Genomic DNA, 217522 nt, shown 5'->3' on the forward strand with positions numbered 1-217522 from the left:
CTCAATAAGAGAAAAAGAAAATGTTTGATCATAGAAGGGTTCTAGCAACAATAATTACAGGATTGGTGATTTGGTTGCCATTAAAATTTAAAAGAATACAATTTCTTCTACTATCCAAGATAAAGAGCAAGTACTTTGGATTATATTGTACCACTACTAGATATGATACAAACCGATATGAGATGTTGAAGGTTGGCTTAGGTGAAGGACTTGTAAAAACTAGCACAGGAACAGATTAAAATATGAAAAATGGAAAGGCTAATCAACTTTAGATGGGGTGAACATAAGATAATATGTATTATTAGTTATTATCAACTTTAGTGTTATATTATATGATTATTGTCTTTGTTAAGTTTTTGTGGTCACACAGTTTCCGGTAATATTAGTGAACCATGTGCTGTGTATACTTGTTTTAGTTTAGTTGTGCTTACAATAATATATCTAGTAATTTCATAGTACTTTATGTGAGTAAATGCTTGTTAATCATCCACAGCCTACTGAAAGTTATACAATACTGTATTAACTTCTACATATATATCTTTGAATTAAATTTATTTTTTATTTTTTTATAACAATCTTAACGATACATTTTTTAGTGAACATTATAACTAGAACAGAAAAAATAAAATTAAACCCATCATAATCATTTAAATTTATTTATAACAAGAAACCATTTTTAATTCAGTCTTAAGCAATTATTCTTACTCTTATTTTCATTAATTTATTATGTATTTAATAATTCAAATTTTGTACTTTAAAAAATAAATTGTAATCACTAATTTGAAAATTAAATTATTTTTCCTCAGAATTTATAATCAAATAAAATGATTATTCAAACATAGAAACAGAAATTTAAGTGACTATAAAACAACCTAATGTGTTATATATAAATATATATACATACTAAAATCAAATAATTATATTTTAAAGTATATATTCAGTACAATGTATGTATTTATTTTATTTCTGAGCTTTAGCTTTTTCTTCTTTTAATTTCAGTTTAAAACATTTTGCTTCCATTTCTTCAAAGTGTTCTGCAAATATCATCTTAAGGGCAGGATACATCAATGGTAATTTGTGTAAGACATTTGGTGCAATCTGTAAATTCATATAAAATTTACTTTTTTTTAAATTCAGTCAATTAAAATGTCTAATAATAAAATAAGTATGAATAAATTTGGTAAGCATAAAATAGTATCAATAAAAACAAATTTTTTAAGAAAAAGCCATACATTATGTAATTTAGAGATTTACTATTTAGTTATGATTTATTTTTTCTTTAACCTTATTTTTAATATTAGATTACAATACATTTAATACTGCTGCTCCAAATTGTGAATATGGTATGTTTAAAGAATACATTAAAATTTTTAATATTAAAAATAGCATACATTAATTGATAAAATTTAAATTTAAAATGTTAGCTCCGTATCTGTCGATAAATTTAATCTTAAGGTTTTACCGTCATCAGAGAACTATTATTTTAGGAACATCAAATAGGAACAGTAATATTTATAACTTTTAAATTCTGTTATGTTTGCGTTCCAACACATTATTATTTAAATAAAAATAAACTAATTTTAATAAGATATGAATAGTACCTCCATGTTATCAAAAGCTATTCCAACATTACTAGGAAGATCGTTATTTGGCATATATGGAATTTTCGCATAACGTTGACTAAAATGTGTGAGTATAGTAAATTTAGCATTCATTTTTTTTCCAATATTTATAGCTTGGGACATAGTTGAATGCATTTTACGCCTAGCTTCAGATACTAACTGATCTTCCATTGTAGCTTCATGTATTAAAAGATTACTATTCTTTCCTAAAAAAAAAATAACAACAAAATTCTTAATATAATTAAAACTTTTGAGTATGAGTATATTTATTAGAAAAGATTTGTATTTTTATTATACTTAGTGTAAAGTTTATTTTGGTGACATATATATTATTTTATACAAACCTAATTTGACTAATGAATCACAAGGCATGGTATCACCAGAATATGTTACTTTCCAACCATTTATATGAGTAAATGATACACCAAATGCATTAGGACAGTGTCTTACTAAAGTAGTTTCTATGTCTGACATATTAGTTTGTTTTAATAAATCTTTTATTCTTAACTTTGTTGATGATTCAAAATCCTTAAAAATATTAATATATTATCAAATAAACTTCAATTTATGTTTTTTTTAAACTATTTATTTAAATAATTGTTATTTACCAAATCTAAGTTAGACACAATTTGAAATTCTTCATTTAGTTCAGTAAATCTTCTATGATAAAAATTTAACCAAGTCATAATTTGTACAGGTGCTAGTAAATATATAGGTTGATCCAGTTTAAGTAATCCATTTGCTTTCATTTTTTGACGTACACTTAATATTCCAATTAAACCAATATGATGGTCTGCATGTAAATGAGACACATAAATAGCTTTTAAGTCACTTAATACTGTTTCAGCACCAGTTACACCAAAGTGCCGTACTAATTGTCCATATGTTCCTTCTCCAGAGTCTAACAATACACATTCGTTCTCACTAGACAACATTTAAAAATAATATTTCTCCTTACAAAAAGTAAACAATTTCTTACCCAGTATACATTAGAATACCACTAGTATTTCTCGTTTTACTTGGTATACATGAACCTGTACCAAGAAATGTAATTTTAGGATAAATATTTGTATCGGTAGGAGAAGCATTTAAAATCTCTTGTTTTACTTGAGCTAACTTTTCTTTAAAACCATCAACCTTGAATGTTTCTGCAATAAACTCATCAACATCTAAACTTAACGTGCTAGTCCTAAAATTTTTTTAGTTAATAAACTATACATAGGTGGTCAAAAACAGTAAGATGTTTGCTTACCTGTCTATATATTTGTTTGGTCTCAAATTAAATGATAAATTAGTTTGTCCATTAATTTCCAAAGAATTTATACTTGAAGTATTTGTGTCCATCATTTTTTCTTGTTGATTCATAACTAAAAAATTAAATTTGAATTTGATTTTTTATACTAAACCCGTTTTTAACAAAGTTGATTTTGTATTATAAAATATTAAAATAACTAAAAAATAAATAGCCAATAAAAAGTTATTGTTACAGTTAAAAAATGTATATATAGTTAAACAATTTATTTTAATAGAAACTTGAATTTTAAGTCATTGAACAAAATCTGTCAAAATTACAAATATCGAAAAATTATTTTGTAGTTAAAAATGTAATATAAGATTTTTTTAAGTGTTCATTACAAGGATTTAAAAAAAAAAACGCAGCCACATTTTTTATAAATGTTGAAAAAATACATTAAGATTATGGATTATTTTATGGACATAAGAAGTGATAAATTAACTCATATTAGTTGTTCAATGTATATAATGATTTATTATTGAATTAATTAATAAATCGTTAAAAATTAACACATTAATACTGTTCATTGTTGAGATGCTACTATAGCATACAATGCTGTAAAGCAGGGCAGTTTTTATTTTTATTAAATGTTGAGCTTTATATTATATTATATTTGAGTTTAAATCAATAAATAGTAAATAAAACTTTTGTCTAATTCTACTATAGTTGACTAAACTTTAAGTTATTACTTCTTATAAATTCTATTTAAATCAGTAATATACATTTTAAATTATCAAAATATTCTTACTAGGAATGCCATTGTCTTTTAATAATGGATAAATATTTTCATCTAACATATTCAACTTATACTGTATTCTATGTATTGCAGTACTACCCAGACATTTATTTTCATTATTTAATAATAAATGGTATGTTTCAGGAGGAAATAATTTCATCCATGATTGATATCTAAAAAATTTAAATATTAAAGTTATTACTTTTATCAATCTTGTTTGAGTAACATGACTTTAACTCTAATTTTAATAACTAATAACACTTAATACCTTGGATCATTTCTCACATCCTGTGGAGTAAAATGAACAACCATAAATGCAATATCATCTTCATTAACTACATCAAGTTGATGTTTTGAAAAAATTGACTCGTTCAACAATGAGTCGATATAATCTTCACTTGGACATTCAACAACTAAAACAAATTAAACTGAAAATGTTTAGGTAAATAAAACAAGCTAACTATATTAAGAGGATAAAGGTACGGTTTCCCTGCAGTGTCAAAGAATGGAACAGAATGGCGTCATGACGCCACAACTAAATGCTTACTATATCCAGACTGATAGTTGACACTGGACGCTGCAGAGAAACTGTACCTTAACATTCTGATCTATTCCTATTTTATATCCTTTTACATAAATCTAATTTTGAAGCAATATGAAACTACATATTACTACTATATTCTATGAAATTTAAAAATATTAAATGGCAATAATTAAATTACAATATGTTTTTTTTACTAATAAAAGAAAGTTTCATATCTACTGATGTAATGTTGAGGGGGGTATACTTCATATTAGCTATACCATTAAAGTTCAATAGTTCTTTGAATTTATTTCTTGATGGATCTAATTATTTCATATTTTTAGTTTATAATTCTTTCTAGATACATATACAAATTTTCTTTTAACTAAATTTCCTACTTGACTTGTGTTTTTTAATAATACATATTATCTCACAAGGGATAAAATAATTTAAATGATTGGGGTTTCCAAATGTTTAATAGTATGAAAAAAATTATGTTAGTTAAATTATTAGCTTTTAATGTGGGTAACATAGAATATTTTTGTTGCCATTAAAAATCAATAAAAAAATCAGAATTAATCAAAACAAAATATGTAAAAAAAAAAGAGATAAAAATTGGGCTTATTTCAATTAGATTAATTCAAATCATATACAATTTTAATCAGATTAATAATATCTCATCCCAATAAAATAGTATTTATAATGAAATCTCAAATCTGTTACCTAATTATAATTTATATTTTTTTAGGGCATAGTATGGCGTTGCTAGCTTTTGGATGAAAGGTGACTATTCGAGTTCTTAGCAACAAATTCTCACACAGAAACACATGTTCCAAAAACCTACTGTAACAAATATAAAATCCCACAGTTATTGGCTTTAAAAATAAAATCAAACGACACAAAATTAGTAAGACTGAACTCAATTTGACACCTTGTATATTTGCATAGCAAGATACAAAAAATATGGGGTTTGATGTTCTGTTAATAGATACAATAAAAAAAAAAATGCATAAAATATTATTTCGGGGGTTTATAATTATTTACAATTATATCACATCATAAGATATTAACCTTTTAGTCCTTGTCTAATTATGAAGAGAATATAAAATTTAAGATCACACATATTCCATGATACAAAGGGTACTTATATCATTATTTAAAAATCTATTTATTAACTATGAAATTATTACCAATAAATCTTACATTATATTAAAATATCTTACCAATAAAAACTGGTCCTGGATCATCAGGAGACGTTACATCACTTGATTTTACTAGTGTTCCATCAGATAAGGTTATATCTTTACCAGATTTTAATAATCCTAGCAATGGTCCAGGAGGAACATTATGTTTAACACATTTGTCCAAATCTAAAAATCCTGGTTTTGGTTTAAGACAACAAACATATGACATGGCAACATTACTAATTCTATTCAAAGTACTATCAGCTATAAACTTTTTATCATCTGAAAACGATTAAAAAATATTTTAAGATTTTATTAAATATTAATTTTGTAGCATAAAAATACCATAATTAGCTAGCTAACCAGTTCTAGGTTCAGAATTGCTTCTTTTACGTTTATTTCTTTCTTTTTTATCTGACTGTTGTATATTTTCATAATCATAATAATTAGTATCGTCTTCTAAAGAATCGTCAACATTTTGTTGAGCCTGTGAACTATTCAATTCAATTGAGCTATAAAAAAAGAATAAATATTATAAACATAAATAAAGTTTCTATTTATTATAAAAGGTTTATTACTTTTCAGACATAGATCGAAATTCATCACATCTTTTGTTTGATATCAATGGCACATAATGAACAACTATTGCATTGTCTTCATATGGCTTAAAAGGATCACTTTTACTAGCTGTAATTTTTAGATCTCGTAATACTACGAATCTTTTAGTAGCAACAAATAATTCTTCCTATGAAAAAATCAATAAAATATCATTAATATAAACATTTTTTTTCTAATATTAAGTATTGTGTAATCACTTTAAAGCAATAAGAAGCCGTCTTTTTAATAACACAATATAATTATTACTTCAAAAGTTAAAACATCTATTAAATTCTATAATACAAAACAATAGTAATATTAAACTAATTTAAATTGTACTACTTATGTATATTTTTTTTTTATGGTCACACTATTTTAATCCAGTATACAAATATTATTTAATATATTGAAAGTATAGTTGGTAACATTAAACAAATACTAACTATTCCTTGTGGTCCATGCAGTTCTATGTTTGGTACACCGACATCCTGAACAGTTAAAGCTAATCCCGGCAAACCACCAATATTTAACCAATTTGAATGTGTGATAAACACATGTTCCAACTTTGACAGTTTCATTTTATGTTCATGTGCCAATCTTTGTGTACCTTCTCCGCAGTTAAAAAGGTACCTAAAATGAAAGTATGCATTCAAGTTAAATTTGAATAGGTGTTACCTACTGAAGTATAATAAAAGATAAAAATGTATTACCTAGAATGATCTGTAAACAAATATAAGCACCTTGGAGCACCATTTGCCCCACTGCCAAGAACTTGAAATTTTACAATACCCGGTGGAAATTTGGATTTTCCTTTAATTTTAATTCTGTTCTGTTTATTAGTAGTAGCAGATAGTGATACGTTCTTAGCCATTTGTTTTAGTATTGTGTTCGGATTATTGAAATAAAATAACTGACAATTCGTATGTATAAATTTTAGTAGTAATTTGTTAAACAACTTAAACGACATTAATCGGTAGATTAACTTTATAGTTATTGTAAGGATTAAAAAAGAGTAGTTTCATTAACAAAAAGAGATAAAATTGGCATTCAAAAATGTGATTTTTGCAAAATAATTTAGGAATGCTACTAATGCTACGGCCTACGTTTGATAATTGAACGTCCTATCACGTTTAAACTCCGTTGGTATATTAACCGTGGATTTGGCACCCAACTTCATACACATATGTAATTGATATCGATTTCGATGATAACCAGATAACCAGATAACGATTTGTTATTTATTTGATTTTCATGTGCATTACACTGTATTGTTATACTGTAAAATGTAAATACTAAATGCAAGTGCGTTTTGTTTACAAAATGTTTTTTCAAAATCTTAATAGTATCTTATAGTTAATTTTTATAAATTTCCGTAGTTCAGTGTTCACTATTGGCTACATTTATACGAATTTTCCTTTAGATGAAAAGTTCCTAGAACATTATTACTCGGATATACTGTAGTAAATTACTCGATAAACATGGACGTAGATCTTTTGCGTCCTGGCATGATACCCATTGCACCAAACACAAAACTTTGGTTTGAATTTCTCATTGAACCATCTCTCCTCGAAGAACATTTGAACAAATCTCATGCGGGTATGAACTCTAAATAGTATCTATTTATTTTTCTTTCTAATTGTAGTAAATCACTATTAATCACAATTATTGATTTATGAATTGTTATAAATTATTTTATTTAAGTACTCATTGGGTTTATCGGTTTTAATTTGTAGGCACTCACATAGTTTTAGATTTATGTTCTATGGTGAAACATGTTTTTGAATGCATATTGAACTTTGGTATATTTTATTCCAAGTTTTATATTATGTACTGTGTGGTTAACACAAATTTAAAATATTATAGTCTACCCTTGGTGAAATCTATTCTCTGACACTCTGTAGAACACATTGTAGAACCTCCAAATCTTCTAATTCAGAAAATACAGGGTCATACAAAAAGTAGTGTATTTCATTTGAGTTTATAAAATAATTCTTTAAATTGAATATACATCATCTATAATATGTTCAGGTGTCTGAAATTCATGGGGATTGCTCTTTTTTTTGCAACTTTTTAATTAATATTAAATTAGGTATTTGTTTTGAAGAATAAATGAAACATTATTTTGCAAATATAAATAAAATATGCATTTATCAGCAAAGTTGTATGCTTTTTACATGGTTACTTATAAAATGTCTTTGATACAGATCCTAGTGCTACAGAATTACTAATAAAATTTCTTTATTCATCCATGGAGAGGCCAAAAGACTTGCCATTAATTGATATTGACGATTTGATGGACAACTCAAGGATTGACAAAAAAATTGAATATCGCAAACGTAAAAAATATGAATGTTTGAAAATATTGGCTATGAAAATTGTCAGTTTTTGGGAATGGGACCTAAACATTTTACAAACTAGGTAATTTTGTTTTGATTGATCATACTTTAATTAAATACTTGTTTACATTTTTAATTTTTAATTTACATACATTTATATTTTATATACTTGTACGCTTATTATTTTAATTATAAATAAAATTAATTTGATTTATTTAGGGTCCCAATTAGTCTTCAGATAATATTTGTACAAGACCTTTTAGATTTAGTATCAAATGGTCTCAATTTAATTGATTTTGAGTCTCACAGTGCAATTGAAAATTTATCACAGCTGAAAGATGAACAAATATTTGCTATTGCACTATTTCATCGATGGACATTAACTGTTATTATAAATTATACACTGTCCAAAAAATCATCATTTACCTTAGGTCCTGTACAGTAAGTTCTATTTATTTATTTACAATGTTCAAAAATTCTCTAAATATTACTGAGATCTTTCTGTAATCCCTTTCTTTACATAAAAAAAAAACTAAAATTCACTACACATATTTATTATTATGTTACTGTTGAATTAGAGATGGAAATGAAGATGTTTTATTAAAATTAGAAATGCAAAGTGAACTTAGTGAAAAGATGCTGTTAAGACTAATAGATTTGAAAAGATCATCATATACAATACCAACTATAAATACATTTGATCCTCCTAATGAATTAAAACCTTTATCTTGCCATTGGTTTAAAGGCCTAACTGTGTCATCAGCAGAATTTCTTTCTCAGGTATTTATAACAATTATATTTATTCATGTTAAATATAAAATATTACTGTCAATTTTTTTTATTTTTAATAAATATTTAGATTATGTACGATTATGCCAAATATAAATTCTTTAAAGCACAATATGAAGAAGCTGGTATTTATTTTAAAAAGTGTAAAGAATTAAATATGAACTTAACACCAAGTTCTTTTCATAAAATAAAACTAGAAGAATTAAACGGATTCTGTGCAGCTTGTTCATCTGAAATAACAGACAATTCTAGTTTATTAATGCAATTTTTGTATTCCACCCAAACTAACCATAATGTAAATACATTAAATTATTATAATTAAATATTTATAATTTGTATATGATCGATGACAGCTATTTGTTATTATTGCTTAACAGGGAATTCTCAGAATTTTAGAAACTGATAACCAGATTATGGAGATTCCAATGTTTTTAAGAGATTCGTTGGAACTTGATTTAGCTTCCATGCTATCTTTGGGTAAATTCACTGCATCAAGAGACATGTTACTTCATATAAATACATTGAATGCTATTCGAAGAGCATCAGTAACTTCTGGAGAAATTGTTTTGTTACCTCCTGAAGATTATGTTACTAAAATTAAATTTAATCTTAGAGGTCCTGATATATTTTTAAAGGTAATTTATAAATTATTAATTAAAAACACAGTATCTTTTATTAGTTTCTATACTTTATTCAGAAAAAAAAATTATGCATAGGTAAATTCGCTTTGGTTAACATACAGTTTTCTTTTTTTTAAATTTTGTGTAATTTTTACTCGTACTTAAACAACAATTGTGCAGTCTTAATTTGGTAGGTCAGATTTTGTTTTGAAATTATAGCCATATTAAATTAAATAAAAAAATATGTGTAAAATGGATTTGTTCCATATTATTAGCTATAGTTTTTTCATAATTTTGTACATAATACTCAATTTTTGACATTCAATGCTAAAGCTAAATACAAGTTATAGATCATTGTTTCTATTCAGTACTAAGGTATATTTTTTAATAAGAACAACTATACTTTGTTCACCTCGAGAATGTGATTTGGTACATACCTAAACGTCGTGTACCTCGCCATAATAACCTTTTCACATCTCAATTAAAATTATATACAAAATGAGCATATTCTCTCAGCAAAAGAATAGCAGATACTAAATTTCTCTGACTCAAAAATATGTTTAATAACTTGACTTTGATCATTGGTCAGGATACTGAACCACCAGATCATTTTTTGTTTCCATGATGTGTACAATACTTGTAAATTATAATATATATTTTAACATGTTCATAGTGAATTATTATGAACCTAATTTTAGTTTTTAATTTTTAGGATTTAAAGCTTTGTATGCAGATTAAAGATAAAAAATTTAGAAAGAACATAAAGATGTTTGTATGTAATGTTTTATTAAAATGTCCTAAGAACTTGGTGAAGGATATCTTAAAAGATGATCATGAAGAAATACGTGAATTATTTGGCGATGAAGATATACATAAATTATTAACGTTACCTGAAGATATACCAACTGTTAACATTGATATGTCTAAACGTTTGAATCGATTAAAAATCACCCAAATAAGTACGTAAACATTTCTTTCTTTATTTTTTTATCATTCATCCATTTGTTTGATTTATTATCCATTTGTTTTATATTTTGTTTTTAGATAACATAAATGTACAAAAATTATTATTAAAAAACAAAATAAGCATTGAATATGATCCGAGCAACTTACGTAACTTATTGCAACAATTACACAAAATGGATATGGATCCAATGTTTAGTATTTTAGATATTAATTATGAAGTAAGTTTTTAATTTTAGTATTTTAAAGTTGATTTTATTTATTACCATGTTTCTATGCAATTGTTAATTTGTATTGAGGGTTAATTAGATGTTAGCAATTAGATTAAAATTAATTAATATGCACCTAACTTCTGAATTAAGTTAATATTCAATACTGATTGATTGCAAATAATCATTTATATTAGTTCATTATTACTTGACCTAAATATATTGTAAATTATTTAATCTAACCATTGTTTTTTTTCTCAGTGGCAAGTTCCATTACCTTTGCAAAGTCTATTAATAGGATTACCTAATGGTTTATTTAAATATTTGGTTATTATACTAATTGCCAAATCAAAAGAAATGATAAAGTTAAATGTAAGTCAAGTTTTAACTAATTAAAATGTATTAAAATTATTGTATAATTGATTAATTTTAAATATTTGCATTGTATATAATTGAATGCCTGCTCAGGCATGTATTAATAAAAACAATAATAATAATAAGTTATAAAATATTCTTTTATTAGGACTTTGAAAGAGCAAAATTGTTACTACGAGAAGCTGAAACAGAAACAAAAATTAATAATAACATTATGTACTCAAAAATTAGACAATTGATTTCATGGGAAGGATTGTATACTGAAATGCTTCAGTTCCAAAATGAATTCAAAAATTTTGGTTAGTATTAACATTTTGGTTTCCTAACAAAATTAAATGTATAGTAATTAATTTATATTTAGTTGATTAAAAGTTAAAATGTTTGTACTTTTGTAGCCATTGGAGATCTCGTAGAGCGCTGTAAGCAATGCTTAGAATTTGTACAAAGTGATAACCTAATACCACGTCAAGAAATTGCTGAACAATGTATATTAACTCTATTAAATGTCGGTGAATGGGAATACTTGACAAAAAGGCATTATAATTGCTTTAAATTACCATTAGCTATTGCTTATACTTGTCTTGATGTTAACAAATTTAAAGGTACTAAAAAAAGTGCTAAAGAAGTATGGGATTTAAGTAAGTGTTGAAAAATATCGAAAATAAAAAATTGTGTTATTAATTATGATAAATGTTTATAGTTCTACCTGTGTTTGACTATGGTTATTCTGCTACTAACAAAAGACCTTTAGATGGAGATCCTCAATGTACTCAAAATCGAGTTTTAAGTCAGAGTGATATGATGCGTGTATTTTTAAGTCTGAGAGACCAAAATGCCATTCAAATAGTTCTTTCATTATTAGCAAAAATTCAAAATTTTCTTAGAGATGAATCTGCTATGGAACTTATTATGCCTTTTCTGAATATTTGGCCAGTCATTCCCAAGTTTGTTTAATATATTTATATCTATTAAATAGTATTGCACATGTTTTGTTGAGTTTTAAGTTATTAAGTTATTTAAAGAATTTAATTTAAAAGATTTATTGTTTTTTAGTGGTATGAGTATTCCTCTAAGAAATATAACAGAAGTATTAGGAATTGTACTGACCGAATCACTTAAGTACCATCCAAATCATATAATTTTACTGAAACTAAAAGGCGATTTGCAGTATGGTAATTTTATTATTATATTTTATATTTTACTTTAAATATAAATTCTTCCTAGTAAATGTTGTTAAAGTTTTATGGCAAACAAATCAATTATCCTGTTTTTTTCCAGTAAGAAATTATGGCGTAGTATTAATTATGTCTTAAAGTAAATATCTGTTCATTCTAATAATAAAATATTCTTTTTAAATTTAGATAAATTATTGTAGTTTGGTAGTTATCTAATAAATAATAAGTCTTATAGAATTGTAAAATAATTAGATAACTATATGTTATGAATATACCTACATGTTAATATTTACATCAAAGTAAATTGATACAAAGTTGATTTAAATGATTCTGTTAAACTATGAATTTTTCCTGAAAATACATTTTATAAACATAATATCTATCTTATTAATTGTAATTTGTTGTAAATAATGCCTCTTACACACATGGTTGACTTCAATGATCTAATTAAAATAAAATATCTTGTTGTTTTTATGTTTATGAAATCATGTAAATAATTTCACATAGATATTTTATGTGTAACTTTAAAATCACTGTTAGTATACAATTTATATGTTCTTTTTTGATAATATAATATTATTACTATTATAGGTAATACTATAATATTCCTTGTAATTTGTTTTTAAACTTTTCGTAATGTAGTTGTGTCCTAAAGTTTTAAGATAAGCATATAAAGTTGTATCGCATTATCTGAATTCTATATGTTACAATTAAAATTAATAACAATAATAATTCATATCCAATTAATTTAAAAACAAAAATTTTTTGATCTAATTTTAATGATATTATGACTGAAATTTTAATCCGTATAGTTTTCAATGATTAAAGTGTTTAATATTTCAATTAATGATTCATAATGTATTCAAAATTCAAAGTTAATAAAATTACTAATTGTTAACTTGTAGTTATGGGTCACTACAGTTCTGCAATGAAATGGTATTTGGAAGCTATTGTTATAGTCAGTGACTACTTTGCACGGCCAGTTTTAAAGCCAATGATAGAAGATTATGTTTACAAAAGAATGATGAAATGTTGCATGCAAATGCAAAATTTTACCCAGGTAATAATCTTTAAAACCATACAAATCTTTAAGCCATACAAAATTTTATTTTTATTTTTTGTAGGCAGCAATATTATGTCTATTCCAAGAAGAAATAGATTATGCAACTGCGTATAAATGTGCTTCTGAGACAAATTCATGTGATGCTTTGGATGAATATTATGATTACATATGGGATATAAATTTGTTGGAATTTCTAATATATTGGCATACTAAATTAAATCATCAAGAACATAGACAAAAACTTGTAAGTAATTACAAGGTAGAATTAATAAGTATATTAGTTCACATGCTCAAATTTAAAGTTTATAACTAGAACTTAGAAGTCTTTTTCTTTACAACTTCTCTATAGTTTTGTTATAATTTAGTTTAATAGTTTAATTTCCTTTAGTACATAAAAGAAGTTTATCTTCTACAACTTGAATAAAATCACCTGCATAATCTTTATTATTTTCTACCTAATCGGAGATTGTTAGTGGTATTTAAAATTATTTAGTTGTCATTTTACATATATTACACACACATAGTTCAATAATTTATTATTTTTAATTCGGAGCTGAATGATATGTTTTTTATATGTACAGAGTGATTCATTTAACAAAGAACACTCATTTTAATATTTTTACATAATTATAAGTGATTTCAAATAATTTATTTAAGTTTCTTTTTATTAAAAATAATTTTCAATTATAAAAATTAAATTTTGAACCAGCTTTTAATTAGTCTAATAAGTGTATTAGTACTTAGTTCAGGTTAATGGATTAATATTTTATAGGATATTCCTGTATCACTCCACTTCTGTTCATTTAAAGTTTAAATATTTTTAGGTTTTAACTTATTAATAACTTGTGTCTTGTTCATAAATATGATTTTTACATAGCAAAATACTCGATTAAGTATTTTGCTTCGGAAGTTATACTGTGTGTTTAAAATTAAAAATAGATGTTTTCAAAAATATTATACCATAACTTAAATTATTTTCAATAGCTTTAATAGTTTTCAAGATAATGAGTGTTAACTGTTAAAAAAAGTACCTTAGTATAATATATAATATACACATAATATATTGTATTATAAATTCTATGTACATTTTGAAAGTACAATTTTTATTTTATACGTATATCTATTTAAAATGGAGTGTTTTTATTTTTACATATATAGTTGAAAACAATTGGTGCGTTGGAGTTAAATGCAAATAATAATGAAGAAATTAAAAGAGAAGCAGCCAACATAAGAAAACTAAAATTTTTAAGAGCACTATCACAGCAGTATGTACATCCATAAAAAAAATAACTGAAGGACTATCTACAATAATAATACATACAATGATTTTATACATTTAAATTTCTAAAAAAACAACAAAAAATGGACATTGATTGTAAATATGTAATGTCTAAATTACAATAAACATTGTAAATTGGATAAAAAAAAAACATTTTGATATTTACTAATTAGGAATAATTTACATGACATTCTTAAATAGTTAAAACAATACAATTGTTTCCAATTATCACTCAATATTTGAGACAGTATAGGTTTCTAGAAGTTGAACAATATTTTCATTGATAAATATATTTATATTTATATTATTATATTTTTATATTTTCAAGTAACAGACAATTTTTAAAAATATTTATTTTTAATTTATTGAAAATATTGATTGTACTCAGATTTAATGTATATTATCTTCCATAACTATCATTTTTATTTTAGTCCAATTCATTAATTGAGCATTTTGTTTATTTTTGGCTTTCCTTAACAAGAAGCTTACTTTTAATTAACTAAAATAATAGTAATATTGTATACAATGGTATATTAGTCAATGCATAACTATGACGTCTGGAGCTGATTTAGTTGATTCAATACTATAAGGCCTTTGACTTAATTCTGACGAAAATTTATCCATTTCAATAACAGCTTCAGCCCTAAATTTTGATGGCTTTACATCAGTGGAACTGTCTGAATCTTTTCGATATCCAAAAGTAGAAAATCCTAATGGCGGTCTGAAAGGTGATTCTGACGGTCTTACTCTATAGTGGCCAGCAGTTTTTGGTACCACTGAAGTGTCAAAAAGGCTCTCTCTAGTTTGACACTCAATATCTTTAGTTTCTGCCGTTATTGGATAGGAACTTATCAAACCATCACCTTCTTCATCTTCAACCGAAGGATAAAGGCGAGGAGGGTCATGTTTCATTAACACTGGAATAAGGTCACCTGATGGTACATAACAATCAGAACTAGATATGTTATTAGTATGTTTGCTTTGAATTAGGTTGGTGGTTTGACTACTGTTGTCACTTTGTGGATAGTCATGTCCTTGTGGACCAGAATCCTCAAGTGATTGTTCATCTGTTACATGCATTCTTCCAATTTGATCTAAATGATCTTCTCTTGAATGGCGCATGTGCTCCTGTTAAAAAAAAGTTTTAAATTACAATAAAAAGATTAAAACAAAATTAATATAGTTAGATATAATAAATATGTTTGAATTAATATTTGCTTACAAGTTATCGTACAAATTATCATACAAGTACAATGTTTATCGCCATATACATAAGAGTATTTTAATCCATACCTATTCTCAAATGTTTTAGTAAAAAAATAAAAATAAAGTTTTTAGTTCTCAGTAGACTGGTGAATGTATTTTTTTACAGTGATGTTTTTTTATTTTTGTATTATCCCTTTTGAAAAGTATAAATTTACCATCACTCAACCTTGAGGAGGATGGTGTCTAGTTAAAAAAGGAAACAAATTAGTATTTTGAAAAGTTACACTATACTTTTCAGAATTATGCAAAAACAAAATTAAAAAAAATCGATTTTGTTTTTTGTTGTAATTTAAATACAAAGAGACTTTTAAGACAATTTTAACATTTTCTAGACATCCTATAATTTTTAAATATTTTATTTTAAAATTCATTAAAATTATCAATTTTATAACTAAAGCTTAGGTATGTAGTTATGTGATATAGGTACAACTATAAGATTCTCGTACGTCGTTTTCAAAGAAATTTAAAAATATTCAAAATAGATATATGCAATGTTTTAAGTTATAATTTAGTCAAAATTGTAAAATAACAATCTTACTTGTACCTAGTATTTTATTTATTATATTGTAACTAAAAAAAAACGCAATAATAATGAAATATTCGAAATATTAATTTTATAATTTAATATAATTATTATTAATAATAATAATAATAATAATAATAATAATAATAATTAATGTAGCTCTTGATTTAAATAATACAATTTATTACAATTTTCATGGTAGTTAAATACTTAAATGTAATAAGTATTAACAAACAACAAACTATCTATTATCATTATACATATCTATTATCTGGTTAGGTTGTATTTTATACAACTTACTTTTATGATTCGGTGATCGTGCACAAGTTTTCGGACAATATTGGTAATGAATGCTGAACACATGCCGCATAATATTAAAAAAAACACTACTAGAATAACTATAATGTCAAAACTTGAAAATAGTTGCATTAATCTGTTGTCTTCTTCCTAAAATAATTTTAAATCAATAGCTTATTAAACCAATAATAATAACATTTAAAATAAAATTCAAGTTAATTATGTTTTAATATATACCGGACACCCGTCTTCATCCCATCGAAAACGACAATTCTCGACTTTATTGCAACGTAATTCGGACGCAATACATGTTAAGTCTTCACAATCGTATTGATCACTACCGCACGCTGTAAAACATAGTTTCGAGTCTGTTACACATAATATGTGACATATAAATGTACAGTGTGTGTCATCGTTTTAATATTTACCTAACTTGGACCGTAAACTTATAAAATTGTCTTACACTTGTAGCGAATCGAGAGGAGGATTATTTTGATTTTAATTGAAATACTACTACCTGCTAGACATTGCAAACATTTTCAAACTAAAAATTCCTACTATTATAATGTACTGTTACCTCTATACATATTAATATATTGTTGTAAATTTGTAATGAAGAGCCAAGAGGCGTGTTCATAGAGTATAGGTATTATAAAGTACTTTTAAGTATAAGGTATTATAAGTCGACACGAATTGCATTTATCCGGCTATCCGGGCCATCACTATAATCAACTAAATGACGCTACTTAAGATGGAGGTTTTTTTCGGAAATTCCAGAAGCGTTTATTAGGTACTAAAGAGTAAAGGTACCTACTTCATTGTAGACAGTCAAAATGGTTTTTTATTACTATGGAAACTTGGTAAAAATAGTCATAATAATATAAAATGATTAAACTTTATGAATGTTTTTGAAAATCCTTTTGTAGAAATAACGTATTTGATGTATCTAAATTGAGATATAGGTATAGTTTTACCTATCTCAATGTCTTTGTATAAAACTATACATATGGCTTTCGAGCGGAACTTATTTAATGATACAATATCTATAATAGTATCCGACTATCCGAGTGCAGTCGAATTTCAATTTACAAAACTATCACATCCCGAATGTATAGTATAAACTATAGTGATATAGAATATGGGCAGATAGTTAGAGGTACTAGGTAGTGATATATAATAATATTCACAGAAAGTTTTTCATCTCAAACTATTATAATACAATATTCGACATGCTGTGAGTATATATGAGGTATCTTGCATCGATTCCTTTTGCCTTAATATTTTATACTATAGTTTACTATTACTTATAGTTATATGTTATATCATACCTTCGTCTTTAGTCTTGGTACGGTACGCAGTGTAAAGTGCCGAGAACTTTGATTTCACTCCCTTCCCCTCTGCCAAGAATCGTACATGCAACGTGTCCCCCGATGATTGTACCATTTCAGCTATCGATCCACAGAACACTTTGAGCCGCGAAGCCATGTCTGTGCGGTTTGAAAAAATCTCCACTACGTTCAATCCGCAATCGTTAGGTTTTTCTAGAGAGAATTCTTTGAAGTTAAGCTGAATCTAAAATAAATGTATAATGGTTTCGAGTGAATAATTATGTTGATTACATTTATTCGATCATTATAATATAATATTGTTGGTTTTTATATTAAATTTGTGGCACAACTAGACGATTTTTCGAACTAAGACATAAAAATATTAAGCTATACCACTGAGTGTTTATGTGAACGAAAAATACAACAATTAACAACTGATTTCAGAGTAAAAGTTTAAATTTAAAAATCCAATAAGGTAAGTCAAATAATATAGTTATCAGACTTTCTGCTGTGACAAAATTGTAGTTTAATTTTAATTTTGTAATAGACAAGGTTGTACGATGTATTTTTTAATACTTGGTCAAAATGTGTTTTATAGACACAAATAGTATATGAAATTTTTCTTTTTTTTTGGGGGGGGGAGGGTCTGAAACTCGCCAGGTACCTACTAGTTTTTATGATGCTTTTCTAGTATTACAAAACTCCTAAATACATCTTTTTGGAACGCTCCAATGAATACTTTTTACAAACATTCAAACATCAAATATTAATTTATTCCCATTCCCAAACACTTTTTAAAATAAAATAATATGATATGTTTTTAAGTTAAAAAAATTAAAGTTATTCAGTAGTCAATATAACAGTAATTAATTCAAGAATATGATATTATTAATTTGTGTGTACAGACGAATCGTAATAATAATCATATTAATGTTAATTGTATTCGCCTTTCAGTTTTAGAAAACCCGTTTAAAATACCATTTTGCGCTACGAATTAAATTCTAATAATAATGGCATGACTGGTCATTTTTGTGTCACTATTTTTTTTATATAATAGCAATATAATATATAAATATATTTAGTTTTATCTTTAATAAATTACAATAAACATTTAAAAATGTGTTTGTTTTTACATGCATCACTAAAAAACTAGCAGATGTCAGATGTGGTTAACATATTAATTTCATTATTGAAAACCGATTGATTATTTGATCTGCAGCGCTGATTTTTATGTATAGAGATGAAGATATTTTTATATTTTTTTTAATTTGGTATTTGATAAACTTTTCGCTTATGAACCGTTTTTCAGAACATGAATTTTCGATCTTTGTATAAGTACCTACTTTATTAAACGAAATTTATATATTTTAAACATTTTTAATTTTGTACAATAATATTTAAGGCAGAAATTTGAGAAATTTATAAATATTTTAGTTTAAATTTATATAAGATATATATTTGAGGTATTAACAGAATAAAATAAGCGAGACTAGCCAGCTGGGTCCCACAATTATGTGATAACGGAAGGATTTTTCTATTCAAAAAGTTTGGATGGTTCCTCCAAGGTTCCGAGTCTCCAACCATCAACTAAACCCACCTCTTACAAGTTTGTGGCTAAATACAGGGCTAAACATGTATAATGTACTACATACTGAATTATTTACTTGTGTTTCCAAAATAAAATAGTTACCTTCCAACCAGGTTTTACTCGTATTATCCACATGCAATCCAATGGCACTTGGTTTGCGAGCGTTTTATTCTTTAAATCGTCAACCTCAGTACTATTTATGTAACCCTGTGAACCATCCACGAATTTACGACATGGCGGAAGCTCCGATTTCTCTATGTCTGTAAAATATAATCAACACAAAAATTAGGTACAGATTTAAAAACATTTTATTTTGATTTTATGCCATTAATTTATGAACCATGGTATATTTTCCAAAATGTATTACATTTGTTTTGTAGAATCTATTCAAATAATTAACTATATAGACTTTATTGCTCTGGTTCAGTGGTTTATTAGGTACAAGGGTACCTGTAATTATACCACTCCAATCATCGAAAAAATACTCTAATAAAATATTCTGCTTTGAAATAAGAAATTAAAAGTGCATGTTATGATTAAAAAAAGAAACATTTTAAAAATGACCATAAAAATAGTAAAACTTTATTTTTTTTAAATAAATGTTGTTTTTAATGATTCAAAATTATGTAAAAAAAAAATATGTATTCAAAAAATGAAAAATTTTAATAGATTAAATAATAAGAGTATTTTACGATTAATTAATTAAAAAATCATAAATAGCCGACTACTTGAGAAAACAACAAACTTGAAATTATATTTATGTCAAACAGTATAGTATAGGTAGGTACCTAATACAATGTTATCCAATATCCATATCCATGTACAGACAATGAATATTTCCATGTTTATAAAAATTTTAACAGTTGTTTATCACCTAAGTATAATATTATGTTGGTAACAATTTATAAATAAAAATCATGTATTATTATTTTTCACCTGGTGGGGGTTTCTTAATGAATTTGTAAACGGCGTGGAATCCTTCATATTCAATATTTTCGTCCGATCGAAATCTCAACCATAAGTATTTGCCCGATGAAATTATTCTAGAAAAGAAGGATAATATCGAATTATACAATATTATGGTTGTTAAACTTATGTGTCCAAAACATTTCACAACTACAGTGAGACTATAATATTTGCATTGCAGCTTATATTTTAACAACATAAAAATTAAGAAAATTAAGACTACTCACTTAGGCGGGAACTGGTTTCCACAATAGTAATTCGCTGGAATTGAATATCCGTATGGGCCATCTCGAATTTCCAGATGATCATGCTTACACCCAATACTTGGTTCTATGGTGAACGAATCCCTAAAGTCAAGTTCAATTATCTCTCCAGGACCAGCTAGGGAAAATTATTAATTTCAATTTTAGTGTTTCATTTAAAATTATTCAAATTACTGTTCACTCACCTTCTAACAATCTGATACATTCTGTATTATTGGGATAAGGTTGAGGATAACCCGGAGAGTAGAACTCAAATTCTGTTTCAAACTGATGACACGGTGAAATAGCCATCAAAGTTTCAGATGCCATATCTTGAACCGGTATATCATAATCAATAGTAGTTGTTAACGAAACATTAGTTTCGATTGTATCCAAATCTAAAATTTAAGTTTTTAAATAGCGAATAAAATAAACAAATTAATTATATAAAAATAAATATTTTATACTATACAATATTTACCTAATCCAAATACTTTTTTTGAAATTATTAAAAATACCGCAATACCTAAAAAAAAAAACCATTTAATATTTAATTTCTTATATGTTATAATAGTATATATATTTTTAATAGTAAATTAGCTTAATAACATTACAATAACTGCTGAGATCTGGAATCGCATGAGAATGCAATACAAATATTAATATTTATATTAATGAATAATTAGTAGTTACGGTGTAAAAAGAAGATAAAATAATAAATCTATAAAACTGATCACCAATTAATATTATATATATAACATATTCCATAATAATAGCCAATAAGCCTAAGTTAAAAAAAAAAGTATGAAAACCTATTGTTGCTAACTGAAAGTAATGCACTGTATTGGAATGGAGAGATTAAATAAAGGAGAAAACTTACATAAAGTCAAAAACCCATGTATATAGTTTGTGTCTGAGTGAAACAAATATAAAATAGATTTGTTAAAATTTAATACCTACCCATTATACTCGTGTCTCGTATGTAGATTTATAATCGCAGTTTATAAAGGAATATTGTGAAGTATTAATAGTATTATACTTCTGTGGACAATTAAAAATGTGCAATGAAACATATTTTACACGATAAAAAAATGTACATTTAATAATATGTCATACTTTTACATAAAGTAATGTTCGAAAAAAACATTTTTGTGATATCTTGAGTAAAAATTTATAATTGTTCATTAGTTTTTCAGTCTTTGAAATGTTCTAATTTCTAACAGCAGATTGTCCATCACGCTTATTTAGAACTTAATCACGCGTATAATATTAAAATCCATGGATAAAAAAATACAACAAATTTGTTGTTCTGAACGAATCAGAAAATATTTTTTTATTTTTTAACTTTTCGTTATAATTAGTCTCAACAGTTAAGTCATATAATAGTAACAATAGTATAATATATACTATATAGTATATATATAGTTATATATAGGCGTATATAGATTTACAAAAGTTAAACAATGAACCTTTTGTGGTTAAGAAATACTAAGATAGGGAACATAATGTTCTTTTAGTCGGGAGGAAAAAAATATTATGAATATTGAAGGGGAATGTTCGAAAAACTAAAAGGAACACTAACTGAATTTAAAAACTAAATATGTATTTATAAGTAGGTACTAGATGTGCCTACGATAAAATAATTTCATAATAATAGTATACCCTACCAAAAACTACTGGTTCGGAATATTAATTATGTTTATTATTAATATTATTAGTTATTTAATATATTGTTTAGGTGTATGTAAATACTGTAATACTATTCAACAGATCATGCTTAAAAACAAATAACACTTAGGTATACCTACTTTAGAATTTAAAATAGTAATTTATTTTTTGTTTTCGATAAAAAAAAGTTAATACAAAGCCCATGAGAGCCCTTTTTTACATTATATTTCTGCTATAGAGCTGTATCTCTACTACTACAATATTAAATTCTCATCTTATACTTATATATATCTATAGCTGATAACTCATTTTCTCTTTATCATTCAACAGACGATTAATAATTTATTTTATTTTTATCTCTCGGGACATAGCCTTATTCCGTTTTACATATTTAAACATGACGATTGTTCTGTTTACTTGACTTTAAAACTCCACGGTATATCTTGGACGATAACTTTTTGTCTTGTTATAGTTGTCATTATATTATATATTATAATTGTTTTGTTTTGTCTATATTACTATTTACTATATTAATTACCAAATCCGCTTTAGTTGCTCGATTTATCATACAGGAACAAATAATGATAATTGAAAGTATACATTACTTAATTTAAATTATTAATACTACAATTATTACATTATAGGTGCCCAAAAAACCGTTTAACATAAAATTATTTATTTAATATTTTAATTATTTTGTTTTATTAGCAATATTCTAGTGGGTACACACTAATATAGACAATAATACAATATTATAGTATATTATATGTGTTTAAAATTTACAGAATGATATTATTATATGAATAAAAATATTAAAGAAAAAAATATTTTAATTCAATGTGCAATGTAGTATTTCCTTAAAGAAATCTTTCATCGTTTTTGAATAAATACAAAAAATTAATAAGGTAAACAGTTAAATCGATATCGATAGATGACAGATATAATATAATGTTGTCGGTATATTAAATCATTAATTAATAAACTGATTTTAATTTGATTAAAATCAGGAAAGTAATTTCCCTAAAAATTCGTCTAGAATTCAATATGACAAATTGACAATAAACTTACATTGAGACCTCTACAGCTGTCTAAGATGAATTAACTCATAACTGATTAATAAAGTAATCGACTCGCTGACAAACTCGCAACAATCTAAGAAAAATCATTCGACAAAGTACAGAACGACCCGTGTTTCTTCTTGGTCAAGTTCCACTCTGTTCGAGATAGTGTAGGTTACTATAGACAGTCCTTTACCCGAAGCCAAACCCACTGTATGTAATTTTAAGAGTACCTATAATATATTTAATCAAAGAGATTTCTATTATAAATCATATAATGTTCATTTTATAAACGAGACGGTGCATTGCAGAGTCAGCGTATAGTTCATATTTGATTACTTTTGAATAAATTAAATTAATATACTATTAATTCGCTTAAAAGCTTGGGATATATTATTGTATCATTTTTATTGTAACAACGACAAAATAATTTATAATCCGTCCTAACAAAATTTATGATCTAATACCTCCCTAATATGGCTATAAGGGGAAAACTTTCATTACCCAAATAATATATATATATTACGTTAGATAAAATATAATAGTTACATGTTAGAAAGTTACTGAAACATTATAACACGCAATAAGTGGGCGTTGTATTTTTATTCTCCCCTAATATTTTTTTATAATTTTGATGGATTTTTTTTTGTTATAACAAAATGTTATAAATAATAGGTATTTTCATATTATAATATACATATTAATTTGTTAATGTACAATATGATAGAAAGCAACGTTATTAGGTATATATGTGTAAATTAATTAATTCAATGCATAATATGTTGTATAATATCATAGATTAATAGATTATAAATACTAATTATAATCAATGACAATATACAATGTGATAACTTAAAATATATTATAAAGTGTCGTAATACACGATATTTTTATAAAATTAAAATAAAAAAGGTAGGCAAGTGGCCCCGCTCTGCTGCATGTACGTTAGGTATTGAGTAGTTCACGTTTATGGGTGTGTTGAATTGTAATTCAATGTTATATCATTGTGTACGAAATACGATTCTGAGCGGTCTTTCAGCATATATCACTAAATATATTTCATGATATGTTTTTTCGATATAATTATTTAAGTCATTTATTTTATTTTTGGTATTATAGACTATAGTAGGTTGATATTATTTTTCCTGAAAATATTGCATATATTATAATATTTATTCATACCATATTATATTATAAACTTGTACAACTAAAAATTGAATAAAATCTTTCCTTAAATACCGTAAAACATTAAAAACAGATTCATAATATAATTTGATAATAATAATTTAAAATAAATTAAAAATGTCATTGCGTATAGTGAAATTCATAAAAAAACAATATACGTAAAAGTTATAAGTCCTCATGACTAATGTTTTGAAATTCTAACAAAATAATTTACACCGACCACCGTCATTTATCTATAAATAAGTAAATTTGAATTTAAAATATTTATAAAAATAATTGCATTAAATATAGATTTTATGGTTTTTTATGGTTTTAGTATGAACTACTTATGAGGAATCTTGCATAACATTTTTAAGAGTTTTGACCGAGTCAATAATTTTTTATCAATAATTATAGAAAAAAAAAACTACAACAAAATTGAAAATTTAAACATATGATGATAATGATATAATATAATATAATTAGCATAAACATTTGGTGAAAATTTCAAGCATCTGCTGTTATTTAATTTTTTTTTTTTTTGAAATATAAAAAATATTAAAAATTATTTGAGAAGAAATAATTATTTTACAAATATATATCCAATGACAAAAATTTTAACTTAAAATGCTCATTAATAATTGATTTAATATTCCGATAGTATTTTTTTTTTTTATAAATAATTTGAAAACTTATAAAAAACCTTGGATTTAAAATTCAAGTCTTAGATATAAAAAACAAAATTGTTATACATTTCTAACTACAAAATAATTTCTAATTTTCACGATTATTATGAATTTTATCAAACTGAACAAAATATTGAGACTTTTTCGATTTTTTTATTTGAGAAATTAACAACTTATGAGGAGCTTTGTATTCAATTTTGTGAAATTGTTTACAGGAAAAAAAGGCACATCATTGTAAAATAAATACGAAATTGTCGTTCTACTCAAAATTTAAAATATGAAATATTCGGTCTGCTATATGGTAGCAGGATCGAGTATTCAGTGGTGCATCGTTCGTCCACTATTGATCATTTCGAATTTTGTATTCGTTAAATATTTCGTTTAATATACATGACCTGTTTAACCTTATACGTCAAATTTTCGTCTACCATATTATGCGCATCAGAATATTTAACAATAGCTGAATTATTAGGATTTGAAAAGATTAAGAATATCCATAACGTAAGTTGTTCACTATCTTTCAACTTAACATTTGGGGTTTGTAACATTCAATTTTCAAATATTGAAGTGTATCTGTTTACAAATATCAACGTATAAATTTACGATCATATAGTTAACAATAAAACAACTGTGTACGAATCGTGGTTCGACTGGTTCATGAGTTGTAACAATAACGAACCTATGGATTTGTATCGCAGTATATACCTAAAATTTTGTAATATAATTTTATTTTATTAAATTTCAACATTTGTCATATCCTTCTTTTATTGAATAATAATATGTTAATGAGCAAACGATGTAAAGTATAAACAGATAATTCGCAAACAATGCACGATTTTTTGAATCTGGTAAACAGAAGATACCTACTTAAATTATGTTCCTCGTCATGTTACTCGGATAGTCGGGTTACTGTATGGAAATGTGTTAAATCGTTGATTATGAAAAACGAATATGAGTCTTTGGAGACAATCCTACAGTCTATACTATATAAAATAATATATTTGAATATTTCTATTTCTATTAGTAATGTAGTAAACTAAATAAATTATTGCCAAAAACAAATCGCATAATAAATTATATAGGTAATAGCATTATTTTATATTAATGTAATCATTAAACAGCGAGTTAGCTAGAATAATTACCTATTAAGTACTATAGTTGTATATAATGTATTGATTTAAAATATTTTTTTAATAATATATCTAATTTTGTTTTAGCTTATTACTTTGAAATGGAATTTTTATACTTATAAAATGCATTTTAACCATAATAAATTTTTGTATTTTTATGTTGCTAATGAGTATCAATTATTCAAACACTGAAACGTAAAAGCTGTACTTTTTTCTTAATAAAAACAAGCGAAAGAAAGAAATAAAAGTTAATTTTTTGTTAATAGAGTTTTAAAGAAATTAAAGTTTTATGGATACATCAACACATAAATGTTAATTATGTATATTTAATAGTTATAACAAATTCATGAGTGCTTGTGCATATTAACCAGTGTTTTTGTTATAAGATTACTAATAATTAATTAAATTCAGTAAGTAATTTAAGTTTAAAAGTAACTACCTATTAACGTTATAGTAAAATATAAAATTAAAATAAGTCTGTGAATGCTGAATATCCTATAATAGGTTAGGTATATCGTACATAGATATCATTCTGGTAAAACGTATAACAGCTAGTAAAGTAAATAACTAATAACACTAATAAGTTAAAACTAATAAACAATACAATTAATATTAGTTGAATATATCTGTAAATTCTAAATCATAATAATATACTTCTACAGTAGATATTTTATGGTGATTTAGTTAATTATATAGGCACGGTAGAGACATAATTTGCTCACTAAATACAATTGAGATCTACATTATTTATCATGTACGGACGTACGGTTAGATAAATGTTAGCCATAAAAAAATGTTATAGTATCTATTAAATTTCTTTGTAAATACGGAGTATATTTACGCATAGTAATACATACCTAACATTCAAATCTTTTTATTATCGTCATTATTGTTCACGCTAAAATGTTTACAATTATTAAAAATGTATTATTCATTTACAACCACTAAAACTGTATTTAATTATAATAGAATAACATTATTAACAACATAATCGTATGTAAGTACAAGTTTATTTCGTCGACAACATTTCGTTTTTACGACCATCTTCTAAAGTAGCCAAGTGTAGGTACTTAATTTGAAACGAATAAGTACAATTACTAATTACACTACAATTAAAAGTGGTAATTCGATTAACTCACTTGTACATTATTAGTTTCTTTAATTATCCATTTAAGCTTTTACGGATTATGAAATGTTTAATATTTTTATTAATAAATTATTACCAAAAAAATTGTATGTCAAGATTTTTGAAATAATTTTACCATGTTTAGAACACCAGAACACGCTATGTTGTATAATCAACCACTTGTATATTTATATTCAGTTAAAATTTTTTAAACTAAAAATTGTAGTTTTTATCAAAATAAATTTAAAACAATTTAATAATATTTATTAATATGATTGGGTAGATGAATGATGAATGACATGCGACACTTTTAGCAGTTAACCGGTGATTGGATACTGCAGGACACTGTAATAAACTGTGGTAAATTTTGCAATCAACTCAAGATTATTATAAACCTATGGAAGATTTATGTTTAGTAATTAGTAACTTATATTAATTTATTTATAGCGAGAGGTCTTTAATAATATTTGTTTTTGTCCCGGGTTTTTTAGAAAACAACTAAAACTATTTATTTAATTTTTTTACTGTACTTATTGTTCTTTATAGTTTTATATTACAAATGATAACAAGGTTACAAAATAGTAGGTGTATTTATCCTACGACCTATATATATATAGGCAGATTACGTGCCAAATCCATTTTACTTTTAACTAGCATGGTTACTAATTACTTTAGTAACTAATTATGTCTGAAAACCAGAATTGTACACAATTAACTCTTTTTATACATAATAATATTTAAAATACTACATTCTGGTAAGTAGATTAATAAATACACAGGTATAATATTAAACAAATATATATTTTGCGGTATGAGTGAAGGGATAAAAGTTCCTAACTATACTGACCTATACAGTGTCTGTGTACTGTCTGGCTTTTTTTAGATTTCGTAGATTTTACGATGATTGAATGATGTGTGTCAAAAAACTTTTACCTGGCCTCTGAAGACACTTTTTAACGGAAAAAATACTTAAATTGTTAAAGGTTTTCGATACCAAATTGGATATAATAAAAAATGCACAGTACTTTCAAAGTTATCGGAAAAACTATAATAAAAATGTATCGATAAAAAGTAAGTATTTATACAACACTTTAAATTTAGATTTTATTTTATTGTTGTAACTCGAAAATGAATAACCGTAATTTATTAAAAAAATTTCAAAACTATAATTTTCAAAATATGTAAAAATGTACAGCTATATATATTAATGTTAAATTTTAATCTAATGAAATATTTAAATACTAGCTACAATTATTTTAAATGCATTTACTTCATCAGAGTCAATAGAGATATTAAACATAGTTAATATCGTGTGTAAAACAAAAATGGATTTGAAAATTTTGACAGAATATGTGATAACCTAGGAGGTAATTTTTGACATCAGAATATTATTTTATTTATATTTTATAATAATAAATTAATAATCAAAATTATATATTTTTATTAAATGAATTAAATATAGTGTATAAAAATTGTTATTTCTTTCTATAAATGGTAATTAATGAGCAAACTATAAAGCTTTAAAGCTTTACATAAAGTTTATCCGACGCAAAAATATCGTTCCAGAAGTAAATTTCACGAAAATACTACGTCAACATGACTACAGGTAGAAGTGGGTTGACTAAATACTTTAAATTGTTTAAATTAATTAAGTATCATATTGTAACAATATATATTTTGTATTTAGATACTTTTTACAAAGTAACTTTTAAATTTTCAAATTTAAATTTAAATTAAAATAAATTTGTTTGAGTAATCTGTGGTTTAATAAAATAATAAAATATTAAATATATATTTTAATATTTCTAACTTATGTATCATTTTATAATATACATGATTACTGATTAGATGTTGGAATTTCGATGTTTTATTTAATATTATAATATAATTATATGATGTACACTGGACAGCTATACCTGTCAAGTAAAATTGTACGATTATAGTTAATAATTTATAAATAACTTGATATACTTATACTATAGATTAATTACTTTCAACGTCAATAGTTAAATACTGATAGTATATAGCTTTATTTAGATTCTATTAAATATCTAGTATCTAGAGCTTTATTTTATGCTCGTTCCTACACATTACACATTTGTTGAATTTCCAATTGGAACTTTTTAATATTTAAGTTATAAAAATATATAAGCTCTATTGCAATTTGCAAATTATGCAACACTGAGATATCCTTGATATTCGGCGATGTAAATATAATATTATAAACATATAAATGTTACAGATATAAAAGTTAGTCCTAGGAAATTAATAATAAATAATAATATTTTTAATATCAACTACCTATAGGTATTACGATATTTTCAAACTTAAATTACATGTATAAAAATAATACCTAGGTTAAGTGAGGTTTAGTAATAAGCAACAACTGGCGATTGTCTGCCCAAAACATACACCTAGTAAAATAATTTATAAAATTGCTATTATACCTCCTAAAAAAAGTATATGACTGCTAACAAATTTTAATTTAATCATACCAAAGTTTTCATAAGTGTAATAAATTAGGAGTAGGTAATTGGGCATATACGATTTACTGTACAAGCATTTATATTATATAGTAACAAAATGTCTTTACCAGACCATCATAATTTTTTTTAAACATGTGATTTGGTCTGCAAATTGAATATATTTTTTGAAAGCAACACATAGTCAGTAGTCAGTACCGGATCTAGGGGGGGGCGATCCGGGGCCCATGCCCCGGGTGCTAATCATAGAGGGGCGCAAATTTCAAATTTTAAACTCATTATTTTTATTACATTTTAATTTTTAATAAAACAAATTGAATTTTTTGTTTTGAACTACACAAGTATTTCAAATTAAATGTTTTAATTCAATATAGTAATACTGATAATGATTAAGAAAAGACATTCGTCATGTTATATCATATTATACTTTCGATTTTATGATTTTTTTGAAAATAGCAAAAAACACAACCGGGGCAATCTGCAATTAAGATAAACCAATATTGTATACTTGTATCGGTCAGTCGTAGACGAACTAATTGAACAGCGATAACCCGATAACCAAGCATTGCGCGTATTCATGTGTGCGTATTTTCTGCTATTTAACAGTTGTATTTATTTATTACAGTGTTTAGCGTTCACTTCTGTTCACTGAATGCGTGGTATCTAATGAATAAAGTTGTAGTATAAAATATAAAATTAAGTTATAGTATAATTTTTTTTGTGATGGAACAGTCTAAAAAAAAATAATTATCTGGTTGTGAGTTCCGGAAAAAAGCTCTCGAAAAAAAAAGAAAATGAGCGAACTTTGGTGTATTTTCATAATTGGCTGGGTAGTACTAATACACCATTGTAGTACAGGTTAGAAATTATTTATAATTATTATTCTATATTATAATATTATTAGATCTTTATAGTATTATAATAATTAATGACGTGATTTAATATTATTATTATTTATTACTATCGATATTATAATACGTACTATTTTAAAATTTAATACCTAACCGCGAATTTGAAACAGGTATAACTTCTAAAATAATAGTTTTCGGAAAACTTCGTGAATTAATTTTAATAATATTAATATATTATATTGAAATAATACAGTACAATAAATATCTAATATTTTATAGAAAATGAAGAGAATGGGACATGCAGATGTTGAAGAGGATGAGAATATTGAGAATACTGAGAAATGTAGTTCTGGGGCAATTGTCGAGGAGATTAATTCTGATGATAACAAAGATACAAATCTAATTTAAAATTTAAATCGCCTATAATAATTCGTATTTTGACACACTTTAGGACACATATGTATTTTATATTTCTGACTTTTAGGGGCGCTAATATTATGTTGTGCCCCGGGTAAAATAATTTGTAGATCCGGTACTGCACATAGTAGGTACTTAATAGTATGGATTACTATCCATGATCTCATGTTAATAAAACATTACTTTTTTTAATTAAATAAATAAAAAAACATTGTATGACTTTAATAGCAGACTACAACAATACCTACAGGTAGCTGCGACCTCCAATCACTCGATCATGTATTATGAACTTAAATTAAAAATATCTAATGAATTTTTGTGATAACTTACGATGAGTGTAATTAAAATTGTGCATTACTAATTTACTAATCATGACATGTGCTTAACCTTCAAAGTTCTAAAAGTTTTTTGAACGTTTTTACAAGATTTATGTTTTTTTTAAATTCGAAATCACTAAATCATCATACAATTTACTACAAATAAGAATTGTTGGGATGGCTCACTTTTATACTATTTATGAAACTGACAAAACTTATGCATAATATAGTCTGCCTACGGGCTTTAATGATAAGTGATTACCTATGTACCTAACACAAGAGCTATAATGATAAAACTAAAAGTTTTACAAATAAGAAAGTAGGTATATCTTATTATTCAGCCATTGCAGTCGTAATTATAATGGAAAAATGATTAACAGTGTTGTATACTGCTAGTTTTGATTTTGCTCATCAAAAATAATAAATTAATACCTATCCTGTTTTTGAAAATATTTAAAAAAAAATTTCCACCGTGACATTTTTTATAACAGTAAACTGTAGTATTTATAATACTCCTAAACATTGTTCAAAAAATTGAATAGCACCTAATAATAATAATATGGATTATTTATGGAATCTCAATTCGATGAATTAATCGGCCAAGTACGAGTACCTTTGTACAGATTGTCAAATTTAACTATGACATTATATTAATGATTGTTACCAGTGCTCCAATCAAACATTTTCTAACAAGGGTAAAAATTAAAATATTTGATAAAATGTATATCATTAAATTTGGACAAATTGTTTAACAAATCTTTAAAATATAAAGATTAATATCAATGATTTTTAAAAGCAGAAATAATAGTCGTGGCTAATTTGTATAGTAATTTTGATCTTGACACGTTTGACAAATAGTTGAAAAGCACGTGTTCCCTAACGGCCCTTACTTATAAAGTTATTACAAATTGCAATAACAATTATTCCTTTACGTTCAGCTACATGTGAACGGTCGTTTTCCTCAATGTGACGTGTTAAAAATTGGCCAACGACCAATATGTTACAAGTGAATCGGTAATTTAAACAATTTAGCAATTTTAAATATCGAATGACTCACTAATTCCAGAACAAATTTTAGACGATTTAGATCAGGAGAAAGAACATTAAGGAAAAATTATAATTAAAAAAGGAATTAGTCGTCGTTATTTATTGCTAGAAAAAGAACTCTTTAGTATGCTCGAAATTATTATAACTATTGTCGCGCCTACAGGCTAGAATATGCAACGATTGACCTTGAACTCGACTAATCCGCGTCTAAAAATGGAAATTTGGAATAAGAATGACGTTTATTCTAGTCGGATCGTTTATAATCCTTCTCGACCACGTGTTTTAACGAACGCTTGAAACCGACGATATTATAGTATACTATTATAATATTTAATAATATGCATCTTTGATCCGTCGTTGCTATATATACCTTTATTATTTCATTATTTTCTATTCCTATTTGTTTGTAAATTGGTAATTTGTGTCTTTATTATAAATAATTGCTCAAATTACCACCTAACCAACAGGCTACTACTACCTACTAAATTTAGACGTCGATACGTATAAGCACTAAGCAGCAAGCTGCGGTGGCGGAAAACTTCGGGCGAAGAAACGAGTGCGGTTTCCGAGAAAGCAATCTTTTCGGTGTCACAACACTCCGCTCGCGATGACGAATGACCCTCTTATATACACACGTCACTCACACTTACATACGCACAGAGTATATACAGTATTATATACAGTACGAGGCACAGAGAGACCTTATTATTTTACTTTTTCCTCTTAGAACCGCACCGACAACGGGTGGAACTGTTAAACTCATTGTTATGATAATACTATATAGATACCAAGGCACGGGACACAGAGCTGAACCAGACGTTTTCGATTTTTATATATTTCAAAATGTTATACTCGAATTGAGTTGTTTCCCTCCCGTCACGGGGGACATGTGATATACGTGATATGTGATCTATGAAATCGACAATAATATTATATTATCATATTATAATATATTTCCGGCACATCGCACTGCGCGCACATGGACAGGAGTTAGGACTTATATATACTATAGCAGTATTTCTGACCCCATGATGTATAATATTATATTATAATACGCGCGTGTATATGTATGTACAGTGTATATATATTATATTATGCGCGAACCGGGACATATTGGCCGGGTCCCGGCGCCGAACAATGTTTCGACTCTCGTTCTCTTTCTTTTTTTCTTTTTGGCAAACATTTTTGGCATTGATTTATTTATACACGGCGCATACCTACGATATAATAATAATAATAATAATAATATATATAATTCCGTTGCGTTTTACTTACACAGCGCCGGACCACTACTACGTTGTCCCGCGACGACCACCAGCGGCGACATAATTCCGAAACCCGTTCCGCCGGAACCGATGACATTTAACGCCTTTATGACCGCCGCGCGAGACTGCACCGGACGAACCTATACAGCAGCAGTCGTCGTACGATGGGGTACGCGGTCGCCGTCACCAGCACTGCGCAATCACCGCCTCCGCCACTGCCGCGGACGTGGTGACGAGGTTGCAGGTGGTCGTGGTCGCGATCACACCGTCACCATCACCGGCTCGGCGCACGGTCGTCGCGCGACGTCCGCTCGTCTCCATATATCGGTACGGTGACCGCGCGATTTCGCCTCGCGTGTCCCGATCGCCGCCCGCAGTATATAATATTATATTCCCCCGACGACGGCGTGCGGCCGCGTGTACTCTCTGCGGTGGCCGGCGGCGGTATTACCCGCACACGCGACGACGACGACGACGACGCGATGTCGTCGGTTCGTACACCGTCGGCCGGCGACGGACCTGCACTATCGCGAGTCGCGACAGTCGAACAGCGCGTGTAGCCGCGCGGGTGGCGAGCGCAGGGCACGACGTGTCGGGAAAAACCGCGAACGACTGTATACGCTGCGGCAATATTACACCGGTCGGCGTCGTACGTCTCCGGCGAACGGTGTCTGCGGTCGGAGCGTTTCGCGCGACGTCCGTAACGGTATTATTCGTATTATCTGTACACAGCACCGTCGGAGTGGTGCGGCGACACCACGTAGGTAATATTATTTAATAATAATATGTGCACTGAAATGACGATCGCGACGTACGGGTAACGACGCGTCGCGCGTCTGTATATGTTGTGATATTAATTGTTGTGATGCCCGCGACGTGACGGTAACGCGGATAATATTATACGCGAGTATAGAACGCCGCGCGCGTTAATAATAAAACGACCGGGCCGCCGCCGAGCGTTACGGAAGACGTTCGCGCGCGCCAGATAGCCAAGCGGCAAGCGATCGACGACGACGACGACGGACGTTGGGACGCCTCTATTTATATAAACGAGCGACGGAGACGGCGGCAAAGGCACACCGACGTTATACACACACGCGCGCACCACACACACTAAAGCTGTGTGTAAAGCGGCCGAGCGCTGCCGCCGTCGCCGCCGCCGCCGTCGTTGTGCGCCTACGCCGGACGCTAACGGTGGCGGCTGCGCTCGGGAGTCTGCGCGCGCCCTAGAGAGATGAGCCGTGGCCGCCGCCGCCTTATGTTTGTGTGCGCCCGATTGTATATATGGGTCAAGAGCCACGGCGCGCATTTAACTCGTTCCAATTAATATAGAACGCCGCTCGTCTATATACATACATCACATTCGGTGCAATATTCGTACATGTGTGTGTGTGTGTGTGTGTAACGCGCGTGACACATCGAAACTATATAATATTATGATCTGCATATTATATACGACCCGCAGTGGCGTCATTTGGACCGCGCGAGGTATACAATATATTTGCGTGTTGAAAGTCCAATATGATTGCGATATTCGAGCTCACCTCGATCTTATGATTTGGATGGTCTGAAAAATGGATAAATTCCAGACAAGGTTTGTGCAACCTGAATATGGCCATACAGGACTATGTGGCACACGATATTAAATATAATATACGCTGTAGGTACTACTATACACAATAAGGACTTAGGGGCTTAATGCCATCCGCGGGTAAAAATTATTATCGTAGTATCGTACAATATTTATGCATATAGTATGGCCTGTGCAACTATACTTAAAATCGCTGTATAAAAATAAAAAATGTTAGGATTTTTCTGTACTTTATTTTATTATAATATTTATAAAACCGTCATAACATGCTTATTGTAAAACGTAGATATGAATATAGTCATCTAGCATTGAACTAAAAAAGTCAATTGTAAATTGTATTGACCTTTTTTTCTTTTGCTTTCTATGTTCTCTGCAGGCTCGCTAGATTTTCACTTTCAAGAAATTGGCCCCCTAGTAGCATTGAGTTGCCCATCCCTGGTATACAGTAGGTAATAGGTATACCTAGTCATAGGCGTATCCAGATCTTTGACGCGGAGGGAGCACCTAGTTCGTACTCGGGGGGCTAAAGGACTGTGCCCCGCTTTTGAGCAATTTTTCTTAGTTCAAGGTGCCACCGGAAATCGCATCAGGGGGTGCAGGTGCATACCCTGCACCGCTGTGGACACGCCTATGTATACCTAATAGTAACAATACGTTGGCGATAAGTCGACGACGACGCAAAACCCAATTAAGTTAGTTCGCCGTCGATCGCGGTATGCTGCTCATCGTACATCGGGATCGGGGCCACGAAATTTTTTGTACCCTTCGTCTTCGGCCGCGCACTCGGGACGCTCGGGTTCAAAAACAATTATTATGCGGCTTATCCGGCGACGGTAGTTTTTTTATTCAAACACACATATACACACACAACACGTGCATGCGCGCGTAAATGCATAAATAATAATAATATGTACTTACGTCTTACGTGCATCGAATACTATTATTATCCTATAAATGAACACACCGTACATGCGTATATACTATATAGGTTAAAGTATATGGTATATTATAGTAAATACCCTTAAAATTGCAATAAACACTACGATTACATTTGTTTTTGCCCATCCCCGCCACACTACTTTGAATTTTTTATCTGATAGCATAAGAACTTCGATGTGCAAATATACAAAAGCTAGAAATTATTTATAAACTATATAAAGTTCAGAGAAGGGGTAGTGCGTTACAATTTTATAAAATAACTAAATAAATTATTTAATTAATTGCCTACTTCTTATTTGAACATCAAAAATACATTTAAATGTATATAATGTTTATAATAATATTATTTCAACAATTTATAAACTATTGTTTAAGAATATTAAGATTCAACATTAAATATTTTTCATACAATATCCTCATATGACGATTGCCAAATCATCTATAACACTCATGTATTTTGATTCATATATTATTTGATATAATACTACTTCTATAGCTATCTCTTAATATCACTAATTAGTAATTAATGTGAAGTCATATCTTTTTATCGTACACGTACAGCGATTAGTTTCGATTATAAATTAAATGGTCCCTTTAACGTGAATACGTGATAACCAAGTCTAAGACTTAGGAATGTTGTTTGTTCCTTTGCTTAATTTATTATCGTCCCCATATTGATTATATTTGTAGTACAGTGTACGTGTTCTGGGTTTTAATAAACGAAATTCAACAAACTTCGATTTTCCTGATTGTCTTCTTGTGCTCTACAAATAAAATGCCTTGGTTCGTTCGGGGTTCAGTTCGATATATATACAGCGAATCAGTCAAGTCTAAAACCGTTTATGTTTCAAGTTATGCTGATCACTGACTAAAAATTCTTAGCATGACTATATGCCAATGCAGTTAACCTGATTCTTAAACTTGATTCTCTAGATGATAGGAATAAGAAAATTGAAAAATAGTTCATTCAAGAATTGGTTGAAGGTGGAGTTTATGCTCTGAGAATACTTGATCGACTTAGTATCCGAGTTCCTGTCAATATCAGGTATCAGGGTTTTTATTCCCAAATACTAACTATACTAATAATAACTTTTTTAGCTCCAAACTCCATTATCAAAAATTATTCATAACTATATACAGTCTATATATGCTTTGATAAATCAATACTTTCGTTATACAATAAGCTATACCATTTTATTATATTTTGTATTATTTAATACTTATATATTAATCAAACAAACATATTTATTTTCTTTAAATTTGAGTATGTACACACATACAATACGACGTATTAACTAAGTATATATTATTATTATACTTTATATTTTACTTGAACAATTAAAAAAAACTAAATAGCGTCAACTTTATTAAAAATAAAATAATTATAATTTATTGACATTTTTGGAAACTTTTCCACTAAAAATATAATACTAAAAAAGGATAAGTATAATATATACCAACTTTACAAATATCACAACTTTTATATATTTTTTTAAAAAAAAACTTAAAAAATGTATTCTTACTTAATATAAGTATTTGATTTGATTTTTAGTATGACATTGTTCTAGATGGTATTTTGAATAATGTGATAAAAGCAACATAAAAAACAATGTTATTGCAAAAAAAATGAAATATTCGAATCTGCATGTGATACTAAGTCTCCTCTAAAGGCTAAAGTTATCGAGGACACAAAGTAGAAAAATACGAGTACCTATATTGTGTAATATTATCTATTTTACTATTTATCTATTAACTGCATTAATGTATTATCAAACCATATATTATTCTATAAATTAGTGTAAAGTGATATATTCAAAAATAAATAAATAAAATGGTGGGTACCGGTCTTTTAATACATTGTCTACGCCTTTTTTACGTAAGTTTAGGTAATAAGTATACATTATAATTTATAGGCGACAATGGTAAAAACTTGATTATTTAGTAAAATATTTATTTTTTCACTTTGTTAATAATAATTATTTTATTTAACTCCTTATTATACAAATTAAGTATACGTATGGTTTGTACTTTTCTTAAGTTGTTTGAATTCTAAAAAAGTTCATAAAAGTTGAATTTACAACAAACTTTAAAAATACATATTTTTTTTATAGGGTTCCTAGTACTTGGAAGTTGGAAATTCCATTAGGCATTTATAATAATTTAATACATTACCCTCTTACGCGGAATCTATACAAAATATATTTTTAGAGTATAAATAATATTTTTATGTAACAGGTAATTAATTAATTATTAATATAATATTTGTTATTTAAATAATATATTCATTATTAATTATTATAATTTTATAGTTGTATATAAAATGGGTATATTATGATTATTATGTATATTATATTATATCAATACAAAATTAAAACCAAACACTTAAATTCTATACATATATTTTTTTAATATGAAAACATTTATTTAAATTTTAGTTAATTGACAATTTATCGTTTTCAAGTTTTATTTACAAGGATAAGCGTAAAAACTAAAATAAAAACTCAAATTTGGACCCTTTCATTAAAAGTGACTGAGTCACTAGTTTGACTAATTGCTTTTAATTATATTGAAAAAATTATTTAGTATATTAATAACATTGTTATACTATACTTAATATGTATATTATATAATGTATAGCCGTATAGGTATTAGGTATAAGTAAATATACCATATACCTATTATAATATTATTATATTTATTATAAATTCAATACTCAATACATATAGTAATTTAAAATATTATAATTTATATTGTGCATTTTTTTTCTTTAATATATCACTACATTGTAATTTTTCTTATACGCCTACACAGAAAATGACAGACGATTTTAAATCCGTCGTCGACAGCCAATATTTTCCAAACAATCTGTGTTCGAGTTATTGAACGATCGTTTTTACGACCAGTGTATACCACACATATAATATATTACATACGTATCCATATAATATTGATACAGTGTTGTTATACATGTACTAGATATTTATTCATTTAGATATATAATATTATCAATACATCACAGATTCACAAATGTTATTAAAAAAATGAGTTATAGGTAGTATAGCTATGTAATAAATAGTAGATAGTAGATGCATACTTATTTATGTCCATATAACTATTATTTTTAGTAGGCAGCGGACGCTGGACGTGTAAATATCTTTGAAACGTTTATTATAGTTCTAATTTTATCTTATTCCGTTAAAAGATCAACAAATTACTTTGGTTATTGAAGAAGATAATCTATAAAAAAGTTAACTATAAAGGTGTGCCGAGAAATATTTTCCAAACAGCAAAACTTAGATCATTAGAAATAGATTATTTTTGTATACAATTATTTGAATTATTTAAATTTTGCTTTATGCATGATAAAATAATATATTTTTAAAATCTTTTATATAAACTCGTATAGCCGTATATAGAAGTATGAAAACAATTATGATTATTTTATAGTTGATTATCCCTGAACAATTAATAATATATAACGAGTCTTTATAAAAACGTTAAAATTTGAAACGAAATTATTTTAATTGTCATCCATGTAATAATAATTTATTATTATTTTTATTTTTATTCACATAAAAAGTATTATTTACAAACTTTAAACTAATTTAAATTTAATTACATAAACATTTGACTGTTTTATTATGTTAAGAAAACGTAAAAAGAACATTGATGTGTTTTAGATAAGGCATATCATAATACTGGAAACCAAAGAATTTCAAGAATCCTGATTTAGAATGTTCTTGAAATTTTATTTTAAGATCAGGTCGCAAAAATAAAAACGTCTAAACCTATAGTATATTATAACGAACTATCACAACTGAATATTTTTAAACGCAACAAATATAATTGCATCGATTACGTATAAAACTATAAAGTATTATTTATTAATAGGTTATAAGTACCTATTTGTAGAATTTAATTCTTATAATATAATACCCAATTAAAATCAACATACATATATGTATTAAGTTACTTAACCTAACATAGCAACATAGACACTGGTGATTATTGTCTATATAGTAAGCATATTTCAATGATATAGCTTTTTCCACTTATTAGTTTTGATGTAGGTATATTTCGAGATATTCGATTTTTGATATTAAATTTTATTTTTCAAAACTTAAATTTTGTGTTTTTTACTTTTGTAGATTATAAAATATAAATTATATATGCATCACCACGCAGACCAATTTTCCTAATACAGACCGTATTAAATATCAACTACCTAAATTGTTGCATAATTTAACAACAGTACAACGATTTAAGTTCTATCTTAGTCCGCCTCAAGTAGGTAAATACATAAATACATGAAATGTATATGTAACTTGTTTTTACTTCTGATATAACAAACTAACTATGTATATTATGGAAAAAGCAATGACTTTACATTAATATTATTTGTTTTGAGTAACATATTAATGTTAGGTATGTACTATGTATTATTAAGTTTTTATAAGTAATAAATTAGGAAAATGTATATAGACATAAACTAAGAACGTACTTATAAGATTTTACAAAAAAAATTACGAATAGGTAAATTTAATAATCGTATACAATTGACTAATAACGTTTATACTCGGCATACTTAGCAGTCATATTGACAAATTGCCTATAATCTTACACACTAAAAACTCCTTAAATCGAAATAAACTATTTTAACCACAAATTAAACATTGTTGGATCTAGTCATATTAATTATAAATTATAAATATGAATACTTAATATTCATAAGAATTACTTATATTTTAAAAATATTATAAATTAATAAATTAATTAGGACTAACTAAAAATAAAAACATATTTTCAAAGAGTGCAGGAATACACGCATGTTACCACGATGTTGACGTTACTTAAAATCATTTTTACGACACTTGATTAATATTAAAAATTATGAATTTTAATATATACATATAGTCAAATAATGGTTACAAAATGTTGTGAAAATCTGAAGTCAATAAAATCATTTTGAAGGTCTGAAGGGTATCGGGGTGTTGGTGTGATGTGACGTTGCAGGCACCTAGCCAACTATATTGTCTATATTATAACAGATCTTACGGGATTTGAGTTAAATTATGAACATCCAAGGTGATCAATATTTATACTGACCATGTTGTCTATGTTGATTCATTTAAGTTCATTTTATCATCAGTATACGCGTTCGCAACATATATTATAGTAGGCGATTAGAATTTACGAAATGTATTGTTCTTTTCCGCAACGATATAATCACGGCTTTATTTATACCAATAAACTTTTTCTTAAGCTCATATCTGTTTAATAATTTTTAATTTTTTGATTTCTTACACAATAATTAAATTATTTAATAGTTATAGTTCACAATCAGATCAAGCCTTTTCAAATATCTTAAATATCTCAGTGTCAATTTCAGCTTATACATTTAACACTTATTCCAAATTCCAATTGACAATTGATAGCTATCAATGATAGCCTATCATCATCCAACATTAACCATTTAATGTAATCTAATAACTAGTGTTGAACCTTTTTTTCAGCGTAATCTCACAAAATATCCATATAATTTAAAGAATGCAGTTTATGATATAATATATAACGCGATAAATAACATTCTCTGGAGGTTAGCATTTTTTGACGTTATGTATTTATAGAAATGGTAGTAAACTAATTTTGTACGATTGTATTAGATTTTATTGACAAATTTGTACTTGCAAGTACCGAAGCATAAACAAAAATTCTACTTTTGGTTCATCAAATAACTAAATCTGTGGATTGATCTCTAATTTGGTTGTTTTTTACACACACTAAGTAAATTCTATATCTAATGGTAGCCAAGTTGATGCTATTTATGCTGATACAATAAAAGCATTTGATTTGTTAGACTGCACAACAGTGGCGCAACTAGAGGGGTGCAAAATGGTCTTTAGCACCCCCAAGTTTATCTTTACACCCCTTGTTTTTTAAACCTAACTATTATTATTTTAATAAAGTACCATCAATTGGTAAACTGACAACAGTTTTAGCACCCCACATTTCAGAGGTTTAGTTGCGCCCATGCAGTGCACAGTAAAAATTCCAAATTCCTAGTCCAAACCTATACTAGTATCGTCTGGAGTGGTTCAAAGTAACCATCTATTCCCTTTCTTATTTTTAGCATTCGTAAACGATATTAATAAAATATTTAAATATAGTCAAATCCTGACTATATTCCAGTATAACAATCTACAAGGAATCTTACATTACATAATATATTTTCAAACTTTTTAATCAAACAAACATATTTTTGTCGACATTTATAGAAAAAAAATTGAGAATTTCAAATGTTCAAAAAAAGGTAGCTAAAAAAGATAAAAATATACAAATAAATAAAAAAAAAATGCTAATATAAACATTTCGTTTTTCCTTAATTTTTCTGATTATGTTTAAAAACACAGGTAATTTTACATTTTGATTTCGCACCAACTAGATCTAATTTTCTATCAGAAACCACCCTAAGAATTGAAGAAAAAAGCTTATTTTTTTACTATTAAACATAATATACACATCACAAAAAACGCATATCATTATAAAACCAATAATACATTCATTGCTCCGCTCAGTTTCTAAAATTCGTTTTGAAAGGTATCGGAGTTCTATAGGATGACGTAATGCTGTCACCCAGCCAACTTAAAACGGATTTTAAAATATTCGAGTTAAATTTAAAATCTAAAATTTTAGGTTACACTTGACTACAAATCAACAAAATTGTTACATTTTATGAAAATTTTAAGTACTGTGTGAATTTCAAGCTACGTGGATTTAAGAGTTACTTGGTAAAAAAAAACTTTTGTACGTAAATGAAATATCGTATTGATGGCATGATTCTTCAAACTAACAATTTGGAACAAATTTTCAGTATTGAAAATCTCATAGACCTGTGAAATAACAATAAACTTTCTATAAAAGTTGAAAAACAATGAAAATGTTTAATATGAATAACATTTTTCAGCCTAAAAATTATGAAGAATTTTTACAATTAGAATCTTTGATTCAAATTAAAAAATAACATCAAAGTGCATTGGTACGTAAGTACGTTTACAAGTAAAAAAAAAATGTTTGTCATTTTGAGTAGACTTACTTTTGAGTAGTCAGTCACTTGAAGAAACAATATGTTGTACTCTATTGACAATAGATACATGATCTACATGTAAGTACACAAGTGGTCAAAAATAAAATATAATAGAATTGTTCAAGTGTGACTTTACAATGACACTTAAAAATATGTAAAATAATACTGAGTAGTCAAACAGAGTTTGTACAATTAAAAAAGTATATTTTTTCGATAAAAATTTAAATATTGAGATACTGTACTATATATTATGTCTTATAATGCTTATATTATATTGCTTATGTAGTTATGTCATAAACTATATAAAATTAAACGTATTTAGTTTTTTAATTGACTTCACTCTGACGATGCTGTTTCTAATGAAATCTCTCAGAAAGTTTTGTTATCCCCGGTAGGCATGTTAATTTAACTTTAAGACGACATAATTGTATAAGAGGCATTGTTAAATCGTATATTTTATTATAATTTGTTATAGTTTCTACTCGCTGGTGTTATTAAATTGCATACCCATTGCGCCAAATTACTCTTTTAATATTAATAAATTAATAAACATAGAAATTATTATAAATATAGCATATTTTCATATTTTTACAATTAAAATGATGAATATCTGTGTATGTGTTTATATCCGTCACACCAATGAAAAATATACAAACAACTCGCATTTCCTTGTTAATATATATACATATATTAATCTGAAAATTCTAAAATTCTTCTTCGTGTATATGGGCAGAATACAAAGTAGTTTTTAAAAAAACTGCTAATACTTGTGAAGCTATCCATTCTAAAATAAATATTTGTTTTCTTATGTTCTCATAAGAATCTTATAGAAAAAATTAATTTATAGACTGAAATTCATATACATTTTAATGAATAGTAATAATAGTATAATCACAGAACAATTAACGTTAATTTTTAATAAAAAAATTATCCAAACAAAATGTCTTTAAAAATATCACTTCAATAGGATAATCTAAAAGAGTTTTTAAAGAACCACACAAAGAATTATAAAATATATGTATACATTAGACTTTAATTTCATTGAAATTATTTATTAGATAGCGGGTTTCCAGCTACCTGTAACCTGACCTTTTTTCTTTTGTATGTGTCTTAACGGCGAGTAGATATGAATAATTGTTCCGAGAAGTAAAATACTTTCCGTGCCATGTTATTTCAACAATTTTCTTATCATAGATTTATATATTATTAGATACTAATACTGCTATATATTATACTAGCGTCTCTGTTTAGTTAGCAAAAACCACTCGAAGGGATGAGTTCTTTGGTACATATTGTCAGTGGCTGCCCAAGGTACAGCCGGTACAGGCGAAATGGGCGGTCGCCCGGGGCGCCGGAAGCGCATTTGTAGGTGCTCAAAAAATTGTAAAAACTTATGATGTTTTAGTAAAAAAATTTTTTAAATAACGGTGTGTAATAATTACATTTCTCTATAATAATAAATTGTTATATATTTAAGCTATATTTTTAAAGGCGCCATAATATCTTGGGCCGGCACTGTATAATGTTTCGCTTGGATCCAGGACAATTGGTCCCCGTCATAATTTTATACCCGGACAATTAGTCCCCGGCTTAAAAGTTAAATACAAAATATATTTATACATGTTTTAAAAAAAAAAATAAAAATGAACATAATAATATAATAATAAATTAATAAATAATATTATTATAGTCGAATAAAAAAATAATTTAAGTATAACATAATAATTACAATTTATGAAAATCTCGAAAGCCTACACAAATAATTCAAAAGATCATCTTTTGAAAAGTTATTATTAAAATTATTACAAATAGAAACAATGTTTTTTTCCTTATCGCTTAAAGGTTTCAAAAAATTATTTTAAAAAAACATCATCATTATTTTTTGTCAACGATATCATTGTTGTAGAATTAATTATTTGTATCATTTCAATAAAATTATAAATATTTGGAAGTTTAATTCTAACAATATTTTTAAATTTATTATTACATGCTTCAGATTTTGTAATTTGTTTAAATTTTATATTGCTTCAAAGCTTACAAATTGTATGCAAGGTTATTCTAAAAGTATTGTATTATTGAAAAACATTTTAAAGAACGTTTAATAATAAAAAAATATTTTGTATTTAACTTTTAAGCCGGGGACTAATTGTCCGAGCATAAAATTATGACGGGGACCAATTGTCCGCATACCTTTCGCTTATACTAAAATGTTTTATAGTATGGAATTAGTTATTTAATTAATCTATACTAATATATAAAATGATAGTGTTTGTTTGTATATGTTCGGGATAAACTCCGAGACTACTTATTCAATCGTCATGATGCAGTATTTTTAAATTAAAGAGGACATCACAGAGGTCAGAGGTTTTAGACATAAATTTAGTCCGATAAAGTTAATAAATAATTAGTTATTATTAATTAAAATCTTGGCGGAGCCGAAACGGGTATGCTAATTATTTATATTCTTGTATTTAAGTTTTATTTAATAATAAAAAATACTTTATGATAATACATTGTTCGACGACTATATTTCGTATTTAAGTAAAATTTAAGGAGCCTTACTTATCTTATCAATTATTTATGTTGTGTAGAAGACAGTTTAAAGGTTACACTTAATAAAGCGGCATTAAAGAGTAACGGTGTCAGGATTAGAACTCAATAATGAAAAAGCGTAATTAATTATGTAACGAGGTGGTTTATTCTTTATTATATTATAACAGTTTAAAACGGAAAACGGCAGTTAGTTCGCGGACACACGTGTTGCCATATAGATGACACAAATATAGCTAACAGTTGTTTAGTTCTGAGTTCATGTTATTTTATATCAAAGCAGAATGCTAATTGAATAAAAAACTATTCAATTGGTTATTTTTAAATTTTTATAACAATAGTTTTTAGACATAATTATTATTTAAATAAAAACTATTTAAAGAATGTTTAAACAACATTTTTAGTTATTTTATTAGATTAAACATATTACAAATATTAGAAAAAACTGAAAATTATTATTTGATTAATTGAAAAAAAAGTTATTTGAAAAACAATTTTTTATTCTATAAATTAATTTTGAATTCTGATACAAAATAAGAGAATCCTCAAATGTAATACTTATGATATTGTCCATGGGCCATGGCACTATCTCGATGATGACTAAAATATATTTATATAAACTTACCTATGGATACTGGATTTGATAACCTTTTGAAATTGATGAATTTATATTATCGGAAGAACATAACCTATTATAGTCATTTCTAAAACAGTAGGTGGCTAAAATTACAATTTATTCAAATATTGTTCTGATCATCTGATTTCTCATACAAAAAAATTAATTATCCAGAAATATCATGTATAAGCTCTAAAAGATTATTATATTACAAACTTAATTTAACACAGATATTTTAATTAAAGTGCATTACCTTATATAAATTAACAACAACGAATTCTAAAAAAATGATCCACTCATGATTAACTAATTAATCATCACCCTCCACAATCATAATGCTCAAAAAACAAGCAACTCGTTCATTCGGATAATTTATTAGGATTTGCAGCTATATGCAATACAATAAATACAATTTTCTATTATAATACAGATAATGTTTATGAACATAATAGAAATATTGCACCTATAGGTTCAAGTATAAAGAAGAGTATTTAGTGGTAATTACTCAATTATTTGAACAAATAGGTAGCAATAGTGACACTAGGATTCAGGGGGGGGTTGGTATCAGGGAGATATGACACCCCCCTTAAAAATAAGTATCTCTTCAAATTATGAAACAATGACTAAAAAAAAAAAAGTTCAATTCGCACATATAGTTATGATTTATGACACCCCCCTTAAAATCCTGCTAACGCGGCTGCTATGATTAATGCTAAATATTATATGTATAACTTACAAAATTTAAGTGCAAATTAAATAAATTTACAAATCAACTGAAGTAATTGTTTTTAATGTGTATTCAAATAAATTTCAGACCATAAATGTAATGTATACAAAACAATAATAAAATATATCAAAAACAATCTAATCATTTTTTAAGAATTCTTCTAATTTTTTTGAAACAAGAGCTAAATTTGCGCGCTCATTTGTTTTTTTTGCAATATGACTTATTAAAAATTTTATGGCTTGTAATTTTCCTCTACGATAGTCTTTAACAGCCTTTGGATACTCAAGCATAACTTCTTTACATAATTTTTCTATTTCTTCTATATCAGAAATTTGTTCCCAATTATTTTCTTTTACAATCTGAAAATCAAAGAAATTGGAATTTTAACTTTAAATAAATCTATGCTTAATTTTTTTTTTTTCATAAAGTGTATAAAAAAATAAACTTACTTGAGATGGAGATTTATCTTTATCATCAAATACTTTAGCAATAACTTTTCTTGCGTGAACCAAGTTCACAGTATTATTATCTAGTAAATCTACAACTTCGCCAATGACAGATGATGGAATTTCACTTATTTTTAAAAATCATTTATAATGAATGTTTATTGAGAAAAATATTTAAAACAGCATGACATACCTTTGCCTAGGTTCAATAGATCTTTTATTTAATTCTGTCAAAAATTCAATAGTCAATACATTCCAAACTCTTGATGGATTTCTAAATGTATCATTATTCATTATATCAAAAAACATTGATAATAAAACAGGTTCATTCTACAAAGCATTATAATGTAAAAATTAAGATTGACTAAAAACTTTTATTTTGCCCAGCAAGAGAACACACCAGTTGTGTGTGAAACTGGCGACAAATTGACTAAAGCCTTATTTCCTCACCTTCCAAAAAACTAGACTGATTACAGCTTTCGTTGATGAGGCGGTCTAGGTGAGAATACTATTGCTGAATGATGTGCAATGATACACAGAACAAACAGATTCTTGTTGGGCGGTGATATGTTCTCTTTCTGGACAAAGTATGTTTTGAATATTAAATTACCATTAAAGTAGTAGTTTTCCTTATATTTAAGCCATATTTGCTCATTATATTATTACGAGTTACAATTGGTAATTCAGGTATATTTATTTTTAATTTGTTAATATCAATCATATTTAAATTAAGTGACAATAAATTAGGTTCAGGCATAAATCGATAATCCTAAAAAAAGTAAAATTTAATTACGTTTCATTATTAAAAAAAATAGTGTAATTTAATTCTAAATTACTTGTAACACTTCTTTGTCTCTCATTGACACAGTTTTATTAGTAATAGAATCCCATCCTCTTGTTTCATTCACTACTTCTTTTTCTTCTTTCATTAGGTTTAATTGACGAAAAATTTCATAATCAACTGCTAACTGTACTGCTCGTATACTTCCCAGATTTTTTATTTCAGTCCGTGTACCTAGTTGATCACTATCACTGATTGAAACATTTGCGTCAACTCTTAAAGCACCCTCTATTTAATGTAGAATACAGCATTAATACAACTAATATTAACTATTAAAGTATTAAAATAAAAAGTACAGTATAGGAATACTTAAAATATCATTAAACATACAGTAGTATCACGGTAATTCAAACATAGGCTGATTCGAAAGACGCGGTAATCCAAATGGCTTAGAGTGTACATCGCCACTGTTCTTATATTGTATTTATACATCATTTAAAATAATAATAATAACTAATTTAACTAATTTAAAAAAAAAATGTAATCAATTATTATAATTATTGTACTCAAATAACTTCACATAAGTAAATAAAAAAAAATTTTATGTTTAAATTACAAGACAAGTTTGTAACATTCATAGATAATCCGAATGACCCTTTTCCTCAATTCCCTTTGGATTACCAACCACGACGCTACTGTATGTTATTTTATTCAAATTGTATTATTATTTCTTATAGAAGTACAATTAAAAATCCTCTTTTTGTATAATATATATTTATAAAAAATAACATATATGTATAGTTTATAGTTTTATAGATCATAAAGACCCAAGTTGTACATGGCTATAATATGAAAAATGTAAGAAATTACTTAAAAATTAAACTAGTTTAAGGTAACTAACCTTCCATTCGACCAGAACAAGTTTTGATACGTTCAAATATTAGTAATAATTCTTTGACTAAAGCTGAAGCTTCGAGACCATTACACAAATCAGGTTCAAACACAAGCTCCATCAACCCTGTTCCAGCACGATTTAAATCTACAAGTGAACTAAGAATACATTTAAGTTTTTTAAAAATAAATTAACATAAAATGTAACGGCATATGTTATGATCTTATATAAAGAAATTTCAAATTTGATTAAGTTAATTTATCTTTAACTGCATAAATATACAAAGTTTTAAAAAAAAAAAACATTCAAATTGAAAGTCATTACTAGAGTAGTGATGCTCAAAAACAATGTTATGTTTATAACAGAGATTTTTAAATTAAATTATTACATAATATATTTCAGTGTTATTACTAATGTTAAACAAGGAAGAAACTGATTATGAGTTTATGACTTAATGTCTTAGTCTGCAAAAATACACTATTAAAGTAACTTAAATACTTAATAATAACGATTTAATTTGCATAGTTTAATTAATGTTAAAATATATGACTAGCTTTAAGAATTTCAATTACAAAAGTAATATAAATTTACTAAAATGTAATTAAAAATTATAATAAAAGCAATTACTTTTTAGAAAAATCATCATAAATTGTGCGACCGCTGTCCTGTTCTAATTGTATTTGTTTAATTAAAGAAGTTTTACTGTAGGGAACTTTATTTATATTTTGATCTATAACAGGGAAAGTAATTTGTCCATTTTTTGCCAATGGATGAAACTGCTGAGTTATTTGGTAACCTGCCTAAAAATATTAAAGATAATTAGTAATTAAAATATAATTGTTTTAAGTAGTATAAATTATATAATATTTAAGGACGTATACTTAAAGAGAAAATTAATATAAACTCTTTATTCAAAATTAAATTTATACATAGTTCAGATGTAACACATAAATAACAACAATTTATAATTATTTTGTATTTTATTAGATAATTAACATGTTAAGTTAAATTAGTGTTATTCGGCAATAAATACCTCATATTTTGATTGATAATAAATGTCATAAAACTATTCCTCAAACATATAACATATATCTTTTACCATAAGTTTAGTTATGCATAAATTCAATACTATGATATAGACCTTACCGGCATATCTGCATAAAAGTAGTGTTTTCGATCAAATGATGATACTGTGTTTAGATTACATCCTAATACTAACGCAGTTAATATAGCAGCCTCAACACACTTTTCATTAATACTCTGCAAACAAATTGTGTTAATATTTTATTATATATTTATATGAATAATTTGCAATTAAACTAATACTTACAGGAAGTGTTCCCGGAATCGCAGCATCAAACAATGACACTTGAGAATTTACCACGGCATCAAATTTAGTACCAGCTGCACTAAACAACTTTGATTCACTTGAAATTTGAGCATGTATTTCCAATCCAACAACACTTTTCCATTTACTATAAAACATAATAAACAGTTTTTAAAAATATAAAGGAAATTAATTTTTAATTTTTTTCAAAGATAATGATTCATAAGATATAAAACTAAAATGTGAAATATTACTGTTTATCAAACACTTTTGTACTCTTATTTCTTGAAAGTTTAAGATGATTTATAACTTGTTGTAAAGTATGTTTCATCAATAATTTTTTTACATACATTTTATTATTTTAAACACAATTCTAAATTAATTAGTGTTTCATTTATTACAATATTAAATTATTATTGGTACCATTAAAATTAAAATAATTACATTTAAAATTTTTAAATATTAAAATATTAAATACTATTTTAGTGATAAAAAGCGGTGAATTTTATCGTTATCTGTATATAAATAATGTTATCACTTTATTATAACCATAGAACACTATGTAAAATATAACTATTCAGTTTAGTCAATACACGGTCTTAAATTATATTATATTTAGTCAACATAAGCGATAGGCATTGATTAAATATTTTGTAAATTTAATTAATGTCTTTACTAATGAAAATAAATAGTAAATATTAATATATTACTCAATACTTCAACTAATACTCAAATATAAAGCAAGTATTTTTATATTAGACATTATTGTTATTCCAAGGTTTAAAAACGCCGGGTTTCCACTTCCCCCAATCGAGTAATAATGTTTAATACGTAGGTAACAGAACATCGGTAACTCGTTACCGTTTAATATCTTTTCTATGGTCCGAGGTGTAAACAATCTTTTATCACTGATATGTCATCATCGATAACAAAAATATACAAAATCAAGCTACTGTAGCATGTAAAGGTAAATTGTAATGTGGAAGTTCTATAAATTCTTAACTCTAAAGTATATGTAATTGTGTAATACAGTAATCGTATTAAACATAAATCATAATATACAATAAGCTTTCATTATTTTTTTTTATAATCAGTACCCTGAAGTTATGTATTTTAGATCAACTAAATTAATTTCAAGCGTCGATATTTAATTTTGTTTTACAGTTGTACGAAACAAATTTAAATCTAAATCGTTCAAAATGAGTGGGGGACGTCAACGTTCAATGTTCACGGTTCACCCAAACCAACAATCTGAATCAGGTATACATGGTCAAACATATTTATTAGAAACACTGACAAACTGTACAGATCCCTTAAAAGCTATTGAAGAATTTCAAGTAGACAATGGAATTCATTTACCATCACTTCGTCAAATGTTACCTTTGCTCGATCTTCATGGAATTCGGCGGTTAGATTTTCATAACTCTATACTAGAAGCACTACGCGACAAATTAGTTGCTCATATTGAAGAAATTGGTAAAAAAGAAGGACGTGACCGAGATCGTAAGCTTAAGGATATGTTGGCAAAGAGTTTTCCTTCAGTTCATATCAAACAATTAAGACCTATAATTATGGCTATTCTTAAAAACATATCTCATATTGATGATAAATATTTAAATGTATTGGTTAAAGATACTGAACTTTATAAAGATACTGATACAGAAGTGAAGAGACAAATTTGGAAGGACAATCAATCACTATTGGTTAATGAAGTATCTCCTCTTTTAACACAGTACATAAGAGAGAAAGAAAATATTCTTTTCGACCACAATAATTTAACCAATTTATTCTTTACACCATCGCCAAAATTGAGACGTCAAGGAGAAGTGGTACAAAAGCTTGCACATATGATAGGCTCAAGTATAAAATTATATGATATGGTTTTGCAATTTTTGAGAACATTATTCTTGCGTACTCACAATGTACATTATTGTACATTAAGAGCTGAACTTTTAATGGCATTGCACGATCTAGAAATTCAAGATATTATATCCATTGATCCGTGTCATAAGTTCACATGGTGTCTCGATGCTTGTATTCGTGAACGCAATGTTGATGTTAAACGCTCCCGTGAGCTTCAAGGGTTTTTAGATAGCATTAAAAGAGGACATGAAACAGTATTGGGAGATTTGTCCATGACATTATGTGATCCGTACGCCATTAATTTCTTAGCGACTTCAACTATTAGAATACTTCATCATTTAATTAACAATGAAAATTTACCAAGGGAAAATCATGTATTAGTTTTGTTGTTAAGGATGTTGTCTCTTGGTTTAAGCGCTTGGGTTATGATAGATACCCAAGATTTTAAGGAACCAAAACTTGATAGTCAAGTAGTCACTAAGTTTATGCCTGCCTTGATGTCACTCATGGTAGATGATCAAGTTAGATCATTAAATACTAAAATGCCTCTGGATGAAAGGGAATCTGCAATTACCATTATTGAACACTCTGGACCTGTTCCAGATGCTGTGCAAGCATATATTCAAGAGAGTAGTGTTGCTTGTACGGTTGCTATGTATTATACATTACATGTTGCTAAAGCTAAAGACAGGTTAGCATTAATGAGAATATTGGGATCATTGGCCAACTGTGATCATGACCGTGCTTTCGAGGATCCATTTCTCCATTTTTTGGTAGCACTATTAATACAGCAAGTCGAAGAATTTTCTGCTGAAGATTTTTGTACTGTAATATTTGATGAATTCTTTTGCACTGGATTGAGTAGAGAAAATGTAGTTAGACATGTATTAAAACTAGTGTGGCATGTTTATCCAAAGTTACCACCAAGTAGACTAAGTACATTAACTAAAGTTTTACAACCAAGTTCAACACATGATGAGGCTGTACACAAACTATACACTGATTTTGTAGAAAAGATATCGACAGATACAGAACCACCACCAGAACCACCAAGTTTTGATTATTTGGAATCGCCATTGATGAGTGTGCCTACACCATCGCATTATTAAACAATAATCTATTGTCATTTTATTAATGCTATTATATAATAATTATTATTGTTATAAAATAATATAATATTATGACAATCAATCCCTAATGTAATATAAAACAAGATTTATTAAAACATTAAAATTGTATATTTATACTTTATATTTTATAAACCTCTCCCTTATCCATAGAGTAGGACAATATATATATATATATATATATATATATTTAAAAAATGCTTTTATGTATAAATAATATTAAGTACAATTTAACTGACAGAAAACTGAAGGTTTGAAATGATTTTTTTGATATTTTATAAATTATTCAATGTCCAAAGTTGTTTTATTCTCCTTTGTATTTAACTGGACAAGTGAACCATTTGGAGGTCTTTCTTCATTTTTTATCCATTTAGAAAATAACCTGAAAAATAAAAAAAGAAACTTTAAAAAATTACATTTTATTTATGGTTAAAAGAAGAATGCATAATGATAATACAAATTATAAAGAGAAAAAAAGGAGTGTACTATTTTATTTTTTCAATTTAATAATGTAAACCAGATTTAATATAGTTCATAGTAATCATTTGTACATCTATGATAGTTTTCAACTCTTTAAAGTTAATATATTATGTTTTTTGGCGTGAAACTTAAATAAAAAATTTTGTATTGTTAGCTATTTTTAAATAATAAGAGGTGTTTATTGTGTTAATTAATTTTAGAATTTTTTTTATTAAATAATTTATATTGTATGTATACTTTTAAATTTATTATTTTAAAGAAATTATATAATGATAACCATATGCAACTTATACATTTTCTGCATATTATAAATTAGAATAATATATGCTTAAGAAATAAATTGTTTTAAGAATTAAATATTGTTAGTGTACACTACTTACTCTGCAACAAATTCTAATGGAGTCCAAGTTGAAGTGTCAGCTTTAGGCATCCATTTGCGATTCATAGGTGTGTCAAGGGTGACAGGCAGTATTGAAAAAGCCTGAGCTCCTGTTGGTAAACCACCATTTTCATCAGCCAATGATTTTGTCAAATGATGTATGGCTGCTTTGGCTAAACCATAACCAATCATTCCTGGGGTAGGACCTAGAGCAGCTTTAGCACCAGTCAATACTAAAATACCTCCAGGTTTTAAGAACTTGGACGCAATAGATGATGCTAATACTGAGCTCCAGACACTTTGTTTTAACATTAAATCGGTATTTTTTACAAAATCTACATATAAAATAAATAAATAATAATTAATAATGTAAATGAAAAAATATTTTTATGTAAAATACAGTTTAATATAACAATAAAAATGCATAATTTTTTTCACTTACCAACAGAGCTTGAACTCCCACCGGCCCAACCACCAGCAACACATATTACAGCATCTAATTTTTCAGATCCTAAAACGGAATCAAGCTCCTTCAAAATTTGAGATTCCTAAAAAAGTACATACTATTTTAAAAATTGTTTATTATTGATTATTTATTATCTTTATTGATTTAAAATGTAAAAAAAATAATAATTTAAAGATTAAATTGTGAATGTAGACGGATTGGGTTAGTTAACCTTTTGATTACTATAGTCACATAATATAAGCTTTTGCTTTCTTCTTATTTTGAAGCATGTACAATGAAAGTACCACAAAAAAAGTATTTCTAATTAAATTAATTTAATATTGCAGGCCAGCCAAGTATAGTTATATTGTAATACAGAAGTCAAAGTGTTTAACAAATGTATGAAGTTATTTTTATTGCTCCAAGTTGAATAGAAAAGACTTGAAGTCCTAAATGAAAAAGGACAAATAGAACAATTCAATTAATTCAATTAAGAAAAGTCATTTTCCATTTTTAAATGAGTTATTGCTACAATAGCTATATCTTTCTTACATTATAATCATATTATAAAACTATTATTAGGTTGTTTTACTTGTTCTAATATTGTAGCATTACGTTCCACAATCACATTGGCATTTGCATTTTCATTTTGTGTTAAGTCTATTGATCCGACCCACTGAAAAATAAAAATAAATTACTAATTATGTTATATTATAACAATAGCTCTATAATATTATGGACATGTGTTTATTACTACATAATATACAACTAATACCTTATACATTCACATACATCTACGCATTAAGTAATATATGACTGTTTAGGCTATTTTATTACCTAAATATTTTAAACTATAAATTAATTGCTTTTAATACTAAGTATTTCATATTCAGTAAATGACAATTGTCAATTAACAAGACATTTTTGAATTATCTGCAACCATGGCAATTATAAGTACTTCACATACCTATTATTTAAAATACCTATTTTTCTAAATGTGTTAATATTAATAAAACTATTAACTAGTTTATGTAATAAAAATAAATATAAATATAGTTAGGTGTATACACCTAACCTAACTATATTATAACTTAATTATTTGTCACTTAATTTTCCAAACACTTATTATGGTCTTGATATTTCTGTAGGCATTCTTATTTTTATCAATTTTTTTTATAATAGGTACCTGTAAGAAATATACGGTATTTAATTACTTAATGTGTTTTCAATCTTTAAAATAATTAAGTGTTATTTGAATGTTACAATGATGATTATAATACCAAAATTAATTTAAAAACTAGTAGTTTTTATCACATAACACATAACTATACAGTAAAACTAATCGCATTTCATCATTAAATATTTTAATATTATTTTTTAATCATAATATAGGATAATTATATTCATAGGAATTGAATATTGATAAAGTTAAACATTTCAGTAGACTAATTTTTACAAATATAATCATATTTAATTATAAAATATAATTCATATAGGTATGTATTCATTTTCATTGGGCTTCGGATATAAAATTAGCTTTAGTTATATTAAAAATCATATTACGAAAAAATGTAAAATATACCATTATTTTGCCGATGTTAAACTATTTATATGTTTTTAAACGATCATAAGGTGACCTCGAATTATATAACGATCTGTATAATTACATCGGTCGAATAGGTATACTTTCATTGGAGTTATAGTTGTTCTATACCGAGCAGCTATAAAATTTACATTACTATATAGATATTATTATCATAGGTTATTATGCTTACATATTTTTGGGACGAAAGTAGCGATATGCATGTCGATCCCAACGCTCCTTTTCCTCCGTACACCAATACTTTACCGGCAGCCATCACGAGCAGTTCACGACTTTCTAGGCCTGTGAATACGAACAAATAATAACAACGGGCAACAATGTGTGTAACGATATAACCGACGTACTAAAGGAGTGTAGACGTCTATCGACGAGACCGTGTCGTAAGTGACTGGTGAAATGTGAACACTGAACACTATACTATCGTAAACGCGAACACTAATGCAGTAATCCTTGTGTGCGTGAATATCGTGATAGTTTATTATTATTATGAACACGGCCTCAGATTATGACTGTAAATGTATTGTAGAATAGAAAGGCGGTGGACCGTGCATTGGATAGGCGGACGGCACCTACTACCTGCGTCCTGCTATTTAGCTGCTACTACACGTCTGCGGATTGTGTCCGCGGGGCGTTAACATTTTGAAATTCGCGGGGCGCGAACCAGGGACACAAGTCAACATAATATAATAACAATATTAATGTAAAATATTATATATATTATGTATTAAATTATTTTACGATATTATGCCTACGTAACTTTGCAACGTACATATTAGATATATTTAAAACAAAAATATGAAAAAATAATATCAGCTGTAGAATCTCAACAGTAGTCAGTACGCATGGTATAATAATATACATGTTCTGATGTTCATACTTCATGATCACATATTCTCATATTCTTATAATATTAAAAAACTAAAAAAACATAATATTGATCATGTATTCGTGTGCATCGTACGGAAAATAGCCATTGGCCCATCATTGCCCATTAATTTTTGATAGTTTACTTACAGAATAGATTAAATATTAAATGGTTTGGATTAATTGGTTTAATCAACCAACTTCTGTCACACTTGAAAAGTCAATCGTATTTCATAGTGAAATGAGAATTGCTATTTACTACATACCTACATAGCAGTGATAACACAAAGGGCGCGAATTCCACCATCACGGTTGGCGGAAGACGACTACTATCGTTAATAGTCATTAAAGATAATATAACCACGAAGACTAATATATCGAAGTATAAATCATAGATATGTATAGATTTAAACATCTCCATTCTCCATCCATAAATTATAGATACAAATAGTATTTTGTTAGTTATATAAAAATATAATAATATATGTACGTTTTTAAATTTTTAAAATAAATATTAATTAGGTATATAAAATATTTTGTATTTTCGGACTTTTTGTCCAACTTTTTTTAAAGCGGACTTTTAGTCCCCGGACATTACGTCCGCGATTCAATATAGGTAGGTACATATACTAGTATACTAGTATATTCTAAAATCAATGATGGTACGTTATTCTTACAGTTTACCTAAAATATAGACAATACACGTCCAGACAAAATAATAAATATACTTCAATTTAATAAATCAATTATAAAATATTAATATAAAGGTATATTATAATATATAGGTTTATCATTTTTTTTTACATATCATTATTGATATTGTAATACAAATTTATTGTGAATTTAAAAATTGACCATTTTTAAATCATACATAGACTGACTGAAATTTCGTAAATATGTGTGTTAGGTAGTCACTAGACTGCAGGTAAATGTACACGAGAGAGACCCGTTTCGCCCTAAATGTATAACAATATTTAACTAAACCTATACCAACTTAATTTTAAATTGATTTAAACTAGTTTAAACGAAATGAGAATCATATATAATATTAAAATTTGGACGAAACGGGTAGTGTCATTTTTGGTTGAAACGGGCTACGAACAGGTACACATGATTTATAATGACTGCGTACGAGTTGATCCCGGCCTCCCAAGTACCTTTTTACCTACATCGAGATACTGTTGAGTTGATTCCCGGATCATTATATATTTTTTTCATTATTTAGTCAAATATTCAGCCTTTAGCATAATCCAAAAGACACCACGAGCAGGTTAGCTAACAAGTTTCTCAAAGTGTTGTTCTTTTTAGTTTTTTTCGTATTTTGAAAATCATTTAATTTTTATTTATAAACTATTTATTGTATTATATTATAATTTATTATTTATTAAAAAAATGATTAGTTAGGTAAAAATGTAAAACACATTGTTTTTAAAAACTGGTATTCGGTAATGATATAACCGTATACCGTGACATAATCACTTTATTTACACAAAAAACTTTATTTTTCCCGGATTTTCATGAATTTTCTAGTCGCATTGCTCCTGCGTTTAATATATTATGTTTTAACTGCACTTCTAACAGCTCAATCTATCGATATACAACAATAATGAATCAACTTGCACATAATATTTCTAATGACCCGGGAATCAACTCGTACATACCTTTTAACGACCCGGGAATCAACTAATACATAAAGTAGGTCTCGAGAATCAACTCACTAACTGTGTTTTTAATATAGGGTTTTTTTTCCAGGATTATTTTTTCACGTGGTTATTTTTTCGGTGACTAAATTTCCTGTGTTATTTATTATGAGAACCGTTTTTTATCTTATTAAAAATATAATTGCTATCTAGATATTAGGCATATAAGTATGAAGTATGTGTACTATTAGTAATTTGTTGGCGAAAAACATATATATATAAAAGCAGAATGAGAGATGGGTACACATGGTATTAAGCCAACAGGTACTGGCGGTACTGCCTAATAACTAAAGAGTATACATAATAGGTCAATTAAGCAAGACTAAACAGTGTCCTGTAATGATTTAGCTATTGCGATTTCTCCTGAAATAATGGAGATATCATAATTTTGGTTTTTTAATTAAATTTTAATTAAATTTATTAAAATAAATTAAATCATGAAATATTTGTAGTTCCTGTCCCTGTAAATCTTATTAAAAACCAAAATTATGATATCTCTATTACTTCAGGATAAATGGTAATTTATGTGGGTAATTCCTCACGGGACACTGAAGTATAGAGTAATTCTAGATCTGCATATTTTTAATCGTCTATTTTGAATGATAAGTGGAAGACAAAATAAGTTAAATTATAGTGATGGATGTTTAGCTGATTCAGTGTTCCGTGTTCAAAATTTTAGGTATTTTTATGGAAATTATTATTATTGTAACCTACATATAGGTAGGTACCACAACAAATAATATGGATATGTTATCAAGTACTTAATTAGCATAATTACTAGAGTTCTACTAAATCGAATAATATTATATTTTATAATGTAATGTACATAGTAAATAACAACGTACACACAATACACATACTTCATCATACTCGTTTCATTCTTAGAAACTAGGTAATAGCTTTTCTAGTAAACAGTTCATTTTTTTTTTAAATGAAATACATTTTTAATTTCTAAAATATATAATAAATAGTATCTATTTATAATCAATGATATTTTATACTTATGTAGTATTTGATCGATAAATAAAAAAATAAATACATTTTTTCGTCTTGTCTTATGATCTTTTTAAATTACGCGGAATTGTAAAATTACATTAAAATTTAAAACAGACAAAATATTATCTAAAACCAAATAAAAATTTAGAAAAAACTTTTATTAAAATTGTTTAAAAGGACAATGTTTTTTATTGTACATTTGTCATTTAAATAACAAACGATAAATTAAATGTTAACTTCTTTGTATTATTTTCAACAAATCCCCTAACAATAATGCATGCAATTCGGCTAGTCAAGACTAATTTAGTAATTTATTTTTTCATTATATTTTTGTAACTAATATCTAATGGTAACCCTAACTAAAAATATATTCGATTTTCGCGAAAATCCATAAGTGTGGCGTGAGGTGAGACTGCCTATTTATAGCAACTAGCAATTATAAGTTACAGCCTTATATGGGTTGAAAAAGAAGTTAAAACACTTTCCAAGTCTCAACTTCTCAAGGAATCTATACTGATATAACTTTTATTGATATCAATTAAGTAGTTTCTGAAATTAGGGTGTTCAAAGATGGAAACTTTTCAGCTTTATGAATTTATGATATTACTACATCAGTATGTCACTATGTCAGTATAGTTTAAAATTTAAACATGATGTACGAGGTACCTATAATTCCTTGATATATATTCAGCACAGACGCACAGTTGTCGTTTAGGATTAATGTCGGTATGAAGTCTTATCATAGACCGACAATTAGGTTTCATCCGTAGTCTGTGGCTTACACCGCTAACATTATCTATAGATAACTTAAGTATAAGCAATATTATCACACAGATTACAGACATACATAACTATTACAGTGTAAGTACTGTAAACATAAACTTGTTATATTTTATTAAAATCGTTTTACTTCTACTCATATGTCTAAGCTTCTATTACATTTACTGAATACTTTACTAATCTTTTATCTGCTAAATTAAATTATAAATTCAAGCCGAAACTATTATTAAGTACCTACCTCCTACTCATTATTTTATTCAATAAAAAGATATTGAAAATATCATAATATAATATTTTGTTCTAAGTGATATTTTATTGTACTCGTAAATATTGTCTTAGTCTTTTTATAAATGTGTAATTAAGCTTAATAAACTGTATTATCTAATGAATATTTATACAGGTAAATGGTTCAGAAATTGTTACAATTAATATATAATTGATTTTGTACAAGTAGTTGTTTCTATTAAAAGCCAATATTTAATGACTAGGTATTATATATAAATCATAAAACATTCTAACAATTCACTAAGTATTATAATTTTAAATTATATAAATAGTATACATATATATAAATATAAATATTATCATTATTACAATTAATTGTTGTACCTATTAATTTTACGTATCATATATTTTAGTAATAGGTGCTTAGAAAATACCTTTTAAACAAAATAGATAAATAAAAATACATTTTCTAAATACTAATTTGGCATAAATTTCTATGGTAGTCTGGTTATATAATTAAAACACTGTATCCGCTCAAAAGTACCACAAAATAGTTATTAATCTTTTAAAAAAATATTGCTTAATAGTGTTTATGATAAACATAACAATATTGAGGGTAATAATAGAAATTAAATTTTTCATATGGGATTGTGAATTAAAAAAAATATATGATCAAATACTGATGTTTTTTTTTTTTTATTACTTTATTTATATTTCCACAATCTGTTACATAAATTTTGAACAATAAGTGAAATTGATGAAATAGATAACTATGGCGTGAAGGACGGATTAAAGATACCTTCCAGTGAAGGCACTTTTAAAATACTGATGTAATGTTTTAACTTACAAATATTGTCAAGTTAACTTAATGACTATTAAAGTTGTAATTCTCTGCTAAATGCTGAAAACTTATAATTTAGTCTTGGCGCCATTAAACTTTTAATCTGAAGTTTGGTATTTGTGTTTACATACAAGTAGTCTTAAGATATTAAATTTAGTAATGACAAACATGTTTTAAGTTATGTTTAGATGGGTTAAATATATTCTATAAAGTTCACTTTTTCTAATAATACATTTTAGTTTTTAAATACTTTAAAAATGTATAATTACTTTTTATTAATTTTTTCAGATTATTCTCAAAAATGTCCAGATTGCCACAAATGTTTTTATTCTGCTACATCATTATTAGTACATTTTTTTAGTCATGTCGGTGAAGAAAAATTGGTTGAAACCGGTAATAATGAAAATAGCTCAACTTCTAAAAAAAAACCTATAGAAACTAGCAATTATGGATCTTCTAAGCCATTAAATTTGACAGTGGGTGAAACTCTGAATCCTTGGAAATATTGTTTGGCCACATATGAAGAGAATAACGATAACCCAGTTAAATCATTTAAAAAAGTAACAAAAAAAAATAAAGAAAAAGACAAGAATTTTGAATGTAGCTTGTGTAGTAAAAAATTTGGGTGGACAACTGATCTTAAAAGGCATTTACTCATTCATACAGGTACCTAACCTTCATTTAATGCTACTTTAGTATAGTTATTGTTATAAATTAGATTGATAAAAATAAGTATTTTGAAAATGTATATTGTCATTAAAAGTATTAAAAAAAAATCAATATTTATTATTAATTGTTTTAATTAAATGTACTGTGATTTGTTTTATTAAAGGAGAAAGGCCCTTTAAATGTAACTCATGCCAAGCTGCATTTACAAGAAATTTTTTACTCCAAAAACATTTTGCTCGAGCTCATAAAAAGGTATCTGAAGATGAATCAAAAAAATTGGAGAATCATGTACATGCCAATGTTACTGAAATTAAATTAAAAATGAAAGAACTAGAGTGCCAAAGGGAACATAGTAAGTCTGTTTCAGATAATGATAGTTAATAAAATTAATTATTGTATGTAAAATTTAAAACCATAAAATTATTTAATTTTTAATAATAATTGTTACCAAGGAACTTAAAATGTGTGCAAAATTTAAATTTGATATGTGTTTTTATTTAATTGGTATCATAATATTTTTTGTGTAGTTAGATATAAATTAAACATTTTTTTGATTTGTTTTTATATTGGCAAGTAGTAAAGTAATACTAAAACTGTGCGTACTTTAATTAAAAGTATATAGTAAATGTTATTTTTAAAATGAAAAATCTCCATATCTATTTTAAATTCAAGTAAATAATATTGAAGCTAGTATTACCTAATATTACATTCAGAGCCGTGCCGTTATGATTTGGCGCCCAATGAAAAATTAAAAATAATCGTCCCCTATTTTATTTATAATTATGCATTTCATTCTTATTTAATTGATTTTTTTTTTTTTACAACGTATTTGAACATTTATTTGACAAAAAAATAAAACTGATTGCAATAGTAATTATTAAACAAAATAGGTATAAAATAATTAAAACTTAATACAAATCACAAATTATATTATATTATAATTTTATATTTACAAACGTATCATATAGGTACTTAGTTTAAGACTTAATTTATTATAAAGCTAAATAATACAAGAATAAAATGTTGCAATTGACTAATTGTTATTACTCGACCATAGTCGGAAATTTGTTCAGAAAAAATTTGTAATGGTCAAAAATAATTGTAAAACAATGATCTTTCTCATATATTTAATTTGTGTACAGTTTAAAATATTATAAAAAAAAAACCCTTTAACGGCTCTGATTACATTAAATATTAATATTTTAAAGTTTTCATGATAATTATTGGTTACATCTTGTATAGATATTATTCTTAGAGAATAGTATAAGTTAGATAACATCATTATTAAACATTTATTGCGAGTAATAAATAAGTATCTGGTCCAATTTTAGGTGTTTTATTACATTTCTATATAATAATTTCTTAACTTTTCTAATTTTATTTCTATACAAAATTAAAATAAAAAATGTTCAATATAGTATTTATAAATATTAAAAATAATAATAAAAAATATTTATCTTGCATTCCTTATTTTTTTTTTTTTACTAATTATGTAGGTACCAATTTGCATTTACAATTGTTTTTATTATTTAATTAAATAATTTTGTTCAATGACTATAATAGTACTTACTTGATTAATAATATATTTCCTATAAACAAATCAGTAATATGCAGCCTATATTTTTTGAGATATTCAACAGCATTTTATAGGTAATTTATATAAGTTCAGCTAAGTGTGAATCTTTGGGTTATTATGTATTTTAAATTGTTATATGAATTTATTATTTTTTAAGCTATAAATTCTTGTAAATATTTTCTAAAATATTTTGATAAAATAATTTGCTGTCTTGCTGAAGTAATGAATTATTTAAAGGTTAGATAATTACAACTATTTGTAGGTACTACACTAAACAAGTATCAAAATAATTTCTGACGTAAAATATAATACAATGTATACTCTATTAGTCTATTATAATGGTATTTTATTTTTACTTAAAAACTTATAAATTATAAAAATTAATTATTTTTACTATTTTTTATGAAATCATAAAATATACATAATATTTCATTCAAGTATACTAAATATAATACCAGATATATATTGTATCAATTTCTGTTCATGTTGAAATTATCTACCTATATATTTTAATTTTTAATACTTATTCTTTACTGTTTAAAATGTATACTTATTTTTTTTTATATCCGTAAGGACAAATGTGGGGGTGGAGGATTAAGAGTTCAAATACTTTCTGAAATATTTTTCTTTCTCTGTAACTAGTGTAACTCTTAAAGTGAATTTTCACAGGTCACAGATTGTTGACTTTAAGCTTTAAAAAATGTAACCTTCCTCCATCCACGCCCATTAAAAGTTAACTAAATAATGGTCTTGTATACCTGGTTTAATAATTTTACTAGGAAAATTACAAAGTAATATTATAATAATTATAGATTTATATTGATATCTAGTATCTAAGTATCTATATGTCATATAACCATAGGAGGTACAACCAGGCTCGGCTCAAGTGTTTAAACACACCTAGGCAAACTTGAGTTTTATACTACATCAAATCTATAATAAAAAATGTTGAATGCAGCCTCTGAAAAGGTGTGGGCTATGCCGCTTACTCCTTGAGCCGGGCCTGGGTACAACAAATTATTGATTAATTTATTGTTAGTGATTATCTTATATATACATATTTTAGTATTTAGTATACTTAGTTCCATAAATAATTTTATAGTTTAAAGTTATTGTTTAAAAGTGTGTTGATGTGCCTAAGTATTTTCAAGTACAAGTAAACCAAAATTAATTATTTGAATATTGTAAAACAAACATATTTTATGATTATTATGATGTACATAATGGACATTCCTACTCTCATGCTTGAATGGGCAAGGGAAGTTGAGGTCGGAGCTTCTTTTCTTCAGATAAAAAATTATTTTATTCATTTTAAATTGTTTAAATAAAAAGTCATTAAATAATTTAAAAAAAAAAACAAATTTAAACATTTACATTCTTACTTTTATCGACTCAATCATTAATAATTAGTAGATACTTTTTTTTTACGTTCAATACACAGAGACCGATAATCTTAAAATATATATAAGTTCTTAAGTTGTTATAAAATATTTATTTACATAATGGAAAAGCAATGAGAGTAATTAAGGAAAATAATAGCTTTTATATAGGTACTTTTCAATAGTTATTTTAAACAATAACTAGGTATATAGTATTTTATAATAATTTAATATTTTTCTTTTACACTAGGAGGTAAATGAAATGTGTATTTTTGTTTCAAGTACCTACTGTATAATTATTACTAGTCATATCTAGTCTTAAACCTTAGTTTTTAATATTAATTACCATGTATTATTAAGTATACTGTATGACAATAAAAAACAAATGACAATAATTTTTGTTTGTAACTAAATTAAAAACAAATGACAATAATTTTTGTTTGTAACTAAAATAAAAACAAATGACAATAATTTTTGTTTGTAACTTACATAAATAAAGACTTTATTAAAAATATATATGATCAATAATTATTTATAATACAATACTTGTTGCTCAACAAGAAAACATACTAAAAAGATATATTATATAAGTAATAGTTTTAGGTACATTAGTATTTGGCATTTGAGCGAAAGGTGGAGGTACCTTGCTAACAAATTAGTAAAACTACTATAATAAATACATTGTAATATTGGGATTTTAGGAATTATTTTTATTACATATTAACTTCCCATAGTTTTAAATTATTATCCATTACTTCGTGGAACCAAGCTCGTTTTTGAATGTCCTTAAAAGCTGGCGCCAAGGTTTTTAAGTCAAGCTTGAGTAATGCTTCATTGCCTAACATTCCATTCAGTTCACTTAACAGTTTCGTGTCTCCGTGTAATTTCAGTAATGAGGCGAACCCAAAGACAAAAAATTTCACTCTTAGCCTTTGGTGTGCCCAATTTTCAACAGTTGCATTACCACTAGCTGATTGTATTTTACCCACATGTTCTGCATACCATGGTGAAAAATATCCAATCAACTCTTGGTTAGAGATCTGTGACACGCCTTTTGTTTTTAAACGTTCTTTAATTACTTTGTATGCGTTCGGAGCGTATACATACACCTAAACAGTTAATACAAATTAAATATATAAGTAGCATATTATATACTATATAGGTAGTAGTGAGTTATTTTTAAAAGTCGAATGAAATGGGGGGGGGGCATAAAGAAATTATTTAAACTGTTTAATATACTAATAAAGATCAATATAATATCATATTATATGGGGTCAATTTCATTCATAATTATTACAGAAGAATTTGTTCACATACTTATCTAATTAAATAAAAATGAACAATATATATATAAATAACGTAATATTTTTTTTATAGTTATTAAAAATTAATGTAAAATGTAATACTTTCACGCAAATACATGATAAATGGTGGTGAGGAAGCACAGTCAGGGACACTGTGCTCTACCCTTGTAAATATGCCTTAATAGGTAGTATAAAATAGTAATCGTATTTAAATTTGTTTTTAATACTTATTTTATATTTTATAATATCTATTTTTATAAAATCAATTAAATTTACTTAGATTATTAAGTATTTCAATAACATCATTTTTAAAAATACATTCGATGAAAAGGTGTCGTGTCGTATAAATGATTATTATTTTAAGTTGTTATTTATAATAATATTTATACGTAAATAAAAATGTATTATTGATTTATTATTTTTATAAGCGTTTGTATGGATCATGTAGAATATTGGGCGAATACGTTTTGAATAAATTATATTAGAAATACTTAAAATTGTTCTATAAAGTAGTAATTTACTCATTTGCAAACTTTTTTTCAAAAATGTTTGAAATGTGTTTAATTTTTGAAATTTATTTTATAGAGAAAGAAAACAAATTGATAAAATAACATATAATATCATTCCCGAGTTAAAATAGTAAAATTGAATACATGTAGTAACCTATAGGTAATTGGTATATTTTGTGCAGAATGCAGATGTAATAATAAGCTTTCTTGAGCAATAGTTTAACGACGAATACTGTCATACTATCGCGCGTCATTATATCGTAATCAACTAACTGTGTTTAGGCTTTAATTACCAATAGATTAACTGCAGTACGCAAAACAATGAACACTTACCTGATAGAGAGAATTGCCTGTGACATATGACGTCACGTAATGAGATCCAAAACTCCTGACGAATTCAATGACCGACAAACTATCGCCGACATTAACAGAGGCCACCTGTTTGGCCACTGGCTCGTGAAGGTCGGTGCTCTCCATATCCATTGCTAAATTGGCAGTCTCCCTATGCCTAGCCACCCTGACGAGAACATAACAATGATCGCCGGTTACATAAGACACGTCTAAACCTGTATTGAAATATTATATACATCGATGGTTAGTAAGTATATAATAATACATAAAGGTATAGATATTGATGGTATTATAGCCCATTCTTTCGAAATAAACCAGATCCGTTCATTTTGTGGTACATATTTATGCACGAATAAAAATTCATAATATGTACTATAATATACACCTTAAGTGATTATCTAATTAACGTTTTCGGTTTATTTATAGTAATATGTCATATATATAAATGTATATTATCCAACAAACCTAAATTTCTAGCTAACGTAAATTTGGACCAGCTGCCCGTAAACGCCTGCCACGGTTTCTCCAGCCTTTCTACGGAAAAATCTCTAAAGTAGGCTTGTAATAATTGTTTTACGTTATCACAAAATTCCATGTGGAAGTCCCCTTGGAAGACTTGACCACCTCCTCCTCCTATGCTTCTTTTGAGGCTAATATTAAAGTAAACATAAATTTTTTTTTATATTATTGATTCAATTGTCATTTTGTATTTACCTTTGTTTTTCCGGTAGATTCGTAAACACGTCTACCGTAGGTTCTCTGAATATCCATGAATGATCAGTGTCATTTCTGGGAACCACTCTCATACTTATGCTAAAGTACCCATAGCGATTAAATACGTTGATGGCGTTGCCCACTTTTATGTCTGCGTGAGCCTTCTGTTGAAGCCTCAACGCATAAAGAATAAAAACCATTAACGCCTTGGCCCCATCGAGGCCCATTGCTTGACCTGTAAAATTAAAATACACACTATATTAAATAAATTTGTATATTCATAGTTAAAACATACATGGTAATATCATGCAGCGTGTAACATCAGACAAAACTAACTTTTCATTACATTTTAAAATTTTAAATGCATTTTCTATATTAAACTTAGGTACGCAAATATCACTAATATAATATGAAGAATACAAAAACACATTTTGGGTGAGCTATAGTGGTGGATTAGGTACATAATAATATACATAAATATTTAACTCACTATATTTATTGAATTTTTTTCAACTCTTGAATGATTAAATCGCTATAATTTTTATATAACAAAATTTTAAAATATAAAAATTACAAAATTTGACGTATAAAAAAAATCTGACGAATGATTAAGTCGTTTCTTAGTTATAATGGGGTATTTCTAAAAAAGTAGAATGAACTCGATGTTTATAAACCAATATTGGTTATGCATAAAATATGTAGGTATAAAACTAATATATTCGTCACCAATAAGACAAGAATCATAATATTAATTTTATATATTATTATTAAAATATATACATTTTATTACGGTCCTATTATTATAAATTATAATCAATATAATATAATAGGTATTAGGCATTAGCCATTAGATATTATACTATTTTATGTCCGTGGTGAGATCGAACGTGATTTTAACTGTATTATTTATTAATATTTCATTGTTTGTATATTTAAGTGTCGATAATTAATGTATGACCTAGGTGGCTAGGTAATGTATATATGTACATATAATAACATACACTATTACATAGGTACTACGTGTCTATCTATATACGTAGATACTCTACTACACCTTGTGCACTAGTATACAATCTAAAGTAGGTACATATAATCTGGCACCCAAATAACATAATAAATAATAATAACGTATAAGACAGAATGAAATACTATAAACAATATACACAGTACACTCATATACGAGACATGCATGATTAAACACAGAATGACTATTATACCAACTAGACCAACTATTTTCTATAATAACAAGTATAATATTATATATAGTATTATATATGTATAAGAAAACCCACACACTGTTATGTATTTACAGTATATTTTATATTTATTCACCGTAATTAACGTTTTTGATCTTCATAAAAAATATAATACTGCATGTGCTTTATTTGTGTAAATGTGTAATATAGCGCAGGTACTTATCATTTTTTTTTTAAGTAAAATGTAAGTTTGTGATGTTTTGTCATGAATACTGAATATACTTACTTATATTGCGATATTATTAATATCATTCATTACATAGTAATTAATTAAAATTACGTATAATTTATTTGTTAAACTTTAATCGATTTGATTATCTTTAATTAAATCAGTATTGAAAAAAAACAATAAATAAAAATTATAATAATTATAATTATAATTTATAACTATTATTTACAACTATAGAAGAATTTAAAACTGGAAAATTAGGTATTTTATTATCATTTGCAACCGCTATCACAATTATTATTGAGTAATGAAGAGAATACCTAAATACTAATCAAAGATTAAAAACTTATTTGGATTGATTTACGAGAAATAAGAGCTCGTCTTAATCTCTGATGAGAAGAAAGAGAAATAATGAATATCTGGAGAAAAAAAACAAGGATTGTTTTATATTTTTATATGATGCAATTTTAATTGTATATCTACACTAAAAGATGATCTAAATTTTGTTAAAAACTAGAAGAATTGTTGAGTGACATAGTTTAATATAACCTTTTTATTATTACTTCACATAAAGAGAACCGCCGAATGTAAAAATGCATACTATAAATTTATGTTAAGGAATAATAAGGTCTATCCTAAAGGCTTAAAATCAATCTATCTATACAATAGGTATACATACCTATCTATGTATAAATTTGAAAATGGAAATATTTGTCACGCATGTTCGCTGCAGAAACTACTCATCCGATTATCTTGATTTTTTTTCAGTGAAAGAGTATGTTGTGAATCAGATTTTAAGTCTATTTTTAATCCTATAAGTTAATGAATAATCGAGTTATTAATTTTTTAAGTAATTGAAAATTACGCACATAAAGATATTTTTTTTCATTTGTGTTATCAATATTATTATTTATTATTAGCAACTAATATTTTAGTGAATAGTTGATGTAATATAACAGTAGACAACTTTTTCCTTGTTTTTGGTTCACACTATACTATCTATAACTTTATGAGTTGTTAGTTTTTGATCCAATTATGAGTGGTTCAACAAAAAAGAAGTAGGTATTTAAATAAAATGCTGCTGTAACTAGTTAAAAAAAAAGCAAACTAGACGGGACAACTATGTAAAGTTGATATATCAGAAATATCATGAAATCAGAAAACCAATAATATTATTTAACCACACGCGTTACGCTAAATCTTAGCATTAAGAAATTAAATTTAACACAGATGCGTTTTGTACGGGTTTTTTAAGCTCGAATATGTTCTGTAATATAATCTTATTAATTATTATATTATTATGATGTGCTATACTGCTATAATATATATTAAGTTTTGCCTATATAATATATTATATAATAATATGTATCATTAATTATTTTATTTTATTTATTTAATCATCATTCATTATTACGGATAATTTGTACAATGGTAAACATAATTCTATCAAATACGTATATTTATTAAAGAAAGAGGTGATGGGCGATTGTAAATTCCACCGATTTACAGCCTTACAAGTTACAGGTATCCGATTTTTGGGTTCGATTTAAAACATGTAAATTCCACTGATAGGTAGGTACTTTTATTTAGACCTGTAAAACACATAGACACCACAGATGGTAAATTCCACTGATTATACAACTATTTTTTTGTTAAATCGACAACTAATGATTATCAATTCAAAATTTAAATTTAATTTAATTATTAAATTGTTTTATTTTTAACTAGTTGCTTATTATTGATACCTAATTATAATAATTATATATATATATATATATATTATTAATTGTATTTTTATCTTTTTTTTCAACTTACTAATAACTAGTGATCGATGTTGATTATTTTATATATATTTTTTAATTTGTATATAAACGGTGGAATTACAATTTTTCAGATAAAAACCTGCCTATGGAATTTACATGGGTCCAATTTGATAACCACTTATTGATTTTTTTTCTTATTCGACATGTATATTTTATTAAAAATGTTAATAACGACGTGAAGTTTTCAACATAATCTAGACGTAGAAATAATTTTAAATATTATTATATTTATAACTAAGTTACAACATTATTTCATTGTTTATAGCTAGTAGTGTTAAAATTTACATATTTTCTAGGTACGCTAAGTATTTAAGCACTTACCTAGCAATACGTTGCACAAGAACTTAATTTAATGATTGAGATGATCGATTACAAAATAAATTATAAACAAAGTTTAAAATAAAATTTAAAAAGGTAGATCTACTGTCCAGCGTTCCACCCTCCAATATCTTGATTGAAAATAATAAATACTAATGTTTCTGATAATATATACTTTATACGTACATAACTACGTCTATAAATATATAATAATTAAACTATTTACCATGTAGCTATTGCCATGTGTTATTTACTTATTGGTTGACGATTTAGTATAATCGTAATTCATAATATTATTTTTTGACTAATTGACCTTATTAAAATCTTTCATACATAATATGAATTATATAATTTAGAAATCTATTTTTCGAATAATGATGACATGTTTATAGCTGTACAAATAACTATATAATTAATGAAATAGTTTTAAGACGGGCAGATTCTCTTTATTATATATTGCAGCAGTTCATTATTCAATCATGGTTCTAATGAACTAAAATGATAAAAATAAAAACATCTTTACCATTTTTAAATTTCTTTGTTAAAAATAAATAAATAAAGTTATCATGATGCAATATGCAGTATATGACCTATGCATCTTTATTAAAAAAAAAATCTTTCCAAAGACTACGTATTATTAGTCGGCAGCGTTGCGCAAAATTCATTAATGTCTATAAAAGAGATCGACATAAAACATAACAAAAGATATAATTTTGAAGGGTACTTAAAAACAGTGCAATAGTATAATAATAATGATGATGTATAATGTGTATGTTGGTCTTGCCGTCTGTAATCAGGTATACCTGTGTGGCTGTGTATAGGTATACTTTAACAGTTATACTAGAACTATCATAACTTGAAATTTGCATCGAAATGCAATTCACAAAACTTATATCGTTAAAAACGTCCAGGCGGGATCTTACAAAATGTTTCTCAGTACTGCAATCGTTCCGATTTTGCTTTTTATTCCGGTTCATAAGTAAGTACGTAATAATAAATAATGATAGATCGTCCGAAGAAGAACATTATCAATACATTTCCGTGACGGTTACGGAAATTTTACTTTAAAAATCGGATAAATCATTGTATATCTATATAGAATAGCAGGTATATAATATAGTAATATACAATATACGCATATTATAGTTACGCACTCACGCCACTTTATATTATATTATAATCTCATATTATTATACGGATATGACGGTATATTTTCAACCATTCCTCGGGTAATGTAGACGATAAAATATTATAAACAATGTGTTTTATCTATCATCATCAATTGGTCGTCAACAAAAAAAAAAGGATATTTTAACTATATTCTATATGGTATCTATAGTAACGCCCTAAATGTCTGACCGGGGCCACGCATACCTTTACCTATAGGTAACCTACTGGTACATACTTCATTATGTACCGCCGACTCGTAATAATATTATTGTAATATAACATTGTATACACGCTGCAGGACGGTAGGTTTTTAGGTATATTAAATTTAAACGTGGAAACATGCACGCGTTGTCGTCACAATAAGTCCCTTGCACGATTTCGAAATATAGGTAATTTATTATTATGGTACCTAGTTATATACAATAATATTACATAGGTACGTAGTATAACATTGAAAAAAAATCGTGAAATCTCCTACCCATCGCGCAGCAGCAATCTGGACATTATAGCCTTCAAATTATTGCAAAAAGAAAAAAAAGCGCATATTATTATCGTCATTATATTCGGATTGTTTTACACATACATGCACGACACAAAACGCGAGTTGTACAAAAAAAAAATGACTACACAAGCTATATATAATATATATCTATTTAGACAATATTATACGGGTGTGTTCGTGTGTATAATGCATATATACTATATAGTATAACAATGATGTATGTGTGTGTGTTTTTAAACATACAACGTTGCCTTAGGGGAAAATTGTCTGTATAATAATGTTTATAGCGAACAAATAAAAACAATTTGTTGATCTCACCTCCGTGGTGGCCGGTCCGGGTGTCCTTCGACGTATAAAAATTCCAAGATTGATCTCAATAAAAAATGGTGTACACTTATGTTACGCTCGTTATATATACACATAAAGTGTATGTTTATAATATATATATAGACGATTTAGGAAATGATGACCATCATAAACCACAAACTCGAGTACTACTCATTGTCCCAAACATATATATACATAAACGCGGAAATTTATATATATACCTGTGTAATGTGTAGTATGTATATACGAGTATATTATAAAAAATAATACACACAATAGTAAATATACTATCATAATTATATCAAATTCCGGAGTTAATCACGTGTAATGTAAGCCCGTGGTAATCTGTATACTGTGTAATGTATTATAGTGTATGGCGTATGTAATTATGACGTACAAGATGTAAAAACGGATTTGACTATTTGACACTAAAATTAAATAAAAATAATATATATTGTTGTACCATTTGGCGTACAATAATGATCCAAATATCCGACCTAACCACTCATGTATATTATGTTTATTACAGTTTAAATATTTAATATTTCCATGTAATAGAGAAGGTGATTCGCTAAGTATGATCATCACTGTTTTTTTCCATTAAAAAATATTTTTCATTTATTGGGCTTCACCGAGAGAAACATGTCGAACGCAAATGTGGTCTTTGAGTGGTACTTGAAAATTTTAAAAATCAGAAATTGAATATATTCATTATTATATGAAAAAATGGTTGTTACATGTTTGGTTAATCATCCTATATTATATATTTATATATTTAAATACATTAAATCATTAAATTATACACACACACTTTACAATTTTACATTTATATTATTGTAATTACACAGCATTTAACTGAAAAACACTATATATACATCACATAAGCCGAAGGTATATGTATTATAATATGTACCAGCCAACTATAGCTAACAATATCCCGAACCCGTCGCCTCTGAAGCTGCAGGAGTTATGTATATTATTATTATTACAGGCGAGCGTTGCGGAACTAATGAAGTAATAACAACGTACCTACACCCCGAAAAGTGCATCAATACTAGCCGAATCGTATAGGTATATTGACTACATAGTTAGGTTAGTCAGATAGGTCTGATAATATTATTATTTATTATTATTACGATTGAATGCGGTCGCAGTGGCGTTTTGTCCTATAGCTAGGTGATGTAATGTCAAGCTCTTATTGTAGATAGGTACCCGCAGTGACACGCCTGGATGGGTACGTCCTGGATTAATTGACCACCCGATCGTGACATACCGAAATCGGTAAGTAGGTATGTTCCACGAAACAAAAAGACCAGTGACCACCAGTTACCACTCACCAGATAACCCAACAACCAATTAAAATCTTCTTTTGTACGTAGGATATCGAAAACATTTAAAAATATTATATTATTATGTATATATAGGCAATACGTGAATACCTACTCAGTGAATTCGTTATAATTTCGAAAAGAGTACGCACATTGTAATATAATATTATCAATTATGATAGTGATAAAAAAAAATTATTGCAACATTATTGTGTTTATATTAATAATATTTAATATATAATAATATATAGAAATAGAATAAATAATATTATTTTATAATTTATAAATTGTTTGGAGCGTTTTTTCTGGGCCTTTTCTTTGGACTATTTTTGGGATCGAATTGAATTGAAAAAAGTCTACTTATAAGTGTTTGAATGGAGTCCAGTTTATATCTTATAACATGTTTGAATTGAGTCCGTTGAACTCACGACGACCATAAAGTATATATTCGTCTACGACTTAGTGGTGTATATTCGTTAAAAATTACCACAGTTGTGCCAAATACTTCATGGACGTAAAATATATATACGGATGTGCAATCGTGGAGTATATAGGTTTAGAGAAAACAGTTTTTATAATTATAGGATTTAAGATTCAATTTCAAAAAACGTTGAAAGGCGATGTTCAACGCGGGGGATTTATAATAATTCATGCAAGAGTTTTTTTTAAATTATACTCTAATAATGTAATTTTAGAAAATTTTAATGTACTCAGACATTTAAAGTGTGACAAAAAAGTGCTTACTAGACAAAACATTACAAACTATGTTAATAAAACAAGTTTTTTTACCAATTATAAACAGATGGAAACAAGCACATACACAGATACACAGTATAATTTTGGAAACTACCAACTTCCACGTGGTGTCTTCTGAATAATAACGTTTATAAACCAAAAGCACTCTACTCAAACAACCAAGAAATATTTTTGGACTCAATTCCAACAAATCAAAAGTATTAATTGAACTCAATTCAATATTAATAATTAGCATAACACGCACAATTATAATTCATTTTTGTATTCATTGGTACAGTAACCCGATCTAGAATCTAGCCAGATTTTTTGATAAATCTATGTCAAATAATCAATACTGCAGTGGAATGTGGATAGGTAAAATATTTGATTCCTCTAATAAATAACTTCGAAAATCTAGTCCCCGAAAAAATAATACCATGACAAAATAACTCTATAATAAAAATTATGTGTACCTACCTAACACATATTCACTAGATTTTAATGTTAGTTTATGTATGATTTAAAAACAGTCAATTTTTTTAGTCATAATAAATTTGAATTACAATGTCAATAATAGTATGTAAAAAAAAAATACATATAACATTAATATTCAAAAAAAGAGTTTCTATCGACATATAGGACTATAATTATAAGAGTGTAAACATTTCTTAAATTGTATAAAAACCCAAGTATTTAATAATTAATAATATTATACAGCATATTAGCATAATATTAGATATATTTGTCAAATCGATAAGACGATAAATTATTATATATACCTATTAACGATTAGGTATGTAGCATATATCAATGGGAATGTTTGCTTAGATAGTTCAGGTTTTATATTTTGCCACCAATTCCCGGAAATATAAAGGTATCGATAGATTCCTGCGCTACAGCCCACAGTATATATATATGTATATGTATGATGAATAATATCTCTCTTGGTATTTTTTGTCCATTTCAGTGTAAACAAAATTATATTGTAACGACGTAACTTGTACAAGAATAATATCTATCAATAACATCGGCACGTTTTTTTTTTTAACTAACAAAAATATTTTTAAAATGTTTATCTACGACAGTACTATATATCCTACAATCTACATTATGTTTTATACTTACTATTTATAGTGGTTTTTATTACGATAAAAAAAAAATAATAATACAACAATTAAACATAATATATAACTATATTATAAGCAATGCACGTACTATTACTATTACTTTTTACTCCTATTGTACATATTATTATATAATATTATCCATGTATCATGTATATATTAATACACGACGCGTGTCCATCGTTTCAATCGTTAATCGTTCAATAATCAATCAAGGCCCCGTATAATGTGATTTAAAAAAATGTGCGTATCGCCATATCGGTAATACTTTAGAACGTATAAATATTTTTGTTTCAAACTAGACTCGGCGTTTATCCACTCCCTATGGGCTACATAATACATAATATTATTTACAAATTTTCATTTGTCGACCTAAGGGCTAGATATAATATCTCACAATTCATATCGTGTATATAATATATGTATAAACTATATTACAAATTTCATTTTTCACTGCAAAACATCTTCTCAGACCTTGACTTGAATTAATAAGTATCGCGTAAACACGCTGTGCCTATATGTATTAAATCTAGCCATCTAACTATAAGTGATGGTAGATGCATCAAACATAATTGCAGGTTGAAGCGTAAAATGCGTGAATGAATGAATAATAGTAAGTATAATATTGTGTACACTGGGTGATTCTTTTATGGAACAACACTCAATGTTTAAAAATCTATTAACTTTTTGAAAATATTTTTTTTACATAATTTCCGGTCAAAATAAACCAACATATAGCAAAAATAATATTTTTTATCGTTGTTTTTTACTTTTTTAAATGACAACATACATTTTTAATTTCACAATCAGATACAAAATATTGTTTGGAGTATATTGATACATAAAAATCAAATATCGGTCGAGTAGTTTTTGAGTTATAAATATTTAGAGCTTAGATGAACGGAGTATAGTAAACCAACATTTTGCAGGATATCCTCGTACTCCTCGAAAATCCGAATTCCATTCAACAAAGCTTTAAATATGTATAACTTAAAAACCACACGTCCGGAATTTAATTATCATGTATTGAAATACTCCAAAAAATATTCTGCTTCCAGTTATGAAATAAAAAATGTATGTTGTCATTCAAAAAAGTAAAAAACTTAAAAATATATATAGGTATATAATTTTTTTTTATTATTTTTTTTTTTTACTAGAAATTATGTGAAAAAATATTTTCAAAAACGTTGATAGATTTTGAAATAATGAGTGTTGTTCCATAAAAGAATCACCCTGTATACATATAACTCGAAATGCAGTGTTTCAGTCGACCTTCGTATGTACGCCGCGTTACCAAAATGTACGCCAACTCGGTTAACCAGATACCGTGTCAAGCATCAATATCGAAATATTATACCTACCTACCTATACCTACCTAATACTTAGTACTTATCCATGCGCAGCGCAACATACTGCAATGACTGCCATAGTGCCGTATAATATGTATAAAATTTTCATGTACTTATAATTATATATAGTATATACAAAATAGTAAATACAATATGCACACTATATATAGTCTATCTAGGTAAATATATATTCTGTACGACTGTACCTATATATTATATTATATTGTAGACTGAAATTTATAATACAATTATGTATGGGAATTAACGATAGTATCATGATTCGTGTATAGTATATATTTATATATTATAATATATAAACTACAGTCACTACAGTTTTTGTAAACGGAACAATTAAATTAGATTTAGGTTATACGAATAGAAGTGCAAATTTGGATTTAAAAAAAAAATAACGTTTCTATGAGTGGGAGTTACGTGACTAGTTAAGTTTTTGGATTTTTTTTCTATACATCCAAAAATGTATAATATGTATCTAAATAATTGAAAACGATTAAGAAAGAGGTATATATTAGTCACCTTTCTAAGGCTCTAATTAGTAACTACACTTAATGGTTTATAGTGTATACACATAATATAGTAAACGACTAATTAAATATTATATATTTAACCGGTAAAATGAGGGCGAGACTATTTCGTAAATATGTAACAACAATATTATATTATAGATCGTTTAAGGTGTGATGTATTTAAATTAAAAACAGTTTTATTGTAGGTATTTACATAACCATCAGCGTCCAGCGAATAATTTTGATAAATAAAGTGCAGACAGCCAACAGAATAATAGAAATAAGAATATATACAAAGATTAAGTATACTCGTCGTCTCACTTCGTTTATTTCAGTGTAAAACTTATGCTACGGCGTACATATTATTAATTATATTATATAATAATTAAATTATTACAATAATATAACATTACTTCTAAATAACGCAACGGAGCAAAGCGTAGATACTTAAATATTTGTATCAAAAAAATATATCGAAAAAGCAAATAATACGAATATACGTATGAATCGTATGATGTATGAATATAACCTTGTAATATATTATAATTTTATGACTGGATTCAAAAATAAAATATTCTATTAAAAAAAAATTAATAAATAAAAAATAATTTTGCAATGAAACTTAAAAGATTTAATGTGTATTAAAATGTTATTAATAAAATTTTGTTTTTTTTTTTATTTTTTTTTTGGAACTATATTTTAAATGTTTATATAGTATAAAAATATTTTAATGTCAAGACTTTTCAGATATTTTAATTTTTTAATATAAATAACAATATTATTCATTAAGTTTAAATATTATAATAAGTAATAACCTCGTTTATTCGTGTCAAGTATAAAATTTAAATTTTAAAAATTCGGGGAACTCAATCTGCTTTATAGTAGGTTTCAAGTGTACCTCGCCATTGATTAGGTCACTGTAATGAATCTATTACATTTTAATTCAATGATAAATTATATGTAACTATACATCGTATAAAAACTATGAACGATGCCAAGCGGCAAGCGGACACTGTATCAGCCTCAATTTCTAAGGGTGTATATATTATAATATATTTATATTACCTATATTATAATATTATATATTATTATTGCTATTAGCATATTATATAAATCAATACCGAGTACCGACATAACATAATATAGTAAAATTTTATCGATACTATTGTATACACAACTTAAAATATTTTGAAAATTGTACTGTGTGAAATGGGCTGTATAATATGCTGAAATGATAATAGAAATAATATAGAAATATTTCAAGTATCTATGTAAATTTTTTTTGAATTACAGGAAAATAACTAAAATTGTTAGAGCAGAAATCGTTATTGTTCATTTAAATCTAAATTTTTAAAATTGTTGACGTTAAAATATGTCTTTAAATGGCTTAAAATATACGCCAAAATAGTTATAGCAAATTATATATCATACTCATCTATGATCTATAATAATGGTAATGTAAATAATTAGTAAAAACCTTAAATCTCTACATATATAGACATATATTACTCGAAAAAGTTAAGTAAATATTCCTCTGTATTTTGTTAATTTTGTCCTATTATTAAAAAAAATGTTGGCACATTTTTACCAGAAATCATTTTAATGTTGAAGCATTTTTCTAATCCAAAACATAATTACTATAGACACATTTATATATCTGCACTAAGATAGTAAAACCAATACACTGTTCGTTTCGTTCATGATTAAAAATCCATGAGTCCATAATACTACAAGTTAACTATCGTAGTAATTCGTAGTACTTATATATAATTAGGAATCTATCAAATTCATTCAATTTAAAGGTCTTAAAATCTTAAGAATAAAGATTTTATTAAACATAAACAGGAAAAACAGGAAAAATACTAGTTACGTAAGAATTACTACAACACTATATTATTACCGTTATAACCCAAAAAATATTAAAATATCAAACACATGTTAATATAATAGTATCACGTCAACATAAAATTAAAGATGTATTGATATATTATTGCAGTTTTTGCATTTTGTAATAGATTTCTCGAGCTATTCGGAATTTAAAATGTATTTTTGGGTTATATTTTAAATCTTGAATAAATTTACTATAACAAAGTCTGTTTTTACTGAGTTATTTAATTTAAAAAAAATTAATTGTTCATAGTGTTACTACGTGTTTTGTAATTTCCTAATATAACAAAATTAGGTTTATCGTTGATGATGACCCACATAAAAATGTTCAAACATAATATGAAGATGATTGCCAAATTTCTTACAATGCCATGATGATGACCCATAAAAAGGTTTTACTCCATTATTGGTCACTTTTAGTGAACACAACTAAAGGAATAAGCTGAGGATAATCACCAAAACAATGTTTTAAAAAAAAATTATTTATCAATAATATTGATAGTTTAAATTAATATATTTCATTATTTCAAATTGTATTATATTATTGTGTAATAAATACGGATATCGCACATTCCTTCTGCGTATATAATTTTAATTTATAAAATATAGTAAGTACTAAGTTATGCTCGTGAATTTTGTTTTCAATTTAAATAATTAAATAATAATACATTATTATGAATAGCGATATGGGTTATTGGTATAATAAATAATGTAGGTAGTAGTTTTAAAATCATTTTTTTTATTCGATAACCTCAAGATCAGAATTATAATCACGAGTTTTCATTTTTACAGTAATAATTTATATAGTTCCAATATAAAAAAATATTAGACTATTTAAAAAATAAATTTGACCTTAAGGTTAAAGAACTTAGAACTATATTACTATATATGTAGTATATAAACAATATACAATATACATAAACCTAATATTTTATTCTATAGTGACTAATTCAATGGTTACACGTTCATTGATATATTTTGTTCAACATAAACTATTGTTCAAACACAATACTATAATTTGTAGTTAATTTGTAAGGTATCTCGAGTATCTAATATGTATGATGTATTATTTAATTACAAATTTAAATACAATCAAGAATTAAAGAAGAAAGAGAATATTATTGATGCCAATATATATTTATATTATAATGGGAGTTATTCAATTTCGTATACTGACTACTGAGTGAAATGACTATACCTTGCTATAACACTAATATAAGATAAAGATGGTATTTAAGTGTTATTTTATTCTTGAAATAATTTATTTAACCATTTTTTACACTACTGCACATGTTTTTTCTTTAAATACTTATAACCTAACCTTGTATTTTTTCAAAACAAAAATTTGATACAATTAATATTAAATTTCATTGTCATACGATTATTTTATGTATCATTACAGTATCGCATACATGATAAATACGGTTATTTATAAATGAAAAACGTAAATAAAAAGTTTGATGCTCACAAATCATATTATTGGCAAAAACTGAGTACCTAGGTATTATTATTTATTTGATTATCTTTGTACATCCTTTTAAATTTCACTTATTTATAGGTGCTCGGGAGCACGTACGCAACAGGTCTAAATGTATGCCGCCCATTATACACGTCAAACTATAAATATCTATTTTGATTTCACTTGTTTTAGTAATTTAGTCATATTATTTTTAGGATCTTCTTATTTTTAATTAAATATCAATTATACACACATTAGTCGAAATATAAATTTACATTATTTCATAAATATATTATATTATATATTTAAATAGGTACGAGTATACACGTCATATGACATATTCTAATAAATATGTATGTAAATTTTACATATTTGGTTAAATATTAGAATACAATCTTTCGATAATTAACCCAATCCTTAAATAGCATCAGATAAATTTAAACATTATATAAGTAACTTTATTTTTTTTTTAATTTAATTGCAATTTTTTTTTCTCTAATCTGAAATTAAATTATTATATAATAAATATTTTATTCCAGAAAATCACTAAAATACAGTACGTCTGTCGCCTATACTTAAACTTCCTCTGAATTAAATACGTAAATTATATTTTTACGACTTTTTGAAATGAGAGGAACGCCCGGAGTAATTTTAACCAAACTTGCATGCGTTCTCTTTAGCCGCCGAATTAAAACACTGGCTATATTTTAAGCCTATTTTCTTACTCATAATTATAATTTCGTGTTCACGTTTTTCTCTCTAGTTGTTATGACTTAATATGCACTTTTGTAAAATTTTATATCGTGTCATTTGTTGATTTGTGGGTTATACACTGGTGGTTGTCAAGATATGCCATTATTTTAAATTTAATGAATTACTAAAATTAAGTAAATTCTAATATAAATAGTACAATTAAATCAATTATTCAATAAAGTACACAACAATGTAAGGAAAGTTTTTAAAATAATTTTGTATTAATGATTTTAAATAAAAAAAAATCTCAACTATAGATTATATATATAATATATGCTTTACACACAAATTTAACAAGTTGACTACTCTGAGTATTGTATTTCTCTCATTATACGCGCTACATAAAAAAGTTGACTAGAATTTTTCATAGTTACCAATTTATAATTGATAATTAAATTTATTCCTCATTTTTTTTTCCATCAAGTGTGTAAAGTTTTTATATTTAAATATTGTAATAAAAACTACAGAAAAAACTGAATTCAGTAGAGCAAATTCTACATTTTTATTTTGTACTTGTAGTTTGTACATTTTTTCCTGAATGGAGTCTGTAATATAGGTAGCTATTTTAGACTTTAAAGTATACCTAATACCTATTAATACATTATATTATATTAAATATTTAAATCATATTATGCTAAAATATGTTATGTCTCTGTATTAATAAAAGTTTATATAGGTACATAAAATCTAGAATTGTAAAATGTATATACTTTTGTATTTTTAAGAATTAAGATCACATAAAGTAACATTATAAAGTTATATAATTATTTAAAATATATTAGTTTATGGTTTATAGTGTGTCTATTTAAATTGTAAAATGTACTATTTAGGTATTTAGGTAAATTTAGGTAGGTATTTTAGTCTCCGATTAAATAACTTTTTATTGACACGATGCAGATTAATTCAATTGTAATATTATACGTATAATATATACTTTATCAAGCTATACTTTGAAACTATAGTTTGTCAATAATACAATTCAGTACATATCAAGGTTATTCTAGGTCTGGGGGCGTTGATAATAATAATAATAATAATAAAAAAAAACACAAAATACACCAAAGTAAAAGTAGGTATTTACGAATAAAATAATGTAAAATAATCGTTTTAAAATGGGTAAATACGTATTGTAGTAATAAGCTGTATACCTATATAGGGTGTCATAATTGATGACATTTATTTTTATGAAGACGGTAAAATAAAATAATATATTCTACGACTTTCTATTAAATAGTGATTTTTCAACGTATTATTATGTAATCAATATTTGTAATAATCTGATAAGTTTTTGGCAGTGATGTTTTGCATATGCCTATAACATGATATAATTTGACCTTGAGTGTAGAAATGTATGATTAAAATAAATTTTGATTTGACAAGAAATTTATTACGTAGTTACGTACTTACATTTAAATATAATATGTAATACCAAACGTAAGAGAAAAAATAAGCAGACTGAAATGTTAATATTTCGTAGTAAAGCCAACGGCCTCGTGTAAGTATATAGTATATACATACTTATTGGTAGGTGATATTCATGTACAAGATGTACACATATTTTAAGTTAACGTGCCCAGACACTTGTTGCGAAAGTACTATCAATCGTGAGAATCTATTTTATAAAATAAAATATATACAGAAGGAACGGATAAGCGTGTTTTAGTAAAAAAAAAAAATTATGATAAAATTAACAGACGACCATAAGTATTTATGTAAATGCCCGACCAACGGACTAGTATTGTTACAGGGACGGACTTATGACATTTTTTATAACTTGAAATATTATCGCTATTCGCTAATTCGCTATACACCTGTACAAAATATTACAAAACTAAAAATCTAATGTTCGGATTGCGAGAGGAATACCACGCGTTCTTCTCGCATAATAGGTATAATAATAATAATAATAACGTACATAAATATTACGATTAAATCACAACGGGAGAACGTACCTATCTACTGCAACGTGCGCGGAGCTTTTCTAATCGTTAATTTCTTGCAATCCATGCCCGCCGCGGAACGCCGTGACACAATATGATATTTAATTTATATATTATAATATATATTGAAATATTGCGATTTACGATGGTTATATGGTATAATATTGTACACGCGGTTGAAATATATATCGCGGTCAGGTACGTAAACACACGATGTATGTTTATAATGTATAATTATGTAACAATAATAATATTATTGTAATTATTTGTAAATTATTACCGATGGAAAATAACCAATCACGATATTATATTAATTTAATCATTATTAATATGTATATATATATATATTATGGACGATGATAAATATAGCGAATCGAGCATTGGCGTATTTAACGAAAATATAAATCAAAAAAAAATCGAACGGATGTAAAACGATAAAATACAATAATGAAAATGGAGAGAAAAAAAGGTAACGAAAAGGTGCACAACTGTCATTAATATTTTAATAATATATTATATTATTACAGAGCGTCCGTCGCGATCACCGGTCGAAAATCGAATCTACAGCGCCGCGCGGTACTCGCCGGACTGCGTGTTGCTGCTCTCCACGGGCCGCCGTCGCCAGTCGCCACCGCTCGGTTGTGAACGCGACGCGCGCGCGTTTTTTCTCGCTCCTTGGCCCCTTCTCTCCGCGATACGCACAACTTACGCGGGCTACGCGTCGCGGGCGCCTCGTATAATTACATTTTACAATAATAATAATTATTATTATTCACCAACACGGTTATGATATTATTGTATAATAATAATAATAATACGCGACTGTGTCACACGGGAAACCAGTTTCGTTCTAAGCGCTATAATATTACGATAAACACAATATTATTAGAATATTATTATTGTATTATTATAATTTATAATATACACATCGGTCATCGTGTGACGCTCGCGTTGTTTTGGACACACAGTCATAAACACGATCGCGTCGGTCATCATCGTCTCTCGTTTCAACGCGTACTGTGGCAGTTGCGTGCTCGCATTTGTGTACCTATATAGTGTATTATACGTCATAATAATATTTTACGTACATTATAATATAGTAATCACTAATTTGTATAAATGTGTTGCGCTATTACTGCAGCAATAATTATTAGTTTGGTATTTTATGTATTACTAATAGTAATTTACTATGTATTGTACTAAAGGTACATCGAAACTTTCAGCATATACGTAGTACCTACATAAATAAGGTATACTTTTATATGGCTACATTTTGTAAATAATATAAAGACTTAAATATACTTGTTAGTCGACATTCTACGTATATTTCTGTTAGGTATATAATATAGTTAGTCCTATAAAATCTAGATTTTTGTGCTCTAAAAAATGTTAAATATTGCTTAACACGACCACTAGCCAAGACATATTCTTCGTGTAAAAATTAATATTATTGTAGAAAAAATTTCAAAAAGTTACTTAATTATAACGGAGTGACGCAAATAAGCAAAAATAGCACTGGAGAGGGATCTCTATTCAATTCGGATCGTATTAAAAAAAAGTAATCTCTTAATCAAGCCAGTGCTCGTCTGAACTTTGCTACATAGATTTTTTTTGATTTTTTTTATTAAAAATGAATATTGCTTATTTAAAATAATTTAAAAAAATAATAAAATATATAAATTGGTATTAAAAAATGTAAATATGTACTTAGAAGTTATAATAATTTAAAGGATAAATAATTTGAAAAATATTTATTTTATAAGATAATTCAACGTAATATTAAAATTTTGATCATGCATATATTTTATATTTATATGATAAATAATATACGTTACATTTTTGTATAAAGTATATACCTATATAAAGAAACTACTATTATAATTATATATGTTTAGTATATAATATAATATATAGATACGCTGTTAACAAATAATAACATGGAGGCATGAAGCATGGCAATAATAAAAATAAACAATGATTATTATAAGTTATACTATATTAACATGAATAAATCAACACGCTTTTAAATTTAAAATAAAATGCGCATTGGAACCTACAGTACCGGGTATTATAAAATATTAAAATCACGATTAACTAGGCTATTTATGAAATCTTCACTTAATCGTATATAAATATTTATATAACAAATATATGTTATTTATTCTGCATAATATAAGTGTAATAAATAAATAAAATTATAAAATTTATTTTTTAGTTATCTATTTGCGTTACTTGACCATGTTTGTTTAATTTACGAAATCACTGAAAAGTATGACCTAAAAACATAACTCATATAGTCACATATATGTTGCTGGGGCGGTATTGACAAGGCCCAAGGAGAGGGGGAAATATAATTGTATGCATACACGATACACATACACATCTCATTTTTTTCTATCGATAGAAACATGAAAACTAATTTTATGTGCTTTACACAATTCACAATATATTATATTTTATTATGAAAAAGTTATATTTATAATAAATGGTTTGTATATTTTGATGATTGATAGAATCACTAATAAATAATGTATATTTACCCAGGCCAATGTAAGGTAGATTACTTAGTACCTACCCATTGGCCATCTCCCTCCATCATTATAAATTCGCCACTGCATTATATATTTTACGGTGAAAGATGAAAATTGGTAAATGTCGTCATTCCCCGGTCAATGACGTCATTAACCAAAATGATTCAATTATGTAGGTAAATGTTGTAAAAAACACGTATTTTAAACTCAAATGTACATCTTTCACCGGTCATTGACGTCATTTACCAAAACTTGTGGTAAATGAAGATAATTAGATAGATCTCAAATGATACACTGATTGTTTTCATATAGATACTATTTAATAATGATTTATTGTTGGCGGGTGATTCATTTTTGAATTTCATCATTTTTGATTTCAATGAAGTTAATGAAAGGTTAAGTTAATTGAAATGAATAAAATAGGTGCATATTATTATAAATTATTTATTTGTACAGTTTTGGTTACTATGACATTTCTGCTGCACTATAAAGACATTTTTTAGTGACACAACCAGTTTTGCAATTGCATCGATTGAAGCCTTGATGACCAGCTATTTTTTGTCCAGCAGCTTTGCGTAATGTTATTTCCCTATCTTTAATTTTTTTCATAGCTTCATCTAGTATTTTCTAGAAATTTTTCTTTGCATGGGGAAATTTGAGCTCTTGTATATTATGTTTCAACACACCATATTCTGTACCGGGTTCAAACATCCGGGTACTTATTTTATTTAAAATTAAATAAATATTATCAAATTAAAATTGGCTTGCATAATTTATACATGATGACATCTTCACATAAAATAATAACAGCAAGTAAATTACGCTAAGAACTTCGAGTCCTATCAACATCTGGTATTGGGATACGAACAGTTGTACCGACTTTGAGCTTTGAACATTTTTCGTTAGACAATCTCAACATTTTTTAATTCAAAACTATTTTTTAAAATTCGATACAATTCTTTCCATAAACGTATTGAACATCATTCTCCAATTAAACCATGGGGATTGACGTCAATAACCGAGGAATGTCTACATTTACAACATTTACCACGTTAACATCATTAACCGTAACATATATACTATACACAAATATACATGTATATTGTATACATATGACAAGAACCCGGTTGGGTAGGTGTCTGCTCTTGCTGTTGCCGTTACTAAATTGTAGTGTTTTATCATTTTTTTTTAAATATAAGACGCCAGGAGACAGGAGTGATCAGAGTGGGCAGCTTATCTTGTCTGCAAGTCTTTCTGTCAAACCTTTATCGACTTGTCGTTATTATTTAAACTTGTTATTGTACAAAACTTGTGTAGATTGTTTAATTCAAATAAAAAATAAAATGTAGAAGACAATCGTAGAAACACAAATTGCTCAATAAAATTATAACAAATGGATAAGTTTGAAAAATATTGGCTGTTTTTAATTTTATTAATATCATATAATACGTTTATTGTTTACTATTTGCAATTTTAATTTCGCAAAAACGGAATGTAGTAGCTATGTAATAGATATGTTATGGTAATAATATGAGAATTCAAAATTTAGCATATATACTATCAAATTTTTAAACAATAATAATATATATTATATATATTTTTTGTATAAAAAGTATGTACAGTGGAATGACGATGATCTCAATGATTAGCTATATCATCTATAATTAATGTGCATCGTGTGTGTAATGTGTATTAATAATATATGATTATTAGAGACTATTACGGCGGTTATGTATAAACTTGGATTATATGTTTTTTTGTAAAGTAAAAAGTTTGTTTTCCTAACTATTTAAACCGGATTGACCTTAGAATTAGAAAACTTCCTTAGTTGAGACAAATAAATATAGGTTTTTACCGTACGCTTATCGTAATTGCGTGAATAACAAAATATAGGTACTCTTTACCTATAAAAATTACACAACGTATGACTCTCAAATAAAACCATTCATTTATAATTACAACTATAGTACCTACCTACCTACCTACTATTAGTAGATACTAACTACCAAGTAGTATAGTTATAGTTTATGTCTATGTAGGTATTTGGTATATATTACCTACAAAATATATAAACACAACAAACTTGATCCCAGAACGAACTACAAATAACAAACCATTATATGTACACATGACACATCAATATCATTATATAGCATACTACTATTAATACGCGCCAGTTTTTAATGACGTTAAATTGTATACATGTATATCTACAGTGATTATTAAAAAAACCTAAAATATCGTTAATATTATTCTTTAACAAGTAACAACCGCATAGTTCATATTCGTAAATAGAAACATGAGGAATGTCAGGTTTTTATTCAATCATAGACTATTTTTAATTATGTTTAAAATATTAGTGCTACACTGCTACGATACTTTTTTTAGCTGTTGTATTCGGATAATAAATAATCAGAAAACATTAGAACCCTATTCAATAATAATTTGTATAAAAAAAAACGTAAAATATCGTATTGTAATAATAATTTATTAATAACCTGTATTTATATCTAAAAAAAATATTACTTCCAACGAAATTCAAACATTTTAATATTTTATATTATATAAATTCAGCATAAACAAATTGAGATTTAAATTTTTACAATAATAAAGCACATAAAGTTTAAAACGTAAATTTCATTGATGTAAAAATAAATCAAAACGTCCGATTGTACCTATACCGGCATCATGTATTTGTAATTGTGTCGTTATGACTTTATAAAATAACTCCGTAATGGTTTATTATTGGTAGATTTAGATTATTATTATTATATTATACAATTGTACCGATGACATCTAACCACCTATAGTGTATTCTATTCAAATATAGTAATGCGGTCGCGTATTATATAGATGTGGACATTCGATTTATTATAATTTGATTTTAGTATTTTCATTTTTTTAATTGAACATCTTTTATACTATATTTTCTATGGCTATTGTATTTTATCGGCATACTAAGACTACACAATAGAATTAATGTATGAAAGAATTCGTTTTACATGTACCACACCCTAAATACACGATATATATCTTTTGCATTTGTCTCTAATACACAAGGTATGTGATGTTCTATTAGGAAACCCTTAATTGACGATTTTACAACTTAACCACCCACAGAGTCTAATGGCATCCACATCCGAAGGCTAAGCCTCAAAGGGTTCAGAGGTCAAGACTCAAGACATCTACCTACGGGCTACGACCTACCTTTAGGCACCAAACAGTATATAATTGTGCCCCTGGCCTAAAAATTTACAGTAAGTCGTTGGCGTCTCTGGAACTAAAATATTAAGCTAACCTGTACGTTTATAATACCTAATAATTTAAAAATATTATTAGCCTCGATTTTTCGATGAACTTTGAGCTTTAGCCCATTAATTTAATAAAATAATTTTGGTATATAAAATTAAAGAATTTTAACTTAAATTCGTCAATAAAATTATAATAATAAATGATAACGTGTTAAATATAGATTCTATTCAATATGTCAGATGTCTAATAAATATAATACGCGAATGAATTTCATAGGAATGAATAATATCGATTTACATTTATAAATTGTACTTATAACTACTGTTTAAAATTTCGAGTAGAACCATGATCTTTGAAAAATAAAACAGATCTATTTTACAAGATAAACGATAAATAATTTAACAGATGGATATAAAATAACAAATAGTAATTGCTGATAACTAGTATAACTGCTAAATTGTATAGGTATTTAATAATATAACATTATAAATACATAATATGTTATTACTTCTATAGTCTTTATTACTCTTTTAAAATTTGTGATTTTGTAACCACTATTAAAGAAAGAAGGATAGTGTTCCGAACGATTCATATATATCTAGTTACCACCTATCTAAAGATTGAAAACTGTACATAATTGGTTCATTAAACATGTCATAACACGATTTTCTCAATAGTTTCCCTAAGTATAAGGAATAACTATCAACGGAATTATCTAGTGAAATTTACGAAGACTAGTTTTATACGAAATTTATTTCGGTTAATTGTTCCTAATTCAAACAATAATAGTCCTCCTATAGAGAATCAAAACTTTCACCATCTATCTATTTATCTAATAATAGGTACAGGGTGTTTAATACCCCGTATAAAGTATAGTTCCTTACAATATATATTTGTACATTCGTTTTCAAATAAAAATGACACATTTTGTCATTTAGTAACCTTATAGGGTAAAACAAAATTACATAAATATATATTGTTATACTCAAATAATTTGATGTTCAACATGATTTTAATCATTCAGTAGTTAGTACAAGGATATTATTCATCTAATCATAAATAAAAATTCTCATAAATAATTTTTTAGACAACTAGCCACTAGGTATTGTAAATATTATTGTAATTTATAAAGTGTTTAAGAGTTAAGACAATAGAAATATTTATTATAAACATTAAAATAGGTATATTATTTAAACGAGAGGACATAATTTTAAGATTATATTTATAAAATGGATGATTTTAATATACCTAAAGATTTTATTATTAAACATAACGTATTAATTGTCAACTTTTAGACTAAGTAGAGTAATTAGTTTTTAATTTTTTTTGTGCCTGGGGCTTTAGTTTACCTACGATATAATCTGATATCGTAATACTTTTTATGGCAGCAAATGAATCAATTTTAAATATTATGAATAATTTCTGATAGTAAATGGGAAGAGTTTGTATTTAAAGATGGAAATAAGCAAAGATAAAAATTACCAAAAATAAAAATAGAAAACATTGTTTTTTTATTATTGTATTTATTGTAAATCAAAAATAAATAATTGTAGGTACATTATTTAAATTTTCACCAAAAATTTAAATTAGTATTTTCATAACATAATATCATTTATAAAATATTTTAGATTTTTGAGAGATACATATTTGAAATTTTTTAATTTGTTTACATGCAATATTGACAATAAGTTAATAATACAATATGTTAAATACACATACTAATATTGTTACTCCCTGTCGGGTATTTAAGAATTTTCTTTTTCAAAATTGTTCTTTAATCAATAACTTTGATAGCTAATCAAGTATCAACCTAACCTAATTAAGTTTTTGGTAGACAAAATATAATAATAACTTATGCTTTAAGTTTGATCTCTTATTTTACTCATATTACATTTGAAGATAACAATAAACAGTGGCGTATATAGAAATTAATTTCAGGGGTGGTTAAAAATAATGTCCATTCTTAAATTCCAATTAATTATACAATTAAAATCAATGCCCGTACCAATCATATATTTAAGGGGGGTTTGAACTGACAATAAATTATCTACCTACTACATTTTTAGTTAAATTGAAAAATGTTTTTTTAGAAACGAAGTTTAGAATTACAATCAACGTATTGTGGGTTAAAATTTCTATAATTATAAAAAATTATACATTTTATCAAATTGTATAAAAATTAAATATAATATAATAGAGACACATAAAAATAAAAAGTGTGAATGCATTTAGACAGGGGACACGAAAATGAGCGTTGGGCACCGCGCCCGTTTTTCAAACCCACCCTAAAATTGGTTCTCAGCAACCAATTAATTAATTAACTATCGAACCCAATTAACCACGGCCTATTTCATTGGCGTGATTCCATTAAATTTCAGCAGGTGCAAACAGGCGTGGCTCCAGCCCTCTTCCTCCTAAGAACATATAATATATAATACGTGTGTATGTATTATATTTTTTGCTATAAAGTTTTGTGAAAAGTGTGACTTAATCACCCCCCCCCCCTAACAAACCCATGGAGCCCCTGGGTGTAAATCATAAACATAACATAACAAATAACAATAATTAATATATTAAATGAGCAGGTAATACAATTTTCATTTATTATTCTTAGCTTTTACATAGTTATTCTTATTTTGAAAAATTATTAATTGTGCTAAAGCTAAGCGGCGTCCAGAAACTGGCACACTGCTATTGAACTAGTCAATAACTTTTTTAACATCAGTGAGTTGATATTTTTCAATTTCTAACAAATAAACTACTGAGACATTCTTGGCTCATTATTGTTAATTGTTATCCACATATTTGTTTTTAAACGCCGTAAATATGAAAAAAATCTTTCACACGACGCAGTATTCGTAGGACAGGTGCAAACGCATATCTTTGCACCTGCTATATATTGTCAGGGGACAGGGATGCAAGTACGCCGCGCCGTGGTGCAACCCCGAATTTACACAACTGGCCTATTTGTTTTATTATTTTGACAACCACTATCGAAAACCTGCTATATATTGTCAGGGGACAGGGTGCAAGTACGCCGCGCCGTGGTGCAACCCCGAATTTACACAACTGGCCTATTTGTTTTATGATTTTGACAACCACTATCGAAAACCTGCCGCTTGGCGCACGACGGTCGGCGTTCATTTTTTGTGTCCTCGATTATAAATCTTAAATTCATAACAATTGTTTTTTAATTATTTATAACTTCCAAATGTTAAATTTAAAGTCATTATTATATAAATTAAAAATATTTCAGTTATTTACGTATTCACTAACTAACAATGTACGACTAATGATATATACATATATGTAGTATTTAGTTGATTAATATATAAAACAACTAATACATAACATTAAAATTATAGATCACTCAGATAGTCCAACCACCATTCAGAACCAAGTTAATACTAAGTCTGGTTGCAGATCATCGTCGCTGGTGGGTCATAGCCTTTACTTAAAGCCATCCCTCACGCAAAGGTGATTAGACCAATATCATCATTGTGGGAATCAGAAGTAGAAATACCCGGTATAGAACTACACTTGTATAACAAAACCCTTCTTCTAATTTACCCTACAAAACCGACCGATACTTATAGGGCTCATCAGTCACTTGACTCTAGCTGTACGGATAACTAGGGCTATTGGAATCGGCACTTCAGGACCCGACACTGTAATCGGAATACGCCAGACACGAGATTTTATCTGTATAGCATTCTCTACTAGTGATGAACTCTAAAAAGTTGCTTAAAACACCCGAAAAAGTCGTAACTAACGTGGTTACGGATATGGCTCAATGGAGTAAAAAAATAGAGCCATCTAGCGTAGTATGTCGGCGTAACTAAAATGATTTCAAATCTGCTGTTAAGCAGATGACGGAGTAGAAAAAGTTTACAACTTTTAAACAAATTGAATTATTACGTCATTGTGATCAATATTATTATAATTTAAATATTTCTAAAGTGAAATTCAAAATGTGTACCAAAATATGTATGTAAATGACTTGACTTGACTAATTACCTACAAATGAGAAGTCAGGTACATAAAGCTACTATGTATAATATTTTCTCAGGTTTTTTTTTTTTGGGGGGGGGGGGGGGTGTATCTGATGGCACATTTTTGAGCATTGAAATAAACTTCAGATTTTAACTTGTATGGTTGTTTCTCGTATCAAAGTGAAAACAGTACCTAGTTATTACCTTATGGGTATATTAAATTTTCAGAACTTTTTTTTTTATATTTACTCATTATATATTACAATTTAAAAAGATATAATTTACAATGTAATAGAATTAATTTACCCCTTTAATGTAACTATACAAAATCGTTTAAATTGATGACATTTTTTTATACGGATCAAAAAGTCTGAGAACAAAATACAAGTCACAAGGTTCCTTAATGATATATAGAAATATATTGAATAAATAGGCATAGTTTTTTTTTAGGCTATTAAAGTTGAATGTTGACCAAATTTGATATTTTAATAACAAAATAACGCGATTTTTATAATATAGCAAACATTAAAGAGTGATAAAAAATAAGATTGAATGTTAAAAAGTTTTTAGAAGCTGATGGGGTTTTTCCGCTAAAAATCTTTTTTTAATAATTTAATTATAATCATGCTTGGGATCACAGATATTCATGTTGCGCCATCTATTTGCGTATATGAAAACTATAATGTGTCATTGTTTTTGGCTAATATTTCTTATTTATAGCTTCATTGCCAAATACTATTTTAGCTGTATCAAATCTATTTGGTACTTATAATAAATAATAATATATATTTCCAACATTATAAAATAAAAAAAATAAATAGGAAATAACAAATGTTTCACTTTCTAGATATTGTAGTGTTAAAATATTTTTAAAATTATTTTATGTCTAAAAATACAAATTTTAAATACTTAGTTAAATTTACCTTTAGTTAAGACAGTAAGGTAATTCTTTTTTGTTTATCCCAATTATTTTCGTACAATATAAATTTTTACAAAAGTAAAACTTTAGTGAACCAAATGTTAAACTTAAAAAATATAATATTATCTAATTCACTTTAAATACATTCCTATTAGAGAATACAGGCTTTATATATAACTAAAATAAGCTATCAAAAACCACCTTTAGTGTAAATAAAGTCAAATTAATTAATTTGGCTATTTTTTGAATATCTTGTAATAAAAAATATCCAAAAAATAGTTTTTATTAAAATATACGAGTATGTATAATTAGTATGATAGATACTTTTGATTCATATTTCTAAAAATGATTAATACAGCGAAGTACAAAAACCATTAAATATTAATACCAAATACCAAATACCAATAATACCTACATGGAAAAAAAGGACTTAATAGAAGGACAAATTACTATAATTTAAAACTAATAGATTATAGTTGTGATTGACTCAAGGGCGTTATCTTTCTCTTTGTGGTCACTCAAAATAGATGAATCAGTAAATTAATGCTAATAAATTGTGCTGTTACTATTGGTACTTAATCTATAACCAATAGGTTTTGTAATTTGTACATTTTTTTAACTGAACTGCAATAGGTAAATCATATTATAATCTATAACAATTTAATCTGACAATTTTTCAATTACTCAATTGTTTTAATAACTTAAGTGTCACCTTATATTGTGCTAATAAAAGTACAAATTGTAGCGTCATTAAACCTGTGTCCTTGAAAAGTTGTTCAAGGAGTATAATGGAAGAAAAGTTAAAAAAAATCTACTTTTACCAGACTATAATATATGGTATAAGATATAAATGTAATTTAATACATTAAGTTGTAATCTATTAAACTTTTTTTAATATTACTTATTACCACGGCTTAAGATATCTTAAATCGTGCTTATTACTAATCAGATAAAGTAGACTGTGACACATTGTCACTGGTTGTCATTATTTGTTTCTAGATGGGATAATTTTAAGCTGATGACATTGTAAAAAATCTAAAATCCTATATGATGCCTGAAGGAAATCACAATATTTGATAATTATTGTTATTCTTCAATAATAAACAATCTAATGAAAAACTTACTTTATCCTCCACCGTTGTCCTTTCCTTTACAATGTACCTATTTAAATATTATAATCACTGTAATTTTAGTACCTACCATAGCCCAGCTGCCAAGGCTTAGTCACAGAAAAAAAAATATGTATATAAATACATAAGTAATTAACTAATAACTCTTTCTAGTAACTAATCTTAGTTATCAAATTAAATATTTATAATCAGATATTTTTTTCTTCTAATTTTGGATGTATTACATCCCAAACAGTAACTTATTTTAATCATAAACAGTGTTTTAGAATTTAAACTAAAAAAAAATTCATTATTAATTTAATATTTTACCATTGTAAAAATGTCAAGTGTATTCAGAAAAAAATATTTGTCAATCATTAAAATGAGAAATTTTTTTTTAGATTAACAGTAACTTTGATTTGAACACTTTCAGTAATTTGGAATATTTTTACCAAATCTTTTCTTATTATTGGATTATCATTTTAATAATTTAATGTAATTTAATTTTCAGATAATATAGTTGAAATTCCAACAAAAATTATAAATTTATCAGTGGTATTAATAATTAATTATGTTTACATACATAATTCAATAAAAGTTAATGAAAAAAAAAATTTAATTTTTACGCAATTTCTGTTTAAATATTTTATTGATCATATTTGTGATTGTACGATTTATTGTAATTCTTTAACATTGGGTTATCTGTCCATAATTTTAAAACATTTATTAAATATTAATAACCAAAAAAATATAAATTAATAGTATAGGTACTAATGCCAGAATTTATTAAATTAATAGATTTACCAAAAAACTCAAAACTTGATGTACATCGTCTTACTAATTTATTAAATAATAAATGGATAACTTATTTATATCATAAGAAAAAGTTTATACATAAAAAAAACATATAACAATAAATATTCAAAACATTTATAATTTCCTCAAATAATGCTTATACATATTAGTCTTTTCTAAAATCTATATTTTGTATTACCTTACTCATCTTATATCATAATACATTATAATAAACATATATAATTATTAACATTAACTATAATAGTAAACAGTAGTATTTATTAATAAATTAAAAGTTAGTTGTTTTTGTATTCATAATTAATATATATCTTAGAATAAGAAATAAGTTATACAAATGTAAGTTTAATAAAAAATAAAAAAAATATATAATAAATATAAAAATATGTGTTCTTTAATTTATTTTTACCATTATATTTTAACTGAAGTCTTAATAACAAGACAATTTAATCAAACATACAACTGCCATTAATGGTTTTTAAAAGTAGTTATTGATTTTGTACTCACATAAAAAAATATTAAATTAGTTACTTATATTATTTATTTTTATTATTTAAGTATTATTCTTTATAAATCAAAATAAGTACTTAAAGATATGATAAAAATATTTAAGTATCTTTCAAAAAATGATTATAAGTTACAGAATGTATGCTTCTTTATGATGAATTTTAAGGTTTTATTTAATACTATGAGAAGTTATTTTAATTTATATTTCGTGGTTCTAGAGTAATAGTGCGTCCGCGGGTAAAAATATTATTATCAGGTATTTGATTTTCTCTTTCTAATTTGGGCTCTAATAATACATCACATTTAGTATCGTTGGTTGTTGATATATCATGATCTTCATTAGCTAAAGAAAATGCTGAATATTCTGATGTATCAATACCTTTTATTAATAATTTCTCTTCCGTTTCAAGGACTTTTTCTTTAAGTTCTAAATATTTTATTTGAATATCTTGCAATTCCTGTTTTTGAATCGTCAATTGTTTAATTTTTAATGTTAATTTACTATTTCTATGTTCGAGTGATTTTAACTTTCTTACACATTTACTATTTATTATGTATCTGGCTCCTCTAGTTCTACCTTGATTGTAATTGGTGCTGATCCAAAGAGCTGGTGTTGTATTAGTTTTCTTATTTGGAAATAACGCTCTCTTTAACATCTTTCCTTTATTGGGATGTGTTTTAATTGTCTTCTCTAAATTAATAAAAGTAGGTTTTGATAGAGTATGCATTTCAATTTGGTTATTATAAGCATTAATTGATAAATTATTAGTCAAATTTTGAGTTGCTGAGTTATTACTCTGGGTATAATTAGTATTCAATTTAGTTATGTCCAACTCCATATCATCGGCACTATCATCAGAGCTTACTAAATCTACATATTCTACAACATTAATTTTAGCTAAATTATTAAAATTATGATTATCAGTTAACATTTTGAACAATTTTATTGCTACTTAAAATGTCTTACTATACAATCAAAATTAAAATTTTCTCATATATCTATATTTTTTTGATAGACTGTAGAATAATTTCAAATACTATATTAGAATATATAAGTAATTAATAATTTAATTTTAAATAACCGGGTTAGGTTAAGTTACAATATCCTCAAAAACTCGAATAGTGTTGTTTTATATTGCCTTTAAATCCATATCTTAATGGAATTTCATATTGATGAAGTTTTAAATTTGTTACAACTTTTTTTTTTGCTTATTGAGCATTCTTCTATATTCCATTGCAGTTATCCAGCATTTCAGTAATTGTTTAGTTTGTAACGGAAACCTTGAAATAAAATATTAAATTAAACTAGTATATTGAATTAAATAAAATCGTTTTTGAACAAATTTATATTATATTTATTTATATATAAAATTGTTTGAAAAATTAATTATCTTTTGAATTTGATATATCTTACATGACCACTAAATTATCCAGACATTTTATGATACATCAAGCCCAGCAATTCATTGATACAATTGCCTTGGACTAATAAAAATAAAAGTTTTGTACTGGGATCTTTCTAGTTAAATGAGAGCTTTTATCATGGTCGTCATAATAATAATTCTTTATTAACTAAAGTAATTCAATAATTACAATAAAATAAAATGAAAGTATGTATGTACATATACATGACAAGTTAAAGCTTTTTTTATGCCCCTTAAAAAAAAAAGTAATAATAATGAATAAACAATGTAAATCCTGTCTCCACAACAAAATAAAATATCTAGGTATTATCTAATTATACTAGACGAATGTCTAACTTGTGGGCTGTGGCCTCCACCATAAACAAAAGAAAAAAAGTCAACATTATACTTTGCCTTTTCCGACTTCTCAATCCAAACTAAAAATTAAATTTTAAATACTTCTGTACAAAACCATCATCATATCACTCTAATACTGATAATTGAGGGGTAATCATGACTATTTTAGGTATTAAACAAACAAGTTATCTCGACTACCATAGTTTTTAAATAAAAAAGTATATAGGTAAACATATCATGTTTTTGAAATTTAATTAACCTTTAGTTATATATTCATAAATATAAAAATCAATTGCTTCATGCATGAGAGATCATCACTTAAGAACGGTTCAACAGATTTGGCTGATTTTTTGTTTTATGTTTGTAGTAAATATCAGAACAAGGTTTGTATGAAAATTTTTTTTTGGATAATCCACCTGAAAAATTGCTTATTTGTTACATAAAATATAATAATTAAGTACTTTTTTCGCTCGTCCATATATCAAGGTGACATACAAATCAACAAAAACAATTGTTGAGTTACTAAGCTGAATTACACAAATTTATTTCATGACAGTAGCTTAGTCATTAGTCAATGATATTTTGCTATGTTATCATTCAGTTTGTGATTTATTTATTTGGAAAAAATGCCATCAGTAAAGCTTCAAAATATTGGTCAGTGTACATGCAAAGCAAGACAACTACAATATTGTCGAGTCAATGAGATTAATGAAGAGTTTAGTCAATGTTTTTAGCAAAATCAAATTTTTTGAGCGCAATCCAAAGCAATGTCACTATGTCAGTATGTTTGTAGCTTATATAGACTTATAAACTACTCTATAATTTCTCCCAATTTCAAAATTTTTTCTTAAAGATATCAAAAAAGTTATAGCTTGAATCATGTTCGAATATATACCTAGATATAACCCGAAATAGGGAGATCGCCCATCTCAATTGAAGAAGTTCACAAAGCAATACACTTAATACATCAAAATATCATTCTATATTATACTTGGTGATTTTTTATTGGAATAAGTTAGGTTATATAGCTATTATTTTATATTTATTAGGTATTAGGTATTTAAGAAGTAAAAATAATTTATTATAACTTATAATTATATAAAATAGGTACCTTAAAATTTAAAAAAATAAATATGTCCATAATTAAAATCAAAATTCAAAATTAATAATTTGTTTATAGAGGAAAATATATTAGATTAGGTTAATATCTATAATGATTTTTGAAAATGGATTGTTTATTAAGTTTTATTGCTAAAAAATTCAGTAAATCTAGATAATGTCAAACTATATTTCTCTACTTTTTGTTTCGCCACTTTTCCGATCTTCAAAGATATTAATTTGTTTCATGAATCTGTGTTTCAGTGGTTGGGTCCACAAAATTATAACTATGATTAATTTTAGTAATTAAAACCTAACCTACAATATAACTTGATAATATACTGTTGCCAGTTGGTTAAATAAAATTGTCAATCTATTAATTTACATTACTGCGTTGTAATTTGTATCATCGTGATATACAATTTACAATCCAAATATTTTTTTTAATAAATTATTTTTACTTTATAAATACCTAATAAACATAAAAAAATCATAAGATAAATAAAACTAAATGTTAATTACATATCAAAAATATAATACGAATACTTTTATACGTTTTTGTTTAAGAATTGTGGTAGACAAAATAACCCAGAATACAATTCTATAGTATTTAAATTATAACTTTTTGTATTACAATGGATTCCGCTTATGTGGGCACGTTGGAACCAACCCTGTTTGCCCACATTAAGCCGTTTAGTCATAAAACCTGAATACATTAGGCGGAATCCACTGTAGTACTAATGTCCCATAAAATATAACAAACTAGAACTTACTCAATGACATAGGTACAAATAAAAGCTGTGAATTGACTTGTAAAACTACTCAGGTGTTTTAATATGAAACTTAATTGAATACTGACACCATAATTCAAACTGTGTCTTCAAATTGTATTCCAGTTAACCTACTCACTGATTAATAAAAAATTAGTATCGTGACTTATTACTCTGACAAAATAAAAACATTTTTTTCAATTTCAATACCTGAATAACAATGAATGCAGGTCAACAGGAAATAAAAATGCCTTTTTTTTTTTAATATGTCTCAATCTGTTGAGTCATCATGTAAGAGTAGGTGTAAGTAATGGTACATAAAAGGGCAGGTGACTACCAGACAATGGATTTAGTTAATATTTATACGATTAAGTAAAAAAAAATTTAGATTAAAAGGCTATGGGTTGGTGATCAAATGGTATAGTTTGTGTCAGATAGTCAGGTCTAAAAATTATATAGCACCCCAATGGGTGTAAATAATAGTAATTACTAATTAATATATATGCAGAATAGGAAAAAAAAAGAATTATGAATATACTTATAAAAGTTTATGATTGCTGGTCAAATCAGTAGGTCATGGTATCATGCAACACAGATTGACAGATCTCTCGCGGATTATTGTACCTAAAATTGTTTAAAATTCTATTATAAATTATAATATTGCCGACACTAAAGTAGCACATTTATCAGTGCAAAACTATTGTTTTGATATACTAATATTTTAGCATATCAAAATATTGGTTATAATTTAATTTATAGTAAAGAGATTAAATGGTTTAATTTTGTAAGTTTATGACCAATATTTTAGAACAAAAATAGACAATTGATCGCGATTTGTATTTCGAAAAAAAAAACACATGGCAAGTAAGTTACACAGTTATAATATGCTAATTATAAAATATTATTGTACCTGTTATTTTTTTTTTTTGTTGGACAAATTCAATGATGAATAGAATGAAAAATTGCACTCGTCAACTCACCAGATAGTAGATAGTAGAGAACAAAATACGACGCTTTGGAATCTGGAACGAACACAAATTGATTTGTTGAGATATCATTGATATCAATAAACTATAAACTTACTATAAATTATTGTTCGAGACATACCATACGAATCGTATGTTTATTATTATTATTATTATCTAATATATTTTGTATAATTTGTATTTTGTATACACAACAAAAAAATAAATAAATAGTAAATAGTAAATACACAAGTGCTACAAGTAGAAACTTCTCCAATCTCCAGTAAGGTTCTCCGCGTCCAATATGGAGGAGACGTATAATCAGCATATCGAATTTGTAACAGCTGATATTATACTCTAAGCTTCTATGCATCTTTTCTTCTGACCCAAGGGGACATATTATAATCTATTATACGTATGGTGACCAGATATAAAAATTTTAAAAAAAATTATGTTTTTTTTGGTAAAAATACCATGTGTAAAAGTGGAATAAATAAATACAAAACTTTGTTAATATGTAGGAAACATATTAACAGATAACAAATTAAATTAACTATGCTGTCATCCATATTAGATTGCATTAGCTTGAACCATAAAATTAAAATGAATACCAAATTACAAAAATCATAAACATGTATTAGCCTATAATATTTTCAAAAAATAGTACAATTGTATGTACTTAACACTATTGTTAAGGACACTAGGACATGCATAAAAAAAAGTACTGTCCTACGAAAAATAGTATGTAATATGTTTAATCATGACTAGGTACCTTCAATTTGTTAAAGAATTAAGAAAATAATTGAAATAAATATAAATTAGGAATTATAAACGAAAATAGTCATAATTACAAGTCCATCATATGTAAAAATGAAATGTTTTGCCCTTCGGTGGTGAGGGGGTAACGTCAATCTATCTCAGTGGTCACTTGTCAATCGACTCAATCGTATTCATATATTCATGTGCGGTGAAGTTCTATGGTTCTAGATAGCTACTTGCTAGTACAAATTGAGTACATTCTTGTACGCGACAAAACAAATTTATTAATTTGATTGTTGTATTTTGAACAGCGTTTTACCCACATTACCCACATTAAATGTCGTATGTGAACCACCAAAAAAATTAATAATTTGGGAGTCAGGATTTAGCTGGCACTCTAGTAGTTTTCTATAAAAAAATATTTTGTTTCTTTCAAAAATACTTTGGAATCTTTGGATACTTAATCTACACCAGTATATTTTACTATTGTTATTATTACCTAAACTAAAAGTTTCATTCTTTAAAATCTGAATCGAGATTAATTTTTATTCTAGTACATTAGACTATTTGTAAGTTGTAACAATTATTGAAGGCAGAATATTTTTAAGCAATATAATGGATGTTTTATTTATATTATTTTAAAAAATTTTGAAGAATCTACAGGCCAAAATAAAAATAAGGTGTGGTGCTATTATCGAAAAAAAGATTAACTGCAACTGCAAATCATTTTAGCATAAACAAATCTTTCTTTAAATTACTAAATAATAATACTAATTTAAGAGGGGTTTTATAAATAACATTTGGACACTAAAGTTTTGAAACAAGAATAAAATGTAGTACAGACGTCAGACTGGATTGTTGTAATCTATCACCCTTGGCACACACCAGACATAAATAAATGGGCTGATAGTGATAACAAAAAGATAGGTCTAAGGGTCAACATTGTTAGAAAAAGATAGCATACAACGTAGGACTATTGATAACCATTAATAGCGAGATATGGAGAAAGAAGTTCAACATATTTAGCAAAAGATTACATAGTTTTTATAATTTACCTATAGTCAAAGTATAGGAAGAACTATAAAGAAAAGAGATACAAGAACAAGAAATTAAGATGACAATTATTCAGAGTTCTTGATATATGAATTTCTTTATTCTTCTTTTTACTTTTATTTTTATTTTTCTTTGAGTTAAATACTAGAATGCTCTTAAAAAATGCAAAAGCATAACCTATATTATTTTTTGTTTGTAAAAATGAAAAAAAAAATTAACAAAATATGATTGCAAAATTTAAAAATAAGAACAGTTAAAACAATAATTATTTCTTCTTATTTCTTTTGTTTTGAAATCTATCCAATACACCAAAACGTTTTGACAATGTTGATTTTCCATCATCTATCTCATCTTTAGGCCGTGCATTTAGTGCTCTAACAAATTCCTGAGAAAAAAAATAATCTTGTTTTAATAAAAATCTAAATCCGTGAACCAAAATTAAATATTACCTTTGTTTTTTCTTCTAATATTTTTTCTTTTATTTTTGAAGGGTTAGCTAGGGTTTTTTTCTTGATTTTATTCCTTACTTTGATATTTACTTTTAATGGTTTTACAGTCTATATAAATATAAAATTAATAAGTAAATCATGTTGATATGAAATATTGAGTTTTGATTTACAACAAATTATAACTTTTACTCTAATAGTTAATAGTTTTACTTACTTGTAGTGAATTCCTAGCTGTTAGTTTAGTCTGGAACGTATCTATGTCAACTTCATCTACAGTAGATTCTAATGTTATCATTTCAGCTGGGATCTAAAGTAAAAGTAATATAATTTTAACAAAATTGAAAATGAAGAATTTAAGTTACAACTCTACCTTTTCTAAAAGCATTTTCACTTCAGCTTCTTTACGCTGCTTCTTTGTTTGGAATGGATTCCTCTCCAATGCATCAAAATTAGGTTCACCAGATCCTTATAATTAATTGTTAAAAATTAATAATATACACTTAGTTACGTGTTCAATAAGCATGGTCGCTATTTAATCCTTATAAATAATTCTAACCTGGTACTAATAAGCTTGAAAAACCATTATCATGTCCGGCTCCAAGGACATCTTCAAATGGACAAAAAGCTAAATTATTTATTGTTCTAGCGATATTATGTCTGAGATAAGCGTGCTGTATAGTTTTAGAACAACATTCTTCATATACCTAGATTATAAGTTTATCAATTCAATTATTATGAATGTCAAAACAGTTAAAAGAGTATCATACTTACATCAACAACATTATTGATAGCTACTGCTAAACATCCAGTTTGACTGAATACCATACTTCTTGGACTAGTCCTAACTTTGTAATCTTGTAATGGTCCTTTTAATCTGCGTATATCCCAAACTTTAATACTCCTATCCATTCCAGATGTAGCCATATACCTATATCGATAAAATTAATTTCAAACTATAAATAACTGTAGTGAAATATAATCAGGCTATTTTTACATTCCGTTAGAATTTATAGCAAGTGATGTAATCATGTTTCCATGACAAAGTATTTTAGCGACAGGTTCCCGAAGATTAGGACTCCACATTGACACAACACCTAAAATTAAACAAGGTTAGGTATTATTTAATGATATTCAGTTAAAAAAAAGTTAATAATGACCTTTTGTATGTCCTAAACAGATCAATGCATTATTTGGATTTTGAGTCATGAGGCTCAATCGACCCATTTTCGCATTAAATTGTGTTATTATTTTTCCCATTGATACATCTAACCAGGATAAAAATCCTTCTTCACTCTATAAAATATAAATGGAAATTAAATCTATTATGATAATAATATTAAATAGTTATTGTGCAAAGTAATGTAAAACTTACAGCAGTACTTAAAAGAAAATGATATGGAAGAAATTCCTGGTGTAGAACATTGTTTAAATTCTTCAAGCAATGTACTTCTACACCTTGATTGTCATATATATAAACCCACTTTTTTTGTGCAACCGAAAAAAGATTTTCATTGTGAAGCCATCTGTTAATAAATAATTAAGACATGTGGTTACTTATGAGTTATGATAATAATATTATTTTGATGAATGTCCTTAGCTCACACATAATTGTTGTTTCTGTCTTACTTATGTAGGATAAAGCATATTTGAATTCAGAAAAATCCATCCATTTCATGTTATTAGCTTTAATATTACAGTCTATTTTTTTATTATTAAATTTAAAGGTAAAAATATTATCTAGAACATCTCATAGACTTTTATTGATATTTTAATTTATTTTTAAGTTATAGCTAGCAAAATATTACATTACTACAGTAGAACCTCGATTAATCATGCTCACTCTTCTGAAAATTTAAAAATAAGTATGGACTGTAGATATATTAAATTTAGTTATAATCAAACATTTTATATTAGATAATACACAATATCGACAAACGTATTAATGACATTTTTTGACGATAACAATATGAAGATAAGCAATATGGTACATCGATTATTTTATTTATCGAATCACCTTCAAATTGCTTTATTATAAAATTGTATGTATTTATAACAATAATTAAATAAAAATTTTCAAAATTTCATTATTATAAAAAGTCTTGATTAACCGTGGTTTTCATTTATCTGTATGACCCCCTCCCCACCATTACCACGGATAATCGAGGTTCCACTGTACTTTACAACTCACCAAACATGCTTAAGATAATATTCTTACATCTAAATTTTATAATAGGTTATAAGTTCTAATATTAAAACTAAGAAAACAAAATGTATATGTTATACATTAGTAAAACACATGAAAGGTAAGGCATTTTCTTATCAGTGATAATTTAAAATAGTTTTTTAAAAATGTTTACAGTTACTATTGGCTTACTTGACATCATATACTTCTTCCATAACATTTATTTCACACATCAAATGTTTTGTAATCCAATCCATAGCAGCAACATGGCCTTTTCGTCCTCCAATTAATAACTGCCGACCATTTAATGAGTAGTCAATACTAAAACAATAAATACATTTTAATTTTATATTTATATATTCAAAGGCATACTATAAACTTACTCGTACGGACCAAAATCAAGTTGTAAATCAAAATGTTTTTTAGCACTAGTCACATCGACTGAATTTGATAGCTGTGTTTGAGTAATTTTTGTTGTTTTCTCTCCAGGTTCAGCAATGATATAACTTTAAAGAATAACCAATAATTTAATTTATAATAATTAGGTATGTTGAATTGATTTAATCAAATCAAAACAGAAACAATTAATGATAAAATGTTCAAATGTATAAATAATTATGAAGTGTAATACCCAGAATTTTCAGGTAACAATACATTTGCTGCTTCTGATATTTTAGCTGCTAATTTGTTTTTGGTTTCATTGATTATTCGATTTTGGTGAACTTTCCCCATCTAAAAAAAAGTTAAATAATTAATTACCTAAAATAATTAAAATGCTAAAAATAAATAAAAAATTATACACAAAATAATCTGAATGATTATTGTTTTTGGAAAATAAATTTATTTTTGAAACATTTTATTTGATCCTAAACTAAATAGTTATCTAAGCCTATACTGGCTATACTTTAGTCTTACCTTAAAAATTGAACTGAATTCTATTGTTAAAAATCACATAGATAATTAATTAAAAGAAAGGGCCATTAACACATCGGATGTAAATACATTTCTAAATAGGAGTAGACTGAGTAGAGGAATAAACAATATGAGTAGTAAAGTAGTAAACACAGCTTAAGTTATGTTAAATCGTGGTAGTAAGAGACAACAGTCGACAGTTACTCGTTACTCTTATACACAGTCTAAGACCGTGCTCTTATATGTTACAGAATGCCGCATGGTGAATCCGTAGTGTAATCTCAAATAATTATCAGCTATTATTTATCATTGATACAATTAATATCCATATCATGGAAGAAAAATATTATATTTGACTTAAAAACACGGATATAGATACTAGTATCAGTAAAATAAATAAAATACCATATTATCATTGACCGCCAAATTTAATTATGATAAATTTAAATTTTTGTTTTTTCGTTTATTATCGCAATTATTGGATTATAATTATAAATATGTATAATGTATAGTATAACATATTGCTCATAGTGACATAGTGCATGTAAAATGGCACGAGTCAGGAGCGCTTAATTAATCAAATTTAATTTTAAAACTACATAAGTATTATTAAGTAGAATACTATAATGTAAGTACAGACTGTAATGCCATTGTATAGTTGTCTTCTAATTTCTTTTAAAGTTTTAGAATTTATTGCATGAAATTAAAATTCTTAAGTATAAAAAAAAATTATAATTACTGAATAACAAGTTGTCAACTTATAATTTTTATGCTATATTCTTGCAGCATTTTATCAGTATTCAGTATTATAGATAATTTACTATACAATTATATAGTTTATACTTCGAAATGGTTTTTTATCCTAATTGAATTCCCCAATTTTTTTTTTTTTTTTATTAGAAGGTGGGTCAGATACTGTCATTGTATGAAGGCACCACCATAGGCGCAACTAGAGCTCTATTTCTGGGTAGACTAAATTGATATTAGCTACACGTGGGGGCTCTGCCCCTACACCGCTAGTATTAATAACATATAAAACTGGGTGAGCTACAGACAAAATTGCAGAGTGGGCTAAGCTCAACAAAGATCTTCCCTAGTTGCGCCTATGGCACCACCAAATCTAAATACGGCTTAACTAATTTAATTTAATATATATCATGTATATATAATATATAATAATTTAAATAGATAGTGCATATTTAATATATAAAATTAAATTTATAGTCTATACTTTGTCCAGCGAGAAAACGCTATAGGTATAATTGATAGTAGCTTTTTTGAAAAATTCGTTAACTGTTTTTAATTTTAGATCACCATGGGTCCTTACATTTGAATGCCTTAGCCCCTAAGGCTATACTGGCCAAATAAATTATCATTGATTTGTATAGATATAAGTATTTTTTTACTAAGACTCATACTCATAGTTGATAGTTTCTGTATCTTGTTCTTTATTAGTTAAAGAAGATGCTGAATATTCTTATAGGTATGTCGTATGTCTATATATTGTCTATACTTGGAGACAGGAGTCATCAATTAATATTTTTGAAGGGCCACATTAGGAGTCTGAAAATTTTTCGCGGGCCATCAAAATTCTAAGTACATTTTTACATTATTTAAAAACCAATAATATTTAACAAAATTAATAATTTACAACAATAACACATATTATAATGTTGTAATATTTATTATATTTGTTCTTTGTCTGTATAGGCCGGATAAAATTTGTTCGCGGGCTGCCATTTGGTGCATGCCCAACTTTTTTCTGCTTGCAAGCCACAATTGAAATTTATATTTATACTGCGGGCCGTATATAATTTACGGTTTTATTTTGTTAATTTTGATAAATTATACAATACATATTATAATATTATTGTTATTCACTTATCGAATTTATGACTAATCATGTGAAATGTGTGTTTAAAGTGCCTACTGAATATTTCCACGCTAGTCGCTAGTTTGTTTTTATCATTAGAAACTGCAGGTTCACATTTCTTGTTTGCAAAAAAAAAAAATAATAATTACATTTTAATTATTTAAACGTCTTAAAATAAAAAGCGCAAAATTGATACTGAATGTCGTGTTTTCATTGTTTTCAATGATGATTAAAAAAATTGTAAGATGTTTTGTAATTTTTAAAAGCTTATTAAAATAAAATTTTTATTTTTATTTATACCTATAAAAATTTCTTATTTTTATAAAATGGTCATGGGCCGGTTTGTATACTTTTTCGGGTCTATACTATTCATTAATAATTTCTCTTCTATTTCAAGGACTTTATCTTTAAGTTAAGTTCTAAATATTTTATTTGAATATCTTGCAATTCCTGTTTTCAATTGTTAAATATTTAATTTTTGATATTAGCCCACAATTTTTTTATTCAAGTAATCTTAACCTATGTTAGTTTACTTAGTTTTTTTTTCTTTTTTTTTGGGGGGGGCATAAATATTTTCTTCAACATCTTTCCTTTATTAGAATGTTTATAAAGTGTTTTGTATAAATTAATAATAGTAACTAGTAAGTACTAAGAAGACTTTAATGATACGAATTTAAATTTGATTATTATATACAGTGCATTTTTAAACTAATAAATTAGGTGATATTTATGTCACCTAGTTGACTTTATTTATAAAAACTAGGCGAGCATGAAATAATTCTATAATTGACTATTTATTTTGAGAATTTTTTTTTTTAAATTCTTTAAAAATTGGACTGTATTATTGTAACTTATAAGCTAGTGTTAAATGTTAATTGATAGATTAGGTACTGACATTTTGAGTTGCTGCAATGAGTATATAGTATAATGCTCTGGGTACATTTATAAATTATCAGAATTTCACTTATTAATTATAATTATCAATAAATATTTCATTAAGATTTTGGAGTGACAATTAGTTGTCACTCCATTATTTACCGTGGTAAAAATTTCTTCTGAATTGCGTCCCACGTTATTTTTTTAAGCAAATTATTTTGTTGGATTACATCGTAAGATTATGCGTTTATACGTTTGCTTTCGAATTTTATTTTATTTCGCAGTTTACAAACAAATTTACATTTAAAATGGAATTAGTTAATTCGAACAAAAAATACCCTTTGCAGGTTGTATGTATGGGATTTTTGTTTAATTCTCACAAAGAACGCTCTAATCTTATTCGTTAGAGGTGTTCAAAAAACAGCTTTATGAAGTGTCCATGTTTCAGTTTTTAAATACTAATTTAAACATTACTCATCCTGATTTCTGCGTTAGATTTTTTAACAGCCGTAAGTCTGCAGAACATTCATGAAATAAGAAAGAGGCGTGATTAAAATATTTTATTGTAAATTTGTAAATTGTATTATTTTAATAATTAATATCTATAGCCGTGATGTAGCCTTCTCGGTTCCATGGCTGCTTATATTAATATTTAATAGGTAATACTAAACTTATATTAAAATGTTAAACGAAAAGTAAAAATTTAAATCCATAATAATTAAATTCAGAGGTCAATGATTATGTAATTTGTTGTTTATTCCAAGTCCAACAGATATTTTTTTTTCTATGATATATTGATATAAACTGTTTTTATTCTTACTCGATGCCGCCTAATATCATTAAAATATTATGTACCTGAAATCTGAATTTTAATTTGAAATTTTCAAGCATCCAGTTCTCTAGACGTTCTAGTCTAGTCTTAATCTTTTATCTGTGGTTCTAGTAGTCTAGTGTCTAGTTATTAGATCTAATTGTTGAATTTTTCCGAATACAACGTCAGTGCCAATCCGCCGAGTATATTGTAAAAAAAAGTATATTTTTACTATATTATTTCGTGAGTTTTAGAATGCCAGTTGTGCAAAATGAATTTTAAAACTGTAGCAGCTCTACTGGATGGTGTGCACACAGATTTTGTGGTGTCGGTTTTCGAGTAATATTTGATTCGTGATTTACATTTGACGATAAAATTGAGCACATGCTAACTCTCTGTATAATTCACAGGGACACTATTTTTATTGCGATTACTCAAAATTCAAAACTAGGAACATTGTATTTAGTCAAGCCAGATTGTTATTCATCGGAAGATCAAGGATACGACATTAAGTAAGATTTTAAGTTTTAAATTTCAAAAATTATCTATATTTAATCTTAATTCTTAAATAATTTTTTGTGTATGTTAGAGTGCTATTTGGCCGAGACGACGATACACAAACTTCAAGTATTGTTAGTTTAATGCGAGGATTAAACGTCGATTGCAAAACAATTATTTCTCTTATGATAAATAATAATAACTTCAGAACTTTAAGAGCTATACAACAAGTCTTATCCCATCTGATGTAAAGAGTTAACTTACCAAACATGCCTCTTTATGGTCAAGTCATCATTGGACCGCCTGGTAGTGGAAAAACTACGTATTGTGATGAAATGAGCAAGTACTTACAAGAAATAGGCAGACAAGTAGCTATAATCAATATAGGTAAGTTATCTATGATTATTAAATAATAAAAAATTATATTTTTATTAATGTAGGTTAAAGCTACCAATTTCAAAATGGTAGGCTTAAGTTTGTCATTAATTTGCTATTTTAATATTATACTAAAATAAAGTTTTTAATTTTTGCCACTAACCTATTGTATATAATATTATTTTATTTTATTTAAACCAACCAACCAATGGAAAAAATTAAGCTATCAAACTGTTTATTTTATTAGATCCAGCCAATGATTCATTATGTTACAAAGCAGCAATTGATATATCAGAACTTATTACTGTTGAAGATGTTATGGATTATGTAAATTTAGGACCCAATGGAGCTTTAATTTATTGTATAGAATACTTGGAAAAGAGGCTTGATTGGTTGTTGGAAAAATTGAGGAAATTAACTGATTATTATTTATTTTTTGATTGTCCTGGACAGGTATATAATTAATTATAATTTAGAATATTAAACAGCAACTAATAATAATGTTTTACTTGATTCAGGTAGAAATATACACTCATCATAACTCAATGAAAAATATTATGTCTGCAATTAAAAATGAATTAGATTTGCGATTATGTTGTGTCCAACTCATTGATTGTCATTATTGCAGTGATCCAGGTATGTCTTTTTTATACCTTTTAGGTTAAAATTGATCTTTTTTCATCTCTTAAAGTAAAATAAAGTTTTATGTTATTATAAGACCTGCACAATGCTTAAAAATAATAAAAAATATAAAATTTATTAACTAATGGAAAATTAAAAACAAAACCTAATTTCTGGTCAAGCGGCACTGCTAGGAGCCTTCCTATTTTGTAATGAATGTTATTTTATGTCACCATACTTACTTATTTTACCTTGCCTGTATAGATTAATATACTATTTTAAATAATAAAAAAATGACTAAATCTAATCAGCATGGTTTTAGGTTTATCTGTCGCTATACGAGTATACTATACGTTACATAAAAAAAGATCATATGATATCCCAATTTGAGATAAATCCTTAAATCTGGCAACCCTAATAATAATTAATAATTATTAATTTTCAGGTAAATACATATCAGCACTTTTGATGTGTACATCTACTATGTATCAAATGGAATTACCCCATGTGAATATATTATCAAAAATAGATATAGCTGTTAAACATAAGTCTAAGCTATTATTCAATTTGGATTATTATACAGATGTATTGAGTCTTGATCATCTATTGGAAGCATTGCAAAATGATCCTCAAACTTCTAGGTAAGTACATATTTTAACAAATAATTATCATTTTAACAGAAATATATAGGTAACATTTTACTTAATAATATTAATATGCAAAAAATAAAACATGCATTCATGGTATACTTAAATGTTGTGATAATATTTAAAAACTGTGATGTTTGATATTTTATACATTTACATTATTAACTAATGCATAATTAAAAAAACTCCAAACAAATTAAACCTTTAGTCACAATTTATTTTTTAATTTTTATCTATTTTACAATATTATGCTTGTTTTGTATACTACTTAATTATAAATATGAATATAATATGCGATTTGCCAATGTATTGTGTTTGTGTTCTACTGTAACTGGGATATCCACATCATAATGATAATTGTATTATTTATAATTTTAAGCCACTATAAATTGACAACAATTTAGACCAAAGCAGTGGTATTTGTCAGGGATGTCTAAATTTATTAGGGAAAGTGTAAGAGTGGCACCAATTGTGGAAAAACGATAGGGAAAGGTTTGTGATGAGGAGAAGTGAATTGAAGGCAGTAAGAATGGCTATTAAATAAATGTAGAAGAAAAGAGAGGTAATGGAAGACCAAAGAAGAGGCGGGGATAGTTGTTCTTAAGGAACTGTGGGATAAAGGTAATAAACTCCATATAGTTGGGAGAAAAGGACAAAGAAAAAGAAGATTCTATAAAGCCTTAATAATCTAATTTTTTATCATTGAAATTAATAAAATTTCTATTATAGACTGTTTACCATACATTTATTATTACTGTATACCATAATTTATAGATAGCCTTTTTCTTTCTTTTTTTTAATATTAGATATAAATGCACATAATTAAAATCTTTATTTGTTTCATAGATATCATCGTTTAAATAAAGCTATAGTTAGCCTGATTGAGGGGCAAAATATTGTTTCATTTGTACCACTTAATGTGAAGGATAAACGTACATTAGAATTAGTGAGAAAAAACATCGATAGAGCAAATGGGTACATTTTCAATCCTGAAGAGAATCAGAATGCTGAAATGTTAAACTCGGTTATGCAACTGGATATCAACGATTTAACTCTCGACGTTTTAGAAGATTTACCTAAATCCAATTCATTAGATGAAATGATGTAAAATTAAACTTTATTTATTTCCCTCTTGTAATAATATGGTCTTCGTATAAATATAATATACTAAATAAAGCATTTTTTTTTTGTATGAAATATGTTTATAGTTTTTTTTTAAGAAGAAACATATACAATTATTATTTGTATATAAATTAATAAAATTATAATAATTTAAAATCGCAAATATATTTTCATATAGAATTATATTCTTTAAAAATTACATTCCAAATACCTAGTTCAAAATAATACGCTAAAATAAATATCAAACAGATACAAAGTACAGAACAAATTATACAAATTACATTAATAATAAGTAAAAATATGTGTAATAATTATATACCCTGAATGATACTATACATTTGCTATGTTTGAAAACAAAAACTCGCAAAACAATCTAATGAAATCATCATACATAGTGGTTAGAAAAACAAGTTTTTAAAGGATAATAATGTATAAAAGTGTTTAAAGAATTATAAAATATGGTAACGACTGATACACAATCATAAAGACTTCATTCTATGTGTTGTTGAATACAAATCAAATTCAAATTAAACATTTAGAAAGTTGTTGACCAAAAAAGGTAAATATCACAATAAAATGTATAACAATTATCAATATAATATGTAGGTTATATAAATATAAGATAACATAAATTGAACAAAAAATTGTTTGAATACATCTTAATATAAACTGATTTAAGTATCTATATAATCTCTTTAAAGGTTTAAAACTATGTGTGTGAGATTATAAAGTTTAACTTTGATCACAGTCATATGTTTCTACACATAAATTGTTTAGTTATTATGTATAATTCATTGATAAGGCCTTTTCATAATCGTCTTCTCTAGAATTGCTGTCATTAGATAATATAGTTTCAGTGCGAGATATCGAAAATCCAAGTAATTCATTAACTGAATCTTGCAATGACGGCTGTGCTTCTTTCAACTGTTCATAAATACTATACGCTGTAGTTAACGCTTTATCCAAATCAATTCGTTCACATAAATTATTTACGTGCTGAAAATAAATTACTTGTGTTACTATGTTTAGATTCTAAGTGTTTAATTTGGTTAAATAAAAATAATGTAAACCTTTCCAGATTTAATAATTTTTGGTATGAGTGTAGTAAATAGTAATAAATTTAATAACAATACTAACTTTCAATATCTCAGTTAATCCATAATTTTCATTGATAATAGTATCCTTTTCATTATCCAATATTGCCACACATATTAGTAAATGGAAATTTGCACATGGAATATCTGTCCATAAAACTTCCCACAAACGCATGACGTCAGAATAAATAAATTCTCGTTTGAACAAAACCAAAAGCCATCTAAAGCAAAAGTACATATTGCTAGAATCCATCTTTTTTAAATGGTTTTCTAATTTTGGTGATACAGTTGTAAGCAAATAATGCAAATCGTTCAACTGTTTTTTCATCCCAGTTTGTTTTAATTCAAAGTTTGTATTCTAAAACAGAAAACAAATATAGTAGCCATCTTATAGTAATTTTCTTATAGTGAAATTAATATTATAAATTTTTGTTAGACTTACAACTCTGTTCATGAAACCCACAAAACACCAAAATGATTCTACTTCATCGCTGTTCATGATCATCAATATCGGCGATAACAAGTCACTCATACCCTGGACATAACCGAGGTCAAAATTGTACATAACATAAGTCATTAATACATTATGTAGTTTAACAAGATTTTCATTTCCTTCTCCAGCATAAAAATCAAGAGTGCGGTCAGTTCTATAAACATCTTTATCTGTAGTCAAAGAAAAATAATTTAATAATTATTAAAATAGTAAAATTGTCTAAATATTTACCTATTAGGCTCTTGTGATCTCTATACTTATTAAACCTAGATATTTGATCAGAAGACATATTCATCCATTGTACTTTCATTCTCTCATATTCAGTTTTTTGTTGTCTGTCAATGTTTATACGTTGTTCCCGAGTAGAATTCCATGGATAATATCCAAGTAAGTACTTCCATACTTCGTGCCTTATTGAATTTTCACAACCCTAATTATACAAATCAAATTAATAGAAATCTTTACATATTAATATATACATTTATATAACTTACTCCATAAAAAATTATGTTTTTTATGTAATCTTCATTTGTTATTTGACCCTCTTCATTCATAGATTGATAAAATGTGGTTTGATCTAATGGATTCCCTCTTGACTTTATTCCCGGTCTTGGTGGCAATACAATTGGTGGGGGGTGATCTACCATAGTATATTCGTCATCTTCTTCAGCTCTATTTAAGAGTTCGGCCACTTCTTGGTCTGGTCTTGTATCTGGCGTGCGAGTCACTTCATATTCAATAAATAATTGTGTAAGTACATTTAGTATATTATATAAAATGTAATAAAGTATAATTTACTTACATAGAACATCACTAATTTTTGCAAATGTTTCATAAGTTTTTTCCACAGGATTGTTTTGGAAGCCACTAATAAAACTCCAGACTGTACTTGTAGGTGGTTGATCAGGAAATATTTTTAACTCTTTAATTGACTGACACAGAGGATCTGAATCTTGTCGCTCACCCAATACCAATATCACTCCAGTAGGTCTATGGTGTCGTATTTCTCTAACAGAATTAGATAAATAATAACTATAGTTAATATAGTGTTTTATTTTATTTTTTAATGTATTAATGTATTTACTTTTCTGTATGAAGTAAAGTCTTTAAAGCGGTCACAAAGTCATTAATAGGTGAGCTTTCAAATAAAAATGTGACAAGTGAACCATTCGTTTGGAGTATTGATATTTGATATTTTTTATGTTTTTTCATTTTATAACTCTTCATTGTAGCCAAGTTAATTTTTATATCAATACTATTACGATCATCTTAAAAATAAAAATATAAATTAAATGTTAACATATTAATTATCATGTTTGAAATTATTTTCTTCAATTTAATCTTAATTTATTATATATTATAAACTATTATTTATGATTTTTGAAGTATTGAAAATTTACTTTTTACAACTGTCAGCTTACATATTATAAAAAAAATGATTGAAGATTAAAGATCTATATTCTAAATTTACTTACTTTTATTTTTTCCACTTTGTTTGTATCCAGTATCAACTATATTCCATTCATCTACATCAGGAAATATAGACATTTCAGTTGGCTTCCATTCAATAAATTTAGCATTTCTCTACAAAACATATTTAAAATTATTCGACCCATATGACAAAAATATAAAAATTACAAAATCTTACATATTTCATAATTCTTAATAATCCTGTATAATGAGTTTCTGAATTTTTATGACTCTTTGATCCTTTATGCAATTTACTTAAACTTTTTATCGCTACGCCTTGTTGGACAAAATACTCCTAAATTAATAGTTATTAGTAACATAAAGTATAAGTAATAAAAATTGGTATTTTACTGTTCCAACTTCTTCATCTGAAGCAGTAGATTCAGCACTTCCATAAGTTGAATTCATTTCTGTGGTAGTTGTTTTCTCATATAAGACTACAGTACCTGCTCCAGCTAAGCATAAAAATATTAAATAGTATTTATTTTAATTTACCTACCTAATCATAATATTTTTTTTTAAATATTTGATATTTCGCAATTATTCATAATTTATACAGCAAATTAATTTAACAACAAAATAAGTATTAAATGAAAATATATTAATATTATTATCTATTACTGCAGTCTTGTTGCATGCCAGAATTATATTTATTTAATTGTTGTCATTGTTTTTTATTGTAAAAGTGTACAACCCAATGAACTTTAGTCTTTACCTGCACCACCATTTTGATTTGTATTTGTTTCAACAACATTTGTATTAGACGCCATACCTTCCATTTTTCTCATTAAGAATAATATTCCTTTTAATAAATTAGACCTGTCATTTTGATCTCGTTTATCAACAGCCGGTAACTTATCTACACGGTTCATTAAATGACATAATTTTGCATCTGCCAATCTATATTGTTCGCTGTACCTGTCCCCTTGAATGTTGTCAATAATTGAATTGATGACTTGTAATTTTTTAACACATATCTTCACTTCACTCTTTACATCGATTACCGGAACTATGCTGTCGGTGTTCATTAACGAGTTTCCCTCGACTTCGATTCTCAGTAGACCACGCAAAACACTCCTCATTTCATTTACATCGCTCATGGCAGCTATTCCTCTGACTCTCAACTCGTACGACAATTCATCTTCGTCCAGTTTGGTGACGTCCATTTTTTTTTTTTTTATATACTCAAACGATGTATAAATGTATAATATTATATTATTATTATAAAAGATAAAAACACTACGTACATTAAATATATTATAAGTTTATAATATAGGTACCTCCTATACTACTGTGGCCGCGATAACTTTTCGTCACTTACAAAAACAACAAATACAAACGGCCTTGTAATAATATTGAGGTCACCAAAACCCGTTCTCGTTGTGTTATTATTCCTCTTATTTTTTTTTTTCAATCACGCAAACGCTCGAAAGCAATCTGCTCAATGTACACACAACACTAGTAACACTACCCACCCTCCCACCAATGTGGATATTATTGTTGAATTTATTTCCTATGGGCTATGAGTGCTATGACAAACGCGATGCACATACGATGCAATAAGGTACCTGTCTGATTCGGTCTGTTTTCGTGCAAAATCGTCCAGACTATGCACACGAAAGTATGAAACTGTGAATTTTCAATCACGGTGTCTATGAAACTGCAAATTTTCAAGCATAGTGTCCAGAGTTCAGACGCCAACAACAGACTGACATCACCACGTATTTATTAATTAGGTGTCGTCTCGTTCCCAGCGAAAAATGTTAAGAAAACATGCAAGTCGCTGCTGTTTGCCAGTGTGATCGTGTGAACTATTGTCTAATTGTCTATAAAGGCGAATGCGAAATCGCATATTATAAAATATCATTATTGTTGTTTGTTGTTGTTTTTATCAATCTAAAATAGAACCGCGGTTATATTTAAGATCGTGATAATAGAATAGAAATAATAATATAAATATTCAATATTGTGTTCTGTCTTTTGTGGACTTGTGAGTTCTGGTACGACGCATACTAACAGTTACGACGCAGTATATTATTTTAATACCTATTGTATTATTTCATATTTGTATTAATGACTAATGTATTATATTAAATTCATTCCTGTTGCCATAAGTGTAGAATAAAGGGAGGGAGATTTGGTGACTAAGTTACCTCCTAACTTTAATATTAAGCCCAGAAAACAAAAAATTAAAAATGGCTTATACCTACCGGGGAAAAATAATAATGTAATTGTAAGATAAAAAAAAATGTAAAAATGTAATTATAATTTATTTTATTAATATTGGATTAAATGGTTTATAGCCTTAGGTTATATATATATACAGGTATGTATAATACTATATTCTATTTATACGAAATAGTTGGTAAGTTCATACAGTTATAGTTGTCAATATAATGTTGACAATATTATTATTTGTATATTCTGTACGTCCGGGTTGCAAGATTTTGAAATCCTCTAGTGGCTAGCGCCAAGCTGAGACATGAATTTGAATGACGATGAATAACTTTTTAGATTCTTAGTGAAACGACGAATGTATTAATTTTATGATGGTGTATTTTTTTTTGTGAATGACTATTTTTGAGATTTATAAGCGTAGAAAATATTCAATGTTTTTAGTTTTTTTTTTATTAATGTCGATTAAAAAATATTTGCATGGTAGAAAAACTTTAAAATTTAATACAAAGTTCGAAGTTCCTTATAAGTACATAAGCTATTAATTTTTCAAATAAAAAATATCAACAATTTATAATCATAATATTTTATTTATAAAAGTTTAATGTTAAAACTGACAAAATGCATAAAAATCGCAAACATTAGTAACATAGTAACTTATTTGTTATCATAATTTTTTTTTATACCTAAAAAATAAAAATTGAATACAGCGTTCTTTATAATTTTTTCAATCTATAAATGAAAAAAAAAATTCTAACGGAAAGCTAAATCAATTTTTTCATAGCATTCAAGTTCAAATGTTTACGACATTCAATATTCACCTCGACAATTTTCGATATATGATTGTATTTAAAAAAAAATTATTTATTTTAAAATATCTATCTATCTATGTACTATAAATCTAATTTTACTATACATGTTTCAGTATTAACAGAAGAATGTTATTAATTTTTGAGTTTTATAAGTTGATATAATAATATAATATGGGCATATGTATATGGCATAAATATTAATTTTATTATAATATACTAGCTGACCCGGCAAACGTTGTTTTGCCAAAAAGAAAATACTCTTAAAAAAAACTGCAAAAAAGTTTTGATACCTTCGACGGGTTGTTCACCACTCTTTAAATGACACCTTAACCCATTCGGCCACCACTACTATTGGAATTATGGGATGTTAAGGTTGTTAAGCCCATGTATAGTAAACCCACGTTAAAATCGTTTTCACTGCACGATCTAATATAATATAAAACACTACGATGTTAGTTTGGAGTCTTAACTTAAAAAAACGGCATGCTGTCTTATTGTTTGTAGATCACATATGTTTAAATGTTTTCCTTGCAAAACTGATATTTTCCGTATTTTAATGGAATAGCCTAGGTATCTACATAATATACGTAGTTACGTAATCGTCATAAGTAAAAACTATGTACCTATAGGTAATATAATACCCTGTACAAGTTAATGTTATGTTTATTCAGCTGCTGTAGTTTTGGTTATCGAATATCAATTGGTCTACAATGCATTTTTCGCGATTTACACTTTCTTCGACCGATAGATGACGCTGCCGTGTATGATTTTAGTTTTAAAAAGGCAAGAGATATTAACACGTTTTGATCGTAACGCGTTTGCATCGTTAAACATTTATTTAACATCATGATATGGAAATAAATAATAATACCCGATATGGGCATATAGCGCATTAGCGCTACAAAAATATACCTATAAATTCGGTCGGTGTCGATTGGGTGCTCGAATACAAACGTGTAAGGTGACGGGCGTAGCGACTAGAGATTACGCCGGAGTAATGCTCGTGTTTTTTCGCAACGAAAAAGAGCCCCGTCGACTGAACAGCTTTCGAAGAAACGGTATATTGTATATTAGGCGATTCTTCTATTTTTGCAGTACGCATGAAACGGTAAACCAGATGTCCAGATGATGATGCACCAGCGCACCACCCGCGGCGATAGAATCTGAGCTTATATGGTCGATGTAACAGAGGACGTCGTTTCAACACCGGTGATGATGGAAACAGGGCATAAAATAAATGATAATATCTATAGATTATATATTTTAGGTAGGTACAATATGACTCCAAACTTTTTACACTACTACTGTCTCATATTATTTTATATAGTTAAGTATACATCGAAGGCGGATGATATCACTATTATATACCACAGTCAGAACCGTAGCAATGTTAATTTGCGCTCCTGGCCATTTAACATATTTCCGCCCCTGTAAAAATTATTTACCCCCCCCCTCGCCACGTACTTACACATATAAAAGATTTATACATTCGTTATTTTAATTTATTTTTATTAGCTATTATAATTATTATTATATTTAATAAGAAAAAAAACACTGCCAAACTTATTATACCCTTATATAATAATTTAAAAAATAATTGTACTTTTATAAATTTCAAAATTTCAATTTCCGTGCTTTTTTAGTAGAAAATTCATCTATAATATTTTCAAAATTAATTTCTGAAGCCAATTCTCGTTCAATCGATATAATATTCATATTTGTCAATTTTTCGTGTGACATTGTAGACCTTAGATAGTTCTTAATAATTTTCATAGTTTACTAAAACTTCTTTCACAAGTGTTTCTTTTCATGGACTGTCTGGACTGATACAAAAAGATTAAATACTAAAATAGGAGTAGTTATATCTACCACTCATAATAAATATGAATAAATTGATGAAGGTATTTCAAATATAAAAATAAAACATTTAGAATCCTAATTTTATATTAAACATGTAGCTATGAATTAATAATAATTTAAAATTAATTAATTGAAAATCATTATGTTAACAATTGTCATGCGTGCCGAGGTGGGTTGGTGGTATAAGCAGCAGTTTAAGTTTTTATAAATAAAAATATAAACACATTATCGGCAACTAACAGTTCTTAAATATCACTCGGGAAATCGGTGTTATATTATAATGATATATTATTTTGTAAACACTTGTAAATTGTAATATTTGTATACACATACGCCATAATAAAGTACTATAGCATATAGCTATTCTAGTATAATTATTTTGCCCATATTCTAAATAAAATTTATGTTATTAATAATTGGTTATATATATGGTATATTTTACTCTGGATTTTGCGCCCCTTTTTTCGTTGTGCCCCTGGCCTGGGCCAGTTACTAGCCCTAGTTACAGCTCTAACCACAGCAGACCACCATAGCTTATTCTTCTGCCGGTTTATGCGATTTACGAGCGTCTACGATATGCAAAAGTATGCCTGCACCACAGTACCAAAATTTTCAATCGTCACACCTTTATTTTAAGCTATATTACATCGAGATATAATATTATTATTTACGTTTGCAGGTTTCATTCGGCGATTTTGGTTTAACACAAATATATACAGAATATCTAGTCCGGCACGTTTAAAGGATATAATTTGTTTTACAGTACAGGCGTATGTGTCGATATGATTTTTTTTTCTTAAGAAATTAGAACAGGTGTCTAAAATGATTCAAGACGTGCCAATAACATGGGTTTAAAACGTTTACATGTTTATGTCCGAAATCGTATTTAAAAATGAGTAAAAACGGTTTCGCGGACAAATGTATATATTTTATACTTTTATAGCAAAGATGAATTCCACTTGGATTGTACCAACGACGAGACTTAATATGATAAATAATAATATTTTATTGAATTCACGCATACTATACGACCATAGACCTAGTATAAGGTCTATGCAGTATGCATTCGACCTACACTGTGTGTGAAGAAAATATTGTCTCTTAGGTACCTAGTACACGAATATATCAAAAAAACGCCATTCCACTTTATGTCAATACTCATTTTTTTCATTTTTAATCATTGTCTGTGTATAATATATATTATAAAAATGTTAATGTTTAAATGTTTGTCTCAGAGTCAGAGATGATAATCGTAGATTTTTTTTATACATTTATAATATCATTACGGTCATCGGTAATCTTATAATATTATAAATTATAATTCATTCATGCTGTATAATCAACGCCTATAAAATATAAACTGTTAAACTATGTAGACTTTTCGCTTGACACCGTCTAACGGGATTTTTATTCAATTTTACAACAACTCAGAAAACGATTAATTTTGTATTCAATTTTATAGATTTGTATGTTATAGAAATTCGTCAGCGTCAAGTTGCATGACCAAATACATTAATAATTACGGACGTTGAAGACGTTCGACGACATCCAGTCCCGGAGTCGGTTCGGTTGATCGTACAGGTTGAGAACTCGGCGCTTTGATATAACCCAACTATACCCGCCGGGATTATCATTGTACACTATATTATATTCACGAACGATTTATATAGATTATACCCAAAACCTTCGGGGAGTGAAGGCGGAAATTTGAAACTGATAGGATACTAGGATAGGGATGTGCACGGACCTGACTGTATGTAAAATTTGAAATTAATTATAAAATGTTACGATTTTTAACATATATTGGCATATTATTTAGTATAATGTATATATGGGCGTTTTTGACGTTTGTAGTTACTATTCACTTTATATACCTATACATATTATAATATGTAAAAAGTGTTCGAGATTGATAAATTTCTATGTTTCTTATATTAATATTTTGTAAGTTTAATGGTTAAAATATTATTCCTGCTTTATTTACCAAGACGATAAGCTGATTTTAATTTTTACACTACTTCGTCAAAGTTGTATAAGAGCGTTATAAATTCTCACGGTATTAGGTATATAACTTAAAGTGGCTTATGATTTTATGAATATTATTGAATTACTCGCGAAAAAAATAACTTTATACATAAATATTGTTAAATCAACAATAATTTATTAACATAGAAACAAAATAAATGTTTATATTAGCCGATGTATTTTTATTGTATATATGCCAACGAGTTTACTGTGGTCTGCGATGATGGCTGAATAGTCAGAAAGAAAAAACAACGAACATATATTATAAAAAATGTCTTATAGAATTTTATTTAAAACGTTAAAAATATAGCGGTAAAAAAGTGAAAAAATTATGTTGAGAAATAAGATGGTCCTTAGTGTATTACATAAAAATTGCAATGCTATAAAAAAAAGTTTAGAACTTATCTTTTTACATTTTTTCGTTAATAGAAAAATTAATATTACAATTCTTGGTGTAATGACTTGATTATTTAAAATTTAAAATTAATAATTTAATATGAACACATCAAAGTTAATAATAATTAATATTTTATTTAAAACTCAATGATGTGCGAAAGAGCTAAAATATAACAAATACATTAAGGTATATTATATAAATCAATTCAGGTGCATAATTGATTAATGATAGTCAATAGTCAATTAACAGTAACGACTTATATGACATATAAATAATACAAGTGTTCAATTGTTTTAAAAATAACATAATATAATTTATTTAATAACATACTTTGTGCAAGTCGCAATTGTAATAGATAATAGTATATATTTTTACAATATTGAATACAGACTCATAAATTAAGCGGATTTTAGCAGTTTAGCATTGCTTATATAATTAAAAAAAAACTTACTTTATTAGTCCTGTTTTATCTAAATATTACACGAACTTACATAAAGGAAACATACCACATAATTACAAAAACTATCTTATGTTTTTTTTAAACATGTTTTTAAAATAACAGACTTACATTCATTTAGGCCATTTAGCTCTTGAGAGACTTTTGCACTTCAAGCTTATTTTTGTTCATTCAGTAGTTCAAGCGTTCAGCATCATTTATTCATTACCAAAAGAGAAAGTGTTACATTCATTTAATAAACTTGTGACTTGTATAGTTGTATGTGATCAATTAATGCAACTTTCATAAGCTATCTATTAATATAATTTATAAGAGAAAGATAATATTTTAAACACATTTGATATATGTAATTATCACCTTTTAATGCATTAGTACAAACTTGAGAATATATAATTTGGTAATTACCATCCATTTTCCAATTGGAAGGTATTTGAAATTTAAGATTATTAGCAATGATTATATTGTGTAAATATAGATAGTCAATGTTATTACTTGGAATGGCAATGGCCGTATAGCTTTTATTTTTATTATAATATATATATGGCTCTTGTTATGCCTTGGCTCAACATAATATACGTATTATTTATGTTATGTGTAGACAGCTTATTATGATTTTTAATTTATAATATTCTGACATCATGCATTAATCATTTATTTAGAACGTTTTGACGATTCTTGGAAGACGAGGACGACCGACGTGTTTTACGCTATTGAATATTTGTGGAGGTCATTACGTAAAAATCTTATCTCTCGAGTTTAACGTCATTTATACATTTCATTCATTGTGGAAAATAAAAACGTATGGTTTGCATGTATATTAATAGATGGTAGTATCTATTATTAATACATACCTACATAATAATAAGTAAATCGTAAATGGAATACAAAATTGTTTTAGGTAGGTGTAAAATAAGTACTCCACGACTCGTAGTCCGGGTATGTACCTATAGGTACTATACATACCTATACTGTATATAGGTCATAACTATATTTAGCGTTTACTTATCTAAGGCTTTTATTAAATAATTTGACTCGTATATAGGACATAGGTTAAAATTGGTGAAAATAGGAAAACATTTCTAGTTTGATCTCCCAAACCCTAAGAATATATTTCTAAAATGTACATAAATTAAAATATACCTTATTAATCATATATATATTTCAGTAACTTTTGGTATTTTTTTTTTTTTGGAGGTGGGGGCTTAGTCCACAAACCCTCTTATTTACATCAATACAATCAAATTTGTATATACCTAACAATCATTTCATTTTTGTAAACGATGAATAAAACAATTAATACTATACCCACAATGTAGAGAAGAATTTCTCTACATCGTGACTGACTACCTATACCTAATTATAATTTATATAAATAAAAAATATATTATACAGAGTGTTTCCACCAGTGTTTCATAGATATAAATAATGTTGAGACTTGAGAGAGATTTTACACTTTTACATCTTACCTATCGCCATTCGCCTATGTGATTATTATGAATGGAATCGAAAATCTATTTTGAAAGTTTTTTGCGGAATTATTTTAAGGCCTGTGGATATTTTTAAACTAAAATTTCTATCTTATTTAACTTAAAACTTAATTTAAACGCCGGCGTCACACTCAATATTTTAAAAATCGTGTGATTGGTATATTATCATCAAATTTAGGATCATAAGTCAAGGCTTCTTAAAGGATAGCAAATATTAAAGTGAAGTAAAATTTGTATTAAAATAAAAATATAATTATGTATAAATCTTAATTTATAATTATTTTTTTGTTATTTTATAGTTAAATCCTAAATAAAAATTAATTTCCCCATTTTCAATTTTTACATGATTTTTTTTTGATTTTTGGATGTCAATAATTGAAGTTTTTAAAAATTTGAGAAACGAATAAAATCAAGGTTTTTTGAAACGACAGTTATAGTGGTGCATTTATTTATACACAATAAGTTTAAAATTAAATGACATAGAAATCGAAAAGTACCATTGTACCAACTTGAAAAATCTCTCAAATGCAAAACACAAAATAATAGGTTTTTGATTCCACATTTTAACTTTTCCATTTATTGTTGATAGCTGAGAATTAGGAGATAATTCTCAACGTTTTTTGTTTGGAACAACTTGAAACATTCTGTATAATTTATAATGTATGAATAAATATATATTATAAATTATATACCTATAGTCTATAGGCTAAGGCTATAAGCTATACATTGCCGCTATAATATAGTACATTATAGTTTTTATTTGATATTATACTATTATCGATAAAAAAACATTTTTTCACGAACCTATATAAAAATCGATATTGACAATATTATTATTATTTATTAAGTACCTACTAATTACTAATTAGCATACAATATAAAAGCGTAATTATTATTTTTTTTATAAAATCAATAGTATCTATATTATAACGTAGGTATATTAAGCGGTATATCTTATTTTCCTGTTTCCCATGTTTATAAAGTTTTTATTCGTATATATATATACATCGTATATATATATATATATATATATATATATATATATACATCGTATATATATATATATATATATATATATATAGTGCATTCATATAGTTATTATAATACCTTTAGATAGGTATATAAATTATAATCTCGGTGTTTGTTTACCTTGACTTATTTAAAAACAACAGCGTGTTGTTAATTGTTAGTGTTTGTGTAATTGTTGTGCTTTTTAATTTATTTTAATGTGATTAGGCGTATTAGAATATCATACATGGTATGTTGGTATACCTATGTGGCTATGTATTTATTTATTATACGTATTATGTATTTATGTATATCGTATATGTTTAATTACTTATAGAATATAGGCTATGTAGTATGTACTGTAAGGTTCAAGACGTTTAGGCGGTATATCCGGTATTATCTATTCAATCTGTGGTAGTAATAAGTGACGTATTGCGATTGACGACCTATTACAAATATTACAATATTCTTGTTAACTATAGTCTATAATATATTCACGTACCTACATGGTCACCTACCTAAATTGTTTTAAATGTTGGGCGCCGAAAAGAGTTATCTTATAATTTATATATAATATATTAATTTTAAAATTTCACCTTTTAGAGCAGTAAAAATGATTCGTTGTTCAAATTTGGTTGTTTCTGGTAGCAAATTGGATCTGGATGGTACTTATATAGGGTTAAAAAAATAAAAAATTTCCAGTACTTTTCTTAATAATCACGAATAAAAAAATTAAGGAATAAACGAGAATTTTTATGCTAAACCAGTTTTTAACAAAACTGATTTCATTATTTTGCTTTAATTCAACGAATAAATGTAGAAGTTTGACATTTTCTTCAAATGGTTGAAGATTTACCTAATAAAATTATCAAATTATTTTAATTCTCTTCGAGTTATTTGTATAAGCATGAGAAATTTTCGATTTTTTTAAATATCAATAAAAAATCATTAGGTGGGTTGATATAAGTTTATCTTATATTTATATAAAAATATTAATAATATATAGGTGTATTATTTTTGTTATATTTGTTCAAAGTTAAAATGTTTATAATCTTCGTCAAAATCACAAAAACTACAAGTATTTTGTATTTTGCACTAAAAACTATACAATCTTTGATTTGTAATTGTAAAGCTAAGTTCTAAAAATGTAATATTATAATCTTCATAAGTAGTTCAGGATAATTATTTTTAAAAACATTTGAAGTTCTATTTTAGACCAAATTACATAACTAAACAATGAATATCGAAGTTACATATTCAAGATTATCTTGAATAAGAATAAGAAATCTTCTAAACAGACATACCCCGTGAATCGTGATACCCAATATATTTATTTTATTTTTTGCTTCTGAGTAAGGAAATAATATTTACAGTTGTACCTAGTTATATCATTTTTTTTTATTAAAATAGTAACATTATAATCAGTATCATACCTAATATCTATAAAAAGTAAATATGACATAATGGGGTTAACTTGTATAGATATCTCCAATGACAGAACCCTCATAGTTATATATATCTAACATACCAATTGGCAATTATCATAAAAAAGTAAAATAACTGTACAGAATGTAATAAAATAATATCAGTTAAATTTAGTGAGTTTTTAGCAGTGCTTGATTTGAAAAAAAATTAGAAGGGGGCTCAGTGGATGTTGGATGAACGGGCGTTCCACACAAAATTTACTGTCACATTACCGTGGGGGGGAGGGCAAAGCCCCCCTCACCCCCGCATACCAATGTTTGTACTAATTTATCACAAAAAAAAAAAAAAATACCACCAAACACTCAAAACCGGGCCATATTTTGAGCGACTCACGAGTTTGCCCACTTCAAGTAGTTATTATATAATATTTAAGACGAGCTTTCAGTACCTATTTAATGTGACTTCTTTTTACAGTTCACGGTGACTAATGAAACTCGATGTTTATTGCTAAAAGCTAAAAGAATATTTATTTAATTAATTAAGAAGCTCATAAATATTTGAGTGTATATTCACTATATTCATATTAATGAAATTGTTATAAAAACCCGATAGATTTCGATTTTAGATTTAACTATGAACTGGTTCTATATTATTTTGATTTTGACTAACAGCTTATTCATATAATATATATATAGGTATTACACTTTTTTAAGCAATTACTATGTCCAATACGCCAATACTCACATACGTTTGTCTTATCTGGGGTACCAAAAAGTTCTGAAAATAATAACGAATTCTCTGTGGATCTAACAAAAATGTACACAGACTAAAATAACTCTAAATCATAATATAAGTGCCTATGGCTGTACATTTCTACTACTGAGATCTACAGGCTCATAAATCCACTTCAATTTACAATTTACTCTATTTAGATACGTCCACCATATAAAAGAAGCCTTAAAAATAATCTTATTAATAAATTATTATATTTTAAATTAATCATTATTATTGGGTATATCTTGATTTAATTCTTCTTCTTTACATGTTTACATTATTAAATATTATTTATTATATAATATCTTACATTAAGATATAAGATATTACTATTGTTTTATAATTAATAACTATTAGGTTTAGGTATCATACTATCATGTAGAATAGTCACAAATTTATTTATTCGTATTTATTGCATATATAAGTTTGTAATAACTTATTATTTTAAACAAAATACCTACTAAATAGTATACTTCTATAATGTCTCCATAAGTAATTTAAGTCATTCAGGTAAAATTGAATTATTGCCTTAAAATAAAGATACAGATAAAGTTTATTTACGTGCTTTATGAGCTTTATATTGATTTATAGGTATTTATATTTTGTTCATTAAAATTATATTAAATTATTTTTTATTATATAATCATACGTATACCTACCGATTGGCATGTGCATATTGCAGTATAGTAAATGTAAGTATCAAATAATATGAATACAAGTACACAAGGTATATGATTTATAATATAAGGTTTCCATATCGTCGTACATTCGTACTTTGTATTTTATTTTGACCTCTGTTCTAAAGCCATATATAAGTATTGATATTTAGTTTTAATAATCGATAGATATCTTCGAGGTCTGTACGTGACCGTAACTAGATAAAATTGTATTAGATTTGAAAGATTATAATATCAATTTTTTTAAATGAGGATTTTTCGTAGTAGGCATATTATAGAATTCACTATCAATCAACAAAGATAGTATGTATAGTGTATTCAATATTGACTTATAGGCACCTACTACCTATGTCCTATATAATGTATATTTTACAATTTATTTATAAAATGTAACGCATATTTTTTAATTTAAATACGAAAAAGCAATAGATGTCATAATTTTAAAAATTACGAAACTTTTAACTACATTACTGTAGAATGAAATACATATTGTATACTGACTAATTGGACTATAAACTTATGACGGGTCTTGTACTGATTAGTGATTAGGTACATCTGGTTCCAATTACGTTTATTACGTTTATTTTAATAAATACAAATAATTAGACCGTCTACGAGCTGCTGGCGGCAGGTTATCGCAGTATAACATTACCAGTTATAACCCGATTAAACATACAACACCGTCGATAAATCGATTTCATTTAAAATATAATATCGATTTATTCGGTCGAAAAATAAAGCGAGAACGAGACGAGATTTCCAGATCACTAGTATTCTATGATTGTAGGCGGTAGACGGTAGTGTTGATAAAACCTTGGTCACGTGATGACCGATGGGTGATAGTGCGCGCCAATAACTGGAATTTCAGTAATTTACATATATTTTTCAATGTCCCGTCGGTCGTCCCGAGTAGGTATGTTGTGTATATAGGGGTTATAGCTGATAATTGATATTATAATGTTATGTAAGAGACCAAGACCGGTTGGCGGTCATACATGTTTTTATTATGTTTTTTAAACGAATCTTCAGATTGTTTGGTAGACTTTCGTGAGTGGGCAGTGGGCACACCACGTTTCAACGTTTGCTATAGTGTCGGTCCAATGTATTAAAGGTTTGTTAATTATTATTATACAGATTTCCAAAGTAAATGCAAATCTATGGATCATTCAACACCTATAAAACCTTCAAAAATACTTATTTTCTGGGAGGCTTATTTAAAATGCAACACCATCGTGGAAAACGTACTTAAAAATGATTTTGTAAGTACCTCCTACCGACACAAATTGTATTATAATATTTAATGTTTTCTTGAACACTATTAGATTTGTTGGATGGTGAAACATTAAATTATAATCATGGTCTTAAAATGAAAGGAAATTGTCCTATTTAAATATTTTTTATTTTAGAAAATTGCATGGTTTGATTTACTGCTATCTGAAATACTGTTTGTACATGAAAAAATTAAGAAAGTTCCTGACGATATTCCAAAAGCAAAGTAAGTCTTTGTACCAACATTTCTGGGCTTTAAAGTAAACATATTCTGTTTAGAGTGTTTAGACCTAATTTAAAATAAGTGATAAGTGATCTTAGAAGTAAAAAAAAGAATAGTTTTTGCAAGTAGGGAAGTAAAACATATGTTTTTATTGTTATATTTCTTTATTTTTTATTGGGTGGTAGTGGAGAGAGGTTTTTAGTTATGAGATGGTATGGTAGTTATTCTTATTTGTTATGTTTAGTGATCAGCTATACTATTTTTTTCTATTGAGTTCTTAATACTTACATTTTTAGATTACAATTTCTTGTATAAGTAAGTATAATTTGAATCCTATAGGCATCTACATTTTTTAAAATTTGTATGAAAATATATCATTTATTTTTATTATATTTTATGGTATAAATAAATATTTGTCTGTTAAGTATTGTTATATAATTAGTTGCTGTTACATTATTATCAAATTGTGCATTCCTATGGATAAAAAATAAAATGTCATTATTAGAAACCTTATTGAATTTTTTTTTTTACTGTAACTACTATACATTTTGATAATATATTATGTCATATTATATAAAATTTTTAATAAACATTACAACATTATGTAATGTACTCTAAAGATATTCTTATTTTTATTTTGAGGATCACATGTTGAGCACTAGTATTTTTTTTTTAATTTTAAAAACGTACAATGTACAAAAAATATAACTTTATTTTTAATAGTAATTTTAATGTTTTTAATTCTGATTAATGAAGAAAGTAATTTAATATCAAATAAGTTGTATTTATGTAGAAATGTTAAATTATATATGATTTTAACAGCATATGTACCTATTGTATATTATTAAACTTAAAATTTGTAAATAGTTAGTACATATATTTTTATTACAATTTATTTAAAATAGCATACTTTTAACTTTTTTAATGTAATTATTATCTTAGGTATCTAACGGATATTTTTAACTTAACTATTTACTTTAATCAAGATACTCTTTACATAATTAATCTTAATAGATTAATTAAGCAATTTTGATGATTTCAGTCAAGTAAAATTTGGTTTACATTTTACAATCTTGATTTAACTATACAATTTAGTGACATCTGCATGAAAGTCTGTACGGCTGGTTACATTGCCTAAATGTGTAATATTAAGAAAATAGTACAGTTAAATAAAGTAAAATGATCATAGATTATCTAAACATTTTCACATTATTATAACATAATAATTACAGTTTGTTCTATTAGTAATATTTGTCAGATGATTCTCTAGAGAATAAATTATTATCATTCAGGTTATAACATTATCAGGATGTATGAAACAATAAAATAGAGTTGTTCCATTTATAATAAATAGTATTAGATTTTATAACTAACAAATGCAATGTTATCTTGTATTTGATAATTTATACAGAATTTCATGATTATTTTGGTGGTTGATGGAATAGCATTAGAGTATTAGACCATTGGAGATGTGATATTTTTTTATATCTTAAATAATATTGCTATATAATGAGTGATATAGTGATTGTTGTAATTCATATTGTCCTCCTATAATTTTAAGTTTTAAAATTCATTATATAATGTTTATGATAAATATTAACAATAATATACATCAAATGCAACTCTGTTAGAGCATACCCAGTGATAATTTCTGCTTAAATCAATGGTTTATAAATTTATAACAATAAATAATAGTTCTGTGTATATAATAATTTTAAATTTCCACCTCATTTATGCGCTATTATGAGTATCCCTGACCAAAAATTAAGAAATAAGTAGAGGTCATAGCACATTTTTAGTAAAAACTACAAAATCAATGAGATATATTTTAAAATGGGCTAGAAAGAAAAATAATACAACCATTATAAATATTTAAACAAATTATAAAATGAAATACTAATTAACTTTAATAGATAACCCATAAAATTAATATTGGTAAGTCTTTTTTTATTTAATTTTTGTGTTAGTAAAATGTATAATTTATCTTTATCTACTAAAAGTATTTGTGTATTCAAATTAGTTTATATTTTTAACTTTTAAAGATTAAATGTGTTATTTGTTATGACAAGTAACAGTATTAAGCAACTTTTTTCAATAGCTATGATAATAAGTATTATTTTTATAATATATATTGTGTATAACATATAAATATATATATAAAAGTATACATATCAAAGAACAAACATATTTTTTTTCATATATACTAAGATGTTTTTTTATCATTGATGAGTGATGACGTATAATGTAATCTTATAATTTAATCAATATTTTTGGGATGTCTAGGAAATAAAATATTTATTGTTTACTTTTAATGTAGATACATAAACATTAAACATAATTTATAATATTATTTATATCAGGGTTGTTTACGGAAAATTAATTAAATTTGATACATAATTAATCTCAATCTTCCCTTCTTTTCCATATCTTTTAAATACTTGGTAAACAATATTCATTGTATTGAACATTTATTAATCTTTTCAATTTACACGTTAGAAAAAATATAGTGAAAATTAATATTTTTGTAAGTTTGGTCTATTGGTTTTGTATTTTATTTATTATTTGAATAAAAAAATTTGGCATGGTTGATTTTTCTCTAAACTTCTCAAAAATCATTAAAATTAAATTTGTGCGAATGAGTGTTATTTATTTGTTACTGCATAGTAGTAGAGAGAAAACAAAAAAATATACTGTCATTATTTAATGATAGTTGTATATGTATAATTTCTTTTTTAAGTCAATGGATAATTCTAGTAGCAGTTTAGGAAAAAACTTTATAGGAAAGGGGAGTGGCTGGAAAATTTAGCCGCCATGGTAATAAAAATATACAACTGTTGAAAACTTATAGCATTTATACGTTTTATTATAGTTATATTTTAAAATTTTTATAACACTTACTATTATAAATTGTCATTTTTTTTTTTTTTTTTTTAATATTCACATATTTAAAATTATAAAGGGAATTAACCAAGTCCAAGGGTAGGAGGGAGGCACTTCCTGCTATGATTACCCTACTTAAAATCTGCCACTGGTATACTCTCTTTACTTATGTTATCTTGTCAATGTATCCTTTTTTATATGTCAATTACTTATTGAATACAGATATTAAATATTCATTTTTAATAACAAAAGTTTTGGTGATTAATTGATTATAAAACAATTTATTCTTAACTTATAATTAACTTTTATTAATTAATAATCGTTATCAATTTTTACAATATTTTATAATTTAATTTAAATGATATTTGAATAGAAATAGTTTAAGAGTTTAGTTTTTATAATTAAGCCTTTATATTTGTAATTAATTTGAAATCATTTTAAGGTTCTTTCTGTTTTATCTTATCATATGATAGGAATATTTTATTCATTACTCATAGTTATTGTATAAAATGTTCTCTACTCTAAATAATAAACATACTATAATATGTATTTCTTATCATATAATAAATTAAAATATTGTAGAATAAATAATTAATTTATGAAACAAATAATCTAGAACAGCGGTTCCCAAAATTCTTTGGTTTACACATCCCCAAAAAATATAAAAACTTAATCGCACCTTCCTTGTATAAATGAAACATTTTTATTATTGTATAGTACTATATTAGTATCTGTACGGTATAGGTACAGTATTAATATTTACATCGCCCTTCCTCTATTAAGTATTTGTGCCTCCCAAGAATAATGCACCACTTTGGAAATCATTGATCTAGTCAATTAATAAATTATATAACTGCATCAAAAAATCACCTAGTGATCTTCAAAATTATATATATTCATTTTGATACTATTAATATAAACAATTTAACTAGAAGACTTGAGAGAAAGTGGTGCTAAAATTCTAATGTTAACTAATCTGTAACTCAGGAAAAATAGTCAAACAGCATAATACTCAATAATGAATACTTATAAACTCCCCGTTGCAAATAGTGTATTTATTTTAATTTTCAATGAAGTTCGCTAAAGGAGATTTCACTGCAGTTACATGAATAAATAATATGTGTCAATCAAGTAAATAGCTCCTTCCCACCATGGCACCATCAACTGATTACAGAATATGAATTTTTTTTTAAATTTTTTAGACAGCAACATAATTTTACCAGAGAAAAATTTAACTTACATTTTAGATAATATACTAAACGTTCTTAATTCTTATGTATAACTAAATAACAAAATTTATGTTGAACTAAAAATATGTAATGTTTATTAAATTAGCGTAAAGTGTTTAAATGTTATTAAATGAAAAAAAAGTATTTAGTGAAAAAAAAAATTATTGATGTATAATTATTATTTCCAAGTGTTTAAAATTAATTAATTTAAAAAATGCTTGTGAATAAAACTTATTAAAAATTAGTGTATGTATTAAGATAGAAAACATGGTTTTATAGTAGAATAATTAATAATTTTGTATATAGAATGATATCAAAAAAGATAAAATTTCTTAAGGTCATTCCCATTGTATGCCCTTTTAAGAATAAATAGAAAGTTAATTTATAATGTTTTTACAAATTAGTCCTGTTGATTAGTATATGTATAAAAACATATTGAGCATTTGTCTGTTTTGTTACAAAACATTGGGATTTTTCAAATGTTTTTCTGTATAAGTAACAATATAAATATTATTGTTAGATAAACCATCTATTGCAAACATAATCTTCTGAAATAAAAATATTTCGATATTAACTTTGTATTCAAATTATAAAAATAATCAAAACAAATTCACTATTGTTGCAAATTAAATTATCAGTGTTTTAAAAATAGTTTGTTGCTTACAATTTGTATAAATTAATGTTTTAGAAACTTTTATTTTTTGTTTATTATATATTATACGTATTGAAAAATCTTAAAATAACCATCTTACAATAAATGTAATTATATTATATAGTCAGGAGTTTTGAATGAAGAAATCATCCATGGAATTTTATTGCGTTGAGTGGTTGATTTTAGTTGTTTAGGTCACGACACCATTTGCTGTTTTACTTTAGATATTATCATTTGATAACACTGATCACTGAAAGTGATATACTAAGTTTAGTACCTTTTAATTTTATATTAGATTAATCTTTGTTTTTATTATATCTCTTATTTCTAATTACATAAACATCCTGTAATTATTATAGAGATAATTTATCCCATTATTAATAATTAATATTTCAATTAAATACTACATATTTTATACTATAAACTGATGTAGTCAGATTGTATTATTGAATCAGCATTATTTAAATTGTAGGTATGTTAAATAAATTAATAATTTTGTTATATTTTTAATTTTTATCAAGTTTTTGCGAATAACAATCAAAAGTCCAAAGATGACTATTTATACAAATCATACTATTTATCTATGTTGTTACATTTTCTGCTTAAATGTAGTACAAAAGAATGTATAGTGAATTTGCGTCTTTAAATTAATTTAATTTTTATAAATCACTTTCAGAAATACCAACTTCAACTTTAATACTTATGCTATAAATTTCAGTTATCAGTATTATGTTATTTTTAATTATACATAATAGAAGAAAAAAACAGAGAAACTGACCAAAACCTTTATTTTTAAAGTTTTCTCCAAATTATTATAAGTTTTGTTTTGTTTTTTATCTTAACAAATTAAAATTTAAAATGTTTGTTACATACTTAGATAGTAGTTAAACCAACCCATTAAAATTTATTTATCCATAACTTTTTAAGTTACATTAAAATACAAAAATATTGAGAAAAATATTGTTGACATTAACAACATTTGGGGTAAAATGATGCAAGTTAAGTTGCCTACTGGTTACTAATACATTTTATTGTCAGGGGTACATTTATGAATAGGAAATGAGGGTGGCAATTTATTTTATATTTATTAAATTATAAAATAATATATAGATGATATATGTATTGTATAGATTTATAAAAAAAACTATACATTTGTATTATGCTAGTCACTAGATACCACCTAAAAAAAACTTGAACATTTTTTTTTTAGTTCAAACATATAAAATTGATTGGTAAATAACTTAAAGTTTGTTACGACTTATGATATAAATACTGTGAAATGTAAATCAAAATTTATTCCAATATATGAGCAGTAAAATTCTCCAAATGCTTATTTTTATAAAAAATAATGATTTTTTTTAAAATATTTATCCTTATGTTGTTATTATTGCATTAAGAATGTTTGTATGTATGCCTGATAACTATTTCAAATGGTCTTTTTTGGAATTAAAAAATAAATAAAACCATACTTAAGATTGAATATAAAAGAGAGAAGACTAAATACATTGGCAATCCTCGATATTGAAAATAATATTACTAAAAACTTGGCTAAATAAAAAAATCAAAATTATACAACATTAAGTATATAATATACTTCATTCATGTTTAGAAGATACCTAAGTGGCCAACTTCTTCATATGGGCGTGGTATCGTTTTGTATTAATTATGATTGATTAAGTAGAGGAAACAATTATGTGTGTGATCAGTGCACCGCCGAAAAAAACTGGTCATTGCCTGGGTCATTTTTAAACATGTATGAAGTATAAATAGCAGATATAAATAGTATAAGATATTTCATTAGAATTTATTTCTGGATTATAGAAAATATTTATTTTTTTTATAAATTATCAATTTTAATTAGTTTGAATTATGCATACAATTGAGAATCATCAAAATAAATATAAAAATACTGTTAAAATAACATTTTTATTTTAAAATAGTTGGGCTATATCATAATAAATAACAATATATGAAATTGTATATAATATTTTTAATAAACAAATTTGTATTTTCAGTATATCTAATGCAATAGTAGATCAATTGCTTTTGGATATTGATCATGTATGTTCTGTGTCCGGTGAAGAAGATTTATCTAGTTTGAAGAAATATATTTTAATTGAACGAGGATGGAGATGTCTAACAGTTTTACATTTATTTGGCACTCAAGTAAAATTACAATATTTTTTATTAATTCATGTTTATTTATAAAATAAAATAGTATTATATCAGTTCTTTAAATCCGCATCTGGACTCCAAACTAGGATAAATTGTTCATTAAACTTCAATAACATATTGCTTATGATGTGATATCAGAAACATTGTTGGAAACAATATCAAAAACACATGTTTCTGTTGTGTTTGTAGAGGATTTAGGTCAGGACTTTAGGACATAGCTTAAGAATAAATCAAAACATTTTTATGTAATTAAAAATGTTAAAAATATTATTAATTTTAAAGAAAGGTATCACTTTATGACTTTTAAACAGTTTTTTATAGTTACAACAAACAAATTTAAACTTTAAATAAAATATTCATTCATTTTTTTTTTTAATAAAATAGAAAATTTACAATCTGTAATATATGTACAATAAGCAAATGGGATTTAATTATGTTGAGAATATTTAGATAATAATAAAGTATGATGAGGGAGGCTGTCCAGTAACAGAACTCATGAGGTATTGTAGTTGGGGATTTAATAAATCCCTGCATCAACGTTTTAATTTTTATTAAATCATTTAATTTATATAATTAGTAAATAATATTTCTTTCTCATAAAAAAAAATAAATATTTATCATAAATAAAGTTCTGTTGAGATTAATATGGATTAATTTTAGAATTTTTATGTATAATAAAATAATTTTTAAAAAATATTAATTTTTTTAAATAAAATACATGAAATTCTAAAATTTATTATGGTTCATTTTAGGAAGTCCGACAACTAAAGGAATTGGCTAATGTCCTAGTATCAATTTTTTCAATATTTAATGATGATGCTGATGGTAAAACAAGTTATGATACCAAAAAGATTAATCCTTATATTTCTCCAACGGATGAAACAAATTTGAAACTTGATGATTTAATTAAGTTAACAAAATTTCAAGGTATGAAATCAAAATCAAAAACTCAACTTAATTCTATATATGATAGATCAAGTCCTAGTATACCTAGATCTCGCCGAGTAAGCTCTGTATCAGCAAATAGGTATGTTATTTGTTTATTTTTTATTTATAACGTTAATATTTTAAAATTGTATTTCGTTTTTTTATAGGATAAAAACTCACTCATTGGAAGGTGATAAATCAAAAATGGTTGAAGAATCTAGCGAATCAGAGTCTCAAACTGCATTAGATATGATGAAGTCGCCTAGCACACTACGTATTCGATTTAACCCAATGGACTTTGATTACTTTACAAATATTGTACGTAGTGAAGATGAACATAATGAATCTGATGACGAAGAAACCAACTTGGCCAAAAGAAGAAATTTGTATCCTGGTTATTTTTATGACGAAAATATTAAATCTATTACCAATCACACTTCAACTCCAAGTCAAATAAAGTTATTAGTATTAGATTTATTAACACAAATTTTATTATTTGGTACTCAGAACCCATTAAAATATAATTTAAAAAGTAGTCATCAGTTTGTGCCATTTATAGTTATGAAGTTTTCATTAGATAGCATATGTGTTTCTCAGTTTGATGTGAGCAATAAAGATGATGATATAATACAATCAAAAATGTTATACAACATGGTTTTGGCCGTTAAAAAACTTTATCAGTATCAAAATATCAGTGAAACAATTACTCAAGAAGGTATTGTACCATTATTGTTGCAAATTTTAGAAAACTTATTGAACAAATCAAGAATAAACGAGTTAAAAGAATATCCTTTACGTCAAAAAACTCTTTTTGGTGTTGTGTGTGCACTACTGATGTTATTCTCATTGATGTTATTTGAGTGTCATTCCTATAATAGTCATTTCCATTTTTTAAAACAAATTCGAGTAATGCTTGACTGTCAACGTGGCAAACTAATTGAAAAATGTATTTCATTAATACTTAGTGTACGCGATCAAGACGCAGAACTCTCCACTAACCATGTTAAAATTATTATAAATTTACTTGGTTTATTAGTGTTGAATATGAAGAAAATAAGACAACGTATGGTACATCTACAGCATTGCAATAAAACCAGACATCGACATTGTATTAAATCTATGTTGCACCATCATAACAATCTCTTTGGGGAAGTATATGTAAGTAGTATAGTTCCATCTCAAGATACTAGCCAAAATTGTTGTGTTACTTCATTGTCAATGATTCTTATTCGACTAATGATCAACTTAGATAACCAAGATAAAGAGTTATGGTTTTATTTGGCTAAGACTATCGGAGTCATAGGAATATGTTGTTGTGTGCCACTGTCTTTAATTTTACCAAAGTTATTAAAAATGGTTGGTGACCATGACTATAAAAAGAGTTACATGATATTACAACTGATGGAAAAAACTTTGTATCGAGATACAGGTGTTGCATACAAAGATAATTCTTGTAAGGTATGTTGTGATGATGATAATACTTCACAAAGTAATATGAATTCATATGAAAAAAACAAGAAAAAAAAAGAACAAAAATGGATTACCTTTGAATTGTTTAGAAAGTTATTGACTGGTTCAAGCATTAAACTGTCATATACAATTGGATTACATTTGTCTAAAAATGCTTCAGTATTTATAAAGGATGTTCAACATGTAATGTTGTTTCGTATATTTTATCCTGTATTTAAAACGAGTGAAAAATCATACAGGGAAAATAAGAGTGATTCTGATCGTTTTCTAATAAATGTTTCTTTAAATATATTTAACATATTATTAGCTTCTTTAGATTTCACATCTGAATTTGATTCTCTAAATGGTGTTAAATATTTAAAAGTTTTAATAACTGATCCAATTTTTACAAAATTGTCTTGCAATGTGTTGGAAACAAAAATTATGTCAAAAATGTGGACCTTGAATCAAATTAAAACAACTCCAATTTTAATTACAGATAGTCAAGCAGAAGATTTAAATATTATTGTAACTGCAGTGTTTAATTTAGTTGAATTATTTTGTGGCTATGTAATGAAACCACAAACAATAAAAATTAATTTGAAATTTAAGTACAGTTTATCAGCTTTGTCAGATTTTTTAAGAGAAGATATGACATTCAAAACTGTAGATCAGTACAATGACTATAATAGTATCATAACAAGATTGGGTGATTTATTTCAATGTTTAGCTAGACTTTCATTGACATGTCCTAGAATTAGAAGTTATTTACAAGTTTCATCTGTTGTATATCATTATGACACTCTACTATCTGTTGTGTCTTTATTATTAACCAGGCCAATTAGTGTGGAAGGTCAGTTGATATTGCTGATTTTCTTTACTTATTTAGTTTATTATATTCGTTTTCTATGCTATATTTTCAGGTATGAATGTAGTTACAATTGAAGACAAAAATGTTATAAATTTAAAGCTTATTGAATGTTTACTAGTCTTGAATTTATCAATTTTTGAGGATAAAAGTAAGTAAAGGTTTTAGAACGTACTTAGTATCTTTATCATACAATTCTAGTTTAGGGTGTTTTGTAAGCATCTGGGCCCTGGGGTATTATTTTTGAAAATATTTTTATTTAACGTTTTATTAAGTTTTTCCCAATGGCAAAGAGTGAGTTTAGTTCAGGAAAAGTTTAAAAAAAAATCAAATAAATTGAGTATAACTGAGTTAATAACGATTGCTTATAAATAAAATAAAGCAAAAATATGAACAGTGAAACATTTCTCGTAGTATATTGGTAACCCCTACCTATTTTAAAATTAACTTGATCACAGTACTTAACAGAATGAGACAACTTCGACATCGTCAAATATTAATTTGTATGCTGTAGGTATTTGGATATTTACAGAAGATGTTTATAGCCCGTAACCATTTTACTCTAAGAATACTATATAAATAACTAATTTGTATTGTATATTATTACATTCAAATTTGTAAAAAAATATTTTATTTAAATATAATAAAACCGAATAATTTGTTTGTATTCTAAGTGGGTATATATTGTCGTATTGTCTCTTTAGATACTGCCACTAGTATTAACATTATTTTAAGTATCTTAATGGTATTGGGTTAATTCGGTTGCAAAGTCCTGACTTTAGGTATCTATATAAGTTATTATTTCTAATATATTGTTAATTATTCTTAACATGTTTGTATGTAGTTACATTGGATTCTCACATAAAAGATTTGTTGATTGAAGCTTTGTCTAAAGGACACATTGGAATTAAACAAGTTTGTAGTTCTTTAATAAAATGTGCTACAGTATCTTATAATCGACAGGCCTTAAATTCCATAACAACTGATCAATCATTAACTACGGTATATTTTGATTACATACATTTACATACATTTTTTTAAGCAATTGATTGAGTTTTAAAATAATACAATTATGTTTTTTCTAAATAGTTATTGGAAATAGAAACACCAGGTAAAGCTGAATGGCTTCCATTTGATGATGATGATGATTTTATCTCTGGTGATGAAGGTTATGAAGCAGATATTGAGTTTCAAAGTTGGATAAATATTGACTCATCTGACAAGTGAGTACATTTTTTAAAACTGTTTAGATTGTTTTAATTAAGTTCAGTTGCACATCCAGAAGAGTGGGTGTTAGATATATATTAATAATAACTTGGTAATGATTATGGTAATTGCCTATCAATTATTCTGTTGAAAATCATTTTTGGATCCTAATGTCGGGTGGTTGTAGGCCATCACTTTTCATTCATAACAGTGACAAAAAAAATAATAAATATTATCAATTACTAATATAAGTTGCAATAGTATTTGTATGCAAGGGAAAGTAGGAACACTTGTTTATGTCTTATATTTTTAATCTTGGCTACGAGTTAAAATTCATTATAATATACATAAATATTTAAAAGTAATAAATGCATTACATTAATCTTTATAGAACTGCAGATGAGTCAATTTCCCATAAAAATATTCACACAGATACAAAAAAATTGAATATTATGCACCCAGCATTGTGTACATTGGCTATAGACCTAATGACTTTTTCCAGGTACATTGAAAATTGATTTAAAATATATCATATTTTTATTTAATGAAATGTATACTTTAATTTTTTTAAATCTAGAAATCTTGATAATATAGATGGAATAGTTTACTGTTTACAAAGATTAATTGCTATTTGCAAAGACAATGACGAAAGTTGTATAAAACTTGCTAAAGAAGGACTTATTTCTAAATTGTTAAATTGTATTAAAGAACATGTTAATAACAATGAACGATCTGAAATTTGTGAGTATATTCATCATTCATGATTTGATTTTGCTAACCGTTCGTTTTACTAACTGACAAATATTTTGTTTTAACACAGATGATAAAATTTATATTTATATGATGGAACTTATTGCTCTAATGGCTTGTCATTATATAGAAACTTATGAACTTGAGATGTATTTGAACTTGTTTAAAACGCATAATCCACCTCTTGTAAGATAATTTATTAATAAAATTAATGTAAAATAGTTTATAGTTTATTATTAATATATTTTACTTTAGAGGTTATTACTATTACCATTAGTTTATTTGACTGACCATATACCAATCGCATGGCGACCATATTACAGTATTCAATTTCCTGCAAAAGTAATTTCAGATTTACCCATTAGTGATAGACCTGCAGAAGCATTAGCAATTTTAATTCGAGAAAACCACAAAGAAATGAGTATGAAAGAACAAATTATGTTTTGAATAAATATTAATTATTCATTTATTTTATTTTAGGATTGCTGACACCATGGTCTGTATTTGCTCTAAGCTTACCTATAAACACAGATCTAGGATGGTCTGTATTATCAACAGGCTTTTCATTATCAATGTGGTTATGTTTAGATTATGTGCATAAATGTGTAAACATCAAGAGGAACAATTCTGCAGAATCTATTGGAAAAAGTATTGATATAACTTAGTATTACCTTTAATAATATAGATATAGTTTATTAATGTATAAAATGTTCTTTAGCTCAAAACTTACAAAAAGAAATAAATAATTTAGATGATCTAACCCATGTATTTTCAATTGGATTTGATGCGATGCTTATAGAATTTTGGTTGAACCCTTTAACCGATGGTTTTGTTGTAAGACTCACAAGGCCAAATGAAAATAAATTTGAATTACTCTCTGAAGTAAATTTTAACAACTGTTTGGGTTTGATGGCCTGGCATCATGTTGCTATCAATGTAAATGGTATTAAAAAAGGCGACAAATTTATTGAGGTAATTATTCAAAATTTAATTTTAATCTATTTGATCATCACTAATTCTTCTTTTCTTTAGATAAATCTTATAATAGATGGACTGTGTGAAAATAAAGCCAATCTCTTGTTTAATGGATTTCTTATTAAAAAACCTCGACCATCCAATGTTCTCTTAGGTGATACAAGAGATAATACTTCACTTATTTCAATTGGAAACATTTTAATGTTCAGATTGCCGGTTCTAACAAAAGAATGTGCTAGCACTCTTGCAGCTTTTGGACCTGATTTAGAAAATTTAGCTGATTGTTCAAACAATCCATTAAAACCAAATTTTAGCATGCTGTTCAATGATTCAGTTTTTAATTTAAATACATCTTTGAATTCTAATCTGGACTGGAATCAAATAATGAAACAAAGTTTTGAAATCATTAAACCTTTGCAGGTAACTTGAATTTACTAAAACAATAAATTTGTGATTTTATTAAAATATTTAACCAAGAGATAATTTATATGTAAAATTGTTGGTATTTGGTTTAGGACGTTATATTATTGAGTTTTACTCCAAGACAACCACTCACAGTTTGTTTGTATTCTTTGACTCTTCCAAATCCTACAGGTAACATTTTTTTCTATTTAACTTTTGTTTAATAAACTGTTAAGAATATTAGAAAAATTAATTCATGCTGTTGAATTCATTATACCAATTTATTTAATAGACAAATTATAACAGTTTTTTTTATAGAATATGAGCGATAGTTATGTTTAAATAATTTTTTAGAATAGAAAAATCAGTAAAAATATTTTTAATTTTTAGTAGGCACATTAAAAAATGATATGATAAGTATTAAGATATAAATTACGAATAATGTGTACATTTTGAGTATTTGATAATATTTTGTGTATTATTTAGGTTCTTTATTTCCTCCTACTCAACCATTAATGTTCAAGATGACTGCATATGATTTACGTGCATGTCAGAGCCCACCTCAGGTGATATCTACAGTTATTGTTAGTTCTATTAAAGTACTTGAACCAAATGGATTACTGACTGTAGTTAATAAAATAGGAGGCATGCCTTTAATATTATTTTTATTTGCAAGGGTAAATAAACAAAAATTTAATGTTATATAGCATAAATACTTAATTTTATTATAATTTATTGTGTATTAATTAGGTTATAGAATTTCATTCATCTTCTAATGATCAAGTAAAAGCATTACAAATTCTGTTACATTTTGTACAATCTGATTCTAAATTGTATTCAGAATTTATTACACTTGATGGTTATAAACTATTAACAAAAGCTTTGACTTCATCAAAAATTCAACCTAGTTGTTCAATGCTTATGGTATTTATATATGATACTATTATAATATTTATATAATTATAATAGATTAGTAGTAAGTACTAAATAATTATATTTATATTTTATTTGATGTGCAGGTTCTCTTAGAAGCCGGTTGTAATAAAAAGGGAGCATTTGTTTACGTAAATGATGAATGGATTGTCAATATGTTTTATGAAGGTGTTTTATTGAATACTTGTTTTATAAAAGAAGTAATTTTGCCATGTTGGAAGATATGGACTACTAAAAATCAACAGATTATTCAGTATCTTTTCAAATTTTGTAAACATCTTTTATCATTGAATCATCCACATAGAAAATTTAATTTGAAACAAATTCAGTCATCTGAATTATTAGAATCAATTTTATTACAAATTAAGGTGGATTTTTATATAATAAGTAACGTAATATGTCATATTTTAAAACATTTGTATTATTGTTTTGTGAATAGTGTCAATTATTGTTAGAAGATTCAAATGAAACCACGTTAATAGGATGTGTTCAAAAAGATTTAGTGGATTTTGTACAAAGTATTTTTGATTTACGAACAAATAAGAGTTATATTACTTTGATATTAGACTTTTTGATTGCTGTGCATCCAAGTAAAAATTTATATTTGCCTCATTTAAAAGCATCCGTTTATTTTGTTCTATCGCCTCAATCAAGAATGTATATATCACCTGATTTTCACATTCATATATCCTCAGGTATTTATTTAATTTTTATACTTAAATTTGGTTATTTAATATTAATCCTAATTTTTTTATGTATTGTTTTTAGAATCTGAAGAGTCTGATAGTAAATTAAATTTAAATGAGTACTCAGAAACTGATTTTTCTGGTTCTATCGATACTCATAAGTTAAATACAGAATTATTAAAACTCCAGGTAAAATAATTAATTAATTATATTCTTTAATAATTCTTCAATAAACTGTTAATAAAATGTTTTATATTTTTTCAATTAATTTCATTACAAATATATATATATATTTAATTTGTTATATCAACTTATGTTATTTTTTCTTGTAGGTACGACAGGAGTTATTAAAAAATAATCAAATATATTCATCCAAAGCTAGTGAAGAAACATCAGAAAGTAGTGAACATTTTGTTCCAGAAGAGACTGGTCAGGATTCTGGTATAGACGGTAGTATAAAAGATGTTGCCATAGCGATGAGAAATAATGAAAAAAATGTGTCATTGGACTACGGTAATGCTTGCGAAGCAGAAGTGTACTTTGGAGCCCAAGTAAATCTATCATTTATAAATATTACTAATTTAAATTTTTTAGTACTATTAACAAATAATGATGTTTATTTTAGGAAAAATTAAATGAAAAACAATTTGAATATTCTGATTCTGAAAGTCATGGTGAGATGATTGAAGGTTTATTATCTATACTAAGAAATGTTTTAATTAATATTTCAAATTGTGTCCCTGATAATATCATTGACAAAATGTTTGACGCAGAGAAACTGGTAGTTTTACTTAACAATCCCAGTCCTTCAGTTAAAATTATGATTTTAAAAGTAAGTTTGAAGTTAGTTTTGTTTTATTATATTCATTTAAAATTTAAAAAATTTTCTTGTTCTAGATAATATGTGTATTCTTACAACGATGCAGTCAATCGTACGCTAAAAAATTTGTCACTAAATTTAAAGGATTTTATCAAATGGCAAACATATTGTCATTACATCAAACTACAGTGAATTTAGTTGATACTTGCGCTTCAATATTTACTGGTAGTTATTGGCTTCCTTTGGATCAACAACTGCAATGGGACCAATCTGTTGAAATGGGTTCTTTTAATTTTTCTGCAGTTCCATTATTACTCTCACTATTGCCAAAATCTACATTCAATTTGACATTGTGTACAAATATAGTTAACTTCTTTCTCAAACTCGTAACTAAGGTAAGAATTTCAGTATCATCACAGTTAAATTGAAAAAAAAACAATGGTTCTATTTCTATATATTTTTTAGGTTCCGCAGTGTTTGCATATTATTTTAGAATATGGTTTGGTTGAATGTCTATTAAAAACATTATCAGTAATAGCTAGTATTTACCCAACATCTCAGAGTCATATAGACTTAAATAAACAAGAGATACTTGTTGATGATATAAATTCATTATTAATAACATTGATTACTTCAGCTATTCATACTCCTGGTATTCAAAATATTCAAGTTGGTATCAATATTTTTATCTAATTATTATCAACTTAATAATTTAAACTAACTTATTTTTCAGATTTTAAATGATTCTGTTTACCAATGTCGTTATTTACAAAGAACAGAAATACAAACATCAAAAGAAGGCATCAGGTCTAATTTAACCCTAAGAGAAACGCAACGTTTTATTTTAGAATCTGGAATGGACACAATTCAAGACCTCATACAGACTCAACCACCTTTAGTTCCTGCATTGTCCCGGCTGAAGAAGAATTTGAGTTCTGGTATTTTACTTATTAAATGTTTAATTGTTATGAGTTGATTTTATTATTTATATATATATATTTTTTAGTGTTATCGTTGAACAACCCTAAAGAAACAAATGACATACAATCCATATCAAACAGTGAATCAAGCCTATTTAGTATTGTATCTAATAGTAATCGTCAAAAATCTTTATCAAAAGCAGAATTAATTGATAGATACAAAAATATAATTATTCGATCTGTTGAGTTTATTTTTGCTTCAAGTACGTCAAACAATGTTAATAAACCTATATAAAAAGATAGCTAGTTTTTCATTTTATAATATAAATGAATATTTCTTAGATGAGAACACAAGTGATGAAGTTACTCCTGAAGTTGCATTTGGTTGCCATTTATTCACAATTCTTCTATATAATCTCACTAGTATTATACAAAACACGAGAGAACAAAGACAGCATCCATGGGTATCTATTTATGGAGCTGCTCGTGATGTTATAAGGTAAAAGAATTTAGTATAAATTGTCAATTGTTTTCTAACCATAGAATCTCTATTTATGTGAATATTATGATAGACATAAAATTGAAAAACTCAGTGTAATGTATGTATTTTTTACATACATTTTCTTGGAACAAATAGTCACCAATAATATTTTCTTTGAATAGGGGCACATGGACATAGCTATTTGGATGTTGAGATAATTGAACTTAAAAAAATCTATTTAAATAATAATAATAAAAATTAAAAAATTGAAATACAATTTCATTAAGGTAGGAAAGTGGATACCATTCTGCTGTATATTAGGTTTCGAATGGGTCACTATTATGGGTGTATTCAACTTGATTACAATTATATATCATTGTTTACAAACAAAAAATTAATCTGAGCCAAAACACTGAAACAGTCTATAAGCATATATTTTGAAACATATATGTTAATTAATTTAGCTTTCTGAGAGAAGTTTTTTTTTATTGATATAGGTAATTGGTTGTTAAATGTATAAAACCCTTTTATACAATTTTCAAATCTTAAGTATAAACAGAATTTTTTTTATGGATTTTTAACTACAAAGTAATTGTACATTTTGAGATTTTTGACCAATTTTGTTAAAATTTTAACTTTAAACGCTTATAAAATTTTTTTGTGATTACTTATATGATATTTTTAATTGAGAACTAGAAAATTTATCTAGAGCTTTGTATTAAATTCTTAACCATGTCTACCTAATGAATAATTTTTAATTAACATTTCTAGACAAAAATTTGAAATATTGTAATTAGAAAATGATAATTCAAACATTTTTTGAGAAAAATTCATGTATTTACTGTTAATAGTTTTTGAGTTACAATAAAAAATATAATTGGTTTTGTCAAAAATTACTAATTAGACTTGCCTCAAAATTCCTGTTTTTTCTTAATTTTTATTTTTTTGTTTTTCCCGATTATATTAAAAAGTATTGGTAATTTTTAATTTTGACCTCTAAAGTATAAACATGATCCAATTTGCTACCCGAAACCTTCATAATGAAAATGTAATCATTTTATTGACTACTTATTGTAAATATAGACATAAAAAAAATTTAAAAAACCATATTGCAAAATCAATATATTTATTGCTTTGTTCAGAATCTAGTTATTTACTATAATATGATAAAATAGATCAATATTTAAATATTAACAATTAACATAAATAACTTTTCATTTTCATCAATATTTACATGTATTTATTATTATTATTTTTTGTTTTTGACGTCCAACCGGCTAACTCCATTGGTCCTAGATCATATGTTTATGTATCAAGCATTACATCATCAATAGATTTCAACATTTTTATATTTTTACTTATTCTGTAACATACATTATCTATATATTATTTGTGAATATTAGAAGTTTCTAACAATTGCATACCCGTTATCCGCATGTATTGTCTCTGTGTTACTGACATACATGATACATCATAGCAAATTTGCATTCAGCAAAACACATTTTATGTTGTTAGCTTTAATATTGAAATCTATTTACCTATTATCAAACTTAGAGGTAAGAATTTTTTCTAAGATATGTCATTTGCTTTTATTGATATTATCATTTAATGTGGGTTAGGCTATAACTCACTTTAAAATGATATTATCAATAAAAGCATAGGTATGACATGTCTTAAATAATATTTACGTTAATAATTTTTAAATTCGATAATAGGCAAATTGACTCCAATATTGAAGCTAACAACATAAAATGTTTTCTGCTGAATGTAAATTTGGTGTAATGTACATTAGTAAGATAGAGACAACATATGTGGGTATAACATTCTTTTATACCCTCCAATTTAAGTTTATGCAGTTAAAATAAATTTCAATTATTTTAGCTATGGTTAAATTTCTGAAGTTCTTTAAAAGTAAATCATAAAAAACAAATGTTAGTGTAAATAAAAATTATCTACTTTTTTAGATCGCAAGGTGCCAATTTATTAGTATGGCTTCTAAGTCCACATCAAACAACAAGGATACGTATTTTTGCCGTAAAATCATTATTAAATGAACCTAGATCTAAAGAATTGTTCAAAAACTTAATATATATAAATCCTCAGGTATGTTATGTTTTTTTTATCCTGCATTCTTTTTTTTTTAACAATAAATAGATTATTTATTTCTTTATTTTTATTAAAGCCTAGATCGCTGAATTATTGGCGATTAGTTTTATTTTCAATTTATCTTTCAATTTGTTTTTAAATTAATTATTATTATGTACATAAAATAAACATACAAATGGAGTGTGTTAATTAAATAATTTCACTTGGATAGTTTATTATTTCAATAGGTAATGATTAACTTGTTCTCTTTGTTGTAATATAATATGAGGGATAATAATTGAATGATATACTTCTCAGGAGTTTCTAAAATATTTTTAGTTTTTTGTAATCAGAGTACAGAAATATATGACTAATACATAAAATATGTGGTTTTGGTTTTTTAATGAGTGTATTAATAATATATCATGAGTATAAAAATTAGCATTTTAAAAATATGCCCTTAAAATTGAAATATGTATAACAAAAAATAAAATATCTTCAGAATAAAGTAATAACATAACAAATATAGATTCTAATTTTCTATTTTTATTCTCTAATAATATAAAAAAAGCAAATCCATAAGTGATCTGGCTACTTTATAATATATATTTATTTTTTAACTTGAGTAAAATAATTAAATTCAAACCAGTAATTAATAAAATAAAATATAATAATCAGTAATATCTATAGTCGATGATTTCACTAATACATGTACAAATTAATTACAAGTAACAATTTTAAAGAATTTTCATTAAATAAACTATATTTTACATTTTTAGATTGAACAAAGGTTTTATGTTTATTTGTATTCATTGATGAATGCTGATTTGACAGTAGCTCTTACTGAAGAAGAAATGTGCACATGTGAAGCATTAAAAGAACACCTGATTGAATTAGAATTATTAACTGCCGACAGTAATGGAATTGTCTACGAAAATGAATGGAAGAATCAGATAAATCAAGTATTAGGTCAAATGAATATAGAATTAAATGGAATGGATATTAGCCAAAGTGATAATATTATAAAGTATGTTTTTATTTAATTTTTTAATTTTTTTAAAACGCTAAGCTCTACATTATTCTTGTTGTAAAATGTTTGCTCATTCAGCAATGTTAAGAATGATTCAATTTAAATAGATTAACTGCTTTAGTTCTGTTATACAATATAACTTTATTTAAGATTTAATTCATACCTACAAAAATGACAAATTTTAATATTTGAAACTGTATAATATTTTTTATAGAAGTGCTTGTAAATGGGACAACACAATAAAGTTGATTTGCAACTCTGCTATTGCAATTACATCGATTGTGTCAGATGAACAAAATTCCCATAGAAAACTTGTACTAGAAAAAACTAAACAAAATTATAGAAATACTATACAAGCAACAATACGATGGAAATCTATTATTAATCAAATGTCCCACGAAAAGGCGCCGTGGTATTTTCCAGAGTCATATCCAACGTAAACAGTATATCTCGTAAATAATACTTTGATATAATTTTTCTAAAGTTTATGTTCATATAACATATATTTTTAGGTCGTGGGAACTTAATCCAACAGAAGGACCTAGTAGAGTGAGAATTCGCCTTCAAAGGTGCCATTTAAATATATTAAAAAAATTCTTTAAACCTGAACATTCAAAAAAAGCTGGTTAGTGTTGTATTTTCACATATTATTGAATTTTAATTAGTGCTAAAACTTTTATTTATTTAAAGAAAAAAATAATATCAAAGGACCTCTGGACTACTTAGTATCAGATGATATGGAAGTTCCTGTTTCTTCTGCTGTTGTTGAAAGCTTATTGTCTCAAGAAAAAATATCATATATGTGTACTGCAAAACTGGTACACCCATGGCAAAAAATTAAATGTGAAATTCTAATCAGTGAAAATGCAATTTATATTGTTCCTACTGAAAACATATCAAATGTAAAATTGTTCAAAATTATTAAATCTATAGATATTTAATTTTTGTTTATATTATTACAGTTTCTACAAAATGATTATTCACATGTTCTTAAATTTGATGAAATCAAAGAGATACATAACCGCAGATACTCACTAAAGGAAAAAGCTGTAGAAATATTTCTTACTAATGGAAAAACTTTTTTAATTGCTTTTCATTCTCAAAAGGTACCTTCATTTTTTTCTTTTTACATATTTCATCATGTAAAACTGGTATTTGTACTCAGGAAAGAGATGAATTTGGAAGTTATTTATTGAATTTTCCATTGCCAAATCGTATTACTAATGAAATACTAAGTGAAACAGTTGATTTATGGAGGACACGTCAAATTACTAACATGGAATATTTATCAATTCTGAATAAAATGGCTGCACGATCTTATAATGATTTAATGCAATATCCTGTTATGCCATTTGTTTTAGCTAGTTACAATACCATGGAATTAGATTTGAATCAATTATCCACATACAGGTAAACTATAAAATACTAAAAATTATGTTGACATTTTTGTAAATATTTAAAAATTGATAACATTTATCATAAATAATTTAAACCAAATAATATATTTGTTTTTTAATATTAGAGATTTGAGACGACCTATGGCAATTCAAAATAAAAAGAAAGAAGCTCATTATATTCAACATTACAATGTAATATTTTTGATTTTCATCCTTAATTTTGGGTGTGTCCCTAAATTTATGTGTAATTTATTTCATTTTAGTATTTGAAAGAAGATATCCATCATTTTGGAACAGATCCACATCACTATAGTTCACATTACAGTAATTCTGGTACAATATTACATTTCTTGATCAGAGTCCCACCATACACCCAAATGTTTATTAAATATCAAGTAATACACTACAACTTTCTCAATAAAAATGTAATTAATCCTAACATGTCTTATTATAGGATAATAACTTTGATGTACCAGATCGATCATTTCATTCAATGGAAATCACCTGGCGTTTGTCATCTGACGAATCGACAACTGACTTAAAAGAACTTATACCCGAGTTTTACTATTTACCTGAAATGTTTATGAACTTTGAGCAATTAAATTTTGGAGTTAAGCAATCTGGAGAAATTGTTGATTCTGTTAAACTACCAATATGGGCTCAAAACAATCCAAGATTATTTGTACTTATTCAAAGGTAAATAAAATAAAATAAAATATTTATAAAAAAATTGATTTAATATTATTGGGATGTTTATTGAAAGGCAACTTCTGGAATCTGAAATAGTTAGTGAAAATTTACCACATTGGATAGACTTAATATTTGGCTTCAAACAGACTGGTAAAGCAGCAATTGATGCAATCAATGTGTTTCATCCAGCTACTTATTATGGATCACATATAGAAGAGACAGAAGATCCAGTTGCAAGATCTGCTTTTAAAACTATGGTCAGCACTTATGGACAGACTCCAAGACAGTTATTTCGTTTTCCACACCCAATGATAGTCAATGACTACTCTCCAAAAAATGTGACAAAAAATACTAACTGTCGGAATGTTATCAAAGGTAAAACGTTTCTTAGACTTCAATCATGTTCTTTTTATAATTTTAATTTCAAATAATTTACTCTTGTAGGCTTAAAAAATTTAAAATGGGGAAATTATGTTGGATCACCAGAGGAAAATGTCCCCATGTATATTTGGAAGAGAAAACACAAGACTCTGGTTACTAATTTTGTACCCTTACTTACCAATGATGTATTTGGACTCTCAAACAACTCTGCTTTACTTTTAACATATTCAAAAGTAATTATAATGACTATTATTAAGTTTATGTTTTATTTGAAAAACTTTTGATTTTAGAATTTAATTTTTATTTTTTATATTTTAGGAAAAATCATTGACATTATTAAATGAAGGGGTTACTGTAATGGCTGCAGCGATACTTACTTGGAGCGAATTTGATAATGTGGTTAGAATTAAACAGCGCAAAGAAGCTCCCTCCAAACCAGCATTCAAATTTTTTTCTACCGACAACATCAGCACTATAGTCACTGCACCACACTGCCCTTATGTTTGGATTGGTTTTGAATCTGGAATCATACACGTATATAAGTAATAAAATACTTGACTTATGTTTTATTTGCATAGAGCTTGTTTATTAACACGTTTGCTGCGGGATGACACCATAAGGCGTCATTTAAACATTTTTTTTCAACTATTTTTAATTTGGTCAGCGTTGCGTTTGAATTTTTTTTTTTTGTCAGTGTTGCTTACTGTATATTACTGTATATGTGTGTGCGATTCGTATCTCAAATTTTCAAACGCCAATAGGCGTCATAAAAAAAAAAAAGGTAAATTTGACCAACACCCCCCGGGTATGAGTACTCAAAATTGAGCCGCAGAGAACGTGTTATGTGACAATATAACTTTTATCTAACATTTAATATTTTTTAATTTATAAATTTAATCACTGTAATATTTAATCTATTTCAGATTTTATTTTGACATTATCGTTGGTAATGTAGAGATTTTTAAAGAACCGACTGTTCTTGTTGGCCATCGAGCAAAAGTATCTTGTATAGCTTTGAGTCCAGCATTTAGTATTGCTGTTAGTTGTGATAACGAAGGAACTGCAATTATTTGGGATTTAAATGACATTGCATACGTGAGATCATTGGAGCCCATGATGTCTCCAGTAATAAATTAATTAAAAATTTTATTTTATAATTTAATTCAATCTATACTATAATTTTATTTAGATTAATTTAGTTTCAATTAATGAAATTCTTGGTGACATTGTTACGATTGCCTACAACTATAACAGTGGAAAATCAATTATGACACTTCAAACTATAAACGCCTCACATATTGGCAGCATAGAAAGTGATAAAAAAATTACAGCAGTATGCTTTTCCAATGCACCCGAAGGAATATCAGTTAATATTATCGCAACGGGATTAGAAGATGGGAGCGTCAAGTAATTACAGCTGAAATAAATAGATTTTATAATACTCATATATGGTATAATAATATGTTTTTATCCCTAACCAGGTTATGGAGCACATGGGATTTGTCTTTTGTTAACGAAATACCAATTATCCATTTTGATGGAGCAGTCATAGCGTAAGTTATAAATAAACCTTTTACTTTTTAATTGTTTAACTTGAATTTTTACAAACTTTCAGTATTATCTATTCAAGTGACTCTCAACATTTATATATATCAACAGAAGACGGAACAGTAACAATTTGGGAGTCTGCTGGTGCTAAACAAATTAGTAAAACGCCCAAATTTTTAAATCTTAGCATATAATAACACAAGATGTCTTATGTGTATTGTGGTCAGAAGCTTTTCAAAATAGTATTATAATAAGACTGGAAAAATTAAAAATAGGTATAATATAATAAATATTTTACAAGCTAAAAGATTACAATTTAAAGTTAACATATTTATATTGGTTTTTTTTTTTATCAATTATCCTATTTTATTTTATTGTTAATATACAATTGAATTATAGATTTAAATGTATATGTTAATGTTGAAGAATGTTTAAAATAATTTATTAGTAAATATTTTAATTTTTTTTTACTTATGATTTATAATGTTTACAAAATTTACATCTTGTTTTTTTTATAAAGTATTAAAATATATATATTACATTATTAATGTTTCCAGAGTATTTTATGTATCCTGTGGTTAATTGGTTAAAGTTTTCAAATGTATAAACCTGAATCATTTGTTTGTATACTTATACATAAGAAATTCGATATAATGATAGAAATTATTGTCTTGTTGTTTTACAAACAAACCATAATTCATAAATGAGTGTAGTTTAATTTCTGTTTAGAACTCATCTGTACAAATCAATTCTTTAATAATATTATACCGAACTGTATAATATTAAAGGTTATTAAAATGGTTTCTACATGTACTTGTTTAATGTATCTAAACATGTACATCAAAATTATTATTATATATGTATCTAATTTTAAATTAGATTGTATTTAATTAAGTTATCTTATTTAAAAATAAATACATTTCTAAGGGTTAATTTTATGTAATAATTTATAGTTGCATTCCAGATTTAAACTATTTTTATTTGAGTTTTATTCTAAATTTTATCTAAAAATGTTTATATACAATATTTACAGGGAAAAAATTAAATGTTTTAAGCATCTATGTTGTAATTATTATTGAAAAAATATATTTTAATAAATAATAAATTATACTTATTTTAAGTTAATATATTTGTAACGTTAGTCTTCATTAAATAGGTAATAGGTATGAATATTTTTGATTTTATAGTGATGTGTGTGTTTTTTTTATGCCTGTCATCATCTTTTGGATCAGTAAAAATGTTTGATTTTCCATTTTGGGTGTTTTTGGAAGAAAATTGCATATATTTGATACTTTGAGGAGTCAAAAGTAAAAAATTCTCATTATTTTTCTTAATTGGGAAAACAAAAAAATTAAGGAGAATTTAGAAATTTTATCCACAGAAAATGAATTATCAAAATTGTGATAAGTCAAATTTTTTAAGAACATTTGAAGTTTAAATTTTTACGATATTGCATATTCACTTGTATTTTTTTTATAATTCATAAATAAATAACTAGATAAATAAATAGATCCATGAAATTTTTTCCAAATCTTTATTCTATCATTTTCTATATAATATGATATAATTTTAAAAATATTTCGACCAAGTTATTTATAGGCATATAATATGAAATTTTTTTCCATAAATGTCGTTAAAAAATTATTCATTTAGTCAAAATTCCTGAAAATTTAATATAATATCATCCCACATTAGTTGATTTTATATCTAAAAATAAATATTAAAAACATACCCTCAATTTTTTTTTTTTTGCATTTGGAGTTAAAATGTTTACACACTGTCAAAATCACAAAAATTACAAATTACAAGTTTTTTGTTTTAAAAAATCTTCAATTTGAATATCGACTAAGGTGAAATACAATAATTTAATAAATGCAATATTTTCCAATAGAACCAATCTACTGTAATACTTATAGTAAAATAAATTACTTTAAATATCAATATCAAAACATTTCATGAAATCTATTTTGTGATATAAGCTAACGATGGTCTACGTTAAGAATCATTTTTTGTATATTGTATATGATATATCAATGAATTTAAATTAAACACATCCATTACAATGATCTACTCAACATATTTTACTATAACACTACGGCTTCTGCTTTCCATTTTTTTTTTTTTTATTATGAAAAAAAATGTTTACTTATATTATAATGTATAATACAATATTACATTATATTCTTATGTTATATTGTGGTTTTCAATAAGGTTTAAAGTTTTAAGTGACCAATTTAAATTCAAAAATATTAATGTGTGATGTATACTGTACTCAAAGTCTCTATTCAACTATAAGTGTCCCTTCTCAAACCATTAAAAATGATAGTTAGATAGTCAGTTAGTAGCCTACATTAATCAACTATACACATACTTATAATATGTCTTATGGTATGGCAATGTGAAAATGCAGTAATTTGTATTAAATAAAAGAAAACACTGAATTATAAATTATAAATATATTTTATTTTACCAACTATTTATTGATGACTACTAAAATTAAACATAAAAAATATTATAATATATAGAAGTACAAACTTAAAATATATTATGAGTACTACAAATGATTTAAATAAATCGGATTCCACCATCTATCCTAATAACTTCTCCATTTAGAAATGGATTATTGACAATGCTTAAAACAAGATTTGCAAATTCTTCAGGTTGTCCTAATCTTTTGGGACATGGAGTCATATCAGCAAAATAGTTTTTAACTTTGTCTGGTAAATGATTTAATAATGGAGTGTCAAACAGTCCTGGAGCTATCGAACAATGTCTAATGCCATGTGATGCCAAATCTCTTGCAAGAGGTAATGTCATTGCAGCAATAGCTCCTTTGCTGGCTGCAAAAGCAACTTGGCCCATTTGCCCATCATAAGCCGAATATCCTGATGTATTGATCACTACTCCTCGTTGACCATTTTCATCAGTTTCATTATTTCCCATCAAGGCGGCACCTAATCGGATAACATTGAAACTGCCTACAGTATTTACCATAAGTACATCAGTAAATTCTTCTAAGCTATGGGCACTGCTTTTATTGAAATTAAATACTTTGCGTGCGATACTTATACCGGCACAATTGACAATCAAGTCTAATTTTCCATGGAGTTGTTTACATGTGTCAATAGCATTCTGAACATCAGTTTCAGATCGTACATCAGTAGGAACAAAATTAGTGTTGGGACCAATTGTTTCAGCAACACTTTTTCCTTTTGATGATTGTAAGTCACACATTATTACTTTGTATCCATCTTTTACCAGTCGTTCAACAGTGGCTTTTCCTAATCCGGAAGCGGCTCCTGTGACTAAACTTACAAGAGCCTTAGACATGATTGAATTTAATAATAATCTGAAATACAAATAAATCTTTTATATGATAATATTATATTAATATCAAATGTTATACATCCTAGACACATATGAAAATTGATTTTAACACTTGTACAGTTAGCAATTATTGTGTATAATGTTTCAATAGGTTACTCGTATTGATTTATACAATACTAAGTTTACACTACTACATTGTGGTATATAGAGTTGAATATTATATTCATTTAAAAGGTAATGCTCGGGACAGAGTGTGGTCGAATGAATTAAAGCAGGGGTTTTTATATGTATAAACATATGAGCAACATCTCTTTCTGGGTAAGCAACTTTCTAGAGAAAGAAACTACAATCCTTCAAACTAAGCATGGCAAAAAATAGAAACACAAGGCACCTAAATATGAATTCAACAAAACAGGCAAAAAACATTTCATTAAAAAAAAACTAACTTGATTATATACCTATAAAAACTAATTAATTATAGTAAACGAGTCTTATATCCGGTTTTTACTCAAGTTATATTAAATTATTATATCTATTATCTTACTAAAAACTATAAGTTTAGGTAGTGAAATATAAAAAAAAGGTTTATTATAAAGACAGGTTCTATTTGATTAGATTTGACTTTAAATTATCATGTTATTGTAGCATTTTATAATTTGGAATTTCCATAACAAAATACCAATTATCGTATTTTGTACATCAAATAAAAATAGCTTTGTTTTTATAAATGATCAAAAAAGTATGTAGTGTCTAGTTGTTTCAATAAATATTATGTTTTAGGAATCGAGAAGAAAGATACAAAGTAGAAAATAGATACTAACAAAGTTATAAATATAAAATGGAATTTGATTCAAATTTGAATAATAGAAATTTATTAATATGTCAAAGAACTATAGGTTAATTCATTATTGTCTGTTGGGCATGAAAGTGTACTGCTGTTGAGAGGATTATAAATCGTTGTTATAATTTTAAACCATGCTCTGTACATTTAGGTTTGTAGAAAATTCGATCTACGCACACTCATGTGTACTTTATCAAACATTCAAATGTTTAATTGGTACTCACTTAATGGGAAAAACGACGGTGTAATAATCAAAAAACGGTCATCATATTGTGTAGTAACAGGTAAATTACTAGAACGAAGTAGGATAATTCTCGGGATTATCATAAATTAAATTATCGTTATTCGTTACCGAGTATTAGCCATTAGGATTCGACGCACGTGACCACTACCGGCCCCGCTGAGGTGCTAAACAGTAAACTATCTCATATATATCTATATAATACCCATATGAAATAAAAATTATTTATGATCGCCGGTACTGGGAAACGATAAGAAAAATATAAATTCGATGATAAAATCAGATCAATCAGATGACATTTTTTTTGACCCACTGACTGACGGACCGATCGAATTTAGGTTGGTATGTACGACTATCGTCCGCTGCGACCGGCCACACTGCGCGTGTTCGCGACGATTCGGTTGCCGACGCTAGGAAAATATTTTCTGTATTCACGGAAACGGCAAAACATAATTCGTTTTCGTTTTTGTCGACGTCTGTTCGTGATTCGTCGTTTCTTCGTCTTCCCTCTGCGGCCTGCGCCTGGTTGACTATTGTTATTATTTATTATTATTATTACTATTATTATTTTCTTTTATTATTATTAAATTTGATTTATATTTTACAATATTACATCACCTTTTCTTAGTTTTCTTTTCTCCGTTATTGAATAGAATCTCGTGATTAGCACTTTTTCGTTTTTTTAACTGTCGTGCTCATTTTTAGTTTTTTTTTCGTTCACCATTTGTTGCGTCGCCGTCGCCAACCAGTAATGTCTTATGCGGTTTACCTCACGTAAATGTTAGAAAAAATGTGATATTCGGTCTCGGGACAACGGTCGTCCCCGTCCGACTGGACCGGTGTCGCCCCGTTTTCGGCCTTTGTCGTCGAAACGGACACCGGCCCGACCGCCGCCGTAGAGTTTCTATCTTGGTCCAAGCGAACCCACGCTTGCGCCTTCTAAGTGTACCGGAATAAAGACTCGACTGGACAGCCGTTGTCTCCATAGTCCATACGTCCACTTCGAGTCCCTACGTCAAAACTCAATTGTTCGTGGTCCGGTCGTCCTCTCCTGCACGTCTGTCGCACTTAACGATAGGTACACCATCGACACTAATTTGTTGTCGGCACGGTCTTCTCCGCCCAAAGAAGAAAGCTTCAAACCCTATTGAAGCTTTCGAATCGGCATTCATGGAACTATGAACCTGGATTCATTGTCATATACGTTGTCGCAAATCAGCTATCTCGTTGCTAATTTGTCGAAAAAGAATTATAAGTCAAGCGTTCAAGAATTAGTGGATGTAAGTACTAAGTAGACAATGATTAGATTTATCATGTTTACCTATAATAACTTATTTATGTATCATATACTGATAGCCAGCTAGGGTGTATTGCATAGTTATTTTATAAATGTATAAATTAGGTAGGTACCTATATTGGGTTTAAAGACAACTATCTGGATTCACATTGTAATTAATTCCCCATAGGAAGCCACTAGTCAGTGACATTAATATGAAAACAATATCATATTTTATCTTGATGTTTAAAACCTTTGTCTTTTTATTGTTAAGTTTTTATTGATATTGAATATATTTTATTAAAATTATCAACAATTATATCACAGTATGTGAAATATAAGCTTATTAGTGTAATTGTTTTTAATGCTAACCAATTATAGTTTTCTACTTAATGTCAATCATAGTATTTATCAGTTTAATCCATTGTTTTATGGGTTAATTTTCTTTAGTTACACATTGTGTAAGAATGCCTATTTTGTGGTGGGGAATCAGGAAATTAACTCACTGTTAAAAGATATAATAAAAATTGAAATATTAAGAAAATTGAAGTATTGTGGAAGTTATTATAACTTAAACGATTACTTATACAAATTAAATCTTTTAATAGTTATTACCTATTTACTTTTTTAAAGATATATTTGAGGTTTGAATGTACTTATTATCAATTTACTCAACATTTATCTACCTAAAGTTACTATGAGCCATTTTGAATAATTATATACTTTTGGATAAAAAACTGCGTTTATTTATTTTATGTTTAATAATTAACTAAACCAAAAAAACCTTGATTTGACTGCTTATTTTATTTGCTTGTTATTCATTTTATCTAAAAAAATAAGTGAGCTTAGTGTAATAATTAAGCTTTTTATTTTATAAAAAGTGGTATATACATTTGTGATTGAATCACTTTTTTACATATAAATACAACATACAATCTTTTCACATATTAACCAACATTCAATGAATGTATATAAACTAAAACTTGTATTATTAATGTTTGGTATATGAATAACATTAGTATGTAAGAATTTAGAATGTGTTGATAGTGTTATTTTTCTTTTCTGTTGATGTCTATTTAAACGAACATTAATAGATGATTTATCATCAACAGATTTAAAAGTTTTTAGTTAGAATGTTAATTTTATAACATTATATTTGTTGTCATGCGAAATAAAATGTACTTGCATGCACATATGAAATAAATGTTATGATTGACTTGCATAAATAAGCTCCAAATTGTTTTAATATAATTATAGTGCATTGAATAATAAAATACATGGTGTCTTTTTTGTGTGTGATAGGTACTAAAAGATGACAATTTGCATTATTCGCAACAAACATGTTTACTTTTAATATAGAACCTACTATTAGTATTAAATATTTGATGTGCTAATATATAATTTTTGTTATTAAATACTTCACAGTTTTTATTTGATTTTTAAATTGAGTTAGTATGTAAGAATGTTATATCAAAATGCATTAAATGCAAAGATATACAATTTAAGCCTTGTATAATTTTCTCTATTACCTATAAGTTTTAGGATAATTTTAGATTTTACCGTACATACAAGAATAATATTTTTAACTTCTTTAAGGCTTAACCAAATATATTAAAATACTTGATATGTTGTTTTTAAAGAATAATAGAGACTTGATAATGGCCATATTCATCAATATAGTTCAATAAGCTATCTACACATTCATTTATGATTAATTACTCGACCTATAATTTAATATCAAAATATATTTCTTCAATCTTAATTAAATTGATTTATGAAATTTTCTATTCATCTACTCAGATGTTGTTAATAGTTTAATCATTAGTTTTTACAGTTAATATCTTATTTACATCAGCCAAAAACTCTTCAAAAGCAGTTTTTGAATTTGATGACAAGATCTCTACCATTTTACTTAGAATTGTTGATCAAGTTAAGGAATGCCTCATTTTGGTCTTAGAGTTTACAATAATCTATAATTCTTCAATATCTATGCTCCTATTTCTGGGTTAATACACAATTCAGAGGGATAAACTATTTGGTGAATTTATCCATGATTATTTAATTATGAGTATATTTGATGGAAACATATTGTGCTAGGTGTCATTTAATTTTATATAATTTGGCAAAAAGGTTCTCAGATTCTTTTACGATGAAAAAAGGTTTTCATTATATCCATAATGAAACATTATTTTGTTGGTCGATCGATACATGTGTACATTGCATATAAGCCATTACCAGACATTTATTTGAGCGTATTCGTTATTTTATGTAAGAATATTACATTTTTATTATATTTCCATGGTAGTCACTAATATTTTAATCTAGATTATTATATTTTCACTACATATTTATTGGATTTTTGGAGGCATTTGTAGAGAAACTTAAAAATTTATTTAGTTGAGCTTAAAAACAGGAATCAATGTACGCTCAAAAACAATCAAAATAACATAAAATCAATGTTTAACTAGTGCCGCAACTTATTTAGAGCCCCAAAGCGAAATTAAATTTTGAGTCCTATAACTATAGAGTATATAATCTATAATGCTTGCTATATTGACATTTTTTTTTGTTGAAAAAACTAAAAGGTATGATAAACGGTTATTTGTTATTTAATTATTATATTCTATGTCATTGAAATAATATCTGTATTTATATTTATCTATATTTGGATAATTAGAATAAATAAACTTGAACAACATTTCATGTAAAAATTGACAATTTAAAAAATAATTATAATAACAATATATTAATATTCAATCAAAGTTCATTCTTCTTGCTTTCATGTTTGAAAAATTTGTTACAATTTTTTCTATATCTCTGTTTTGTTGTTTGTATATTTAATATTTATAATTGAAATATTGGACAGTCGCTCTTGTCCAATTGAGTTCTTTAAATAGTTTTTTTTATTATCTTAAGTATTAAGTTTTGAAAGATCATCATGAAGTTGAAACCATTATCGACAATGCCAAATAAATTATACATGCTCCTAATATATCAGAATAACTTGTAACAGCCATTTTCAATATTAAATTAGGTCAATGCAGGGATTTTGACCATGCTTATCATATTAACCATATTATATACCATACTATTGAAATTTTATTGTTTAAAATTTCTTTGATTGATAGTAGTTGGTTTGTTAAATCAGAACTTATATCTGGTTGATAATCCTTTAACAGTAATTTCATCTGGTCTCAAAAGTGATTGAGGTTTTAAAAATTAAAAATATTACAAACATTATGTAAGTTTTTAAATTGATATTTTAAGTTGACATATTATTGTGTCAACAATTGGAAAAAATACTTTTATTTTAAACATTTTTTGTACGGTATTTATCCTTCTATCACCCACCATCTACTTCATAAAAAAAGTCTTGCTTATTTTTGGTGAGCCTCTATTGTCTGTCGAAATACCCCATTTAATTGCCAAGCTGTTTGTATTTTCAATTATATTACAATAGTCGTTCCTTAGTAGCTGTATACAAGTAGAGGCATCAGTTAATCTATCTAATACTTTCTAGAAGTTAATGTCTTACTGCCAGTGCCGGATTAAGAGATTTGGTGCCCCTAGGCCCGTATAACATAACACCCTTAAAAAAACATTTTTGTTTATCAACAAGTAAATAGGACATTTTTCCTTAATATATTTATAAAAAACTTCTTGTACAACTTGTTTGCAAAATTAATTTTTTTTAACATGATTTAGTTAAATTAAAAGTTATATATAATTCAGAAAAACCGTTGTAATTAAATTTTTAGAATTTTAAGGCTCATATTGTTCATATTCCTTTATGAAAATACAACGCACAATGCTTGCAAAGCCATAAAAATATAATATATCAATTAAAATTAAATAATGAATAACTTAGATGGATTTTGATTAACCATATATCTATCTTCAATAATATAATTGTTGATTAAAAATTTTTAACAATTTTGGGGGAATAGTGATCTGTGGAACAGATATAACATGCTGCCTATTTGTGTTATAATTAAAAATTACAATTTATTGTAACTATTGTAATATTAAATATTAATTAAAGCAATGGTAAATTTATTATTTCCTTGATTTGCTATCTCTGCTTATCAGATGTTTATTTTTATAAATACATATTGTAGTTATTCTAAGATGGATGGCATAATATTGAAAATACTATTACTATATACTTATATTTAAAATATTATTACTATTTACTCTAGTCAGAGTCCTAGCAAGTAGGAAACACTTAATACTTTTAATCAGGAATGGAAAGCGTTGTTAAATAAAAAAAAAAACTAAAACAATAATGAAAAGATCCCAAAAAAACAAAAATAATGTTATAACAAGATCAAAAACGAAAAAAAAAAAAATTATACCATGAAAAAAAATATAAGAATTACATTTCTATTATAATTAAAAAAAATACAAATTGTTATGTTTACAAAATGTATGATAAACATTAAGTTATAATTTATAAGAAAAATTCATTCTTGGTTGTAACTTGTTATTAAATATTAACATTATACTAAAATATTAAATCATTATTATTTATTAAATAAAACACATGTTATTTTATTTTATTTTTATTTTTCATCAGTGTTTATTTTCTGTACTTACTATTTACCATTTAGTATTTTTGTTCAATGCGAAAGAACAAATTTTTAATTTTGATGTTTAGATGTATTTTATACCTACAACTGTATGTTAAACTTTTAGGAGTTCAGGACTATTTTTATTATTTACTTTAGAAATAATGTTTCACTCTACCCATGCACTTTTAAAATTTAAAAGCATTTACCTATATTGTATGGTACTATAATAACTTATAAGAATATTAAAAAAAAAACAACATTTTGAAAAACGTTATTTGGAAACAATATAGAAAAATAACGTTTTTGAAAACGTTAAACAAAAATTACATTTTTTAAATCAATAAGCAATAACAAAAATGGAAAAAATTTAAACCATTTTCTATATTGCTTGTGACTTGTAGGAATGTGCTAAATAATGGCTAAATAAATTTAAAAAACATCGGGAAGCAGCTTGTCAACACCTTGATAGTTATTTTGTGAAGTAATGTGGTATCAAATTCATACAGATCTATTTTTGGGTTTTTATTATGTATTATAAAAGTATTTTCCCTATGAGTGAACTATTGGGTAATTCTTTACACTATATTATATTTTATTTACATTTTTTTCATGATACAATTTTGTTTTTTAATTTATAATTTTTATATAATAAAACAATATGTTTAAATAAATAAAAAAATTATTCTAGATATAAGATAATTTTAACATATGTACTAGTCACTAACTGAATAGTGACAGTAGCGATGTATTGGAAAATAAAGGCATTTGCGATAATAACCAATATTATAATTGCCAGACTTTTTAAATAATATAGAGTATGTAAATACAACAAAGTTTTGTTTATTTTTCAAACAATATTCTTATTAAAAATAGATATAACTGCATGGAATAACTTAGAAATAATTAATTAGTATTTAAAGTTTATAAGCACTTAAAATTCTATTATGAAATTTAATTGATAGGTACTAAATTAACTCAAAAAAATAAGATCAGTTTTTATTTAGTTTTTATATTTATTTTTTTCTATCTATAGGCAATCCAATTGCAAGGATTTGAAGCAGATCGACATTTATTGCGCTGTCTTCTTTCTCACATAGATCTTAAAGAGATTGAAGGACCGCGGAATATATCACATAAGGATTACTACCAAGTTCAATTGTTGGCACAACAGTGTACAACTCTTTTAAATAAGCCTTCCCTCACTTCGATTTTGTGTTTTGCACTTGACAATCCACTTAATATACAAAAGGTAATTAAATTAAATTATTATTTGATGTCTTGAGTTTTAGAAATTTACTTTAATGAAATGTAATTGATAGCCTCTTAAATCATCAATACAGCCATTAAAACCATCAATACAGCTATTTGTCCAGCTGAGTAGGATATTGCATCTTAGTCTCGTTCAAGAAGTTGTTTTTGGACTCGTTTGTTTGGAATCAGCAAACTATTCAACATTTGCATTACAATTTGTTAAACAAAAATTGCCAGAATTAATCAAATCTTATATTAACTCAGGTAAAAAAGTACAATGTATTTATTTAGTTTTCCATACCTAACTCGTTATACACTTTATTATATTTATTTTTTTTTTTTTTTACTTAGATATTAATACTGAGCAAGTTACTGGAGGAGGATTGCATGATTCTAGTCCTGAAGTATTACATTTAATATTAAGTCACGTATTTGCTGTCGATGATCAAATATTTGGTATGTTTAAAAATATTGATGTTACTTATTAATTCTTATTTTTTTTTAATTGTTTTTTATTTTATTTTAGGCATAAGCAAAGAAGTCAAAGAAGTTTTATTAAAAAATTTACGCCGTGATTTTCCGCTCGAAGTTGCTCCTGTATTATTGGCTCCTTTAATATATTCTGATAACCCAGATCGCCCAATGGATAAAATAAATCAAGATATGTCATCTATTTCCAATTCAATGGTAATAACATTTTATTTTTAAATTGACAATTCATTATACAGTTATACCTCCCCTAACAGACACCTCCCAATAGTGTATGATTTCTCGGGGGCTAGGAAATTTTCATTATTTTTTCTAAGTAAAAACTTTCTAATAAAGGAAGTCTATATTAAAAAAAAAACTGGGAATAATGGGGATTTTTATACATAATTGATTTTGTTTTTTAGTACAACTCAAAAACGAATAACTGAAGTAGTACTTCAAATTTTCACAAAATATTTATTTTAGTATTTCCAACACTTTAATAATTAATTCAAATAATTTTCTAAGTTTTTTTTTTCAGCTATTTATAGACAATTTGGGATTTTTAAATATTAATAACATTTTTTTTGGCTAAGGATGCTTGAAAATTGAACATAAGATTTTTTATAAGTTGTGCATTTATCAAAATTTCATTTATAATGGTATAACAACGAATTTAAATTGAACATATCCATTACAATGGTCCACTCGGAACATGCCGCCCACCTTTTTTATCTTTTAATTTCTTTAAAAGGAAAAAACTAGGCGTTGATATTATATTTTAAATGTTAACTGTAATATTAATTTAATATTTTATTTGACTAATTTTGTAAATTGTTATAACATTAATTAGATTTAATACAGTGCATATTTTTTCCTTTAAAAAACATTTACCTTTTATGAATTTCAAAAATTTACTCACTCTGAGTAGCAGAAAAAAATTTTGATGATGTGTCTTCTATTTACATGTTTCACTGTATTTACATTATTTTAAAATGTTAATTTATGTTACAGTTGGATCCATCACTAGCTGATTTAGTTATGGAAATGGGCTATTCTATTTGTTCATCACTAGAAGAATGCCGTCGAAATTTGTTATCGGTAATTAGTGGAAATGGTTCTTCAGTCATTTTTGGCCCTTCGTCAATTGCAAAAGTGTTATCAATGATGATACGAACACATACTGGGCTTGACACTCAATCAAATTTGACATACTGGCCTGGCGACAATGCAAACCATGATCTAGACAAAAGCTCTATTAATTGTACAACATGGAATGTTGAAGTTTTTGTTCATACAATCAAAGACTTGGTATTAATTTTTTATTTTAATATTTCATGTCCCTTCACAATTATTAAAACTTTTATTACATTGATATTATTATGTATATATTATAGAATCCATCATTGTCTTGGTCAGATGTTATCAAAGAACTTGACCATAACGATTTTATTATTAAAGATAGACAAGGTTTAGTTCTTCTTTTTACTGCTTTGCGACTTGGCTTAAAAGCCCAAGGATATCATGCAGATAACTTTCCCGTTGAAATGATTTATCGACATTGGTCAAATTCTGAAGCACAGGTAATTTTTTATTCTAAACTAAAATCAATTTATATAATATTAAATTTCTTTTAAAATATTTTAGATGTCACTTGTCCAACTTATATTACAAAATTCTGATGTTTTTTGTTTTGCTGATTATCCATACCGTTCTGTGTCAATCGATTTGCTGAAAGTAACCCCAGAAGCAGATAATAAAGATATTAATAATTGGTAAAATCATAAATTTAATTCCCATTGTTATTATTTAGTCGTCAATTTTTTTTTTAGGCGTTCTATTGAGCTTGTCGATTTAATGTTGTATTTGGCTGAACGTGGTCTTTATTATCAAGTGCAAGAGTGTTTAAAGTTTCCAGCTCAAAAATGTCCTGATTTATTGGCCCTTGCTCTAATTCAGTCTAATGGTCCTTTGAGTATGGTCAGGCATGAAATGATAAGTGGCCTTATACCAATATTTCTTGGAAATCATAGCAATGCAGGTGTCATATTGCACCATGCATGGAATCATCAGGTATCATTTGATTTCATAAATATCTTTTATAGTTTATAATTATCTTATTATTTATAATTTAGAATGTTGGGCTCAGACATACTCTAGTACAAGCCATGAGTGAATGGTATGTGCGTAGTGATCACGACCATGTAAAACTTTCCCGCATTTTAGATATAGCTCAAGATTTAAAGGTAAGAATAATTATTTTAATTTGATTGAATTTGATTATTAATTATTAATTTATTTTATTTAGGCATTATCTCTATTGTTAAGTGTTCAGCAGTTTGTATTTGTCATTGATTTAGCTTGTTTAGCTTCACGACGAGAATACTTGAAACTTGATAAATGGTTATCAGATAAAATTCGTGAACATGGCGAAAATTTTGTTTCTGCTTGTGTTAAATTTTTGCAAGTATGTAATTTTTATTTATATATCCAAGAATTATACATTTTTAAATTAATTGTTTATTGATATTATTAGAAACGATGCCCTCAGTTAGCCGGATCTTCAACCAAAGATGAACATTTGTCTAAATACACTCCATTGTCATCAGAGACTGTTCTAACAATCTTAAATTGTCTACGCAATGTTACTGGGTAGGTTGAACTTTTTTTGAATTTAATACATTTTTATTAAAAGGAAATTAAACCTAACATTTTGGATTATTGATATTAAAATATTATACTTAATTTTTAATTAATTAATAATTAATATGTTTATCCATATTATATAGAATTGAGTAAAAATTTAATTTAAATTTAAATAAAGGTGATAGAATAGTTTTATTTATTTTTTTAAATGCTATTTAAATCTGTTATAAAATTTAATTACAGAACTATTTCACAAGAACTCTCAGATGCTATTTTGCAAATGGTAACAAATTGTACCAATATGTATATGTCTAAAGTAGTATCAGCACGTATTAATTCAACAGCTCCGCCACCAGCTATTCTCCGTGCTTCACAACATCATCGACTAAATGAAGGGCCATCATCACAAGTATTAGTTGACCAACTTACTGGGTTGGCTACTAGTCTTGCTAGTCTTGGATTAAATTCTTCAGCACAATCAAGTTCTACATTTAGTTTACCTGGTTTGTATTATTTATTTATAAATTGCTTGTTTAGATTAAAATCATATAAATATACAACTTTATAACTTAGGCTCCTTAGGGCAGTTAGTTCAAACACCTGGATCGCCATCTCGTAATAATATCGGTAATACATCTGGACATGGAGGTTTCTCTATTATGACCCCTTCATCTTCAAATGCTCCAGGTCCTGCAGTTTCCAGTCAATTATCTGGACCATCTAATATGCTTGGCCGATTACCACCTCACCAGATCAATCCATCAGCAATAGTAAAAGCTAATCATCCTAGTCAGTATTGCATAAAAAAAAAATAATAAAAAAAGTAACAAAATAAGACTTTTTTATTTTTAGTTGACAACAGTTTATTTGTTGATGGTAACATGCCAGTCTCTGTACCTAAAGACATAGAAGATGAAGCAAATAGTTATTTCCAACGTATTTATAATTTGGCACCCCATCATTCACTATCAATTGATGAAGTGCTAGAAATGTTAAAAAGATTTCAAGAATCTCCAGTTAAACGTGAAAGGGTAATTAATGTTATATACATGTAATGTGTAACAAAACTTTTATGTTACTATGGTTGTCAATACAAATATTTCATTAAAGTAGCAACCAATCGTATATGTAGTTGGTGACCACTTACCTTGAAGTAATATTACACAGAATAGTTTTCACATACCAACAGCTGTTAGCGTGATATTAGAAAAAAAATATCTTATTTAATTGTTTTAACATCTTTTTTAAATCCCACAAGGTAGTATTTACTTACGTGGAGTCAGAAAAAAATTATTTAATTTAATCGTATACAATTGAAATGTGTGCGCTTTGTTGTGTAATATAAGTAATATTTCCGACGGTGTCATCAACCCCAAATACGTATGACCACTACTATAATTATAGTTTGCATGAAATCATACTAATATAATCAATATTTTATACATTTAAATACATTTTACAAAATGTCTACAATTATAGTCTTATTATACATGATTTAGTAGTTGTTAACTCACTTAGAGAAATAAATTAATACATATTGCAGATCTAGATCCTGTATAGTATTCCTATGACAATATTTCAAAAGAGGTTATTTCATTTAGATGTGTTTATTAGACAGTATCTTTGAAATAATAATAATTATAGCTATAATAATAGCCTTTTAGCTAATTTTAGTTATTTTATTTAAATGCTTAATCAAATGTATGTTTTGTTATAAAATATTTTGTATATTATTTATTTATTTTTTTTAACTAAATACCACTGATTTTTTTGTTCATATTATAAAAATAACACTAATACTTAACTAAAGTTCTACATATTGGTTAATAAATCCAATATATACAGTATATTTTTAAATAATTTAAAATATTCTTAATTTTATAGGAAGTTTTTTGTTGTATGTTGAGAAACTTGTTTGAAGAGTATAGATTTTTCCCAGCATATCCTGAAAAAGAACTAATAACAACAGCTCATCTTTTTGGTGGTATTATAGAGCATGGTCTTGTTTCGTAAGTAATATTTTTTAAAGTTTATATGTTATAGCATTATATATTATAATTTTTATGTTAATAGAAATTATAAAGCTTTGGGTCTTGCGCTACGTTTTATTTTGGATGCACTAAAGAAAAGTCCAAGTTCTAAAATGTATAATTTTGGTATAACTGCATTGGATCGTTTTAAACATCGTTTGAAGGATTATCATCAATATTGTTCTCACATTTATGCAATTCCTCATTTCCAACAGTTCCCACAACATCTAATTGAGGTATATTATTTTTTTATGTTATTTACTTTAAATTTGTAGACATATTTTGAAAAATACTTCAAGGACACTGGCAATTTTACTATGAAAACTACTCATTTTTTAAATTATCATTATTAATTACAGTATGTTGAGTATGGTAAAACTTCAAACGAACCACCATCTAGAGTAACAGATTTAGCTGGAGCAAGTAGTAATATTATATCACAAGGATCATTCATGCCAAATTCTCTTAATGCTTTCAAAGCCCAAAGTATCACTACTACTACAGCTACTACTACAGTATCATCTTCATCTTCTAAACTTACTACTACCAATGCTGTGTTACCATCCAGGGTTAGCAAAAACTTTTTATTAATTATGTTTCATAGTTAATATTTTTCATGTAATGTATTTTTAGCCTTCAATTGCAAACACAACAAATATCGATACTTTGTTGGTGGCCACAGAACAAGAGGACAAAATGATTGCACCTGCTGAAAATGTTCAAGATAAAATAGCTTTTATCTTTAACAACTTAAGTCAAGTGAATCTGCAAACTAAGGTTCAAAATTAATAATTTTTTTAAAAGCATTTACAGAATATTTTTGTTACATTATCATAACTTATTTTTAATATTTTTTCATAATAGTGTGATGAAATTAGAGAAATTATTACCCATGAATGTTTACCATGGCTATCACAATATTTGGTTATGAAACGTGTCAGTATTGAATTGAATTTCCATACCTTGTACTCTAATTTTTTGGATTGTTTGAATAACGAAGCCTTGAATTCTTTAATAATATTGGAAACATTCAGGAATATAAGAGTCAGTAATAATGTTATTTAAATCTTCAAAATTAATTAATCAATAACACATTTTTCATATTTTTAGGTTTTGTTAAAAAGTGACAAAGGAATGGCCAATTTTTCTGATAGATCACTTTTAAAGAATTTAGGTCATTGGTTGGGAATGATAACATTAGCAAAAAATAAACCTATACTATTGGACGATATTGACCTAAAAATGTTATTGGTGGAAGCATATAACAAGGGACATCAAGAACTACTATTTACTGTGCCATTTATTGCTAAGATACTAGAATCATGTGCTAAAAGCAAGGTATGTTCTTGTATTAATAATTTTTTCTTCTGATGAATTTAATAATAATCTTATACATAAATTTTTATTATATTAAGGTATTTAGACCAAGAAATCCATGGACAATGTCTGTAATGAACTGTCTAGCTGAACTTCATGAAGAACCAGATTTGAAATTAACTTTGAAATTCGAAGTTGAAGTATTGTGTAAAGCTTTAAACATAGAACTTAAGGTGAATTTTTTGATATGTTTTATGACATTCATTTTTTGCACATACTACATTAGTTTAAGAATGCCCACGCGACTAAAACTTAGTGTTCGCACATTTCAGTGACACACTCCATCTATGTGCAACAAGTTGTACACGTAATGAACTAAAATACATTTTTATCGCAATGTATGTGCACTATCAGCTTACACTAATAATGTGTATTAAAATTATGTGTGAATCCAATTACCCAATAATCAATATAAAAATATTATTGCACCTGTGTGCTAGCCTAAAATAAGACTTATTATAATATAAATATTATGATGATTTTATAAATGGTAGCGTTTGACAACTGGCAAACATTCAAAATTTACCTGATCTCTCCTAGAGGGGATCTAATTGTGACAATGGTGGTTCAGTATGTTTTGCATTCTTAAACTGAATGGAGTATAGTTAATTTTATCTAGTTAATCCTTAAAGTGCTTTTGTAGTATAAATCTTCTCATATTCTATAAAATATTATAAATATGTTATCTATTTAATCGATTAAATATTTAAGTCGATATTGGTTTTTTAAAAAATTTTTTCTAACATGCCTTAGAATGACTTCAAAAGTCTAACAAGTATATAAAAGTTGAAAAGTAAAATATAAAAATTTCTGCAGTACAGGATGGTAACATTTAAAATGTGTGAAGTAGATTAGAAGGATTTAAAAGACAATCAAAGGAAAATATAATTTCCGGGTTACTTTTTCTAACCACTATTAAATTTGATTTAGTCGAATATAATATAACAATTTCTATCATGGGCGCTGGTTTTCTTATTTTCATAGAGTGCTCAAAATCCTAAAATTATTTAACTTGTAAAAAAAAAAAAAAAATTAACAAACATTACACGTTTCTTGGCTTTATTTTTGTATATTTGTATAACATAAGGTAAATAAATTTTAATTCTTATACTAATAATTAACAATATTTTATATTACTTCCATTTGGGTAGTTGCTAAAATGTGTTCTCTTTGAATTCCTGCACAAGTATTTACAATTTTATATTTAAATTATGCGGAATTGCATGAAAATTTGTAAAATGATAGGATAATCGTTGAAAAATTCAATGATTTAAACTAAAACATTTGCTTGTTGTCATTAAGTCAATTTTGGTTTTAGAGCCTCTTAAGGTTAAAATGACTTTAAAAAAAAAACCATATATTAATTATTAACTATTATTTCTACAATTATAATATTAATGTATTAAATATTTACATGTTTTATTTATAACCAAAGGGTTTTTGAGCACCACAGAACTCCAATAATCAGTGCCCATGATTACTATCCTTAGAAATAAATGCTTCATTTGTTCTTTGCTTAGAATTTTTTTTTTTATACAATGATTTATTATTTAATTCACAATTATCACATTCATTACTCTATACAAGTGTATAAGTAATATTCTAAGTCTAAACAGACTTCAGCAGAAACAAGTTCTTTGGTTTTTATTGATAGATTGTCAATAAACAGTTTTTATTTTTTCATATTTTAAAACGTAATTTTATCCAAAAATGGTTCAAATTAATAATAATATAAGAAGTATTATGTTTGAAGATTTCTGTAATAACAGGTTTTATTATATGTAATAATTTTATATAATGTATATATTTTTAGACTTTTTACCGACCTAAAATGTCAGCATCTAATGTGTATGTTAAATTACTTTTTATTTAGCTTATTAAAAACATTTGTGTTATAAATATTGTACAGTTAATATCCATTAATATCACTTATAATTTATTTTATATTTTAGGATTTGACTGCTGGTTATGTTCTTAAAGATCCAGAAATAGCAAAGAAATTAGAACCTCAACTATCTAATGCAGAAAAATCTAAACCTCGACCTCAAAGTGCTCCAGAGCCTCCAAAAATGTCTGTTCCTACACCCCAACGCCAAACACCAATTATTCAAAGTAATACATATTTTAAATGATTAAATGTTGGTTTTACTTAATGCTTATTTGCTTGATTTATTTGGACAACATACATAAAACGCTGTTACATAAAATCGTTTTTTTTACAAATATGTAACAATCAAAAATATTACAGAGTTTTTAAAGTACTTGGTTTTGTGATGTGAGGACAGCTTCTGGATTTTAAAATAGAAAAATCTTTAAAGCACTTTATTGTGTGTTAATTTGTCCAATTCTCGAGTACAGTTCTGTTATCTGGAACCCGCATACTGTTAACGATTACTTAATTGAAAGAGTCCCGCGTAGGTTTTTGAGATTTGTTGGCTTTTTATTAAATGTTCCCCATGGACGTGAGGTCTACAATACAAGTTGAATTCAAATATTTTCAATTAAAATAATAACACTTTGTGAAGATCTTTTAATTGATATATTTTATTAAATGAGTTTTAGCGTCTATTATAATTTATATTTTATTTAATTATGAATAATTTTGAGGAAACTGTGTTGCTCCTAAAATATAATAATAGAAACCAATTTAGTTAACCTAAAAAAACTATAAGTGACAAGTCTAATTTGGGTTCTATAAATTTAGATTTTTTTTATAAGATGTCTTTTATGGATTAATCATAAATTTGACTATTTGATATATAATTATATGGTATGATTTTTTTTTTTTTAAAGATGATTAGTTATATGTACACTTTTATGTAGTATTACTTTATAATTATATGCTGGCTCATGTTTAAAATAAATTGCTATTATACTAATCATTATAAACAGTCAAGCTCTTTTTACATAGAACACCAAATTTGTATCCAATTATTTAAAAATTTACAGCAATAGTTTCCATATTATTTCCTTACAGTATAATAATAGTAGCTACTAATGGTATAGTAGATTCTTGATAAAAATACCTAACAAATTATTGGAGTTTTATATGACATATGGCAATTGTATTTGCATTTGTAACCTATATTTAAGTGTAATTGTTTTATTAGTATAAAAATTAACTAATAATTTTAATATTACCATATTTTCTTTAGCAACCTTTTGTTTATGGTAGTTTATTATAATTAGTTATTGGTTGTATTTATTGTTACTTTTGTTGGGACCCATAAATGATTTATATAATTTGGAGACTTTTAATGTTTTTTTCTTACTCATTTTAAATACATAAAAATATTATATTTACTTAGTATTGTTTGTGTTATTGTGTGTAACGTTTTGAGTTATTTAATATATTTATTATTTAAATTTAAAATTTATAGAACAATGTATGGTTTTTTTTTTTTTAGCAATTGTTGCCTCTCAAGCTCAGCAACAACAGAATAATAATGCAACAGTTCCATCAATAAATTCTAATACTCGATTCAATGATGAACTTGTTGGCCATGTAGTGGCTGCTGGTGGAGTTACAACTTTAACATCTACTGGTAGCATGGGCATTAGTGGTACACCAGGCATGTCTCCACCACTACCTTTGGTTGAGCCTAAGTTTAATTATGTTACATTCAATACTACTAATTCATCACAGATAATGTCTATGATTGTTATTAACTCTCAAGTAAATTATTTTTTTAGTCATGTTGATTTTTTTATGCATTGAATAATTATTTTTAATTCATTGTTCTATTATAAATATTTAATTTTAGATTCCGCTGTTTCATAGCCAACCAACACTAAAGACTTACGTACGCAATGCCATTGAACGGTCAATCCAAGAATGGATAAATCCTGTTGTCGAGAGATCAGTAAAAATTGCAGTAATTACCACAGAACACATTGTTAAAAAAGTAAGTTTATTATTTATTATAAATGTTTAACATAAGTAATTCATGAATTCAAAAATTTAGGATTTTGGTATGGACCCAGATGACACCCATTTACGTAAAGCAGCGCATTGTATGGTAAGAAATTTAACTTCTGGTTTGGCAATGATTACCTGTCGAGAGCAAGTCATTCAAACATTGACAACTAATTTGAAGCAACATTTTATGAGTGTTTTGATTGTATGTATTAATAATGTTATTTTTCCATAATAAGGAGGTTTTATAATATTTAAATTTTTCCAATTAGTCTCCATCACAATCTCAAAAGGAAATGATTGATCAAGCTTGTACCATGTGTGCAAATGATAATTTAGAATTAGCATGTGCATTTGTCCAAAAAACTGCAACTGAAAAAGCCGTAATAGAAATTGACAAATACTTAAAAATTGTAAGTAATATTAATTATTATTTAAAATAATTTATAATTTATAATAATTTATGGTCTCACTAATTAGAGTAACTATTTAAAATTCATGTTGCTTTAAATTTTTGTGTAATTTTTTGCTTAATTATTTTAATATTTAGGAATACGATAGGCGCAGTATGTCAAGAATGGAAGGTCGTCGTTATTGTGATCCACTAGTATTAGGTGGCCAAGCAGAATATCTGCCAGAAACTCTACGTAATAAAGTTGGTTTACCACCACCTCAGATGATTGGAGTGTATGAGGAATTTGCAAGGAACATACCTGGTTTTCAACCATTAGATCGGGAAGCTGTTTCGTTATTCATTCCAAAATCTGTAATTATTTTTAATGTTATTTAATTTTTTTTGCTCAACTTGTTTGTTTGTGATTTTTTAGGGTTTTCCGCCTGATGAGATGACAGTAGTTTATGAAAAACTCATTAGTGACATTGAGTCACTTTTACAATTATATATAGCCAGCCAACGAATGCTTTCTAACACAACACAACCATCAAATTTACATGGTGTTATGGAAGCAATGACAGCATTAAGAAGATCACGTGATATTGTTACTGCAGGAAATGTTGTTAATAAAGTAAATTAAATACTTAGATATGATGTTCCTTCTATGAAATTGTATTATTTACAATTTTTACTTTTTATTAGACTGTAGAAAGTTATTTAGATGGTCTTAGTTCATCAGCAAACCATGATTTGGATATGAGTATCAGATACCGTGATATACATCTCAATATATTTAGAGCTTTTCAAGATCCTCGTGCTTACAATTTACAATGGACAAATAAAACTCTGACCAAGTATATTATTTGAAATTATTTATTTTACTTAAAAGTAATATTTATGTTTGTTGATTCCTAGAGCTCTCATGGAATCTAGAGATGAGTTACGTTTTAACATTGATGCAATTGATGTTTTAATACGTGCTGGGATGGTGAATATTAGCATGTATGACATGCACTTGGCTATGTCTATGGATAATGGTGCAAATTATGTAGCCATGGCATACATTAAACAATTTTTACAAAACTATTTGATAGATAATCGTTCTAATTCACCTATAACTGAACATCATCTCCAAGCTACTATTGATGCATTGAATGGCATTGTACTTAGTGGTCGCCCTGTTCCTGATGGGTTAGTGATTTGAATTATTTCTTTAATGATATTCTGTAATTTGAAATGAAAAATCTTTATTAATATTTAACTTATTTATTTATTTTTTAGGTTGACAGCACTTCTGGAAGCAATTAGATCACCACAAACAGAAAATAATGCTTCAGAAAGAATGGCTAGTGGCAGTAGTAGTTCCTCAGCACACATTCAACATGGGATGCTACAGGTAAAGTCTATCAACCATACAATTTTAATAATTTTAAATTTGTGAAGATAAAACTTATTAACATGAGTCAATTTTTAGGGTAGAGACTTTGATGATCCTCCTGGATTGTTGGAAAAAACTGAGTTTTTACTTAAGGAATGGTTGACCATTTATAGTGCAGCACCCAATAGAGATCCAGGAAAGACTTTTAGTGTATACATTCATCAAGTTAGTTGTAACATACTTACGGTACTAATATATTTACTAAACTATATTATTTAAATTTTCTTATGCAAATATAGATGAATGTCCAAGGAATTTTAAAATCTGATGACATCATAACTCGATTTTTCCGTCTCAGTACACAGATGATGGTTGAACTATGTTATAGACAGATACCTGATCAAACACAGTCTCCTTCTACTGTCCGTGCTAAACTTTTCCATACAATTGATGCCTACGTTAAACTCATTGTGCTACTAGTTAAACATTCTGGTGATGCAACTGCCATAACTACTAAAACAAATCTTTTGAATAAAGTAATTCTTTTTTTGACTTCTAAAGTACCTGTACTTCTATAACTAAATATAAAAAATGTTTAGGTTCTTGGAATTGTTGTTGGTGTTTTGCTTCAAGATCATGACGTCCAAGCCACTGACTTTCACCAATTACCGTACCATAGGATTTTAATCACCCTTTTCCTTGATTTGAATGCACCTGATCCAGTATTAGAATCAATCAATTATCCCGTAAGGTTTTTTAATCTAAATTACCTATGGATAAAAATAAAAAAAATTTATATGTGTTATATACATGTTAATATTATGATATATGATAAAGCCATATGATTTTTTTTTTAAATTATTGTTTTATTCTTATTATTAGATACTTGCTGCATTTTGTCATACTTTTCATCTACTTCGACCAAGAAAAGTTCCAGGCTTCGCATATGCTTGGCTGGAACTTATATCTCATAGGATATTCATTGGTCGTCTTTTGGGATTAACTCCACAACAAAAGGTAAGTTTTAATGATAGTATTAGCTATTTAATGAAAGGCTAAAATAGTTATGCAATTAGTTAATTCTACATTGCATTTTTAATTTTAAATATTTTTGAGGGGTGTGGAGCCTTTCATTATTCGCTTTTCTATATGCAAATAATTACATCGATTTAGCGACAGCGTGCTTACGATCAAACTCCGGTTACTGATGTTCAGGGTTGGAATTTCTATGCTCAATTACTCATTGACCTGTTCAAATACCTGGCTCCATTCTTAAGAAATGCTGAACTTGCCAAGCCTGTTCATTTGTTATATAAGGGAACATTGCGAGTGCTCCTTATTTTGCTACATGATTTTCCAGAATTCTTGTGCGAGTTCCACTATGGCTTTTGTGATGTGATACCTCCAAATTGCATTCAGGTTTGTATTTGTCATTTAATAAATATTAAACATATTATTGTTATTAATTTGATTTTAGATGAGAAATTTGATATTATCTGCATTCCCACGTAACATGCGTTTACCAGATCCATTTACACCAAACTTAAAAGTTGATGTGCTTCAAGAAATATCTTTGGCTCCAAAAATTAGTCCAGATTTTCAATGCTACATCCAACCAGCTAGCTTTAAAAAAGTAATAAAAATTAATATTTAATGGAAAAGTAATATTATTGATATTTTTTTGTTTAGGATTTAGATTTATATTTGAAAACTCGAGCTCCAGTTACATTTTTGTCAGAGATCCGTACTACGATGCAACAGAGTTGTTGTGAACCAGGAATGCGTTATAATCTTTCACTTTTAAACGCAATTGTTCTGTATGTTGGTACCCAAGCTATTCAACATATTCGCAGCAAGGGTTTAGTTCCAAATACCTCTACTATTGCTCATTCTGCGCACATGGATATTTTCCAAAATTTATCTGTGGACCTTGACACAGAAGGTATAACAAATTATAGTTTTAGTTTAATTATATATAAATAATAATATTATGTAATTTTCAATAAATATATCTTAATATTATTTTAGGTCGCTATTTGTTTTTAAATGCTATTGCAAACCAATTACGTTTTCCTAATAGCCACACACATTACTTTAGCTGTACTCTTTTGTATCTATTTGCTGAGGCTAACAGTGAAGCTATTCAAGAACAAATAACAAGGTTAGTACCTATTGTAAATATAATTTAAGAGTTTTATTTGGCTATATACTTCAATTGGTTAATAGAATTGTTACTTAATCCTTAATTTTATTACAGAGTTCTTTTGGAAAGGTTGATTGTTAACAGACCTCATCCTTGGGGCTTATTGATCACATTTATTGAGCTAATAAAAAATCCAGCTTACAAGTTTTGGAACCACGAATTTGTACATTGCGCTCCAGAAATTGAAAAGTAAGCAATACTTTGTTATTTATATGTAATAATTGGTGTTTGTTTATTTTTTTGTAGTTTTTAATAATATTATGATTTTTAATAACATTATTGGCTACTAATATTCTATTATGTTGTTTAAAGTTAATTTATTTCAAAATTATTATTAAATTAAATTTAATAATTTGTTTAAAAATGAATCTATAGGTTATTTGAATCTGTTGCCCGTTCTTGCATGGTACACAAACAACCCAACACTTCAACAGATAGTGGAGATTTACCAGATTTATAAGCATTCAACTTTTATTGAATAGATTTAGTTGAATAATGTAGTCATATAATTTTTTTATGTTTTATAATGTAAGGGAATATATGAAACAAGTTTTTAAGTAATTAAGAATATATTGTATTAAAGTAAGATCAAATCAGCAAAAAACAAAACAAATATATATATATATTAATGTATAATTATTTTCCTTTTTATATTGTTTATGCATGTAACATATGAAGTATACATATTTATTAAATGTAAAGATTAGTCACCAAATATATTAAAGGGTAGTGAATTTTTAATTATGTACAATATTAGTATTACCTATAATAATAATAATTATAAATAGTATTTAAGTAATATTATGGGTTTATTTTACTATAATCCTGTGTTCTTCATATTATCCATGCCTATATTTTCAGTGAGTTAGTTTGTTTTCATTTGACCTTGTGTATTTTCACGTAAGTTTCACGTTAAGAATTACTTAGATTTGTAGAGAAGTTTAATTTTAATAATTTATTTATTTGATTTGATCATCGAATTGAAATTAGTTTGTTTATATTTTGAATTCACTTTTTAGTTTTTATGGGCAAGTGTTTTTATTTACTTGTGCGAAAAACATAAAAACATGAAATACACTTAAAACCACTATAGCGTCGCCGTCGCCATTTCATTTTATATATTTTATAGCACATTTATGTTTGCTTATAGAATAATAATGATTGCTAAACACTAGTATATATAAACTATGTACTCAATATTGTAGTGTTATACCTTACACACATCCATTGCTATAAAAATTTGCGTCGTAAACTAGACTGTAGACTAGCACATTTTAAAATATTTAACTTTCTGGTTACCTCTACACAGCTTTTATTTTGTACATGAATGTACTTTTAAATGCTGATGATATGTTGTTCACGAAGGTCGTGAATTTTTCCATGTTATAATTTTGTCATCAATATTTTTTACAAACAGTGAAGCTCTAACGGAAAATTGAAAATAAAAACATGTAAATCAATGTCGAATGCATCATTCTCAATTGAATATTTTTTGTTCATATTGTGCTTATCCACTGCTGTTTGCCTGCTTGTTTATTTGTAAATATTTCTAAATCGTACGCTGCGTTAATATTTGAATTTTAGAAGTTCTTGTTAATTAATTTCACAATTTGTTCCGCATATTTTTTAATTCATAATTCATTGGATAAAAATGTTTAGTTCATATATACTATATTAATAGGGAAGATATATTTTCGTTTTGTGTATGATAAATCTATATTTATATTTATATTGATGTTACACATCTATCTAAAAAAAAGACATCCGGTCATTTTGCTATCGTAACTAATTCCATGCCTAAGATTTCCATACTATAAACTCGTATAATAATCAAACAACAATCAAAAAGGTAGTTTTATTCGGTATTGGTAAATTGAGTCCCAAATGACCTTATCTCGGTAAGTTGAGTCCTGGGAAAAAATATATAAATTAAAATATATATGGTTTTTATAATATGTTCTAGATAAATAATCAAACAATTGTGTTCCGGTAAAAATGTTAATATAGTATATCTACGATAAGTCGATAAGAATAGCCAGAGCAGTGCCGTCAAGATTTGGCGCCCAGGGCAAAATTTAAAATATTCGCCCCCTATTTTATTCATCATATATATTACATACCAGGGGTGGCCAGCGAGAAGAGACTCGCAAGTCTTCAAATATATTAATAAATATGGGAGAGATAAAATGGAAAAAAAAGTTATACAAAAATTCATATTAAAAAATTTTTTTTGTAAAAATGTTACGATGAGATACGCCGTAAAAGTCTATAACGCGAGCCGCGGTTTGACCACCCCTGTTATATACTATAAAAAAAAATTGTGGCGTCCCTTTAAACTATGCACCTGGGGCGTATGTCTCCTAGGCACGGCTCTGAGAATAGCTGTCTATAAACACACACTAATATGATGCGTAGAATTAATTGGTGTCCGGGTGGTGTACCATTATATGCAATTATATGCAATATGACGTATTATTGTAACAGAATTATTAAAAAATATTAAAGTTTTAAGTTTTTATATTTTAGACCTAGTTGCATTGATGGCTTATAGCTGGGACCCAACTATCTACTACCTTTTTATAGCCGGGACCCAACTAACCTACTACCTTTTTATATCCGGGACTCAACTTACCGCTTTCAAAATGGATAAAAATTATCACGGATCCAATTTACCTATCTCCGTTTTATTTTGAACATTATTGAGTTGATTTCCAACTTTAAGAAATATATTCCTAGCTATCCCATGTGTGATTGTTTTGCATATTATTTAATTATACAACTTGTATAAGAGGAATTGCTGAGGATTTTCTTTTGTATTCCACTGTAGTTTAGAATAAAGTTTTGCAACTTTTGATTACTATATACTTCTTTATTACAGTACCTAGCTTACCGGATATAATTTAACATAATAACATATTTAGTTTAGATTGCCCACTAAAACCAAAATTAATAATTGTATAACAAAGTAAATGTACCTATTGAATTTACTAACTAAATTTTGTCAGTAGTAAAAAAATCAAATAAAAGTATTGTTATCATTAGTAATGCGATCGGATGCTGCTAATAAATCGTTCAAATATTCCCGGGATATCAATATTCAGCACTGCCTTCAATCAATTTTTGAATATTTCCACAAATCCTTTGTATATCATTCAAAGAATTATGTTTAAAAACCTGACTAATCGGACTATAGTCATGTTGCGGATGATGATTTTTAGACGGTAACTGATATAGTTCAAAAATTAGTTTTAGACCCAACCGTTCTGTCGTATATTGATGGCTGTACGCCTGTACATATGGTGACCCATAACAGCACCATCTTCAAGATCTGAGCGGATCTAAGTATTGAGTAGTATACAAGCGTAAGAAGACAACCAGATAAATCGAAGTTTGTTGAGTTTGCCTAATAAACCTTAAAACATCTTACATCTAAAGCTTTACTATGAATGTGGTCGATATATGTGGACATGCATACTATGGTATTCATAAAAATATTAAAAAATAGAGGGCCTATAGGACTATTGTCTATTATTTAGATTAAAAGAAAAAAAAATAACAGAAATGAACGTTAAGTTCGCTTAAACACTATATTATGTAGGTAGGCCAGGTAGGGGCATGAACATTTTACCAGACGGGTCGGTATAAATTGACTGGTTCAGACTGATATAGCGAACAATACCAACTCGTCAATTATCCGTGGATAACGTTGCGATGAAATAATAATAATAACTGAGTCAGGGCCGGCCTGAGGGCCCAGGCAGGAATTATTTTCAGAAGCCCAATAATAGTTTTATACTGTATTTTGGGGTAACACAGTACAGGGCCCCAGGAACTATATATAATACAGCAAAAGCCCAGGCAGGAATCCCGGCCCTCCGGCCATGGCCAGGTCGACCCTGAACTTAGTAGTAATTATAATAACTCTATCTCCGCCATAAGTTGTATAAGCTTACAGGAGGTAGATTAATCAAATCTGCAGTATAACTAATCATATTATCATAATATCTAATCTGTAATAATTTATGTATGATTTTTTCAATAAAAAATAAATAAATTACGTGGAATATATAACTGATATAACGGGTTATCAAAAAATATCTTAAATAATTTATTATTTTTTTTTTGTGGAAATCAGAATATAACCTTTGGTGGAAAACGGTCATGATGATAACGGGGAGGGTCATTATTTCAGCGGAAAACAGTTATGCCCAGGATTTAAATGCCATGTCCGCTTTATTATTACGCCATAAAAAGAGTATGTAAAAACAAACACTTCGCACTATTTTCAACAATACTATTCTACATAATATCTCTAAAAAACTTCCACATAAAAATCTAAATTATTTTCCCTTTTCCTGTTATTATGTACAATGTACATATAATATATATTCTATAGTATGCGCTGTTATCGAGTGGTTCGTAAAGGACACAAAGGTACTCCCATTATAATAAATCATACATACCTACAATTAAATAATCGATTTCTCATCAAAAAATGGCATATCGAGTGGCTTGTTTGTATATTTGACGCATAAAGGAACTACGGAACTAAATAGCGTTAAAAAATGTATAGGTACCCATTTGGTACTGACAAAATAATACAATACCAATACGAAAAATATAAACTATTATGTTAAACTTGATATAGGCAATGTTCAAAAATAAATATAAACAATTAAATTATAATAGAATTGTAATTTATACCTTCATGATAGTATTCATTTTTTTTTTATAAATAGTAATTCAAATTTAAAATTATACATTTTAGTCATAGGGACTTGAAATATTTTTAAAATAATTGACCAAGTGTATGATTATTTTATACGCAATATATTTGTTTCAAAATATTTAGTTTAAATTGAATCTATTTTAAGTTTTAATTTAAGTTAGTATTGGCTTATACGTCAATGATGATAATATAATATTATAATATATTCGATATTGTTTTATTATTAAAATGATTGATGATATTCAATCATCTTTTTAAAATTACTTAAGTTTATCATTTTATTAACAAAAAATTATTAACAATGATGCAAACAAATGATATAATATTCTAAAGAGAACAGTAGAAAATAGAGATTAACACGTTGTCTCCGCTTAGAATAATTTTTCGTATACAACGATTCAATGATTATTTAATTTAAGTTTATCATGTCTTTTTGGACACAAACAATCTTGGATATTTTAAGATTATAATGATTTTCTAACACCGAAATATTAGAATAATGTGATACTTAGTGATAGGTAGGTACTCTGTTAATCAATCATATGTGTATCTCAATCAGAAATCTTAATATATATTTATATATAAATAGATCAATGGTTAAACTAAACTAATGTATTATTAAATATTAGAGAGTGAATTTTTAGGTTTTTACAATATATATATTTATTGTTTTTACACAGCGCAACAAAAACAAAAATTGTTGGACAGCTTATTCATTATAGAATTCGTAAAGAAAAATTTATTTTGTATATTAAATTATATTTTGAAGAATTGAGAATATTTAGCCTTCATTTTATATTGAGTAGGTATATATGTTGTATTATTATTTATACAAAAACCATACTTATTTATTTCTTGAGTTGTTAAAAAACCAATATTTTGATTTAAAAATGAAAAAAAAATAGAAATTGCTCAATAATTTATTTGTTATTTTAGATTAATTTGAGATTGTTTCATTGTTTTAAATGCTATTGAATTTAAATAATTTACCAAGGTAATGGTATATTGATATGAAATCATTGTTTTCAAGTTTAAGAATTATACTATTATATGGAATTAATGGACGGTAAATGCAAATATAAATGTATACAATTTAACTAAAACTGAGCATTTTTTACCAGTGTATAGATTATAAAGAGAATATCTTAAGGATATTTTAGAGTATATTTTTAATTTTAAGAACCTAATAATCGGGTTTTAAATTTATTATGAAGGTGCTTTAAAAACAGTTCGACGAAATAATAGAATTATTAATTGTAAATAATATACAACGAACTTATTGTAGCATGATTTTTCATACTTTTTACAATAATATGTGTAAGTGTTATTATCGATGCTCTAAAAAGTTTCTAATCTTTACGCAACTGCGTCGCTTGTTTAAGTGCATACAACCACACTACGACTGATGATATAAAATAACATTATCCGATAACCACACATGATATATACATCGAGTAGACTGTGGTATAAATCAACGGACATTCGACGGACGCGTAGCAAGACCCGGACGATCGGCTGCGAAGATATATCATGCCCGCGTGGTCTGTGGAAGAATTCATGACGAGGACAATATTCAAAGGTCATCGCAGCAGAACATTTATCAACGTTACGTGTCTTCGTTTAAGCGTATTGCACGTCCTCTTGGCTGTATTATATATATATATATATATATATACATACAAAGTCAAAACGTACACATAGACACGTACATATTTTACCACTCTACGCGGAACGGCGCGTGTCAACGGCTCTGCTGCTGACCCACAAGATCACATTTCTCTTATCAACACCGGAAATACCATCCTGCAAAGCCGTCGGAATTTATCGATAATCGTCACGTATATCAGCGATTTTTTTTCGATTTGTTTCCCATCCCGTTCTATATAATAGTGTTATCTTTTTGCGCTTACTTTTGTATAAAACAAACACCAATTATTCCATTGGGGATGTCCAGGAAGTAAGGAAGTAATAATTAGTATATCATATAGTAAATTACATATATTTAGGTTTATATATTTATATTATGTTTTAATCAAAATGAAGATCATCATACTTTCTAAAGTCTACATAGACTCATTTATTTTAATAATAAATGTTTAAAAATTATTTTTCTGAATGTTCGGCAAATGCTTACAACGCGTGTAACGCGTTACAACGTACAAATATAAATGATACAATTTACAGAATTCAAAAAACTAATGACATTAAACCGAGCTTATTGCTGGCAGACCTAATGATAGTAATGACTGTTATATCGATGGTGCTGTATTTACTACCACCGAGAACCTGGGTATGAATATTTGTACAATCAAAACGATTGTTAAAATTTATATTTTTGATCAGCTAGAATTCGTATTCCGCCCCACAGTGCGTCGTATCGTTTTGTCTATTTTACGTCATTCATTGTATGAAATATATATATACGTTATCAGTAAATACCAGAATCCGATCTGGAGAAATGACTGAACAGACAGAATTTAAAAATATATAAAACGAAACAGTAGATGTCCTGGACGATTACTTTGAGGAATACCTGATAACACTTTTTTAAATTACTTAAATATTGAATAGATTAACTAATTGTACGTGTTCTGAAAGGTAGGATTTTAGTAACCTAACCTAACCTTCCCTTGGCAGGACTATGTGGACTATACGTCTGAATGTATAAAATTGATGTTTTCTGCACAGTAATGTACCTATATTGTCTACACAATGCGCCGTCTAACGAATTGTGTGAAAAAAATATATTTTAGTGTCAAACATTTTGTTGACTTGGAAATATTAGAAATTAAAAGTGTTGAAAACTTGTACTGCGATAGACGAAAAAATAGAGAAAATTTATGAAACGAAATTAAAATACTAGTCAATATAACGGGAGTTTTATTCTATAAATATTTAACATTTATTTATTAAAGTTCGTAAGAAAAAAATTTGATAAACGCTATATCAAAAAAAATGATATATTTTATTCACTGACGTAGACGCTTACCAAATAGTTGACTTGCACGAAATTGTGTTATGATTTATTAAAGAAAGGTTTGCTAATTGCTTTAAAGATGTCTGAAAAAGCTAATAAGATTAGTCGAGTGATGTAGTAAGGCGTGATTCATAATGTATTCAGATTAATAGGGTATAAGTGATAACTAATTACATTGAGTTAGGAGTTTAAGTATTTGTGAAAATATTATGCTGATAAAATAAATTATATAATAATAATTTTTCATAATATTATAATCTGTATATTATTATTGTCAATCATTACTATTTGCGGTAACTCTACAATACATAGTTGAAATGTGTTTATATAATTTAGGTTTTCTGTGTATTTTCCTAAATGAGTAAATTTAATACCGGAAAATTAACATAAAGGCAACAATTTATCATAAGTTTTGAAATTTTGTACTTATGTCAAATTATAAGTTTTAAAGCAATAAAGAAATTAAAAACAATCTTCTGGATGTGAAATACTATATACTAAAAACTTTTCAAACATTTCTAACTATTGAATAAATTTGAAGTAACAGCAAATATTTCTGAAAAAGTAATGCACATCACATTTGTCAAGGTTTCATCGGAATCTTAAAAGTGTTGATATTGGCGAGTTAAATAATTTATACCACACAATGCTATGAAAATAAAATTAAATAATATTAAATAACATTATAAAAATAGAACTTGAAAAATAACCACAAAAAAAATATAATTGTCCGAGTTAAAATTTACAATATGCTGAAAACCATGCACGCGAAAGATGAGAGGTTTTAACTTAAACAGGTCAAGGCCTTTCGTACCACTCTTGCATATCATACTACACATCTTGTAATATACTTGGACTTTATTTTATTTTAAAAACGAGCGGTTTTTTGAAAATTATATAATAAATAATGGTGACAAATGTGCATGTAATTATACTTTGTTTAACTAATTTTAAGTGTAGGGACAATAAAAATAGGAGAAAACGATTAACAGCATCAACAACAAGATGACAGCCCACAGTCGGAAGTATTTTTAGAATTTTAACTAATTCGAGTCACTGACGTTTTGAATCTTTAAACAAACAGTTTCAACCAACATTCAAGTCGAATTTGAATTAGGTATACGACTGGCACGAGTTTTTTCCGCAGTGATAAACACACCTATACGAAAAAAATGTAGCTAGGACTAGTAATATAATTTATTAAGCATTGAAATATAGATATATGTAATTTTTTTATTATTTCTAAGATTTGAAAATTTAAGTTTTTCTACCTATGATAAAAAAAATATTTATCGTAACATTTATGTCCCTAATAACATTCATTTTTTATGAACGTTTATAGTTCAAATTTTGTCAAAATCACTAATACTTGCAAATTATTTAGCAGTAAAAAACTGTAGAGAAAACAGCAGTTCACGTTCTCGAAAAAAATAAGACTCGGCTGAAATAGATTTGTTATGTCAAAATGGAAATCTTTAAAAGATGCCTTTTTATAACGACAGTTTGGATAAAATGGAGTGGTAATTTAGATAAAAATATAATTCTATAAATACAATATAGTTTATGACAATGCTCATATTTTGTTTTTAAACTAAAAGTTCTCTAACCCAATATTATTTTAATAATAATAATATAAAATATACACGTTACAATGTTATTATATTATGTATTATAGTAATTCATTTCTATATTTTAAAAGAACACAATATCAACTTATTTTGTTGATTCCATGTCACAAATGTACACCAATTTTGTGTTGTTAGCTATAAGGCTATTATACGAATGAATTATTTTATTTACTTATACTGAAATTTAAGGATAAGAATATTATCTATTATATATATATATTTTTTTAAACTTTCAATGGGATTTATGGGCATTAAAATTCCATAGTTCGATTACAAATTGAAAAATCAAAAAAAAAAAAATTGTTTTAAAAACAAAAATATAATAATCTACATACAACAAAATATTAAAAGATGATATCGTGTGATGTCAAGTATGTAATAAATGTGTTACTATCATAGATCAATTCTAAGGGCATTGAAACAGGTAAAGATTAAAAAAATAAAACAAAACAGTTATGTATATCGGAAATGATTGATTTATTATTCGGTGTCAATACTTATATGAATTACATATTAATATATTAATATATTATTGTACTGCTTGGGCTATGGCATTTTTATGTTTTAGATGAATGGAGTACACGAATTAACAGTTCTGAAACAAAATAATAAACAAATCAATTAAAATTATTATTTTAATAATAATATAATAATTTAATATTAATTATCGCAAAATTTGTAGAGTACAAAATATTATGAAAAAATAATATAGGTACTATATATTGCTACCTATGAAAAGAATTTACATTTAAATACATAATTGTGTTTTAAAGTACAATTAGCAAAAAAAAAAATAATAATAATTTTAAATATAATAGTTATAATATTTATATAATTTATAAGTTATAAGTTTATATTAAAATAGTTTGACGTTACTTAAAGTTAATTTGTTGACATAATGAGATTTTCATGTGAACATTGTTTTTAAAATTAAATGATTTTATTATTTTATTTGAAAATTAAATAAATTAATATAATAAAAATAATTGTGAAAATATTTTTAGTCATTTACTTTATAAGATTAAAAAACATCTTTTGAAACGTATTGATTAAAATAACTGAATAAAATTGTATTTTTAAAGTTGTATTTAATAACTTATAATAATATGTACTCACCATGAGTTGGTTGGTGGCTGGTGTGGCCTTGGCGACCGATTTGACGGCCTTGGCAGATTGGACTTGTCCGACGACAACGATGTTCATGGATACTTTTTCAGCGCCCATTTTTGATTTGTTGGTTGGTTTTTGAGGATTAAAGTGAAAACTACAAGGTAAAAATACAAAATAAAATATTATTAATTTTAAATCAAAATAAAACTATAATCGTTGTTTAGTAGGTATACTTACCAAAGAATAGATCTGCACAAAAAGATGTGTTATGCCGGAATCGAGATCTCGGACGTCTTTATATACACTCCCGCCGACCAGTTTAAAGTGGGGCGGTAGTGTGGCGTGATCACTATAATATTGTGGCGATTGCTTATTTACAAATCATTATAATATACAAAACACATATCGCTTTGAGATGATTGATAATGATTTAAAAATTTATTTAAATATTAATTTAAGTACACAACCAATTTATAGTGTTTTTAAAACATATTTTATTTTATAAGAATAAGTAATAGCCTCTTTGATTTGTGTAAAACTAAGATCAAGGACTATTTTTCTTTGTACACACAATTTAATATAACTCATAATTTAAAAAGTTTTTAATGATATGTATAAATCTTAAAATTTTAACCAAAAGTAATATACTTGTGTTAAAATATAAATTATTGTTATACCTAATAACATACGGAATAACATTCAATATCCATGAGTCTATTATGTTATGTGCATTGTGAATTTTTTACATATTCAAAAGGTTGTCGGTTTGTGTTCAAAAATGTGTTGGAATGAATTTTTGTTCGAATAAATAAAATTACTCTTCGAAAAGTTGCAATTTTTATATTGATATAGATATTAAGATATCTATAGTATATTTCCTAGTATATATCCGATTATTCGGATTATTAGACTGTTAAACAATGAAAGATGCGTAGAATTGTCACGCATTACTTATATCACTGCAGAATCTTGACATAGTCATTTAAATAAGTCATTTTAAAATTAATATAACGTATAAACTTAATATTTTATAATACAATATTGCACTAGGTTGATATCTAAACATAAATTCATGACATTTCTTCAAAAATTCAGAACGAGAACGAAAGCTTAAATGAACAATTTATTCAAGACAGAATTACAAAAATTATTAAGGTATCTTGAAAACAACACGAATAGAGAATTAAAAATATTGTTTTAAGATTTAAAAATAGTGATCAAAATAACATTGAGTTTTTAAGAGGCATTGTATACAATTTAAACTTTTAACTTGATGATATACATTTATACAATCATTTTTTTACTTAAAATAATTTAAATAATTTACTTAGTAATATATTTTTCTGATAATAAATTGTATTATTCGAAACAAAAATTTATTTGAACAAAAATTCAATTGAATATATATTTTCGTACATATATTATCATCGGCTTAGTGCAAAAATCAACTAATGGAAATGTTTTCATTTTTTTTTTATTATTGCGCCCATTTTGTGTAAGGGTTATAATATTATAATCCCTTGTCATGCAATTGGTGGAAAATATAATAATTAATAATATTATACTGTTGAAATGACGTGTTGATTATTTTGTAAAGGAATAATAGTGTTATTGCAACTAATCATTTTTTTTTTTTAATAAAATATAATTTGATCGAAGTATTTATAAGTTATTATAGATATTTAATTTAGTATTTATAATATGACACTACCTACGAGTTTTTTTTGGAATATTTTCGTGTACAAAGCATTATATTATAATATTATATCAATATCTGGTTTTTTCCTAGCCCCAATCGAAGAGAAAAATTATGTACGTAGCTCACAAATTTTCGATGCGAAAATTTCTGCCTATGCTTAGTCTGCATTAATATACAACAATAGCAATCCGATTTTTGGTTCTTTTGTACACAGACAATTTTTAAACATCACTTAGCCTTCGGAGTATAACCATCACTTAACACTTTGTATATGCAATATGCATATTAAATAGCCGTGTAAACGATTTTCAAGCTTAGACGTATATTATGCAGTTTAACAAACTTCGACACTCGATTTGACGTGACCAGGTTTGAACTTTGTGCTATTAATGTATTGATACGAACATACAGTATATTATAAAAAAAATGGTTTAAATCTTTGTTTGAAAATGTTCTTACCAAGATGGAGAGAAATATAGTGTTTGATTATGAATAAAGAATAACGATAATTAAATAATATTGTTATTGATTATATTATATATAGAAAATAATAGATTATTTCCATGATTATAATTTATAATGAGTTAAATTATGCATATCCATGTCGTTGAAAACTCACAAATATAATTAAATATCTATCGAAAAAATTTTGCTGATTATATGTCTGCATTTTAATAGCATGCTAAAACTTAAATTTGTGTTTAAATTTTTTTATTGGAAACTGAATTGCAGTCTTGGTTTTTAAAATTAACAACTGAATTGTGTGTGGCATGCTCGATTTTTATATTATAATAAATAATTATAAAATGTTATACTGTATATTACAATATATTATATTGATGTGTAATGATTATAATAATGTAAATTGTTTGCTGAGCAAACATAATATATTTTATAGTAATAATAATAAATGTATAACTATTCTTAGAAGTTAATGCAATGTTTATATTATTTTTTTATATTATATTTATGATTTATCCATTAGGACATCTCTTATGAAGTGTTCTTTGTCTATTGCGTCTTTAATTATTGTCATATAATTAAAAAAAAAATTACATGACAATAATTTTATGTTTGTACTATGCAATATTCCATCATAATAATATAGGATTATATAAGAATATAAAATAAAAACTTGTTATATTATAATATAGTTTTCAATTTATCATTAATGCTCGCACGCAACTCGCGTGAACCAAAAATAAATCTCGCATGCTATTCGGTTGTTATGATTTGTAATTTATATCCACCGCACTTGATTCGGATGGGTCGAATGATATTATTTTCAAAGTGTTATTTGAAAATGAAACACCTAATTATCAATTTACATGGACTATATTTGAAAAGTGTATAGGTAAAAGAGACTAATGATCACTAAATATTATTAGGTACTTGCAGTTATCGGATATAATTATATAGTTCAATGATATGTCTAAAATAAAAAAAAATTAATATAATATAGGTAATTATATTAAATTACTTATTAACACTGTTATCGTCCATTGAAACGGACTTTGAGTCTCGTACCAGTCGTACCATTATAATTGTACATTAATTGCTTTGATATGTTGTGGGCGATGTCTTAATTTACAGCATAGTACTTATCGCCGTTATCGAATCGTATGATTGACGGACCATAATATTATGATAAATCATACTTTAGTAATATGCAAGGCGTAACTCTATATTACTTTTATTTCTTTTTTTATTGATGTATACATGTTTCAAAGCAATTAGTTCTAAGTTCCACCTATTTTTAAAACTATTCGTACTAGACTAGTTTTAACAACAATGTTATTAGACAGGTAAACATTATTTTTGCATCTAAAATTTTACATTTTGTCAAGACTTATGTGTTGTTGTGTATGGAATACGAATTATTGTACTCATTAAACACAAAAGTGTATTTACTTATTCGCAAACGATAAACTGTCGAGTATTTTCGAGTCACTTTCATTCGTAAAGGTAATTTCATCATCATGCGATGGCATCACCTACAGAACTTGAATGAAATCGTCTGGCAAGCTCGTACCTACGCTTTCGTATTTTAACAACTACCGCGTACAATTTTAAATGTTTTTATTTGATTGCCTGCAGGCAACGGCGTCGTTATGGGAAATTGGTTAGAAAAAAATAATGTGTAATACCTGTAGAAAAATGTTAAAATGGGGGTATGACCTCACTTGATGATTCATTCTTTACACAATTTTTATGCGATTTAAGTAACGATGCGAAGAGTCTAATAACAAGTTTATGCGAAAACTAATTTATAATAATACCAATGATATAGTTAATAAAATTCAAATAAAAAAGGCTATAAATAAAATAGTTGATGAACTAGATGAGAATGTGTGTATAAATTAAATATTAAAAAGTGAATATGTATAATAATTACAATATATTATCCGAATGTGTATATGTTAAATTGTTACTAAAATATGTTTCATGAAAATTTTGACTACTGTTTAATATAATTAATTAAGTCCTATCTTTAATTGTATAAGTATCCTATTTAATAATTTTACTATTATAAGAATTCCGTATACCAGATGCGAGCTTAGCTCAGTTGGTATACTTATCAGCTATTATTAATGTATTCTTAATGTAATAATTTCCTTACTGTTATCATATAATTGTAATTCATTTTTGGCTGAAATAAATAAATAATAATAATAATTTGAGAAGCTGTGGCATATTACGCGATGCTGCGGATTGTACGATCGTGGCGTTTTGCTGTACACACACACACACACACACACACACAAAATATTAGGTACGTCTATATATGTATAGTAAATACACTAAATATAATAATATACACATGATATATTATTATAATATAGTGTAATGTGTATTATAATGCTCTAGAAAATTAAAACAATAATGTATATCATGAAATAATATAATATCATATAGACTATCGAACACGTCTGTCTGTCTGTAACAAGTCTGTCTGTCTGTAACAAGTCTCTTTCGGTCCATGTTCAGCCACACGCATTCATCCTTAACGCGCACAAACGGACAAGTGGTTACTGTTTTCCTCGCCTACCGGTCACAAAATATGTAATGTCGAACACACACACGCAGAAATGGTATGGTGCATTCCATTATTGTTATTATATTATAATATATAATAATATTTAATATTATTATTGTCATCACAGAGGCAACGAACGTTACGCTCAGATATTATATTATTGATTCATATGATACAAATATTTTATCTGTGTTAGGTAACCTATTATTAGTATTTCATCTGGAACGACAAGTCAGGCATAGAGATATTATAATTTTTATTATTATTATTATCAACATCATAACCAGCATTAATTATGTCATATCATCACGATCATAAATATTGTTAAATTCAAATATTAGATCGTCAAACAATAATCATTCGCAAGATAACAATACGCACGTCGACGGTAGCTGTTCCTTTGCAGTTCGGATCGATATCCAGACGAATTGCCTCAATTAAAATTAATATTTTTAAATAATAATTAGACGATTTATTGACGATTTGGCTCGTCAATTATAATTAAATCGTATCGGTTCTATCGTGTCGTTGTTGGAATATTGTTCATCGATCATATAGCTATTTGCACTTTTAACTCCATAAAGTTTTATTTAAAAATAGTTAATAATACATTTTTAATTTTAGAATAAAACAAAAATTAAAACATCAATCTCAATAAAAAAAATTTCAAAAATTGAGAATTGTGTGTAACTCAGAATGTAGAATAAAATGTTTTAATAAATTGTACAAAAAAGTTCATCTTTCTCGAATCAATATTAACGTAAAATAACTCTGATAACCAAGGTAAATGACCAAATATTATGTAAAATAAATAAATATTTTAAATTTTAATAATGTAATGTAAGCATTTTGGTTAGAACACTCTAGTTAGATCTATTATATATTTGTCATTTTAATGTATAAAACGTTTTTGCCTCACTATTATAATAATTTATATATAAAAAATTTAAAAGATGATATCATGTGATATATATGTAATAAACTTGTTACTCAAATATTCATGTCGATCATATTAATATGACATAAAATGAATATTAGGTATAATGATATGATTATATATGGTACCACCTTATGATTAAAATATCACAGATCAATACTAAAGGCCAGTAAAGGAATTGAAAAAGGTAAATTTTAAAAAAAATAAGACAAAACAGTTATGTATATCGGAAATGATTGATTTATTATTCGGTGTCAATACTTATATGAATTACATATTAATATATTAATATATTATTGTACTGCTTGGGCTATGGCATTTTTATGTTTTAGATGAATGGAGTACACGAATTAACAGTTCTGAAACAAAATAATAAACAAATCAATTAAAATTATTATTTTAATAATAATATAATAACTTAATATTAACTAACGCATAATTTATTATAAATACTATAAAAATAAAATATACTTTATATTGCTACCTATGGAAATAATTTACATTTAAATACTTCAGAAGACTGTTATTGTGTTGTGTAGTACAATATAGCAAAAACAAATAATAAATAATTTTAAATATAATAGCTGTATATTTGATAATATTTTTAGCCATTAAATTCATCAGATTTAAACAAAATAATATCGCTCGCAAGATTATAATATAAATTGTCATGTTTATATTTCCAATAATTTTTTTTAAATGCATTAATTAAAACAGTTGAACAAAAATGATCAAACGGAATTTTAAAGCTGTACGTATATATGAATATATCCAATAATTTTAAACGATATATATAGGTATCAGACTGGATTTTAAAGTTATATAAAATACTTATAATATTATGTACTCACCATGAATTGGTTGGTGGCTGGGGTGGCTTTGGCGACCGATTTGATGGCCTTGGCAGATTGGACTTGTCCGACGACAACGATGTTCATGGATACTTTTTCAGCGCCCATTTTTGATTTGTTGGTTGGTTTTTGAGGATTAAAGTGAAAACTACAAGGTAAAAATACAAAATAAAATATTATTAATTTTAAATCAAAATAAAACTATAATCGTTGTTTAGTATACTTACCAAAGAATAAATCTGCACAAAAAGATGTGTTATGCCAGAATCGAGATCTCGGGCGCCTTTATATACACTCTCGACGACCAGTTTAAAGTGGGGCGGCAGCGTGGCGTGATAATTTATTGTGATATTCTAAATAAACAATTTGCAAATAACTGCATACCGAACGATCAAAATGTGTATTAAACATAGCTTTCAAAATTCATAGGATGTGTCAAATTAAAATTTTTAAATTTAAACCTAGTTCTACCTAAGTATAATATATAAATTATCTTTGGTATAATGGTATTACATTGAATCCAAAAATAGATTATTAATAAATTAATAGTGTACATCATTCTTATAAAATATTTTTTAAAGTTATATGGCTTTAAATGCTTTTGTATATAAAATAATTAATACATCCAATTCAATTTGTTAATCATGGAACAATATTTCACAAAGATTGTAATATGATATGATAATATGTTAATCTAATTCCAATAAATTTTAATTGTTCATTATTTTTATGGTTTTCTAAAGTTGATTTAAAATGGTAAGGGTTATAACTTTACTGTATTTCACGTTTTCGTATGTATACGGTAAAATCTATTACAATTGTTTTCCAAAAATGTATTTTATATAGGGACTATTGTCTATTAATAGTTTGATTGATAAATATGGTAGACAGATACATATAGTATTATAGTATGGTACAGAAAACAGATTTATATTTATTTGAATTGATAATATTTTTTTAAGTTTAAGTTATCTGCTGTTGCATGCATTGAATTAATATATATAATTAATTTATTAAGTATAAACTATAAAGACACAAGAACGACAAGAAGTAGATTTGATTTGATTCAAATTATGATGATTGAAATTTTTAAGTACACCTAAGGAATATACATTTTATAATATTTGAATAAATAAATTACGATACGTTTGGGGTGAACATGGTTGATGTAGTTATATACAATAATTAGTTTATATAAATGTAGTTATGTATAATAATTTAACTGATTAACTGATTAATTCATTTTGATTTGATTGTACAGAATTATAGAAATATTCTTAAATTGTAATAATATTAAAAATATTGATTAATAATATTACTTAAGTTGTACGTATGTTTAAATTTTGAACCGAATATTAGAATAATTGTTATGCTACGAACTATTAGTTATTATTTTATTAATACTTATATTTGGTGAGCCAAATTATTAATGAAACCATACTTCAAAATTTAAATCATAATTTTTTGATAACCACTTAGAATATTAGTACTTGGTAGTGACCAGTAGACATTAAACAATTTATATTAGAATAATTAGAACTCAATTTCCAATAATAATTATTAAAAATTTGGTATCATTTAGAATTAGATTTAAATAGAAGTTTTTATGGTCTTTTTTCGTTTCATAAGCATATTTTAACTCTAAGCAAAAGATTATATATAATTTTTGCTAAGTATTGTGTGTTTATAATGGTATTATAAGTTATTACAATTTTAAAACAATATGGGTGTTAGGGCCGAAAATAGTTTAAAATCATGTATACATCATACGTCAGTGATTGTACGCAACACAAAAAACATCGTTACAAATGTGTTTTATTATTAGCACATAATCACGCATTACTACTGCAGACCAATTTTCAAGTATAATCATTTAGTTTCTGAAGTACTTTTAAAAGCTATTTATATTATTTATTTTCTAAGAATACTTTTAAAAGTCAAAATTTTAAATCGAAAAATATTGTGAAGCTAAATACAATACGCGTATTAAATAATATAATGATTTGAAATTAATCAAAATGAAAGCAATCGTTACAATATTATAGTGATCACGCCACGCTACCGCCCCACTTAAAACTAGTCGGCGTAAGTGTATATAAAGGCGTCCGAGATCTCGATTCCGGCATAACACATCTTTTTGTGCAGATCTATTCTTTGGTAAGTATACTAAACAACGATTATAGTTTTATTTTGATTTAAAATTAATAGTATTTTATTTTGTATTTTTAACTTGTAGTTTTCACTTTAATCCTCAAAAACCAACCAACAAATCAAAAATGGGCGCTGAAAAAGTATCCATGAACATCGTTGTCGTCGGACAAGTCCAATCTGCCAAGGCCATCAAATCGGTCGCCAAAGCCACCCCAGCCACCAACCAATTGATGGTAAGTTCATAATATTCTGTGATTTAAATAATTCAAAGTACGGCTGAATTGTATTTTTCCGAATTTATATTACTAATTTATTTTGAACCTATTTTAGTGTGGCGTATATGTGCAGACTAGTATATTTATTTAATTTTTGACAATGTTATCAATTCATTAGTGAAATTATTATCGTTTCGCGTATATCGTAAACTATACGATATACAATTTATTGTTTTTTATTATACAGCAAAATCCTGTTACAACGAATTCCAGGGAACCGAATTTTTTTTTGTTATAACGGAAATTTCGTTGTAACGAAAATTTGAATAAGCTCTTTATAAGCCCTGCTTTTCGGCAGGGGACTTCTATGACTTTCGTTATAAAGGGATTTTTCGTTGTATTGATATTCGTTGTAACGGGAATTTACTGTATTTCTTAATGTTCAATTATAGTTTAATAATAAGTGTATTTATATTTTTAAATATTCTTCTGATACATTGTTTTTCAAATGCATATGTATCGGTTTATTATAGAAAAGCTACCTTTTTCATAAAATTTCTAATCATCATACTTATTAAAAAGTTTTATCTTTTAGTGAAATTTTCAAAAAATTCTTTACTGAATAAATAATAATTTTTTTTCGCTATTGGTTAATAAGATTAACCTTTTAGTTTTTACTATAAAAATATCTAATTTTTACTTCATCAAACTGATACTAGGCTATAGCGAATTCTTTCTTAACCATAATATATTTTATTATTCAAGTCTACCAAGATTATTTACTATTATATTATATTAATTGAATTTATTTTGTTTTGTTTCAGAACTGTTAATTCTAAAAGCCCACATCAATCTCAAACTCAAAAATGACATAGCCCAAACAGTACATAGTTCTATAACATGTATTATAAGTTATAACATTGTGTATTGACATTAAAAAATAAATCAGTCTCTTCTGTCAATTAACTCGTTTGTTTTTTTTTTGCTTCAGAAATTTTATGTTTTAACATAATTTATGAGCCATAGTTAACATTTTAATGAACGATTAAAATTACAAAAATATAATAGTGTGCAATATTTTGTATACATATCGTTATAGCGGTATATACACCATGTGTATTGTCTAGTTATAATCAGGGATGGGCCGGTTCCGGTTCTCGGTTCTTCGGTTCCATCGGTTCTTTATTATTATCGGCACCGGTTCTTAAATAATGTTTCAATAAAGTATTTGTATTTCACAAACTTTATATTGTTATTGTTAATTTTCATTACTTATTATTATTTATTAATTATTTCTAATTTTTTAATGAGCTGAATACCGTAGTAAAATAATGTTATACATTTAAATATTAATTATTATTCTGGTTTAATTAATAACAATTTAAATTCTTTATAAATTCTAGTATTATAAAATATATACTCAATAATTACTATTCTTAATTTTAAGATTTTTATTTTAAAGAAGAATCGAAGGGGAATAATGAAGCCGGAACCGATAACTTTATAAGAACCGGCCAATCCTTAGTTATAACTATAATATCTACTTAAACTATATTTAAACATATCAACAAGGTAATGAATTTTTGTAATTTATTTATAAAGTATTGAAGGTATGTATATTTTTATCTTAAATATTAAGGTCTGAGTGTCTGACATAGAATATGCAAGGGCTATTTGATAACATAATATTCCAAATTGAATATTTCTAGCCTTCTAGGTTATGACTGAACTCGGTCTTTTATTTAATTAATATTATTTAATATTAAACAATCATAATAATAATAATAATTGCTTATTGTAAAAAAAAATAAAAAAGTTTTTTCAAAAAACCAATACTAATCAAAATACAACAATATTGCATACTTATCAATTATCATGTAAGCAATGATTATATGCTTGTATTTAAGAATATTTTTTTCGTATATTTGATTTGCTAAGAATATTTTGTACGTTTCATAATGTTTAGATTCTAATGTTAAAATTTTCACTTATAATATGTTATTACTTATTTGCATATTTCTGAATAAATTATTTAGGCTTCATATTTTTTAAAATGAATTTAATGTAATTCAAATTATATTTTAATTTATTTAGAATAATAGTTCTATTATTTTACCTAGACTATAAGCTTTTAAGAATAAAATAACTGTTTAAAAATTTGGGAAAATGGTTATTAATTGCTCTGCTGTAAGCCTGTATAGTAGATTTTGAGTGGATCACTGTGTGAATGCGTTCAATTTGAAATCAATGATATATCATTGTATACGAAAAATGATTCTGTGCGGAAAAGTTCTATTAGCCTAGGTATACATATATTATTGTATCACTAAGACATATTTCATATTTTTATTTAATGATTTTTAAAATTTCTATTAAGTAAATTAATTTATTTTATCATTGAATTAATTTTTGTGAAAACATTGCATTTGAAAAAATTATTGTGTGATTAAAATATAATAATATACGAAATATTATGTAAAAGTTTTATGGCCTCGCAAAAAATGTTATTAAACTATAACAAAATAAAGAATAGGTAAATTCAGACATTGAACACAAATAAAATGTCCGTTAGTATCTATAACCTTAACCAGGTGTTACTTCGCATGTATCGTGGCATTCCTTATACACGTCGAAAAAGTAACCCCATCCGAGTGGATAGGATTCAAGAAGAATAAATTCAATATGGGCATGGACCAGTTGCGCCTAAAACAATATTTGTATTTTAGGTCAGTATACCAATTGCGCCGCTTAAATTTTAGGTTCCTTATTTTTACATGGACATATGTAAGTTACTACACGGCGGAAAAAGTTACATATGTATATATACAATTAAATATAGCTAACTAATATACATTCAAATATACTTAATTTAAAGCAAAACGTATATGAAATTACGGGAAAATACGACAAGCTACAAGCTGATAATAGTACCTATAAATCTATTTAAAATACATATTTTTATAAAAGTATTTTTATATACTAGGTGTAATGTAGAATAATATTATAAACCCTGAAAACAACTGAGCGCAATTGGTCTATCTATCCAAAAAAGACAGAGTGCAATTGGTATATTAAAAGGTCATTTTAAGCGCAATTGGTAAACTCCCATTCAATATTACTGTGAAAACGATTACAGAAGCAACATTGTGCGACAGAAGAAACATATTTTTTTCCGGTTTCTTCAAGTGTTTGTCGCAATACAATAATATTTATTATTTCAAAATCTGTAGCGTATTCTGCGATGGACCGAGGCTGCGGCAAGTCTCTCGAAGTTGATTTCGTGATTATGTTATTTATTATTGCGGGAAAAAATATTAGCTCTTAGAGTATAACAAACGATATTATTTGTATGTGCGATAATTGCTTACGGATTGACACTAAATTTTATTTCTTTTAACTTTTCCTATTTACATGCAAACTCATATAAATCAAATTAATAATATGGCAGTGTTATAAAGATCTGTGGACTAATGTCATTTCTGTTTATGCATTTAAAAACTAATATTTTAATACTAAAATATTAATTAATAAAAAAATAAAGTTGCTCCTTATTCTTATTAAAGAAAATAATTTTAAAATATTAGAATGGTAAAAATGTAACCATCACAAATGCTAATATATTGAATCGATGTTTTAATACCTATGTTCCAAATTTTCATATGTTTCAAAAATTGCGAAAAAAATATAATGTATTTTCTATAATACAACACCAGTTATCAAAACCTAACTTTATGTATCATTTAGATGATATAATGTTTTAGTTAATTTCAGAATAAAGTTCATTGATTTCAAACCAATACTATCTAAATATAACTCTGATCATCAAATTAATGATCAAATACTATGTAAAATAAATAAATATTTTAAATTTTAATTATGTAATGTAAGCATTTTGGTTAGAACACTCTAGTTAGATCTATTATATATTTGTCATTTTAATGTATAAAACGTTTTTGCCTCACTATTATAATAATTTATATATAAAAAATTTAAAAGATGATATCATGTGATATATATGTAATAAACATGTTACTCAAATATTCATGTCGATCATATTAATATGACACAAAATGAATATTAGGTATAATGATATGATTATATATGGTACCACCTTATGATTAAAATATCACAGATTAATACTAAAGGCCAGTAAAGGAATTGAAAAAGGTAAAGTTTAAAAAAAAAAGACAAAACAGTTATGTATATCGGAAATGATTGATTTATTATTCGGTGTCAATACTTATATGAATTACATATTAATATATTAATATATTATTGTACTGCTTGGGCTATGGCATTTTTATGTTTTAGATGAATGGAGTACACGAATTAACAGTTCTGAAACAAAATAATAAACAAATCAATTAAAATTATTTTTTTAATAATAATATTATACTTTAATATTAATTATTGTATAATTTGTAGAGTACAAAATATTACTATATATTGTTACCTATGAAAAGAATTTACATTTAAATACTTTAGAAGACTCTGAAGACTACTACTGTATAAAAATTGTAATGTTTATATTTTCCATAATGTTTTTGAAATGCATTAATTAGAACAGTTGAACAAAGATGATCAATCGGAGTTTTAAAGCTGTACGTATAAATATCTATGATATGTATTGATAAAATATATCCAATAATTTTAAACGATATATATATAGATATCAGACTTAATATTTTAATGTTATATAAAATAGGTACTTATAATATTATGTACTCACCATGAGTTGGTTGGTGGCTGGTGTGGCCTTGGCGACGATTTTGACGGCCTTGGCAGATTGGACTTGTCCGACGACAACGATGTTCATGGATACTTTTTCAGCGCCCATTTTTGATTTGTTGGTTGGTTTTTGAGGATTAAAGTGAAAACTGAAAGTTAAAAATACAAAATAAAATATTACTAGTTTTAAATCAAAATAAAACTATAATCGTTGTTTAGTATATTTACCAAAGAATATATCTGCACAAAAAGATGTGTTATGCCGGAATCGAGATCTCGGGCGCCTTTATATACACTTCCGCCGACCACTTTAAAGTGGGGCGGCAGCGTGGCGTGATCACTATAATATTGCGACGATTGCTTAATTTCAAATCATTTTATTTAATACGCGTATTGTGTTTAGCTTCACAAAATTTTTCGATTTAAAATTTTGACTTTTAAAAGTATTCTTAGCAAATAAATAATATAAATAGCTTTTAAAAGTTAACTTCAGAAAATAAATGATTATACTTTAAAATTAAAAAAAGGGTCTGTAGTAGTAATGCGTGATTATGTGCTAATATAATACATTTGATACGATGTTTTGAGCTTGTGGCGGAGATAGAGAGTTATTATAATTTCTACTAAGTTATTATTATTATTTCATCGCAACATTATTCGCGGATAATTGACGAGTTATTTTTTGCTTTATCATTATGAACTTTTCAGTTTAAGCCATGGTCTGTGACAACGTAAACGAAAAAAATGAAAAAAAATGTTCTATAATATCGAATAATATTGAAGTGATATCCAGTAGCTGTGGACATATTATGTTAATATACAACAATTTTAAATTCATTAAGATAAGAATGATAAGATATAGATAATAGTTTATGAATTTATGATCAATATCCGTGAAATAAGGCGAGGCGCATACATCGTAATCCTTACTATTTGACGGATTTAGATTCAGGGATTGTCAAAAAATTTCTTAAACAATTTTTTGGCGAAAAACGGCCATGGTAATAAGTAATAACGGACGAGGCCACGAGGGTCATTTTGGCGGAAAACGGAACCCCCCTCCGTTTACACATTGCATTATCTTTAAATTTGATGATAGGTGATAAGTTTATTTACTGTAATATTTAAAATAACCAAGTAAAATGGATTATCTTGAACAACAATTAGTAAGTTATGCGGTAGACTTGTTAAGTATTCGAATACTTGTATTTAAATACTTTTTTTGTATTTTTATTCGAGAATACTAAATACTTTTATTCTAGTGTTCAACTCGAAATTCCAATTACCAATTTTTCGTAATATACTAATTTAGATTTTGTTTCTAAAATATTATACTATTTTAATAATAGTTTTGACTTATGAGAATTTATAAATAAGGTTTCCTAAAACACAAGCAGATGACAGAATGACTGAAACCCCCATCTGCTCCTCTCTACCATGGCATACGGGACACGGACCACTACTGGTTATATTGGTTTTTATCTTGAATCTATTATTAGTTTTAATTTCAGGTTGTAATAACAATAATATAATATTGTAATATAAGTATAAATATAAGATTAGTATTAATGTTATTACTTATTATATTATTATAAGAGCTGATAATAAACTATTATAGGCTTTTCTCATCGATCGTAATATTTAATTTACAAATACTATTTTCTCATAATGACATTTTGTATGCAACTTGCAAGCAGACAACAGTTAGCGTTCTACGTTAATTTTTGTTATTAAGTAATACTATTATTTAACATATTATAGTATTAATTATATATTATATATTAATTATTAATAAAAATAACATTATAATATGCAATTTATTGAACTAAAAAAAAAGTATTTGTTAAGTATTTTGAATACTTTTAAAAAGTATTTGTATTTATATTCAAATACTTTTATAATGACTTATTTGAATACGTATTTTAAATACAAATGACACCAAGTATTTAAATATGTATTCTGAATACATTTGAAAAGTATTCTTAACAAGACTGGCGGTAGTACGATAGTGATTAGTTTTATGTATAGACATACAATATACGCGGGAACGATGTCCTCTGAACTATTATTATTAATTTATATGATATTTTATTATTAGGCATTAAAACTTTTAAATACAAACAACAAAAGACGTGTGTCTTTTCGTATTATTAGGATAATAGTCCGAGAACAAACTTTCTTCTAGTCATTAAAAAAAGATGAATATGAGGAACCTTCTGAAATACATTTCCTACTGAAATATAGCTATTAAGTGAATTGAACATAAATTATGTTACACGATTACCCGTGGACGTTTTGTAGTTGAACGCTGATGCATGTCCGGGAAAACTTGAGTCCGTTGTACTATCAATATAAATCAAAATAAACACAACCGTTGAAAACTTTAAAGTGTTTAATAAGACGATGCGCGAATACGAGCCGCCATTTGGAACATAAATAAAATGCGAATGAAAACAATTTAAAAGTCAATTAATAAGTTTTGTTTATTACACAAAGTTCGACGGAATATTAATACTCAACAATTTTGCATAACTTTTCCCCAACGGTGTAATAATTACGAACTCGGTATCTTACCTATAAGAATACAACAGCGTTTATACAGTATATTACATAGTATTATTAATATACCAAACCTTTGGAGAGTGTATACTCGTGTGTATATTACACTGTATATATATATACTGTATATGCTTGATTTGCAGTTCATTGGAATTCTTAATTTTCAATCAGCAGAGTTTAAGAAAACTTTTTGTATTTTGTTTCGTTTACACAATACATATAATGTAAAACAACCGAAAGGCAATTATGGTATATTGTTTTGTCACGTATAATAATAACTGACATATTTTATCTTACAGAAAATTATAAAAGAATGATGACAAATATATATGAATATAACTTGGTGACATTTGATTTATTTAGTTCAGTTGAATTATACATGGTCGAATGTTGGAATATTTAAGTATAATATATTATTTTATTATTTTTATACGCGTTAAAATATGTAATTCGTAATTCATGTCAACTATAAACTATTATAGATAATAGATACAATGTATATTTTTGTAATTAGTTATTTCATAATTTTAAATGTATTTATTATTATTTTATAATAATACAATAAAAATGTCAAGAACACATACTGAATAAAAAAATGATTTCTGTCTGATACATAGTGGAAATTGTTGGTGTAGAAAATTAAATATGATCATATTATATCTAAGAAAACAGTTGAAATTTTTTTGTAGCTCAAAATATCTCTGTTTCTAACAGTTATCACTGTTATAGTGTTATAATTTATTGTAGTATTGCAAGTATAATAATGATACATTTTTTTACAAATGAAAAAAATAAATTAAAAAACAATAGGCAGGCATTAAATTTATCGTATAATTTAGTTAATATTTTTTAATAAGTTACATACAAGTTAAAAATTATTCATAATAACTTTCCTAGATTTCTATCAAATAAATTTGCAATTTTATAAAAATAAAATTATAAATATAAATAAGTTTCGATATCAATATTTGTTATTATATTATGTTATTTTGATATGACAATAAATTGACATTTTAAATTTATCTACATTTCTTAACACATTAATTAAGAAATAAAAAATAATAATCATCTCAATGAATTTATTCATTGTTTAACTTTTTATTGTTTTAAGTTTAAAATTATGATATATTGACTAAAATTTTAATATTTAAATTGAATATTTTTCTGGCAATTAGATAAAAACACTTTTCTCGTTGTCCTTTGTTGTTTTATCTTAATAAAAAGTTTACTGTGGATTTGTACACAAATAATCATTATTCATTACCATAGAAATATTATCACGCCACCATATCGCCACACATCATAATAATATAGCATATGCAGTAATTGTAATTGTATAAAAAGGCATCCGAATGCTTGACTCTGGCATAAATCATTGTATTGTGCAGATATATTCTTCAGTAAGTACGGATAACGACAAGTTGACGATAAAATTTAGTATATTAATTTAATATGCTATTGACTAATAAACATTTTAATTCGCAGTTTTCACTAAACTTTTAAAAATACCAAGCAACAAATCAAAAATGGGCGCTGAAAAAGTATCCATGAACATCGTTGTCGTCGGGCAAGTTCAATCTGCTAAGGCCGTCTTAACCGTAGCCAATGCCACTTCAGCTTCCAACTTGCAGTTATTGATAGTGAGTACTTACATGCATAACTTCTTTAACTTTTAATTGATTGGACAGAATTTTGAAATCCGTATTATAATGTTTCAATCGTGTTTTAATACCTATATGTATCATAAGTGTCAATTTTTTACATTCTAAATTAGTTTCATTAATGTTTATGCTTAATTATTTTAATTTATTTCAATTTAAAATTGTAGTTTTGTGCCTTTAATAATATTAATAGTTTGTTATTTGAAAGTATATAACAATATAACTGCTGTTACAAAATCATTTAATTGTATTATAATATTATACTGAGTTTAATTTATTTAAATATAATATAATATAACGTCTTAGTTTTTAACAACAATTTTAACTGCTTATACATTAAAAATGAAATATTTATGATGAGCCCCAAAACTATATTTTTTTTAAATATTTTAAAATGTATTACATTTAACTTAATAACATATTAATATTAAAAATATAACGATAATAAATAACTTATAGCTACAAATTATTGTAATATCGTTTGTTGCTTCCATTAAATTATAAGAATAATAATAATAATTTTATTATTTTTTTTTTCGAAAAGCTAACTTTTTCATTGTGTTTTTAATTATTTTGGCTGATATTATTATTTTTTTTATTTTGCGTTATTTTGACTGTTGATCGAACGATGATGGCGCTGAATTGTCATTTGATTAACAGTCGTTGTATAATTATTCTCTTCTATTGATTTGGGAGTATTTGATATTAAAACCAAAGCACCATATCGTTGAACATTGATTGACTTATTGTTTTTTTTTCAGATCTGTTAAGTCACGTAAAATTCATCTACTGAACTTCACAAACTCAAAAATGTCATAATCAACACAAATAATAATACAATGTATAATTGTACCTACTTTATACCTATTTATAAATAATTCATAGACTAATTTCAATACCATAAAATAAATCAGATTTTTCTATACTAAGCTAATGATTTATATATTTTTTTTTATCAGGAATCTCACTTTTTACGATTTTATTTTTACAAGGTTAGAAACAAAAAATAATGTTATGTTATATTTAGTTCTCTGGTTTAAATACTAAAATAATAGTCTTCTAATTTTAAAAAACTGATTATTAAAAACATAATATATTATGTTATATTATAACTATTACAGCTATTTTTTTTTATTTGGATTCATATTTAACTAATGTTAACTATTTTCTGCATACAAAATGTTTAAAATATCAAATCTTATTATGGAATTTTTGTAAATACCTCTAGAGGTTAGTAGTAACCAGTAAGAAACAATATCTGCCTTCACCTAAACATTTGAATTTGTTTGAATTGTGGCAAAAAAAAAAAATAACCTTTTAACCGAATATTTGTTTATATATACATATTACTTGTACCTACTAAGTTTGTTCCATAAATATATATAAAAAAAATATCTTACTATTTCACTAAAAATTATGTTAATGCAAAAATCCAAAAAGACGCTTAAGCTAAATAATTTAATATTAATAATATTAATGCAGGTTAAATTCAAATCCCAGACATTAATAAGTTATACAATTATTATAATTTTCATTACTATCATAATTTAAGACCAGTAAAAATCCAATACTAAGTAAATATTATTTTAACAATTTAAACCGCAGTATGTTAGTTATAATTTTGTAAAAATATTTTACATTTTCACCTTTTAATTTCATAAAATAGTAAAGTAAAATGTATGCACTACCATGGGTGATGAAATATTAAACGATCTATTAATTTATCTAATTATTACTTATGATACTTAATGTAGAAAAATAAGAAGTTAACAATATCATATGTATTTACTCATCTAAAAAATCGCAGATATTCGCTTATTAAAATTCAAAATAAAATATTTATTTTTTTATGAGAATTTTCAAATTTTGTTTATACAGAAGTTATAAATATAAATGTAAATATTATAATTATTATTTATTTTTACTGCTGCAATTGGCTTTTTCAAACTGTAAACGTAAGCTTTAATTACTGGTTTTCACTGGTAAAGTAATAAACTACCTATTTTATTATATTTTTGTTTTTAAATTAATTTTTAGTATTTATAATGATGCAGTCATTGATCTATGAAACACGTTGAAAGCAGGATAATGTACGTAGGTATATCTATTTTTATATGACTTGGTGACATTTTAAAATGACCTGCTCGAAATTTAAGACATCAGAAAAAACTTGAGATAACGACTCTGAACTACTATTAAAAATAAAAAAATAGAAACGAGTTCGGTTTTAATTACTGTTTAAATAATTGTTGGTTTCAATCTTGGTTTTGATAACCGATATCTTATTTTACTGCTCTCGCCCTAGTTATGGTTAAGATAATTCTTTAAAATCACGGTTGACATCTCTAATTTTTTTTTTTTAAGTTTAGTAATTAACATATACTATGGAAAATGTAATATCACCACATAAATTTAATAAAAATACTTTATCTTCTAACGGTTATGCCATATATTCAATATTGGCATGTGGTATTTATTTCTTGAGTTTTTAAATTTCCGCATTCAGTTAAGATGTGTTTGACGATAAAATCTACTTCATATGATTCACATGTGGTTGGGTCGTTTTCGACCAAGAATTAGATGCATGCTAATATAGTTTAATTTATTGTTAAGTCAACACCATACACATTTTAATTTTTTTTTTTTATCAAAATATTTGTACTAAAGTATATTTGGTACATTTTAAACAATTAAGTATCTAATATACAAATTTTTGTTCATATATGACATTATTTGCATTATCGTCATGATAAAACAGTGATAACAATTTTTAACCATCACAGTTAAATCAGTTGTTTTTAATTTACTTATATTGATAAAATATTAAAATGTTTATAGTTAATTTATAAAATTATGGGTTAAAATTATTAATTAAACATTTGTGAAAACTGAAATCAATGCTTTAAATAAATATTTATACAAATACCCGAGGTACACTATAAATAATGTTTTGAATTATATGTTTTATTCAATATAAATTATATTTATATGCAGGGGTATCCGATATGCACTTAAGTATATTGATTCATTTGAACCATCTAAAAATGTTGTGTTGGCGAGTATGTGTATATAATTTATCGACTTAAATTAAGACTATTTTTATGAATAATATGTGCTTGTGTATTAGGTATTAGTTAGTTATTATTTATTATCGATCATATCAATAATATGTTTATAAAATTATATTTCAGTATAGTAATAATTCATATTTAATATAAACAGCATCTAAATTGTTGTTCAAATATACCTGATAATATAAATATTAATAGGTATATTATATATTATTGATAAAATATTTGCAAATTGGTTTTTAGAATTTGCGAATATGTCATTAAAATATTATAGGTTAAAAAATTTATAAGGAGGGCCAACGTCATTCAGTTATACCCCATGGTTTTAAATTTGACTAATAGAATTTTAAAAATAAATTTATTTGCATGTACTAAAATTCAATTGGCAATTTTCTGTGAAATATAAGCATATTTTTATGTATTCAAAAATGTCGGGAGCCCAATTATACGGAAATCTATTCCACAGCTAGTGGTAAGTATTGTGTTGTTTTGTTAGGAAAGTTAATAAATATATATATAATAAATACTAAAACGCTTAATTATCTTACCATCTACATTTGTTACTAGTAACTCTTAACACTTTCAGTTAGGTTTTCAAGTAATCTTGACATCTTGTATGCATGGTGTGTCATATGCATATATTTTTAGTTCAAAATAATATATAGTTTTAACTAGTGAAGAAGGAATTAATATAGTTGTATAAATTAAAAATAAACAAATTAAAAAAAAAAGGAATCTATTTATTTATTTTGCAATGTTAATACATATTACAATACAATGTACTGTTTGGGCTATGGCATGATTGAAGTTGAGATTGATAGTCATGATGAATTAACAGTTCTGAAACAATGAAAAAATAAGATAAAATATACGAGTATAATTTAATTTTAAAGTAATAAATAATAATAATATGTTTTACAGTTTTTTTTTAGTTCTATCAGTATGTATCCATCATACATATTAGTTTTTAATTTTACTCATAGTAATTTATTATTTTAAATTTTTAAATAGTTGGTACAAGGGTTGTATTTAATTTGAACGTTCAATAATTTAAATTTATTATTGGTGAAATAAAATTTAAAATTTATTAAAGTTCTATTGAATAATAACAAAACCAATAGCCACACTTATTATACCCTTGTACCTACTTATAAATATATATATATATATAAATGTAAACAATGTATAATTTTAATTAATAAGTTGATGAAAGTATACATAAAAAAAATCATTTGATTAAATCAATTATATTTTATAATCATAATTGTTTAAAATTAAATATCTATGCGAGATTGATTGAATTAAATGTTGTACTCACCATCAATTGGCTGGTGGCTGGGGTGGCTTTGGCGACCGATTTGATGGCCTTGGCAGATTGGACTTGTCCGACGACAACGATGTTCATGGTTACTTTTTCAGCGCCCATTTTTGGTTTTTGGTTGGTTTTTGTTGAATAAAGTGAAAACTGTAAAAAATAAACATATACACTTTGTTAGTTATAACTCAAACGAATAATTGTTATTTCGTACTCACCAATGAATAGAATTGCACAAAAAATGTGTTATGCCGGACTAAAGCATTCGGACGCCTTTTTATACACTCGATTGACGACGAAAGTGGGGCGAAATAGTGGCGTGATCGTTTCATAGTGCGCGCTTTCAGCGATTGGCTGATAAGTCGGTTAAGATAAACTTGCGTAAACGTTTTTTGTATGGAACTATTATATACATTTTCATATATTTTCAACTAAAATAAAACTATTATAAAACGTTTTACTACATAATATATCCCTTAAAAATGGGATTATCCTTTAATAATGCACTTTTAGAAGTAATATAATATGTGAAATACATAGTTTTTTATGTTAACCCTAATTTTGCTTTGACGTAGAGGCATAATAAGATAAAAAAAAAATGACCGATTAGGATTGTCGTAAAGATACACAATACACATGACGTCGTATTGGCATTTATTAACACGTTTCTATACAAAAAAAAAAAAACATTGTTTATTGCATTAACGTATTAGTCTATTTATTATGGTTAATTATATATTATTACTTAAGCATAAAATATCAATCAAAGATACTTATTTATTTTGAATAAAACGAATAATAACCTATGTCGATGGGAAGAACTATAATACAATTATAGTGTTAAACAACACATACAAATTGTATATAAGTTAATGCGATCTATAATAGTGCAATCACGATTTGAAATTAAAAATACGTATTTCAATAAAAATAATTAGTAATTGTTAGTTTTTTATTTTAGCAAAAAAATTTTTGCGACGGATTCTTATTTTATTTAATATAATTACTTGCCTATTAGCGTTATACATACATTTAAATTAAGCAAATTGTATACTAGATTAATAGTTGTTATTATAGCAATGGACGGTTTAATTCAGCTTATTCCAGTCTATTACAATTTTAATATTTTTAAGTGAATACTTATATTTAGTCTATAAGACTAGTCTATTAAAACTGAAAACGAAATTGTATCATTTTATCATTTTTTTTGTGTTTAAATTAGAATATAGATAATAGGTTTACGTTCGTTCTTTATTAACATTTTTCCATAATTAGTTATATTATGTATTATTTTACCATTAG

At 26.3% G+C, this 217522-nt stretch overlaps 16 protein-coding genes and 5 long non-coding RNA genes across 42 annotated transcripts; 9 read left to right on the top strand and 12 right to left on the bottom strand.

The window, feature by feature from the left end:
• Positions 1 to 901: 901 nt before the first annotated feature.
• Positions 902 to 7078, bottom strand: LOC132918577 (ribonuclease Z, mitochondrial). 2 transcript variants are annotated; one of them, XM_060979888.1, is made up of 13 exons: positions 6667 to 7078; positions 6400 to 6586; positions 5938 to 6104; positions 5723 to 5853; positions 5399 to 5641; positions 3921 to 4065; positions 3665 to 3825; positions 2875 to 2989; positions 2602 to 2811; positions 2231 to 2546; positions 1967 to 2150; positions 1602 to 1828; positions 902 to 1098 (listed from the first exon to the last, which is right to left on the bottom strand). In XM_060979888.1, the coding sequence occupies exons 1-13, from the start codon at positions 6921 to 6923 to the stop codon at positions 961 to 963; spliced, it is 2481 nt and encodes an 826-aa protein (XP_060835871.1). In that variant the 5' UTR covers positions 6924 to 7078; the 3' UTR covers positions 902 to 960. The 2 variants fall into 2 exon arrangements, with proteins under 2 accessions (XP_060835871.1, XP_060835870.1); XM_060979887.1 differs by having other exon boundaries at positions 5723 to 5871; positions 6667 to 7077.
• Positions 7079 to 7192: 114 nt separating this feature from the next.
• Positions 7193 to 14916, top strand: LOC132918576 (integrator complex subunit 8). Its single transcript, XM_060979886.1, has 16 exons — positions 7193 to 7552; positions 8161 to 8374; positions 8512 to 8733; positions 8871 to 9072; positions 9152 to 9376; positions 9459 to 9716; positions 10414 to 10660; positions 10746 to 10885; positions 11135 to 11245; positions 11397 to 11547; positions 11644 to 11886; positions 11949 to 12192; positions 12302 to 12420; positions 13329 to 13483; positions 13548 to 13730; positions 14645 to 14916. Exons 1-16 carry the CDS (start codon positions 7435 to 7437, stop codon positions 14765 to 14767), a joined length of 2955 nt encoding a protein of 984 aa, XP_060835869.1. The 5' UTR covers positions 7193 to 7434; the 3' UTR covers positions 14768 to 14916.
• Positions 14917 to 15201: 285 nt separating this feature from the next.
• On the bottom strand, positions 15202 to 35310 carry LOC132918578 (uncharacterized). Its single transcript, XM_060979889.1, has 10 exons — positions 34198 to 35310; positions 21457 to 21501; positions 21182 to 21373; positions 20961 to 21114; positions 20704 to 20810; positions 19870 to 20027; positions 18180 to 18423; positions 17089 to 17198; positions 16855 to 17001; positions 15202 to 15893 (listed from the first exon to the last, which is right to left on the bottom strand). Exons 1-10 carry the CDS (start codon positions 34247 to 34249, stop codon positions 15303 to 15305), a joined length of 1800 nt encoding a protein of 599 aa, XP_060835872.1. The 5' UTR covers positions 34250 to 35310; the 3' UTR covers positions 15202 to 15302.
• Positions 35311 to 47736: 12426 nt separating this feature from the next.
• Positions 47737 to 51609, bottom strand: LOC132917928 (glutamyl-tRNA(Gln) amidotransferase subunit B, mitochondrial). The gene is made up of 10 exons (XM_060978929.1): positions 51395 to 51609; positions 51144 to 51288; positions 50960 to 51073; positions 50441 to 50613; positions 49823 to 49971; positions 48977 to 49209; positions 48751 to 48909; positions 48334 to 48470; positions 48144 to 48267; positions 47737 to 48053 (listed from the first exon to the last, which is right to left on the bottom strand). The coding sequence occupies exons 1-10, from the start codon at positions 51490 to 51492 to the stop codon at positions 47832 to 47834; spliced, it is 1554 nt and encodes a 517-aa protein (XP_060834912.1). The 5' UTR covers positions 51493 to 51609; the 3' UTR covers positions 47737 to 47831.
• A 459-nt stretch (positions 51610 to 52068) lies between these two features.
• LOC132929658 (negative elongation factor B) lies at positions 52069 to 54309 on the top strand. Its single transcript, XM_060995168.1, has one exon. It carries the CDS (start codon positions 52340 to 52342, stop codon positions 54110 to 54112), a length of 1773 nt encoding a protein of 590 aa, XP_060851151.1. The 5' UTR covers positions 52069 to 52339; the 3' UTR covers positions 54113 to 54309.
• On the bottom strand, positions 54219 to 57684 carry LOC132929667 (dihydropteridine reductase). 2 transcript variants are annotated; one of them, XM_060995188.1, is made up of 6 exons: positions 57382 to 57684; positions 57210 to 57319; positions 56027 to 56110; positions 55432 to 55537; positions 54991 to 55324; positions 54219 to 54512 (listed from the first exon to the last, which is right to left on the bottom strand). In XM_060995188.1, the coding sequence occupies exons 2-6, from the start codon at positions 57291 to 57293 to the stop codon at positions 54413 to 54415; spliced, it is 708 nt and encodes a 235-aa protein (XP_060851171.1). In that variant the 5' UTR covers positions 57294 to 57319; positions 57382 to 57684; the 3' UTR covers positions 54219 to 54412. The 2 variants fall into 2 exon arrangements, with proteins under 2 accessions (XP_060851171.1, XP_060851162.1); XM_060995179.1 differs by having other exon boundaries at positions 57210 to 57683.
• Positions 57685 to 61457: 3773 nt separating this feature from the next.
• On the top strand, positions 61458 to 66581 carry LOC132929303 (zinc finger protein 92-like). Its single transcript, XM_060994563.1, has 3 exons — positions 61458 to 61777; positions 62732 to 63109; positions 63276 to 66581. Exons 1-3 carry the CDS (start codon positions 61762 to 61764, stop codon positions 63491 to 63493), a joined length of 612 nt encoding a protein of 203 aa, XP_060850546.1. The 5' UTR covers positions 61458 to 61761; the 3' UTR covers positions 63494 to 66581.
• Positions 66278 to 86409, bottom strand: LOC132929287 (torso-like protein). Of its 2 annotated transcripts, none has more exons than XM_060994544.1 (5): positions 85622 to 86409; positions 68946 to 69180; positions 68697 to 68881; positions 68214 to 68446; positions 66278 to 67176 (listed from the first exon to the last, which is right to left on the bottom strand). In XM_060994544.1, the coding sequence occupies exons 2-5, from the start codon at positions 69170 to 69172 to the stop codon at positions 66781 to 66783; spliced, it is 1041 nt and encodes a 346-aa protein (XP_060850527.1). In that variant the 5' UTR covers positions 69173 to 69180; positions 85622 to 86409; the 3' UTR covers positions 66278 to 66780. The 2 variants fall into 2 exon arrangements, with proteins under 2 accessions (XP_060850527.1, XP_060850535.1); XM_060994552.1 differs by lacking the exon at positions 85622 to 86409 and adding an exon at positions 71050 to 71182.
• An 11828-nt stretch (positions 86410 to 98237) lies between these two features.
• LOC132932336 (uncharacterized) lies at positions 98238 to 103660 on the bottom strand. 8 transcript variants are annotated; one of them, XM_060998654.1, is made up of 4 exons: positions 103444 to 103621; positions 103341 to 103382; positions 102899 to 102984; positions 98238 to 100013 (listed from the first exon to the last, which is right to left on the bottom strand). In XM_060998654.1, the coding sequence occupies exon 4, from the start codon at positions 99662 to 99664 to the stop codon at positions 98927 to 98929; it is 738 nt and encodes a 245-aa protein (XP_060854637.1). In that variant the 5' UTR covers positions 99665 to 100013; positions 102899 to 102984; positions 103341 to 103382; positions 103444 to 103621; the 3' UTR covers positions 98238 to 98926. The 8 variants fall into 8 exon arrangements, 7 of the variants coding, with proteins under 7 accessions (XP_060854637.1, XP_060854632.1, XP_060854635.1 ...); XM_060998649.1 differs by having other exon boundaries at positions 103271 to 103382; XM_060998652.1 differs by having other exon boundaries at positions 103271 to 103382; positions 103468 to 103620.
• A 1555-nt stretch (positions 103661 to 105215) lies between these two features.
• LOC132917665 (WD repeat-containing protein 46) lies at positions 105216 to 108952 on the bottom strand. The gene is made up of 13 exons (XM_060978510.1): positions 108684 to 108952; positions 108400 to 108500; positions 108152 to 108274; positions 107961 to 108089; positions 106959 to 107109; positions 106744 to 106879; positions 106581 to 106680; positions 106358 to 106514; positions 106143 to 106290; positions 105957 to 106051; positions 105801 to 105893; positions 105587 to 105694; positions 105216 to 105522 (listed from the first exon to the last, which is right to left on the bottom strand). Exons 2-13 carry the CDS (start codon positions 108498 to 108500, stop codon positions 105403 to 105405), a joined length of 1461 nt encoding a protein of 486 aa, XP_060834493.1. The 5' UTR covers positions 108684 to 108952; the 3' UTR covers positions 105216 to 105402.
• Positions 108953 to 112250: 3298 nt separating this feature from the next.
• LOC132927831 (GPN-loop GTPase 2) lies at positions 112251 to 115578 on the top strand. The gene is made up of 7 exons (XM_060992424.1): positions 112251 to 112579; positions 112651 to 112752; positions 112830 to 113125; positions 113361 to 113566; positions 113632 to 113749; positions 114180 to 114375; positions 115228 to 115578. The coding sequence occupies exons 3-7, from the start codon at positions 113008 to 113010 to the stop codon at positions 115487 to 115489; spliced, it is 900 nt and encodes a 299-aa protein (XP_060848407.1). The 5' UTR covers positions 112251 to 112579; positions 112651 to 112752; positions 112830 to 113007; the 3' UTR covers positions 115490 to 115578.
• LOC132926673 (proteasome assembly chaperone 3-like) lies at positions 112512 to 112989 on the top strand. Its single transcript, XM_060991069.1, has 3 exons — positions 112512 to 112579; positions 112651 to 112752; positions 112830 to 112989. Exons 1-3 carry the CDS (start codon positions 112512 to 112514, stop codon positions 112987 to 112989), a joined length of 330 nt encoding a protein of 109 aa, XP_060847052.1.
• Positions 115579 to 115666: 88 nt separating the features above from the next.
• LOC132927797 (TBC1 domain family member 15-like) lies at positions 115667 to 120408 on the bottom strand. 5 transcript variants are annotated; one of them, XM_060992416.1, is made up of 11 exons: positions 120129 to 120408; positions 118921 to 119015; positions 118739 to 118855; positions 118566 to 118674; positions 118175 to 118358; positions 117893 to 118098; positions 117585 to 117817; positions 117322 to 117520; positions 117040 to 117260; positions 116641 to 116955; positions 115667 to 116499 (listed from the first exon to the last, which is right to left on the bottom strand). In XM_060992416.1, exons 2-11 carry the CDS (start codon positions 118966 to 118968, stop codon positions 116284 to 116286), a joined length of 1848 nt encoding a protein of 615 aa, XP_060848399.1. In that variant the 5' UTR covers positions 118969 to 119015; positions 120129 to 120408; the 3' UTR covers positions 115667 to 116283. The 5 variants fall into 5 exon arrangements, with proteins under 5 accessions (XP_060848399.1, XP_060848386.1, XP_060848394.1 ...); XM_060992403.1 differs by having other exon boundaries at positions 118912 to 119015; positions 120129 to 120407; XM_060992411.1 differs by lacking the exon at positions 120129 to 120408 and adding an exon at positions 119808 to 120080 and having other exon boundaries at positions 118912 to 119015.
• A 12006-nt stretch (positions 120409 to 132414) lies between these two features.
• On the top strand, positions 132415 to 158183 carry LOC132918730 (lysosomal-trafficking regulator). 2 transcript variants are annotated; one of them, XM_060980159.1, is made up of 46 exons: positions 132415 to 132570; positions 132792 to 132916; positions 133064 to 133152; positions 139926 to 140076; positions 140838 to 141112; positions 141180 to 143314; positions 143385 to 143480; positions 144174 to 144331; positions 144419 to 144552; positions 144927 to 145037; positions 145113 to 145276; positions 145356 to 145471; positions 145541 to 145706; positions 145766 to 145933; positions 146004 to 146257; positions 146318 to 146680; positions 146776 to 146854; positions 147149 to 147339; positions 147413 to 147586; positions 147682 to 147963; positions 148035 to 148290; positions 148364 to 148470; positions 148614 to 148832; positions 148907 to 149113; positions 149179 to 149496; positions 149567 to 149770; positions 149835 to 150039; positions 150108 to 150284; positions 150364 to 150520; positions 152467 to 152605; positions 153367 to 153614; positions 153832 to 154053; positions 154130 to 154242; positions 154308 to 154519; positions 154580 to 154723; positions 154783 to 155027; positions 155140 to 155206; positions 155278 to 155409; positions 155469 to 155710; positions 155778 to 156079; positions 156149 to 156318; positions 156404 to 156627; positions 157009 to 157210; positions 157275 to 157492; positions 157567 to 157638; positions 157701 to 158183. In XM_060980159.1, the coding sequence occupies exons 1-46, from the start codon at positions 132546 to 132548 to the stop codon at positions 157825 to 157827; spliced, it is 10185 nt and encodes a 3394-aa protein (XP_060836142.1). In that variant the 5' UTR covers positions 132415 to 132545; the 3' UTR covers positions 157828 to 158183. The 2 variants fall into 2 exon arrangements, with proteins under 2 accessions (XP_060836142.1, XP_060836143.1); XM_060980160.1 differs by having other exon boundaries at positions 132427 to 132566.
• Positions 158184 to 160074: 1891 nt separating this feature from the next.
• On the bottom strand, positions 160075 to 162287 carry LOC132917441 (3-hydroxyacyl-CoA dehydrogenase type-2-like). Its single transcript, XM_060978189.1, has 2 exons — positions 162026 to 162287; positions 160075 to 160982 (listed from the first exon to the last, which is right to left on the bottom strand). Exon 2 carries the CDS (start codon positions 160961 to 160963, stop codon positions 160199 to 160201), a length of 765 nt encoding a protein of 254 aa, XP_060834172.1. The 5' UTR covers positions 160964 to 160982; positions 162026 to 162287; the 3' UTR covers positions 160075 to 160198.
• A 200-nt stretch (positions 162288 to 162487) lies between these two features.
• On the top strand, positions 162488 to 184353 carry LOC132917440 (CCR4-NOT transcription complex subunit 1-like). Of its 7 annotated transcripts, none has more exons than XM_060978183.1 (42): positions 162488 to 163322; positions 168923 to 169138; positions 169209 to 169404; positions 169492 to 169596; positions 169667 to 169827; positions 170623 to 170919; positions 171006 to 171191; positions 171256 to 171383; positions 171441 to 171681; positions 171744 to 171854; positions 171917 to 172075; positions 172145 to 172260; positions 172498 to 172757; positions 172828 to 173043; positions 173107 to 173285; positions 174139 to 174263; positions 174328 to 174520; positions 174644 to 174853; positions 174918 to 175061; positions 175149 to 175328; positions 175395 to 175622; positions 175700 to 175834; positions 177614 to 177773; positions 179069 to 179337; positions 179426 to 179566; positions 179627 to 179782; positions 179850 to 179990; positions 180128 to 180343; positions 180405 to 180602; positions 180674 to 180825; positions 180887 to 181162; positions 181253 to 181367; positions 181446 to 181574; positions 181649 to 181885; positions 181949 to 182095; positions 182232 to 182366; positions 182529 to 182768; positions 182827 to 182982; positions 183039 to 183291; positions 183378 to 183510; positions 183607 to 183741; positions 183928 to 184353. In XM_060978183.1, exons 1-42 carry the CDS (start codon positions 163221 to 163223, stop codon positions 184010 to 184012), a joined length of 7362 nt encoding a protein of 2453 aa, XP_060834166.1. In that variant the 5' UTR covers positions 162488 to 163220; the 3' UTR covers positions 184013 to 184353. The 7 variants fall into 7 exon arrangements, with proteins under 7 accessions (XP_060834166.1, XP_060834170.1, XP_060834167.1 ...); XM_060978187.1 differs by having other exon boundaries at positions 182565 to 182768; XM_060978184.1 differs by having other exon boundaries at positions 172837 to 173043; positions 182523 to 182768.
• An 8986-nt stretch (positions 184354 to 193339) lies between these two features.
• Positions 193340 to 194353, bottom strand: LOC132931930 (uncharacterized). The gene is made up of 3 exons (XR_009662794.1): positions 194234 to 194353; positions 194003 to 194150; positions 193340 to 193481 (listed from the first exon to the last, which is right to left on the bottom strand). It is a non-coding gene; the product is annotated as an uncharacterized LOC132931930 (long non-coding RNA).
• A 5533-nt stretch (positions 194354 to 199886) lies between these two features.
• On the bottom strand, positions 199887 to 200820 carry LOC132931729 (uncharacterized). Its single transcript, XR_009662773.1, has 3 exons — positions 200748 to 200820; positions 200521 to 200668; positions 199887 to 200028 (listed from the first exon to the last, which is right to left on the bottom strand). It is a non-coding gene; the product is annotated as an uncharacterized LOC132931729 (long non-coding RNA).
• Positions 200821 to 202587: 1767 nt separating this feature from the next.
• Positions 202588 to 203852, top strand: LOC132931826 (uncharacterized). The gene is made up of 3 exons (XR_009662779.1): positions 202588 to 202677; positions 202757 to 202904; positions 203711 to 203852. It is a non-coding gene; the product is annotated as an uncharacterized LOC132931826 (long non-coding RNA).
• Positions 203853 to 207082: 3230 nt separating this feature from the next.
• Positions 207083 to 207977, bottom strand: LOC132931852 (uncharacterized). The gene is made up of 3 exons (XR_009662782.1): positions 207843 to 207977; positions 207616 to 207763; positions 207083 to 207224 (listed from the first exon to the last, which is right to left on the bottom strand). It is a non-coding gene; the product is annotated as an uncharacterized LOC132931852 (long non-coding RNA).
• Positions 207978 to 211522: 3545 nt separating this feature from the next.
• Positions 211523 to 212763, top strand: LOC132917140 (uncharacterized). The gene is made up of 3 exons (XR_009660250.1): positions 211523 to 211573; positions 211659 to 211813; positions 212596 to 212763. It is a non-coding gene; the product is annotated as an uncharacterized LOC132917140 (long non-coding RNA).
• Positions 212764 to 217522: the final 4759 nt, after the last annotated feature.

Source organism: Rhopalosiphum padi, chromosome 1 (genome assembly GCF_020882245.1).
Source record: "Rhopalosiphum padi isolate XX-2018 chromosome 1, ASM2088224v1, whole genome shotgun sequence".
NCBI classification, from domain to species: domain Eukaryota; kingdom Metazoa; phylum Arthropoda; class Insecta; order Hemiptera; family Aphididae; genus Rhopalosiphum; species Rhopalosiphum padi.

Bases quoted from the DNA above. Each gene is read 5' to 3' on its own strand.
- LOC132918578 (XM_060979889.1), bottom strand. From the start codon at position 34,249: ATGTCGCCGCTGGTGGTCGTCGCGGGACAACGTAGTAGTGGTCCGGCG. The intron at 21,115-21,181 runs GTGAGTGAACAG...AATTTTCCCTAG, and splicing joins ATGTATCAGATTGTTAGAAG to CTGGTCCTGGAGAGATAATT. The intron at 20,028-20,703 runs GTGAAAAATAAT...TATATTTTACAG, and splicing joins CATTAAGAAACCCCCACCAG to ACATAGAGAAATCGGAGCTT.
- LOC132917441 (XM_060978189.1), bottom strand. From the start codon at position 160,963: ATGTCTAAGGCTCTTGTAAGTTTAGTCACAGGAGCCGCTTCCGGATTA.
- LOC132927797 (XM_060992388.1), bottom strand. From the start codon at position 119,726: ATGGACGTCACCAAACTGGACGAAGATGAATTGTCGTACGAGTTGAGA. The intron at 118,099-118,174 runs GTAAATACATTA...TAATTCTGTTAG, and splicing joins ACTTTACTTCATACAGAAAA to AGAAATACGACACCATAGAC. The intron at 116,500-116,640 runs GTTAGTATTGTT...ATTTATTTTCAG, and splicing joins GATTAACTGAGATATTGAAA to CACGTAAATAATTTATGTGA.
- LOC132929303 (XM_060994563.1), top strand. The intron at 63,110-63,275 runs GTACCTAACCTT...GTTTTATTAAAG, and splicing joins GCATTTACTCATTCATACAG to GAGAAAGGCCCTTTAAATGT.
- LOC132929287 (XM_060994544.1), bottom strand. From the start codon at position 69,172: ATGGGCCTCGATGGGGCCAAGGCGTTAATGGTTTTTATTCTTTATGCG. The intron at 68,447-68,696 runs GTTTGTTGGATA...ATTTCAATACAG, and splicing joins TACGTTAGCTAGAAATTTAG to GTTTAGACGTGTCTTATGTA. The intron at 67,177-68,213 runs GTAAGTGTTCAT...TTAACTGTTTAG, and splicing joins CAGGCAATTCTCTCTATCAG to GTGTATGTATACGCTCCGAA.
- LOC132917928 (XM_060978929.1), bottom strand. From the start codon at position 51,492: ATGTATGTAAAAAAATTATTGATGAAACATACTTTACAACAAGTTATA. The intron at 50,614-50,959 runs GTAAGGTCTATA...TAATATTTTTAG, and splicing joins ACTTTTATGCAGATATGCCG to GCAGGTTACCAAATAACTCA. The intron at 49,210-49,822 runs GTTAGTTACCTT...TACATTAAATAG, and splicing joins TTGTTCTGGTCGAATGGAAG to AGGGTGCTTTAAGAGTTGAC.
- LOC132917440 (XM_060978182.1), top strand. From the start codon at position 163,221: ATGAACCTGGATTCATTGTCATATACGTTGTCGCAAATCAGCTATCTC. The intron at 169,139-169,208 runs GTAATTAAATTA...TGTAATTGATAG, and splicing joins ATCCACTTAATATACAAAAG to CCTCTTAAATCATCAATACA. The intron at 181,575-181,648 runs GTTAGTTGTAAC...ATGCAAATATAG, and splicing joins TTAGTGTATACATTCATCAA to ATGAATGTCCAAGGAATTTT.
- LOC132918730 (XM_060980159.1), top strand. From the start codon at position 132,546: ATGTCCCGTCGGTCGTCCCGAGTAG. The intron at 155,207-155,277 runs GTAATATTTTTG...ATTTCATTTTAG, and splicing joins ATTATATTCAACATTACAAT to TATTTGAAAGAAGATATCCA. The intron at 156,628-157,008 runs GTAATAAAATAC...AATCTATTTCAG, and splicing joins GGAATCATACACGTATATAA to ATTTTATTTTGACATTATCG.
- LOC132918576 (XM_060979886.1), top strand. From the start codon at position 7,435: ATGGACGTAGATCTTTTGCGTCCTGGCATGATACCCATTGCACCAAAC. The intron at 11,246-11,396 runs GTAAGTCAAGTT...TTCTTTTATTAG, and splicing joins AAGAAATGATAAAGTTAAAT to GACTTTGAAAGAGCAAAATT. The intron at 13,731-14,644 runs GTAAGTAATTAC...TTACATATATAG, and splicing joins AAGAACATAGACAAAAACTT to TTGAAAACAATTGGTGCGTT.
- LOC132918577 (XM_060979887.1), bottom strand. From the start codon at position 6,923: ATGTCGTTTAAGTTGTTTAACAAATTACTACTAAAATTTATACATACG. The intron at 5,642-5,722 runs GTTAGCTAGCTA...AATCGTTTTCAG, and splicing joins CAATTCTGAACCTAGAACTG to ATGATAAAAAGTTTATAGCT. The intron at 1,099-1,601 runs GTACTATTCATA...ATGAATTTACAG, and splicing joins TAGCTTTTGATAACATGGAG to ATTGCACCAAATGTCTTACA.
- LOC132917665 (XM_060978510.1), bottom strand. From the start codon at position 108,500: ATGGGGAAAGTTCACCAAAATCGAATAATCAATGAAACCAAAAACAAA. The intron at 108,090-108,151 runs GTAAGTTTATAG...TTATTGTTTTAG, and splicing joins CTTGATTTTGGTCCGTACGA to TATTGACTACTCATTAAATG. The intron at 105,523-105,586 runs GTAATATTTAAT...TTTTTTTCTCAG, and splicing joins TATTAGAAGAAAAAACAAAG to GAATTTGTTAGAGCACTAAA.
- LOC132927831 (XM_060992424.1), top strand. From the start codon at position 113,008: ATGCCTCTTTATGGTCAAGTCATCATTGGACCGCCTGGTAGTGGAAAA. The intron at 113,126-113,360 runs GTAAGTTATCTA...TTATTTTATTAG, and splicing joins AGTAGCTATAATCAATATAG to ATCCAGCCAATGATTCATTA. The intron at 113,567-113,631 runs GTATATAATTAA...TACTTGATTCAG, and splicing joins TTTTTGATTGTCCTGGACAG to GTAGAAATATACACTCATCA.
- LOC132932336 (XM_060998655.1), bottom strand. From the start codon at position 99,664: ATGTTAACTGATAATCATAATTTTAATAATTTAGCTAAAATTAATGTT.
- LOC132929658 (XM_060995168.1), top strand. From the start codon at position 52,340: ATGAGTGGGGGACGTCAACGTTCAATGTTCACGGTTCACCCAAACCAA.
- LOC132929667 (XM_060995188.1), bottom strand. From the start codon at position 57,293: ATGGCTGCCGGTAAAGTATTGGTGTACGGAGGAAAAGGAGCGTTGGGA. The intron at 55,538-56,026 runs GTAAAACAACCT...GTACTTTTTTAG, and splicing joins ATGCTACAATATTAGAACAA to GAATCTCAAATTTTGAAGGA. The intron at 54,513-54,990 runs GTAAGTAGTGTA...TTTATTTTTCAG, and splicing joins CCATTAGAATTTGTTGCAGA to GTTATTTTCTAAATGGATAA.
- LOC132926673 (XM_060991069.1), top strand. From the start codon at position 112,512: ATGAATTTTAAAACTGTAGCAGCTCTACTGGATGGTGTGCACACAGAT. The intron at 112,580-112,650 runs GTAATATTTGAT...TATAATTCACAG, and splicing joins TTTGTGGTGTCGGTTTTCGA to GGACACTATTTTTATTGCGA. The intron at 112,753-112,829 runs GTAAGATTTTAA...TGTGTATGTTAG, and splicing joins GATCAAGGATACGACATTAA to AGTGCTATTTGGCCGAGACG.